The following is a 288358-nucleotide window of genomic DNA, read 5'->3' on the forward strand; positions in this document are numbered from 1 at the left end:
TGATTGTTTGCTTTTTGGGCACTAGCAGAGCCCGTCCTCTGTATTTCTTTCAGTGATAGTGTGTGGAATATGTACTGCGCATGCGCGGTATGCATTATGACATTATTTTCCAGCAATCAAAATGGCAAAATCTGCGCATTTTTCGCGCATGCGCTTGGTTACTATTTTGCTGTTTTTTTCTTTTTTCGTTTTTTCGTTTAGTTGTAATCACGTCCTGTCATTGGACGAATCTATATGAGGATGTAATTATGCTAATGATTCATGCAACGTATGTGTATGTAATGGGTTGAAACTGAGGGCGGAGGTGATGATGTTACTTCCGGTTTCGGATTTCCATAACAAACTGATGGCCATCAGCTGTATGAGAGCTATTGAAGGGATAAGTGGTGGGTCTGGATATAAACACCCTTGATAAAGGCAGCCAGGTGGTGCCGAAACGTTGGGGGGGTTATTTTGGATTCGTGTTTCTGCCCTATTAGGCTTGTGAGAAATCTGGTAAACTATTATTGTTCATTATTTACATGTTGCCTATTTTTTGTCACTTTATATGTTATTTGTATGCTTAAACCTATTGTTGGTTTATTAAACAAAGTTATATATTACTTGTGGCTTCTGGTGTGCATTCTCCTTTTTTCTAATTATTGTTTGTATTGGTATTTGAGGGAGTACCATTGAGGAATAGCACCCAGGTGATTATAGTCTTTATTAACTGATTGTTTCTCCATACTTTATTCATTATATGACTATAGTGAAAAAATACCATCCCCACTGTGAAGCATGGTGGTGACTCACTGATGTTTTGGGGGATGTGAGCTCTAAAGGTAGGGGTTATCTAGTGACAATTGATGGCAAGATGAATGCAGCATGTTATCAGAAAATACTGGCAGACAAGTTTTATTCTTCTGCACGAAGTCTGTGCATTGGACGCTCTTAGACTTTCCAGCATGACAATAACTCTAAGCACAAGGCAAGTTGACCTTCCAGTGGTTACAGCAGAAAAAGGTGAAGGTTCTGCAGTGGCCATCGCAGTCTCCTAACCTTAATATCATCAAGCCACTCTGGGGAGATCTCAAACGTGCGGTTCATGCACGACGATCAAAGACTTTGCATGACCTGGAGGCATTTTCCCAAGACGAATGGGCAGCTATACTACCTGCAAGAATTAGGGGCCTCACAGACAACTTTTACAAAAGACTGCACGCTGTCATTGATGCTAAAGGGGGCAATACACAGTAATAAGAACTAAGGGTATGCAGACTTTTGAACAGGGGGCATTTAATATTTGTTTTGTTTTATGATTGCGCCATTCTGTTATAACCTACAGTCATGATTCCTTTAAGATGTGTTGTGCCTGCTCACTCATGTTTTCTTTAAACATGGTACATATACTAATTCTTCAAGAGTTTGCAAACATTTGAGCACAATTGTAAGTGAGAAAAAGGGAAAATAAGTAAATTAATTAAATGTACCGGAAGCCCACGGAGCAACGCGGGGGGGAGTGGGCCTTGACAGGGCCAGAAAGTTGGCAGGTGAGCTGGAGGTCAGGGGGCGGGGCCTAGCTGGTGTGGGGAGGAGAGTGGTAGTTTATATAGCGGCCATTTTAAATTTAGGCCATTCTAATCTGAGCTGCCCTTACCTGTGAATTGTTGCAGGTCAGAGTAGCTCTTCTTCTCTCTTTTGCTGCAGGTCATGGCGTCTGCCGAAGAAATCCTGGCTGGTGTCCGGTCGTTGGTGCAGGAGAAAGGCAGGAGCAGCTGGGGGTTCCGAGCACGTCTGCTCCCCCCTTCGGTGCGGCGGAGAAGAGGCCTGTCAGGCGGGCGAGACTGCCCCAGCGGCTCAGTCCGGGTTCGGTGCCGGCGGCGCAGAGGAGGAAGAGCCCTGCTGACAGGGAGAGTGAGGTGGCCGGCGGGTCTGGAAGCCGGGGAGGCTCTGAATGGCGGCGATGAGCGGGGTAAAGCGGCCGTCGCACTACATTAGAGTTTCGGCAGAGATGAGGGCTGATTTAAGGGTGTGGGTGCGCTTTCTGCAGGATTTTAATGGTAGGGTATTTTTCCGGGTACCGGTGGGGTCATCGGAGGATGTGAGACTGTTCACGGACGCTTCGGGTAGCATAGGGTTCGGGGCCTTTTTTGCGGGTCGGTGGTGCGCGGAGGAGTGGCCAGAGGCTTGGAGGGCGAGCCCGCTGATTAAGAACCTGGCGGTTGGGTGCGGACCTTTCTAACAAGAAGGTAGTGTTTTACTCGGATAATATGGCGGTGGTGCAGGCCATTAATGGCTTGTCTGCGTCCTCGTTGCCAGTTGTTCGATTGCTGAGACAGTTGGTTTTGTTATGTATGTAATTTAATATTATGTTCAGGGCTAGGCATATTCCGGGTTTGGAAAACGTTGTGGCTGATGCGTTGTCTCGTTTTCAGTGGGAACGTTTTCGGGAGGCGGCACCAGAGGCGCAGGAAACGGGACCCGCTTGCCCGGAAGAGATGTGGCAGCTCGCGACGTCCTGCTTGGGGAGTACATAAAAAATTTGCTGGCCCCGGGCACATGGTCTTCTTACGCTAAGGTTTGGAGGGTTTGGGATGAGACTGTGTTTCTGTTAGGCTCGGATGTCTCGGCATCTAACCGGTTGGATGTGCTGTTATGGATTCTGTGCCGTTTGTTTGCCGAGCATTCCTCGCCCTCGATGGTAGATAGGCACCTCGTGTGCCTGGCGTTTCTCTTTAAATTCAATGGTTGGGTAGATGTGACGAAACACTTCCTGGTGAGACAGGCGGTGCGGGGCTTTCGGAAAGGAAAGAAGGCTCGTGACACGAGGAGGCCGGTTTCCTTTCAGGTTCTATAAGGTTTGGTGGATCGGTTACCAGACATATGTTTTTCCGGGCATGAGGTGTCACTGTTTTCGACGGCGTTCGTGTGGGCCTTTTTTGGGGCTTTTAGGATAGGGGAATTGGTCAGTGCAAGCAAGGCGGGAGAAGGGGGGCTGAGATTGGAGGACGTAGCGGTGTGTTCGGACAGGGTGCGGATACGGTTGGCCCGTTCCAAGACGGATGTCTTTGGGAAGGGTTGTGCGGTTACGCTGTGTGCGTTGCCGGGATCAGGTTTGTGCCCAGTGGCCTGCGGGGCCAGGTTCCGGAGTTAAGGCCAGAAGTCAAGGGTTGCTTCCTAGTACATGCGGATGGTTCAGCGCTGTCGCGCTTCCAATTTACTAAGGTTTTTCGGTTGGGGTTAAAGATGATGGGTCTGGATCCCTTGCAATTCGGAACGCACTCTTTCCGCATTGGGGCGGCCACGGAGGCCGCACGGCTGGGTTTGGGGGATGAGCGGATCAAGCGTATTGGTCGTTGGGAATCAATGCGGTTTCACTCGTATGTGCGCCCAGACAGGTTGGTGTGAACCTAAAATGTGGGGGTGCAGCTGGGCTGCAGGGTGCGCTGCTTACCTTTGTTTTGTCTCTCCTAGGTTGGACGGCATGGATTATTGGTCATTCTTACGTCTATTGGGCTCGGAATAGGGCTGCAGTTCGGAGAAATTGGATACAGCTGGGCTTTCCTTTGGAGCAAGTGGAGATATACTGGTTTAGTTATCGGGGCTTCGACTGGCGGAGCATCAGTGGGGAACTTTTTCAAAAGGTGACGGATAGGGCATTGCCAGACGTGGTGGTGATCCACGACGGGGGTAATGACCTGGGTCTGGTGCCGCTGCGCGGCTTGGTAAGGCAAATGAAGAGGGATGTGGATCGGCTGCGGGACCTGGTCCCTGGCGTGACAGTGGTATGGTCGGAGATGGTGCCTCGGTGCAGGTGGAGACACGCCAGGAACGCAGCTGCGGTTGCACGATCCAGGGGTAAGATCAATAAGATCATGGCTAGCTTAATTCGTAGAGTGGGGGGTGTAGTGGTCCGGCACAGGGAATTGGAGGAGAAGTTACCAGGTTACTTTAGGCCAGACGGTGTGCACCTTTCTGATGCAGGTTGTGATTTATTCAACTTAGGCTTACAGGAGGGTATTTCTCAGGCCCTATTTATGTGTGGTGGGGGTCGCACATGAGCTTAAGGGGTCAAGTCATGTGCTGTGGCAGGAAATAGGGCTTGGGTAAACTGGATCTTTGTGGGTTATGAAAGTGTTATGCCAAGGTCTAGGCTGGAGTAGGCCGGAGTTAAAGTGTTTGGTAGGTTCTAGTCCGTCGGTGGCGACGAACCTAGGGGTGTAGGGGTGTCTGGGTACACCCCTGCAGGTAAACAAATGTTGGGGGCCTCTTTGGTAGGCCAGGTATTATTCGTTATGTATCAATTGTTATGTTCGTATTGTTTTGGTAGGGTCATTGTCAGGGGTATTTGGGATCGAGCGGAACAAAGTTATTACTGTTGACAATGACCCTAAATTGTTAATTTAAAGATATTATAATTAATAAAGCTGTGGACGTTATACTCCAACAGAATAAGTGGTGTCAGTGTTTTATTTATAATTTAGCACATGCCGAATAACGTCTGTGCACATGTCATGAAGCCCACGGAGCAACGCAAGGGGGGAGTGGGCCTTGACAGGGCCAGAAAGTTGGCAGGTGAGCTGGAGGTCAGGGGGCGGGGCCTAGCTGGTGTGGGGAGGAGAGTGGTAGTTTATATAGCGGCCATTTTAAGTTTAGGCCATTCTAATCTGAGCTGCCCTTACCTGTGAATTGTCCCTCCCTCCCTCGCTAGGTTTTGGGGTAGTTCCCGTTTGGTCACAGCGGCGGGAAATAGGGCTTGGGTAAACTGGATCTTTGTGGGTTATGAAAGTGTTATGCCAAGGTCTAGGCTGGAGTAGGCCGGAGTTAAAGTGTTTGGTAGGTTCTAGTCCGTCGGTGGCGACGAACCTAGGGGTGTAGGGGTGTCTGGGTACTCCCCTGCAGGTAAACAAATGTTGGGGGCCTCTTTGGTAGGCCAGGTATTATTCGTTATGTATCAATTGTTATGTTTGTATTGTTTTGGTAGGGTCATTGTCAGGGGTATTTGGGATCGAGCGGAACGAAGTTATTACTGTTGACAATGACCCTAAATTGTTAATTTAAAGATTTTATAATTAATAAAGCTGTGGACGTTATACTCCAACAGAATAAGCGGTGTCAGTGTTTTATTTATAATTTAGCACATGCCGAATAACGTCTGTGCACATGTCATGTAAATTTAGAAGAAACTGGTGATAAAATGTCCAAGTAAAAAGACTTAAAGTGCTCTAAATTAAATAGCCAAAGTTGTCTTCATTTGCAAATGGCATGCCATGATGGAGTAAAATGTATTTGGGGACTTCTGTTTTGTCCCAAAATAGGCATGGTCCAACAAATCAATGGGTGCAAATTGAAATTTGAAAACTGAAATAGACATGTCTGTAATTTGACCCTATAACTTGTTAAAAGAACACTAACGTCTCAATGAAGTGGTCAGAGATAATGGATCCTGTCCTTTAAACCCTGTAATATAAAGACTTTCAGTTTTGTAAAAGCAGCAATCTTTACACTCAGGGCCGGTCGGAATGTTTTGCCCCCCCCCCCTCCCCATATGCTCTGCCCACCATGTGACATCACAATGCCCCCACAATGCCCCCCCTTCCCATATGATCTGCCATATGAGCCAACGCCAGTACTGCACACAGTGTCTTTTCTCTGAAAAGTCAGTCTGTTTACATTAAAAGGCCTGCAGTGACCGACTATAGACAACAGAACCACTACATTAAGCTGTAGTGGTTTTGGTGACTATAGTGTCCCTTTAATGTGAGGTAAATTAGACATTACTGCCACTAATAATATACTAGATTGCCTACTTACCACCAGACGAGGACAAGAGAATAATGATGGGCTCAGGCTGCAGTCTGGCTCCACTGGTCTGGTGTTAAAAAGGCTCTTTGGAGGCAGTGCTCACAAAAATCAACGAACAGGAAGCAGCTCAATTTTTGGGGGGCCCCTTACACAGATCACGTCATGTGCCCCCAAGGCCTGACTGTGTGTATGCATACAAGGGCCGCCCAAAGGTCTTATGCCCACAAGGCCCACCCATAAGTACGCCCACAGGGAGTGGAGTGTCTGTGTGTAGGGGATGTGTTATTATAGAGGATCGAATGTGTGTGTGTTCTTATGGAATGTAGTGTATAGGGATATCAGTTTGTGTAAGGGATGTAGTGTGTGTGTGTTTGTGTGTAGGGAATGCATTGTGTATTACTGTGTGTGTGTGTAAGAGATGCATTGTGTGAAGCTTTGTTTGTATGTGTAAGGGATGCAAGGTGTGTTCTGTGTCTGTGAGTGTGTGTAAGAGATGCATTAAGAGAAGCAGTGTTTGTGTGTGTAAAGAATGCATTGGGTGCTTCTGTGTATGTGTGTTTGTGGGGGTATGCATTGTGTGCTTGTGTGTAAAGGATGCATTGTGTGTTTCTGTGTGTGTAAGGGAAGCATGGTGTGTTTCTGTGTGAGTGTAGCATACATTGTATGTTTCAGTGTGTCTGTGTATGAGTAGAAGTAATTTGTATGTTTCTGTGCATGTGTGTGTGTATGCATTGTGTTTCTCTGTGTATGTGTAAGGATGCATTGTGTATGTGTGTTGTGTGAAAGAGAGGGGTTGTGGGGAAGGATAGGGGCTGAGAAGGGAGCAGCTCCTTTTTTTAAAATTATATTTATTTTGTTAATATATATTTTTTGTATATTTTTTCTATACGTTTTGTGTCTTACACCCCCTTTAGTGTATTTCTTACAAGCCCCTTGTGTGTCTCTTACCACAAGGGTTATGTCTATGTACATCCTCCAAACCCCTTGCGGATCTTACTCCCCCAAGCCCCTTTGTGTCCTCACAAGCAATTCTGTGTGTCTCTCTCCTGAGCCCCTCTGTGTGTCTCTGTCTCCCCTACCAGCCCCTCTGTGCTTCTCTTTCACCCCTTCCTTTAGCCTCTAGGGTGACATCTATCAAGGGATTTTTGGTTTGTTGATCTGCGTGTGTGGCCGTGTGTAGCCACAGTTTGGAGGGTATGTGCCCTCTCGACTGTTCTAATTCCAGTGTAACCCATTGTTTTGTGGGGTGTTGTGCATGCCAGTCCGTGAGCCTGTGTAAATGTGCGGCCCGGTAGTATGTCTCAATTGAGGGCAGACCAGCTCGCCCCAACGGTTTCGGCAGTTCCAGTGTAGTTCTCTTGTTGCGTGTTGGACGCGAATTCCAGACAAATCTGCGGATGGCGGCCGTCAGGGAGCTGAAGAACGCTCTGGGGACCGCGATTGGCACTGTCTGGAATAGGTAGAGCAGTCTGGGTAGTAGGTTCATTTTGACTGCGTTAATGTGTATCTTACACTCCCCCGTCCCTTAGTGGTCTCATCTCCACTTCTCCCCCTGTCCCTTAGAGGTCTCCCCTCCTGTCCCTTACTGTTCTCACCCCCTCCTGTTCCTTAGTGTTGTCCCCTTCCCTCCTGTCCCTTAGTGCTCTCCACTCCTGTTCTTTAGTGCTCTCTCATCCCCTTCTGTCCCTTAGTGATCTCCCCTGCTCCCCTGTCCCTTATTGCTCTCCACTGCCCTTCTGTCCCTTAGTGATCTCCCCTCGTCTCCTGTCCCTTCGTGTTTGTGATGGACCACCTGGCACCCAACTGGGTACCTCCGTCAATCAATGCTTCATGGAACTTGCTAGCACCATAAGCACTGCACTGGAACACCATAACCACCGTAAACCCCATGAACTGCTGCAGCTATGTTGGTGTCTCGCTGTCCTCCACCCACCCTGGATCCAGTGGGTAGACCTCTCCTAGTCCAGAAAGCATAGCAGGTATTATGATATAACAATCCCCAGAGTGAATATAGTTCTCCAATCCCCCAAACATGAGCCAAGACTTTATGAAGGGGTAAACTAATCTCAGTTTAATGGGAGCCACATTTGTCCTTATATTACGATCCCCATGCAAGGGGTACGCCCACATAGACCTGATGGTAGACTGATTTACAACGTCACAGACCAATAACAATAAGGTTACTAGGCACGACACTCCCACACACAGCACACAATCCTTCCCCTCTGCCTGGGAGATAATTGAGTCAGATACTGTATTAACTCAATTCTCTCCAGTTAGAAAAAACACATATTTCTAGGCTGTGCGGTCGGTCTATTTCGGGAATTCAAAATAAAGTCCAAAATACCGAACATAGCCGTTCATGAGTAAAGTCAGTTTATGTCTCTCGTTCAGGAGTTTATTCTTACCGAACGCCGTTCGACTCCTGTTCAAATAGCTAACAAGGTAAATAATTAGCGATGTTCATGCTGTTGAGTGTCCGATTTGAGTTCCATGTACTCGATGACCAAACACCACTCATTGTGTTTGCGGCTTAAGATGGCTGCTGCCACGTGTTCAAATGCCGATTCAAACCACTTCGGGAGTTTGGGAGTTTAAAGTGCCGCTTCGGGAGTTTAAAGTGTTGAGCCCCCTATCCCTTAATGCTCTCCCCTGCCCCCTCACCCCTAATGTTCCCCCTGACCCATAGTGCTCTCCCCTGCTCCCCTTCTCCATTCCCATAGTGCTCTCCCTCTGCCTATCCCTTAGAGTTCTCCCCCATCTTTCCCTTAGTGGCCTCTCCTCCCCACCACCATCTTTTCCTTAGTGGTCTCCCACCCATCTTTCCATAGTGGTCTCTCCTTCCCACCCCCATCTTTCCCTTAGTGGTCTCTCCTCCCCACCCCCATCTTTCCTTTAGTGGTCTCCACCCCTTCCTTTAGTGTTCTCTCCTCCCCACCCCCATCTTTCCCTTAGTGGTCTCTCTTCTTCACCCACATCTTTCCCTTAGAGGTCTCTCCTCCCCCTCCCCTCCTCTCACTGTGTCCCTTAGTGCTGTCTGAGTCTCCCCTCCCTTCCCTGTTGTGCCTCAATACCTCTTTGTAGCCTAACCGGGTGGAGCGGACCGCGGTACAGGGGCTTCACTGAGAGAGCACTTCCTTTCAATCTGGCCGAGTACAGGAAACAGATGCTCCTGTACCCTGACCCACGACGCCCGGCCACGCTACACTGAGTGACTGGCAGGAGGGAGCACTGTGCGCTTCCCTCCTGCCAGGGTCACTCAAATCTTGCGCCCCCTGGGCCAGTGCGCTCTATGTGACTGCCTAAGTTGCCTATAGGATGCGCTGGCCCTGTTTACACTGCAGGGTCATTGACACATCTAGTGTATTTAACCCCACTAGTGGCACTTCCTCCACAGTGATCGGGTAAAGCTCAGTCTCGTGAGGTTGCAGCTCATAGGTAACTCAATGCTTTCCTGTGAGATGCATATGAATGTGCGTATGACACTCGCTGTACATGCACATCAGTATCCAATGCTCTTTTATGAGAATCATTGGATTGGCCATCGGCTCCAGTGTTGGATGATGTCGTGGGAGGCAGAGAAACTGGCAGTCTTGGTGCTGGAGTATAGGTTAGTAAAGGGGGGGGATACCTAAAACAAAACTGTACATAGGAACTAAAGTGTTGCAAGTCTGTATTCCTAACGCAGTAGTGTTCCCTTAAAAAATCCAGCAAGGTCTACATGTGATTTATTACCCTACTCAAGGCAATAGCAGAATACAGATCTAGGGTTTTTAGGGTGGTGGAAAACAAACAATCTTTGAACAGCAGCTTTGGGTTAAAGAACTGCCATTACATTTACAGTCTCAGCAGACCACATTTTGCAAAAGTTTATTAAAATCCTAGAAATATTGGGCATTGCAACCAAGCAGGACTAATCTTCTAAGTTTTTCTTTAGTTCCACAAAAAATGTTTGTTTGTTTTTTAAATTTAGATTTTCTTATTTTTTTTTTGACAATCTTTATTTATTGGGTTATTCAAAAGAAGATGTAACAATAGTCAGTCAGGTTAAGTACAGTGGAAAAACAACTGTGTGCTTACAAGGTTTTGTGCCAGCAACAATATAATCCCATCAAAAGTTTCTTTTAATTGGACCCTCTAACTGTTTAGGCTAGTTCCTGCGGCTTTGGAGTGCTCTTACGAATCTAGACTGGAATCCCGGGCCTTTGAGGCGATCGCCGCCTTGGGCTCTTTCTAATTTTAGACTGTGCGTTTCTAGCTGTCCGCGTTTGGTACGCTGTCGCTGGTACACTCTCCTAGCTTATTCCGTAGCCTTAGAGGGTTATCACTTAGGTGAACAGTGCTGCTTGGAGTGCTATATACATGGTAGCCCCTTATTGTCTAATTCCCGGTTCGCCGGTTTGGGTCTGTCGCCCTAAGGAGTATCTTCCCTACAGCAGCATGCAGTTCTAATTGATGGGTTGGTCGTATGGGAGGTTGCCTGTGCGTCTTTGATTCGGGGGGTGCCCCTGTTTTACTTTGTGTCTGTCTACCTACTGCAGGTGCGTTAATCGGAGTGGTTCGTATTTGCTTTGGGTTCTTACTATTTGCCGGGAGACGAGTGATCTCGTTTCTCAAACTTTCTGTGTGCTACCATCTAACTCAAGTTGTCTGTCCTGGTTAGCTCCAGATCCTGGTGGTGTGGGAAATTTGTCTGAGTGGGTGTTATGTCTTTCAGTCGTCAGTTCTGGTCGAGGGGAAGACTGTCTGTAGTCTGTGTGTGAGTGGCTGGCAGGGCATGTCTGTGCTTATGGGGGGTAAAGTATGTGTCATGATGCTCTGCTTGTTTCAGCTATGTTGGCTATGTTGCAATCCTGTCAGCCACGTATGTGGTCCATGGATACCAGGTCAATGCACACCGTTCCGGTCTCCCGTGAAGGTCGGCTGTCAGGGTTTCCATTGAGTGTATGTCCTCTACTACCGCCACCCACTGCCTCAAGGTGGGCGCACTTGGCTGTTTCCACATCTTTGGGATGAGAGATTTGGCAGCATTGAGCAGCGGCAGCGGCAGGGATTTTTTGTATACTTTCAGTGGGTTACGGGTGTGGTGCAAAAGCATCGTTAAGGGTGCCTGGGGGGTATCGGAGCCTGTGATTTTGTTGATCTCTCCTCTAATCTGTTCCCAGTATGGGGCGATTACAGGGCATGTCCACCACATGTGGATATAAGTGCCGCATCGCCAGCATACGTCTGACGTAGTACCGTGCATGCGGTGCAATGTGTTGGTAGTTCTATACCAGCGTGTTAGTACTTTATAGTTTAATTCTTGAAATTTCGATCTAGTAGAGCATTTATGAGTGAGAGTGTAGATCTTATCCCATTCTTGTGCTGTGAGTGTTTCTCCCGCGTCTGTCAGGATCGGGACAGGGATCCAACACGCAGAGTACAAACAGTAGCCAGATACGTATACCGGACCTTAGAATGGCCGGACTAACGTAAGTAGTACTGAAAGAATAGTCAAAGACAAGCCGAGGTCGAGGGTAACAGAAGACAGGAGAGCGAGAGACAAGCCGAATCAAGGATACAGAGGTAAGCAGAGTAGAATAAACAAGCCGGGTCAAAACCAAAGGGGATAAGCAGAATACAAGCACTGAGTGACTAGAACAAGCTAGAACCACGACAGGGCAATGAGCTGACGAAAGAAGCTCCGTTAAATACCCTGTTCAGAAAAGTAACCACGCCTCTGAGGCGTCCTGATTGGTCCTGCAGCACTTGACTGACAGGTCGTTCCGGTAGTGTCCTGACGTACTTCCGGACGTGATGCTGTAAAAGGCAGTCACTCCCTCGCGGCCAGCTTTGCATGACCGGATAGACCGCGAGGAAGGAAGCCATCAGACCGTCCGGATGGAGGAACTGCTAAGTCTCTACCTCTTTCGGAGGTAGAGACCACAGGTACCCTGACAGTACCCCCCCTCTCAGATACGCCCACCGGGCGGAAGACACCAGGGCGAGAAGGGAAGCGAGAGTGGAACGCCCTGCGGAGACGGGGAGCATGCACCTCCTCCTGAGGTACCCAACTTCTCTCCTCAGGACCATAACCCTTCCAATCGACCAGATACTGCAGTCTCCCTCGGGAGACTCGAGAATCAACGATGGAATTGACCTCATACTCCTCCTGACCCTCCACTTGCACAGAGCGAGGAGGGGCGATCGTGGAGGAGAACCTGTTACATATTAGTGGTTTTAGCAAGGAAACATGAAATGAATTCGGAATGCGTAAGGCATTAGGCAACGCTAAACGATACGCAACTGGGTTAATTTGAGACAGTTCCCTGTAAGGTCCAATATATCGAGGAGCAAACTTCATGGACGGCACCTTTAACCGAATGTTTCTAGTACTTAACCATACTCTATCGCCTGGAACAAACATCGGTGCTGCCCTTCTACGTTTGTCAGCGTGTTTTTTAACCAGCATGGAATTGTGCAGAAGGGTTTGTCGAGTCTGATCCCACAACTTCCTTAAATTGGCAACATGAATATCCACCGACGGTACCCCTTGAGAAGAAGACTCCGAAGGAAGGATGGAAGGATGAAAGCCATAATTCAAGAAAAAAGGGCTAGACTGCGTAGAATCACAAATTAGATTGTTATGTGCAAACTCCGCCCAAGGAATCAAACCGACCCAATTGTCCTGGTGTTCAGAAACGAAACAACGTAAATATTGTTCAACTTTTTGGTTAGTGCGTTCAGCAGCTCCATTGGACTGAGGATGATAGGCAGAGGAGAAATTCAATTTGATGCCTAGTTGGGAACAGAAAGATTTCCAAAAACGGGAAACAAATTGGGAGCCTCTGTCAGAGACAATTTGGGAAGGTATCCCATGCAAACGGAAAATCTCCCTAGCGAATATCTCCGCTAATTCAGGCGAAGATGGGAGTTTAGGTAAGGGAATGAAGTGAGCCATCTTAGTAAATCTGTCCACCACAGTGAGGATAACAGTCTGCTTTTTAGAGATAGGCAAATCAACAATGAAGTCCATAGCCAAACAGGACCATGGCTTTTCAGGAACCTCTAAAGGATGCAGAAATCCGCATGGGAGCGAATGAGGTTGCTTAGTCTTGGTACAAACCTCACATGCCCCGATGAATTCTTTAATATCTTTACGTAAGTCAGGCCACCAAAAATCTTTAGAGATCAGAGCATATGTTTTGCGGATGCCCGGATGCCCCGCCACTTTGCTGTTATGGAGACAGCGTAGCACCTCCAGTTGGAGAGTGGCAGGAACGAAGTGTCGATCCCCAGGAGTCTGTTTGGGTGCCAAATGCTGAGACTTCATGATCTCGGAAAGCAATGGAGAGTGAATCCTAAGATTCGTGTTTGCGATGATATTTCCCTTAGGAACTATGGAGGACAGGACTGGTTCAGTTATAGTGGATGGTTCATATTGACGAGACAAAGCATCGGCTTTAGAGTTCTTAGAAGCAGGTCTATAAGTAAGTACATAATTAAAGTGAGTGAGGAACAAGGACCAGCGAGCCTGTCTGGCGGATAAGCGCTTAGCCTCCCCAATATAAGACAAGTTCTTATGATCCGTTAATATAGTAACAGGGTGCAATGTCCCTTCCAGTAAATGTCTCCACTCCTTTAAAGCCTTAATGACCGCTAACAGTTCCCTCTCCCCGATGTCATATCTGCTCTCAGGCCCAGATAATTTCTTAGAGAAGAAACCACAAGGGTGTAACGGTTTGTCCACCCCTAACCTTTGAGATAGAAAAGCCCCAACTCCTGTCTCAGAGGCATCTACCTCGAGCAAGAAAGGCAGAGTCGTATCAGGATGAACTAGAATGGGAGCCGAGGCAAAAAGTTCCTTGAGAGTCTTGAAAGCAACAAGAGCCTCCTTAGACCAGACCTTAGTATCAGCCCCTTGTTTGGTCATATTGGTAATAGGCGCAATGATAGAGGAGTATCCCTTAATGAAGCGCCTATAGTAGTTGGAAAAACCAATAAACCTCTGGATAGCCTTGAGTCCTTTGGGCAAAGGCCAGTCTAAAATAGATTGGAGTTTTTCAGGGTCCATTTTAAAACCTTCCCCAGAAATCACGTACCCAAGAAAGTCTGTCTGAGACTGATCAAAACTGCATTTCTCCAATTTGCAGTATAGACCATGTTGCAGAAGTTTGTGTAATACCTTTCTGACCTGTTTATGGTGAGTCTCAATCTCCTTAGAGTGTATTAGTATGTCGTCCAGGTAAACAATAACACAATCATGTTGAAACTCCCTAAGTACCTCATTAATCAAATCTTGAAATACTGCAGGAGCATTGCAAAGTCCAAATGGCATAACCGTGTATTCGTAGTGGCCATACCGGGTATTGAATGCCGTCATCCACTCATGACCATGCTGGATTCTCGCCAAATTGTATGCCCCTCTAAGATCTAACTTGGTGAAGATCTTGGAGCCCTTAAGACGATCAAATAACTCGGTAATCAGTGGGATAGGATAGGCATTTCTGACAGTTATTTTATTCAAGCCTCGGTAATCGATACAGGGTCTCAGCGTGCCATCCTTTTTCTTAATGAAAAAGAACCCAGCCCCGGCCGGAGAAGAAGACCTCCTAATGAATCCCTTTTCTAAATTCTCCCGAATATACTCCTCTAGAACCGAGTTTTCCTGAACAGACAAAGGATAAACATGGCCCCTCGGAGGCATCGTCCCTGGTAAAAGCTTAATCTTACAATCAAATGACCTGTGTGGTGGCAAAGAATCGGCATTCTTCTTGTCAAATACTGCCTTTAAGTCTAGGTAAAGGTCTGGTATTTGTCTTTCTGTGAACTGAGTAGGATTCTCCGGTATGTTAATATTAGCTAAGGGAGAAACCTTGCTTAAACACCTATCCTGGCAGCCCTGGCCCCACGAGAGTATCTCCCCTAACTCCCAATCAATAATAGGGTTATGTTTCTTCAACCATGGGTACCCTAGAACTATGGGAACGGAAGGAGACGAAATGAGCATAAGAGATAAATTCTCCACGTGTAGGATACCAACATTTAAATCAATGGGTATGGTTTCACGAAAGATAACAGGGTCTAGTAGTGGTCTACCATCTATGGCCTCAACGGCCAAGGGTGTCTCCCTTAGCTGGGATGGGATGTTGTTTTTAATCGCAAAGACCTGGTCGATAAAATTCTCCGCAGCACCGGAATCTATCAATGCCATAGCCCTTACTACTTCCCTCTCCCAAGTCAAGGAAACTGGTAGCAGAAGCCTGTGATCTTTATAATTAGGAGTAGAGGACAAAATAGAAACACCCAAGGCCTGTCCTCTAGAGAGACTTAGGTGCGAGCGTTTCCCGGACGGTTAGAACAGTTCGAGAGTAAATGACCTTTGGCTCCACAATACATACACAAACCCTCTCTTCTTCTGTACTGTCTTTCCTCCTCAGAGAGGCGGGTATACCCTATCTGCATAGGTTCAGGAAGCAAAGATACCGTGGAGTCAGGACTTGGAAAAGAGGGAGCTAACCTAAAAGAAGGTCTCCGGTTCCTCTCTCGAGTGTTCTGTCTCTCTCTTAAACGTTCATCTATACGAGAGATGAACGAAATTAAATCTTCTAAATTCTCAGGGAGTTCTCTAGTAGCAACCTCATCAAGGATTACATCAGATAGGCCATTCAAAAATACATCCATATACGCCGGCTCGTTCCACTTGACTTCTGACGCCAGAGACCTGAACTCTAGTGCATAATCCACAAGTGTTCGGTTCTCCTGTCTCAGGCGCAACAGTAATCTGGCTGCATTAACCTTTCTACCTGGAGGGTCAAATGTTCTTCTAAAAGCAGCTACAAATGCATTATAGTTATATACTAATGGGTTATCGCTCTCCCATAGTGGATTGGCCCATCTCAGAGCCTTCTCAATAAGTAGGGTGATAATAAATCCTACCTTTGCCCTATCTGTAGGATAGGAGCGAGGTTGCAATTCAAAGTGGATACTAATTTGGATTAAAAAACCACGACACTTCTCAGGCGCCCCACCATAGCGTACTGGGGGGGTAATGCGAGAAGAAGCACCCACTGTGGCTACCTCTAAACCTGGACTGACAGGAGAAATAGGGGTATTACGTATCTCCTCTGGTGGGTTATTGGCACGAGATAATAGTGCCTGTAGCGCAAGTGCCATCTGATCCATTCTGTGATCCATGGCTTCAAACCTAGGATCAGGAGAAGCAAGCTGACTGTTTGTACTTGCAGGATCCATTGGCCCTGTCGTAATTATTGGAGTTGGCGGGCTAAAAGCCTACCGCTTTTGTTGGAGTATTCGAAGAAGTGCCGAGCTGACTTTCTAAGGGTGCGTAAAAGACCTTTGGCTACTATGTCCCGCCTCTGCCGCCTAAGCTCCGTCAGTTGGAGGAACTCGTCCTCTCCCTGATTTTGTTTGTGTGCCTGCTCTAGTGTGGCGATTTGAGCGTTTAGGGAGGACAGTTGTTGTGAGCGTTCTTTTTTACGCTGTGAGCATATTTTGATATAGTGGCTTCTGATGACGCATTTATGTGCCTCCCAGATGGTTAGGGGGGGAGTATCTGGAGTTTTGTTAGTGTCAAAGTATTGTGTCAGAACTTGCCTGGCTTGTTCCTTGTCCACTAGATCGAGCAATAGGTTCTCGTTTAACTTCCATTGCCGTTCTGCGGGTTTATGTAGGGGGGACTGGATTTGTACTGTAATTGGGGCGTGGTCTAAATCTGCAATTAGCCCTATGTTAGCCTGTTGGAGTAGTGGTAGGGCCTCTTGTGCCATTAGGATGTAGTCAATTCGGGTGTAGCGCTGATGCACAGCCGAATAATAGGTGTAATCTCTGCCCTCGGGGTTTGCCATCCTCCAGCAGTCAGCCAAGCCACTAAAGCCCTCCCTGTTGAGCGTATGCAGTGACCTGGTATCGAGGTTTCTCCCCTGGATGTATCTAATCTAGAGTCAAGGGGGGTGTTTAGGTCACCAGCCACAATCAGAAGGCCGTCCCTAAATTTGTTTAGTAAGGCTAGTGTCTTAGTTAGGAAGACGTGTTGGTTTCAGGTTAGGAGAGTACACGCAGGCAAATGTGTAGGTGTTCTGTGCAATGGTACCTTTGACAAATATGTATCTACCCCCGGGGTCTGACTTCTGCTCCGTACAAACGAATGGGACTTTACTGGAGAGTAGGATTGCTACTCCGGCCTTCTTCCCATCTGGATGATTAGCATAAAATCCCGTGGGGTAACGCCCATTTCTCACGGTCGGCGCTTCTGCTCCCTGAAAGTGAGTTTCCTGTAGAAATGCCACTGAGGCGCGCTCTGCCCACAGTGTGCGGAGTAGTTGGGACCTCTTCTCGGGGATGTTTAGGCCTCTCACATTGTTAGACCATAGGGTCAGTGGTGTCGGCTTATAGTTAGAGCCCATCGCTATCAGCGTTATGTGAGGGGTGTGTGTGAATATGTGTGTGTCAGTGGTTGGGGAGTGTAGGGGTTAGGTCTGTCTGGTGTCAGGGGAGGGGGAATGTCTGTCAGAAAGTAAGGCAACTGCGACTCGCCTCGGTTTTTGTCGCCCTCTGGTGTCTGATACCCTTGGGGTGTGTCACCTCGGTGGATCCCGAGTGTATATACAACGTGATACGTACATAAACAAGATGGAGCTTCTTAAAATGGCAGTATAACAGATATTCTGTCAAATAGAATGTATACCATAGTGCAATACAGTAATGCAAATAAAATAAGGGATATACACACAATAAAATATCACTCACAAGCCTGGACTCATAATCTCCTATGACTTGGATGGTGTGCGCTCTTGGACCATTACAGGATGTCCAGATCCTTCTTTCATACAGGATTCTGATTGTTGATACCATTATCCATCTCACAGACAAGAAATGTCAGGTCAGCAGTAGGTTTCCAAAAGAATGGTGCTTTATTTCCAAATTAAAAAAACTCAGATAAAAAGTAATAAATTAAAATATGACAATTCAAAAGTTAATAGGGCTATGTAGTCCTTGAAAAAATCGCCAAAACGCGTTTCGCCTGGTACAACAGGCTTCCTCAGTTGGCTATATTGTCCTCTGTTTGGTCTTTTCTCTCTTTTTAAAAGTCAGCTCGTTTTTACTTCTGGATTCCGGTTTCTGCCTGGTTGGAACGCATTATGCGTTCCAGCGACGTCACTTCCTGTTGCGTCACTTCCGGGTTTCGTTCTCGGCTGGTTGGAACGCAGTGTGCGTTCCAATGACATCATATTCCAGCGTTTCTCATCTTCTCAATTCGTTTAACTCATATTTCAAACACAAAGGTTATTTCCACATATTTATGTGCATACACAAATAAACTATGCATACATATGGAAGGTTAGTTATATATTACCAAATTGATGTGTTACCATTATATCAATGATTCTACAATATAGAAATAGTGCAAACATTTCTTAAAGTGCTCTTATAGTCAGTGGCGTACACACAACCCATGGGGGCCCCGGTGCAAAAACTGATCCTTGGGCCCCCCCGCGCGCGCGCTTACTCTGCGCGGGCTGGGGCCGCAACACATGGTGGCGGGCACCGGGTCGCAGGGCTGCGACCTGTGTGACCGCGGTATGTACGCCAGTGCATGCATAAACACATACACTTAAAGGACCACTACAGACACCCAGATCACATCAGCTCAATGAAGTGGTCTGGGTGCCAGGTCTCTAGTTTTAACCCTGCAGCTGAAAACATAGAAGTTTCAGAGAAACTGCTATGTTTCACTGAGGGTTAATCCAGCCTCTAGTGGCTGTCTCATTGACAGCCGCTAGAGGATTTTCTGCGATTCTCACTGTGAAAATCACAGTGAGAAGACGCTGAACGTCTATAGGAAAGCATTGAGTAATGCTTTCCTATGGGCGGTTTGAATGCGCGCGTGGCTCTTGCCACGCATGCGCATTCGTAGCTGAGAGGCGGATCGGGGCGGAGAGATTCCCAGCGCCAAGGGAGTCCGGCGCTGGAGAAAGGTAAGTGCTTAAGACACACACACACTCTCATGAACAGGCGCACACATTTACTGACAGACACACACTCAGTGACAGACATACATACACACTCACTAACAGATGCACACAAACATACTCAGTAACAGACACACACACACACTCACACTCTAACACACACTCACACACACTAACATACACTCACACTCACACACTAACATACACTCTCTAACACACTCTAACACACTCTAACACACTCACTAACACACACACTCACACTCACACACTAACATACACTCACAAACACACACTCACACACACACTAACACACTCACTCACTAACACACACACTAACATACACTCACACTAACATACACTCACACACTCACACACACTAACACACTCACTCACTAACACACACTCACTAACACACTCACTAACACACTCACTAACACACTCTAACACACTCACTAACACACTCTAACACACTCTAACACACTCTAACACACTCTAACACACTCACTAACACACACTCTAGCACACTCTAGCACACTCTAGCACACTCTAACAAACACACTCTAACACACACTCTAACACACACACTAACACACACACTAACACACACACACTAACACACACACTAACACACACACTCACTAACACACACTCACACACACACACTAACATACACTCACACTCACAAACACACACTAACACACACTAACACACACTCACACACACTCACACACACTCACACACACTAACATACACTCACACACACTAACACACTCACTAACACACACTACCATACACTCACACTCACAAACACACACTAACACACACTCTAACACACACTCACAAACACTAACATACACTCACACTCACAAACACACACTAACATACACTCACACACACTAACACACTCACTAACACACACTCACACACTACCATATACTCACACACACTAACATACACTCACACACACTAACACACTCACTAACACACACTCACACTCTAACTCACACACACTACCATATACTCACACACACTAACATACACTCACACACACTCTAACACACACTCACAAACACTAACATACACTCACAAACACACTAACACACTCACTAACACTCACTAACACACACAAACACATTTTTTTGATCTCCCCAGCCTCCTTACCTGTGGGAGAGCTGAGGGGATTCCCTGGGGTCCAGTGGTGTTGCTGACCCTGCTGTCACCCGGCTGGCCGGTCCTGCGGGCGCGCGAGGGAGCACTGTCTCCTGGGTGATTCCTCTTCAGCTCCCTCGCGCGCCGCGTACTGATGCCGGAACCGGAAGATGACGTCATCTTCCGGCTCCTGTATCAGTGCGGTGCGCGAGGGAGCTGAAGAGGAAGCACCCAGGAGACAGTGCTCCCTCGCGCGCCCGCAGGACCGGCCAGCTGGGTGACAGCAGGGCCAGCCTCGGGGGGCCCTGAGGTGGCCGGCTCCTGGGCCCCCCAGGAGAAGAGGCTGGCCCAGTGACATACATACCTGTGCAATATTTCTTAAGAAAACATAATTTTAAAGAGGAACAGATCCAATATATTTTAGAAGGTATCCATTTGATTTTAACTAATAATTTTTTTGGGTTTTACGATGTCTTCTATCTGCAAATTCGGGGGACGGCAATGGGTACCAAGTTCGCTCCCAGTTATGCAAATCTGTTCATGGCGTATTGGGAAGAACAGTTTGTGTATAAGGGACACACTTGGGTAGCGGACTTGGTGTGTTATCGTCGTTTCATCGATGAGGTATTTTTTATCTGGACGGGCACTAGTGCAGAGTTGGATGCTTTTATCACATTTTTAAACGATAATGATTGGAACATCGTTTTAACGGCACAAATAAGTAAAGAAAGCATCAACTTTTTAGATCTTGACATTAATATTATTAATACATGCATTACTACAAAGAATCATTTTAAAGAAGTGGATGCAAACGGATACATCCGGAATGAGAGCTGTCATTATACGCCCTGGCTATCGAATGCGCCTAGAGGGCAATTCTTGAGAATTAGGCTGAACTGTTCTAATGACAAGGATTATATGATACAGGCAAATAGGATTAAGACCCAATTTCTGAAAAAAGGATATGAAGAAACAGATCTGCAGACTGCTCTAGAAGATGTCCGTACAATACCCAGAAAGAACCTTTTAATATATAAAGACAAAAAGGGGAAACAAAAATGGAACAATGATGTTCCGTTTATTTGCAATTTTAACGGAAACCATAAAAAAGTCAATAAAATTATAAACAAATACTGGCACATTTTACATGATGATCCGGTTCTTAAAAGTATTCTGCCAGAAAGACCTAAACTCATTTATAGGGGAGCAAAAATTTTAAAGAGCACTTTAGAACAAAGCAGTGACAAAGAAATTATAGTTAATAAGAATTTTTTAAGACAAAATAAAGGTTTTTATGGTTGCGGCCAGTGTTTGGCATGTAAAAACACTAAAAGTCAGGGGCGGGGCCGGACCGCCGAGCCGGCTGGTCGCATGCTAGACCAGCTCCTACAGCCTAGCCTTTGAAAAGGCAATTTTAAGCATCATTTCTCGCAAAAACTTGCCGGCAACGGTGGCCCTTGGCGGGCAGAGAACCCTGGGGCCCAGGGCCAGGCTGGCCCTACGGGCTACAGTCCCCTGGACGAAGAAACCTATCCGACCCTTTTTGAGGCCTACTCCAGAGGCGAGCGGGACAGACGGCCGCTGCCCTGCCGCATACTGCTCGGGGCTTCGAGTCGGACCCGCGGGGATGCCGGCCCCGTTCCCCCCCCTATGGACCGGGGGGGTGATCCCGGTCCACACCTCTGAGACCCAACCGACCAAGCCAGCACCCTGAGTCTCCCGCCCGCACGGCAGTCCACATGTCGGGCCCAAGATGGCCGCCAAGCTCCAATCTGCAAACAAGGGAAAGCACTTCCCGCTCAACCAGCCGAGACTAATGGTGGAGCATGGAACACAGCAACACCTGCCCTGTACTATCCACCTCACCTGGGAGAAACGGCTATTCAATCCACCAGGCGCATGGCAAAGCGACTCGTTCACCGGTGAGCCAGCCGTCGGACCCCATGAGAGGGGACCTGCACTGCGATAGAGACTTATCCTACTCCAGCACCCGTTAAGAACTGCTTAACCCTCGCTGGACACTCCACAGCTGAACCTAACGTCTGGAGACAAGCATCTGAGCTCCTGAAATGCTTCACCATACGCCGGATTAAACCATCCTGCAATTAAGTTGATTGCCTTAAATTGTATACTTTATTGGGCCACTGGGCGATATTGTTTTGTCAGGGCGGGGGGGGGGAGAGACTCTGGGACACTCATGTCAATACTAGCGTGTAGCTAATCGCTTTTTGTATACGTAAACCTGCATGCTCTTACTCAACACTAAGTAATATTACGATATAATGCCATTGATATCAATCTATATGTGTTTAAAACTGTTAATAGCTTGTAACAACGATGACCAAAAAAAATAAAAAATGTGCAGCCTTTTTCGTGCCAACCTGCAAATCTTGATGGATAAAATATGCATGCTGTTGTGGCACATTACAATCGCCTGTTACTTTCATGCACAGAAGAATTTAAAAAAAAAAAAACACTAAAAGTAGGAAGCGTCACATAATGGATATGGAACCCTGGATAAATAAAAAATTCCAAATTCGGGACCATTTAACCTGTTACTCTAAAGGGGTGATTTATGTCCTGAAGTGTCAGTGTAATCTTCTATATATAGGTAGAACTATCAGATGTCTTAATACGAGAATAGCAGAGCACACGAGAAACATAAAAAATGGATTGGAGTCACATAGTGTCTCTAACCATTTTAAAACGTTCCATAATCAAAATCCTGAAGGAATGTTTTTTTGTGCTATCAAATTAGTTAAAAAAGACTGGAGATGGGGAGATTATATTAGAAAAATAGGAATGGAAGAAATGAGATTCATTTCTGATTAACACTATGGCACCTCAGGGTTTAAACCAAGATTTTGAGTTATGTCATTTCATGAACTAAACTCCCTAAATAATATATTTTATGTCTACCATCTAGCATGTTTTATTGCCTTTAGTCTAGTACATTTATTTCATAGGATTTTTATTATGGATACTTGTTTTGATATATTCTAAAATCCCTCCAATTTTTAATTCCCCAATTTTTATCAAAAATGTTTTTTTGCTAATATTATAGTTTTTGAAATTACATACTTGTCTGAGAAAATAACACCCAGGGGCCTAAGGTTCTTTAAAACACCCACGTTTGAGAAAGAAAATGAAAAATACACCAAAATATGGGAAGATGCATTAGAAAGATTTTCTTTTGAATGTATGAACATTCTCATTACATGTAGATCTGAATCTCTAGAAAAAATAGATGAGGAGGTACAGAACATACATGAGCAGTTGCAGCCATGTATGGGAACAGAGGATTTTATTGAACTATCTGAGAGGACCCAAAAAAGTATTGAAAAGGTGGAGGCTGATGTGAAAGAGACAAAAATTAGGAAATATAGAAGGGATAAAAGAGATTATAAAGAGGGGAAAGTGAGGGATTATAGGAAGGAATATCAAAGTAGGAACATGGATAGGGGGGAAAGATGGAATAAAGACCCCCATCCCCACAAACCCCAGAATGCCCACCCAAGGTCATGGCCAGAGGTGCACCCCAATAGGGAAAGGGGTTTCCAAGATAAGGGGAGAGAAAGGGAGGAGTGGACAAAAGTAAGGAATAATAGGAGGAAGCAATACGAAAGACCTAGCACCCCCAAGAAGCAGGGAGACAATTTTAGAACCAACAGAAGGAGTAGTCCACAGGTATATACCACATACAATCGCTTTGAAGCACTCCGAGATAGACAAGATGATGAAGATCTCTTTAACAGAGAATCAAAAAGAGGGGATTTCTCAGTGAAAAGAATGAGACAGAATGGGGATGATTTTTTAGACAGAGAACCGAAGAGAGGGGATTTTTCAATAAAGAGGACGAGGAGAATCAGTATAGGGGATGCAGAGGAGGAAAGAAAAAGAAAAGAAAAGAGGTACAATCGATAACCCCAATTGGGATTAATAATATCTCCGCATATTCCCTTAAAGATAATGAAATTAAGGTCCTAAACAAGGGACTCAAGTTTGCACCTTCAAAGAATTTTAATACCTTTCCAGCGTATATAGACTTGATGAAATACAGCAGAAGATTATGTATTAAAAAATTCTTTTTAAATAGACAAAATAATGTAGCAAGCACTTTAGAAGATGACGGTCTTAAACATACCTCTTTCCAAAATAGGTCTAATTTTTACCCTACATATTTGAAACATGGCAATATTGAGGCATTTGAGAAAGCGGTTTTTAATGATTTTAAGAAATTAGAGAACAGAAAAACACAACATAATCTTACCTATGAAGAAAGGACGGCTCTAAAGGGACTCAGAGAAAATGATCAGATTGTCATCAAACCCGCAGATAAGGGCGGTAGTTTGGTGATAATGGACTCTGGAAAGTATGTGGCAGAATGTATGAGACAACTAGAGGACACTGAGGTCTACAAACGACTAGAGGGGAACCCATTGGGGAATATGACAAAGGTACTTACAAAACTTTTAGATAGAGGGAAAATGGAAGGTTTTTTAACATGTAAAGAATATGAATTTTTAAATATTAAAACACCTAGAATTCCGTTTTTTTATACCCTTCCTAAAGTCCACAAGGACCCAGTGAATCCCCCCGGAAGACCCATAGTTTCGGGTATAGGGTCCCTTTCTTATAATTTATCTAAGTACATAGATTCCTTTTTACAACCTTTAGTGGGTAATACCAGCTCTTACTTGAAGGACACTTCAGATGTCCTGAGGATGATCAAAGACCTAGAATGGAAAGAGGGGTATGCTTTAGTGACCTGTGATGTTACCTCCCTATACACGTGCATACCTCATGATAAGGGTTGTGCTGCTGCCAAATATTTTCTGGAGTCAGATCAAACATTGGGGCAACAACAGATCAATTTTCTTATTGAGTGCATTAGATGGACTTTAGAGAACAACTATTTCTGGTTCAATTCCCAATTTTTTTTACAACTCAGGGGGACTGCGATGGGCAGTACCTATGCGCCCAGTTATGCCAATTTATTTATGGCCCACTGGGAACAGAGTTTTATCTATGGGCAGCATGACTGGAGCGCACGGGTACGAGCCTATCGCAGGTACATCGATGATATGATTTTTATTTGGGATGGACCGGAAAAGGATTTTAATGACTTTTTATGTTTTATGAATAATAATATGTGGGGTATTCACCTCACAAGCTCTTTTAGCTATAAGTCCATTGATTTTTTAGATCTTAAAATTTTTGTTGATGGAGGAGTCCTTAAGACAGAAACCTTTTTCAAGAAGGTAGATGTCAATGGATATGTATCTTATAGCAGTGGGCATTATTCCCCATGGTTAAATAACATACCGAAGGGCCAGCTCCTAAGATTGAAACGAAATTGCACGGAAGAAACTAGATATCAGGAGCAAGCGCAAGATCTCATGAAAAAATTTAAAGAGAAAAAATATCCAGAAGAAATTTTGGAAAAAGCACTTAATGAGGTAAAAGGAAAAACACAGCGGGAACTCATAGATCCAGTACATGAACAGAGTGAAAATATAGATGGTTTTAAAGATGTTTTAGTGTTTGATTTTAATGACCAGCATAGATCGGTCAAACACATAATAAGGAAATATTGGCCAATATTAAAAACGGATAAAGAGTTGGGAGACCTGCTACCGTCTATACCTAAAGTCACCTTCCGAGGGGCGCCTAGTTTGAGAAGCACTTTAGTACGGAGTTTTCATAAAGAAAAAATAAGGAGACCACCTGGTATGTTTTTAGGGGAATCGAAAGGTTTTTATAAGTGCAAAATGTGCTACGCATGTAGAACTATTAATAAGGGAGATATTAAGACAGATTTAATGTTCAAGTCAGAAAGGAATAATAAAGAATTTGGCATTAGAGAACATATCAGCTGTCACTCTAATAATGTGATATATCTCCTCCAATGCCCGTGTCACCTACAGTATGTGGGGAGGACTACACGTCCTCTCCATGTTCGTATAAGGGAACACATATATAACATCAAAAGAGGGCTGGAGTGCCATAGTGTCTCTGAACATTTTAAAAATATGCATAATCAGGATCCCAGTGGACTGGAATTTGTGGGGATCAAACGGGTATTTAGAGATTGGAGGGGAGGGGATTTTATTCGTAAGATCGGACAGGAGGAGATGCGCTGGATCTTTTTACTTGATACTTTATCCCCGTCCGGTCTTAATAAGGATTTTGAGTTATGTAATTTTTTATAGAGGTCCCCTCTTTTTCTTAAAGAGATTTTTTATACTCAAGAAAGAAAGTTTTATTTGTATTTATATGGATATTTATATATCTGTTATTTTTTTCTGTATTATTTTTTTCTGTATGTTTTAGGTAAGATTCGTTTAGGAGATCAACCCCTTTGTTCAAATATGGTATTGCTGCTACAATTGTGTTTTTAAGAGGCAGAGAAGTTTCTATGTATAATGGTAGTATTTGTATGATGTAGGATTATGCTTTATATTGGCTAATAGTAAGTGTTTTAATATGTGTTTTAGAAATAAACTTTTAGTATTCTAAGGGTATATCGGATGTCCCATAATGGAAGGATATTGAACTTTAATTTGAACACTGAGAGACTTAGTGGCCGATTGGATCACGGCCTGAGGGCATCCGATATATATTTCGTATTTTTGTGGGAGGAGAATATTGCTCGTTTGAGAAAGCCCCAAGAGGCGGGGCGAAACGCGTCACGTGACCACGGCATTGACGCACACGGAAGTGACTGGGAAACATCTACCGGCAAGAGGCACCTCGAAACAGGAGTGAACAGGAGCAAAGACTCACGTTTTAACATCTATCCCTGTTTCTGATCGATTTGGTGTGGTGAGCTTGCGGCTGGACTGACCCATTTTTATGTTTTATTGCTTGGAATTCATTATTATACCAATAAATTTTTGCGTCTATAACAGTGGTCACTAAGAGCTTTTTCTGCGGATCCCACGTACCCAAGGGGCTGATCCTCCCTGGGCATGATAGCCGTGAGTGGGGCTTATACCACTCTACTTTTGTGAGTTTTTTACCTATAGGGATTTTATATATATGTGTTTTATGTGTATATTTTTACTTTAATGCACTAGGAGTACCTCCTATTGTCCCCCCTCCCTGTTTTTGTCTCCCTCATTACAGTACCCAGCTACCAACATTGACAGGCTATAAGGCTATAAGTATATGTGTGTCAGTGATTTGGGTGCACATATTTGTCTTTTGGGTCTCTGTTTTAATCACTATTTTACATTTGGAGAGTCACTGGATGTTTTTATAGGTGTCTCTATACAAATTTCTCAGCGCACTAGCACTTTTCTCTTTTCTGTATTACGTGGTACCTTTTTACCAGGGTACATTGCTGGTGCTGCTTATTTTATTGTATTGGTATATAATATAATATTTTTTTGTCTATTAGGTTGAATCTTGCGCCAATTTATCTTATTTGTATACCATACTTTTAATAATGCTGCTATGGAGATCTTGGAAGCACTATAAGAGCACTTTAAAAAATGTTTGCACTATTTCTATATTGTAGAATCATTGATATAATGTTAACAAATCAATTTGGTAATCTATGAATAACCTTCCATATGTATGCATAGTTTATTTGTGTATGCACATAAATATGTGGAAATAACCTTTGTGTTTGAAATATGAGTTAAACGAATTGAGAAGATGAGAAACGCTGGAATATGATGTCATTGGAACGCACACTGCGTTCCAACCAGCCGAGAACGAAACCCGGAAGTAAAAACGAGCGGACTTTTAAAAAGAGAGAAAAGACCAAACAGAGGACAATATAGCCAATTGAGGAAGCCTGTTGTACCAGGCGAAACGCGTTTTGGTGATTTTTTTTCAAGCACTATTAACTTTTGAATTGTCATATTTTAATTTATTACTTTTTATCTGAGTTTTTTAATTTGGAAATAAAGCACCATTCTTTTGGAAACCTACTGCTGACCTGACATTTCTTGTCTGTGAGCTGGTTAATGGTAACAACAATCAGAATCCTGTATGAAAGAAGGATCTGGACATCCTGTAATGGTCCAAGAGCGCACACCATCCGAGTCATATGAGATTATGACTTCAGGCTTGTGAGTGATATTTTATTGTGTGTATATCCCTTATTTTATTTGCATTACTGTATTGCACTATGGTATAGATTCTATTTTACAGAATATCTGTTATACTGCCATTTTAAGAAACTCCATCTTGTTTATGTACGTATATTGTTGATTTTAAAGTGGTATAGGGGACACCACTTTGAGGTGTATAGAGCTTCTTATTGACTCTTTTCCCACATTGTGCACATATTTGCTATATTACTATATACAACGTGAGTCCGTTACTTGGGGTATGTGGTCCTTCTGGTCTAGGTCATTCAGTAATGTCGTGACAAGCCATTTCCTTGGCTCCCAGCTCACCTATCGTATCGTTTTATAGATCTATCCAATTATGCTTCCACCCTGGAAACCCCACCCGCCATTGTCCTCCCACCTTGTCGTGGCCTACGTGTGAACTATATGGCTCGGGCCCCCAGCTTCTCGCTAGGTTGTAACTGTTTCTATACATGCATTACAGCGCCTAGGCTGACTTTTCAAACATTATAAACCATGTAACAATCATAAAAACAGTTGTGGAACATGGCCCTCCCCTTATCCCCCCCAAGGAGCCTTCCGTTACCCCTCTTAGATGGCGCCAATTTATGCCTGAAAAATCCTTGGCTGTCCAGAAGGTGCTTGAGCCCGTGCTGTCAGTTGGGCCCACCAGACTTGTGTATGGGGAGTTAATCATCTCTGTGGAGAGTACAGCCCTGGTATGGTGGCAGTCCCCTGGCCCCCACCCTCACATCCCGACCTCCCAAAGGTGGCTAATGTTCCCGGGGTCATGGCAGCTGGACGAGTCCTAGCATGGTATTTCCATGCAAAGTCTGTCCCATGGGGGCCCCCCACCCCTAGGCTGTGAGGCTCAGGCTGGGCCACCCCCTGTTAGTGTGGTTTGGATCTCCATGTTACAGGACTATTCCAGGGAGTCAAGTACATACCGAAATGTGCCGTGGATCGACCAGATGCGTGGGGGTCATGCCATTGCGTGGTGTCCGACTCCCAAGAGTGCGTCCGGCGGTTGGCGGTAAGACCTGCAGAGATGTCGCGTGGTATCATTCAGTATTGGCTGGGGGGTTCGTTAGTGTTGCGGCAGGTCTGCGGTTGGGGTAGCCGACTGGGAGATAGGGGGCCAGGACCGTGGGATTCCATTATTCTTCGTGGCTGTCTGGGCCGCCCAGCCGGAACCCTCCACCAGTGAGGCCTGTGCCCGGCCTTTCGCTGGTGGCTCGTGGATGCTGTGGTTGTCGCTCCAGGACCCAGTTGGAGACCGTTACCGTGGGTAGACTAGCGGCTCGTAAGAAGCGTGGTACATCTGCCGGCCAACGGATAATATGCCAGGTGGAGCCCACCTTCGCCTGCAGGCTGAAGGGGAAGCCCCATTTGTATGGAATCCTCCGCTCTCTGAGAATGGCGGTTACTGGACGCAACGCCCTCCTGGCCTCCAGCGTGAGCACGGAGAGATCTTGGTAAAGCGAGACCTGGCCGTCTCTAAAGGCGATGATCTGCTGATTTCTCGACGCTCTCATGATGTCATCCTTTAAAGGACCACTCTAGGCACCCAGACCACTTCAGCTTAATGAGGTGGTCTGGGTGCCAGGTCCTTCTAGGGTTAACCCATTTTTTCATAAACATAGCAGTTTTAGAGAAACTGCTATGTTTATGAATGGGTTAAGCCTTCCCCCTATGTCCTCTAGTGGCTGTCTCACTGACAGCCGCTAGAGGCGCTTGCGTGATTCTCACTGTGAAAATCACAGTGAGAGCACGCAAGCGTCCATAGGAAAGCATTATGAATGCTTTCCTATGTGACCGGCTGAATGCGCGCGCAGCTCTTGCCGCGCGTGCGCATTCAGCCGACGGGGAGGATCGGAGGAGGAGAGCAGGAGGAGATCTCTCCGCCCAGCGCTGGAAAAAGGTAAGATTTAACCCCTTTCCAGAGCCGGGCGGGAGGGGGTCCCTGAGGGTGGGGGCACCCTCAGGGCACTCTAGTGCCAGGAAAACGAGTATGCTTTCCTGGCACTAGAGTGGTCCTTTAAGGCGTAAGAGAGAGAGAGAGTCTCCCAGAATATGGGTAAACAGGTTTGTCAGGAGTTCTGGCAGCGTTTCCTCTGCATTTTCAGGGAGGCCCCTTATGCGGATATTGTTTCTCCGTCCGCGGTTGTCCAGGTCTTCCAGTTGTCTCCTAAGATCCAGTAGGACGTTGCCCTGTCTGGAGGTGGCAGTGTTAGTGGCTTGTTGGTGCTGCACATTCTGAGCTCTGTCTGCTTCTACGGCCTCCACCCTGTGTTCAAGGGCTGTCAGGTCTTTCCTCACCTCCATAACTTCCTTCCTGATTGCGGTCCTGATTTCTGCCAGCATCTCAGTTTTGTCCGCTCGAGGCAGCATATTGGCAGTGATCTTGGCCACATCCGACGCAATTTGGGAGAGTGATTCTCCTCTGGGCGAGCCCTGTGTCTGGCTGTCACTGCTGCTAGCTCCAGGGGAGGCCGGCGCCATTTTGGCTGCGGCCGGCACGGACCGCGTGTCTCGCGGCATGCAGACATAGCCGTCCATGGGGCCCGTGGTGCGACCCGGCGAACCGGCTTGCGAGGGACCCGGCGTGTGGGGTCTCCTGGATATACCCATCTCGGGTCGATCAGAGCACGTTGATGGGTGCAAGTGTGAGCTGGGGCCGCGGAGCAGGTACGAGATGCGTCCTACTCCATTCCCGTTCAGGCCACGCCCCCCTTGATTTTATTTTAATAGTTTATTCATAATTAATGTTGTATACATAAAGCTTTTTTTTTTTTGTAAGTTTTAATACCCTGCATGATTAATTGATCTGTCTGTCTATCGTATGTATGTATGTATGAATTCACTCAGTGGGAGTAAACAAATGTTATAACAAGCATGCAAAACTTTCTTCAATCACAAAAATACAGAAACTTGTACAAAACACTCTGCCACTAAAAGAGTGACATTTTTATAGCAATTTCTTTATCACCATGGATCTAATGTTTATTGCCAACAAAATTACCCAAATGAACATCTGCAAGAAGACGTATGACTGAGCGGATAAAGTAATAATGTAAATCTTAATCTGGATGGCTATGTTCCAGGAAAGTCCAGTGACTAAGCAATAATATTTAATAATTATATTTAACCTCTCCACTGACTCCATCTGATCTAAAAAACGTGACTTTAGACACAATTAGAAAACGATACACCCGTCATAAGAGTTTTATGTGTGTGTGCGCCACCGCTAACGAAAACATATTGCAATATATAATTTAAAGCAGGTCCTAGTGTTTACAGTAAATGGTTAAATCATCTCAGTAATTCATGTCTCTTTAACATATTACATTTGAACCTGTTTGTCTTGGATATTATTGTACTATGACATCTATAAGGCTCTCTAGGTGTGAGTAATGAAAACATCAATTTAACATTAACCCCTTAAGGAGGGAGGCAATTGTACAAGTTCTGATCAAAGCAAAATGTAAACCAACCCTAGAATGTGAGCTATATTTTGTTTAACCATAATTTACCTCCTTCATATTAAGTGCACCCACACTTATTATATATAATTTTGTTCAGAAGAAACAAGGCTTTCATTTAACATGAAATAATTATATATAAAACCCAATTTAATATGAATACAATCTAAAACAAAAGTGGGAATATTAGGGAATTTTGTTATTTTTCAAGTTCTGGTATTTTATCTGTGAATGTCATAATAGTTATTGTTTACTGCAATAAAACACATAGCTCTATGATATGACGTCTCGCAAGTACATGATGCCCCCTATGCAAAGGTTTCATGGTGTTTTGGAAAGTTACAGGGTCAAATAAAGAGCTTGCAGTTTTTAAAAACACTGACATTTGCCAGATTGGTTGGCTGGGCCTATGTTGCCTCTGAGACCATATGGCAGTTCAGAAGTGAAAATTACCCTGTCATGTCATACCATTTGTGAAAGTAGACAATCCAGAGTAGTCAAAATTGAGTATGTTCATTCTTTTTTAGTAGCCACTTAGTTACAAATCCTGGTTAAATGTTCATTTTTAAGTAATTGTTCATGTTTGTTTTTTGCATTTATTACACAAAAACATCAGCGTGTAAGGCATGAGGGAATTGAGTTTAGACTAAGAGTGAAAGGAGCACCAAACCAGTCACCTGCCCATTTGATCTCTAGTTAAATTTGAGTAGGATCAGCAAATAGATGGTATTGAAATTCTCCCCCCAAAATTATTATTTTACCAAGAGAGGCAAATCTTGTACTCAACCAAATATACCAAATTCTAACACCAATAAACCAGCAGAAAAATATGTGCAAAGGGAAGAAGTAATTACCCTTTGATACCCTTTTCATGTATGTCAAATAGACTCCTCCAGGTCTTCACATCTATACATATATCCAAACACACACAGAATCTACAGGGAAATATAGAAAATATATAGAGCAGCATTGTCTATACACCACTCTGTGCTTATGTGTAATGCACTTACAAAATCATCATTGATTGAAGGTGTATCACCAACTAAGGGTATTTGATCTTCTCTTTCACTCTGATGGTTTCATGCATATAGGAATAGAAGAAAAAACACATAGTGTTACACTAGATATTTTACACTAGACATTTTAATAAAGTTACACTAGACATTTTAAAAAAAGTTATGTGAACCATGAGCGTTTAGTCGGCTAAGTTCAGAGTTCCTCAGGGGTCTTAAATTGTATGTCAAAAACACAGAGAAACTCCGGCCCGAACGTTCTTTTAAACTTGTAGTCCCACCTGGGAATTCGTGATAGGCCAATCGTCTAGAAGCATATCCATATTCATATGTAACTCCTCTTTCCTCGATCGCTTACATACATATACCTCACTTTTGCTATTTGGTTGGCATTACTTTATTATTACTTGTATTTAAGGCGTTAGAAAGGATTCCCCATGCCTGCTATGTCTGGCTGACTACGGTGATTCAAATTCTGGTAAAATACGCATTCTGTCTTCTTTACCGATATTTATGATATGCCTGTTTTTATCATTTGTACTGTAAGTGCAATTTTTATTATAATATCTAGTGTTTGAAGATCTTCACTAGGTTCGTCTTTCATTATGCATACCACCATCTGAGGTAGAGAGATCTAATACCCTTAATGGGTGATACACCTTCAATCCTACATTGGCTTCCTGTAAGATATAGGGCTAAATTTAAAATTATCGTTCTTGCTTTTCAAATCTCTACATGATGCTGCTCCCACTTATCTATACTCCCCAATACGCAAGTAGGTCCCGTCTAGGCCCTTATGCTCTGCTGAAGACTTATGTCTATCTTCTGTCCATACGCCCACCTCTGATCGTTCCTATGGAACTCACTTCCCTCCTCCGTTAGATGCTCACCCAGTCTCCACTCCTTCAAAATATCATTAAAACCCACTTCTTCATAAAAGCGTATCAATTAAACTGTTAATAGCTCCCGACTGATTCTTCTCTTGCAACTGTCATTAGTCTAATATTATCCTTACCTTTTGTGTCACTTCACCCCACTCCCTCTAGCATGTAAGCTCATTGAGCAAGGCCCTCAACCCCTCTGTCCCTGTGTGTCCAACTTGTCTGGTTACAACTACATGTTTGTTCGTCCACCCACTGTAAAGCGCTGCAGAATTTGTTGGCACTATATAAATAATAACATAATAATAATAATAATAATCAATGGTTACATTGTGAGTGCATTAATCATAAGCACATTACAGTGAACAGACAATGCTACTCTATATATTTTCTGCATCTCCCTTTGTGTGTTTTTACTTACCAAGAGAGGAAGTGTACATAGACAATAGAAGAGGACCAAGAACAACTGAGGGAACAGACATATGGCAGGAATATATTAATGCATGTGAGATCAAATGGTAAAATGAGAAATAATGTGGTATATGAGATTATAGAGTGACATGAAATGAACTAATAAGACGTATGCTGATTTTTGACTTTGATCAACCTTCTATAGATACCCACAGAGAACAGCCTTGCTCATAAGGACATACCTGAAAACAAGAGGAATCTCAATGTATCCATCCTGGTAAAACATTTTTATAAATAAATAAACAAGAACAACATAACAGATGGCATTGAAGACTTTTGCGCTGAGGTACACAACCACAACGCGCCTAATGACAAACAGTACAGGAGCAAAGCACTTGAAGCCCAAGTACGCACCTCTTGTACCAATGCAAACTTGCCAAAACAATGTATCTGCATAATTTATGGATTAAAGGTCTAGAACTGCACTAACTCTAAAACGTCATCTTGTATGTGTCAGGGAACTTGAACGTGCAGAGTGTAGCTAAAAGCCTGCGCAAATAATAACAATGTTTCTTATAGAGCCAGTAGATGAGTTATGTAACTGGGTGACTGATTAGCTTCATGTTAAAAAGTGTATTGGAGTCCAACGCCGATGACTTGAGTTGCGTCAATATCAGTCCATTTTTCCTTTACTGAGTAACAAGTCAATCTTTTACGAGACAGAAAAATAAATGGATCAGTTAACACAGTTTCCTCTCCTGCTCTCATTGAGGTTAAGTGGATACATCTTTTTACTTCCACAAAGAGAGCCTTAAAATGCACGACTTACAGACATTATTAATTATTGCTATATTTTATCAATAAGGTTAATTGCTTTATTTATACAAAAGTAAATATGTCCATTTCTATATGTTTATAGATGACAGAATATACAGGGCATTTACGACTATGTGGGATGACAATTTCATGAATTCGTTCTTCAGTGTAGTTATGCGAAAATAGCAAATCCAATAAAGGTATCTATCTGTACAATGATGTGATTCTTCTTCTTCTTATAACTATAGTCTACCAGACTACATACTGCTCAAGGTTAATTGCAGCTGTGCACACAGCTGAAAATCGTCCAGAACGTTTCTATGACTATACTAGTACAGGGGGAGTTTATGGAAAAGGCGAAAGTCTGAAGGCAACATTCTAAAAGTGGAGCTTTTGCTGTGGAACAATTTTCTAGCTGATTGCAACACTTTTAAAACTTTACCCCCAAATTTGTATTTATACAAAACTCCCAAAGCATTTTACAATGTGCATGTACTTGTCATTAAATGATTACTACTTAATATCAGTCAATTTGGAAAAATCTAATTGTCTAGTTACTTGGAACTGAAATTTCCTTTTAGAAGGATAAATCACATTTCCAACCAGAGGAATGACGTCAGTCCTGGTACAATCTTGCCAACTAGATAATAAAATGCAGCAGCTGAGGAAACGAGTATGACATGGGCACAAATGGCATTGAAGTAATCACAAGCCGGGCACCTGGGAGAGAATTCTCGTAAGAAAAAACAATGTTGTATCTTCAGGAGTACAGTAAGTGCTGGTTAATGATTCAGGCAGCTGCTAAACATAAACATGTCACATCTGCACACTTTTAAATATATGGGATGTTTGTTTAGAGAGTGCATCTCAACTTAATCCAATTTTCATTGGGGTGAGTTATTAATTCAGGCATTGCCCACTTTCTCTAACCATTTATTAGTTAAAAATAAATAAATAAAAACTCACCATTTCAACACTAAGCATTTTTAAATTAAATAAGGAAGTGCTACTGACCCAACAGTCTTTACTGGATTAGACTATTTATACCTGTGTTTCATAGACTTCCCAAAAGATGAATTGCAACAAAAGTCAGTGAAAAATGCAGTTTTCAATTAAGAGATTAAAATAAAAACAACATATAATATAACTTTATAATCTAAATACTATTCTATTTTACATAAATGGTATTATATCTTACACTCCAGGCATCATTTTTAACACAACTAATCCCCCAGACCCCAAATAACTAAATTGTCATTTTTTTTGTCCCCGGAGCGAGAAGTGATGTGTGAAATGCGTAGGCCGCTTATACATTGCTGATAATTCTGTATATATTTGGTGCTTACGTGTAGATTTCAGAAAAATATCAGCCTGAGATTTTTTTAAAGAAACTCTCCCATTTTTAACAGTTTGTGCTTTTTATATGTTACCCAGTCTCAATCAAGTGGTGTCTGGGCTGAAGCAAACTGCAAAATGACAATAAACCAAACTTCATACATGTGCGTTGCATAGTTGGCTATTCAATCAGATAGTCTCATAGAGAGCATTTGATTGGTGTAGCGTGACATTTTGCACACTAGCTTCCCAATGCTTCCCTGTGGAAAAACATTGATTACCTTAAATACGCGGAGCAGCAATGAGGAGAACGGTAGACTGAAAAAAGGACACTGAAAATAGGGCATCAAAATAGGTATATTAAAACTATAGCGTTACGCAAACCTGGGCACGCAGACCCTGAGGTGGCCGGCGGGGAGACCGGGTGAAGTGATGTTCATCTTTCTGGCCCACTTCCATCCATCCCCTCCCCTTTTTTCTCCGCTCTCTCTCTCTTACTCTTCATAGAAGTATTCCTCTCCTCCCATCTCTTCCCCTCCCACACGTCTCCCCTACACAAGGGTCCACTCTTGTTATCTCTCAGACTTGAGAAGTCATTCTAAGTTTCATTTGCAGGTGAATTTGGGGAAACCACTTGAAGTATTCGTTGTGTTGAGCGATTTCAATTGCTTTTGTTTGATTTGTTCATTGCAAACAGCTGAAAGTCTGTAAATTTTGACAATAAGCCTTGTTTTCACTGTGGGTTGAATAATTGTGATTACAACTGTAGAGTTCCTCATTGCCACCAAGAAACTGAAACAGCAAAATTAAGAAAATGGCTTTATTTTCCCTGAAATTGTGATCTTTCAGCTATGTAGTAGATTGTTATCTAATTTTGTAATCGTATGTAGGATTGCCATAATTAAGGGTGCCAAATTAGGAATTTATCTGCTAAGCAACTGAAAGAGTAAATTTAAGAAAAAGGGTGTTCTAAAGTGCCCTAATTTTGCATTGTAAATAGGGCATTTCCACATAAGGGTACCCCCCCTCTCTCCCCACCCCCCTCCCCTCCCCAAATGCATATGTCTGAATGGCACTGCGGCCTTTATTTAATTTACATAAAATGCCTGGACAGCAAAACATGCCATTTACGTTAAAAAGTTAATGGGGCTATTCCCTGGCAGGTGGCAGGTGGGGGCTCTAATTATAGTATTCAAGGAGGAACCAAGTATACCCCCTGTTATTCCACAGGCCTGATCATTATGCTGGGGCAGTGGGTCACATCTTGTAAGCCATATGTAAAATTGTGGGAGGTCCACGCTTATGAGACAAGATTCAACCTTGACCCATCTCTTTGTACCTACTGGAGGTGCCAGGAAAGGATATAGGTTATCTGAGAAGCATAGTAATAAGATCTGAGGCATGTCGGTGGGCCCAATCCCCCAAGAGCTTTTGGTCTGTATAAAAATTTCCCAGATCATCTTGTGTCCTTGGACTTCCCAGTTTAAGGCGTCTATGGAGGAATGTAAGTCCTTAAGATCTCTTGGCACCAGTGGAACTGGCAGGATTTGAAAAAACTACAATAATCTAGGAGTACACTCTTTATAATACAGTGGATATGATCAATGCACGAAATTGATGAGACCATACCTCAAGATCATGCTTAATATTGCATAAAATAGATGGAAAATTGGCCTCCTAAAAAATGTTGGATCCTTAGCGAGGGAAAGCCATAAGTGTAGTATATCCAGGGGCGGACTGAGAACCCTCAGGGCCCCTGGGCAAAATAAATCAAGGGCCCCCTTACAGGCCCCACCCATACTCCGCAGCAAGCGCCACCCATGTCCCGCCTCCATGCACCGCCTCCAGCCACACCCTACACAATCTTTAGACACAAGGAACAAAAGTGCAATAATCCCTTTAAGGCCCCAGTAGAGACTACATTTGAGGGCTAATGGGCCATGGAGGGGGGTCTTTCTAGCAGAGGCTATCTCAGTGTCCTTTAGAGAGTGTGTTAGAAAGAATCCCCTCCAGGCCCTATTATAGACTACAATGGAGTCTAATAGGCTTGGAAGGGGGTCTTTCTAACAGAGGCCATCTCAGTGTCCCTGCTGGAAACAGTCGCCTCCAGGCCCCAGTAGAGACTACAATTGAGGGCTAATGGGCCATGGAGGGGGGGAGCATTCTAGCAGAGGCTACCTCAGTGTCCTTTAGAGAGTGTGTTAGAAAGAATTTCCTCCAAGTCCCATTAGAGACTACAATGGAGTCTAATGGGGCCTGGAGGGGGGTCTCTCCAACACTCTGGTTCCTATTCACAATATAGCAACACAACATAGCTCGTTGAAACCTAGGCCAAGTTGGCTCCTCTTACCTTAATTACTGTTGCTGGCTGGTCTGTGGTCTTGCTGGAAGGCTGTGGGCTTACTGGCTGCGGCTGGCAGGCTGTGGGCTTGCTGGCTACTGCTGGCAGGCTGTGGGCTTGCTGGCTGCGGCTGGCAGGCTGTTGGCTTGCTGGCTGCGGCTGGCAGGCTGTGGCTTGCTGGCTGTGGCTTGCTGGCTGGAAGGCTGTGGCTTGCTGGCTGCGGTTGGCAGGCTGTGGGCTTGCTGGCTGTAAGCCTAACTGGTGGCCTGTGGGCTGGCTGGCTTGCTGGCTACTGGGGCACTTGTAGATTATTTAAAGAAATAATCCATGCACAATAACCACTACTGCTCTGTGTAGTCGTTATGGTGCCAGGAGGGCTGGGCCCCCCTCCCAGAGTAAGTAGTCATGCCGTTTAAGAACAGTTTGACAACTTACCTGGGGTCTGATGGGATATGAGGCTGTAGTAGGATATAAGAGCAGTGGTGCAATGTGTAAGGGGTGCAGTGTGTGTGAAAGGTTCAGTGTGTGTGAGGGGGTGTAGTGTGTGAATGTGTAGGGTGTGTGGGGCAATGTGTGTATGAGGGGGCTGTGTATGTGTGTGGCAATGTTAGTTTGGGGGTCTGTGTGTGTATGGGTGGGCCAGTGGTGTATCCTGGTTTTGTGCTGCCCTAGGCAGCACAAAACTCAGGCGCCTCTCCCCCCCCCCCGCAACCTTTACCCCGCCCCACATTCTAAATACACACACACACACACACACACATTCACTGACGCATACACTAACTAACAGAAACACACACACTAACAGACACACACTAAGACACACACTAAGACACACACTAAGACACACACTCACTAACAGACACACACTCACTAACAGACACACACTCACTAACAGACACACACACACACACACACACTAACTAACAGACACACACTCACTAACAGACACACACACACTAACAGACACACACACACACACACACACACTAACAGACACACACACACACTAACAGACACACACACACTAACAGACACACTAACAGACACACTAACAGACACACTAACAGACACACTAACAGACACACTAACAGACACACTCACTCACTAGCAGACACAAACTAGCAGACACACACACACAGGCAATCACACACAGTCAGACACACACACACACACACACACACACACACACACTCACAGGCAAACACACTAACAGACACACACACACTAACAGACACACACACACTAACAGACACACACTCACTAACAGACACACACTCACACTCACTAACAGACACTCACACTCACTAACAGACACACACACACACACACACTCACTAACAGACACACACACACTCACTAACAGACACACACTCACTAACAGACACACACTCACTAACAGAAACACACACACTCACTAACAGACACACACACTCACACTCACTAACAGACACACACACACTCACACTCATTAACAGACACACACACTCACACTCACTAACAGACACACACACACTCACTAACAGACACACACACACTCACTAACAGACACTCACACTCACTCACATTAACACTTTTCTTTTTTTTTACTTTAACCCCCCAGCCTCCTTACCTTTGGGAATGCTGGGGGGGGGTCATCTTTCTCCCTGGTGGTCCAGTGGCTGCTGGGCGGTCGGGCGGCGCTGCTGGGCGGGCGGCAAGGGAGCACTCCCCCTGAGCTGTCTGCTCAGCTCCCTCGCGCGCCGCACAGTGAGGCTGGGAGGCGGAGCCGGAATATGACGTCATATTCCGGCTCCCAGCCTCACTCTGCGGCGCGCGAGGGAGCTGAGCAGACAGCTCAGGGGGAGTGCTCCCTCGCCGCCCGCCCAGCAGCGCCGCCCGACCGCCCAGAAGCAGCCCAGCATGTCTGTTAGCCGCAAGGGCATTTGGGGGGCTGCTTTTTTTGCCGCCCCCTGGAAAATGCCGCCCAAGGCAAATGCCTTGTTTGCCTCGCGGCTAATACGCCCCTGGGGTGGGCAGTGTATGTGTGTGTGTGTGAGGCAATGTGTGTAAATGTGTATGGTGTGTGGGGGCAGTGTGTTTATGGGGCTAGAGTTCACTCTCACTACTGCGACCACCAGGAATCCCTGGTGGTCACAGTGTTGAGAGTGAACTCTAGCCCGTAGCTCCAGGGCCGTAATGTGATCTGTGCTCGCGCAAGAAGGACCCAGAGGAGCTGCAGGCTGAGCTCCCGGGTCCTCTCTTCCTCCCTCCCCTGCCGGCTGCCCGCACGGTGCCTGCGGACAGGGGAGGGGGCAATTGCCCTCCTCTTACTCCCCCTCTTCTTACCCTCCCTCCCCTCTTCTTACCCCCTTCTTACTCCCACCCTCTTCTTACTCCCCCCTCACTCTCTTCTTACCCCCCTTCTTACTCTCCCCCTCTTCTTACTCCCCCTCCCCCTCTTCTTACTCCCCCTTCTTACTCTCCCCCTCTTCTTACTCCCCCCTCCCCCTCTTCTTACTCCCACCTCTTCTTACTCCTCCCTCTTTTTACTCCCCCCTCTTCTTACCCCCTCCCCCTCTTCTTACCTCCCTCCCCCCTCTTCTTACTCCCCCCTCTTCTTACTCCCCCCTACCCCCTCTTCTTACTCCCCCTCCCCCTCTTCTTACCCCCTCTTCTTACCCCCTCACCCTCTTCTTACTCCCCCTTCCTCTTTTTACTCCCCCCTCCCCCTCTTCTTACTCCCCCCTCCCACTCTTCTTACCCCCTTCTTACTCCCCCTCCCTCTCTTCTTACTCCCCCTCCCTCTCTTCTTACTCCCCCCTCTTCTTACTCCCCCCTCCCCCTCTTCTTACTCCCCCTTCCTCTTTTTACTCCCCCTCCCCCTCTTCTTACCCCCTTCTTACTCCCCCCTTCTTACTCCCCTCTTCTTACCCCCTTCTTACCCTCTTCTTACCCCCTTCTTACTCCCCCTCACCCTCTTCTTACCCCCTTCTTACTCCCCCCTCTCTTCTTACTCCCCCCTCCTCTCTTCTTACCCCCTCTCTCTCTTCTTACTCCCCTCCCTCTCTTTTTACCCACCTCCCTCTCTCTTCTTACCCCCTCCCTCTTCTTACCCCCCCTCTCTCTTCTTACCCCCTCCCTCTCTTCTTACCCTTATCCCTCTCTCTTCTTACCCCCTCCCTCTCTCTTCTTACCCCCTCCCTCTCTCTTCTTACCCCCTCCCTTTCTCTTCTTATCCACCCCCTCCCTTTCTCTTCTTACCCCCTCTCTTTCTCTTCTTACCCCCCTCCCTCTCTCTTTTTACCCCCCTCTCTCTTTTTACCCCCCTCCCTCTCTCTTTTTACCCCCCTCTCCTCCCCCTCCCTCTCTCTTTTTACCCCCTCCCTCTCTATTTTTACCCCCCTCTCTCTTTTTACCCCTCCCCTCCCTCTCTCTTTTTACCCACCCCCTCCCTCTCTCTTTTTACCCCCTCTCTTTTTACCCCCCCTCCCTCTCTCTTTTTACCCCCTCTCTCTTTTTAACCCCCCCTCCCTCTCTCTTTTTACCCCCCTCTCTTTTTACCCCCCTCCCTCTCTCTTTTTACCCCCTCCCTCTCTCTTTTTACCCCCTCTCCTCCCCCCTCCCTCTCTCTTTTTACCCCCTCCCTCTCTATTTTTACCCCCCTCCCTCTCTCTTTTTACCCCTCCCCTCCCTCTCTCTTTTTACCCACCCCCCTCCCTCTCTCTTTTTACCCCCTCTCTTTTTACCCCCCCTCCCTCTCTCCTTTTACCCCCCTCTCTCTTTTTACCCCCTCTCTCTTTTTAACCCCCCTCCCTCTCTCTTTTTACCCCCCTCTCTCTTTTTACCCCCCCTCTCTTTTTTACCCCCTCCCATGTAGCGTGGCCGAGCTGCTCTCCGGTCCGCGGTGCCCGGCCGGAGTGATAGGAAGGTGCACACAGTGTGCACCTTCCTGTCAGTCCGGCCGGGTACAGGAAACAGAAACTACTGTTCCGCGCGGAACAGGAGTTTCTGTTTCCTGTACCCGGCCGGACTGACAGGAAGGTGCACACTCAGTGTGCACCTTCTTATCACTCCGGCCGGGCACCGCGGACCGGAGAGCAGCTTGGCCACGCTACAGGGGAGGGGAGGTGAGAACCTGCAGCCGCCTGAGGCTCTTAAGAGAGCGCTCAGGTGGCTGCAGCAATTAAAGGGGCGGCCGGCCCCTCAGAGTGTGCCGCCGGGCCCCTGATGGCGGGCCCCCCTCCCGGCCGGGCCCTCGGACCATGTGTCGGTGTCAGTCCGCCCCTGAGTATATCACAATAACAATGGAGCAGAGGCGGCTCTCTAATTAGGCGGTTTAGGCGGCCGCCTAAGGCCTCGCGCTGGCTGGGGCCTCGCGTCCGCCTAAACCGCCTGTGGGCAGACTGTGTCAGGTCCTCGGTCAGTGACCGAGGATCTGACACCAGGAGGGGCCCGGCGGCTTGCCCGGTATGCCGCCGGGTGCGAGGCCCCTCCTGGCTGCCCGGCCAGCCACCGCAGACACTGGTCTGCAGCTCCGCAGTGAGCAGAGCTGTAGACCATGTGTCTCGCAAAACCGGCCAATCAGAGCGTTGCCGCGGGTTACCACGGCAACGCTCTGATGGTCTCGCGAGATTACATGGTCTGCAGCTCTGCGGAGCTGCAGACCGGGAGCACTGGCCACCGGACCACCAGGGACTAAAGGTAGGCCTTTCTCACCCCCCAGCACACTCAGCCTCCCCACCACCTCAGCCTCATCACCCTCCCCACCACCCTCAGCCTCCCTATCAGCCTCACCACCCTCAGCCTCCTTATCAGTCTCACCACCCTCCCCACCACCCTCAGCCTCCTCACCCTCCCCACCACCCTCAGCCTCACCACCCTCAGCCTCCCTATCAGCCTCATCACCCTCCCCACCACCCTCAGCCTCAGCACCCCTCCACCCTCAGCCTCAGCACCCCTCACCACCCTCAGCATCAACCCCCCACCACCTTCACCATCACCCCCCACCCCAACCACCCGCAGCTTCACCCCCTCACCATCCTCAGCATCACCCCCACCCCCCTCAGCCTCACCCCTCACCACCCTCAGCCTCACCCCCCCACCCCAACCACCCACAGCATCACCCCCTCACAATCCTCAGCATCACCCCCCACGCCCCTCAGCCTCACCCCTTACCACCCTCAGCCTCACCCCCAGCACCCTCACCATCAACCCCCCTCCTTCTCACATCACCCCCTCCTTCTCACATCACCCCCTCCTTCTCACATCACCCCCCCTCACATCACCCCCCATCACTCTCACATCACCCCCCCTCACTCTCACATCAACCCCCCCTCACTCTCACATCAACCTCCCCTCACTCTCACATCAACCTCCCCTCACTCTCACATCAACCTCCCCTTCTCACTTCACCCCCCTCCTCACATCAACCCCCTCTCCCTCTCACCATCACCCCCCATACACACAACACACTTCAAGCAGCTACCCCATACACATACGGTCTCAGACAAAAACGCAAACATGCTCACAGAGACATACATTCTCACACACAAGGATACTCTCTGTCAGACACACTCTCAGGCACATACACAGGTAAACTGTGCATCAATGTGTATATGTGACACTTTTTTGTTAGTGGGGCCTCACGTTTGAGTTTCGCCTTAGGCCTCATAAAGTCTAGAGCCGCCTCTGCAAGGGAGGCAACAATTCTTCATCAGAATTGATTGGAATCTATGAAGTATGCACAGTGTAGGACTTGGCATGCATCAATGTTGATCTTAGATATTTTGAAGAATGAGTCTAAAAGGGTGAATAAACTTTGTAGGCATTCTACTGTCTCAGTCATTGAGAACATAATCTACACAGGCAGATACTTTATTAAATTCATTCATCCCCATTTGTAAACCTGAGATAGAGTCTGTGAGGTAAGGCTTCAGAGTGCAATGAGGATCAGATTACATTTTAAACAAAATTACTTGAGAAACACAGGTAATTCTGAAGTATTTCAATGCAACTCATCGTGAGTGTGAAATTAGCCATTGTGTTATCAAAAACAGTTGCATGGATGGTAGCAGCACCTGTAATATTATGTCACCCGAATAAAATACAGAAAACTCTAAAAATAGCTGGTGAAGAATTAAAAAGAATATTCCTTCCCACGTTGATTTGAGAGATGATTACGTCAGACACAAGATGATTCCAACTTTAATTCATGCAATTTGAATAAAGTTACCTTTGTTTCATGTGGAGATGATCAATAGACACTTAGAAACTTTTAAATAGAGGAGATATGAATGAATCAAATGAAATGAAAAGCAGGGCATTACTAAAGGCAATTTATTTATTCATTAAGCATGACCAAAATAGTTTTGAAACATTGAAAGGCATTAAAAGGCAATAAGGAATTTAGAATGTTCTCTAGAATGACGTGCTGCTCGTAGGTTTCTAAAAGCAGCAGTGGTCTTAAGATCGACAAGTACGACAATCGAATGATCATTTCCTACTCTACACTTCCTCACATGGTGCAGAGCTGAGTGCATTTGCAGATGGACAATGGAACATCGACTGCCTATTTATATTTTTTGCAACTTCGTTCAGTAAAAACGGAAATTGATTCAGCTTACTGTTCATTTCATCCATTATAAAAATTATAATTTATTCTAATACAATTTTTGTATTCTTTTTTTTAAATCACGCTCATATTATTTCAAATCTCTACAAAACGATTCTGTTTCAATTTTATTTTTATTATTACGTTATTAAATGTTTCCAAATAAAACATGTATAAAATACCAACCCCCACCAAAAAACAAAACAAAAAAACAACAACCTTCCCCCAGCATATATTAAAATACAGCACTTTGTATCTACTCGTTTTGTTGCTGGGCAATGCTGCACATACCTGTATGGGAAACTTAGGACTCAAATGTACTATGGGATTTGCAAAGTTTGGTTAAAGGAACGCTTGAAGAACCATAACCACTACAGGTCGCTATAGTTCTCATGTGCCAGGAGATCCCTGATGCCCCTCCACCCATGGTATGAGATCAAATTATCTGATTTCCTATCAACGCTCCCTAATACCAACGCCAGAGAGACAGAATTGTCTCAAAGTCAGCTGATCTCTCTCAGCCAATGAGCTAAGCCAGTACATTTTTAAGGCTTAGTTCAGGAGAGTTAATGACAGTTCCTGCTTAGGAATTTATAGTGGAGGGAGCAGATTCCAGTTTACCATCATCAGGGCACATCTGGCACCATAACCACTATGGTGAGCTGTAGTGTTACTTTAATCATGAATGGGTAGCAGCTATATGGGTCATGTACATATTCACAAATATTGTACTAGAGAGGCTATTTACCATATGCCAGATTGTGTTGTGATTTCTCTAGTTTCTATAGAGCCCTTCACACAGATATATATATTAAATCAACCTAATTGCAAGTAGAAATATGAAACGCATCGTAATGCTCAATCTGCCTCCATTTTAATATTCTTAAAAATATGCCCTCAACTTCTAATTGAACAACAAAACACCAAATCCAATCCATCTTCTCGATCAGCCCTCTTCAAGGTTGCAATATAGTACGGAGACTTATTGCGAAGGGTTAATCGTAATAAATAAACAGACAATAGCTGGAAAGCCACATATAACGAAAAAAGGATCATTCATTATCTCTTACCACGGCCAATCAGTGACGCCATGCATACACAGATATAGTACTGGGGGGGTTAAACATTAACTTACCAGACAAAGTGATTCAAGAAAATTGAAAGATTGCAAGTACATGGTAATCCCCCCATTAGATACTTCTCATTCATCGCAATATGTCATTAGAAATTCTCTAATTATTATTATTATTAAAATTGATTAGGTTTTGTTTTTGCTTGTGTTAACATTAAAGCGTTACTCTAGACCGGGGCTTCCCAAGCTTTTATGGGTCAAGACCCACTTTTGAAAATGGTAATTTTTCGAGACCCACTTGCTTTTAATGCATATTTTTAAATTGAACACCATGGCAATCAGCTTTAGAGGCATAACACTGTCACACCCTGACAATCAGTTTTAGAGGCATACAATTGGAACATTATGGCAGCTTTAAATGCATAAACCTGGCACCCCATGGCAACTTTAGAGGCATAAAATCGGCACACCCTGGCAGCTTTAGTGACATAAAATTGGCACACAATGTCAATCAGTTTCAAAGGCATATAATTGGCACACCATGGCAATCAGTTTTAGATAGATAGAATTGGCATATCATGGCAATCAGCTATAGAGGCAGAAACTTGGCACATCTTGGCAGTTTTAGAGGCAGAAACTTGGCAATCAGTTTTAGAGGCATACAACAACTGTTTACTCACAGACTCAGTCAGAATCAGAAGTTCTGTGTCCCGCTCTGTCATCCCGCTCTTTATCCCAGTGGTGGAACTAATGTAGAGAAGGCCCTGGTGCAAGTATGTTTTCTGGGCCCCCTTCTAGTGCAAGTGTGGCCAAAAGGTAGATCCCCATCTACGAAGAACGTCAACAATGCTATGCCAGCTGGGGATCTACCAATTGCGCATCGTTGCAGGGTTTATTTGTGAGCAGTGTTTGAGCGTTTGTTATTATGTATTTGTATTAAGTATATGTGTGCATGTATGGGTGTATTTGTATGTACTGTTGCCATTTAAATGTAGTGGTGTACTTGTGTGTGATGTTTGTGTCTCAATGCAGGGGTGTTTGTATGTAGTGTTGGACTTTAAATGCAGGTGTGCTTTTTATGTGTAGTGTTGGTGTTTGAATGAAGGGGGGTTTGTATATCATTTTAGTGTTTTAGCAGAGGTTGGTTTGTATGTAATCTTTGCATTTGATTGCAGTGTGTGTGTAGTAGATGCAGTGTGTGTATATTGTGTATATAAAAAAAACAAATACACAATGTGTGTTTGAATGTAATCATGCTTTTGTATGTAGTATGTGTGTGAATGCTGGAGTTTGAATGCAGGTGTGCATTTGTGTGCAGTGTATATACTTCCACATACATTGAAACACATACACACACATACTGATATGCAAATACACAGACACACAAATACACACACTGACACCGTGATACACACAGACACACACAATAACACCTAGTTTCCCATACACTGTCAGGATTCCTCCATATTGTCTAGGATCTCCTCCATGTTGAATTCATCCCGATCTGCATTACTCATATGACTTCCGTGTTTCCAGGCCTCTTCCAGGCCCATGCGTATGCTGTCACGCACTTCCCTTCAAATTGTAGCAGCAACCGCATCTAAAGTGCTCAATCAATCTTTGTGGTTTGATGTGCTCTTGCTACTTGCTACATTGTTGCCGCTTCGCTACAGAACTCTGAAAACCTGATTACCTGTGTACCGAACCTCTGGCTTTGAGCATTGCTTCGCTCTACTCCACTCTCACTCTCAAGGAACAGACTTAACTTCGGATTCCTGCCTCTCTTCACTTACTTCAGGGAACCATATTTCATTCTACTCTGGAAAGGACTTCAACTCCCATCATTCATGAAAGGAAAGATAGGTTCTCCAGTGACTGCAATTATTAATTGGTTCTTACTATAAGTTACATGAGAAGTCTGCCTTCTGGGATTCTCCTTGCTATCTCTTTTGAATGTTGTTTGCCAAATTACTCAAATGTTAATTATTGTTCTTCGAGTCAATTGACTACAACAACTTCGCATACCAGGACATATTTCATTATCAAGTTTATTTCTTCAAGTTAAAAGACTGTTACTTTGTACAACAGGAATCACCTGCTCTGTCAACTTTATATTGAAGTTTAATGGACTTTATTGCTTGCTGCTAATTAAGCATTTCTTATTTTCATTTACAACCAATTACTATTTTTCTTGTGAAGTTAAACTCAACCAAGATTCCCATTCTTCATGCATTATTATTTTAAAACATTATTTCTGCAGAAGACTGCCAAGGTTAAAGTACTTTATTTAAATAAAATCTATTTTCCTAAAGTGACCGTATCCAATTAGTTTTTCCACCTGCGATTGAGTTCCAAATAATTTTCTCTTGAGAGTATTACATAAACAGACACCAGGCCCTGACTAGTCATTGCGCAAACCGGGCAAATGCCCATGCAGGGTACACACAAATACAGTGCAGTAACTGAAAAAAATACAATAAAATAGTGCTACTACAATCACCAGTGTTGGTCACCCAAACAACACCAATAAATAGTAAAAAAATAAGGTAGTTAGGTGAGAGCAAACACACAATAAAAGGAAAATACTACCACTTTAAATATTGGATGGTAAATGGTAGTTTTCAAACTTATATTGCCTTAGTCTATTCCTAGCAGGCTCAGACTTTCAGGCTCATCAGTGTATAACCTCCGGATTGCTGTATCTTGAATCTGCTTTCTCCCAAGAAGTAATTTCCAAACGTGTTTAAAAAGGAAAAATACTATTTATTGGGCACACAGTGCAATTAAAAAAACAGCAAGATAAATATGTAAAAAGATTATAAGCACAACGCGTTTCGACTCTAAATGAGTATTTTTCAAGTGCATCATCCTGATCAGCTGGCGTCCTCTTCTTATACCCGGGTGAGAAGGGGTTACATTGTGGGGACTCTGGGGAGGGTTGAAGGGTAAAAAGGGGTTTCATTGTGGGGGGACAAGGAGAGAAAGGGTTACATTGGGAGGTGCAGGAAGAGAAAGGGTTACAGTGGGAAGGGCAGGGTGTGAAGGGGTTACAGTGTAGGTGGCAGGGAGAGAAAGGGTTACAGTTGGGGGGGCAGGGAGAGAAGGGGTTACAGTGTAGGCAGCAGGGAGAGAAAGAGTTACAGTGGGGGGTAGGGGGCAGAAGGAGAAGGGGTTACAGTGTGGGGAGGGGGGCAGGGAGAGAAAGCGTTACAGTGGGGGGGCATGGAGAGAAGGGGTTACAGTGTAGGTGGCAGGGAGAGAAAGGGTTACAGTGGGGGGGGGGCAGGGAGAGAAGGGGATGCAGTGTAGGCAGCAGGGAGAGAAAGAGTTACAGTGGGGGGGAGGGGGCAGAAGGGGTTACAGTGTAGGTGGCAGGGAGAGAAAGTGTTACAGTGGGGGGGCAGGGAGAGAAGGGGATGCAGTGTAGGTGGCAGGGAGAGAAGGGGTTACAGTGTAGGTGGCAGGGAGAGAAAGGGTTACAGTGGGGGGGCAGGGAGAGAAGGGGATGCAGTGTAGGCAGCAGGGAGAGAAAGCGTTACAGTGGGGGGGCATGGAGAGAAGGGGTTACAGTGTAGGTGGCAGGGAGAGAAAGGGTTACAGTGGGGGGGCAGGGAGAGAAGGGGATGCAGTGTAGGCAGACGGGAGAGAAAGCATTACAGTGGGGGGGCAGGGGGAGAAGGGGTTACAGTGTGGGGAGGGGGGCAGGGAGAGAAAGCATTACAGTTGGGGGCGGAGGGGGCAGGCTGTGTCCTACCTTTATTTTTGATTCAATAAATTCCCTGGTGGTCCAGTGTCTCTCCCTGGAGGTCCGGTGGGTTAACTCTCCGGTCTGCAGCTCCTCTGGGTGCAGAGCTGCAGACCATGTGATAGAGGTCTCCCTTCACACACCAGTGAATTATCAAACTAACTTATAAAGGGAACATGATTCTGCCATGAATAATAGCCAGGAAAATAAAGTATGGTTGGTATGGTTTAAATGTTCCCTATTCCTGGCCAATCATGGCAGCATCACTTATGGGTAATACCTGAGCTTGAGAAAAGCAAACGGAGGGGGGTGGGAGGGTGGAGGACTGGAGGGGGAGAACAAACAACATTTACAAAAGAGAATGCAACACCACATTTGTGATTTATTTGAACTTGTGAACAGAACAAAACCGTTCTTCCAAAGGAAGTCGATGAGGAGGCCAGGTCCAATTTGTAGTGCTTAATAAGCATTGGAGAAGACTGGCTGCCTTGCAGATATCATCTGGAGGTACCACTGCCCAATTTGCCCAAGTAGTGGATAGTGATCTTGTAGAGTGAGCTCTGATCTTGTCTGGTGGAAGATATTCTACCGGTATGCGTCTGCTATGATTACTGGAATACAACGTCTGAGAATTGAAGAAGAGGCTGCTTCTCCTTTCCTGGACCCGGATGAAAAGAACTTTGCAATTCATTTTAAGAGCCAAATCAATATTGTAGTGGAGTTATATTTTCCTTACCACAAGCTCTCTTTAAAAAAATTACTGATATTTTGCTAATACAGTGAGCATTAGGGTTTGCTGTTATTTTTATTTTTAACTGTTGGTAATGTAAAATTTGTTTGTAACTTATTTTGTATTTGTATGCGCTGTGACTTTGCTCATTATAAATGCTCCTTTATTAAATTATGCCTTTGTATGGTATAAAATTCCCACTACTGAAGAGACTTACACTGTTCAGCCACAACATTAAAACCACTGACAGATGAAGTGAAAAACATTGATATCATTCCTATTTATTGAACAGTCAGTTTTTAAATTTCATATGTTGGAAGCAGAAAAATGGACAAGCAAAAAGATCTTAGTGACTTTGAGAAGGGCCAAATAGTGATGGCTAGATAACTAGGTCAGAGCATTCCCAAAACAGCAAGTCTTGTGGGGTGTTCTTGGCATGCAGTGGTTAGTACTAACTATAAGTGCAAAGAAGAACAACCGATGAACCAGCATCAGGGTCATGGGCGCCCATGGCTCATTGATGCACGTGGGGAGCAAAAGCTAGCTCCAATCACACAGAAAAGCTACTTGTAATGGTAGTCACCGTCACTGAGAATGGTTTTAATAACATAACAAAGAGTTCAAGGTTTTGCCTTGACCTCCAAATTTCCCAGATTAATTGAACAACAAATTCCATCCATGGAGGCTCCACCTCACAACCTGCAGGACTTAAAGGATCTGCTGCTAGTGTCTTGATGCTAGATAGTCTTGTGGTGTCCATGCCTCGAAACATCAGATGTTTTACTTATGTCTTACTGAGGTAACCTTATGATGGTGGTGGCTGCTTTTATACTTTATGCTTTTACACCATAGTAGTACTATGGTGGTATTGAGACGGAGTTTGTATAATTATTTTGGCTCTAGTACACACAAATAATGATTTCACCCACTGAAGCAAGTCACGTGCCTACCGTTCATATCTCATGTTATCTTTTCTATAAAATTCTTAAACCATCTTAAAATGTTAACTGATAACTGAATATATATATATATATATATATATATTTTTTTTTTTTAAATAAGTTACTAATCTGACGATGTATCCAATTTGGTCCATTATCAATAACCCCACACTTACGTTTTCCTACCCATGCAGTCTGGATAGGCCCAGTAGTAACCTCCTCTTTTAATGTTGTTCCCCAATGTGCCCTATATGCCACAGATTCCAGCTATCAGAACCCTGGCTAATGAACTTAGATTAGTTTGCTGGACACTAGGTTCTTCAGTATGTGCATGGCAGCCCCCTCCTTTGTTATGTACCCCAGCAAGCAAGCAGCAACCTTCAATGTTACTAGAAGTATATAGAAGTATATGCATAAATGCATACCTTTGAAATGTGACCTCCTGAGAATCAGGACGTTGGTAGGAGAAAGGCAAATGGGGCCAAAGGTCAAATGGGCGGGTCTACCTAATGTGAATGCACACCAGGCTGCATGTCCATCACTCAGGCTGACCCAATGAGGGCAGGACATACAGGGAGCACTGTTTTAGTGATCCCTGCAAGCAGTGGTGTATCCTGGTTTTGTGCTGCCCTAGGCCTAGGGCACCCCCACCTAACCCTTCCCCCTGCCCCGCCTCGCGGCTAAAACGTTCCTGCCTGCAAGGTCTTAATGCCTTGAACATAGCATAAGCGTGTGCTATGATGGTTAAAGATAGTTCTCTGGTGTCCCCAAAAGCAGGACTGGATGATGGGACAGGACCCGAAAATCAGGACTGTCCTGCAGAAATTTGGATGGTTGGGAGGCATGAAAATATAGCTACTTATTGTAATCTGTAGCAACCTAAATGGTTCTACTGCATGTCATATTTGTAGAGTTTGAAATTGTATCAGATAAAACAGACCTGAAAATCTTGGCAAAGACACACAGTGATCCTGCATTTACTCAGTTTGTCATTTTGAAAGTATACGAAATGGAATGTAGCACTTGGATGTCATTTGGGGATTTGCCTCCACACTGCGGTGTGGTGGTGGGGGTGGTGTGAGTGGGTTGAAGCCAGGGGCATGGAATGTTCGGAGAAATTTAAGATGACTTACTAATAACAATTTAAGCAACAAAAATGTAATTTAGAAGAAGAACAGTGTATCTTATTTACACAGGCGGATTTCTAAACACATTTATTGAAGTTTGATGACATATTATTATGTGAGAGTTAGAATACTTATTTTCCACAAAGTGTTAAAAAAATGATCAGAAACACACTACAAATCAACTAATATGTATCTTACTAGAAATTAAATAAATATAAATCGCAAATCAGTAAAACCATTCTAAATCAGGGAATCAAAGTAGGTTTACGTGGCATTGGTAATAGCAGCTAAACAAGGGGAACTCTTTTTTTTTTGATAAGGGGTCCAACTGTTCCTGTCCAGCCTGCCTCTGTCAACTGATGGCACTATCCTCACCATCCCTCCTGCTCTACCTCAGTGAGGTGGTAGTAGTAGTGGAGAAGGTAGTGCTGGTGGTAGAGTCAGATACAACCTGATTGGACCAGCTGCCGGCGCTAGTGTTTTCTTGTTTTAATTCTTCTTTCAGTAATACAGACTTTTGGGGTGTTTGCAGCTGTTGATTCATACCGCCACTAGTGAGATGACCCTTCACTCACCCCTACACGCTTCGTCACCATTCAATTTGGAAAAAATCTTCTGTGTTTCCATTTTAGCTATTTCGATCTTAAATTTTAATGTAACTTTGAATGTACTTTAAATGACAAACCATTTTCACCACTTTTTTTTATTGTAGCAAATAATCCTTTGAGACTAAAGATTCTCTGAGATTATTAATAGGTTGAACTAAAGTCATGTGAACACAACAAAACTAGCATTTTAGCCAATCCTACTATAGGAAAAGTGCCAAGGTTAGGTTCCTTGAGAAAAGAAAGGCAGGTACAGCTAAGGTCAACTGGACAAAGTACCTGTACCCTTGGTCATATTCCATAATCTAATGTATGAGTCCATCAATACATTTCAGCAATGGAAACTGAAAGCTTTAACTTAATGGATTTCCCATTAAAGTCAACAAAGCTTTTGGGAGATCTCTCAAAATCATTTTCTTGGCTTCCAGAAATGAAAAAGGCAGATGCTGCAAATCTACAAAAAAATAAAAAATTTCCAAAACGATTCTCAAAAAGGAAAAGAAAGGATCAATCTGAATTCATATACATTTTGGAGTCCAGGTAGCTGATGGTGAATATTAATGCACCAGACAATGTGATTTAATGCTTATTATCAGCCATTCTTTCTATCAAAATACTGAGCGACAAGCTAAGAGCCAGCCACATTAAAATAACGATAAGATTAAAGCAGCTTATGTCAAGACGGCTTCATGTGGAATCCACAGAAATAGGCATTTCATTACTTAATATTTCAATCTCACAACACATGCTACAGTTTTTATTGGGCAGTTTCACTATTAACCCTTTTTCACTATTACACTATTATTGTTAGTATTACATTTTTTTTGTTTAATCAGTTAAATAAAATATCCTCTCTTCCACTATTCCCATCTTATTGCAGTGGTTATAGTTCATGGAGTCTTTGGTATCCCCCATCCTTTTTCTGTTAAGCTGTGTTTAAAACAGTTTGACAAAAACCAGTGCTCCGCAAGATCCTATCTCCTTGTCTGCTGGTAATACAGACATTTTCCTAAGACATTTTCTGTCCAACACCATACAACCTTGGATAGCAACGATAATCTGTGAGACATTGGGCTAAGCAACCCCTATAGCTTTCAGTCTGTTATAGCGGTACACGTTGGAAGGCTTTAAAGCAAAAAATAAAGAATATGAGGACTCTGAGGATGGACAAAAGCTTAAAGAGACTCAACAGCTTGCCCTTCGGTAAATCCTCACTCAGGTCTCAAAACAATTGTTGCTCACTTGTGCCATTATAGAGAGAAGCATATCAGAGTGGTCCCACCCATATGGTCAGTCCAGATGCGAAATGCCAGCAAGTTCCCTCCGCACAAGAGATACATCAACCCTAGACAATTATTTCAGCCTTCTTTTGGGCCTCATCAGTGAGGTGTAGCTGATATCCCTCTAGGCACAAGTGAGCACGGGGTCCACATCTGGATTACCCTTTTAACATGGGGTGAGCCAAGTTTATGAATATAGTGAATTGGGATTTTGCTGCAAAAACAAGAACTTTAAATTTGAGTTTCTATTTTATCTTTTTTGCGTTTAATGTGCTGTTCTGCATATATTTTTTTATGTGTTATTTACAATGCAACCTGGAATGTTACATTCCTACAGCTTTCTGAATGGTGAAACCAGGGCTTAGATGGCACGGAGTTTGCGCATACATACTTTATATTTTAGGAATAAATCATTCGGAATCCTTCAATAAATTTTGTACACCATTTCTTCAGTTACCATTCAATAACATAGTAACAACTTGTATCCTTATGGGTCTTTGTCAAAATATTCACTGTAAGCTTCGTAATTATTTATTTTTATTTGCTGGACTTGGAGGTGGAGGTCCATTATCACAGACAACCATTAGTGCCTTTCTCCATACTTCACTTGCAATTTAGATTTTAGTCCGGGCCTAGTTTTAGGCCATAGGCTTACAATGATGACCTTGACAGTTATTCTTCAACCTTGAAGCAATGCTACCTCCATGTAAGTGGTGCTACTGTCAATTCTACAAAACAAGGTTTGGTGCTCCATTCCAATTTCTGCTTCACTCATCACATCCAGTTATAGCTAATCTTGTAGCATGTAGCTATGCTTAATAACATAGCTTGAATCTACCCCTACCTACCAACATATGCTGCTCGCCAAAATCATCTGCGACTGCCAGCCACTCCACACTGGTCTTACACATTCCCAGCTCTTCTACGAATTAGTCCATAATGAATGTCGCAGCTAGAATCATCTTCCTGATCTCATTCATCGCCTTCAACCCCAACCCTTACCCCATAAAAGCGTCTGTATGAACGAGAAAACGTTTTGTTGCATTGGGAGCTGCCAAGACAGGGGCATTCACAAGGGCCTGTTTTAACTGCTGGAATGTCTGCTCACACTCCGGGGCCCAGACTGCTTGGCGGGGAAGGTTTTTACGGGTAAAATCCGCTCCTATAAGTGCTCCTGCCAGGTATCGCTGCAGATGGAAATATCATCCAGATATGCACAGGCATCAATCCTTACACTGGCTTCCTAGAATATTTAAGGTTCAATTTAAAATCCCAATTCTTACTTCTACATCACTTCAGAACGCTGCCACTATCTACCTACCTATCCTTACTAATAAACTATCCTTGCCACTCCACTCTGCAACAAACCTGTGCTTGTCCGCTGCCTCCGCTCATATTCTCCTCAAGCTCTCTATTACATTTGGGTGTAGGCTATGTCACTATTTGAGTCCTGATATCATACCTGCCAAAGTTGGCATGCTTGTTGTGATCATCATATAACCAGATTAATCCTGATAAGCATGATATATCCTGCTAAGCCCCTGCTGCCATTTCCCGCAATCCACTTCCATTAACCCGTGCAATATGTCCACGTTTTAATGTTTACAAACTCCATATTATGATGTTATAGGAAAACCCTCTAATTTAATTAGCATTTTATTTTAATGCAACATAAGGTGGTTTCTTACATCACCAAATTAACATTGCTACAACTAAATAAGGGATGTAACAATTCTAATATTAGACAGTAGTGATGTTGCGAACATAAAATTTTCCGTTCGCGAACGTCGAACACGAATTTGAGCAAATGTTTTCAAACGGGCGAACCGGGCGAACCGCAATAGACTTCTATGGGCAGGCGAATTTTAAAACCCACAGGGACTCTTTCTGGCCACAATAGTGATGGAAAAGTTGTTTCAAGGGGACTAACACCTGGACTGTGGCATGCCGGAGGGGGATCCATGGCAAAACTCCCACCGAGTCTGGTTTTAATCCATAAAGGGCATAAATCACCTAACATTCCTAAATTGTTTGGAATAACGTGCTTTAAAACATCAGGTATGATGTTGTATCGATCAGGTAGTGTAAGGGTTACGCCCGCTTCACAGTGACAGACCAAACTCCCTGTTTAACGCACCGCAAACAACCGCAAACAGTCCATTTGCACAAGGTTGGATACCAAGCTAGCCATGTCCCGTTCCTTGTCCTCACTGATGTCATTGAAGGTCTCTTCCTCCACCCAGCCACGTACAACACCAAGGGTCCCCGAAAGGTGACAACAAGCCCCCTGGGATGCCTGCTGTGTTTGGTCTTCCACCTCCTCAAAGCCACCTTCCTCCTCTGACTCCTCTTCTTCAGACTCTTCTCTCTGCGTTGCCTCTCTCTGCGTTATTATAAGGTGTGTTAAGTAGTACTATTCCAATCAGTTTAATCCCTGTTAAGTCCCCTATCAGGGGACGTGTATATGGCATCGATTTTAGGAACCGGGAGATGGAAAAAGATGCTTGGTCGGTCCTCCTACTTCAAATTTAGGGCACTGTGCGTGTAATCTAATGTGCCACCAGATAGGAGTGGTGTGTTAAGTAGTCCCACTCATCAGGCCTTTTTTAGTCGAATGTATCGCCCACTGTCAGTTCCTTCGGGATCCATCCCTCATTCATCTTAATAAAGGTGAGGTAATCTAAACTTTTTTGACCTAGGCGACTTCTCTTCTCAGTGACAATACCTCCTGCTGCACTGAAGGTCCTTTCTGACAGGACACTTGAAGCGGGGCAGGCCAGAAGTTCTATCGCAAATTGGGATAGCTCAGGCCACAGGTCAAGCCTGCACACCCAGTAGTCAAGGGGTTCATCGCTCCTCAGAGTGTCAATATCTGCTGTTAAGGCGAGGTAGTCTGCTACCTGTCGGTTGAGTCATTCTCTGAGGGTGGACCCCGAAGGGCTGTGGCGATGCGTAGGACTTAAAAAGCTCTGCATGTCCTCCATCAACAACACGTCTGTAAAGCGTCCTGTCCTTGCCGGCGTGGTCGTGGGAGGAGGAGGATTACTTTCACCTCTTCCCCTGTTAGATTCCTGTTGTGCTGTGACATCACCCTTATACGCTGTGTAAAGCATATTTATTTTGGAACTGCTGCATCCTTTCCGACTTGCGGTAATTCAGTAACATTTCAGGCACTTTCTGCTTATACCGGGGGTCTAGTAGCGTGGACACCCAGTACAGGTCGTTCTCCTTCAGCCTTTTTATACGAGGGTCCCTCAACAGGCACGACAGCATGAAAGACCCCATTTGCACAAAGTTGGATGCCGAGCTACTCATGTCCCGTTCCTTATCCTCAGTGATCTCACTGAAGGTATGTTCTTCCCCCCAGCCACGTACAACACCACGGGTACCAGATAGGTGACTGTGACGAGACCAATCTTGCCACATTGCATTGGAGGAGCCTGGTTGCCCGCCTGCTGCCTTTGGACTATGGACCAGACTGTAAAATACTTATTTGCCCTGCAGAAAGGCTTGTTCGTGCCTTTTCTGCCGGGGTGTTCGGTAGATTTTATCTACCGAACAAACTACCGATTGGACGGCCACCCAGGAGCTGGAGTGTGCCGCCAATTGACCACCCTGAAGCTGTGGTTAACCGCAGCTTAATTGACGAAGGCAGGGTGGTCTTTGTTCGTCGACCGAACACGTGGCGGCGGCCATTTTACAAGTCCCGTACGGCCAGCGGTGTTCAGCACCTAAACTATGGTACTATAAACGGACACTTACCTGCACGAACACCGCTGAGCCGTCCGTCTCCTGGTTCCCATTCGTGAGGATGTAGCCGAACAGCCGTACCTTCGGTATTTCTATGTGAACTGTGGTAACCCAGATAGCTATGCCATGGAGCCTATTCGTGTGATTAAAGACTTTGGCTCCATGGCGATTAAACTGTATTCGTGTGGTCTGGGTGCCATTCACCTAATAATGTGCACCCAGACGACCTGAGCTATCTGGGGATATGTAACATGTCTGTGTGTAGTGTAATAAAAGTGACTTTATATATTTTAAAACATAATCCTGTATTTAGGTCCCCACATGTGTAATGGAGTTTTGTCTTTGACCTGGGAGATAATTGGATTACTTCTCCAATTATCTCCAGGGCAGAAGGGAGGAAGCCAGGATGCATTGTGGGGATGTTTTACTTCTGTTTGTCCTGAACTGCTAAGTGTCTGTCTTTTGTTACAGTATTCCATTTGGTCCCCTAGGGGAGTGTCCACCAGGTGGGAGACCTGCATAAATACAGGGGCAAGTAGCCCTCAATAAAGAGACCACTGCTTGACCCTCAACACGGAGCCTTGTCTCGTTCTTGGGGGGATTCACTGTATGCTGTTGGAGATTGATTGCTAGGAGTGTAAGCTGATGTATGCTTTTCCTGTTCATCTGCTAGCAGCTATTCGTGAGGTTCCAGTCTGGAGTGCTACCTTATTCCCTTGTATGGAGTTCGGGAGTTTGATGCATTCACCTATATCCAATTCGTGAGTTTTGATGTTCTGCAGTAGCTATGCCTTTCTGAGAAAAGGGGATTATCGCCTAAACGGATTTTAACCCCTTGTCTGCTGAAGCGGTCCGTTACAGTGACAATGAGCACCCTGGGATGCCTGTTGTGGTTGGTCTTCCTCCTCCTCCTCAAAGCCATATTCCTCCTCTGACTCCTCTTCTTCACAATCCTCTGGTGGTGATGGTGACCACAACTCTTCCTCTTCACGCTCATCTATGGCCTGATCCAGCACTCTTCGCAGGGCACACTCCAGGAACAAAACAAATGGTATGATGTCGCTGATGGTGCCTTCGGTGCGACTGACTAGAATTGTCACCTCCTCAAAAGGACGCATGAGCCTACAGGCATTGCGCATGAGCATCCAGTAACGTGGCAAAAAAATTCCCAGCTCCGCAGAGGCTGTCCTAGCACCCCGGTAATACAAATACTCGTTAACGGCTTTTTCTTGTTGGAGCAGGCGGTCGAACATTAGGAGTGTTGAATTCCAATGTGTCGGGCTGTCGCAAATCAAGCGCCTCACTGGCATGTTGTTTCGCCGCTGGATATCTGAAAAGTGTGCCATGGCCATGTGGAACGCCTGAAATGGCCACACACCTTCCTGGCCTGCTTCAGGACGTCCTGTAAGCCTGGGTACTTATGCACAAAGCGTTGTACGATCAGATTACACACATGTGCCATGCACAGCACATGTGTCAACTTGCCCACATTCAATGCCGCCAACAAATTTCTTCCGTTGTCACAAACCACTTTGCCGATCTCCAGTTGGTGCGGAGTCAGCCACTGATCCACCTGTGACTTCAGGGCGGACAGGAGTGCTGGTTCGGTGTGACTCTCTGCTTTCAGGCAAGTCAACCCCAAGACGGCGTGACACTGCCGTATCCGGGATGTGGAATAGTACCTGGGGAGCTGGGGGGGGGGGCGTTGATGTGGAGCAAGATGCAGCAGCAGAAGAGGAGTCAGCCGAGGAGGCTATGGAAGAGGATGGAGTAGGAGGAGTAGAGGAGGTGGCAGCAGGCCTGCCTGAAAGTCGTGGCGGTGTCACCAACTCCTCTGCAGAGCCACGCATTCCATGCTTGGCAGCCGTCAGCAGGTTTACCCAATGTGCAGTGTATGTGATATACTTGCCCTGACCATGCTTTGCAGACCAGGTATCAGTGGTCAGATGGACCCTTGCCCCAACACTGTGTGCCAGACATGCCATTACTTCCTTTTGCACAATCGAGTACAGGTTGGGGATTGCCTTTTGTGCAAAGAAATTTCGTTCGGGTACCTTCCACTGCGGTGTCCCAATAGCTAAAAATTTTTGGAACGCCTCAGACTCCACCAGCTTGTATGGTAAAAGCTGGCGGGCTAAGAGTTCAGACAAGCCAGCTGTCAGACGCTGGGCAAGGGGGTGACTTTGTGACATTGGCTTCTTATGCTCAAACATGTCCTTGACAGACACCTGACTGTGGGCAGATGAGCAGGAACTGCTCAAGGCGAGAGATGGAGTGGCGGATGGTTGAGAGGGGGCAAGGAGGACAGCAGTGGTTGACGTGGCTGAAGATGCTGGACCAGGAGGAGGATGGGGCTTTGAGTTTGTGTGCTGCTTGTACTCATGTTTTGATCCCATAGGCATTTGTGATGTGTGATCATGTGCCTTCGCAAAGCAGTTGTACCTAGGTGGGTGTTGGACTTCCCACGACTCTTTCTTTTGGCACAGGCAGGGCCGGACTGGCCCACCGGGATACCGGGAAATTTCCCGGTGGGCCGTCGGCACCTGGGGGCGGGGAGACATTTTGGTGACCTGCGGCCGCATGGAGAACTTGAATGGCGGCCGCAGGGGAAGCTCTTCTGGCGGCCGCTGGGGGAGCAGGCGATTCTGTCTCTGCTCCCCCTCCCTCGCGTGCTAGAAAGAGACCGGGGCCGGAATATGTCATATTCCGGCCCCTGTCTCTTTCTAGCACGCGAGGGAGGGGGAGCAGAGACAGAACAGCCTGCTCCCCCAGCGGCCGCCAGATGAGCTTCCCCTGCGGCCACCCTTCAAGTTCTCCATGCGGCCGCCAGCACACCTATCAGTCTGCCCGCCCACCCACACAGGTAGCAACAAGTATGTATGTCAGTGTGTGTTTGTGTGTCTGTGTCATGCTGTGTGTGTGTGTCTGTCTGTGTCATGCTGTGTGTGTCTGTCTGTCATGCTGTGTGTGTGTGTGTCTGTCTGTGTCATGCTGTGTGTGTGTCAGTGTGTCTGTGTCATGCTGTGTGTGTGTGTCTGTGCCATGCTGTGTGTGTGTGTGTGTGTGGCTGTGTCATGCTGTGTGTGTGTGTCTGTCTGTGTCATGGTGTGTGTGTGTCTGTGTCATGCTGTGTGTGTGTGTGTGTCTGTCTGTGTCATGCTGTGTGTGTGTGTCTGTGTCATGCTGTGTGTGTCTGTCTGTCATGGTGTGTGTGTGTGTCTGTCTATGTCATGCTGTGTGTGTGTGTCTGTGTCATGCTGTGTGTGTCTGTCTGTCAGGATGTGTGTGTGTCTGTAGTGTCATGGTGTGTGTGTGTCTGTGTCATGGTGTGTGTGTCTGTCTGTGTCATGGTGTGTGTCTGTGTCATGGTGTGTGTGTGTGTGTCTGTGTCACGGTGTGTCTGTATCATGGTGTGTGTGTGTGTGTGTGTGTCTGTGTCATGGTGTGTGTGTGTGTCTGTCTGTGTCATGGTCTGTGTCATGGTGTGTCTGTCATGGTGTGTGTATGTCTGTCATGGTGTGTGTGTGTGTGTGTGTGTCAGTTGTGTTGTCTGTGTGTGTTTTTAAAAATAGTGTTTTACTCACTTTTTTTTTCCAACGTCGTGCTGGTCTCTGCCTCTATGACTGAGATCATCAAGCTTGATGATCTCAGCCAATCCGCACTGACACAGGAAGCGCCTCTAGTGACCGTCTGAGTGTCTGTCACTAGAGGTGTCACTAGGAAGCAATGTAAACACTGCCTTTTCTCTGAAAAGTCAGTGTTTACATTCAAAAGCCTGCAGGACAGGCTATAGGCACCATAACCATGACATTAAGCTGTGTGTGTGTGTGTGTGTGCGCGCCTGCTAGTGAGTGAGCTTGCTTGCATGTGTGTGTGTTCCTGCTAGTGAGTGAGCTTGTGTTTTTATGTCAATGAGCTTATGTATTTTAGTGAAATTGTTTGTCTATGAGGCTGTGTATCAATGAGCTTGTGTGTGTCAGTGAGATTGTCTGTGTCAGCATGTGAGTATGCTTACTGTATAATTAAACATTTTACTCTGAAAGGACCAATATTTTATATTAGAAAAAGCTATAGCGCCCCGCACTCAATTTAACCGGTCTTGTTCGGTGCCTCGGTGCAACAACTCCAGCCACTCCATATATTCCCGAAAGAGTGCACTCAAAGGACTTGAATGAATTTCAAATAGATACTTTAATGAAGTATTACGATACAAGAAAATGCGGATCGACGTTTCAGTCCAAACTGACTTTTATCAAGACAATTTTCTAACGTGCAAACAATGTTTAAATATACAACAGTGCATCCTGATTGGAGAGTGAAAACTGAAATCGAGGTTCTGTGATGTCATCAGTGACGTGAGCAGATTCAAAAAACGTAGTGTGATTCTATTAACCCCTGCAAGGGAGGGGGAAGGAGAAATTGAGTGGTGCACAATAGATGAGCTTAAGTGACAGATAATAATAAAGATACCTATATATACAAAGAGAAATATTTACAGAGAACTATTTACAAGCCACGGAAAGTGCCCAAAAGAGCAGAGGCAGATAAAGAGGGCTGGACCCGCTAAGAAACAAACAGGAAAGAAAAAGATAAATAAATCATAAGGTAAAAAATGTTAAATGTACATGCGCGGACCCTAAGCCCCCCTACCCCTCACAGAGAAAGACACCTAGCTCACCAAAGAGAGTGTTGAGAAAATAACACATTGGTACGTACTAAAAGTACATATAACAAGGCATATGGTGTAGCATAGCATGGCATATATTAACTCTAATTAAAAAATTCATAAATTCATAAATACATAATGCGACAGCGACAGAGAGCAGACAGCACATATACTATAGGGCTAATCAATGCAGACAATGTAACCAAAACTGATAGTTAATTTACCGTCTCGGAATGAAACAGTATAGCGGATTTTTCTCATTAAGTCCATGCGGAGACAGAGTCCCCAGTGTGTGGATCCAATACGCTTCTCTCTTCAGAAGCTGATTGTCCCGATTACCTCCCCTAGGTGATAAAGGTACATGGTCTATGCCCATAAAGCGGAGTGATGGTAAGGTATGTCCTGCTTCTAGGAAATGTCTGGCCACCGGGGTAGTGGCAGAGCCACTTAGTATTGCTAATCGAATAGCTGATCGATGTCCTCTCATCCGTTCTCTGAGATCATTAGATGTTTTTCCAATGTAGATCAGACCACATGGACATATGATCCGATATACAACATGAGTTGTGGTACAAGTTATCTTATGGCTAATTTTGTATATTTTTCCAATTCTTGGATGAGGAAATGATTTCCCTGGTATCATATTATTACATGCCATGCAGTTTATACACCGGAAACATCCTAGGTTTTTATTAGGTATCTGTTCCTGTATACGTGTAAATTGATCTGTGTGTACCAGAGAGTCTCTTGAGTTTTTACCCCTTTTGTAGCTTATCACAGGGGGTTGCCTGAATTGAATAGGGAGAGAGGGATCTTTCCTCAAGGTTTCCCAGTTGGCTCGTATCACAGGCGCCACATCCTGGGACTGAGTGTGCAGTATCTGAGGGAAGATAAATCTATCCCCTATCCCCATAGTCGATGACTGAATCGTCCTTGGTTCCTTTGCTTTAGATAGTGCCGTCTGTATGGAATATTTGGAGTACCCTCTTTCAAAGACCTTCTCAGACATATTCAGTATCTGCGCCTCCGCATTCTTTGGGTCTGAATTATTCTGTATTACCCGAGCAAACTGTGCCACAGGTAATGAGTGTTTCAAACTCTGGGGGTGAAAACTAGTGGCATGTAAGATCGTATTCCGATCAGTCGGTTTTGAAAAAAGAGTGTATCCCAGTTTGTTGTTGTCGACATAGATACGTTAGTCCAAGAAATCAATTTGTTGACCATTCAATTGATGTGTGAATTTAATCGGTGATACAAGATTATTCAATTCTTCAACCATCTGATGCAGTTTTGGTTGTCCTCCTGTCCAAATAATCAGAATATCGTCAATGAAGCGAAAATATCTCTGGATGTACTGGCCGTAAACTTGCAAAATATTTTCTGTTTCATATTTGTACATATATGCGTTAGCATACATATGGGCCATAGGTGCCCCCATCGACGTGCCAGTGCGCTGAATATTACAGTGTTGCAGGGGTAGTCCAGCATTTCAGGTTAGGTGCAGAGTCCAGAGTTAGCCAATGCCCAGGCTTGGTAGTAAGCTTGGGGGTAGCAAAAGATCTGGAGACACTTTAAGCAACTCCTCCCCAAAGCCCTGGGACGTCTTGGAGACCTGGCATCTGTGGACCACGAACTCGGGTGCCCTCGGAGGAGGCCACGTTCAGCAGCTCGGGGAATAACGCTGAGATACAGCACTTGAAGCCAAACTTCAGCTTCTACAAGCACCCAACAAAGCCAGAGTCTCATGCAACCAATTTGAATAAGCTGGGCAGTGAGTAGCAGATTATACCGTGACTTACTCACTATTCTTTCCTGTAAGAGGCATTTTTTTTAGTGTATTATCTGTTTTTAACTTTGAGACCTCTCTTTATCATTGTAATAAATCTTTTTGTTGTACTTTTGATGCTAATTGAGCTTATTCACTTTGTTAGAGTACTTCCCTAACCCTAAAATTTAGGTACACTTGGGAAATACTACTACTACTGCATTTGCTTTGCAACCTACACTATTATGTGCTTTTTGTATATCTTTCTCTATATGTGCTGAGAGAAAATCATCTGAAGGATACAGAGTACTAAGTATTATCTTTACCAGCTCCGTATTCTCTCACAATTTGCACATATTATAGGCTTATCACCTAAACAGCCACTTTCCTTAATATACTGCTCCACTCTTTTTTATCATCTTTTCCTTGCAATAAAAAGGAACTTTATTAAATATGGCTCTATATACAAACACACGTCAGCCCCTGTGAGAACAATTGATTGCTGCGAGGAAAGAGAGGCTATGTAGTCAATCAGTATACATAGCACCAAATGGACCTAAGAGTCAAGGTAATGTCAGCCTGTATGAGGCATGAATGGCTATTTAAATGAGTCAAATAAAGCCTGTTGAGTGGCCAGGTGGCCAAATAGGTATATACAATATAGGCGATTAGAGAAAGATTAAAAATGCTATTACCTGTAAAAGACTTGCAAAAAGTTAAACTATCAAAGCCTCTCTCCCTGTTAAGCTTGCTAGACAGACACAGGAGGAAAGATCAGAAGTAAAAATCAAAGTAAGTGAACCAACAAAGCAACATGCTAACCATTAGTGAAAAATAAAGTGCACAGTGATAAAACAAAAAGCAAGAATCCGCGACGCGCGTTTCGGTGCAGAACTACATGCATGTTCGCCACTGACGAAGGTGCAGAATCTCAGAGGACATGTACTTCGCTACAGGTTAATTACTTTATATTTATATTTAGCAATACTACTGTCTATATCTCCAGGAAGCATTGTATGTTCCCCTGTGGCGAACCTGCATGCTCTGTTTTGTTTTGTCTAAGATTAGGGACTATTTTTTCTCAGTATTTTCCTACACTTGTGACAACTGAAAAATAACAGTTTCTATGGAGGATTCTCCATAGACCTCAATGTTGTACTGTTGTGCATGCGAGAGGGTAAAGAGGTGCAGGCGGAAGAAGATGGGTGCACCAGCAAAAATAAGTTCAGGTAAGTAAATCTCAACTTTCCCTGCCCACCTTGGCCACCAGATTCCCAGCAGCGATGTCAATGTTGGAGGTCTTTGCAAATTATGCAAAGACCCCAGAAGGTCACAGAGGCACTTTAGAATTGTATATGTATTTGTGATTCAGGTTTTGCAGAGATTCCATGCATTTGTGACCTTTGCTGTTTAGGCACTTTAGCTATGTGCTTGTTTCTCTATAAGTTTCTACTCCCTCAGTAAGTGCACCTAGGCTAAATATTGTAAGTAACAAACTACTTTTTCAAAGGGAATAATTAGCAATATGTCATATTTAAATTATGCCCCCTCCCACACACCATAACCACAGTTTTGCGGCAGGGGCTAGTTACACCCCAGACACACATTACGGAGTTCCGGGCTGCCTAATGTTAACTCTGTGCAAAACACCAAGAACTGGTGACAGACATTATCAGCTTATTCTCCTTGAATGCAGTGCTAAGAGTTCGCCTGCAAGGGGAAGCTTGATCTCCCTTGCTCTTTCATTCAAGCCCTCCCTGCCACCCCCTCCTATGCTGCTCTATTTTGTCTATTGTTTTTTTTATTATAAATTCCCAACCTTGTGGCATCCATATTCTTTTAGCTTGCCCTAGCCAGGCTCACCAGCACCTGTGGCAAGAGAGAAAATAATAACACAGCAAAACAAACATAAAGGGAATATAGGCAGGAATAACCTATCAATATATTGCGACTACCATGCATAGGCCACAGTCACAAGCCGCTTGTGTCACTGGTCCAGGGGTTTGCTTTATGCCATATCTCCTGTCTGCAGAATTCACTCTGCAATAAGTTAGAACTGTCAGTGATGCATGTTCTATTACCATAGCATTTGAAATATGGCAAGGGGCACAACAAGTGAAAATTCACATAACATAAAGAATCACAGGGTTATTTTCTAAAGTGAGAATTCAGAGTGAACTTCAAATTTAAGGTCAAAATAGCCAAATCAGAAAAATGCTCTGTCAGTTATGCTTTTATTTTGGCTACTCTGGCTATAAATGGACACTTTAGGCACCAAAAGTACTTTAGCTTAATAATGTAAAAAATGTTGGTGAAAAGATCATGTCCCTGTAATTTCACTGTTCAATTATCTGCTATTTAGGAGTAAAATCAGGTTGTTTATACAGCCCTAGCTACACCTTCCTGCATGTGACTTATACAGCCTTTCTAAACACTTCCTGTAAAGACAGATGTAATGTTTAAAGGAACACAAACACCATCTAGCCTCCCTGCCATCCTCCCTTGACCTCGCAAATATAGTAAAATCTCACCTTTATTCCAGTCTGCTGCTGCTGGCTTTGCACCTGATCTGCCTCCTTGGCTGACATCATCAGAAGTGGTGGTCTGAGCCACTCACAATTCTTCCCCATAGGATTGGTTGAGACTGTCAAGGAGGCTGATCAGGGGCCGAGCCAGCACAAGCCAAACACAGCCATTGAATTAATGCTTCTCTATGAGGAAAGCTCAATGTCTCCATACAGAGGGTGGTGACGCTGAATTGCAGTCACAATGTGCAGCACTGCCCCAGGAAGCACCTGTGGTAGCCATCTGAGGAGTGGCCTAGGCTGTAAAGTCAACACTGTCTTTTCTCTGAAAAACAGTGTTTACTGCAAAAAGCCTGAAGGTAAATGATTATACTCACCAGACCAAATACAATATGCTGTAGTTGTTCTGGTGACTATAGTGTCCCTTTAACCCCTTAAGGACACATGACGTGTCTGACACGTCATGATTCCCTTTTATTCCAGAAGTTTGGTCCTTAAGGGGTTAAACTTCCTTTATTGCACAGTTCAATTTAGAATTTATTATATCTGTTAATAGTCTTCTAGACCTTGCAGTAACCTCCTGTGGCTAATAATTTTAAATTTACAGAGTAGAAGATAAAAACGTCTAAAGCAAGGTAATATCTGATTGAAAAGGAAACTTTTTTTCATGCAGGCTGTGTCATTTACAGTCAGAGGAGGTGTGATTAGGACTGCATACATAGAAATAAAAGTGATTTAACTCTTAAACGGCAGAGAATTGAACAGTGAGACTGCAAGGGCATGATCTATACATCAAAACTGCCACATTAAGCTGAAGTTATTTTGTTGACTATAGAATCCCTTTAAATGTGAAATACACTTTTAATTCTTCGTTTGGCAAATAATACTGTTAGTGATTATCCACTAAATTAGAAATATTCAGGCATTGATCGGGAAATCGCAAATCACACTATTTATCCAATTGAACTAGTCGTCCTGAAATTAGCATGTTCCTGGTAATTTCACCATTTAGTAAACTGCCCTCCTATATGCATTTTGTTTTTAAACTCTTTATTTTTCATGTGCTCAGATTCACAACAAGCACGCAGAGCCACGGCAGCTTCTGCACGCATTTTCATAACATTTTGCAGTTTAGACAGCACATTTTTTTTATAGATAACATGAGGAATACAGGCAGTTAAACATAAAGGTAGTATAGTGTAGCATGCTAGACTGAACGTGCATTTAACATGGCTAGTAGCGCTGGGGTTTGTAAGTCTAAGGCATTGCATTATTAAGAACGACAGCTGTTGTGGTTAGGGTGTGATTTGCACGTTATCACCTGTTACGACATGTCAGCAGCCCTACCGCTAGTGTTAATTCAAACTGAAGGTGTCCCATGAGACAAGACTGGTCAATAACAAGATACATAAGCAGGTATAGTAAATATAGTAGATATATGTATGAGGGACCATGGTTATAGACTCTTCGGGAGGTGAAATAACAGCATTTTTAAACCAATTGTTACTTTATGAATAGCTGGCTTGTGGAGAGCAGTTCATATGAGTAACGGCATAATGTGGAAGTCTATTTATAGCAAGACATGCCTGGCAGACTCCGCACTCCTGCTTGTGCTTATCCGATCCCTTCTGGGCGCCTGGTACATACCCCAGGGGCCTCCATCACACGTTACATCAGAGGCAAGTGTCCTGCGAAGCGCCAGGTTACCGGCTTATGGTGGGGTAAGTTTGTTTCGTCGGGTGGTCGGCACCGTCCCGATGGGCTGGGCGCCATATATCCAGTGCGGTTTTGACGCGGCTTGAAGCGGAGGCGGGTGCTTGTCTTGAGGCAGGCTCTGCGTGTCCGTTTGTGTCTCCGATCCCTCCTTCGGCGCCTTTTGAGGGGACTTCTAGTGACTGTTGGTCTGTGTCCGCCCCTTGGACCTGTGGGTGCCGGGGGTAGTGGCGCGGGATTAGACCGCTTGACGTTAGCTGTGGTCAGCGCCCTCTCCGAGATCCCGGCCCAGAAGGCAGCAAGGATAGCGTCCAGCTTGATCAGTGTGTTATTCAGCTGCTCCCCGCAGTCCCCCCTGTTTGCCGGCTTGCTCGTTGCATCCGCCATTTTGGGGTCGGTGACTCTAGGAGCTTGTAGTCCCTGGGATGTGTGTCAGTGGAGGGCAGGGCCGCCACCAGAAATTTTGGGGCCCCTAACTCAGCTCAGGGTCTGGGCCTCCTGGGGCCCGCCTTCAATCTCGCCCACAGGGTCTGCCTCCAAATCCCACCCACAGGAATACACACACAGACACAAAAACACACACTGATACAAAAGGACACAGACACACACACACACACAAAGATACATACTAACAGACACACATACTGAAACAGAAATACACGCATATAGGCATATGTACTGACACACACATACTGAGACATACACACATATACAGACACAGGCATACATAGTGACAGATAGACACATACTAACATACATACAGACACACATGCATGAGAACTTACACATACATACACACACACACCGACATTACATACATACACACAGACATACATTCATTCATACTGGCATACATACATATATACATACAGACATACTGACATACACACAGACATTCTGACATACACACAGACATACTGACATACACACAGACATTCTGACATACACACAGACATTCTGACATACAGACAGATATACTGACATACACACAGACATACAGACATACACACAGACATTCTGACATACATACAGACATACTGACATACACACAGACATACTGACATAAACACAGACATACTGACATACACACAGACATACATACAGACATACTGACATACACACAAACATACTGACATAAACACAGACATACTGACATACACACATACATTCTGACATACACACAGACATACTGACATACACACAGACATTCTGACATACACACAGACATACTGACATACATACAGACATACACACAGACATTCTGACATACATACATACAGACATTCAGACATACATACTGACATACATACAGACATACAGACATACTGACATACGCACAGACATTCTGACATACATACAGACATACTGACATACATACAGACATACTGACATACACACAGACATTCTGACATTCATACAGACATACTGACATACATACAGACATACAGACATACTGACATATGCACAGACATTCTGACATACATACAGACATACTGACATACATACAGACATACTGACATACACACAGACATTCTGACATTCATACAGACATACTGACATACATACAGACATACTGACATAAACACAGACATACTGACATACACACAGACATACTGACATACACACAGACATTCTGACATACACACAGACATACTGACATACATACAGACATACTGACATACACACAGACATTCTGACATACATACAGACATACTGACATACACACAGACATACTGACATAAACACAGACATACTGACATACACACAGACATTCTGACATACACACAGACATTCTGACATACATACAGACATACTGACATACAGACATACAGACATTCTGACATAGATACATACTAACATACACAAACAAAGCAAATTTTTCTTACCTTTTTTTGTAGGTGGAAGGCTGTGGCTGATGGGAGTCGGCGTGGCTCCAGCGGCGGTTGTCTTTCTTCCCTCCCGCGCGGCGCTGATGGGAGGGGAGGGGAGGGAGCTGGGAGGAAGTGGTGGCCACTTCCTCCCAGCAGTACTTTGCGGCTGAGATTATTTAAAGGGGCCCGGTCGCGCTATGGCACGGCCGCAGCGCTGACCGGGCCCCTAAAGATACAGGGCCCATCGGGTGGCCCTAAGTGAGTGGTCTACCCTATGTGCCCCATTAACGTGCGCTACACGTGAGGCCCTGGCGGCCGGGCCCCCCCAAGGCCGCCGGGCCCGTGACAACCGTTATGGTTGTCACCCCCTGATGGAGGCCCTGGTGGAGGGTGTGCTGCTGTTGCCGGGATGTCCCCCACCGGCGGGGGGGGGGAGGAAGGCTTGTGGGTGGTCCTCCGCAGTGTTAATATTGGCTTTTGGGGAGTCCCAGGCTGGGTGATCGGCCGCCTCACCCGCACCCTTACCTCCACTTAGGCCTCTAGTCAGGCTTGTCAGGCTTAAACAGGGATTTCAGGCTGGAGCTCGTGTTACACACGTCTGATCAGCTCCACAGCCAGGCTCTGCCACCCTTTATGCATTTTAATGGCTTATTTATTATCATTAAAGAACCATACATACTTTTTTTTTGTTAATACATGAATTATATGGCCAACACAGTCCATTCATCATATCACAAAACAGTTATTTCTACAATATTCTCGTGATTAACAGTTACATTTTCCATCATGATCTAACATTTAATCTTTTTTTTTCAATGATAAACACAGCTCTTATTTACGATTGGGAATACTAAAATCCCGAAACACGTGGAAATATTGCTTCGGGACGTCGGTGAATTCAGTTTTTCCATTCTACTTTTCTTTTTTTATGATTTTGAAAAAAAAAAAAAAAAAAAACTTTACAGGATTAATTTACTGGAAACTGTAGAAAGATAAACGTGCAGTGATTGCGGATAAGTGTTAGTGTTAGTGCTCCTTCTCTCTATTGCTTCTTTCACTCCATTGTGGGCTGGTTAGAATTTTCAAATGACAGATGACGTCACGGAAAAGCCCTGTCTCTGAGCCATCGTGCTTAATATAAACCAGGGGAGCTGAGAAAGCACAGCACAGCCAGAGAGGACTTGGATCCAACTATTCCATTCTGCATCAAACCAATATACTTTGCAGAGACTTAGTCTGACTTTGGAGACTAGTTAAATCTTCTTTTTTTTTATTTTCTGCTAAGCAAACCTTAAGAAAGGTAAGTGCGCCAAAGTCTTTCTGATGTAAATTCATTAATAAAAAAAAAAAAATGTAATGTTTTTTATCATTAAACAGCAAATGGTGATGAATTGAAAATATTTGCATTGAAAAAAAAAAAATCTTTAAATTAACTTTTTTTCAGCATGGCTGTTTTGGTCTATATTTTGCAATTCTGTTTTTAATTTACAAAGCCACTGTTTAGTGAATAAATCACATAGTGTATTTTAAAATGAAGTATGTTAGAGTGATGCGCGTTGATCTGCAGAATATTTATCACGTAGTTGTAGTTTCCAGAGCTTATCTGATTGCGTTTATGGTGTTAATGCAAATTGGAAAATGGATTTGCTTGTCGTTGAAGAGTTCAATGAAAAAGGGAATGTGGCACTGAAAGGATTAATGCAATCGTGAATATTTAATGTAAAATTAAAGTGAATAGCAGACTAGGCATTTTGCTGTTAATGATTCTAAAGATTTATTGTGAATTCTGCACATTATGTATGAGTATACTTCTGCATGTGAGAATTACATTATCCACTTTTCAATAGTTACATGGTTAATTAACCCCTTAACGACCAAACTTCTGTAATAAAAGGGAATCGTGACATGTCACACCTGTCATGTGTCCTTAAGGGGTTAAATTACGTTTTAACATGAATGTTGGGGTACTTTTCTGCAAGTAGAGGAAACAGCATGAGTATTGGGTTGGTCTCCATGGTGATTGCTGAACTTTTAGAACTTAGTCCCAGAATTGCTTAACTTACATATGCAGTGTTTAATACAGGGACAGCCTAATGGTACCCCTCCATCCCCCTCACAGGTTCTTGTTGAACCATGATGCTTTGACAGATTCAAGGCTGGTACAGCATCATGGGAATTGTAGTCTTATAATGGCTTCATTCTGGCTACCCTTTATTAAAAGACATTCGCAGCCTTTGTTTCGATCCTTAGCCTCTCTGAACATGGCCAAGCTGACTATTCTAGTTGCCCTTGTTGGTATGAAGCCATTCGGGTAACCTTACTAAACATGGTAAAATAAGTAGGTAATGCTAAACCCTGGTGAGGAGAGAATTACACATCCCAGATGCTGGGGCAAGCCATGTTTAGACAATGAGGACTAACCTGCCTGGCTACAATGATATGTTGATGTAAACACTTGGGATTTATGAGCTTTTAATTTACCGTGTGGAGCCTCTTGTGGCAAACCAAAGATGCTTCATTAGACATCCCTAGTGTTCAGCTCATTGGAAAACACAAGACAAATATAGATTGGTGAAAAAATTGCAACTTCTCTAATGTGATTTAATAAATAGCAAGATAATCTTTCACCCTCCAGGTACGAGCTCATTGGTGTGCACTCAAATCTAAATAGCGCTGTTTAAGACACATTGAAAAAAAGGTTATTAATATTTCAAAACACACTTTATTATTGGCTGGTCAATCTTTAGTTTTTTGTTTTTATAGCAGTGAGTTACAGTGTGATGATAATCAGCTAACAGGATGTTGACCAAAGTCTCTTGGTTGGAAAAAAAGTTCATTTTCTGCATTTTCTGAATTGGATAGTTTTATTAGCTGGGTTATTTTGAAATTAAGTTTAAAGACACCCAGGGAAAGAATTTGTGAAATTAGATGAGTAATTTACATATTGAAACAATGTTTTGAATGGAACGATAAGGAAGACTGAGGAATATTACGGGTGACAGGTGATGTGGGATGGGATGTTAGGTTACTTTTAGGGATTTTCTGCCATAATATAACATCTCTGTTAACACTCTTACCAAGACATTTTCCAAACATGCGTATTTATGCATTGAGTACACACAGATAATATAACTGGTATCTTTAGCGTCAAGTAGGAATTTATGGAACTATTCACATTAATATGTCCTTTATGACTACTTTGCTATATTAAGTAATTTGGATTTGTGTTGTTATTTAGCCAATGTGAATCACCTTGTTTATTCCTGTAAGCAGATGAACTCTTAGTACACTTTAGTAGTATGGACCTAATTGCTTTTCAAAAACAAAATTGTACAACATGCTGAAATCAATTATTTATTTATTTATGTACTGCACCAATAATGTGTTTTAACGTTTCTATAGGTTGGAACACCATGACTTTAAATGTGACAATGAGACGAAGCAGCACCACAGTGCAAACACAGCAACGTTGGAGTATTCCCGCCGATGGAAGGCAGTACTGTGTACAAAAGAACTCACATGCACAGCACAACCGCAAATACACCATCAACCCAGAGGAGTATTACCGGCGCAGCTGGTCATCGGACTCTTCAGACTCTGTAATTTCCTCCGAAAATGGGAATACATATTACCGCGTTGTACTAATAGGGGAACATAGTGTCGGAAAGTCTACCCTGGCGAGTATATTTGCTGGAGTCCCAGATTCTTTGGACAGTGACTGTGAAATGTTAAGAGGTACGTATAGAATACCTATCGCTGGTGGATCCTTATATATCATTATCACTGTACATTTTTGTGCTTTTTAAAAATATATATACATAGTTAGCAATGGTGAGTAGACAACCAATTTGCAAATTAATAATGCAGAACAAATAAATAATATATTTAGTAAACAACCCCCACCCCAAACAAGCAATACATACATAAAAAGAATGATGTGCATTTTCAAACAGAATACCCAGTTTTAGTATTATTTCCAATTACAAATAGTCCCTTTCATTTAATGTTATCCCTAACTCTACCCCATTTAATGTGTAAGTGGCTTGTGGGTTCCTTATTCCAAAATGCATGACTTTGCATTTATTTGTATTGAATCTCATCTGCCACTTGCCTGCCCCATCCCCCAATTTATCCAAATCCCTCTGTAGAGAAGTTACATCACGTCTTTTCTAACCTAATTTTGTATAATCTGCAAACATCGACAAATTACTTTCAAGGTCATTCAAATTATTTAGATGGAAGAGAAGTGGACCCAGGACACAACCATGAGGCACTTCGCTTACCACTTTTGTCCAATTTGTAAAAAAAAAAAAAAAAAGTGTTAACTAATGTCAATGCTCCCATATCAGTTTATCTTCTTGTGTAAGAATCAGTTCCAGATTTGTAGATATCAGCATTGACTTTGAAAGGAGTAGAGGATGTAGTGTTGCCCCTTTGGAGGTATGTCATTGTGATAGTATGCATGACGGTGAGACAAGCATGTGGGTGGAATATCTGTGATACAAGTATCACTGATGACTGTCAGTTCTGAATGCAAGCTAGGCTGGCTGCTGTGCTGGAGAACCCCCTTGAGCTACCCCAAAGTGCAGACCACTAAGGGGAGTTGGAGAAAGGGGGACTCGTCCAGGATGTAAATATTCACATTTACATTACCCATTGCTCAATGCATGCTGTAGTGATAGGAAACAGCTGTATATTGGGAGTTTGCAAGCACGAGCGAGGGGCTGTCACTTATATTGGGTCCTGTTGAATCTTTCACAATCACATACTGAGAATATGACAGTAACACAGGCAGTGACGTAACTCCTGGCAAATAGGAGTGCCAGTAGCTTCAGTGGGAAGATGGCACTGCCAATGGAGATGATAAAAGCAATACGTTTTACTTGAAGTTATCATTTCATTGTTCAGAGCTTTCTAATTATGACCAAAGATGTCATCTGTGTGTTTTTGGCATAAAGCATGTATATATTTACATGTACTTCAGGAGAAGTCGTGATATATATATATCAGTCGTATATATTTATATATTTTGCATATTCCATTTTTTAAACCAATAAAATTATCTTTCCAGTAGCCCAATACACTGTCCAACTTCTTCAAGGGTCACTCTAAGCAGATCTACTTGTCCATACCTGTTAAGGTCCATTTATTCTACATCAGCAAACGTAGGATTTTCCTTCTTAATCACCTAGCTGGAAGACATATCAGTTTGTAAATATTTGCATTGCCATCACTTGTGTGTTTGCTGGTGAATCCCGTTCACTTTCTTCTAGTTTCTTCCTGCAATGCACCCTACTGGCTTTCTATTAAACATAATTTTAAAGGAAAGCACTATAATTTAAAAAAAAATACAACGAAATTCCATTGCTGCTTGTTTTTTTTGTTTTTGTTTTTACATAAAAATGCTGATTGCCAACAAATGAATTACAATGTGTGTTGATCATTTTACAGCCTGTATTTTTGTGTAACAAATAAAAGTCAATAAATGTCTTTCATCTCTGACCAATCAACGGGAAGGAACACTATAGGGTTAGGAATACAAAATGGCCAATGTTCAGTTCAACTCCTGGCAACATTTTCACTAATTGTCCTTAAAATCTTGCTGCATTGCTTTGTCTGAAGCAACCACACAGCTGTCTGTGATGCTGGGAATGCCGTCACTAAATAGACCACCAAACAGTCATCCAAAATAGCTAAAATGGAAAAATATCTGAGCCAAACTATTATGACCTAAATTTAGCAAGTAAAAAATCAACTATTCATACATTCACTATTTAGTGAGAAAACCCTTAGGCATAGAGTAGCTAGCTTTGTTTTAAAGTTTCTATACCTTTAACCACTTAACCAAAGGGTTCAAAAAGTATGAATGACCATATATTTGGTGCACTTCAATATCGCTACTTCTTTGTTCATAAATGTTCCCACCTGGGCCCTGCATTGTAACATATATTTGTCATCCAACATCATGTAAAATCAACACCTAAATTATACTTCCAATTGATACACAGTTCTGGAAGCTGGCTACTGGTGTCACTATGCCAGGGCTGTCTGCAAGGGACTGTAGAAAAATAACTTTTTTTTTGTCCGTATCTTAATTTTGCTTTTTCTTTATTACTTAGCTAGAGACAGGATTAGCACCCTACAAGCAGTACGTACACACTAAGCACTGCAGTCACATACTGTACCCAGCTTTCACATTCTGCCCACAACTTTTTACATATTTGTTGCCAGGGGCAAGAGATGGCTGAAAGTTCTGTGCCCACTGGCACCTGAAATGTAAATCCAGACCTGTACAATGATCAGCCATGACATTAAAACCACTGACTGGTGAAGTCAATAACATTGATTATATTGTTACAATGTCAGGGAGCAAGTGAACAGTCAGTTCTTGAATTTCATGTGTTGGAAGTAGGAAAAATGTGCAAGTGAAAAGATCTGAGTGCCTTTGGCAAGGGCAAAATAATGATAGATTGATTGCTAGGACAGAGCATCTCCAAAATGGCAAGTCTTTTGGGGTGTTCCCGGAATGCAGTGGTTAGTACCTACCAAACATGGTGCAAGGAAGGACAACCAATGAACTGGCATCAGGGTCATGGGCACCCAAGGCTCATTGAGGCACGTGGGCAGTGAAGACTAGCCTGTGAGGTCCAATCTCACAGAGGAGCTACTTTAGCTCAAATTGCTGAAAAACGGAATGTTGGCCATAATAGAAAGATGTCAGAACACACAGTGCATGTTACGGCTGTGTAGAGGCAGACCAGTCAAAGTGTCCATGATGACCCATGTCCAGGGATGGACTGAAAACTCATGAGGCCCCTGGGCAATATGACATCATGGGGTCACCTTTTGCCTGCCAACTTGCAGGCTACACCCAAAAGCCCTTCCCACATACACACACATACTTGTGTTACAGAAAGGCTTGCAATGTGGGGGATAGAGCTTTAGTGGGGGATATTTGCTGTTGTGTGTAGTGTGGGTTGATAGGTGCTGTAATGGGGAATAGAGGTTGTAGTGGGAGGGATAGAGGTTGTAATTGAAGGACAGAGACTCTAGTGTTGGGGTTGGGTGGTTAAAGTTTGTAATGTAGGTTAGGGGCTGTAATGTGGGATAGAGGCTGTAATGGGGAAATAGCTGCTGTAGTTGGGGGTTAGGGGCTGTAGTATGGAAATAGGATTTTTAATGGGGGAATAGGCACTGCGGTGGGGAGACTTGGGCTGTAATTAAGAAATAGAGGCTGTAGTGGGGTATAGGGGCTGTAGTGGGGTATAGGTGCTGTAGTGGGGTATAGGGGTTGATGAATCACATTTTCCTTTAGATCAGGTTAAAGTCTGGGTGCATATGCATAATAAGAAATGTCAGCAGGATGCAATATGGGAAGAAAGCAGGCCAGTTTATGGAGGTACTTGTCAAATAAACATCTACATGAATGCCAAGACCCAAGGGTTTCCCAGCAGTGTTTTGCTCTGGGCAATGTTATGCTGAGAAACATTGGGTCCTGGCATTCATGTGGATGTTACTTTGACAAGTACCTCCTACCTAGAGATTGTTGCAGACCACGTATAGCCCCTTCATGGGAGTGATGTTCCATGATGGCTGTGGCCTCTTTTAGCAGGATAATGCACCCTGCTACACTGCAAGAATTGTTCAGGAATGGATTGATGAACATGAGAAAGAGTTCAAGGTGTTGTCTTGGCCTCAAAATTCCCCAGATCTCCAATTGAGCATCTGTGGGATGTAGTGCAACCTGCAGGACTTAAAGGATCTTCTGCTAATGTCTTGGTTCCAGATACCATGGGATACTTTCAGACGCATTAGAGCTGTTTTGGCAGCACGAGGGGCACCTACATGATATTGGGCAGGTGGTTTTAATGTCATGGCTGATCATTGTATAACACTCCAGTAAAATGCCATTATTTTTGAAAAGACAAATATTTCATCTTTTTTTTGGGTGCGGGGGGGGTGGGGGGTGGGGGATGAACAATTAAATACAAAATATATTTGTCTAAAAGGTATCTGTCCGTCTTTCTCTCGTTCCATCTGTCACTCTCCGTCTGTCATCATATCTACCATCTATCTTAATGCATTTTAGTGCATAGAGAGAAAGCATTGCTGGAAATCTGACAACGAAGGACTAAAAAAATAAGAGCAATGGAAACTTACACCAAAACCTCCTCCTCGGGAATAAATAGGGTTAACAGTTGTTGCTGCTTTGTGAAGAAATATTTTCCATTACCAAACAAAGTTGGAGTTTATCATGATCCACATTAGGGCCGCTGCTTTATTCCATGCGAATGAATAATCTTTAGAACATGTGTAAAATATGCTCTAATATGCGGTCTTGGGGTAGATGGAAAATCATACGTCTCCCAGGAAATGTAGAATTAAATCCCCAATCGCAAGTGGAGTGGGGGAGAATGGGAATTCATTATATAATTGTATATACAATGATGGATATGGTACAGTTAGCAGGGGAATTAAACCATGTATAGGGGCTAAATGATACCACTATCGGACATAAACCACCCCCTATTTTGTTAATGCTAATGGCACAGTAGTATCTGTTCAGTAAACCAGGGACTGTGGGAAATGTACGCTAGAAATTACTTTTTCAGGCCTAAATGGACAAATTGGAAATAAAAAAAATCTCCAACTTTTATTTTTTCATTTATAAACATTTTTTTTTATCATTTAAAAATATGCTCTGTTTCATAAAATAATTTTGATTTACAGTGTGTAAATATGGCATGCCTGTAATTTAATGGAAAAACCTAAATATACCTGCTTTGCTTTACACCTGAAAATTAGATCTGTTTTTGTATGCTATTAAGAAAAACAAAAACATAATTGTAAAACATTTTTTTTTTTCCTTTTACAGAAAGTACGTATGAAAGAACTTTGATGGTAGACGGAGAAAGTGCAACTTTAATACTTATCGATATGTGGGAAAACAAGGTATGTTTCCTTACTTTTTTATTTTAAGTTTTAATTTTCCAAAACATCGAAGGATTATTTTGTTCTTTACTGGTCAAACAAGCCAGACAAAATAAAACGCTGTTCCAAACTAATCACGCTCCGAGTACAGTTTTTATTTCATGGTCCCAAATTAGCCAGAGGAAAATGCATCCAAATCTTTCTCATGCTTGATTGTTTGTTCAGAAAAGCTTTTATATTTTAAGCTGTGAATAAAACCTTCCAGGGCAAAAAATATTTCATGTGTTACTTAAAAGGGTTTCTAAACACAGGTCTATATTTAAGCAATAAAGGGTTTATTCACAAATCAAACAAATAAAAACTGAGGGTCACCAGATAACAACTCACAACAAATAGCCAACAAATGTTTTCTAGATTGGTAATTGTATCTCGAAGTGTATTGTTTACTTGGTGCTGATTAGGTCTCCTCCTCTGTGACATGACGCAGATGGGGAAACCTAGAGTACATACGCGACGAGCCCTGAGCACGCATTAAAGCTTCCCTTTTGGAAAACATTGGATCAATGCTTTCCTATAGGGAAACTGGAGATGTTAAATGTACTCATGCAAAGCGTGATTAAGTCTAGTGTCGTTTCATCAAGTTAAACTCCATTTGGGAGCAGGAAGCACCTCTAGTGGCTGTCTGGAGAATATCTGGAGACAGCCACTAGAGGTGGACTTAAAACTGCAATGTAAACATTGCAGTTTCTCTGAAACAGCAATGTTTTCAATTACAGGGTTAAGGGGACAGGGACAATGAACCCAGACAACTTCAAGTGAAGTGGCCTGGGTGCCTGCAGTGTCTCTTTAATAATATTTGTTTAGTCATAGCTTGGCTGTTTAGCCTAAAATGTGTAGTTTTTTTTTCAGTGAGTGTTACAGGATTTTTGATGCCATTTATTTAATCTATTGTACATTTTGTTCCTAACAAAATAAAAAATAAACAGCATAAATATTCCCATAAAAAGCTGCTAAAACCAAAATAAAAATGAAAAATGTCTATAAAATGTCCAAAAGTGTCTCAATAATGATGATCTGCTCGATAGAATAAAAGCCAAATGTTATAAGATCCTCAGATAAAACCAGGATGTAGTGCTTTCCATAAAACCAAAAGGTTTATTTAACACAAAAATGAACACTTACAAAATCCTAAATGGGTACAGGCATCTCAGGAGTGCAACCCTCCTTAAGTATAATCCAGATGACAGCAGATCAGCAGTCTGGTAACTAACATGTAGAGTGCTGGCTTAAAGGAATACCAGTTTTGGTGTATAGATCAGGCCCCTTTAGTCTTAGTGCTCAATTTTCAGCCATTTAGGGGTTAAACCACTTCTGCTTCTGTCTGTGCAGCCTTAGACTCACTTACACTGGCTGTGATTGACACAGTCTGCATTTAAAAAAAAAAATAGGTTTCATTTTCAATCAGATGTTAACTTGTTTTATAAATGTAAACATTTTCAAGTCCAGTATGGACATAAATGTAAACATTTTCAAGTCCAGTATGGACTGATATACCCATGCACTTCTCCACAGCAGATCTAAGCCACTCTAAGGGCTGAGAATAACTGTAGGGGTGGATCTGTACACAACAAATCTTTGCAATTACGCAAAGTTGTGATTGTGCTTGGAGTGACTTTGGAGTGCCTTTCTTATCCTAGCCATATTGGAAGAGCTAACTCTGGGCTGTACATTTACTTGGATTAATGCAACAAATATACAACGAAGAGAAAAAAGTTTTTTTTTTTTGTTTTGCTTTCTTTTTTGCGAATGCATGTCTCAAAGTTGAATGGTGCCATTCAACTTAGAGACACCACTTCCAAAATGCAATAAAAGGAAAGACTCAGTTGAGATGCAAGTAATACTTCTTATTTTACATTTAAAAAAATGACAAGATTTCAGCTACATTTATTTGGGACTGCAAAGGTGACACTTAAATTGACTTGTGAAATGTTTACAAGTCGATTTGGCATTAACACACCTCTCTTGTTTAATGAATAGATCCTTTAACAACTGTTAAAATGTTCACTTGAAATCAATATGACTTATCCAGCATTTGATAAATTGAGGTGGCTTACGCTGGTGGTATTGAATGTAAATTAGGAATCTTACACGTATTTAATGCACTTCTCTCATGTACCTTTTATTTTATTTCTTATTAACAGGATCAGGATAACTGGATTCGTGACCACTGTATGCAAATCGGGGATGCTTATCTAATAGTTTATTCCATCACCGATAGAGCAAGTTTTGAGAAAGCTTCTGAACTCCGCATTCAGCTCAGAAGGGCACGTCAGACTGAAGACATTCCAATCATACTTGTGGGAAACAAAAGTGACTTGGTCCGGTGCCGAGAAGTCTCTGTATCAGGTATGTAGACTGCAAGTATAAAATACATTGTATCTAAAAAGCACACCAATTGTTTTAGAAGACCTCAGCAAGTGAATGGTTGAATAAGAATAAAAAATAAAAAAACATGCATTGATTTGTGCTCGATAGAAATGCATTTTCTATCTATATTTTCATATATTTTCATATATTTTCATAGGGTGAATTTTTTTTTCCAACTATGCCTTACCTACTGAAGAATAGGGCAAGGAGAGGGGAGTATTTTACATGTTTTACATCACAAGGCCATTAGGTTTTGGGTTAGAATAGCATAAATGCAATATTTTCTTTGCAATATATTATAAGATTTTGCTTACAGAAGTCAGAATGTCTTAATCCAAAAACATTTTATTATTTTAAAAATGTCTTAAACAGAGTAGCTGAAATGGCCCAAAAGTTTCTGAAATAGCTAAATCAGTGGTCCCCAACCCAGTCCTCATGGACCACCAACAGTCCAGGATTGATGTATTTCCCATTTTTATTCAACTGGAGATACTAACGAGACCTTGACTCTTGGCAGTCCATGAGGAATGGGTTGGGGACCAATGGCCTATATCATCAAATATACCAGAGTTCAATTGCCCAAACTAGCATGCCCTTCACCAATATTCCTAAACGCTATATATACTATGGATCCAATACTTATTGTTTTGTTATTGTGAACACTAAGGGGGTTTTATGATCCATTAATAATGCAGATTTCACTTTTTTATTCTAGAAGGGAGAGCATGTGCTGTGGTGTTTGACTGCAAGTTCATTGAGACATCAGCAGCCGTCCAACACAATGTGAAGGAACTATTTGAGGGAATTGTACGGCAGGTACGTTTAAGGAGGGACAGCAAGGAGAAGAATGAAAAGAGGCAGGCATTCCAGAAAAGAAGAGAAAGCATCCCAAAGAAAGCCAGAAGATTCTGGGGGAAAATTGTAGCCAAGAAGAACAAAAGCATGGCTTTCAAGCTAAAGTCCAAGTCTTGCCATGACCTTTCCGTACTATAAATATCCTGGATTTGCAAAAACCCATAAAATGTGTTCTTTTGATGGACATCATTTGGCTATTATTGTGGACAATAAGCAATCTATATTAGATTGGATAATGCTACAATTTACTTGTGTCTTCCAGAACAATGATGAAGATTTACCATCACAGTTAGTTAAAATGGACATAAAACCTATTTGACATTGATATTTATACCCATGAACAAGTCTACTGGTCTTTTGCACCAGTGTGCCTAATTTTTCACTACGTTTTAATTTTTTTTTTATTACCTTGTTTTTCATTGAATTGTTTGTTTATTAAATGCAGTTTTCTTTGAAAGCTTAAATTGTGATAAAACAAATGGTGACCAGCGTATTGTGTCCATTGTGCTTGCCGATGTGTACACAAACTGTAGCTCTCTAATTCAATATGTTTTCTTCTTGCTTGGAAGACAATGTTTTATTGCCATATTGGTGCAAAAGAAAACAGGGGGAAACACTACCGCCATTTAGTCACACACCTCCCCCCCCCCCCCCAAAAAAAAAGAGAATAACTTTTATAAGGCCTATGTATTCGTGGAGGAAATTGTAGAATATGCTATCAAAGGTCTTCATTCTAAAGAATGTATTGCAAGTCAAAAAGGAACAGTGTGTTGAATTCAAAGTTACCCAAGGTTTTGAAAGAAGGTGCTATCTAAATTCTAAATCTTCCAGTTGCTAAAGCTACTGTTTTGAGTTACAAAAATAAATACACTGCTATATAATAATATTTATATAGAACTATTGGTGTGTGGGGAAAAAATATTTGGCATTATTGAATTACTACCAACAAGTATTATTTTCTTATACTACTAGAGCACTTTAATTTCCCGAATTTTCCTGAATTTGATGCAAGATCATAAAAACCAGACATGATTTACTGCTAACCATTGTAGTAGAACAATTTGTGGTGATCTTGCATCATGAGCTAGTGATATGTATCCTAAGTGTATATGGGAGTCTAGGATGGATGATATGGAGAGTTTCTGCCCAAATTGCCCTTACGTTTATTGTCATGGACAAAATAGATGTATATTGCACAGGTGCCTTATTACATTGGTTTAACTTTTTTTTAGTGAGGGATGGCCAGTGCATTGCTTTGCTACTGTCAGAAGAATATGAGAAATTGAAAAGTGTGAGAAAAGTCTAAATTTGTAGAATGAAATAGTAGAATGGACCATCTTGGTTTATTGACTACTGAACAACCACATTTTAACTTTCTGGCACTCGAGAAATTAAATGGGGACTTGAATGGTTTTAAGTTGTCTAATCGATTGCAGAGGTACGATTCTAGTTTGGATTGTTACAAAGCATTTATAGCTACAAATGTAACCATTCACCAATAAGAGTAACGTTTCCAATTTACAGGTTTTAGAGGTTTTTATCTATCAATATCAGTAACTATTATTTTTAACATCTTAAACATGGCAGCTTGGATTTTTTTTAAATTGGATTGTTTTATTAATCAAAATATACTGAAAACTAAATGAAGTAATTGCTAAAGGTTTTATCAATGGTAATCAGCCTCTGCAACTTAAAGGAATTGAGAGTCATTTGGTTTATATGTTAAGAACAATTTATGAGCTACCCTAAAGACAGTGCAACCACCGTGGACATTATTACAATATTCCTGCTGATTGCTCAACTGTTGATAATTGCTCAGGGCTACTATTTATATATAAATCCCACAGACCACGATAGATTGACTCCTATGAGTTACGTGTACCTGCTAAATACTAAGTGTATTCCTTTGTAACTCATTTAAAGGTCCTGTGATGGATGTTATCTTCCAATGAATATGTAGAATTCAGCAGTCTTTTCTCCTATATGTCTAGGCATTTATAGCGTTGCTATGATGATTAAAAAAGCATATGCATCGGGATAGATTGAACATTTACTAAAAAAGTGTATCACGAAGACATTCTGTGATGCTGACGGTCTCTTAGTAGATTAACTTTGTTGATTTGTATCATGTACCTATGTCTAGGGTTAAGATATCTTAAATTGCACAGATTAAAAAAAGAAAAATTAGATTACATCACTAAGAAATATGTTTTGGTCTCATGTCTGTATCTTGTCTGGGGAACTGTCAATGGTCTTCCATCATAGAGATTGACAACCTTTGTTTCATCTTGAAATATTACTCATTGTCTTATTTAATTTATTAATGGTAATATAATCAGAAAAAAAAACAACAAGAAATGGAAAAAATGAATGAAAGGTGGGGGAAATTCAGATTATTTTGGTGCATTACAGAAAATAAGTGAATTAATTGGTGGAGCAACAGCCCCTGCAGTCTCACTGCTTAGTTTTCCACCAATTAGAAGTTAAATCACTTTGTTTCTGCGGCTCTAGTCACACCTCCCTGCATGTGACTTAAACAGCCTTCCTAAACACTTCCTGTAAAGTGAGATATAATGTTTACACTTTATTGCGCAGTCTGTTTAATTTAAAATGTATTTTATCCTGCTTTTCTAATAGCCTTCTAGACCCTGCAGGACCTTTCTGTGTGTGACTACAGCTAAATTTACAAGGCAGGAGATAAACATTTCTAAAGCAAATTAACAGCGGATTGAAAATTAAAAAAATGTTATGCAGGTTGTGTGAGTCACATCCAGGGGAGGTGTGGCTAGTGCTGCATAAGAAACCAAAGTGATTTAATTCCTAAATGGCAGAGAATTAAGCAGTAAAACTGCAGTGGCATAATCTATACACTAAAATTGCTTCAATAAAATAAAGTTGTTTTGGTGCGTATAGTGTCCCTTTAATGACAAGGGTTATGGTTAACAGTAGGCCCTATAAAATGGCTTGTTGAGCAACATAGGAAATACAGCCCATACAAGTAGCAGTGACAAGTTAACCATGGATCTTAGAAATATAGAAGTCTACAATAAATATTTAGTGCTTGGATATGTCTGCCCATTTAAAGAAAAAAAAAGAGGAACATATGCTTTTTGCTATAATGCTTGTCATTGGAGAGTACATGATATATGTATTTATTGTTATATAGTTATCTATGAAATCTTGTTAATTTTTAACTTCTTTAAAAACTTTTTTCTTTTTTACTTTGTATATTTGGATTTCAAAAAAATAAAAACAAACAATCTAATGTATGTTTCCTGTAGTATTTTACAGATTTTTATTTTTTTTATACACATTCAGATTTTCATTTATGCACTTGCTATTTTAAAACAAGCCTCTAGTGCCCAAGAGGAGGTTGCAGTTTACTAACCATCTGGATTGGTTTGTGTTGTACAATGAATGCTTCCTAAGTTCATTTTTGGGGTGTTAAGGTTATTGTTGTCCAAAGTTTCATATGATCGACTTGATAAAGGAGCAGCATTATTTAAAGGGACACTATAGTCACCAGAACCACTACAGCTTAATGTAGTTGTTCTGGAGTTTATTGACATTACATTACAGCCTTGGAACACCTCTAGTGGCCACTCCTCAGACAGCCACTAGAGGCATTTCCTGGGTGTACAGTACCCATGTTCAGCAACTCCAAGCTCTGCATTGAGATGCTGAATGTTCCCCATAGAGATGTATTGATTCAATACATCTCTATGAGGAGATGCTAATTGGCTCAGCATGGTGATTTGCTGAGCATGCACAATAGCTTTTCAATGCTTTCCTATGGGAAAGCATTGGATTGGCCGAAATCATCAAGATTGATAATCTTAGCCATGGAAGCAGAGCCAGCCGCCGCAAGACCGGGCCACTTCAGGACTATAGTGTCAGGAATACATGTACACTATAGTGCTCCTTTAATCATTGTTAGTGTTGTCTAGGGGGGAGTTGTGGATTGCTAGGGACTCCCCAGTTTAGGTTAGGCTTCTGAAAAATAGCTTATAAAAAAAAACACAATAAAAAAAAAAAAGCAACAAACAAAAAACTAAATGGGTAACCGAGGCCAAAGACTCATAACACTGTAACTACTAAAAGCAATAAACTACAGAACATATGAACAGATCCAGAACAGGAATTGCTTTGCAAGAAGCAGATTTAACATTCTATTCTAATGTCGAAAGGCTATCCAGTTCAAAAGCTTGAAAGTTCTCATGTAGGAGAATTCGAAGTGCCACAACGTAAATCATTTTGCTGTGCTCCTTACATATCCCTCAGCCTACATACAACATATGAACATATGACAGGGTAATAAAATGGATATGTTTTCTCTTGGCTTGATGCAAACACAGGATGTTAGAATGTGGATGATGATCAAAACTTCACCATTGTCCGAAAATTTCTAGAAATATTGTAACAATATGGGCCAAATATTAGATCAGAAAGACAATAAAGTGAATGGAATACAGAGTAGGAGGAAATTGAAAAAAATGTTTAAAAACTGGTGTTCATAAGATATTCATGCAAAATGTTGTTATTATAATAATTCATAATATGCATTAAACAAGGAGTGATTTTCAGTCTTCCACATTAATCCGGAGGCCAATGATGGCTCATCCATTGGGATTCTTAGGACAGCACTCCACCAAATAATAGTTTTCAGAATAAAAAAAAAAGTCTAGTGTAAAAGAGTGAACTAATGGCACACATTATGATTAATGTCCAAATTGATATTATAAATTGTAAACATACATCATAAACATATACCACACAGTGCTGTAATTTACCCTTCCTTTTTCCAGTACAGCACAAATTGAAACACTGATAATGAATGACTGGGCATGTGCAGAATTTAGGTCGCTATTGTGAAATCTATCCAGTCTGAGAGCACCTCAGGCATGCTCAGTGTGCACCAAGATGTGAATTTTGAATTCCCTCTTTTAATCTTCTGTAGGGTGTCTGAATTCAGTGTATAATAGTTAAAAATAGTTAAAATCTATGTGAAACTTTTCACCAATGTAATGACCTCTGTATCTGTAATGCATCGTTTTTGGAGGCAATTCCTATAAAGGAAGATTTTTTTTTTTGCTCATTGCCTTCCCATTAGAATGGGGAGATTGGGTTTGGGTCAATCCCTACAGTTTAATGCTTTATTTTTTTTCTTCTGATTCCTATTGTTCCGCAAATGTAATGTATTTATCAAATGTATATTATCTTAATTTATTTAGTGTATGCCCTTGAATTAAGACAAACTACATTAATTTCACTTATTGGGTTTCTGGGGAGTGAACATGCAAGAGTGAATAGGTTTTCTTTTTTATATATTGGTCAATATAAAATTATTTTTACTGCATTTGTCACATCTTAAACAATATTAGATCTGATCTGATTTAGCAAAAATCATGATTACATTTTTCTTAATGCCCATAAAATATTTAAACCATGGCTGACAGACTAAACACACATCTCTGGATCACCTCATCTCAGCACCATGTGTGCTTGTTGAAAATTTGTTTCACAAACCTCAGCACTATGTGCTTACTGGAAATTCTTCCCCAAGTCCCTGTAGTGTGTGTTTGTCTGTAGAAGCATGCCGCCAGACTACCCCAGGTTTCCACTTACAGTCCCATTATTTTCTTGCATGTAACTCCATGTCTTAATTTTTAAATTAGAGTTTACTGTGCTAACAATTGTAATTATTTCATATATTACCATAAATTATAAATTCAGAGCAGGATAGTGTAACTCATTTACCTAAGCTGTTTCCTGCATACTGAGTGATAAAAAAGTATATGTTTAAAATCCTTTCAGAGCCAGAAGTGTGCTACTCAAATTGCTTTCCTTTGCAATGTGCTGGTAATGACTCAGGGTCTCAAAAGGTAAAAAAATAAAATAAAGATTATTTATATTCTAATATCTCATATGAGACCAATAGATCAGCAGGTGGGAAGGTGAGGTTTTCAGAGAGAATGTGTGTGTGTTCGTATGGAATGTAGTGTATAGTAATACCAGTTTGTGTTTATAGGGGATACAGTGTGTTTGTGTGTAAGGGATCGAAAGTAAGGGATGGATTGTGTGAATCTGTGTTTGTATGTGTAAGGGATGCAAGGTGTGTTTATGTGTATGTAAAGGGTGCATTGAGTGTGTGTAAGAAGCATTGTGTTTCTGTGTGTGTGTGTGTGTGTGTGTGTGCGCGCGTAAGGGATGCATTGTGTATTTTTGTATATAAAGGATGCATTGTGTGTGCAAGGGTTGCATTGTGGGTGTGTGTGTGTGTGTGTGTGTGAGGGATGCATTGTGTGTCTGTAATGGATGCATAGTGTGTAAGGCTGACTGTGTAAGGGAAGCATGGTGTGTTAAAGCGTGTGTGTAGGATTCACTGTATGTTTCGGTGTGTGAGTAGGGATGCATTGTATGTTTATGTGTGTGTGTGTGTGTGTGTGTGTAAGGATGCATTGTGAGTATCTATGTATGTGTAAGGATGCATTGTGTAAGTGTGTAGTGTGAAAGAGAGGGTTTGTGGTCCCTCTGTGTGTCTTTCCCTTCCCAACCCCAGGTCCCTCTGTGCGTCTTCCTCCTGAGCCCCTCTGTGTGTCTGTGTGTCCCTTAGTAAACTTCCCTCCCTCCTGTCCCTTAGTGCTCTCCCCTATTTCCCTGTTCCTTAGTGATCTCCCCTGTCCCTCTTTCCCTTAGAGTTCTCCCCCACCTCCCCTGGTGGTCTCTCTCACCCCTCCTTCCCCTGGTGGTAACTCCCCTCACCCCCCACCTCCCCTGGTGGTAACTCCCCTCTCCCCCCACCTCCCCTGGTTGAATCTCCTCTCTCCCCCTGGCGGTATCTCCCCTCTCTCCCCCTCTCCCCTGTTGGTATCTCCCCTCCCCACCCTCTCCCCTGGTGATATATCTCATCTCCCCCCTTCCCCTGGTATGTGTATCTCATCTCCCCCCCTCCCCCTGGTGGCATATTTCATCTCCCCCCCCCCGTGGTATATTTCATCTCCCCCCCCTCCCCTGGTGGTATCTCTCCTCTCCCCCCTTCTCCCCTGGTGGTATCTCCATTCTCCCACCCCCCTGCATTTCTGGTTTCAGTGGCATTACAAAGGGGGTACGTACCACACCAGGGTGTGCATCATGCACAGCACTCCCTCCTGCCAGTCACTCTGTATAGCGGGGCTGGGCTGCTCGGACCACGGTACAGGAGCTTCTGTTTCCTGTACCTGGCCGGACTGACTGGAAGTGCTCACTGACAGAGCTCTTCCTGTAACTCTGGCCGGGTACAGGAAGCTCCTGTACCGCGGTCCGCGTCGCCTGGCCATTCTACTCACAGTGACTGGCAGGAGGGAGCGCAGGGCGCGCCCCTCCTGCCAGGCCACTCGTATCCAGCGCCCCCAGAGCCGGTGTGCCCTAAAGGACGCGCCGGCCCTGGTGTCACCCACCCCCTGCCCCCCCCCGTGATGCACACCGTGGTGCGACCCCCCGCACTACCCTTGTGACGCCACTGAAATCAGAACTGCTAATTTCCTGTTCTTAACCTGCTTAATGGACTAGAGCAAGCATGTCAAACTCGCGGCCCACAAGGACCATCCTTGCGGCCCGGCGAGCCGCGAGTACATGCTCAGTGTTATAGCAGAGTAGGCACCTGCTTTCCCCATATTGCAGGTGCCTTCTCTGCTAACATTTAACTGGCCGGGGAGGAAGGCCGTGAGGGAGCTCAGTGTTCCTGCTCCTCACTGCTCCCTCGCTCGCGCCGACTGAAGTGAAGCACCCGGCATCACTAAACCGCGCGCGGGAGCAGTGAGGAGCAGGAAAGACCCCAGTGAGATGCCCCCCATCGGCTCCATAAGGTAAGGAGCAATAGCGAAAAGTATGTGTGTGTAAGTGTGTGTCTGTCTGTGTCAGTGTGTGTGTGTGTGTGTCTGTCTGTCAGTGAGTATGTGTGTGTATCTGTCAGTGTGTGTGTCTGTCAGTGTGTGTGTGTCAGTCAGTGAGTGTGTGTGTCTGTCAGCAGGTATGTGTGTGTCTGTCAGTGTGTGTCTGTCAGCAATTATGTGTGTGTCTGTCAGTGAGTGTATGTGTGTGTGTCTGTGTGTGTCTGTCAGAAAGTATGTGTGTGTCTGTCAGTGAGTATGTGTGTGTCTGTCAGCAAGTATGTGTGTGTCTGTCAGTGTGTGTGTGTGTCTGTCTGTCAGTGAGTATGTGTGTATGTCAGTGAGTGTGTGTGTGTCTGTCAGCAAGTATGTGTGTGTCTGTCAGTGAGCATGTGTGTGTGTCTGTATGTGTGTGTCTGTCAGTGAGTATGTGTATGAGTGTGTCTGTCTGTGAGTATGTGTGTGTGTCTGTGTGTGTGTGTCAGTGTGTCTGTATGTGTGTCTGTCTGTCAGTGTGTGTGTCTCTGTGTGTGTGTCTGTCTGTTTGTGAGTGTGTCTGTCAGCAAGTATGTGTGTGTCTGTCTGTCAGTGAGCATGTGTGTGTGTGTCTGTCAGTGTGTGTGTCTGTCAGTGTGTCTGTATGTGTGTCTGTCTGTCAGTGTGTGTGTCTCTGTGTGTGTGTCTGTCTGTTTGTGAGTGTGTCTGTCAGCAAGTATGTGTGTGTCTGTCTGTCAGTGAGCATGTGTGTATGTGTCTGTCAGTGTGTGTGTCTGTCAGTGTGTCTGTATGTGTGTCTGTCAGTGTGTCTGTCTGTGTCTGTGAGTATGTGTGTGTCGGTCTGTGAGTATGTGTGTGTGTCTGTCAGTGAGTATGTGTGTCTGTCTGTCAGTGAGTATGTGTCTGTGTCTGTGTCTGTCTGTCTGTCAGTGAGTATGTGTGTGTGTGTGTGCGGCCCACATAAACTTAAACCTTGTTTATGTGGCCCGTGCCACACTTTGAGTTTGACATGCTTGGACTAGAGGTAACCCATTGATAATGCTGCCATGGATAATAAACAGGAAAAGAAAATTATGATGAATATGTCTATGGCTAGCTATAGCTGCTCCATATTCCTTCCCAAATCCCATTCTTACATAAGATTATTCCTCCCAGTTTAAACATATGTTCTCTGCTAATCTACCCCAATCTATTACTATGGTTGATCACAGAATGCCAGTGGACTATAGTTGCTGGAATTCACATGTTTTTCTGTGGTGGCTTTGCAGTGATGTGAAAGTGCGACTCTGTAGACCAATGCCACAATTTTTAACCTCATTCCGCACTCTCAAACTTTTCACCTCTCAGTAAACCAACCTCATGAGTTACTATGTAACCATAATCAACAAGTCAGGTTTTTATTTATTTTTCAAATTCCATTTATCAATTATGTCATTGTGCAGAGTCTTACCACGTGTGCCATTTTGCTATTATGATTGTTTTTTTTAAATCATTCATCAAATAAAGATACTACCAAAAACTAAACTCACGGGTTATCATTGTTATCCTTACTTGATCCTTGTAATGTTGAGTTTTCCTTAAAAAATAACGCTACTAAAGTAATAGTTGTGATTTCGGTAAGCGTCAGTTTAGGGTGGAGGTTGAGATTGAGTTTAACTGGTCTTTCAGCCTTGGAGTAGTTCATGTTTGGGTTTGTAGGCCTAAGGTTTATGTTCCAAATGTGTTTTTTAAAAAATTGGTTTAGTGTTTAGGGTTAAGGGGGAATTTCCTGCTGTGGTCGCTAGTTTCCTAGTCATGTGAGTTAATCCAGGGGAATACTTCTAAAATAATAAGTCTCCAATTTTAACTTTTATGCAATTTAAACTTTATTGAAGGTTTTCAAAATTACAGACCAAAACAGAAAATGCTAAGCATTAGATTGGACTAGACTGAGAATATAAACAATACAATATAGCTAGATGATGATCCTACCAGGCGCAGATTGTCACAGCGACAAAGCATATCATTGGCCTTTGAGGGGTTAAAATGGAAACTCTAGAAAAGGCTACTGAAACATTTGTTCCTGCTTTTGTAAGTTCTAGCAACAGCATTTACAAGGGACACGTTTGACCACAGAAACACACAACAGGAAACCACTTTAATGAATTAGTATTTTTTTTTTTATTTTTTTTTACAATACATGATCTTTTCACTACCATCCACACTGACGTTGTACAACAGAACCTGAGAAGTGATATTGAAAGAAGGGATGGGCTGTACTTTGTATAAAAGCAAAGTATCAGACTAATCTATAGTAGAAGTTAGTAGTTGCCATTGGATTTTTGTAATATTTTATGCACCTCCCCAGTTTCTACGTCTGGTAAATGATTTGCATGAGATAATAGGTGGAGAACGATAAAGAGATTTACAGCCAGCAAAGTACATCGACTCATCAGGGAGACACCTATCAGGCAAATGTTCTTGAAGATTTGAAATACCTATTTTTTTCTAAGGCCAGGTAAGCACTCAAACTAAGAAAAAATATAGAAAGAACACGTCTACATTCACAAGATAAACGTGTTTAATGTGAATTGAAGAGCAAAATGTTATCACCTGTACCTGCCAAGCATTGTATGAAGTGGGAGCAATGTAACCTTTCATTTTACACAATAGAATCAAGTGAAGATTTTTAGAATTTTTTCATCCATTTAAAAGATTGAAAATGTCATAGAAATACATATATTAAAAAAAAAAATTTGTTCACTAGTTGTGTGGATAGTAAAAATTTATTGCTTTTATTGCATATTCAGTCTTGTCTTTTTACATTTAAGGAACATGCTTTACATTTTAAATTATTCTTGCAGGTGTTTAACCAGAATTGATAGATTTTATTTAAAAAGTATAGAATTAGGTGTATATTTATGCACCCAGTTTTTAACTTTTTTTTTTTTTTTTTTTTACTGTGTGTGAGTACTATAAGGTGTTGTTCTAAACAATCAAATCATTCATTTTGAACATATATTTTCAATTTTCACACTTTAATTATTTTCATTCTTGCTAGTCAAATTTCAATGTATTGATTTTTATATATTATTAGTCTCTTCTCCTTTGCAATTAAATAACATTTGTGATAACCAAAAATGACGGTAAAATTATCAAACTTAAAATCTCCTGCACAATGAAACGGCAGATGTTATAACAGTTTTCTCTACTTAGACAATATAATTTACTGAATTCGTATATTTTTATCTTAATATATTGGGTAAAAACAAAAGTAATACTGTAAAGGTGGCTACATAATTAATGTCAAGTAATTTCTAAAAACAGCATTCAATTTGTTCCTCTGTAGAAATCCATATATTTCCTATTTCAGACCAAATTAGTTATAAAATAATATATTTTAAATAAATTGTCCCAATCAAAGAACACCTTAGATATGTCCCATGTTAAAAAAATATATAGAATAATTATGTAATAATAATTATTGTTTTAAAAGACGTTTACAACAATTGTTTAGCATTTCATTTGTTGTTTGCCAAACTATAGAATTAAATTCTCTATTTTAAAATAGTTGAATTTATTAGTCCCAATGTAACACACAGTTGTGATTGGTAGAAAGTTGTCTGTGCCTTTTCATCTTTGTCAATTACAAGACATTGGAAGAAGTATGAGACAGTGAAGCTTACTTATATATCCAGGTCTATGTCATTCATTTAGTCTTGAGTGCCCAATTAATATTGCATTACACAGTGATAAAGCTGACAATTTATTTATCCTGTTAAGAGGATTGGGAGCAGGATACTGTACATTATATATTATTATATGCATTTCCAGGGCTCCCTTGTATTCATGATCACAGTGAGGGCTTGGATAGCTTAGGTTACTGATTAACGAGTTACTAGTTACCAGAAGGAGATGTACTTTGTTATACTAAATGGAGATGGTATTAGAATCTTGTCATTGGGTGTAATTCAAACTTGCGAACGAGTACATTAACACGTTGATTTCCTGTCCCTTCTAGGAAACCTCCCACTTACTATTGCAACAGCATTTTATCATTTTATAACTTAGGCCTAGATTTAATATTGTTGAATAAGCTTATCGAGTTATTGAATAACTTTTACAATTATTTTTACAAAATATCAAGGTATCATAAATGTATCATATTCAGTATCTAAATTTTTTTTTTAAATATTACAAAATGTATATGTATTTCACAATATAAAATCATTTAAAAAAAACGTATCCAGCAATATTTTAAATCAAGGCCATAATTAGAATATTATGTCAACATACATAATAAGAGAACATGAGAAGCAACAGGGTTAATGGAGAATGTCAAAATCCAGTTAATTTTCCACATTAACACTTATTGAAATTATTTAATCCTTTAATGACCCTAGGTGACTGGATGGTATTGTTTAAAGGTGCGTTTTTTTGCATATGTACCAGGGGCAGCTAAATCAACTAATAAATTGCTCCTGAACACACAAAGGAGTTTATTATAAATGTGTCATTCCTTCCTTTGAATATTTACCTTCAGTGACTTCTTAATATATCAGTTTTTATGAAGACATTAATGACAAGCTACTTGGCTCAACTTTTGAACTTTGCACATGTCTTAATTTGCCAATGTAGGCTCCGCCCTCTTTACAGACCAGTAAATGAGTCATTGTTCAGAGGAACTAATTTGTTAGTGGACTCTTTTTTTTACATGGGATTAATTATTTTTTTTTAGGTGGTGTGAATGAGGCAGGTGAAGATGATCCGACACCTGGTGATTTTTCAATTTCTTATTCAGATACAGGTAAGAAATAGCTTTGTCGCTTTTTGCAACGATAAACCTTGTTGTATTATTTTTTCTCTTCGAATCATTATTTTAACTGTGCCCATTTTAGTATTTTTTTTTTTTATTCTTTATTTTTAGTAGTGCAGATAAACACAATATTTCAACAAGCGCCACAACAGCGTATTTCAAGTTTCATACATGGTAGACAGTGGCATGATAATTTGCACAATTTTTCTATTTAACAGCTTAACTAAACAGTTGATTTGTCCAAAGAAGATTGAGTGAGATACAATGAAGTAATGGTGCTGGTTGCTTAGCTAGGTCGCCTATGTTACATGTGCACCATATTAGGTTTTATCATGAGTATAATAGTAGATCACAGGTTAGGTAAGTAGGTGCTTTGAGTGCAGTAGCTAGCAAGGTTAACATGTCGAGATATAAACCGGTATAACATTAGGTTCTATTCTAACCTGTGTGCTAAGTAGAAGACATATATATATATATATATAGTGACTTTCAGTCTTAAACATGGCTTGGATGTGGTGCTTATGTATGTGGAGTGAAAAATCTGCTGGGTTCAGGAATTCTGTTTTAGCGACAAACCGCATCACTTTTGACTTTTATGAGCCATAGAGTGGATAGATTGATAGGTAAGGGAAGACAGTGGGTTAAATATCATGCTGGGCATATGCAAAACATTACTATTTACACGATTTTTCTAGTGCCCCACTCTCGAGTAAGGGTCAGCGGTGTTTCTCTAGCTGGTTCTTCTGTGGCAGGAGGACTTTTGGCGTGCCTGGGCTTGGATTGTTTCCAGTTGCTCATGGTCTCGTGGAGTCTGCATGCCACCAGTCTTCGGCCTGAGGCCTTAAAGGGAACCTGCGCCGTCGTGCCATAGATCCCGTTTTGAGGGTCTTGGGCCCAGAGTGCTTCCGGTGCTCGGGTGGCTCCCCGGGTGTATGGCCGGCATTGGAGAGATGTCTCCATGTGGGTACCCAGCCCAGAAGAAGTACACGTGGCGGGAACTGCCGATTCGTCCATGTGCAAGGCTGCGTTTGTTGGTTTGGTGGGGCTAGTTGCTTGTAGGGTTACTGTCTGGGGCTGTGTCTGCATCTATCCTACTCCAGAATTCTGCGCATAGCTTGTCGAAGGTGGCGTTAAAGTTGGCTTCCCATGTAGTTTCAGGATGTTCCCTTGCTCCGTCGGCCATGTTGGTTGCGGCCCGGGAGCGGGAAGCGGCGTCATATTCTGATGCAGTATTCTCGGCTGCCTTTTCTCCAGCAGAGGGGGGGGGGGGAACGGGTTGATTGTGTTTGCCCGGTGGTCCCGGGTTGGAGGATCGGCCGTTTCCTCCCCCCCCCCACAGGTCCCTCCGGCTGAGTAGGCCTCAGGAGTGGCGTTTGGCTTCTGAGCGGCGGGTGAGTTTCCAGAGGCGTCTAGTAGAGCTCCCCATCGGTTATTTGTAGTGTACATTCTCGTTGATTGATGTTTTGGGGATAGTATCATAGTTTGTGCCCGGTTTAGCTGAGTTTGTGTGGGGAGCTCACCCTGCACACATCTGTCGGCCATGCTGGTCAGGCCCCCTTGGTAATTTTTTAGTGCTGGTTATGTCAAGTGATTTTGTTCAGTGGACTCTTGAATATAGAAGATGAACAGACCAACATTCTTAAACGCGTATAATAGTGTTTTAGATTTTCTCAGTATTCCAATATTGCTTTGACTGAAATAATGTAATTTTTTTGTATCATTGTGCTGTTGTCTTTGAGTTCTACACTATAGTGCGGACATTGTGAGATAGATTGTGAGATAGATTGTTGATGTCCATCTTGTATTTGAGGCATTTGTCATTCCCACCGCAGTAATGCATGAAGGTGATTTTCACTCTTATGTCATAGACTTTCAAAAGCAAGATCTCAGTATTTACAAGAAGGATTTAACTTGCTTGATATCTAAGTGGCTTTTGTCATGAACATAGTTAGACCTGACAAAATATCTGAGACATTTAGTGATGCTCCAATGATCATGGGGGACCCAAAGACACCTTGATCAGGATGTACTTGATGTGTTTAAAACCCATTCTCTACTTCTCAAACAAACCCCTACGTTAGCCGTGACATACGCAATGGATTCCAAAGTAGTAACAACATATAATTTAGTTAGAATGATGCATTTCAATGTGATAAAATGAGCAGGAGCATCGGTTGAAAGGTCACGAAAACATATATAGATAACAAGCCAAAAGAATTTAGAGGCAGAGAAGATAGGTGCGGTAAAAAGAGAGCAGGATACGGGTGGGGCAGAGAAAACAACCAGAAACAGGGATGTAGGTCAGAGGTAGCTAAAGGTAGAATATGGAATGGCTAACACAAGTAAGAGCATAAGTGGTAGAAAACAAAGACAGTTTAGTAACAAAATTAAACAATGATGACAGAAATGGGTTTGGAAGAACGGGATCGGTGGAGTGTTTAGTGACCTAGCAGCAGAAGACACAGGAACATGAATCAGCAACCAGAAAACAAAAGAAATGATAAAAGAATGAGTCAGCAGGAGGTCATTCACTAGACATTGAGTTGTAATGCCTCCACCATAACTAACCTGTCTTTTTAATTTGGATCTACATGTACTTGTAAACTTGTAAAGATACCAATTACTATTCCAGTGTTTACTTTCCCTCCTGACTGTTATGCATTTTGTCGTTAATCTCTACCCCATCTTCCAGACTCAGCCTTATTACTTCCTATTTACTTCCTTATTTTTCCACCAGACCCCAACCCAGTCTTGCTTTTTGAACCAAAACTAATTTAATTAGGCCTCCATACCCAACCTTGTTTTGTCCCATACATTCTCTGCCCAAGATATTTTCCACATAGAAACAAAGAAACATAGAATGTGACGGCATATAAGAACCGTTCGTCCATCTAGTCTGCCCAATTTTCTAAATACTTTCATTAGTCCCTGGCCTTATCTTATAGTTAGGATAGCCTTATGCCTATCCCACGCATGCTTAAACTCCCTCACTGTGTTAACCTCTACCAACATGTCCTCTTGTTGTGGTAGTTTTTCTTCTTTTAAATATAGTTTCCTCCTTTACTGTGTTGATTCCTTTATGTATTTAAATGTTTCTATCATATCCCCCCTGTCTCGTCTTTCCTCCAAGTTATACATGTTAAGGTCTTTTAACCTTTCCTGGTAAGTCATTGTATTTCTTCCCTGAAAGCCTACTTTAATCTCCCTGATTCTTCTACCAAGGCTTATTTTAACAATACATTTCCTTACAAAGAGATATCTCCACTTCTTCAAATTTACTCCCACCACTCTCCTCAATTGTCAATGTTCATATCTCTTTTTATATCTAATTTCTCCCTAGACTTAATCCTTTCCCATCCTGCCAATGCAAAAAAAATATTCTTCTTGTCCAATAACATGTAGGTAAACTCTTCCCTGCCTATTCATAGGATCCCCACTATGCCTCCTGTTAACTCAAATGGCCTGATCGAAAGTTAAGCATTAGATAGTTTGATGCTCACTGATCTAATTGTTCTTGGCTTGTCGTAAACGTACAGAAGGTTGACGTAAAAAGCTGCTGCGATATTCTATTTAGGCAAAACTATATCAGTGCCTTTCTTTCACCACGGTTTAAAGAACATCTGTCATTAAATGTTCACTTCTTGATTTTTTTCTATAAAGTTTGTTATGTTTAATGAAACAATGCTATTTTTTAAATGATGTACATTGATTTTTAAAAACATGTTATTGACTTTTTTATCTGGCTGAACAGCCGTGTTGGGTCCAGACTCTACTGTTATCTGATCAACTGCTGCTCCACCTAACTTGCTAGCTGCTCCGATTCCTCTGTGTGAAACTGCAGCAACAGGCAAGTTAGGATGAGCAGCAGTTGGTCAGATAAGAGTAGAGTCTGGCCAACACGGCTGTTCAGTCCCAAGACAAAGTCACATTTTCTCAAACAAATGAATATTCATAATTTAAAAAAAAAATCATTATTTTATTTTATGTAAAAATCTTTTAAAATAAGGGAAATTAAAATGTGACAACAGTTTTCTCTTAAGGACTTGTTTTTCGTAACACTGTCACATATTGCGCTGACAACTAGAACAATGAATACAATTACTATCATTTTTTTTTACCTCCACACTGTATGGGTAATTGCATCACTTCAATCAATACTAAGTTATCCATTGAACTGTGATTGATGTCTTCAAACATCACTGCCCATTCTCTTTCCTGTTAAAATGTTTAATCTCTTTTTCAAGGTTATAGATTGCAAACCAGGTATTATAGACCAAGGATTCACAAGTTCATTGTAATAATAATTTTCTTGTAATATGTGGATAGATAGTGAACTTTTGCACTATGAAAGCAAATTGTATTGGTACATTTTCTTGGAAACTTCTGCTTAACCCCTTAAGGACACATGACATGTGTGACATGTCATGATTCCCTTTTATTCCAGAAGTTTGGTCCTTAAGGGGTTAAAGGGACACCCCGGACCTCTAAAGTACTTTAGCTTGCTGAAGTGCTTTATGTCTGAAGAGAGTGTTCTCTTCTTTTAACTTTACAAAAAGTGCAGATTTAAATTAGAAATTGTCTCTTTTATAAAATAACCTTGTTACACCTCCCTGTCTTTAAAGCAGACAGCTGGACCTGTTACTTCCTGGTTTGGTTAGCTCAGTGGAGCTAAACTCAACAGGCAGCCAATTGCTCAGAGCACCTGCCTTGTTAGTTTGTATAGATTGTTAGTCAATACAAAGATCTCAAACGTGGACTTTTCTGCTGCAATGGAGTAAAGTATATGGCCATGCAGGACATAGCCCAGAACTCCGGGCACTTTAGGAACATAAACAAAGTTTTGATCATGTCCTCGCCATGCCCTCAAAATCTCTCACAATCAAATATAATAAAACAATAATATAAATCATTGTGATTTACATATAATAAAACGTTTGCTTCTATTTCTATTTAACATGAATTAGAATTATAACTAACAGTGTGAAAGGCTGCAAATTTGTACAACATGGAAGATCATCATGTGAGTTGCAGTTCTGCTATCGGGATAGTAACCATTTGGTGACCCTTTAAAGAATTTGGAAAACACTGTAAAATGCCCACATGGTTAGAGAGGCAGACGATTTCACAGCAGTTCCAGGTAGAGTGGCATAGCTTAGCACTACTAGGGGTTAATATTTGTTAATGGAGTTATTTGAAGGCATGGGGGAACCATTGTAACACTCATCCCTTTAATGTTATTAATGTGCCCCTACCCAATGCCAACGAAATGCCTATAAAAATTGGGTTACAGAAATCAGAGATTGGTGTTGTGTGTCATACAGAGACAGGAGACAGAGTGAATCAAAATGAAATAGCTAATATATTAGATATAAAAAATAATTGTTTGCCCCATCCCTTTGTGACCTACCTCCACTCTTTCATATAAAAATGAATTATCATTTGAAACATTGTTCAAAATTCTACATTTTAAAAACGCCCCCCCTCCAAATAGAGTAAACATGCTTGCAATTTTGATCAACATACTGCAAAATCTCGATTATTACTAAACATGGCACCACAGATATTTAGGAAATACATTTTCTTATGATGCTCAAACAGTGGTATGCATTCAGCAAGGGTGTCCAAATTATGCCATTCAGCACTGCCACAAGAAGAATTGACAAACACCGAGAGTCGATTTACAAGTGCTGTATTTAATTACTATTGAAGCAAACAACTTTTTGCAGAAATGCTTGATTTTCTAGATTGTATAACTCAGTTGTGATGTGATACACCGTAGAAAGTGCAATTTCAATTTATATTTAGGGTTCTAAGAAATGCCCGCCGGATCTAATGCCAATCAAGCTTGCGAGTATAGACTGGCTGAACATGTGTACCATTGCTACATTAAGCTGTTTTCACAGCACTGCTGTGGTGTTAAAAGGGATTGGGAAGTCTTCTTGGGCCAGACGGATGGGTGACCGCCTGGCCCTTTAAATATTTAGACCAGATGACTAAACATTCCAAGACTGTCATTATAGGGTGTGGAGAAAGAGGTAAGAAACAGTTGTTGGGCTCCCAGTTAAGTTTCTGTTCCATCTCACCACACACAGATATTTTTATTTTAACTGACCATTTAAGTAAGTCAATCAGCTCTGTTTGGGTTACTACATATTGGCATCTGACTTGCCTTATGTCCTACGACTGCAAAGAGTGAAGATGTTTGGCTGTTTATAGCTATAATTTTCCCAGGGTCATCTATAATATGAATAGGACCCTGGGCAACGCATTTTCCTGGGCCCCCTGGGCCCTGTCCCTGCACTGCCCCTCCCCCCCATTACGCCCAACCCCCAATCACAGACATACTGACACATACAAACACAGACATATTAAAACATTTGCAGATACATACTGACACACACATACACTGACACACAAATATATACTGGCAAACATATTGACACACATTCAGACATACTGATACACACACAGACACACATACATACATACATACATACAGACATACACTGACAGATATACTGACACACACACTGACAGAAATACTGAAACACACACAGACACATACACTGACAGACGTATTGACATACACAGACATACTGACATTCACACACACACACACACACACACACACATACTGACATACACACAGACATACTGACATACACACACAAACATACTGACACACACACACACACAGACATACTGACACACACACACACACAGACATACCGACATACATTTAGCCACCCTCCAGGTTCTTACCTTTTTATGGAGGGTGGTTTCCCTGAGGTCCAGTGTCAGGCTGAGGCAGTTGTGAGTTATCTTGAAGAACTCCCCTCCTCCCTGCCTTCCTCCTCCCGTGCGGGTATTATCTCCGGTGGGAGGAAGTGACGCGCGGCACTCACTTCCTCCCAGCCGGTACAGGAAGGGGCCAGGTTGCGCTGTTTAAGCGTCACAGCGCCCAACCGGGCCCCTGTTGACACATGGTCACCGGGTGGCCCTTAGTGCATGGGCTACCCGGGGGGCCTCCTTAGTTGGAGGGCCGGTGCGGCTGCCCAGGGTACATGGGACAGCTGCTCTGGGGTCCCCCAGGAGCAACTGGGCCCAGGGCAGCTGCCCCGTTTTCCGAGCGCTAAAGACGGCCCTGCATTTGCCATTTATCCATATATTTTCCCAGAGCTGTGCAAACTCTGCACTTATGCTGAAACAAAATACAGGTGGTCCTAATTTAGCAACCTACCTGTTTTACGACGGCTCGCACTTATGACCAGGCATAAGTGCGAGCCGTCGTGGGGATTCCCTGCTCTGGTGCGCATGTCTATGTTCGGGGAAACTTCCCAGAACATAGAAGAGCGCACAAGAGCAGGGAATTATTTTAATATACGTTTGGGGAATTTCCCCAAGCATAGATTAGAGGGATTCCCTGCTCTGGTGCGTTCATCTATGTTCGGGGAAACTTCCCCAAACATAAATGAACGCACCAGAGCAGAGAATCCCTCTAATCTTAACTCCTCAATTACCGACGAATTGGTTCTATGACCAGGTCGAAGGAATGGAACCTGGTCGGTAAGTGAGTAGTGTCTGTATACACAGTGCAAATGGTGAGTTAAAGGGAATCTAAAAATTCCTAACACTATAGTGTCCTTTGGTCCCCCCATCCCTTGTACCCCCCACCACATCGCACATAAAGGGTTAGAAACCCTTTATTAACTCACCCTATTCCAATGTCATCCGATGGGTGACATAATATGAATTCCCTCAATGCTTTCCTATGGGGATTTCACTGACGCTGGATGTTCTCATGCAGAGTGTGAGGATGTCCAGCGTCATTTAGGGGACCCAGAGTCTGGTAAACTCCCAGGAAGCGCCTCTAGTGGCTGACTGGTAGACAGCCACTAGAGGCCATCTTTGTTCTGCAATGTAAACAGTACCTGTCTCTGTAGTAATCAAAGAATGGGTGTATATTCTTGGTCTGATAAACTTTGATCTGGTAGATTGCATCGAGAATTCTTATCTTGTTAAATATAAAGATCACAAACTATTATGCAATAACCCCTTCATGACTATGCTTCTAACAAATTGACTTGTCATGTTGGCTTTCTTATCAAAGTCTCATAAATTATATTATATAAGTACTAGTTAAACACATAGTGCTTAGTTACTGAGTTTTATGACATAGTAGTACAATGCTGGGTGTATTTGGGAATAGCAATGGGTAAAAAAAGAGTTAAAGATATGAAAAAGACATTTGAGATCATGAGAGTGGGTGGCAATGAGAGAGTTAAAATACTCTTGCTTGGCAATGGACAGTGAGAGAGTTTAGGAATGTAGAATGAAATTGTCATGTAGGAAGGCAGGTGTGGAGTAGGGCTTGCTCCAACAATGTAGTAAAGTACAGGAACATTGAAGATAGCAGATGAGCTTGCTGTGCCAGGGTTCAAGGTGTGGCTGGTGCTCAGAGTGAGCTTTAATAAGTGCAGCCATATGGTATACAGTACAGTATTGTAGTAAGAGGTAGCTGGAGAGGCACAATAGAAAGTTGAGAGAGTAAAAAAGTGGAGACCAAGAGGAAGGAAGAGAATGGGTGCTCAGATTTCTAATAGCTGAGATGAGGTGGATTTAATACATTGAGTGAGAGGCACATTGTCAGTGCAGGTGAGAAGTTGGTGTCACAGAAGTTAGAAGCAGAACACAGGTTGGAAAAGACAAGGTCAAGGGTATTGCTGGATATGTTTGTTGGGGAGTTAGTCCATTGGAATAAAGCCAAAGGAGGAAGTGACAGCTAGAAAGCACTCTAGATGCTATTGAATTGTTAGGTTGGTTAATAGAGATGTTGATGTTACCAAAAATGAGAGAAGGAATTGCAGAGGAGAGAACGAAGAAAGCAAAACAGACAAATTATGAAGACAGGCTAGAGAAGAGCCTGGGTGAAGCTAGACAATGGCAACATGGGGTGAGAGAGAATTGAAGAGTAAGATGGAGTGGACTTCAAAAGATGAAAAGGAGAGAAGAGAACATGTGGGCAAAAGTTGGAAGCAATAATGAGAGGATCGCAAAAATCCAACCCCCCTCTAGCATTGCATGACCCGGGAGAGTGGGAGTGTAATAAGCCATATGCTAGGGCAGGGGTAGGCAACCTTTTAGCAGCACTGTGCCGATATCGGATTGTGATGTCCCGTAGCGTGCCGGTCCTATTTTTTTTTAAATGAGGTGTGTATGGTGCCGTATCCTGCTTGTGTTATTTTTACTGTAATTGCTATGTATCGTTGTATTTGTGCGTATATGCAGGGCCGTCTTTAATATTGACTGGACCCTGGGCAAAGCATTTGTTTGGGGCCCCCTGGACCCTGTCCCCCCTCCCCAGGCGTGCAATCACGTCCTCCACCTCAACGCAGTGGCGGACCTAAAGTAGAGAGGTGCAATAATGTTTTTGGGCCTCCCTGTTGCACGAGTGATTAAAAGGTAGATCCCCATCTGTCGTGCAACTCCAGTAATGCATTGACAGCTGGAGCTCTACCATTTACCCATGTTTCCAGGTCTTAGCACTAAGCGGTTTTTGTGTGTTTGAATGTAAACAGGTTTTTGTATGGAATATGTTTGTATGTGGTGTTGGCGTGACTGCAAGCATGTATTTGTGTAGTGTTGGTTTTTGAATTCAGGGGTGTATTTACATATAATTTTGGTGTGTAACACAGACATGTGTTTGTACATAGTGTTGAAATTTGAATGTAGGGGTGTATTTGTGTGTAGTGTTAGTGTGTGAATGCTGAGATGTATGCACATATACATGCACACAGAGATATATACACACTGAAACACACACACAGACATACTGACATACTGACACACACACACAGATATACTGACACAGATTTACTGACACACACACAGAGACATACTAACACACACACACACAGACATGCTGACACACACACAGATATACTGACACACAAACATACTGACACATACACAGATATACTGACACACAGATATACTGACACACACACAGACAGACATACTGACACAGACATGCTGACACACACACACTGACATACTGACAAACACAGATATACCGACACACACATACTGACACACACAGACATACTAACACACACACTGACAGACATACTGACACAGACATACACACATACAGATATACTGACACACACAAAAATTACACTTTTAAACCCACCCTCCAGTTTGCTACCTTTCCTGCTGGTGGCTGAAGGTGTTGGGAGTTGGGCTCTCTCGGCCAGCCCCCCTCCACTCTGCCTACTCTTCTTTCCCGCACGCTCCTCTCTTTGTGGGAGGAAGTGATGCACGGCCGTCACTTCCTCCCAGCCTGTTGCCAAAAAGCAAGGGGCCCGCTCGCGCTGTTAAAGCGCCTCAGTGCGCCACCGGGACCCTGCTGACAGAAGCCCACCGTGTGGCCCTTTGTGCTCCGGCCACCCGGTGGGCCTCCTTAGTGTGCGGATTACCGGCCGGGGGTTAGAAATAGTTGAGGCCAGCGGGGCTCACGGTGCAGCTGCCCAGTTTGCCCCACGTTAAAGAAGGCCCTGCGTATATTAGCTATTCTATTGTATATGTTCATGAGTAGTTTAAGGTATTGTGTATGATACATTGGAATTGTGTGAATGGATATGTCACATTGTGTGTTTGGTAGTATGTGTGGGGGCTGTTTGAGGTATTACATGTGAGAGACTGCATGTGGGGTTGTGTATGTGGATTGTTAGTGGTGTTGCGTTTGTGCAGATTATGAGTATGTTTGTGTGTGGGCTGTCCGTACTATTTGTATGAGGGATCACACAGGAATGCAGGATTCTGCATTCCTGTGTATATCTAGCAGTCTGGGTGGCTTCCCTGGGTTCCAGTGGGGACCAGACCGGCCAGGTACAGGTCAAGGACAGGAGCTGCAACAGCAACTGCGAGCTGCTCTACTACAGTGTGGATTCCTATTCACAAGTGCTGGGAGGAAGTGATCTGAGATCACTTCCTCTACGTGCTGCAATGCATAAATTGAGGATTGTCCTTCACCACCTTTTCGGATTAGCAGATATCTGAAGTTTTACTGGGACTCCTGATAGGCCAGAGCCTATTTGTCTCTAGCAGCCTTGAGTGCCGTGCAAAGACACCTGAGTGCCGTGCATGGCACTAGTGCCGTAGGTTGCCTACCTCTGTGCTAGGGAGACAGGGCTAGCAGTGTCAGATGGAGAGAGACAGGTTTCAGTCACTGCCAAGAAGTTAAAGCAAGAAATGAGGCGTTAGTGAATGGCAAAAGTTTTTGTATTGTTGCAGACTTAGAATGCATTCTAAAGAGCACAACCAAAAGAATAGAAAAAGAAAAGAGGTTCTAATGAACAAGCCCCCCCTCCCCCCCTCCTCAACCCCCTCACAGAAGTCTGGTATACTTAGGGTTTGTAGTGAAAGAAGTTCTTATATTTCCTTTTTCTGTTAGCTTGAGTAAGGATAAAAAATTCTCAGCAGTGGCAACCTGGAATGTATGATGCAAAAATTCATAATTTTTTCTATTTGTTGGGATTTATGGTTAGCAATAGTTAAATTGACCGTTAAAAGTTTTACAACTCTGACAACACAAGGATTGAGGAGTAGAGGAGATGTGTTGCCTTGATACCAATTCTAGACTTTGGACCCTATAAAAGTCCCGCAGTGTCAGGTGTATTTAGTCAGACTTTGTGTAAGAGAGTACAAGGCACTAGCAATAAAAAAAGGCTGTTAGTGAGAGAATAGCATGTTGAACATTTTCAAAAATAATATTTTGCTAGGTTGCTATGATAAGTCCATACTGTCACTCCCATATTTGGAATCTCTCCAGTAATTAATAATAATAATGAATTGTACTGTTTCTGTAAAAGAAGCAACAAAGTACCTGAAATGCAGCTACCGTATGTTGATTTAGTTGATTTAACTACATTAACAGATGTAGTGTTGTTACTCCTGTGTCTCCCTCCAAGTCAACGGTGCCACCATCACCTCTACCTCGCAGGCTTGTTGTCTTGGTGTTCTCTTTGACGCCGACCTCTCCTTCATCCCTCATGTCCAGTTGATCACCAAATCCTGACTCTTCCATCTCAAAAACATATTGCGCATCCACCCCTATTTAACGCTGCATGCAACTAAGGTGCTAAACCATGCCATTGTTCTCTCTCGCCTTGACTACTGCAATCCTCTTCTGAGTGGTCATATGTGTTCCCAGCTTGCACCATTGCAATCTATAATGAATGCGGCGGCAAGGCTCGTCTTCCTGTCTGCCCGCACCTCCTACCTCTCCACCAGTCCTTACATTGGCTTCTAGTAAGATATAGGGCTCAATTTAAGATTCTGATGCTTGCTTACAAGTCTCTACATAATGCTGCTCCAACATACCTATCCTCCCTAATACACAAATATGTCCCGTTTAGGGCCCTACACTCTGCCGAAGACCTACATCTATCCTCTGTCCGTACTCCCACATCTGATGCTCGCCTCCAAGACTTTTCCAGGGCTGCACCTTTTCTGTGGAACTCCCTTCCTTTCTCGGTTAGATTTTCACCCAGTTTCCACTCCTTTAAAAAATCATTGAAAAATCCCTTCTTCAGAAAAGCATATCAATTAAACTGTTAGCAGGTTTTCACCCCACCCCCATGACTCCTCTCCTGAAACTGCCAAAAATAACCAAAGTTCTCAGTGAATACTTTTCTAGCAACCTACTTCGTTACCCCTACTTATACCCTTTGTGTCACCATACCCCACTCCCCCTAGCATGTAAGCTCATTGAGCAGGGCCCTCAATCCCTCTGTTCCTGTGCTTCGAACTCGTCTGGTTACAAATACGTGTCTGTTTGTACACCCATTGTACAGCGCTATGGATTTATTTTTTCAGACTTATCTACAAAAGTGAGATTTTTGGGAAATCAAAGTAAAACTCAAATGGTAGACCAAAATAGAAAATCTGGAGGCATAGACTTTTTTTTAGAATTTCCCCAATTCATCTGTTTTGACCTTAAATTTTAAATTCACCCAGATTCTCACTTAATAAACAACCTTGTATGTGTTTTCTTGCTTCACTGTTCCAAGTGATTCTATCACCCCCCCCCCCCCCCCCCCCCGAGTTGAATGAGAATATCATCCGAAAATGTAAAAATGAAAATTGCATTAATTAAAAATGCTTCAAAATTGCATTCATTAAAAATATTTCCTTATTTGTGTGCAAATCTATCTAAACGGTCTCTGTAATAACCCTTTCACTGCAACACCTCTGAAAAGACAGTCACACACAAATTTGGAAAATATATTAATGAATAGCCAAGACAACGGTGTTCCTAATTTTTTGCTCTATTCCATAACTGGATAAGGCAATAATATTAAAAAAAAGATGTCCAAAGTGCTTCACTCTGAGAATTCATTAGGTTCATTAGGTTCCATCCTGCACTTTTCCTATAAGATATGGCATCTTAAAGCCATCCCCAGTTTGAATACTTGATTTGACTTTATTGCAAGCAGTCTCCCTACTCTTTTCCCTACAGTTAGTTATGTTAGGTAGGAGTTTTCTTTAAAGGAACACTATCGCGTTAGGAATAATATGTTTGTAATCCTACATAGTTAGCCAACCTGTTTAGATTCAGATCCCCCCACCCCCAATTAATTAAGAAGATAATTTTACCTACCCGTACTACCTCACCATGTAGGACTTGCCTTTCCAGCTGAGATAAATAGTCATGATGAACTCGGCCAAGCCAATGCTTCCCCTAAGGGTAATATTGGGGGGCTAGTGTACATGTGTGGCAGCTGCAGTGCAAATCTGCATCTCTAGTCAATGCATCTGAATGACAAGCCTTTGAAGTTTCCATGCAGTGTGACACCACCTGTGTTATGAAGCAGTATAACCGTTGCCTTTTCTCAGACTGCTCAGCCTGCAAGGACAGTCTATATGCCCGAGAACCACTACATGAAGTTGTAGTGGTTTTGGTAAATATACTGCCCTTTTTAATTAATATTAATAGCAGACATGTAGACACCATTAAGTCTGATTTTTTATTATATTTTATATGATTGGCAACATAAAACGCAACATTTATTTTTAGATATCTCTATTATTTGCTTCTTCTCAACCATTTCTTCCAAAATTTCCTGGATGCACAATCAGAAATGAATGGGTGACCCTCTATGGATATGTCTAACAAATATCTTTCTAAAAGGCCTTTATTAAACTAATAATGACTGTAACATTTAGGGCCAGCCCAAGACATTGTGCTGTCTGAGGTCCAAGTATTAAATGCTGCTCCCCACCCCGCCCCCCCTTTTCCCAGTGGCAGTGTCTCTATGTGGGTGTGCTGGGGATGAAGTGTGTGTCTGTGTGTGCTGGGAGTGAAGTGTGTGCCTATGTGTACTGGGGATGTAGTGTGTGTCTGTGTGTGTGCTGTGGATGTAGTGTGCCTGTTTGTGTGCTGTGAATGTAGTATATGTCTGTGTGTGCTGGGGATGTAGCGTGTGTCTGTGTATATGCTGGGGCTGTAGCTTGTGTCTGTGTGTGCACTGTAGCCAATACACTTACCTATACACTGTGTCTGTGCATATGCATATGTGTCAGTGTTTGTATCTGTGTGTCTGTATCTGTATGTGTGTCAGTGATTGAATCAGTTTGTCTATGTATCTGCATGTGTCGCAGTGTTTGTGTCTGTGTGTCTGTAAAACTGCATGTGTATCAGTATGTCTGTGCAATTGTATGTGTGTCTGTATATCTGCATGTGTATCAGTGTGTCTGTGCAACTGTGTGTGTGTCTGTGTATCTGCATGTGTGCCAGTATATGTATCAAATAATACATAAACACCATGTAGGTTGAAACATTGTGATTTGGCCGTGGGTTAATAAATTGCCTTTTGTTGAATTCTGGAGTGCTTGGACTGTTCTACATCTTTTACATTAATCATTTGGTTTTTGGTACTAAGACCTGGTTTGGTTGCACCAAGCTTCAGATTTAACAGGGATTGAGTGCAATTTTATCTGTTGACTTTGGCAAGTATATGTATCAAAAACTGACACACATGCAGATACTGACACACATACAGATGTACAGACACACTGATACGCCTGCAGATACACAGACATACACACAGACACTGACACATACAGATGCACACACTGCCACATATGCAGATACACAGCCATACAGATACACACACAGATACACATTACACACATACAGTATACACAAACTACACACAGATACAAACACCACACATAAAGATACACACATACAAACACACAGATACACACACACAATACACACACATACAGATACACACACAATATACACACATTACACACATACAAACAGATACACACTACACATACACAGAGACACACATACAAACACACCGATACACACACTACAAACATTACACACAAACAAACACACAAATACCCACACTACATACAGATACACACATAGATACACATGTAAAAAAGGGAGCATGTCACTGTGGTATGAATGCGTGCCCTGCTGACTAACCACCTCCCAAGTCGATCCCACTCAGGGCAGACCACGCACAGAACACTACTAACTTTATTTCCAGAGCACTACAGCATAATTTACATGTATGTGCTTTCACTGCAATAATGTCACAATTCTTTTTTGTGACTGCCAGTTAACCACTACATATATTTTTATTTTAGCCTGTTAAAAGTGTAAAATGTATTTCTGATATATTGTACATTCATGTATACTCTTCCTACAAATGTGCACATATCATTTCATTAATGTTGCCTTTTTTTTATACAAGGAGGACATTTATTCATTACTAAAACTTAAAAAATGTGCATTTGAAATAATAAAACAAACTAAATAAGAGCATTGGAAGAATTACTAGTTCAGCTAATTTGGTCTAAAATATTAGATTCCCTGGTCAATAACTCAATCAATGTTCATGTTCTTTGCCTTTTATAAAATATGCAAAATATTATATTAAATTAAAATTTGTGGGAAGAGATCGAAAAAGGACTAATGTGCCCTCTGCTAATGTGTTTCTGGCGATAACTGGAATTTTCCTGTGATTTTTTTGCATTGACTGTTCCTTTGAGGATATTTTTTAGTGGTACATAAAGTAGCATGCACCTGCTTGGAAAAGAACCCAGTATGAGTTCAGAAAGGTAGGATGAAAACCAAGAGGAGAGAGGTCAGGGGAAGAAAGGTTAATCTGAGTATCATCAGCATATAGCGGGTACTGACAGCCAAACGAGTTAATAAGGTGACCAAGAGAGGCAGTGTAGATGTAGAACAGGAGAGGACCAAGAACAGAGCCCCCCGTAAACACCAAATGAGATTAGTAGTGGAGATGTGGTGACACAAGAAAAGAAGACACTAAATAAGCGTTCAGAAAGATAGGACGAAAACCAGAAAAGTTTGTTCCTGGTGTCCAGGGTTGTGGATGGTTTGAAGAAGAGAGTGGTCACCCATATCAGCAGGGATATCGATCAGAATTAAGAGAATTAAGAGATAATAAAATGAAATACACTAGATAGTTTAATAATCTGTAAAAAATAATCTGTAAATGTTCATTGTAATGTAGTATTGGATTCCATACTAATATTTTTGTATTAAAATGCAGGCATTAGTAAATGGACAGCCCAATGGACCCCTTATGGACAGAGTGATCAGAACCCTTGAAGGTCCAGCAACAACTCTATTTCAGGTAAAGTTTGTTTTCTAAAGTATCATTCAATCAATTAATGAATCCAGTTGTTATCATCATCATCAACACTTTATCTGCAGAACACACTAAATATAATAATGTATTTTTTCTTTCAAATCTTATTATTCTTACAATGCTACTTGCACTAATTATTGTTACCGCACAAAATGAATATATACAATGTGCAATCCATCTGTGATCTATTTTGCTGGTGTCCTGTTTATGTTCTTTGCTATATTGTAGATAATATCTGAATATCCATGGGTAAATGTTAGAGAGGGATGTATGTATGAACACATTTCTCTTTTTGATTGCTGTATACTGGAGTCTTTCTTCTCAAAGTTTATTATCTTTTTAGATAAAGAGATTGAATTGGAGCATTTAGCTCCACTCTATGACTGTTCTGGTTAGAAATCAACATTTTGTCCACGTTTTGTGTGCACTACATATACTGTACATTGCTTAGAATGTGTGCTATCGTCTCCCAGAAGAGAGAGAAAAGCCAAGGACTCCACATGTGAGGACAAAAGTTCTACCTATAATTTTACCTAATCAAGTTAATTCAGCAGTGAATGAGCTGAGTGTAAACTGTTCGAAGTCACAGTATGGCTGTTCCAATTTTAGAGAGCAGTTCCACTCATCCTATGTGATGACTGGAACCATTTTTAGGAGATTGCAGATTCCTTATTTTCCAAATATATATATTCAAATGGTAAATATATTTTTATTTTTTAGGTTCTATTTTTTTTTCTTTGTATTACTTGTATAAAAACTGTTTGTACTTTATTCTAAGGGATTTCTGGAAATAATGCCATATTGCCGCAGTATATAAACCGTGTAGTTATGATATATTTCATGTGATGGCTTTTGTTACACAGTGGAAATGGAGATGACATTCTCTGTCAGCCACAAACACTGAAAGAGTAATATTGCAGATAATAGGTAATTAAAGGGTGTTCTATATACGCTACCGTGTTTCTCCGAAAATAAGACCGGGTCTTATATTAATTTTAGTCACAAAAAACACACTAGGGCTTATTTTCAGGGTAGGGCTTATTTATTTACGGTACCGGTATGTACATTGAACCCCCCCTTTAATTAATCCACCCCCCCTTTAATAAATCCACCCCCCCTTTAATAAATCCACCCCCCTCTAATTAATCCACCCCTCCTTTAATAAATCCACCCCCTCTAATTAATCCACCCCTCCTTTAATAAATCCACCCCCCTCTAATTAATCCACCCCTCTAATAAATCCACCCCCTTTAATAAATCCACCCCCTTTAATAAATCCACCCCACTCTAATTAATCCACCACCCCTTTAATTAATCCACCCCCTCTTTAATTAATCCACCCCCTCTAATTAATCCACCACCCCTTTAATTAATCCACCCCCTCTTTAATTAATCCACCCCCCTCTAATTAATCCACCCCCCTTTAATAAATCCACCCCCCTTTAATAAATCCACCCCCCCTTTAATAAATCCACCCCCCTTTAATAAATCCACCCCCTGTAATAAATCCACCCCCTCTAATAAATCCACCCCTCTTTTAATAAATCCACCCCCTCTGATTAAGCCACCCCCTTTAATAAATCCACCCCCTCTAATTAATCCACACCCTCTAATTAATCCACCCCCTCTTTAATTAATCCACCCCCTCTTTAATTAATCCACCCCCTCTAATTAATCCACCCCCTCTAATTAATCCACCCCCCTCTAATTAATCCACCCCCTCTAATTAATCCACCACCCCTTTAATTAATCCACCACCCCTTTAATTAATCCACCACCCCTTTAATTAATCCACCCCCTTTAATTAATCCACCCCCCCTTTAATTAATTCACCCCCTTTAATTAATTCACCCCTTTAATTAATTCACCCCCACTTTAATTAATTCACCCCCCCTTTAATTAATTAAGTCCCAGACATAAAATACTGGTATCTACTCACCATTCAAAGAGTCCGACCACTGGGTGCCTCACCGCCCGGAATGGATCCTTCCGCTGAAGATCCGTGAAGGCAGACTGACGGCGCTGCGCACGTCGTCATCACGCTGCGCACAGCGTCATCACGCTGCGCGATGCCGCGGCCCGCAACGCTCCACCCCCTCCTCCTCCTAGAAGAAGGAAGTCCCGCCGGGCCGCAAAGGTAAAATGCCTAGGTCTTATTTTCGGGGTAGGGCTTATATTGCAGCCCACCCCGAAAATTCAGCTAGGGCTTATTTTCGGGGTAGGTCTTATTTTCGGGGAAACACGGTGAGTGTCACGGCTCCCGGTCGGCGACACCACGTGACCGCACCCGATCGTTGCAGTCACTTAAAAAATAAAATAGACTTACCTAAGTTGTGTCGGATCACAGCCAGATCCGCCGGTGCATCCATCCCCAGCGAGCGCGGCGTTCCTATGGATGATGTAAAAGAAGCAACTTAGGCTTCTGAAGCATTTACACAAAATAGAATAAATTAAAGGATCACTATAGTGTCAGGAAAACAAACTCGTTTTCCTGACACTATATACTCCTTAGAACCCCCCACCCTTTAGGGCCGCCCTCCCTCAGCCCTGGTGACCTCTCCTCCCCCGCCAACATCAGCTCCCGAGTGAAGCGGAATGCGCATGCGCGGCAAGATCCGCGCGCACATTCAAACAGTCCATAGGAAAGCATTTCTCAATGCTTTCCTATGGACGTTCTGCACGCCCGGTGCAGAAGTACCTCTAGCATCTGTCAGGAAGACAGCCACTAGAGGCTGGATTAACCCTGCAATGTAAACATTGCAGTTTCTCGGAAACTACTATGTTTACATCTGAAGGGTTAAAACCTGGGGGACCTGACACCCAGACCACTTCATTGAGCTAAATGTGGTCTGGGTGACTATAGTGTCCCTTTAAGTGTTTCTCAATGCATAGAAGCAAAGAAGCAAACAGCCTGCCCTTTTATACATTATATAAATCCACAGACAAAAAGATATATATGTCCATTTTAATGTCGACAATAATGTTTGGAGAATGTCACGAGATAGTGTGTAAAATTTGGGTGACTACTTAGTATCAGTAATATGACTACTCTGGGTGACTACTTAGTATGTGGTCAGAGAGCAATATCCAATTTATGCAATCCTATGACCCGTAGTGATAAAAAGTATTAGTAAGCAGATACTTTAGTTTGTGTAACTCATTGATGCCAACCTTCCTTTTATTGCCCTCATAATGTGTAGGTGTGCCATAGTGCTGTTCCCTGGTAGAAATGAACGATGAAAAATGGCTTTGAACTGCGGGAAATGAGTAAACAGACAGAATACATGTTTGCTCAGCTGCCCACACCACCAGCCCATTTCCTTCCGTGGCAAAGCAATTGCTTCATCAGATATAAAAATGAATAAAACTAACAGGTAGTTTTAATAACCTGCATGCAGCAATTAAATGTTATAATATATCTGTTAAAGAGGCTTTAATCAAATAACTCAAAAAAAAAAAAAAATCTTAATGAGCGTCACTTTTAACTATATCTTGGTTTTCAAATATCCCTGTACAAATACACCACGGTAAAATAGAATAGAAGTGTGTAAAAGTGTATGATTTAACTGCACTGGTAAAATGTGTAAAACTAAACAGATAAATTTGGAGGAAAATATAGTATGCGGCAAAAACCTATCAATCACGCTTAGGTTGTGCTGGTGCCTGGAGTGACACGACTAACACGACTAACAGACTCTAGAATGAGTAGCTTCTAATTCTTTGCAAAGCTCATGCTTACTATATGTGATAGGGATTTTCACAAAAAGCAAAAACGTAAAAAAAAAAAAAAATTATTAATAAATACATGTATCTAAATAAAAGTGAATAAATAAGACAAAAAGTGTAGTATGCAAAAAAAGGTGCTTCAATAATAAGCCACTGAATAGCAGCTTAACACGCTCATGTGGGGTTAACCTTACTCCCCTCACCAAAATACTCAATATTAAAGGAACACTGTAGGGTCAGGAACACAACCATGTATTCCTGACAATATAGTGTTAAAAACACAATCTAGCCCACCTGGCCCACCCTAAATATAGCCCACCTGGCCCACCCTAAATATAGCCCACTTGGTCCCCCTAAATATAGTAATATCTTACTTTTGTTTAAGTCTGCAGCTGCTGGATCTGCCCCGATCTGCCTGCTTTGCTGACATCATCAAAAGTGATTCTCTGAGCCAGTCACAATGCTTTCCCATTGGATTGGCTGAGACTACCAATAAGGCAGATCAGGGGCAGCGCCAACACAAGTCAAACACAGCCCTGGCCAATCAGATGAATCAATGCATCTCTATGAGGAAAGTTCAGTGTCTGCATGCAGAGGGTGGAGACACTGAATGGTAGTACTGCACATTGTGCAGCACTGCCCCATGAAGCATCTCTAGTAGCCATCTGGGGAGTGGTTAGTGGAGGTATCCCTGGGATGTAAAGACAGTGTTTACTGCAAAAAGCCTGCAGGGACTGATTATACTCACCAGAACAAATACAATAAGCTGTAGTTGTTGTTGTGAATATTGTGTCCCTTTGACCAAATAAATGAAAACACTTGTGTATATAGTGGAGTGCTTAAACTTTGCTCAAAATATTGTATAGGCATTTAAGGGAACAGCACATGTAAAAAAACACATTTAATAGAACATAGAGCAGATGGTATAATAATTATAAATGCAGGAGAGTAACATGGAAAACTCACATGAAGTGGAGCCTGGTGATAGTAAGGCTAAATATTCTTGTAGGTTTGCCTTTGTAGGTAGCAACACACCTTTCTTTCAATACACCACACGCAAAAAAATATGAAAAAGACAAAATGCAATAATAGTGCAGATTGTGTGAGTCACTTGAGGAAGTTCATAAAAGCAGGATGTACTCACATGGGCTAGAGCCAAAATGTCGCTGGCTGTAGATATACACACTTGGTGTCACTTGTGGGGTGACACTACCCACAACTGTTTCCTAGTGGAGTGCAAGTGCTGGATACTGTTAAAATATGCTATAATATAATATAATAAAATATTTACCAATACTTACATATATAAAACGACAAAGGTGCAATAACAGTTACAATTAAAAAGTGTCAAAACGCGTTTCGCCATAAATCCAGGCTTCTTCGGTTAGCAATCATGACTACTCCACAGTCTTACAAACAAAATAAAGGTTGCTCAATACTGCAGCTCTCATCGGGCTCATCAACTGCATTACGTGGATCAACATAATGAAAAAAATAAAGTTTCCCAGAAGACGCAATGCAGCAGTTGCTTGTTTACTTTGGACTACAACTCCCATTCTGCTGAGCTAGTGCCAAACTGAGACATCATGGAGGTTAAAGTCCAATGTACCTGGCATGCCAATCAAGCTCAGCCAAGTTTTGAGCATAATGAGAGTAGTAGTCCACAGAAACCTGAAGTGCAAATAGTGGGAATAGAAAGCAATATAATTGAAGAAGCATTGAAGTATCTTAAAACATGCTTGGATTAATAAGTATAGAATTATGCAGATCTTTTGCAACTTTGGACATATTCTAGTAATAAGTTTTGCTTCAATAACTTTCACGCACGATATTATTAAAGAATGTAAATGCAAGTCCTCAAAGAAATGCTAATTTTCTAGGCTAGAAGTATTGAGACCACCAATAAGATGCTTCTCATAGAGAAGCACTGAATCTAATATTTCTCTGTAAAAAACATTGGAAGTGTTTGATATTGTCTTGCTGTATGTGATGACAACTAACATGAAAACATCTGATATTCGAAGGCTGTAAAGAGGAAGTGTGGCTCTAGAGGCCGTCTGCCTGACTGTTTCACATTATGCAAGACAAACTATATGAACTGCACATCACGAAGAGGAGACTGCCTATTTAGCAATAGCAATACTAGCAAATTGTCATTATTAGAGTTGTGCATTTGTTTCAAAAGAATCTAATTTCATCCAAATTTTGAGTGATCACTGATTTGCCCGAATATCATAACCACGAATTTCATATGGCTCAATCACGAAACAAATGAAAAAAGGAATGAACACGCTGATTTGTTTGTTTATTATTCTGTTTTACATCCACGGTGCCCCCCAAAAAACGTATTATAAATATTCAGACTCAACTTTATTTTCACCGTACAATGTGCATACAAGGACAATGAAACACAGGTGGCCTCTGATCAGAAATGTAGCAGCAATTAATAAAAACACTATCCTCACACCAAAGCTCCTCTAGTACTTAAGAATTACAATCATTTTTCATTGATAAGAAGTTTTCAACAACCTAGTAAGACATTAACATTACACAATAGTGCCAACACATGCAAATTCAGCAATACAACCCATAGCCCTTAATCCAAGTAAGATACCTATCCCATAAAACAAACGCCATACCTGTGCAATAAGTGTGCCAAACTACCATACAGTTAATACATCTAGTGCAAAAACAAATCCTAATCCGTAACAATATATATGAGAAAGAACATTTTTTTGTATTGCATACATCAATTCAGCAAATTATGTCTACCATACACACAAAATACATAGAAACATAGAAACATAGAATGTGACGGCAGATAAGAACCATTCGGCCCATCTAGTCTGCCCAGTTTTCTAAATATACAATCTGCAACACACCGACCAATAGCATAAAGTGTCTAACGTGAGCACATAGGGCACATACATAAATTGCAAACTGAAAGCACATAAACCATGTACATAATGTGCAAAAATGAGCACATATGATAAAGGGCAATATTTGTGCACATAAAAACGGGCACGTACAGAATGTAAACACAAACATCATATGCAAAAAATACATAATGGATTATAAAGTGCAAAATGTGAACACATAATCACATGCATAAAGGTGCAAGACACAATAAGTGCAAATGTGAACACATAATCGTGTGCGTAGGTGCAAGACGCGATTGATGCTCAATGGTCAGAGGACAGCAATAAATGAGAAGTGACCATCAGAGAGGAAAGAAAGGAGGAGCAGAAATATATATATATATATATATATATTATACTATACTTTTAATAAATATATATCGATTTACATTTCGTAAATATATAATATATATACCGGTAGATTTTTTTTAATGTTACGCTTTTTTTTCAATTAGTCACTTTTTTCACTTGACCTGTGAACAACATGGTCTAAAAATGTGCCTACCAAAAAATATATACATATTATTTGCTTTGCAGTTCTGCTTGGAGTGCCGGTGTTGGATTCATAGTACTCATATTACACCTAATTGGCCAATGTTCGCTCTATTTTGGACCATTAAAATCATTTTTCTTTAAATGATTCCATGGACAGAATTAATCTGAACCAAAACGCCACGTGTTGAAAACCTGACTTACTTGAAAGAGTTTATTTTTTTCCAGATGAATCAATTCAGACGGACCCATTTTTGTTCAATGCGCACACGTCTATGTTTTGAGGGGAACAGATAAATATTTTAATACGTTTATAATATTTTACTAATCAAATAGCTAAAAATCACTGTATAGTTCCCAAGGCACCCAGACCACTTCAGCTTATTGAAGTGGTCTGGGTGCACTGTCCTAGGTCTTTTGTCCCTGCAGCTTTTAAGAAACTGCAATAATTACCTACCAAGGTAACTCCTCCTCTAGTGTCTGTCTACCAGACAGCCACTAGAGGGACTTCCGGGCTGTTAGGTGACTTTCCTTGCATGGGGACATCCAGTGTCATCCAAAACCCCATAGGAAAGGCATTACATAATAATAAAGGGGCCTTGGCTAAGGGGGAAGCTATAGTGCCAGGAAAACACTTTAGTTTCCCTTTAAATATTCAAGTTTATTCAAAATGAACTTTTAATTCCCCCAAGTAATCAACCCCGATCATTTTGTTAGAAGGTTTAATCGCTTAACTATGAAATGCAGCAAATGAAAAATACAAAGTGTTAGAATTTTCAATATTATTTACATAATCTTATAATATAAAGTAATATTGATCAGGCAACTATTTCAAAGGGTGAAGAACTACTTTAATATTTAAAAAAAATATGCTAATTTGAAAGTGATTTTTTTTCAGTATCAATATAAACTGTATAATAACTGAAAGAGCAATTTTGTTGAATTTATGTTTTAGTTTTTTGTGTGCAAACTTTGCATATTGTCACTATATCCATCATGCCAAAAGTGACTTCTGTTAAAACTTTAGACCAGGGGTGCCCAGAAGGTAGATCCCCAAATGTTGGAGAACTACAACTCCCATGATGCATTGTGTGTCTTTGTATCCTTTTAGAATGACAAGGCATTATTAAAGTTGTAGTTTTAAAACATGTGGGGATCTACCTTTTGGGCACCCCTGCATTAGACAATGCATGTATAAGATATAAATCTGCACTTAAAAGAGAATCTTAATATATATGTATTCTTTTCACATCCAGTTTGACGCAACCAACCCCAACTCAGTTTCGTTTGCTTTAGAAGGAGAAGTAGAAGGTATTTTTGAAATTCTAAATCAAGGATTACTCCGTTCTACAAAACCCCTTGACCGTGAAACCAAAGCATTGTACAAACTAAAGGTAACATTAATATAAAACAAAACATGAAAACCTCACACTGAATTAAGCAGTAAATGTGGTTTGTAAATACATGAATGTACTTTTAGCCTTATTGTTTAAAGGGACACTATAGTCACCTGAACAACTTTAGCTTAATGAAGCAGTTTTGGTGTATAGAACATGCCCCATGCAGCCTCACTGCTCAATCCTCTGCCATGTAGGAGTTAAATCCCTTTGTTTATGAACCCTAGTCACACCTCCCTGCATGTGACTTGCACAGCCTTCCATAAACACTTCCTGTAAAGAGAGCCCTATTTAGGCTTTCTTTATTGCAAGTTCTGTTTAATTAAGATTTTCTGATCCCCTGCTATGTTAATAGCTCGCTAGACCCTGCAAGAGCCTCATGTGTGTAACTAAAGTTCAATTTAGAGATTAAGATACAATTATTTAAGGTAAATTACATCTGTTTGAAAGTGAAAACATTTTTTTTTTCATGCAGGCTCTGTCAATCATAGCCAGGGGAGGTGTGGCTAGGGCTGCATAAACAGAAACAAAGTTATATAACTCCTAAATGGCAGTGAAATTGCAGGGGAATGATCTATACACTAAAACGGCTTTATTTAGCTAAAGTAATTTAGGTGACTATAGTGTTCCTTTAACACGTTTTCCTTTGCGCAAACAAGACAACCGAAGCCATATATAAATACAGTGCAAGGAATATATACATTAATCAGTATTTTCTTAATTTGAATTTTTAATCATATTGTGAGTTTTTGCTTAAAGAGGATCTGTCACTTTTCTGGAAATCACGCCATTGAATAAAAACATTGATAATCACCTATAACGTGTGTTAACCTTTTTTCATGAGATGCACACATATTTGTTTAGATTAGAAGTAACATTTAGAAAATGTCATAATTATCCAGTTCCATCAAGGCAAAGCCTTACATTAAAATGAAAAATAGAAATATATAGCTCATATTCTTATATCTGGGAGTCTCCAAATTGGCTCATTATCAATCATTGTTATGTAATTAGCACCTGGCAGTCAGCATACACAATGTAAGCAGAAAGGAGGAGACATGCAACAACGTTTCCGAAATACTGAAATACTGGGGTACTGAAATGCAGGACACCGTGGAACTAAAGCAGAACAGCAGGTCAGCACCACATAATCGGGACTGTCCTGCAAAAAGCAGGACAGTTGGGAGGCATGTACTGCTCTTAATATGAAGAGGTTAAGAAGGCCCACTTGATGAACTCCAGGTCCCCATAACTTTAGCTAATAAATGTAACAATACTTACTCCTTCTTTCATTCCAATAACATGATTGGAATTTCAACATATAGAAAACTACAAAAAAAAAACACCCATATAAAATAAGAGTATAGCTTACAAATAATTAAACAGAACCAAATAGATGCATCTTTTCCTTCACACAATTAGAGTCATTTTTGGCCTAGGATGAGACTAGGTACTAAGGCAAAATGCAGCCAAATTCTCAGTACTAGAATTGTTTACGAGAGCTATAGTTTATGTTTTATAGATCTGTGCTGACTTCCTGTTGCACTATTACACTGTAAGGCTGTTTAGATAAACTTGTCTCAAGTAAACCTAAATAATAAGGTAAGATTACAATTAACCTCACCTTCAGTGTGGTTGCATTTTTTTTTATTAAACCACAACTGATACCAAATTTTAATTTCATGATTTGTAAAAGTTTATGACATTTTTTTATGAAACGTTATGTTTTTTAAAATCGTGTATATTGTTTTTTTTTGTTAGGTAAGACTTTACTGTTAGCTGACCAATGTCTGCTCAACCTAACTTGCCTGTTGCTGCAGGTTCACACAGAGCAATCACAGCAGCAGGCAAGTTAGGCTGAGCAGCAGTCAGTCAGATAACACTAGAACATGACCCAACATGGCTGCTTAGTCAGATATTATAAATTACATTTTTATAAGAAACAAAAATTCAATATACATTTTAACTTTTTTTATGTTTTATCACATGTATTAAACTTTCAGACTACAAGAAGTGGGAACTGGAAATGCAGTTGTCCTTTAAGTCAGAATTATGTTGCAGAATGTGAGGATGTAACAGAAGTTGTATTATTATATTGCATTTTAGGTTAAAACACTAAATGCCGCAGGACATCTCGTTGAAGGGCCATTCTCTGTTGATATTATTGTTGAGGATATCAATGACAATCTGCCAGCATTCAACCAGACTGAATATTCTGGTGAAATCCGGGAACAATCAAGGCCAGGTAATGTAGATAAGCAAGAATAAACGAACAAGCAGGTGTGAATAAGATGATTAAAACATCATAGAGAATGTGTGAACATCAACAGAGCAATACTTGCAACAGTGTTCAGACATTCCAGTCATTTCCTCCCATGCTGCCGAAAAGCAAGGGGTCCGGTTGCGCTGTTAAAGGGCCACAGCGCCTGACAGGGCCCCTCCGGAAACATGCCCACCAGGTAGCTCTAAGTGCATGGGCCACCCTATGGGCCCCCTTAGTGTGCAGCCCGGTGCCCCCAACAATTTATTTTAGAATCGGCAATTCCAAAATAAATTGTTGTGTGTAGAGGGCAAACAGGGCAGCTGCTTTGCCCCCCCCCCCCCCACCCCCAGAGTACTTAAGCCCGGGGCAGCTGCTCCGTTTGCCCTGCGTTAAAGACACCCCTGGTCTCAACTCCAATTGGCTCACCTGTATTTTTGCCTACATTTTGCAGTACTATTGTCAACTCATTGCTATTTAAGGTCTGTTAACTGCACTAGTTAGTAAGTCATGAAGGGATTGCAAATTTTAGACCAAAGTAGCTACCTAAGTGAGATAAAGAGAGATAGTCGAACAATGTATATATGTAACCATTAGTTTTTTTTTGTTTTTTTTAATTCTTTATTTTTGCGTGCAGTTCTTAACAGAGCATCTTGCGTGGCCACAACAGCCAGTGCAAGTACATTGGATACAAAGGCATAAAACATGATAACATAAGCACAATTTTTTAAGGTGTAACAAGCTGTGTCAAGTGTACTATTGTACAATGTTGTGTGGAGGCAGTCTGTCTAGGTGCTAAGTGCGGGTTGTAATGGTGCGTTGATCTCTAGACAAGAGACTGATAATGAGTGTGTTAATGCTGAGGTGCTTCACGAGGGTGGGATGGGCAGTTGGGGGTTGCGTGCCTGAGAGTTGTATGTTATGATTTATTCCCTTGATCTGCCGGTACTCGTGTGCGCGGGTTTGATAAAATATAAATGGTTTCGAGATATCTCAAGTTATGTGAGCGTTTGCATAGTGTGCAAGATCTGGGCCCATAAGCCTGGTTTGTGTTTTGTGTGGTCTAGGGTATGCAAGCGGGTTTGAAGCCCCTGACCAGGGAGGCTACGGGGGGGGAGGGGGGAGAGTATTATTTTCCATCGCTTAGTGCGGTTCTGGTGTCTGTCGTCTTGCCGGCATGATCGTGTTCTAAGCCTGTGCCCAGTGGAGCTTAGGTAGGTGAGTATATGATGGACATGTAGTGAAACAAACAAAAGTGGAAACTTTCAGTGGTAGTGTGGTTTCAAATGTCCTATCTGGGCTCTTCATTCGGGGGTATCAGTCTCTCGTTGGTTCACTGCTCTGGGGACGAACGGTTGTATGGAGGCCGGGTCCCATCTTGCCGCAGTTGTTCCTTCAGTAGCAGGTGTATCCGCGGGTGTCAGCCCCAGGGTTTCCAGGAGGGTTGCCGCCTCTAACATAGACGGTATCGTGTGTGTCTTTCCGTCTTGTGACACTGATAGAGAGCCGTTCCATCCCCAGCGGTAGGTCAGCCCTGCGGTTTGTAGCAGTGTCGTGACCAGTTTGAATGATTTGCGGAGCATGAGCGTGGATCTTGTCAGGTCTTGGAAGAAGGTCAGGTTTGAGTTTTCGAAGGTAAGTGGCGTTTTGTTCTTTAGCGCTGCAAGTATTTGGAGTTTGTCAGGTAGGGAGGTGCAGCGGAGGATAACATCTCGCCCCGTGGTAGACCGTAGGTGAGGGGGATTCGGGAGGCGATATACACTGTCAATGGCTATTTTCTTGGCCGTTGCATGTGGCAGAATCGTGGCCAGTAACCTCCTAACGTAATGAGGCAGTTCCTCTGCTGTTATTGTTGCAGGAATGCCCCTTATCTTAATATGAGTGCGTCTTTGGCGGTCCTCCAGGGTGGCAAGCTTAAGAGAGGTGGACTGTTGCTGATTTTGCAGTGCTTTTATGGAGTCTGCCATCTCCGTGAGCTGGGTCTGTACCTCTGTTAAGGTGGCTTCATTTGTTCGGACTCTTTCCGACACTGCTCTCACTTCTTTTTTGAGGATGGCCGAATCAGCCGCCAGCATTTTGTGGCCAGCATTAGTTTTAGGTCCTTCTTGGTGGTCGTTGCGGAGTCGTCGGATGATTCCGGAGATTCAGCCGGAGGTGTTGGTGAGTGTCGCGGCCTGTGTTGTGGCGCCGCGCTCCGGTCCTTGTCGGGGTTTCCATTTGCGACAGAGGGCCTAGGCTGTGACTTTTTCTGGAGCATGGCTCCAATGTCTCTGCCCTCCGCCGGAGTGTGTGACTTTTGGGAGCGCCGGCCCATGCCCGACATGGTGGTCGGTGAGGCAGACCAGGTTGAGGTATGGGGTGTTCCTGCGCTGATCGTTCCGATGCCGCCCAGGAAGCTCTCGAGGCCTAACAGCGTGGGGTAGGCCGCGGTTCTGTGCTTCCGTCGTGCCGACTTTTGTGGCTGAAAAAAAGGCATCTATCGATGCTCCTCGGCTTCCCGATTTCAATGGTGGTATTGTGGGGTGCAGATTGGGCTTGTTTCCGCCTCAATCCTTAGGATTGGGTTTTGGTGTTGGGAGCTTTGGGAAATGGCGTCTGGTCAGGATGCTTGGCAAGCTCTGCCCCCCATATGTAACCATTAGTGATGTCGCGAACATCAAATTTTCCGTTCGCAAACGGCGAACTTCAGCAAATGTTCGCGAACGGGTGAACCGCCATAGACTTCAATAGGCAGGCGAATTTTAAAACCCACAGGGACTCTTTCTGGCCACAATAGTGATGGAAAAGTTGTTTCAAGGGGACTAACACCTGGACTGTGGCATGCCGGAGGGGGATCCATGGCAAAACTCCCATGGAAAATTACATAGTTGATGCAGAGTCTGGTTTTAATCCATAAAGGGCATAAATCATCTAACATTCCTAAATTGTTTGGAATAACGTGCTTTAAAACATCAGGTATGATGTTGTATCGATAAGGTAGTGTAAGGGCTACGCCCGCTTCACAGTGACAGACCAAACTCCCTGTTTAACGCACCGCAAACAACCGCAAACAGTCCATTTGCACAACCGCAAACTCCCCATTTGCACAAGGTTGGATACCAAGCTAGCCATGTCCCGTTCCTTGTCCTCACTGATGTCATTGAAGGTCTCTTCCTCCACCCGGCCACGTACAACACCAAGGGTCCCCGAAAGGTGACAACAAGCCCCCTGTATTTTTTTTTAAATGTACACTTCTGTTACACCAGATATGAATTTTGCACTGGTGTGACACTGTGCCCTGGCAGGCCCTGAAACGCACACGTGTGAAGGAAAATGACTGCTATTATTTCACAGTCAAATTTCTAGTTTTTTTTTTATGTACACTACTGTTACACCAGTGATTGGCCAACGTCATGCCTACACCCCCAAAACGTTTGTGTGTGGGGGTGCTGGAATTACGTGGGCCAATGGGAGCCTGAATCAACTTTTGGCTCCCACTGCCCCTTTAAGAGCGAGCTCGTGACTCGAGCCATGCTCCTAGTGCTAGGCGGGCCACGTGACCGATCACTGCGGTCAGTGAACACGGCTAAGTCAGAAGAGGAGATTAAGCTGCATGCGGCTCGTGTGGAGGCAGGAGTGATCCAGCCACGCGCGGCTCAAGCTTAGGAGCCAGGTCGGTCCCAGGATAAGGTAAATACAGCCACAACCACTTATCCCAATCACACACCTTTCCTAATGTCCTATCCCATTAAAAGCATATTACCGCGTATTTAATAAAACAGATAGACCCCCTACTTCATCCAGGTTACCTTTCGATGGTTCGATATTCTGAGCCCTCTCTGATTTACTGTACACGACTATTCGATATTCCCACAAATTTTATATAGCATTTTATGTTTGTTTGAGACCACCTTAAAAATATTGGATATCGCTAAAAATCATGATCACTATATACTTTCTCTACAAACCTCTAAAACGAACCAAACTACTCATCCATCCGCTATACCACTTTATCCCACCTAGAACTAGTGCCCAGTTAAAATACTTGACTCTTACTTACCCACACTAAGTCATGCCACACACATTTCACCACTACTCTCACTGAATCCCTCTGACTACGGCTAAATCCATCTTCTACATCAGAACACTACTCCTAAGATTGGGTTGTATCCATGTCTCGGGTCTTTCATTTAGAATAGGGGCAGCTTCGGTCTCCTTCAACACTGACACTCCAGTGCATATTATTAAAAGATTGGGAGGATGGAAATCCTCAGTCTACAACCGATATATTCCTCATCCCGAGAAAGAAATGAGGAAAGCTTTTAAAAGTTTGGCTTTGTAAATTTGATGCAATAAGTGTGTTTTTCTTTAATACCTTTTCACCCTCTTTGCATGAACCCGATTTACATATATTACTAATATGTTTCACTCACTCACTCTCTGGGTCGGCCTAAGACATCATGCTGCCTAGGTCCAACGATAAATGACTATGGGGGATAATGTATAATAAACACAGGTTACTGGCTATGGGGGTATAATGTATAATAAACACAGGTTACTGGCTATGGGAGGGATAATGTATAATAAACACAGGTTACTGGCTATGGGGGAGATAATGTATAAAAAGCACAGGTTACTGGCTATGGGGAGGATAATGTATAATAAACACAGGTTACTGGCTATGGGGGGATAATGTATAATAAACACAGGTTACTGGCCATGGGGAGGATAATGTATAATAAACACAGGTTACTGGCTATGGAGGATAATGTATAATAAACACAGGTTACTGGCTATGGGGGATAATGTATAATAAACACAGGTTACTGGATATGGAGGATAATGTATAATAAACACAAACACACAAAAAAAAGAATACAAAAAAAAAAGAATGCAGCTTCAGAATTAATCTAAATTGTATGCTGTCTAGGAGGTGGGAGGGTCTGGGAGGGAAGGTCTGCTGCTGATTGGCTGGAATGTGTCTGCTGACTGTGAGGTACAGGGTCAAAGTTTACTCAATGATGACGAATAGGAGGCGGACCGAACATCGCATATGTTCGCCATCTGTGGCGAACGCGAACAAGCTATGTTCGCCAGGAACTATTCGCCAGCGAACCGTTCGGGACATCACTAGTAACCATATAGTAAAAAGAAAGTAAATACACATAAATGTTTTATTACTACGCAGTCTTTTAATTATTTTGGTTCTGTCTCTCCAAAATAGGAAAACAAATTGTCACGGTTTATGCCACGGATGCTGATGACCCTGAGACGCCGAATGGGCAGCTAGTTTATAAAATCACGCACCAGATACCAGACCCATATAAAGTCATGCTTTTCCAGATTAACAACAAGACTGGGACAATCTCCACCACACTAAACGGTATGTATCAAGTAATCAATTAAACTAAAATAAGCTCTTTACAGATTAACATGAGCTTAGCCAACAGCTGGCCCTCTTGCTTAGGCTGCAAAAGGAAGCATTTCATTGATAAAAAAAACAAAACCAAATAACACAAGACTGAACGTCGTACAACCAGCACACATGCTACTCTTCCTCTTACTGTGTATAAACACTATTTTTTTTTGGGGGGGGGGGGGGGGGGCTTCAGCTTGGAAAAATGTTGCAATCAAAATAATATCATATTCTTCGAGGTATTATTTAAAAAAATGTTATTAAAGGGGTACTCCCCTTTTCACTTGTTTGCTTTCTGTACTTATAATGCCCCATTGCACACTTGCCAGATGATTGAAAGCCCTATTAAATAAAGTTAAAATTTACCTTGAATCCAGGGCTCGGCCAAGTTATCCCTGATTGTTTCCACTCCTCATCTGTCATCACAATGCGTCACTGCTTCCCTCTCTGAGGTCCAATCAAATGCTTCTCATAGAGGAGTACCCCCTGCCATGGTGTACTCTAAAAGACCTCATGGGGGAATATGGGAGATGTGGTGAGAACGTCTACATATTATACCTTACTGTGAGGATTTAGCACAAAAAAAAGCCCAATGCAGGATTTGTATAAGTCAACAACGTTTTTTGGAAATCATATCATGAATAAAATACCATTAAATTGGGTAATAGTAACATCCCCTGGATGTTGGGCAAAAGTAATATTCTCAGGACATACTTGGAAACCAGAGCAATCTGAATGTACATTTCCTGGTTAAATACTTTGTTATTATTATTATTTGTTATTATTAAATCACTGATAACTTGGGCTAACCTTTTTTTTCTGCGATGCTCCTTTTTCTTTTGAATTTTTATTAAACATTTAGCAAATAGCAGGACAATCCTGTTCAGTCCAGGCACAGACAGGGCATAAATTGCAAATGAGGGATGATAAATTGAAACATTGTATCATTTCTCTTCTTTTTTTTTATGTTTTATTTGCATAAAGTCATGGTACAGATATCACTGTTTTGTATACATAGAATATTGAGAAGTAACAATTATCTATATGCGTCAAATACATAGAAAACAAGAATTTGTTGATAATTGTCTGTATGGTTTGTGAAACAAGATGTGTTTAAGTAAATACAAAAACAAAGAACAAAGATAACCCTGGTAGAATGGTATGAAGTGTATGTTGGAAGTTTTCCCCTTCGGTTAGCTTGCCCATGCTATTGCGACTTGCCCAAGCATGCGTGTGGGATCCCCCCTCATGGGAAATGCTGAAGGTACGTGCAGAACCAGGATCAGATAGTTGTGTAAGAGTGGTATCTGTCTGAGAGGGAGTAGCAAATTTCTTCCATATTCCTAGTGGTTTCCACTCTATGGATCCAATCTCTTATGGGCAGCGGGTTTGATTTTTTTCCAGTATATAGGGATCAATTGGTTTGTCGCTGTTATCAAATGTAGAAGTAGTTGAGTTTTTTCTTTGGGAAAGTTTGGTGGTGGGAGAAGGAAGATGAAAGAAATTCACCAAAATTTTATCCAATCGCTTATGCCCAATCCTCCAGGATTTGATTCACCCAGACCAGTCGGGATTTGTTTCGGGGAGGGAGGCTAAGCATAACACAACCAAGATCCTAAACCTCATACACCACGCAAAGCGCTCGGGAGACACCAGCCTACTCCTGTCGATTGACGCCGAGAAAGCGTTCGACAGGGTAGACTGGACCCTGATGAGGCTCACACTTCAACATATGGGATTTGGTCCCAATTGGATGAAGTGGCTGGAAGCTGTTTATTCCAAACCCACAGCACACATCCGCATCAATGGCCAATTATCAGACCCGGTACGAATCTCCAATGGCACAAGACAAGGGTGCCCTCTGTCGCCTTTGCTATTTGTACTGGTCCTGGAACCATTCTTACAGGGCATCAGAGAGAATCCGCACATACATGGGATCCAAGTAGGAAACACAATCCACAATTTAGCCGCATTTGCAGATGATATGCTCTTCACAATCACACATCCCTCCATTTCTTTACCACATATCATGAGGGAAATTACATTATACAGTAAACTTTCTAACTTTCAGGCAAACTTAACAAATGTGAAATCCTCCCGATCACACTTCCTTCACAAACTGCAGAACAACTACGACAGGATTATCCATTTACTTGGGCAAAGGGGTCACTTAAATACCTAGGGGTACACATACCAAATGACATCTCTCAGATATACGATCTCAACTTCCCCAAACTGATCCAAACAAAAACTACGGACCTTAAGTCTTGGAACATGCCCCATTTCGGATGGTTTTGCCGAATAAGCATTCTAAAAATGAATGTGCTACCCCGCATCCTTTATTTACTGCAAGTCCTACCCATCTACCTGCCCAAACACTTTTTCAATACCCTCCACAAGTTATTCACCACCTACATATGGGCCAATAAGAAACCCTGATTATCCTTTTCCCTTCTTAAAAGACCAAAAGATGAGGGGGGGCTCGGCCTCCCGGATGTGGAATTATACCACAAAGCAACTCTGCTCACTAGAGTATACGAATGGTGCAAACCACACTCAGATAAGCAATGGGTGAAACCGGAAGCCACCTATTTCAGAACCCCGATCTACACAATCCTACTACACCATGGCACACATCCTACCATCACCCCCACGCTCAGACTATGGGCGCACTTACGTTCACATCAGGACATCTCCCCCTACCCCTCACCTCTGTATCCAATCACTTACAACCCCTTGTTCCCTCCTGGAGCAGATGGGAAAATATATAAGCAATATCATAACTCACAATACTTGTCAGTGGAGGCAGTAATTGAAGGGAATTAAATCAAACCTTTACACAAATTGTTACCGGAGACTGATATCACAGCAATGCAAATGTTTTTAAACATTCAAATGGCACACTTTTTAAAGAAAGGACACTTGGCTCAGAGGGCACTCCGAGAACTAACACCCTTTGAAAAATATTGCAAGGGGCACATATTAAAAAAGAAGCTTATCTCTGTCATGTACACTCTCCTTCTCTCCATACAGCCCAAACACCCTCAGGCCTTCACTTCTGCATGGGAATCGGAGCTCAATATCACCATACCACCTGATAGGTGGCACAAAATCTTTAGAAATATTCACAAAACCTCTAGAAACACAGAGACCCAAGAGAGTAACTATAAAAGAATAGTTAGATGGTGTTATACACCAGCGAGACTAAGAGCCATATTCCCCCAATCCTCTGATCAATGTTGGAGATGCCATCACCCCTCAGGCACAGCATCACACATCTGGTGGTCCTGCCCAGAAATACAAACCTACTGGAGGCGCATTTCTAGCCTCATACAGACGATACTGGGGAAAAAACTGACCCCAACCCCAGATTCATTTCTCTTCTTTGTAATATGGTTTCTCTATGCTGAATGAGATGGATTGTATGGACTAGGAGGATAAAGAGATGAGAATTTCTGCATTTAATTTACTTTTCACACAACATAAAACTATATTTGTGAACTGTAGGGGATAAGTAAGCAGAATATTAAAAACCTATGGAAAAGAATAGTTTCCCTTTTAGAAAGTGTGTAATAGTACAAAAGTTTTTATCACATTAGCCATTATGCAATTGGACATATTCAATATAATGAGACAGCGACATATGAATTGTGTCTATTTACTAATTTTCCATAAACTACATATCTTTAGGAGATGTAATGCTATTTGCTTTATGTTTTGCATCTATCATAGTTATTGCAAGAAGTAATTCTAATAGATGAGACACTATTTTTCCAGCTAGTATATTTTGTAAATTTAAATGGCCATAAAGAATGACCTGAACTTTAAACACTGTGATGTGAATGTTTTGAAATTACTGTAAAATCAAACGGTTAATCTGATGTCACAGTCATTCAGTTTATTCAAGATAGCAGAATAATACACACGTGCGTCAGATTTCTACGGGCTTAGCCTTTTTTTTTTCTGGGTTACATTAAATAAATTGGATGTTTGTGTAAACGGAAAGGATTAAGGTCAGGACAGGATAATGTCTGCATTTTGTTCACCAATTCTTTAATAGAAATGTTTTATGTGTGTCAGTGTGATCATTTTAAATCCATCACAAGCCATTGATGGACTAGTCTTCCTAAGTGGTTTTTAAACTTTGTATAAGTAACAATATTCAATTTGTATTTTTATTAGAAATAAAAATTATTAAAAGGACATTCCTGGCTGAAAGGGTCCCCATTGTTTATGTATTCTACAAGTAATGTAATAAATGTATTAAAAAAAGCACAAATGTAAAACAAAAAAAAGACATCCACATTTAAGTTTCCAGCTGCTGCTAATCAACAGATAAGCAGCAGTAATGAGCACCTCCCAGTTCAGAAATAGGCTCCACCAATCATGAGCCTTTCTGTCAAGTGTATGGGGTCTTGTTCTGTAAACCTCTCTCCACCAGCGTTAAAAGGAACATTTTGTTCAGAATGCAATCAGAATTTAGTTACTAAGCCTCTGATTCTCCCTGAATTCTCTTCCGACATTCACTTCATGGGGGTCCCGAGTTTTCTCCGAAAACACTTCCCTTGCATGTTCTCGGCAATGACATGTCTTCCAGCCGCCTTAAAAGCAGGAAGTGGTAACTTTGTATCGTTTAGTGAATTTGTTGTTTTGTAATACAAAGTTACCCTCTGAGCTTCTTGGTTAATGTTTCCATGTGTACCAGACCCCAGCTTGCCTCGTCGATTCTCCAGATTTCTCCTGCCCATATAACTTGCAACAAAATAAAACAACTACGATGTTTAAGTGTTAAATATCATATAAATTACTTAACTCCAATCAGTCTGTAGCCTCCCAAGATCGTTATCCACCCAAAACGATCGTATATATGTATAGAACCACAAGCAGAAATGGGATACGGCTGTACAGTCTATGGAGGGAACATACAAAGAAAAAACAATAGTGTGATACAGTATATACAGTGAATAGTGCGCTTAAATGGATGCACTCACGAGATAGTGGAGATAAAAGAGCATTCAAGGTGCCTCCCCAGAAGATATGGGGGGATACTGGTATCCTTTGATAATGTCGAGCAGCCAATGGGACACAGGACTCCAGGTGAGTAGTAGTAGAAAATATTCGTAATTTTATTCTCTTTAAAAGGTGATACAACACCATAAAGATAAAATATAAAAGTGCAGCAATAGGTACTGGACTTGGACTGTGCCCTGCCTCTGCCTCTGTCCAGCAATTTAATCCATTAGTTTCAGCAGCCCGGGTGCCAAATGCTCTAGGTACGCCCCTGCTAACCTGTCTTGGTCGATCACACATAAGTGCTACTGTAGCTCAAATTGCTGAAAAACTTAATACTGACCTTGATAGAAAGCTGTCAGAAGTGCCTTCAATGTGGACTTGAGATTCAAAACTGGACCATGGAGCAACGGAAGAAGGTTTCCTGGTCTGATGAATCACATTTTCTTTTAGATGCGATAGATGGCCAGGTGCGCGTGTGTAATTTCCCCGGGGAAGGGACGGCAGCAGGATGCACTATGGGAAGAAGACAGGCTGGTGGAGGCAGTGCTATGCTCTGGGCAATGTTCTGCTGGGAAACCTTGGGTCCTGGCATTCATGTGGATGTGTATATGTACCATCTAACTAGAGATTGTTGCAGACCACATACACCCCTTCATGGCAATGATGTTACCTGAAGGCAGTGGTGTCTTTCAGCAGGATAATGCTCCATACCACATTGCATGGAATGTTGTGGAACAATAAACCTGATCCATGGAGTCTACACCTCGCAACTGTCAGGACTGAAAGGAACTCCTGCTAATATCTTGGTACCAGATAGAGCCCTCGTGTCGAGTCCATTCCTCAACACATCAGAGCACAATCGAGACCTTCACAATATTAAGCAGGTGGTTTTAATGTAGTGGCTGATCAGGGTACCTAGTAGACACATCTACCTTAGTAGATATGTGTACAAATCTCTTCCAGCTTTATTGAACTAATCAGATGCCGGTTAATCAAACTAATCAATATGTTCCAGGGATGTTTCAGGGATGGCCTAACAAATGGATTCATTAGGCAGTTGAGTGTTTTGTGACTATTCCTCTGAATAATTATTATTATTTTTTACTAAAATTTCAGAATCCCGGATATTCTGACAGCTTTGTGAATACCCTTGTATGTGCTTCTGGCTGTATGTCTATGTATTCCATTTTCTCCTTTGCAGACTGTTTTGGACTGGTTGTATTAAATAATAATTAAGACTAATTTGTTGAAAAATGTAAACATGATCTTGATTTTCTCTTCATTTATAGGAAGCGTGCTCTTGAAAAAAGAAACCCATGATCAGTATGAGCTGCTTGTTATTGCGAGTGATGTATCGTTTAGTGACAATGTTAAGGTGATAATTAAAGTGACTGAGAATATCTGGAAGACCCCAAAACCTGTTACTATTGTGGAAAATTCCACAGAGCCTCATCCTATGAAAATTACCCAGGTAAAGCATTCCTGTTTGCTTACATTATAGAATGACTAGGCTTGCCATATCAACAGGCTTTCCTGATCACACCTCAGGTGTTCATTTTTAATTAACAAGACATGAAAAGTTCTGACCTCTTTTATAAACAATCCAAATATTGCAAGATGGAAATTAATTTATGAATCAAGCTATTTGTTTTGGCATCCCTCTATTATTTATTACATGATTTCCTCTTGCATTATATTAATTGTACATACTACAGGGCAGCAGTATAATGTAATACGTTTAATTAAAAAATAAAATCTCTGTATGAGAAAGTGTGGGAAACATATATTGAAGCGAGAATATACAAGCTGATTTAATATAGCTAAATTTGAATTAGCTGTCTGTGCTAACATTTAATCATTATTATTATTATTATTATTATTTATAAAGCGCCAACAAGTTCTGTAGCGCTGTACCATGGGTGGACTAACAGACACGTAATTGTTTGATTGAGGGCCTTGCTCAATGAGCTTACATGCTAGATGGAGTGCGGTATAGGGACACAAAAGGTAAGGCTAGGGTAGAAAAGTAGGTTTCTAGGATAGTATTCATTGAGGGCTTAGTGTTTTGTTTTGATGACAGTTTCAGGAGAGGAATCAGGGTGTGGGGAGGAAAAGCTGTTCACAGTTTAATTGATATACTTCCCAGAAGAAGTACGTTTTCAAAGATTTTTTGAAGGAGTGGAGATTGGGTGAAAGTCTCTAACAGAGAGGGGAAGGGTTTTCCATAGGAACAGAGCAGAGCGGATCTTAAATTGAGCCCTATATTTTATAAGTGACAGTCCTGTTTAAAGGGACACTTCAGACCAGGGGTAGTCAACCCGGTCCCTACCGCCCAGTAATGGGCGGTTTGGGATTTCAGGTGGACAGTGGTGGGTTCTGCAGAAAACACATGGTGCGCCTAAATGGCCATGGACCAAGGTCAGCAGGGGAGATCATTTCATCTCCCCTGCCGACCCATGCAGAGCCAGCCTTGCTGTAAGCCCTCTCAGGCTATTGAAGAGATCACAGATACCATGGCAAAGCTCCGATACAGTGCTGTGCTCACCGGAGAGTCAGCCTGCAGCCGGAGGAGCTGCTGGCTAAAGTGAACATGCCACCACTGGAACACCATGGCTTGCAGCATTATGTCCCTCCTCCCTGGTAAAAGGTAAGAAGAAGGCAGGGGGAGACATTAAGATAGATTTTCACATCTCACCCACCTACACACAGCATAGACCATATGCACCCCTCACACACACACACACTGCCCCTACACATACACACACTACACCCCTCACACACACACACACTGCCCCCTCACACACACGCACACACAAACACACACAGACTGCCCCCTCATACACACTGCTCCCCTCATACACACTGCTCCCCTCACACACTGCCCTTCCTCACACACACTACCCCACACTCAGGGCCGGCCCATGGAAAATACAAAAACAGGAAAAAAGAAATAGAGAAATTTAAGTACATATTTAAAAAGCAAAACAAATCGCACTTGCGCTATAAAATTAATTACTGTGGCACTGATGGGCGGTAAGGAAATTTTACCATCAACAGATACAAAAGTGGGCTGTAGGTATTAATAGGTTGACTACCCCTGCTCTAGACCCTTAAAGCACTTGAGCTTGCTGAAAAGCTTCACGTGTGAAGAGCGTGTCCTCTTTTGTTCATCTTGCAAAAAGTACAGATTTCAATAGAAATTGACACTTTTATAAATTAACCTGGTTTCACCCCCGTGGCTGTCAATCAGACAACCGGTCCTGTTACTTCCTGGTTTGGTTAACCCTTTTGCACTGAAGAGGCAGCAATTACCCAGAGCACATGCCTTGCAAAGACTGTTCATTGAGCTGCATTGGGAAGTCTGTGATTGGACAGCCCCAGAAAGCCTGGGTGGGGTTAGAAGGGGAGGGCTTGCAATTGGCAGCAGACAAGAGATCTGCAGTTTTTACGAGCTATTTTTAGGTATACTCCAATAAAAAAATTAAATACATACATAATTCAATGCATACAAGTTTTCATTTGGGGTATATCTATTAAACAATGATATGTATTTATATTTTATTTGGGCAGTTGAGTGTCCCTTTAAGCATGGAAAAGCATTATAGGAGTTGAAGCTCTACAATAGTTGGGGATCTATCTTGTGAATTGCCATTAAAGATGTGTTTAAAAATTTAACCTTTATGAAAAACATAAAAATTCTAACAATCTTATATTGTAAACTTTGGTAAAAACAAATACTGTACATATACTGTACTGAACAACAAGCAAATACTGACATTGCATAACCTATAAAATGGTGGGTGATGTACACAATGTATACAGTGTGCAATTCAATACATCACTTGTAGCTTACAATATAGCAGAGGACGCAAGAGTAATGTTTTGGTATTTGAGAGCACAGTTTGTAAAATGATCCACGCAATGGAAATTTTAAGCAGATGTTGCCTTCTAAGAGCCAAGACAGGATGGAAAGCTGATTCTATTAATGCTTTCTGAGAAAAATAGTTGTTTAACCGTTTTTGTGTGTGTGGCGTGTCTAACATTTTGCAGCTTGGATATCCATGGTTCTCTGGGCAATTAAAATATTTAAAGCAAAATTAAGTAAAAATGTTTTGTTTTGTTTTTTACCTAGAAAGCAATATATATTTTCCAGGAAACAGTTTTAGGTTTCCCAGAATGCAATGCAGCAGGAGAAGCCATCTTGCTTTTGTTTTAAAGCAGGCCTTGCAAGAAGCTGATGTGTGATAAAATGGCTGCTAATTATTGGTTTTTACATTTGATAGTTGCAGAATGATGATCAGAATTCAAACAGGCAGAAGTAATAAATATTACCTTTTCCAGTTCTGTTACGTCTCCCTGTTCCATGTGAATGGCAAGCACACAGGCATATGTTACATTCATATTATGCTATTAAAATATTATTTTTCGCATATATTAGGTCCAATGGAATGATGACAGCGCCATTTATGAACTACAACAAAGAGAAAGGTATCCGAAATTCCCATTTTCCATTGATAAAGATGGAAATATTAATGTGACTGAGCCACTGGACAGAGAGGAAAGAGCTCAGGTAGGAGCTTATAATATGGTGTTTGTATGGTTGGACTGCAGATATATATATATGAGTGTGTGAAGCAGTCAAGGGATTCAATCTGTTTTTTTTTACCAAGCAATGATAAGTCAATCAATGAATGGTCTTTAACAAAATAAAGGCATAAGGATTTTTGATGAATTGATAAGAACACGCTCAATTTACACTTAAAGGGACACTATAGTCACCAGAACAACTACAGCTTAATGTAGTTGTTCTGGTGAGTATAATATCTCCCTTCTGGCATTTTCATGTAGCAGTAGGTAGCAGTAGGCTAGCAGTAGGAAGGATAGTTCAAGTTTGGACACCGACCAGTTTAGTTTCTCTGTAAGATCAGCTAGCCAGTTCAGTATCATTGGAACTTCGTACGATTTAGATAAGGGGACGGGGGAACTGTGGGTGACGGGGATTTTATTAACCTTTCGTCAGATCCTGCAATTTACATTGCTGGTCAGTCTCTTCACAGAGCGGTCTACTAGATCTCAGGTTTTTTCCTCCCATTTTTTGTTTTCCGTCCCCTAGTGACAGTATTGTGCGCACTGCCACTATGTATCCTTTTATTTACTTTACTCAGACTAGCTTTTGATCACGTGAACCCCTTCTATCACTACTTTCTGTTACAGTTTTTTCCTAAGTGTGTACATATTTTTTGCCACAAGCAAGCACTGTATATAGGGATTGTACATAGTGACTACAGAAGCGGCTCGTTTATATTTTGGTAATTCCAGGAGGGATTGCTGTTGAGAGACGGACTATACAGGTTGGGGGGATTTCTAGCTTTATCTAGCTCTATATCCTCTAGGACACTTATCCTCCTATTTTAAGTTTACTATTATTTTCTTTTTTAAACTATCTACTAGAGTTTTTTATTACAGCCACCATTAAAGGTTACGTTTTACAATTTCGTTACATACATATGTATAGTTATGCATTAGGGGGTGCCCTTTTTCACTTGACCAGGTTAGGTCCACTTCTCAACTAACACATGTATGTGAGGGTTACCCCCTGTCTTGGTCGCCCCTAGACACACATCCAGTTGCTTCCCCTTTGGGGTACCCAACTACTTTATTAATTTTCATGTAAACACTGCCTTTTTAGAGAAAAGGCAGTGTTTACATTGCCCCTAGGGACACCTCCAAGTGGCCACTCCTCAGATGGCCACTGGAGGGGCTTCCTGGCTCAGGGTTGCACAGTAAGCAGCCCTGCTGTTCAGCGTCCCCACACTCTGCATGGAGACGCTGAATTTTCCTCATAGAGATGAATTGATTCAACGCATCTCCATGAGGAGGTCCTGATTGGCCAAAACGTCATTTGGCCCCGCGCGGCCCTGGACTTTTATAGGGGGCATTTTTAATATCCATAGCATTAGCAGCAGAAAAAGGTTGTTAATTTTCTTGGATTGTGATTGAAAACATTCATGACACAGGACATTCATAAAGCAATTCAGTAGTTAACGCAATTTAAAGGGCTACTGTAACCCTTTTCACAATAATCTTTTTTTAACTTTATATACTGTTAATCTTGTCAACGCAGGAAACCCACCAAATAAAAAAGTTTAAACTTACCTTAAATTTAAATCCAGTACCAGGTGAGGTATACCTCGGGAGGGAATATATATATATAAATTAGTGAGATTTTACTAAATAAAGGGAGGGAAGATTCCCCTTGCAACCATGCTCCCAGAGCTGCCTGCAATAGTAGAACCCGACTACATGGATTTGCCCTTGTTGAAAACATCAAGTACGGTCTCTGTCCAAACCAATGCTGCCCATAGAGAAGCCTTACAGACATAAGGCGCATGCATTCTAATCGCTCCATATATCTACAACATCTCTATGAGAAGCATTAGCCTCATTTAGCTTCATTATGCTTCATGTACCAAATGGGAATTCCTTTGAAAATCAAAGGGTCTGAAGGAGAAAGGAGCTTAAGTTGCTGTTTGGTCGACATTCACTAGAGTTTTGTGTTTTAAGTAAAATGTTAATATTGCCTTTTCTTAGAAACGCCAATGTTTTACACTGTCAGGGAACGGAAGCAGCATCTATGCAGGTGTAGTGGTTTTGGTGATTAAAGTCTTGTTTGAGTATATACTTGCACTGCCCATACCTCCAATATTTTAAATGAACAAAGAGGGACATTGTAATTTCAGGGAAGTAAGTAGTGGTTGTTGCAGGGATGTTCTGAGAAATTTCAAGTTGATCTAGTAATAACAATTTATGTAATTTAGAACAAGAAGAACACTTCTTATCTACGTTTATCTACGTTATGTGTGTATTTTTGCACTGGAACTCATATACTCAGAAACACCAACAATATTGAGCTCCTAAAAAAAAGGAACATGACATAGTTATATAGTTACATAGTTACATAGCTGAAAAGAGACTTGCGTCCATCAAGCTCAGCCTTCCTCACATCTGTTTTTGCTGTTGATCCAAAAGAAGGCAAAAAACCCAGTCTGAAGCGCTTCCAATTTTGCAACAAACTAGGAAAAAATTCCTTCTTGACCCCAAAATAGCAGTCAGATATCTCCTTGGATCAAGCAGCTATTACCCCACTAATTAGAAATTATATCCCTGTATGTTATGTTTTTGCAAGTATTTATCCAATTGCAGTTTAAACATCTGTATAGACTCTGACAAAACTACCTCTTCAGGCAGAGAATTCCACATCCTTATTGCTCTTACTGTAAAACAAACTTTTCTTTGCCTTAGATGAAATCTCCTTTCTTCCAGGTTAAATGTGTAACCTTTTAATGATAAAAAAAAATGTGGACAGAGGGATCTAGTAACAAAATAGGGACTCCTCCTCCTAACTAGGGTCACTTGGGAGGTACGACTGCACTTCACCATAATTTTCTCGCAACAATATGACAGTTCCTCACTCTGTTTCGACACTGATAGGACTGCATGAAAATACTAGATTCACTTTAAAAAGTAGAGCAAAAAAATAAAAGTTACACTAAGGCACTTACATCTCATCGAGGGGACACCTCGTCCATAGACTAGAAGGCTTGTGCGGATTGAACTTTGTTTAATACGTTCTGTATTTGACAACTCTAAAAATCTTCCACATCCAGTGTTACAAACTTCAGCCTGCTACAAATCAACATGTATCCCAAAAGATTTATTATAGCCTTTCAAGGTAAACATGATTATATATGCAGCCAATTTTTGTTAAGGCAACATGTACAAAGGTGTGACTTAAATGAGTCACTGATCCAAAGCTAGCCAATAGAAACCTGTAGGTGCATGTTGTAGAGGTAAAGAGAGAAGGACTATTAAAAAAAAAACTGACTGTATCCCATTTCACACCTTGTGAATGAAGTCCAGGACCTCTGCTCCCGAGTTTATATTGTGAGAATTTAAAAGCTTACAAATAGATGGAAGACTTGGAATGAAATACCGTATAACATCTATAAACATGTTGGCGTAAAGAAAACTATATTTGTTGATTTCAAGGTAAAAACGTTATTATGGTATGCTCATTTATATACAAAATAAATATAATATACATCAAACAAAAACATAATAAAAATGAACATTATAAATATCTGGCAAAAAGATCTAGTAAAAAAAACAAAAAGTCCATAAAAAATGAAAAAGAGGAAACGTAGAGTGTGCAGAACCTAGAAAGAACTACGCAGACTAAAGCAAGTACTCGCTAAGCTGCTATAGCTATCAATGTTATACTAATATATTTGCAATTTATACTAAGAGTGAAATGCAGGATTTCATTTTTGTACTATTTTCTAGAGCATTATTTTAGATCCTACTGCACTGTTCATTGCAATTATGTGAAATCCTGAGTGATATCATTTACCCTTTGGATCCATAAATATCAGAACACTGTATGTATCTTCCCATTCCATCAGAGAAAGATGATCAGTTGCTTCTGTTACAGAATGACTTCCCAACCTTTGACCGAGAAGTACCCTGCAGTCTAAAAAAAATTCCCAAGTATCCCTGCTTTGAGAAAGTAATTTCTATTCATTTCAATTTTAACTCATTTAATTATTAAAGTCAATCCCATAGTGGAAAACAAGCCCGATTAAAGGTAGTAAAGAAAATTTAAAAAATATTACAAAATGGGAATATTGTGTATGTAATGAGGAGTGTATGAAATATTAATCTGATGTATGAAAGTCACAAAATGAAAATATAATACACGCATAATAATGACACACAAACAACACTAGCAAATACACACAAACACAGCTTCACTCAGAGGACACTGACACACACACACTTACACACAGAGGACACTGACACGCACACTCGCTGACAGACACACTGGGGGATCTAGTGTGGCTGCTGTAATCTTCATAGTTTTCTTGCTCTACTCCCTTGACAACTGTTTAGTGATGCCGGGGTCGGAGTAATATCATAATCTGGCTCCCGGCATCACTGCCGGAGGGAGCACAAGAGAGAAGTGCTGTAAGAGCATGGCGATTACTGCTCCCTCGCCACCCAGCTGCAGTCTGCCCCAGATACTGTATATGAGCAGGTGCCTTCTCCGCCTAACCACACAGCTGGCCGCCTCATGGGGGCCCTAAAGTTTCCAGCTCTTGGAGTACCCCTGCTGTTGGTGTACGTACCCCTTGGGGTACCACAGGTTGAGAAACCAGGTGTTACAGCACAGTATAAGCAAATCAGCACAGTAGAGGGCAATAGTGGAACAATGGGATAAGGTATCTAATGCGTTAAAAGTGTCACTTTTAAGACTGAGTTGATGTCACTTTTAATACGGATTTCCATTAGACTCCTGAACAATAGTGTGGTATAGAGTGCATCCATCATAGGTAATACTAAAACAGATTAGTTCTTCTAACTTGTGTCTTATTCTCTACTCCGGTGCATAGCTTCATTGTCCTGGATATGGAATTCCATCTTTATGTCATCATATATCATACACACCCATTCCTTCAAAACAATTATAAAAAGAGAAACAACAACATACCACCCAACTGTCCCTATTTAGGAGGAGCAGTCCCTATTTGAGCCCAAGTCCCTCTGTCCCTCTTTTATATTCTTATGTCCCTCTTTTCTAGAAGATCCATATTGTTGGTGTGTCTGAGTGTATACCAGAGCTCCACAGCAATAATACTCACAATAATGTGTCTCTAAACTACAATAAATGTGTTTAGAAATCAGTCTGTGTAAATAAGATACATTGTTCTTGTAAATAACATTTTAGTTACATTATTAGTAAGTCACCTAAAATGTCACCTAAAAGTATGCCTCTTTGTCCATTTTAAATGTTGGGAGGTATGCAACAGAGTTATCCTCTCTGAAGTTTTGAGTTCAAAGTGAATTTCAAGTTTAAGGCCAGAGTAGCTGAGCTAGAGCAATTATCCAAGTCAGCTCTGCTTCCATTTCAGCTACTTTGGCCTTAATTTAAAAAAAAAATAAAATACTTTGAATTCACAATTCTCACAGTTTACTGCAAGTCTTAATTGTTGCTGAAGATGACGATTCTTTAGATTTAATGATAGCTTTGCAAATGTGTGTTTGGGAGAAGTTCTGCTGATTCTATCGAGAGGAAGATGTCTTACTGTGCAAATGCAATAAAGTGTAAGGATAATGGTTTTTTTTTTTTTAAATGTATTGATATATAATAATTTCTATGAATTCATTGTAATATTTGTTTGATTACTTTTAGTATATATTTTATGCTGCTGCATTGAATGAAAATCGCGTTCGTTTGGCTCTACCTGTTGAAATCGAGGTCAATGTTGAGGATATTAATGACAATCCTCCAGTATGCCCAAGTCATGTGACTAATTTTGAAGTTCAGGAAAATGAAGGACTTGGTAAGATACATCAATTCATGCTTCATCACCTTTCTAAATATTTTTTGTCCACAGCAAACCAAAACTGGGAGATATTTCGTGAAGACATATTGAAAGTATCTTGATTAAGCAGTTTTCATATCAATCTATAATCAACCCACTGTATGTATAAAATGATACCTTTAATCCTCAAAGTGTTACTTATGTTCTCCTTTGCCCTGTATTGGCCTTAATCTGCAGAAAAACTAATTTCGCAACCAGGGCTTCACTCGGCCCTTCTAGATCACAGCAAGGAACTGATAATGTTTGTCACTGCCTCCACCCACACTCTACAGCAATGCTTGTAGGCAGCAATGTATTTAGTGCAAGGCAAACAAGGCATTTGCCTTGGGCGGCACTTTCCAGGGGGCAGCAAGAAACGTCGCCCCCCCATGTGCCCTGGCAAATACCTTGTTTGCCTTGACTTATGGGGGGCCCAAGAGTTGGCCGGTTGGCCACCCTTGAGCCCCCCCAGAGCGCCTGGACAGTTTCTTAAGCTGGAGTGACGTCACATTCCGGAACAGGAGGATCAGAGCTCCCTCGCAGCCCATTTTGTGCACCCACTCCTCCCCTCCCTCCCTCCCCCTCCCCCTTGCCTGCCCACCCTCCATCCTGCACACCTGCACGCCCAGCGGCCAGCCCGGCAGCCCCATTGGACCCCAGGTAAAAATCCACCCAGCTCTCCCAAAGGTAGGAAGGCTGGGTGGATATAAATTAAAATAAAAGTAATTCATTATTTGTAAATGTTGGGGGGAAATGTGTGTGTCAGTCTGTCAGTGCGTGTGTGTGTGTCAGTCTGTCAGTGTGTCTGTGTGTATGTGTGTGTTTGTCTGTCAGTAAATGTGTTGTTATATCTGTCAGTGTGTCTGAGTGAGTGTATCTGTCAGTGAGTTTGTTTGTCTGTCAATTAATGTTTGTGTATGTCTGTCAGGGTGTGTGTTTGTTTGTCTGTCAGTGTGTATATGTCTGTCAGTGTGTGTATGTGTCTGTCTGTCAGTGAATGTGTGTTTATATCTGTGAGTGTGTCTGTCAGTGAGTTTGTTTGTCAGTGAGTTTGTTTGTCAGTGTGTGTGTTTCTGTGAGGGAGTATGTGTGTTTGTGTGAGTGAGTTTGTGTGTCTGTCTGCCAGTGAATGTGTGTGTTCATCTGTCAATGTGTGTGTGTAAGTGAATGTGTGTGTATGTCTGTCAATGTATGTTTGTCAGTGAATGTGTGTCTGTCAGTGAGTGTCTGAGTAATTGTGTGTGTCTGTAAGATTGTGTTAAATCAGTTATTGTGTGTCTGTCAGATTGTGTCACATTTATTTATTTATTTATTTATTAAAATTCTTAAGAAACGCAGTCTTATTACCCATAGGGTCTCGATGCGCATACCAGCAATCAAAAACAAGCAAAACAATATCCAGCACACAACAGCATTATAATCACATGCATTTGAACCAGGTTAAAAATTTCATGTAATCCCGTATGCCTGAGCAAATAAAACTGTTTTTAAGCTCCGGCGGAACTTCAGTAGATCATTCTCAAGTCTTAATGTCAGAGGCAGGGAGTTCCAAAATTGCGCTCCCTGAACATCACTCGTCCTCCCTCCGCACTTTTTCTTTTTAAAATTTGGAATCTTCAATAAGGCTAAATCAGCCGATCTCAAGGATCGACTGGGAGCATAGCGTGTGAATTTATCCTTCAGATAGTCTGGTCCCATACCGTGGATTGCCTTATATACCAAACAACCATTTTTAAACAGAACCCGTTCACGAACGGGCAGCCAGTGCAGGGCTTTTAAAGATGGAGTGATATGGTCATTGCGGGCCACACCCGTAAGTAGCCTTGCAGCTGCGTTCTGTATCAACTGTAGCTTGTGTATGATGTTCTGAGGCAGTCCAAGGTACAGGACATTGCAGTAGTCCAATCGGCTACCGATGATGGCGTTGACCACCGAGATTTGATCGGAGGGGGCAATAAATCTAAAAATAGACCTCAGAAGCTTCAGGTGGTAGTGGCAAGAGCTTACCACCTGATTGATCTGGGGCTTCAGTGTCAACCTAGAGTCGAAAATGACTCCCAGATCTCTGACCTTGGTGGCAGGACTCGGAGATGGAGAAAACGAGTCCGGCCATGAGGGAAAGATACTATTCACCTCCTGGTTACTGAAGATGATGCATTCAGTTTTGGAGCCATTAAGTTTTAAATAATTGGCTCCCATCCACGACTGGATATCCTGTAGGCAGGAAGAAAGATTGATTTGATCCTCCTTTTTCTTGGCCAGGCGAAAGTACAACTGGGTATCGTCGGCATAGATATGATAGGGAAGCATGTGGCGGCGGATGATATGGGTCAGTGGCCTCATATAGATGTTAAACAGGATTGGAGATAAAGCCGAACCCTGGGGGACTCCACACGTCAGGGCGATGTTAGAGGAGTAAAATGTTCCCAATTTTACCCTTTGAACCCTGTCGTGGAGAAACGAGGTCACCCAAGCCAGCGCCCTGTCATCCACACCAGCCACAGTAAGTAGCCTCTCTGTCAATCTATCATGATCGATGGTATCGAAGGCCGCCGATAAATCCAGTAGTACCAGGGCAAATTCCTCCCCTCTGTCCAAGGCCCACAGGAGATCGTCGTGGACTTTAACCAGGGCAGTCTCTGTCCCTCTACCAGGTCGAAATCCCGATTGGAAGTCATTCAGAATGTAATTAGATTCCAGGTGAGGCTGAATCTGCCATACCGCCGCTCTCTCGATGATCTTGGCCAAAAAAGGCAAGGTGGAAATAGGTCGATTGTTGCTCAACTCGGAGCGTGGCACAGTTGGAGTCTTCAGCAGGGGGATAACCACAGCCTGCTTCAGAATGCCAGGAACAACTCCGGTGGCAAATGACATACTAACAATGTCTGCAATATAGGGGGCCAAAACATCAGCGGCATCCTTCACCAGCTGAGCAGTGCAGGGATCCAGCGATGAGGACGATGCCCTGAGAGACTTGAGGATGATCAAAATCTCGGGTGTACTAACGGGTGAGTGTGTGAGTGTGTGTGTCTGCCAGTGAGTGTATGTCAGTGTATCTGAGAGTGTGTGTCGGTCAATGAGTGGGTGTGTCTGTGTGTATGTCAGTCAAAGCGCATGTTAGTCTTTAACAGATAGAGGTGTGGCCTTGACCAGAAGGGGTGGTGCAAATTTAAATTAGGGGGTGCCCGAGATCCGTCATGCCTAGGGCAGCACAAATTCAATATACACCACTGCTTGTAGGTCAAACTATATGACTGCACTTTAGCAAAGAGAGAGAGGGGGCTATGAATACTACAAATACACTATAGGGAATTATTGCAGGCTGACATTAATTAATTAATTAATGCCACATATACTACAGAGGTATATGGAAGCTGTACTTGCTATATATTGCAGAATGTGATGGCATACTGTTAATTATGTGGTCTTTGAATCTTATAGCAGCAACAGACTCTAGAAATATATGGGAGTGATACTCCTAGGCATTCGTTAAATCTGTCCTTTTTCTATTATTCACACTGTGTTTCTCTCACCCCAGCACCTTTCCTGGTGCTAATATCCTGTAATGAAACTCCCATTAAGCTCAGGGAGTCTGGTACATGTATATCCTAGTGCTGTGCAAAAAACAAGGCAATTATATGTGTGCATTATTATCTTACAGTATGTGTCCTACACCCGGTTAAATCATAAATTGTCTGGAATTCGTCAGAGAATTGCATTTTTAAGTCAAAAATAGCAGCAGGAAACAGCTGAATGACTTCGATTTTTATTTTCCAATTTGACTACTTAGCTGAAAATTCACAATTCTCTGATTAATTCAGGATAATTCCAATTTTAGTTTATGACACTAAAGTGGGAAGTGTTTTGGAATTTCAACTAAGTTTTAGATTTTAGCCAAAAATAGCAAAGATAAAAATATCCCCTAAGCCAGTTACGTTTTCAGTTAGGCAATATTGGCTTAAAATGTAAAACTTACCTTTATTCCAGAAAATTTTAACTTTAAAAGAACACTCCATGCACCTCAACCACTAGAGAAACATAGAAACATAGAATGTGACGGCAGATAAGAACCATTCAGCCCATCTAGTCTGCCCAATTTTCTAAATACTTTCATTAGTCCTTATCTTATAGTTAGGATAGCCTTATGCATATCCCATGAATGCGTAAACTCCCTCACTGTGATAACCTCTACCACTTCAGCTATAAGGCTATTCCATGCACCCACTGCCCACTCTGTAAAGTACAGCATGTTAGTCAGTTTAACTTCTTACCTGGATTCCACTGGGATGAACAGGGGGGTGGTAATGAACACTATGGGACAGGGGGGTGCGGTAAGGAACACAATAAGATGGGGGGGTTGAAGAACGCTATGGGACAGGGGAGGGGGAAAGAACACAATGGGGAGGGAGAAAGAACACTATGGCACGAGGGGGAAGAACACTATGGGAAAGGAAGGGGGGGACACTATCGGACAGGGAGGTGGGAAAGAATACTATGGGACAGGGTAGAGGGGAAAGAACACTATGGGACAGGGGAGGGGGGAGAACACTATGGGACAGGGGAGGGGGGAGAACACTATGGGACAGGGTAGGGGGAAAGAACACTATGAGGCGGGGGGAGGGGGTTAAAGAACACTATGGAACAGGGGAGGAGGGGAAGAACACTATGGGACAGGGGGGGAAGAACACTATGGAACAGGGGAGGAGGGGAAGAACTCTATAGGACAAGGGAGGGGGTAAAGAACACTATAGGACATGGGAGGGGGGGGAAGAACACTATGGGACAGGGGAGGGGGGAAAGAAAATGCAGGTTCAGAGGTACACAGGTGAAGATTCTTTTGGGTGAGGGTGGATCTTGGGTGAGTTCTATACTTTTTTTCCCAAGACTTGACCCCTGGGGCTGAGCATCACTCCAAACCTCCTCTCTGCTGAAAGCTCTTCTCACTGAGCTACATCTGGCATTGCAAAGTCCAGTTCAGTGTCTGATGGCAGCCAATGAGGTATTCTTGCACTGAAGGGCTTAGCTCAGATGAGCTAACAGGTGTATTAAATCTTCTTCCACCCGAGAGGAGGTGTGAAGCAGTGCCTGGCAGATTTCAGGTGGGAAGTAAAACCATGTCTAAGCAATCTGACTACTTACCTTTGGTACATAACATATACTGTAGTTCTTGTGATACTTAAAGTAGCTCCTTAAATGAAATGTGTGTTTAAATGTGTCTGTGTCTATCTCTTGCATTCTCAGCAGCTGGAATAGCTGTCAACAATCATTTATCTGTTCTATATATGTATCTAAAATTGTGGTCCAGGAACCCAAGGATCAGTTGAACAGCAGGTTTATTTGGAAAAGTGTAAAAGAGCACTTTTCCAAATAAATCTGCTGTTCAACTGGTCCTTGAGTGCCTGGACCACAATTTTGTTCAGCTATCACGGTAGGGGCAGCCAACCCCAGATCTGGTTGCACCAGGATTTTGATAAGAGTGCGCAATTCCATCTTTGTTTCTATATATGTATCCAAACATCTATTTTGTTTTTGTATCTGTTTAGGGGAATCAATTGGAACTTTGACCGCCACAGATATAGATGAAGAATCTTCTCGGAATTCTCTGTTACGTTACCGTCTCGTGTCCCAATATCCTAAAATACCTGAAGATGGAATGTTTCGCTTGGATCAATACACTGGAGTTTTTCAAATAATTAAAAATGGACTGAATATTAATGACGTTGATCTATATGTACTGCGTGTGAATGTGTCTGATGAAGGTGTAAATCCTAGTGGTCAGTATTAATTATTACATTTTAGAAAACAAAAATTGTATATTTATAATAATGTACCTTTAGGTGGAATCTTTTAAAAATGATATAATGGACCTTGATTACTCTCATTTATAAATATGTTTAAATGGACAGAAAGCATTGAGCTGAATCTCTAATTATTGGTGTATTTTTGGAAATGCATTAAAGAAAAAAAATATATATTTTCAAAACTTTACTCTCTTTTTATTTATATATATATATAAAGAGAGAGAGTAACGTTTCGAATGGACATCATTTGCTGTAAATTCCAAGCAACTGACAGCTTCTGCAGTGATGTTGTTTGAGATTTGGAAGTGGATGATAACGCTCAGCCAATCATGATAATCCTTTAGAAAGGAGTCACCAAATTATTTTTGGATAAAGCCCAGAGTGTTTTTTTGAACCTAGCAATGCCCCTAATGAAAATATTTTTTGATTGAACACAAATGTAATTTGAACACAAATTCAAAAAATGTTCTAAAATAAGAACAAGTGCTGGATCGTGATTGAAGCCAGAGTCTGGAAAATAGATAGACAGGCACAAATGGATACAGAACCACACATATCTTTATCAAACACAGTACTTTGAAAAATACTCTGACAGCCACTAAAGGCGCTACATAGAGATTAGAGGTGCTTCATAGAGACCTTCTGATTGGCATGGCGTTTTGCTATGGGAATACTTCGGATTGGCTGAGATCATTGATCTCGATGATGTCAACCAAGAAGGTGGAGCAACCCTGCTGAGAACAGTGCGATAAGGGCTAAAATGTAGCTAAAACTCACCCCTCAAGCCCTTACATGGCAGGGGGAAGTTAATACAGTTAACATGTTTGTATTCCTAATACTATAAGGTTCCTTTAAAGCATTTTTAAATGTTTATGTACTGTAAATTAGTTAATGGAAGCAGTATTCAGTAAACCATTTAAACATTCCTTTTCTGAAGTATTAAAGTTACGTATGTTTTCCTTGTTGCAGCTCTCAGTACACTTTGTGAAGTCCATATAAAAGTAATTGATATCAATGACCAAATTCCCATATTTGAAAAATCAGATGTAAGTACATATATGATTATAGTATATTTTACTTCTTTGTCATGAAAAATGTAATCTAATTCATAAATGTTGCTATTCTACGGTTAACTGCAATATTTAAAAAGAATTGCATAATTTATTAAGAAACAAATGCATGCTTAAAGGAACACTCCAAGCAGGGCCGGCCTTAGGCATTTGGGCGCCCTGTGCGAAAAATCTTCACAGCGCCCCCCAACCCCCTTCCCACCCCCCTCTCCCCCACTTCTTCCCCCTTCCCACACACCCTGTCACACACACTCAGGCAGTCATACACAGATAGCCACACACAAACACACACACACAAACACAGACATAGACATAGAATGTGACTGCAGATAAGAACCATTCGGCCCATCTAGTCTGCCCAGACAGTAACACATAGGCAGTCACACACACAAACACACACACACGCACAGGCAGACAGCCACACACAAACACACAGAGGCAAACAGCCAAACACACAGAGGCAAACAGCCAAACACACAGAGGCAAACAGCCACACACACAGTCACACAAACACACACACACACACACACACACACACACAAACAGTCAAACACACACAGGCAGACAGCCACACACACACACACACACGCACGCACATGCAGACAGTCACACACACACACGCACACGCAGACAGTCACACACACAGGCAGACAGCCAGACACACACAGTCAGACACACACACACACTCACTAACAGACACACACACTCACAGGCAAACACACTAACAGAAACACACTAACAGACACACACTAACAGACACACACTAACAGACACACACACTAACAGACACACACACTAACAGTCACAGACACACACACACTCACCCACATTAACCCCCCCCCCCCCAGCCTCCTTACCTTTGGGAATGCTGGGGGGTCTCTTCCTCCCTGGTGGTCCAGTGGCTGCTGGGCGAGCGGCGCTGGCTGGCTGGCTGGCGGGCAGCTGGCGAGGGAGCACTTCCTCTGAGCTGTCTGCTCAGCTCCCTCGCGCGCCTCAGAGTGAGGCTGGGAGCCGGAATATGACGTCATATTCCGGCTCCCAGCCTCACTCTGCGGCGCGCGAGGGAGCTGAGCAGACAGCTCAGAGGAAGTGCTCCCTCGCCAGCCGCCCACCAGCGCCACCCGACCGCCCAGCATGTCTGTTAGCCGCAAGGCTAACAAGACATTTGCCTTGGGCATTTGGGGGCGGCTTTTTTTGCCGCCCCCTGGAAAATGCCGCCCAAGGCAAATGCCTTGTTAGCCTCGCGGCTAATACGCCCCTGCCGTGTGAGCTATGCGGCCGCAGGGCGCCCCCTGCAACATGGCGCCATGTGCGGCCGCACAGCTCGCACACCCCTAAGGCCGGCCCTGACTCCAAGCTCTAACCACTTCAGCTCGCTGTGGTGGTTATGGTGTTATAATTGTCCTAGTGCCTCCCTCGCAGTGAAAGTAGTCAAACTGTTTGCTAATCGTTTGGAAACTTACCTGGAATCTCTGAGACCGCTGGTTACCGGTCACTTCCTCCACTGAGAGCTGGGAGCTCCTGCACACAGCCTCCATCTGATCCAGTGGTGTATCCTCGTTTTGTGCTGCCCTAGGCAGGACAAAACTCAGGCGCCCCCCTCCCGCCCGCCCGCGCCGCCCCCACCCAACCCTTCCCCCGCCCCGCCTTCTAAATACACACACACACACATTCACTGACAGATACGCATACACTAGCTAACAGAAACACACACACACTAACAGACACACTCACTAACAGACACTCACTAGAAGATACACACACACTCACACTAACAGACACACACACAGTCAGACACACACACACACACACACTAACAGACACACACTAACAGACATACACAGACACACTAACAGACATACACACTAACAGACATACATACACACTAACAGACATACACACACACACACACTAACAGACATACACACACACACACACACACACACTAACAGACACACACACATACACACTAACAGACATACACTAACAGACATACACACACACACACACACTAACAGACATACACACACACACTAACAGACACACACACACTCACTTTTTAATTTTTTTTTCTTTACCCCCCCCCCCCAGCCTCCTTACCTTTGGGAATGCTGGGGGGGGGGGTTCCCTCTCTTCCTGGTGGTCCAGTGGCTGCTGGGCGGGCGGCGCTGGCGGGCGACTGGCGAGGGAGCACTTCCTCTGAGCTGTCTGCTCAGCTCCCTCGTGCGCCGCAGAGTGAGGCTGGGAGCCGAAATATGATGTCATATTCCGGCTCCCAGCCTCACTCTGCGGCGCGCGAGGGAGCTGAGCAGACAGCTCAGAGGAAGTGCTCCCTCGCCAGCCGCCCGCCAGCGCCGCCCAGCAGATCGCCCGCCCAGAGGGCTTGTCAGTTAGCCGCAAGGCTAACAAGGCATTTGGGGGCAGCGTTTTTTGCCGCCCCCTGGAAAATGCCGCCCAAGGCAAATGCCTTGTTAGCCTCGCGGCTAAAACGTCCCTGATCAGATCCCGTGTTGTGTAGGGCCATATAATTGTCTGAGAGAGTCAGCTGATCACCCTCAGTGGGCCTAGCTCAATGGAAGAGCTTCCAGCTCATATGGGAGAATTAAGTTTTCAAACCATTAGAAAACAATTCCAGGCATCTGGAATCTCACCATAACCAATACAGCATGCTTTGGATACTTGGGATGACATAATGAGGACAATTTGCTTCCAAAATGCCTTTACCAGGTACAGCACGATCTTCCTGCACCGTGCTGCAAGATCTCTGCTAACTATTTTTCCAATGCTGAGTTAAACGAACACTATAGTGTTAGCAATATCAAACTGCATTGCTAACACTGCAGTGTCCCTCTGCCTCCGCCCAACCTCTCCGCAGCAATGAAAGGGTTAAAAACCTTTTTAACACTTACCTGTCCCTTGGAGCTGGATCGATCTGCACCTCCTCCAATCTCAGCGTTTTTGGAAGGACCTAATGCATGTTAGGCATGCTTTCCTATGGGGAATTACAAGACGCTGGATGTCCTCATGCTAAGTGTGAGGATGTCCAGCGTCATTTCACAGAGAAACAGCAGAAACTGCAGAAAGAGCCTCTAGTGGCCGTCTGGGAGACAGCCATAGAGACAGTCTTTACCCTGTAATATAAACATTGCAGTCAGGGCCAGATTTGCCCTCTCTGCTGCTCCAAGGCCAATTTCCTCAATGCACCCTATCCCCCAACCCATGTGTGTATATAACAGAGGCTCTGGGCATCACACACACATGTACAAGCACTCACTGACATACACACTGAGACAAGCACTCACTGACACAAGTACACACTGACATACACACACACAGGCACAAGCAATCACTGACACACACACGGCCACAACCACACAGACACAAGCACTCATTGACAGAAGCACTCACTAACAAAAGCACTAACGCACTAACTAACTCAAGCACACAGTGACACATGCGCACATTGCATGCTCTCATGTAAACTTGTCCTTACCACCAGAAGTAGACTGGATATGTGGAGGTAGGCTTTTTAAGCGTTCTCCTCAGCTGTGTGGCAGCCATGTGTTCATGAAGTGGTCAAAGAGAGCCAGGAGTAATGAAGAACATGACCGCTGATTAGAGGGCCGGGGCTCCTGAAGACCAATCAATTGCGTCATCACAGGGCCCATTATTTGCTATAGGCTAACTCAAATCAACCCCCAATTGCACAGTAGGCAATCTATACCTGCATTCCTGTAGCCCACAACGCATAGCTTGACTGGTGAGCTCCCCCACACACAATTCAGGCAGTAAAACCCATAATAATGTACTTCATCTGTGGCACATATATGGGAAGAATCTCAGCGCCGCCCCTGTCCTAAATGCGGCCTCGAGGTCATGGCCTCATTGGACTTATGGCAAACCCAGGCCTGATTGCAGTTTCTCTAACACTGCAATATTTTCACTTGCACGGTTAAGGGGATTGGGACACTGCACCCAGACCACTTCAATGAGACAATGAGAAAAAGTGGTCTGGGTGCATATAATTTATGTTTAACATCAGTTCCCTTATAGTAATACTGTGTTAAAACAAGTGCGTGTTTTTGTGTGTGTACAAAAAATACATGTAATCCTTTCTTGTTGTCATAACCTTCCACCTGTCCTGCATTTATCATCTTCTTGTGTCTCTGTCCCATATTTCAGTCCTTATTTCTGTTCTACCTGTGTCACCCTCTGACACCTCTCACCCATTTTAGTCTTTCTCCTTTATCTCTCCCTACTAATGTTTATCCCCTACTCCCTTAATTCAACTGAAATTTGCATTGTACTAAAGCACCTTCTGTGTTTTTTGAACAATACTAAAAAGCTCAATGAAAGAAAATGAGTCATTCTCCATACAAGACACTCAGGAATTGCTCATGTCAATTGATTAGCCTATTGTTTATTCAATAAATAGTAAACTGTAGCGATATAATTTTTCTTTTATATTTGTTCTTTACCGGTAAACACGTTGTACAAAGAATTAGCTTGAGAAAGGTCTCCTGTGCGGGTTAATAAATATAGAATGCTGGCCACTCGAAGATAGAGATGCTGGACTTGTCTGTTTCATGAGGTCCTATTGCTTAGGCAGGGACCAGGTCAATTGCATCCCCAGAAAGCAGGGCCACCTAACTGAGCTCAGGGTCTGGGCCCCTGGGGGCCCGCCTCCAAAACCGCACACAGAGACGGCCTCCAAATCCCGCCCGCAGGAATACACACACAGACACAAACACATTCATTGATACAAAAGGACACAGATACACACACACACTGATACATACTAACAGACACACATACTGATACGCATAAAGGCATACATACTGACACACACATACACACATATACAGACACACAGGCGTACATAGTGACAGACACATACTAACATACATACAGACACACATGCATAAGGACATACAGACACATTCATAATGACATACAGACAGAAATTCATACTGACATACACACATTCATAATGACATGCAGACATACATACACTGACATTCATGCACACATAATGACATGCATACAGACATATATACATTCATACAGACACTGACATCCATACATACACACATTCATAATGACATAAATACATACATTCATACTGGCATACATACATTCATACAGACAGATAGACAGACAAACATACACACATTCATAATGACATGCAGACATACATACACTGACATTCATACACACATAATGACATGCATACAGATAGACATACATGCATACAGACATACAGACATACATACAGATATACATACATACATTCATACTGGCATACATACATTCATACAGACACTGACATTCATACATACACACATTCATAATGACATACAGACATACATACACTGACATTCATACACACATAATGACATGCATACAAACACACAGACAGACAGACATACACACACAGACAGACATACACACAGACATACACACAGACAGACAGACACACAGACAGACATACATTCACACACACACACAGCTCATTTTCCAGCCACCCTCCTGTTTCTTACCTTGTCTTTGCAGGAGGGTGGCTGGCTGGGGCTGATGGGACTGGCAGTTGGCTGGCTCTCCCTCTTCATTGTCGGGCGCGAGCGCTCCTCCCGCGCAGAGTGAGCTGGGAGGAGGTGACCACTGCGGCGGCATTTTTTTTTTTAAAGGGGCCCAGTCGCGCTATACCACGCCCACAGCGCTGACCGGGCCCCTGAAGGAGGGGGCCCATCGGGTGGCCCTAAGTGCATGGCAGTTCCGCCGCTACACGTGGGGCCCGGGCGGCCGGGCCCCCCAGGGCTGCCGGGCCCATGACAACCGTTATGGTTGTCACCCCCTGATGGCGGCCCTGCCAGAAACAGACAGACATCAGTTTACTACATGTGATCATGTGCTGGTTACCAAATTTGTTTGGGGCGCCAATTAGGTCCAAAATGCAATTGGCATGTCTAACTATTTAAACTATTATTATAATATAATAATTACTGAAAGATCAGCAATTTTAAAGATAAAATTAAAGATGTCAATAACATAAAATAAGCGCATTCTTTATTATATTTTGCATTCAGGGCAAGCCAATAACACCGATAAAGGATAAAAAGGTAGACTATGCAGGATACGGAATGTTGGTACTGAAATTAAGACTCTTTTATCAGGAGTACAAGTGTTTGAAAGCACCCAGTGTTTTGTTTTGTTGTGTGGCTAAGAGCGGGGGCTCTTTTTAAGAAAAAAAAAAAACTAAAAAAAACACTTTGCATTTCTTTTTATGTTCACTTCTGATTGTCTTCATTGTGGTTTTATTTTTACCCTTTTCCTCAGTACGGCAACCTGACTCTTTCTGAAGATACACCGATGCAAGCTAGAGTATTTGAAATACAGGCCTTTGATGGTGACCAGCCATTCACTGGGAGTTCTGAAATCATTTACGTTATAGCCGAAGGGGACCCACTGAAAACATTTGCAATTGACACTGATAAAAAAACAAATATAGGATCGCTTAAAATAGTACATGTAAGGAGCATTGTTTTTTTTATGTTGCAGTTGATTGCAAACGTGTGTATTACTTAGGTCCCAGACAGACACATATTGGAGGGTCGTATCTTTACATGCTGGATTTTGAGATAACCATGGTTATATATACCTTATTAGAATATTAATGTAGAATATTTTATATCTGTGTCTCTGCACATATACGTAATTCCCTGCAAATGGCTGTAGAAATTTCTGTATGTACAATAATAATAATTATTACTTAGTAGATATACATGCATGTTTTTTCTTTGGGTATCTTGCAATAGCTGCAGATCTAACAACAGACTCACTAACAGACAAACACACACTCACTGACACACACACACTAACAGGCAAACACACTCACACACTAACATTCACACACTAACAGACACACACACACTCACTAACAGACTCACTAACAGACAAACACACACACACACACACAACAGACACACACACACTAACAGACACACACTCACTAACAGACAACCACACACTCACTGACAGACACACTCACACACACTAACAGGCAAACACACTCACATACTAACACACACACACACACACTAACAGACACACACACATACACACACACACACACTAACACACACAAACACACACTAACAGACACACACTCACTCACATTAACACCTTTAGGAATGCTGGGGGGGGGGTTCTCCCTCTCCCTGGGGCTGCCGGTTGGCAGACAGCTCAGGGGGAGTGCTCCCTCGCCAGCACCGCCGCCCGGCAGCCAGCCCAGCAGCCCGACCAGCATGTCAGTTAGCCGCAAGGCTAACAAGGCATTTGCCCTGGGTATTTTGGGGCAGCTTTTTTTGCCACCCCCTGGAAAATGCCGCCCAAGGCAAATGCTTTGTTGGCCTCGCGGCTGAAACGTCCCTGTCTGCAGCTACTGCAAGCCCTCCCCTTCTTCTCTGCACAAAAGAGAACGTCTGTTCTGGGGAAGGAGGCGAGGATTTGCAGTTGCAGTTCCAGTGTCTCATTAAGAAGACTTGTGTACCAGCCTCAAATCTAACCAGATATGACTTTTTTTTACGATTTGTTTAACATATTGCAGAGTTGGTAATATGTTACATAAAAAATCAATTCAATCAAAATACAGTTTTAGAAAGGGGGCACATTGAGGGGGGCAGGCAGTGTACAGTGACACGGTCGCTCTCACCCACCACATAGTGACACGATAGGACACAGGATGATGGAAGAGGGAAAGGCCCCTGAACAATGTACTAATATACTGTGTGAAGAAGCTCCCGTACTCTGACTGATTACCTACCAGGGGACTCTGAAGCACTTCAGACCCAGTTGCCAAAGATTGATTGGGGTCTCTGAGGACCTCTTCCACCGGACCAGCCTGCCGTGAATATAGCTTTGGAGACCTTCTCTCCTGTAGAGCAGAGATGATAGCTTTACTATAGCTTTTCCCCATGGATTAGATGTAGGGGATAGAATGACATTTATTGTGCAGAATACAGCTGTTTATAAAGTGTTGACTGCACTGGGTCCTCCATACAAAGTAATGCAGAATAACAATTGTCCCTCCCCGGCGCCACTCTGTCTGGGCACTTAATTATGTTAGCCTCAGTTAACACAATTGGCTCCCTACTTTGCCCTCACAGTCCTAGAGGCATAGCTTAAAAAATGTCCACCCACACACCTTTTCCTGGACTGTACCCCCACACATAACCGAGTGGGGGTTAAAAGCTCATCACCAAACGCCCAAGCTTTCCAAATAGCACCCTGATTTGCGAATCTGTGCCCGAGTTACAGAATGTTAAAGTTTTACCGGGTCACAGCTATTCTTCAATCCGATGAGGAGCCCCATGTGTGTGGCAGCTTAGTCTCGGTCTCCAAAAGGGGTTCCCTAGACCGCTGGGGAGGGTAAGCGCTCTCAAGCCCCAGGTATCCTCTGAATGTCTCCTTGCCTCCCCGACCTCCAATAGATACCCATTTAAATATTGATCAGACCTCGGCATAGTTCCGTTCCGAGGAACAGTTCTAGAGTGTTTCAAGGTATCTCCCAGCCAGGCACTTGATATGTAAAATAAGTCAGCCGATCGCCAGAGGTCCTCAAGTCTGGCTGTGAAGAAAACTAAGTATCTGGGGCCCTTATATTCGTCCCCACAGTGACAATAGCCCCTTTCAGGGGACCATAATATGTGGGCAGGAGGCTTGCCATCAAGCTTCTCCAAAATTCCATGGCACGGGAGCTTCCATTGCACACTGATGCAAATATACGTGTTTGTATTCGTATATTTAATATGCTTCATATGTGCACAGCATTCTCTATCTTTGCTTGCTATAATTAGAATATTACCAATCAAGGCTTCTGTTTTACAGCCCCTCGATTATGAGTCCAAAGCAGAGTATAATCTTGTGATCCACGCCATCAACCCAGAGCCATTGTTTTCAGGAGTCTCATACAATGACAGCTCCATTACTCGCCTAAAAATCATTGTTACAAATATCGATGAAAGTCCTTATTTTGAAGAAACCATATACCAAACACAGATAAAAGAGGATGTCCCTTTTGGAACACTGTTGACTAAGATAGTGGCCATTGATCCTGAAGGTGATGACGTAATGTAAGTCAAGCAAAAGTAATAGTTTGCATAGTTTAAAATAGCTGTTTTTTTTATAGAGCTTTAAATTCTTGGGGAAAAAGTATTTGATCCCCTGCTGATTTTGAATGTTTGTCCACTGACAAAGACATGATCAGTCTATAATTTTAATGGTAGGTGTCATGTATTTTTTTCTCGAACAAATGCCAAACAAAAAAATAAGAACCACTCACTTTTTATTTTGAGGCAGTTTCAGGATGGCAAACTGACGTGGCAGCAAAGCAGAGAGATAAACTGACAGTCATTGAAAATAGAAGTTTAAGTGATGTGTCCAGAGTTAGTAAATAAGTAAAGTCCTTTATCCAGTCAAAGGTCATTGAATAGGAAATCAAGTTGTATTGTACGAAATTCAAAAAGCAGAGTCAAGACCAGTCCGAATTAGTTAGCCAGGTAATCGAAGATTTAGGGGTATGAAGAGGAGATTCAGAAGGGTTCCGGTGATGGAACACACGGTCTCTCTAGGAGTGATCCAAATGATCAGGAAGGAAGTTGATCCAATCATTCAGATTAACACATTAATTGTGCCCTGAGGAATTGGAGATTGGAGTTTAAATAAGGGGTGTGTACTTTCATGCCTTCTTAAAGGGCCATTAATAAACAAATAAAATTCCTGACAGTAGGTGTATTTTAACAGTGAGAGACAGAATAACAAAAAAAAATCCAGAACAGCGCATGTCAAAAAAGTTCTAAATTAATTTGCTTGTCAATGAGTGAAATAAGTATTTGATCCCCTATCAATTAGCACAATTTCTGGCTCCCAGGTGTCTTTTATACAGGTAATGAGCTGAGGTTAGGCGCACTCTCCTAAAGTGAGGGCTCCTAATCTCAGCTTGTTACCTGTATAAAAGACACCTGTCCACAGAAGCAATCAATCAGATTCCAAACTCTCCACCATGGCCAAGACCAAAGAGCTGTCCAAGGATGTCAGGGACAAGATTGTAGCCCCACACAAGGCTGGAATGGGCTACAAGACCATTGCCAAGCAGCTTGATGAGAAGATGACAACAGTTGGTGCGATTATTCGCAAATGGAAGAAACACAAAATAACTGTCAGTCTCATTTGGTCTGGTGCTCCATGCAAGATCTCACATGGTGGAGTTTCAATGATCATGAGAATGATGAGGCATCAGCCCAGAACTACACAGGAGGATCTTGCTAATGATCTCAAGGCAGCTGGGACCATAGTCACCAAGAAAACAATTGGTAACACACCATGCCGTGAAGGACTGAAATCCTGCAGCGCCACAAGGTCCCCCTGCTCAAAAAAGCACATGTACAGTCCCATCTGAACATTGTCAATGAACATCTGAATGATTCAGATGAGAAAAAAAATCGAGCTCTTTGGCATCAACTCAACTCGCCGTGTTTGGAGGAGAAGGAATGCTGCCTATGACTCCAAGAACACCATCCCCATCATCAAACATGGAGGTGGAAATATTATACTTTAGGGGTGTTTTCTGCTAAGGGGACAGGACAATTGCACCGCATCAAAGTGACGATGGACGAGGCCATGTACCGTCAAATCTTGGGTGAGAACCTCCTTCCCTTAGCCAGGGCATTGGAAATGGGTCGTAGATGGGCATGACAATGACCCAAAACACACAGCCAAGGCAACAAAGGAGTGGCTGAAAAGAAGCACATTAAGGTCCTGGAGTGGCCTAGCCAGTCTGCAGACCATAATCCCATAGAAAATCTGTGGAGTGAACTAAAGGTTCGAGTTGCCAAATGTCAAATTTCAAACCTTAATGACTTGGAGATGATCTGCAAAGAAGAGTGGGACAAAATCCCTCCTGAGATGTGTGCAAGCCTGGTGGCTGACTACAAGAAACGTCTGGCCTCTGTGATTGCCACCAAGGGTTTTGCCACCAAGTACTCAGTCGAAGGCGTCAAATACTTATTTCACTCATTTTAGACATGTGTTGTTCTGACTTTTTTTTTTTTTTTTTAAATATTCTGTCTCTCACTGTTAAAATACACCTACCATTAAAATTATAGACTGATCATTTCTTTGTTAGTGGGCTAACGTTCAAAATCAGCAGGGGATCTACCCAAAGCCTCTAGTCACTGATATAAATGAATGAATGTAAAGTTGTAGAAAAAAAAAAAAGCAGTTTTGCTTTTTTACTAACAATTAAAGGGTTGCTCCAACCACAATTTAAAATGTATTGATATATATTCTAAATACCCTACGGAGCATACCTATTAGGTCTCCCCACCTCACAATAACATGAAAAAGGTTTTTTACGTGCCTTAACCCAGCACCAGACGAAGTACCTGGAGCTGATCTTCCACATCCTGTCGTGGCTTCAGCCAGCACTCCTGTGGACCAATCATAGGTTTCTGGGCCAACAAGGGAAAGTGGGGACGAGTTCTTAAACTTTTTGAACCACAGGAGGGAGCGCCTGGAGGGAAAGAAGAGCCACCTTCCCTTTGCAGGAGATCTGCCTGCAAGGGAAGCATTTTTACATTTGTCGGCAGTGTGCAGTGCGCACTGATGGCAGATGTACAATATGTGCAGAATTGACATTAGGCAGCCCGAAACAGAGTTCCCCTCTTTCTCGTCCCCTGCCCCTTTGTGTATTCATTTGTCCCCTCCAGCCCTCTGTGTCTCTTTGTACCTCCATGCAGCACGGCTGGGCGGACCGCACGTAGAAGATCTTCTGTTTCCTCTACCCAGTCTGGCAGGAAGATGTTCGATGCTCTCAGCGAGCAGCTTCCTATCAGGCAGTGTAGAGAATACAGAAGATGCTTTATCACGTATCCATACTACATTCAGTGACCGTCAGGAGGGGAAGTGCTGCGCGGTGTGCTCACCTCCTGTCAATCACCTGGAGTCTGCACCCCCACCCAGCTGGTGCTGGTTGGGACCCAAAGCAATAATTGTAAGAAATGTATTCTTTAAAAAAAAACATTGTTTTCATTTACAAAAGCCTCCACCAAGCAAAGTCAGATAGTCAGCCATATTAGTGATCAGTCCCTATTCTAAACTATGAACATGTATATCAGATAAATTAATACTGAAATATAATATAGTGCCTGCAAGTGGCAGAAATATTTGCTAGTTATTATTTTATAATCATTAGACCCAGTTTTCCTTAATAAAATGTCAATCTATAATGTTTTTCGCTTGAAAAGATATCCTTGAAAAAGCCATAGAATTTCACAAATGTTTTTTAGTTACGGAATGACTAAAAATATATAGTTGTAAAAGAGTGGTTTAGATTTTTGAATAGCTATAAGTCACATCCATTAAATTTCACAAATGTTTTTCAGTTACGTATTGAACGGAGACAGAAGGAAGTGGTTATGGATAAACGAAACGACGGGAGAAATCTATACTAATGCTATACTGGACCGGGAAACAGAACCTCATTACTATGTGGAAGTAACAGCTAAGGAGAGAAGTAAGGGATACATTTTACAAATGATTAAAGGAAACGTAAAGGTCATACACCTATGTATAAATGGATAGCCTTAGTGGGGAGAGAGAAAAAAAAAGTGATTTGTATTTAAATTATTTTAACGGAAGGGTAGAGCAGTGACGTCGATTTGTTACCAATTACCTCTGCCCTAGATATATTAAAGATATATCATAAATTAAATGGAAAATCAACGTTATGCTTTTTTTTTTTCCATTACACTTTGCCGGGACAGTATTACACAACAACAAAACTTTCCATGCCAGCTATCTGATTTCAGTTGCCATTATTAGAGTTTAATTAACTCATTCCACTTAATGTTGGAAACTACAGTGGAAAAAGGACTGCTACAATTTTTTAAAACGCTGTTACAGTTGATGATTCCTTTTGCAAACAAAATAAAGCATCCACTTTGGAAAACTAAACAGTCTACTCGGATTTTCAAAATGCTTGTTGCTTATTGGGTCAATCCCAAACCCAGTTTTATTTTAGAGAACGTTGTCTGAAATTTCTCTTGGGGCATGGAATATATTATATATGTTGACGGAGTCACAGTAAATGTGAAAAAAAGTTGTGATGGTACACTTTGGTTGGAAATAAAATATTTCTTTCGTATGTTTTGATATCGATGTCAACTTCAAGATTTGTTAAGCACCAGACCAAGAAATCCGACTTACCACACTTCCTATTAAAAGCATGATTTCTTTCTAAATCTAGTATGTAATGTGTAGCTACAAGTGAGAAAAAAGACAAAACTATTTTATGTGCAGTTTAAAACCAGGTACATTTATAAAAATAATATTTATCCCTTTAGAATTATTTCTCTCTATTTCTACCTAACCCTTTACAAAGCAAAGCAGCTACCTCAAGTCATTCCACACCATTAGGTGTCCTATAGTTGTATATCTGAACCTGTATACGTCGACTTAAACTCCAGGATTTCTACCTATTTTAACACACCGTAAGACCACCTTCTACCTGGTTGCAATATTGTAATTACAAATACACAAAAATAAGTCCTGCTCTCAAAATCCCACTCTAAACACCAAAACAACTTTAGCTTAATGAAGCAGGTTTAGCGTGTAGATCATGCCCCTGCAGTCTCACTGCTCAATTATTTGCCGTTTATGAGTTATATTGCATTGTTTATGCAGCCCTACACAGCTTTACGCCACACTTCCTGAAAGAGACATTCATTCTTTATACTTCCCTTAGTGTACAATGTGTTTAAATTTTGAAGTTATTGTCTAGTACTTTGTAAATTGCCTGATAGAGACTGCAGCAGCCTCCGATATGTGATTAACATCCTTTTAACATATAACTTTCAAAGTAAAGACACTGCACTTGTAAGATCTGCTTGAAAAATTAAATGTTTTTTCATTGAGACTGTGTGTGTCTTAGCCAGGGGAGGCATGGCTATTAGCCATGGGAGGCATGGCTATGTCTGCATAAACAAAGTGATTTTACTTCTAAATGGCAGAGAATTGAGCAGTAAGACTTTTGGGCATGATCTACAACTACTTAAGCTAATGTTGTTTTTGTGAATAGAATATCCTTTTTAAATTGTCCTGCTCACATATTAGTCTCTCATTCCAAAATATGGCTTTTGCCACTATGTAACTGGGACATATCTTCCTGGCAGAATTTTCCGGGCAAGGGACATTCATTTGTTAGGTTACATTCTTACATTTAATGCTTCTTTCTAAATGGCATACAAAGGACCAGTTTACAGCTTAGCCCTATAATGTCGTGAGTTACATATAAACAATAATGTTGTTTTTTCATGAGATCAAGTATGCTTCAACGATGTATAATCCACATGTTAATAGGCAGTTATTTTGGGATACTTTTACAGGAAACCCATCAATGAAGTCGTCTGTATCTTTTCAATTGTTCCTGGATGACGTGAACGACAATGCACCAAAACTTGCGAACGGTTACGCTGGAGCTGTGTTCTGCCATCCACTGAGCAATAAAGAGTCTGTGTTTGTAGAGGCTGTTGATGCAGATACGAGTCCAAATAGCCGTAGATTTCGATTTACTCTTGGTGTGGGTGAAAACATAACCAGAGACTGGACATTATCATTTATTAATGGTGAGTACAGACCAACTCGTCATTCTCTTTTTAGCAATTGCCTGCATGCTTTCTAATTAGATTTCAAAAGAGATAAATAACCTCAGTAAAAAAATAAAACCAATAACATTGAAATGATGAACAGATTCTGAGGATAAATATTGATTGAGACTACGTGTATTTTTTTTTTCTTCTTTCACTCTTAAAATATAGCAATGTTTCCAGCTTATAGCACTTTGGGATTTTTATAAGTGTACCTATTTTATTGGCAGGTTCCCATACTAAGCTTAACATGAAACACCATGATTTTCCAACTGGCATTATACGAGTTCCAATAATTGTTAATGACAATGGAAAACCTCCCTTAGAATCAACAGTCTATGCCTCAGGTAGGTCATATTAATACATTCCAAATGTTTGTTGTATGTGACGGTAGAAACAGAACAAATTGTCTTCCTTCAATTATTTTTCACCGAAGATTCTTACACTCAATAAACCATGTATAACACCATGTCTTGCTCTCAATCTACAAAAGCCAAGGTGAAAGAACACGCAAACTGATCTCCTCCTGCATTGTCAAATAATCCCATGTCAATATTTATTAGAACAATTCTGTGAATCTTACAGTAACATTAACAATAAGTCAGACAAATGGCACCTACGAGCATATTTAGCGAAGGAACATCCACTCCTTCATGTTGTCTCTCATCGATGGTTGTGTAAATTAATTTGTATCCATGATCAATTGATAACACTGATCATTGCAACAAATAATTGATTCCAGACCATAGCATTTGGAGACTCGGCAAATACAAGCATGTAGCACAGCTGGTGCCAACCCCAGCACACTGTCACATCCAGCACATTGTCAACCCACTTCCTTTACAATTTTATATTAACACGGCAATAAGTGGGCTACTACACTAACTATAAATATAGGTACGTAATATATTAGTATTATGGTACAGCAGCACACAAACCTCCCTATACTACAGGCCAGGAGTGCGAGGGGGGCAGGTGTCCCTTGACCCTTTGCTGATGAAGGTCTCAGTTAGGGACATTTCTGTTAAAAAAATATAGAAATCTTTTGTGACATTTGCAAGTACCTTACCAACACTGTGTTACTCCTGGTTTAGTAAATAAACCAATTTGGGATGCCCCGTGAAACTCCTTAATACAATATGGAGTAATATATCGGTATGCATAATACTGGTACTGTATGCAGTTCCTTATTAGTCATATCCTGTGTCAACAAAGATCTAACTATTCTCTAACAAAATACTATTCTCCTCTTACCTGGGCCATGATAAACTAACACTCTTCCAGTAGAATTCTTTACTCACCAGGGAAATGAGCCATAACGATATCTGACACTCCAGTATTGTCCTGTTTATGTTTACATATTTTTTTTGAGCAATCTTGCATATCTTCAATATTTGCTAAATCTTGAAAATCTGCCTCTCCTTGATACATTGTATCTTTCATTCTATAATCTAATATAAATTATTTAATACTTACCTAGTGACAATTTGCACCTGCTCATCTGATAACAAGTGCTCATCACCTCCACTGGATGACTTCGGTAGGCCATCTGTCGGAATGGCTCTCGGAATTTTATTTGGAGTTCTGGCAGTTATAGGTAAGTTCTATTAAAATGTAAATACCGTTAATAACAATACACATGTATACATACATACATACATAATTAACCTTGCTCAAAGAGCTTACAATCTGCACAAGCAGATAAATAGCCAGACAGACGATCTATAGAAAAGCTCTGGTTATAGAACAATAGGAAAAAACACTCCCCATTAATTCAAGTATATTTTAAAATATTCTACCTTGGCATCTGTCTGCCTGTCTGTCTGGTTCACGGTACAAATATCAACTCTGGAGTTGCTAATCTATAACTAATTGTTTTTCTGTATTTATTTGCACAGGTATTATTGTTGCAGCTGTGTTTATCTCAATAAACAAGAAAAAGAAGAACACGCCCAAGAAAGTTGATAAAGTTGATGCAACCAGTCCTACGGAAACCATCACTCTGGCGTCTTAACGCCAGGGGTTGTGATATCAATGTAAAAGGAAACTAGGATAAGAAACTAAAACGAGAATGGTTTTGGTAATAATCAAAGGTTTATACAAGATTTTTTGTGTATATTTTTATGTCATTTAGAGACAACTAATGTAATTAATGAGGCCCATCTAAAAACAAACATATAGTGCAAGTCTGAGTTTTTGGAGACTTCTCACTAGAAAAAAAAAGCCCACGTAGACTTTATATTGCTCATTTCATTGCTAGTGTCTGTATAGTGCCTGTTAAAGGGCATTGTTTGTGCCAGAAGACATTGAGTACATTTATTTTGATAATTTCATACTTGAAGGCACCATTTGCCACCTGGAGGTCCATGAGATGAAAGTGTTTCCTGTAGTCTTCTGTATAGTCTCTAAGGACCTTGGAAGCAATAATTAGATGTTCTATCAGTTCATTGTGAGAAATCTTGGCAGCTTATACTATACATCATACAATAAAATCAACTCTCAAAATTCTCACACCTCTATGCATCTCATACAAAAATTCTGGTTATTTCTCTTTAGACGATCACATAATGGTGCACTTCTATTTTGCATTCTGTCCAAGATAAAGTGCTTCAAGAGAGTTAGTACAAATACTTCATTTTTACGTAGTCAAATCAACTATAATTTAATGTTCCAAGAATGAGCCTAGGATAGATACTAAGTTATTCACTTGGTCAGGGTATGGCAATCTAAGGCTCACAAGCATTCCATTCAGATGAGTGGACCAAAGGCAGTCTAGTTTATCCTATTGTAAAGCGCTGCAGAATTTGTTGGCGCTACAGAAAAATAAAAATAATTATAAACCCTGGGGAAATTCAGCTTTTTATGTGAACCTGTCATGATGTGTGTCTATTAGGTCTGATCTTAGAAACCATTGGGGTGTCCAGCTGTTAGCCGTGCTGTAGAATGTATTAGATGTAAATGATAACTTGAACTAATGGTGTACCCAAATCTACCTCAGCTGTTTATTTTAAATGTAGGACAGTAGGCAAGGAAAATATAGATTTTGGAGAAATAAAAGTTTGTTTTCATTTTTATCATTATTATACTTTGACTAACTGGTGTTTCAAAACATGACATGATATTTCATTAAACGTGGCAGACCACATGTTTGCAAAATGTTTATTATTATATTATGTATATACTAACTCATTGAAACTTTTTTAAAAGAGTGCAAAAGGAACAATTTTTATTTTTTTAAGGGGACACTATCATGAAATGCTGTTTTGTTGCACCAGTTAAAGGTACACTCCATTCCTTAATACAAAATAAATAAAAGTCACTGTTTAGTAGAATACCTCAAATGGAAACTTGCATGCATTTAATTATGTATTTTTTCATTGGGGGTTTATTTAAAAACAGCTTGCAGTTCTTTTATCTGCTGCCTTTGCAAGCCTCCTCTTCTAACCCAGCCCAGACTTTATGTTGCTGTCCAATCACAGACTCCCCAATACAACTCAATGAGAAGCAAGTCAGGCTCTCTGAGCAATTGCTGCTTCTTGAGTTTAGCTCTACTGAGCTAACCAAACCAGGAAGTATCACTACCAGTTGTATTCTTGAAAGCCAAGGAGGTGTAACAAGGTTAATTTATAAAAGTGTATATTTCTATTGAAATCTGCACTTTTTGCAAAATAGAAAAAATAGGACACACTCTTCAAGCAAAAAAAAACATTTCAGCAAGCTAAAGTGCTTTAGGGCTCTGGAGTGTCTCATTACATTTATGATAACACAGTTCAGCCTAGAATAGGAGAAAACAAACATATTATACAATTAATATTGTCACTACAGTCGTTAAAACTTTGCTAAAATTAAAACTGAGGGCATGCCTGTTTCTCCAAAAGCTAAGGACAGAATAGACTGCCTGGTCAAGTGCATTACTTACTAGTGATATTTGTGAAAAGGGAGATCTATCGTCTATTAAATTTGCCAAATAAACTGGAGTAAATCCTATTGATAAGTCATCAAGAGATGTATGCACATGGTAAGCATATTTATTCAGCATCCAAAACAAACAAATAAAACATATTTTTACAGATACACAACACATATTTATTGAGTGTGCAATTAAAAAAATACATGGCTCCTTTTTATATGATACGTCATTTTTAAATGGTCTGTCTTCACGGGGTGTACATCTACACCGGTAAATAAAGGTATTAGAACTTGCATATCTAGCCTGTTTGCGAATTTCGCTGCCTTTGAAATGGAAACCAAAGCTTATGATACAACATTAAATACAATTTTATACATATTTGTGTGTACTCTTTTTTTTTATGAAACTGAATAAAATTGCCTATATTCATACAAATGTCAATAGAATTCCAATGAGGTAACATAATTCCAATCATGTGTGACATACAAGCCTAGACTAGCCATTGGACAAACTGACGAATGTCTAGTGGGCCACGATGGCCATGGGATAAGGCCAAATGGGGTGATCAAAAGATCTCCTTGGCTGGCCTATGTAAGGTACATGCTACTGGAGTGCTGGCCAACAGAGGTAGCGCTAATGTTCCACAAACTGAAGATGCAGACCGCATGCTCCTTCCATCAGAGAACCAAAGGTTAGTATGAGAAAGGAGTAAGTCAATGTTTTTTTTTTGTAATTTTTTTTTTTATGTCACCTGTATATTCATATTGATTTTGTATGTTTTTATATATATATATATATATCAAATCAAGAAAGGTCTGCACTCACATTCTTCCTTATGAGGAACCATTTATTGCTTCATTCTTTGAAGATTTGAGTCAACATTTCATACTCCATCAGGACTTTCCTCTGGTCTTTACATGCACCCAGCATTTAAAAAAGTTATATATTGTGTGGGCAAGAGTGTTATATATATATATATATATATATATTATACATTTTTAATATAAAATACAAAATCCAGTAAACTCATTTATTCAATAAACAGCAATTTTAAAGCTCATAGAATGTAATATCATTTTTTAAGAACACCTAGCCTAGGCAAAAAAATAATTTGGGTTTATTTACAGTATATGATCATACATTGCATATGCCTGCCACAACGTCAATGCACCCCATTCTTGACAGGTCCTACTCAAGCAACCTAATGCTTGCTCCTATGAGACGAATCCACTTACTTGATAAAATGCTTCCTCCTCAGACTATCTGCAGTGCAAGGTTAAATAGGATGCTTGAGTGAGGAACCTGTGTGAGGGTGGGACACACACACACCATGACAAGAAGCCCCGATTCACACACAAATACATGCATACACTACAAGTTGCTTCTGTCTGTACATACTGCATCATATTAAGATCCTACACACACACACACACACACTACAAACAGCCTCTATTAACAAACACTCACTCCACTACAAACAGCCCCTATACACACACTACACATTAAAAAGACCCTATACACACAACACGCTACAAAGAGCCCATCCACATACACACACAACCCCCTCCACATATGAAAACACACACATAGCCTCCACCACAAAGAAAACACAGCAAGCAATCTCCCCACACATCCAATATATAATGCATTCTGCACGTACAGAATCCAAGCACTATGACCATTTCAAAGCACTGAACGGGTCATGGTACTTTGAGTAACCCTTTAATAAAAATAATTATCTGCTGCTGTCTGAATGACTGTATTAGGAACAGATTAACTCCTTAAACTTCCTTATCAACAAAAACACAATTACAAAATATAAGTGAGTAAACCAGATCTAAACTTAACCTCCATTCTCTCATCTGTAACCTATCATTTTCTTATTCCTTGAGCTATCTATTTGTTTGCTTGCAGACACGGCCCAGTAATTTAATGCTGGTGTACTTTGTAGTCCATATATTTGAAGTGTGCGATGACTACATGTTGTGGAAAATGTTCTCATCACTGATACAGTCTATTTGTTACGTTAAAACTGGATCTTTTCAAACTTCTCTGATAGATTTCCTTTGCTGGAGAAATTATTGCTACGGAATACATTGCCAACAGTCGTTCAGCCAAACTGGTACACTGATGAATCTAGAATAGAACACTTGGCATACGTTGTTGCAGAATTAAAATTTTTCAATCGTAGTATACGTATGATTGTTTGTATATAGAAACAAATATTAAATAACGACTCACTTTAAATCTCTGTGGACATTACAAAATAAGAAATATGTCTAGAATTATATTTTAAGAATTCTGAGTTCCTGTCTTGCTGAGTTGTGACACATTTAAAATAAAACACATCATAAATAGTACAGTATGTTTGTTGTGTAAGTGCGATACTATTGAGCATATAAATGAACACTCACAATGTTTGGAACCTTTATGCTTGGCTATGGATGAAAGCCTTGGTGCCTTAACCCCTTAAGGACACATGACATGTGTGACATGTCATGATTCCCTTTTATTCCAGAACTTTGGTCCTTAAGGGGTTAAACTACATTTTCTTTCTTGGAAATGAACTAAGAAAGCTAAAATAATTTAAATAATTCTGCGCATTTACAGCAGGCTCTAGATAGAATTGCATTAGATATTCTAGAGTGTATGTATGTGTGTATGTTTATAACACAATTTATCAAAAGTCCGAATTAGAGACCTGTTTAAGCAGATAATTCTCCAAATTGCTTAGTTATTCACTAACTGTAAGTCAGTTTCATATTCATGTTTGCAAACTACCCACTTTCCAGTCAGTTTAAATCAGTTTATAAGTTTAAAAAAAAAATAACTGATGCAAGTTATAGAAGTTATAGCATACCAGTAACCACAAAGCATCTATTAGAACCAACTTAAAACATGTAGCTGTTTTTTAAATTTGAAATTTCAAGGTGGCCAGGGTCTCTGCTCATAACTTTAAGATGATAGTGGGAACGTAGTTGAATATTATAAATTAATAAATTGAGCATAGGTTCAGAAGATAAACTTGGAGGCAGCAATTGGCTATTGTGTTAGTGGCCAAAAGGTGACGGGGTATCTCTGGTCCATACTGACCAGGTGGAATCCTGTTCAAGGCCTTGACATTACCATATTCTATATATAATGCCAATGTTACATAGAGGACTAGGACTCTCTTAGTTATTAGTATGTTAGTTTTTGTGCCCCAGACCCAGGGCAGGCACGTCCTATAGGTGACTTAGGCTTCCTACTTGTCACTCAGCTAAAGTGAGAAAAAGTGAGTGGGGAAGGCAGGGCAGGGGCAGAGAGTGGGGGCACAGAGAAGAGAAGTGAGTGGGGAAGGCAGGGCAGGGGCAGAGAGGAGAGAAAAAGTGAGTGGGGAAGGCAGGGCAGGGCCAGAGAGCGGGGGCACAGAGAAGAGAAGAAGTGAGTGGGGGAAGGCAGGGCAGGGGCAGAGAGTGGGGGCATAGAGAAGAGAAGAAGTGAGTGGGGGAAGGCAGGGCAGGGGCAGAGAGTGGGGGCATAGAGAAGAGAAGAAGTGAGTGGGGGAAGGCAGGGCAGGGGCAGAGAGGAGAGAAAAAGTGAGTGGGGAAGGCAGGGCAGGGGCAGAGAGTGGGGGCACAGAGAAGAGAAGTGAGTGGGGAAGGCAGGGCAGGGGCAGAGAGGAGAGAAAAAGTGAGTGGGGAAGGCATGGCAGGGGCAGAGAGAAGAGAAAAAGTGAGTGGGGAAGGCTGGGCAGGGGCAGAGAGTGGGGGCACAGAGAAGAGAAGAAGTGAGTGGGGAAGGTAGGGCAGGGCCAGAGAGTGGGGGCATAGAGAAGAGAATAAGTGAGTGGGGGAAGGCAGGACAGGGGCAGAGAGGAGAGAAAAAGTGAGTGGGGAAGGCAGGGCAGGGGCAGAGAGTGGGGGCACAGAGAAGAGAAGAAGTGAGTGGGGAAGGTAGGGCAGGGCCAGAGACTGGGGGCATAGAGAAGAGAAGAAGTGAGTGGGGGAAGGCAGGGCAGGGGCAGAGAGGAGAGAAAAAGTGAGTGGGGAAGGCAGGGCAGGGCCAGAGAGTGGGGGCACAGAGAAGATAAGCAGTAAGTGGGGGCACAGAAAAGATAAGCAGTAAGTGGGGGAAATCAGGGCAGGGGCATTGAGTGGGGTGATTTTTCTAAAAACTATCCTAGCTGCAGCCATTCACCCAGAAGGAGAGGATCAGGGACTGGATACACTTACCTTCAACTCAGCTTAGTGCTAGCTGAGGCTGATGGGAGTGGGAAGAGCAGCATGCTGCTACCTGCTGCTGCCTCCTTCCTCCCGCGGTGCTCTCTTCTGAAGCTGGGAGGAAGTGATCGGCTGTCACTTCCTCCCAGCCAGCTAATACTACAGGGGCCCGGTTGGCTCTTAAAGGGCCATGGCACCCCACCGGGTCCCTGTTCAGAGATACCCATCGGGTGGCCCTAAATGCATGAGCCACCTGATAGGCCCCTCCAAATTGTTGTGGGCAGTGTGGGCCCACAGGGCAGCTGCTTTGGGCCCCCCAGGGGTAACTGGGCCTGGGGCAGCTGCCCCTTTTGCCCTGTGTTAAAGACGGCCCTGCTCCCATAGCCAGTAACATGTGATTATTATACATTATCCTCCCATAGCCAGTAACCTGTGTTTATTATACATTATCCCCCCATAGCCAGTAACCTGTGTTTATTATACATTATCCCCCCACAACCAGTAACCTGTGTTTATTATACATTATCCCCCATAGCCAGTAATCTGTGTTTATTATACATTATCCTCTCCATAGCCAGTAACCTGTGTTTATTATACATTATCCCCCCCATAGCCAGTAACCTGTGTTTATTATACATTATCCTCCCATAGCCAGTAACCTGTGATTATTATACATTATCCTCCCATAGCCAGTAACCTGTGTTTATTATACATTATCCCCCCATAGCCAGTAACCTGTGTTTATTATACATTATCCCCCCACAACCAGTAACCTGTGTTTATTATACATTATCCCCCATAGCCAGTAATCTGTGTTTATTATACATTATCCTCTCCATAGCCAGTAACCTGTGTTTATTATACATTATCCCCCCATAGCCAGTAACCTGTGTTTATTATACATTATCCTCCCATAGCCAGTAACCTGTGTTTATTATACATTATCCCTCCATAGCCAGTAACCTGTGTTTATTATACATTATCCCCCCCATAGCCAGTAACCTGTGTTTATTATACATTATCCCTCCTATAGCCAGTAACCTGTGTTTATTATACATTATCCCTCCTATAGCCAGTAACCTGTGTTTATTATACATTATCCACCCATAGCCAGTAACCTATGTTTATTATACATTATCCCCCCATAGCCAGTAACCTGTGTTTATTATACATTATCCCCCCATAGCCAGTAACCTGTGTTTATTGTACATTATCCTCCCCATAGCCAGTAACCTGTGTTTATTATACATTATCCCCCCATAGCCAGTAACCTGTGTTTATTATACATTATCCCCCCATAGCCAGTAACCTGTGTTTATTATACATTATCCCCCCATAGCCAGTAAACTGTTTATTATACATTATCCTCCCCATAGCCAGTAACCTGTGTTTATTATACATTATCCTCCCATAGCCAGTAACCTGTGTTTATTATACATTATCCTCCCATAGTCATTTATCGTTGGACCTAGGCAGCATGATGTCTTAGGCCGGCCCAGAGAGTGAGTGAGTGAGTGAATAATATAATATATATAAAAACCAAAGAAAAGAAAATGTTACCTGCGCTTTCTCCTTAATCCCTATGTATATTTAGACAAATGGAGGTCATTTAGTTGCTCCAATGGCCATTGGAGGGAATGCCCGCCTGCCAACGTCAAGGCAGACCCCCCTAAGCGAGTCCTAACACTGAACCTTCAGCCTGCTTCCTTGAGCTTCTGGCAAAGATATCTCTAATGAGACAGAAAGGGGTATTTTTTATATACACCCCTATACTTATTAACCCTTAATAGGGAACACATGAGATGGGCAGCAGCATTGTAACCAGGCTGTGTGATACAAAGTAAATACAAATACAAAAAGAGAAGTCCTGCGCTTAGTCCCATTACTACTGGGCCAGAAGCAAGGACTACAATACACATCAGCCCCAATATATAGTAAAAACCAAAGAAAAGAAAATGTTACCTGCGCTTTCTCCTTAATCCCTATGTATATTTAGACAAATGGAGGTCATGTTAGGACCCGCTTAGGGGGGTCTGCCTTGACGTTGGCAGGCGGGCATTCCCTCCAATGGCCATTGGAGCATTTAAATGACCTCCATTTGTCTAAATATGCATAGGGATTAAGGAGAAAGCGCAAGTAACATTTTCTTTTCTTTGGTTTTTACTATATATTGGGGCTGATGTGTATTGTAGTCGTTGCTGCTGGCCCAGTAGTAATGGGACTAAGCGCAGGACTTCTCTTTTTGTATTAATATAATATATATGTTCAGAAACATATTAGTAATATATGTAAATCGGGTTCATGCAAAGAGGGTGAAAAGGTATTAAAGAAAAACACACTTATTGCATCAAATTTACAAAGCCAAACTTTTAAAAGCTTTCCTCGTTTCTTTCTCGGGATGAGGAATATATCGGTTGTAGACTGAGGATTTCCATCTGCCCAATCTTTTAATAATATGCACTGGAGTGTCAGTGTTGAAGGAGACCGAAGCTGCCCCTATTCTAAATGAAAGACCCGAGACATGGATCAGTGGTGTATCCTGGTTTTGTGCTGCCCTAGGCAGGACAAAACTCAGGCGCCCCCCCTCCCCCCGCGCCACCCCCACCCAACCTTTCCCCCCACCCCGCATTCTAAATACACACACACACATTCACTGACAGATACGCATACACTAGCTAACAGAAACACACACTCGTTAACAGAAACACACACACACTAACAGACACAGACACACACTAACAGACACAGACACACACACTAACATACACACATACACTAACAGGCACAGACAGAAACACTAACAGACACAAACACTGGCACACACACTAACAGACACACACACACTAACAGACACAGACAGAAACACTAACAGACACACACACTAACAGACACACACACACTGACACACACACACACACACACACTAACAGACACAGACACACACTAAGACACAGACACACACTAACAGACACACACACTAACAGACACAGACACACACTCACCCACCCACATTAACACATTTTTTTAAAATTTATTTTTAACACATTTTTTTTATTTATTTTTAACACATTTTTTTTAAATTTATTTTTAACACATTTTTTTTAACACATTTTTTTTTAATTTAACACCCCTCCACCCCCCCCCCCCCCCCGCCTCCTTACCTTTGGGAATGCTGGGGAGGGGGGGTGTCTCTTCTTCCCTAGTGGTCCAGTGGCTGCTGGGCAATCGGGCGGCAATGCCTGGCGGGTGGGCGGGCGGGCGGGCGGCCGGCGAGGGAGCACTTCCCCTGAGCTGTATGCTCAGCTCCCTCGCGCGCCTTGTCATATTCCGGCTCCGCCTCCCAGCCTCACTCTGCGGCTGGCGAGGGAGCTGAGCAGACAGCTCAGGGGAAGTGCTCCCTCGCCGGCCGGCCAGCCGGCCGGCCGCCCGCCAGGCAGTGCCGCCCAGCAGCCCGCCGGCATGTCTGTTAGCCGCAAGGCTAACAAGACATTTGCCTTGGGCATTTGGGGGGCGGCTTTTTTTGCCGCCCCCTGGAAAATGCCGCCCAAGGCAAATGCCTTGTTTGCCTCGCGGCTAATACGCCCCTGACATGGATACAACCCAATCTTAGGAGTAGTGTTCTGATGTAGAAGATTAATTTAGCCGTAGTCAGAGAGATTCAGTGAGAGTAGTGGTGAAATGTGTGTGGCATGACTGAGTGTGGTTAAGTAAGAGTCAAGTATTTTAACTGGGCACTAGTTCTAGGTGGGATAAAGTGGTATAGCGGATGGATGAGTAGTTTGGTTCGTTTTAGAGGTTTGTAGAGAAAGTATATAGTGATCATGATTTTTAGCGATATCCAATATTTTTAAGGTCTCAAACAAACCTAAAATGCTATATAAAATTTGTGGGAATATCGAATAGTCGTGTACAGTAAATCAGAGAGGGCTCAGAATAGCGAACCATCGATCGGTAACCTGGATGAAGTAGGGGGTCTATCTGTTTTAGTAAATATGCGGTAATATGCTTTTAATGGGATAGGACGTTAGGAAAGGTGTGTGATTGGGATAAGTGGTTGTGGCTGTATTTGCCTTATCCTGGGAACGACCTGGCTCCTAAGCTTGAGCCGCGCATGGCTGGATCACTCCTGCCTCCACACGAGCCGCATGCGGCTTGATCTCCTCTTCTTACTTAGCAGTGATCGGTCACGTGGCCCGCCTGGCACTAGGAGCACGGCTCGAGTCACGAGCTCACTCTTAAAGGGGCAGTGGGAGCCAAAAGTTGATTCAGGCTCCCATTGGCCCACGTCATTCCAGCACCCCCACACACGAACGTTTTGGGGGCGTAGGCATGATGTGGGCCAATCACTGGTGTAACAGTAGTGTACATTAAATAGGGAGTTTGCGGTTGTGCAAATGGACTGTTTGCAGTTGTTTGCAGTGAGTTAAACGGGGAGTTTGGTCTGTCACTGTGAAGCGGGCGTAACCCTTACACTACCTGATCGATACAACATCATACCTGATGTTTTAAAGCACGTTATTCCAAACAATTTAGGAATGTTAGATGATTTATGCCCTTTATGGATTAAAACCAGACTCTGCATCAACTATGTAATTTTCCATGGGAGTTTTGCCATGGATCCCCCTCCGGCATGCCACAGTTAGTTAGTTAGTTAGTTAGTCCCCTTGAAACAACTTTTCCATCACTATTGTGGCCAGAAAGAGTCCCTGTGGGTTTTAAAATTCGCCTGCCTATTGAAGTCTATGGCGGTTCGCCAGGTTCGCCCGTTCGCGAACATTTGCGGAAGTTCGTGTTCGCCGTTCGCGATCGGAAAATTTTATGTTCGCGACATCATTATTAAACACACCTTTAATGGCTGTCTTTCTCACAGCTACTAGAGGTGCTTCCCATGTAAGAGCTGAGTCAGACTTAGTTCTCAATCAAATATTGCTCAAAGAGAGTATTTCTAAACTAAATGCTTACTGGGACACTATAGCATCAGGAATAAATGTTTGTACTGCTAACACTACAGTGATCCTTTGAACTGTTTTTTTTTTTAGTAGTTTGAAAGCTTCTACGTCATTAATTGTCCACGAAGACTAAGGCGTGGTACGATCTGGATAGAACTTTAAATCCATGGCAGTAGAAGAAGTCTGGGGATCACCAAGGAGATGTTTGAAAAGACTTGGGGTTTGACAGGGCTTTCCTGACACCTGTAGCCTGGCTAATTACCTGCTTCTCCGATAATACAGGAACATTCTAGCATCTTAAAGAAACGAACATTTATAAAACGTAGAAGCAGGTTTATTTACTAAAAGTGAAATAAACACTAATTTAACATAACCAGTATGCAATAGTGAAAGTGTGTAGCGCTAAATAATATTAACTTACTCCACAAAAATCTTTAGGGGTATAGAATATAACTATATCCTCCAAAATCTTTAAGAGTATAGGAGATATATATAATGTGGAGAAAAATAGAGAAATATATAGTGCACTCTGTGCAGAAGGACATGGTTGTAACCCATATAATAGGAAACACTCACGCGGTTCAGAGCCTATTGAGGATTGGCTCTAATCACTCTTGCCTTGTGTCCTTTTGGTGACACACACTTCAACTCCAGATAGAGGGTATTCCTCAGAGAAAAAGAAAAAGAGAAGGGAAAATTCGCCCTGGTGTTGAAATCCTTAAACCAGTAGTATACAAACATATATATAAAGGTGAAGGTTGCTTCTCACCTGGATAAGAGCCTGTAACCTGGCTCTAAGTAGATAAGCATATGAGTCCTTTTTGAGATCACTCCTTCCCTCTTTTGTAGGATGGAAGATGCACCAAATATACTTATGGCAAATAAAAATTAATACACTTAAAATCAATATGATACATATAGTATATAGGTGAGCCCAAAACGCGTTTCGCCGATTCCGTTCGGCTTTCTCAATTGAGGGAAGGAGTCATCCCAAAAAGGACTCATATGCTTATCTACTTAGATGTCCCCCCCACCCTTAGGACCCCCTTCAGCCAGTTACCTTTCTCCAGCGCCGGCTCCCTCCCCTGTGCTGGGGAACTCTCCACCTCCAGCCGACATCAGATCCGAATGCGCATGCACAGCAAGAGCGTGCATTCAAGCAGCCCATATGAAAGCATTACTCAGTGCTTTCCTATGGACGTCCAGCGTCTTCTTACTGTGATTTTCACAGTGAGAATCGCGGAAGCGTCTCTAGCGGCTGTCAGTGAGACAGCCACTAGAGGCTGTATTAACCCTCAGTGTAAACATAAGAGTTTCTCTGAAACTGCTATGTTTTCAGCTGCAGGGTTAAACCTAGAGGGACCTGGCACCCAGACCACTTAATTGAGCTGAAGTTGTCTGGGTGCCTATAGTGATCCTTTAACTTTATTTTTCTAATTTAGTTACAACATGCTGCACTCAGCTAAGAAGGTAGGGCATTCGGCAAGTGTAATGTTCTGTTATTGTGGAAAAAAGTTGATTTATAAATGTTTCCTATTCTAAATGTAAATGACACTTAAAATTAAATAACAATGTAAATGTTCTTGTATACACTTCCCCCCATCATTTGTTATCCCAGAACAATAATTCTATAATGTAAACTTGCTTCCTTTTCAAAGATGAGAAAAAAAAAGATTTTTCTTGATTTGGATGTTTTCCAGCCCTTTGGTTAACCCTGGGATGTTTAAACTGGACTCTACAGAAATATTTTCCATTTCCTTCACAAAATATTTAAATCTTCATCTCTTCATCTTATGTCCCTGGTATTTTTTGTTCAAGAATTAGATGTTATCCTTTATGTCTTTTACACCCTGACATGTATTGCTTGTTGGTCGTAAAAAGAAAAATGAGTCGAAAATAGATTGATCTTCCTTATAATGTGTTCAAGGACAATTTCCTATAGATCCCTTTGTCGGTTCTCATTTAGGTTTCTACTGGACTGCATCAATGGCAATTTTTCTTTTTTTGTCTCAGAATATATAGTCTACGGATATGTTTTAGGGCTCTATAACAGGGTAGGCAACCTTCAGCAATCCAGATGTTGTGGACTACATCTCCCATAGTAATCTTTCAGCCATTATGCTGGCAAAGCATCAGGGGACATGTAGTCCACAACATCTGGAGTGCTAACGTTTGCCTACCCGTGCTCTATTAGCCTCCTTCCAACTGCCGATGCTCGATGTGAGTTGTGTACACATTTTGGAGCAGTTGTAAGGACCTTAGTCCTTAATCGATGAGACGAATGGTTGAGAAGGTGGATTGTCAAGATAAAGCAAGTTCCCCTAAAAATATGCTGGACTTCATTATGCCAGCTTTTCGGTGTGATTTGTTCCACCCCCAAAATAGAAATGTACAAGAGCCCTTGGAACCCTATTAATCAGAAGACTTGCACCCTTTCAATCACCTTGCATGCAATAGTGATGGATTTATATACAAGGCATGGACTCCAGGAGCTTCTTCCCATTTTCATTTCTCCAAAACACTGGTATGGTTTGGGAGAACGCGGTCAACACTGAGCTGCTATAAATAAACCAGAAAAACAATGTAAACCTACGCAGAAAAAAAAAAAAGAATCCAGACTTTCTATCTTCTAACCATCGATTGCGATTGGGTGGATTTCATAATCGTGTGCCTGAAACCATGTAACCTATGTTTAATACCAAAACTTTAAAGTGAATATAAACTTTTATTGTTGTGTAAGACTTTTTATTTCATCATTTGTTTATAGACTTTTCATATGATAAGGTGCCCAAATTTTTTCAGGGTTTATAAATAACCCGACTTGAAGTGTTTTGTCGAAAAACTTTCCTTTTTTTCCCCCCAACTAGTTTCAGTTGTGTTACCTTTGTTTAAGAAGTGAAAAGAAGATTTCTAATTCTTCATGTGACACAGGCCAGCTGTTTGCCAGATGTGGGCTCCCTGCCAGCCCTGTCATTTCATATATCCACCAATGTATTTACACGTCGTACATGGAAGCAGCTGGACACGGTGCACTACAAGCTGCCAGGCAATATTTGTAAGTCATGTAATGGTAAGAAGACGTGCCGGAGTGCGTTACAAAGTTTTGAACACGTGTAACTCATTGACGTTACCCTTGCCACCCAGGGAGTTCAGGTCTTGTCTTTGGGAACTATTGGGAAACATGCACCGAAACTATATTACTATATGATCTCACAGGCTTTAAACCAACTCAAACATATTCTGCAAACTCAGCCATAACATATAATTATTTGATGAAACCAGACACTAGATATGTGTGGCACTATGTTCAGGACACATTGTATTATTTCCTAATTATTGACAGATTTTAATTATTTGAGTCATGTTGCTGAGGAGGTTTCAGATGGGCTGTTCTCAGGATTTAGTGATATACTTCAGTTATGAATGTATTTTACCCTTAGAAACTATGGGTTACACGTAATCCTGCGTTTAAAGTAGTAGGTGTTTTGTATGAGTTTACAATTTTTATTACATAAAGTCAGGTGTCAACAAAATCTCACAATTAATGCACTTCATCAAAAAGGAACAATACCATACCATATTTAAAAGAAGAAAAACTACCACAACAAGAGGACATAGTCTTAAATTAGAGGGGCAAAGATTAATAAAAATAATATCAGGAAGTATTACCGTACTTTACTGACAGGGTAGTGGATGCATGGAATAGCCTTCCAGCTGAAGTGGTAGAGGTTAACACAGTGAAGGAGTTTAAGCGTGCGTGGTATAGGCATAAGGCTATCCTAACTATAAGATAAGGAATTAATGAAAGTATTTTGAAATATTGGGCAGACTAGATGAGCCGAATGGTTCTTATCTGCCGTCACATTCTATGTTTCTATCCTATAAGGGTGGCAGATAAATAGAACCAAAAATATTTGTGAAATTAAACAATCAATTCCTGGAGGGGGGACACATACCACACACCAAGCCAACCAGGGCACATTGCACTACAGAATAAGAAATAGAAACATTGCTTTGGTTTTACCATCTCTGTCTTCTCTCTGCTGACTGCCACATACAAAGGTTGGTGTTTTTCTGGTTTTCTTTTTTTTTTTTAAGGACAAAAAAGGACCTTCTAATCACGACTAGCAGGGAGCCAAGATGGATGCTCTCTGTTCCAGGGCAGAGAATCAGTGGAGGATCTGATCTCATGACAGAACAACAGCAGCATCAAGGATTCATGTACATGAAAATGCTAAATAGAGGGGGCGTGGTCTGACCGTCGATGAGACTAGACGTGTCTCACTAGAGCTCCCGGCGAAACGTGCCCAAAATAGCCAAAATCAGCGACCTTACCAGACTTTTGGTTACCCCAAGTTACTTGCGGACATGGAGAAGAGGCCCCCCCCAAAAAGACAGCAAAGACGGGGCACGGAATCGGGCGGATCAGTCCTAGACCTCATGTCGGCACAAAAACAGAGCCGGTCGGGGCCCCAAGATGGCGCCGGAGCGACCCCTCAGGCATCACCTCGTGCGGACAGGGAGGCCTCCCCCGACGACCGGGACACTATACTGGCTACACTGGCCGAAGTAAAAACGTTCCTGGCAGGCGAAATAGCCAAATCCACAGCGGTCCTCCAGGCCGAGATTGGGGCCTTGGGAGAGCGTACCGCGAAACTGGAAGACCGCATGGAGGCCTCGACTCAGGCCCACAACGCAGTTGTCGACAGGCTCAATGGCATGGCGACCCAGCTGGTGGCGATGGACCTTGCCTTTGAAGATCTAGCCAACCGGTCCCGGAGAAATAATGTCCGCCTGCGGGGCCTACCTGAGAGCGCTGGTGAGGATTTACAGGGGCTCCTGTTCACCGTCTTGAAACCGCTCCTTCCACAATTGCCAGACGATCAGTGGCACATGGAGAGGGCTCACAGGGCCTTTAGGGGCCAGAGGAATGACGCCAACTCCCCGAGGGATGTAGTCGTCCGCTTCCTATATTACCGCACCAAGGAGGCGTTGATGAAAAAGAGCCGAGAGGGGCCCATTAGATATGCCGGTAACGAGATTACCCTCTTTCAAGATCTAGCTCCCTCCGCGCTGCAACGGAGAAGGGATTGGCGGCCCATCACCGAGGCCTTACGGGCAGCCGGCATCAGGTATGCATGGGGGTTCCCCTTCAAGCTGATGGTGTTCCGGGGAGATCGAGTGCACGTACTCGCACCGGAAGGGGACCCCCGCCGCATGCTCAACGGCCTGGGCATACATCCGCCTGCTGACCTACCCGATTTGGCGATATACCCGGAGGATCTCCCTCGTTTGGTGCCGGAGTGGAAGGAGGCAGGATCGCGGGGACGCAGTTAAAGGTAGCCTGCATCGTTTTTTCCCTTCTAGCTGGTTTCCCTGATCTCCCAGGCCTATGCTAGCCAGTGCCTTGCGGAAGGCTGGAGGTTTTTCCAGTAAAGTTTAATTGGGGTGGGGTACGGGATGGAGCCCAAAGTTTGTGGGTTTGTTTTTCTATCTTTATGGCCTGGACCAACCCCCCCCCCCTCCCTGTGGACGCTGCCCAGCTATGTCCTTTGGGCCTGTGGACTTGCCTACCTCGAGTTGCAGGAGTGCTGCGGACTGCCCTTCTCCTCCTCTGCCACCGGGCTGTATTTTTTCTTTTTTGCCCGTTAGGGTCCGGGAGGGCTTGCCGTTGGTTTGGGAGGGGTTTCGGGCTATGCTGCTTCTACCTATAGTCCTTTCCTGCAACACGGGGTGTTACTTACCTAGGGAAGAATCTTCCAACGAGAAAGGATCGGACTGGACTTCTCCGGGTTGGTGTTTGCTTGTTGGTCCTTTTCCCCTGCTCCTGTTCCCTAATACTGCTCACTCGACCTCTCTGCTTCCTCCCCCCGGGGGGCGCCATTTTCCTGGTTGGGGCTGTAGGGGCTTTGGTCCTCTCCCCGTCTATCAGGGCCTGGTCTCCGGCCTGGTCCTTTATTCCTCTGCTGAGGCCCTGCGCCCCCGGGGGGGAGTGGAGGGGGTCGGGGTTCAGTGGGAGATGGTGGCTACACCCTTGCTGGGTCTGAGGTGTGACGGCTATGCACTTAACGAAATTGTTCAAAATTTAAAATGTTAATTTGTATTTGTTAAAATGGTATGGTAAACACCAGAGCGGAGAGAATACAGAGCGGAACACTTCGATAGCCTAAGGTGCCCGGTTTACCAGGCTCTGTATTGCTCACCGTTACCTAAAACTTTAAAAAAAAAAAAAAAAAAAAAAAAAAAATAAGTTAAAATTTAAAAAACAGGAAAAAAGGGAAAAAAAAAAAAATGATGAAAAATTGACAACAAAATATATAAAATGTATATCTGTTTAGGGCGGAATTGTTTGACGAAACTGGAGCAAAGATGGCGAGGGGCACAGCAGTTTGATAGCCTGGTCTGTACGACTAATCTAGTTACACTTTGCTTCTCCATTTAAACACCGGAGCACGGGGGACAGGGAACGGGTCAGTATTTAGAACCTGGAGTAAGCTGTTAGCTTAGTGCTATTTTGATTATCCCCATAATATTAAAAACAAAACGACAAACAAAAATAAAAAAAAAAACAAATAAAAAAAAAAAAAAAACAGCGAAAAAAAAAATTTATAATTGTATATATGTTATATGTTCAATTCATACGGTAAAATTAGAGCAGAGGGGGCGGAATGCTAAGTAGTCCCAATAGCTTGATGTATACCACTCGCCAAGTTACATTGCACTTTCTGTCACTACCTGTATATATGCTTATGGTAAAATTGTGGGATGCAGCTGGGGCATAGAAGACATGGAGCGATGTAGGTTGATAGCCTGCTACGTGCTCTTGGCCTAGCTGCATTTTACTGCACTACAGAAAATAAAAAAAAAACAACGAAAAATAGCAAAATATTTAAAAAACAAAAATAAATGTATATATGTTCAGGGTAAAATTGTAAGATGACATGGGGGCAATGGGGACAAAGAGCACCCTTTGCCCTTCCTCCGATATGGAGCATTTCGAAGTTTGTGTATCTCTACTAATCTACGTTTTATTGCGTGTTATACATGTTTAAATATTGGTTATCGCTACATTTAATTGTTTGAGGGCCTGATGCATGCTGGTAGCCGAGTCGCATTTATCCTATCGAAATCCAAAACAAACAGGGGGAGAGAATATGATCAGCCAATGTGTAAAAACCTAATGTAGATACTGTAAACGCGACATGTGTTGGAATGGTAGTGGTGGCTTACCCGGAGGCAGGGTGCAGCGGCCCCTCATTAGCTGAGGGGTATTTTCAGGGGTGAGAGATTAACTGGCGGTTGGGGACAGTTCAGTAAAGGGGTTACCGTAATCTATGTCCATCGGGTGGGATCCGGGAGGGTAGGGGGCGGGATACCACTATGCTGGTAAGGTCTCTATAGCATGTTTAGGGCGCGGGTAGGCGGGGCTTTAGGGATCCTCAGTGTCCTCCACGCGTTGATCGTGCAGGGAACGAGGGCCCTCGCTACCCAAAATGTTCTGGCGAGTTGTAAGACCAGAATCTTCACCGCATCGGACTTTGTCCGGATGCCTTTCTTCTCTCTTTCTCTTTTCTTTTCCCATCCTGACCCTTCCCACCCTTCTTCGCTCCTGGGGGGGGGCGGACGAGTGGACCATCCCGACGCGGATCCCGGCTGCTCAGGAGATCCTCCCTAATACAAACAGTGGCAGCAGAGCGTTAGCGGTGAGTAATCTATCACACGATGGCGATTAAGATTACCACTCTAAATGTTAAGGGTCTGAACGCTCCCAAAAAAAGACGTCTAATGTTTAGGGCCCTGAAAAGGATGAACTCAGACGTTGTATACCTGCAGGAAACTCACCTACCTAAACAGGCTACTTTTCAATTACGAGACCATGTCTACACGGGCTCCTTTGAAGCCAGGTCGCATCGCAAACGGAACGGAGTCGCTATAGTTATCAAACGCTCTTGCCCCTTCCAGCTGTCTGCCCAAGATGCGGATCCGGAGGGGCGATACATTATAGTTACCGGGACTCTCCACTCCCACGTTGTACACCTGATCAACATTTACGCCCCGAATCAGCCAGATGCTGGGTTTTGGTCCACACTGCGTGATAAGGTTGCCGCATTGCCACACGGAATGGTCCTTATGGGGGGAGATTTTAATGCTACACCCTGTCCGGCGATGGATAGGAGCTCCAAGGCTGGAGGTCCGAGATCGCAGGGACGCGGGGGACAGGACCGCCAGCTTAAGACCTTTATTGCGGAAACAGGACTGGTGGATGCTTGGAGGGCGCAACACCCTATGGACAGAGATTATACTTTTTACTCTGCTCCCCATGGCACCTATTCTAGAATAGACCTATTTTTAATAAATGCAGCTAGCCTTTCCAGGCTCTCGAGCTCAGAGGTGGGAAGTATATCCTGGTCTGACCACGCTGACGCATCTATAGTCTTAGGTAATCTTTGCATGGCGAGCCCATGGTCCTGGAAACTAAATTCATCGCTGCTGAGAGATGAGTCGATTCTAGACAGCATTCGGAAGGCTATTACGGATTACTTTCAGGTCAACACCACACCTGACGTAAGCAACAGCACGATTTGGGCTGCACACAAGGCAGTCATAAGAGGGGAATTGATTAAACTGGCCACAAGAAAGAAACGACTAAAACACCTTCACCTGGAAACTCTGCTTAAACGGCTGAGGAACCTTGAGCAGCAACACCAGGCTACCCCGGACGCTGAAATACACGGTAGACTGGAGACAGTCAGACGGGACATACGCACACTTCTGCTAGATGACACGGCTAAGGCCATGACATGGTCCAGACGAACCTATTTCGATAAAGCCAATAAAATGGATACGCTATTGGCCAGGACGCTTAGGCCCAGGCAACAACGGCCCCACATCACGGCCATCAGACACCCAGATGGCACGACGAAAACAAAACCGACAGACATCGCAAAGGTATTTGAAGAATATTATAAACAATTGTATAATCACTCCCCGAACGGTCACTTGATGGGAGGCCAGGAGGACCGAAGCATAAAACGATTTCTCGAGGGACTAGACTTGCCCAAATTGTCAGGGGACGCTGCCGGGAACCTAGCAGCGGAGATCAGTACTGAGGAGGTGGACAAGGCCATATCGAGCCTTAAAGGGAACAAGGCACCTGGCCCTGACGGATATGATGGATCATACTACAAGGCCTTCAGGGAGGAGCTAGCACCTCACCTGGCCACGCTGTTTAATTCCTTAAGACAGGGAGGAAGACTGGGCCCTGACATGTCATTGGCTACGATCATATTACTACCCAAACCGGATAAGGATGCACACCTACCTGAAAACTACAGGCCTATATCTTTGATTAACCATGATGTGAAGATCTTGGCCAAAATACAGGCAGACAGGCTGAACCCACTTCTGACTACTCTTATACATGCCGATCAGGTGGGGTTCATACAAGGCCGACAATTGTTCGAAAATACAAGGCGAACGGTTGATCTGATCTGGAAACAGGTGGCGACGAATACGCCCTCCCTGGTAATATCTATCGATGCTGAAAAGGCCTTCGACAGGGTCAAATGGAATTTCCTATTCGCTGTATTGTCCCACCTGGGATTTCCGGAAGAGTTCGTGCACATCACGAGGGCAATGTACCATGATGTAAGGGCTCAGATACAGATCTCAGGGGCCCCGCTTACTCCTTTCCACCTACATAATGGAACCAGGCAGGGGTGCCCTCTCTCTCCCCTCCTCTTTGTGCTGGCCCTCGAGCCTCTTCTACAGGCGATTCGCAGGCATCCGAACATTCATGGAGTAGAAGTCGGAGGGGTAGAATTCACCGTATCTGCCTACGCAGATGATGTTCTCCTCACCGTTACGAACCCGCTCGAGTCGATGACAGCATTACAGAGAGTTATAGGAGAATACGGGGACCTATCTGGATACAAAGCAAACATTCCAAAATCCAGCGCGATGCCAATCGGCATGACAGCTGAAGATGTGGCTCAGATACAGACCGCTTACCACATGCGAATGGAACCACACTCCCTCAAATACCTGGGAGTTCATTTGACGGCAGACCCGGACCGACTGTACTCTAGTAATTATGAACCCATGCTACGGGCTTTAATGAATGACATGGACAAATGGACCGATAAATCTATCTCTTGGCTGGGTCGTATTCACTCCGCCAAGATGAACATCCTCCCTCGTATTCTATTCCTGTTTCAAGCCCTCCCCATCCGCGTCACGAAATCTCAATTACAGCCGCTACAAAGGGTGATATGTAACTTCGTATGGCGGAATAAGCGGCATAGAATAGCCAGACAAGTTTTGTATAGGCGTAAAGATAGAGGGGGATTGGGGCTTCCAAACCTGTACTATTATTATTTGGCGGCCCAGCTGTCCCAGGTGATTATGTGGCATTCCCCTGTGGGTGACAGGAGATGGGTGGAACTAGAATCTTTGATGGTCGGTCTTGATGTTCCCCAATTCACTATGTGGGTCCCGAGAGAACATAGGCCCATGGTCAGAGTAACCTGCCCGGCCATCCTTAATTCTCTACGATTATGGGATGTGAACAGCACCAAATTCGGGCTCACCTCATCCCCCTCCCCCATGACTCCGATACTTAGGAATCGAGCATTTCCACCTGGTATGGCCCCGAGGAATTTTCGCAATATAGAAAAAAACGGGGTTCAACGGTATTACCAACTCTATCGAGGGGGGACCGTGATCCCTTTCCAAGACCTCCAACAAATCACCCACCTGACTCCCACAGATTATTTTCGATACCTCCAGGTGAGGGACTTCGCTAGGAAACCAGATATTATAGCCGCGGCCAAGGGGCAGTTTACCTTCTACGAGAAACTTTGTAGAGACGCATCTGCCCCTAAGGGGATGATCACCCTCATATACGCTCACCTTAGTACAGAAACTAGAGAATGGGGTAGACTGGCGTACATTGACAAATGGGAACAGGACTTAGGGGAAGTACTCGAAGGTATCGAATGGCAGGAAATCTGGGAAGCCACCAAGAGCGCCTCCATATGCGTCACACAACAAGAACAGGCATGGAAAACCATGCTCAGATGGTATACTACCCCGGTCATTTTACACAAAATGCACAAACTAGACTCCGACGATTGTTGGAGGAGTTGCGGTTTCCGGGGTACATATCTCCATATGTGGTGGGAATGCCCGGCGCTCCAGGGTTTCTGGAAGGCTGTTGAAAACCTAATGAGACAGACGTTTGGCAGGCCCCTCCCCCTAGACCCATGGATCTATCTTTTAAATAGAACTATAGAGGGATGGTCCAGGAAAGAACAGAGATTGGCGAGGACAATCACCTTAAGTGCGCGTAGAACTATAGCAGCGGCTTGGCTAACACCTGGAGGACCGGAGTTCGGGGGGGTGATCTCTAGAATAAGGGACAGCAGAATTATGGAGGATCTTACTGCCAGGATGCGAGGGACCGAGGCGGCCTTCCAAAAAGTATGGGAACCGTGGGACAATAGCGCCCCGGGCACTGGGGATACTTAATGGGATGGGACCACGCACACTACTTCGGGGGGTCCCAAGCTTGTCAGCCCTCCCTCCCCCCCCCCCCTCTTTATTCCTTAATCCTTGTTTCTATCTCTTTCTTCTCTCTTCTTCTCTTCTTTTTATACTTCTACAAAACCCTTGATATATATAGGGGTTTTCTCTTTTATTCTGTTATTCTTTCATTTGTGTTGTCTCAGTTCAATTGGAAGTGGTTCCTTCCTAGCACAGACATGGGACATGTTGGAGAGACGGGGATCCCTGGGGCTCTTCCTACTTTGGGTGGCCTCTGGGCTATTGATTAAGGTACAAGACCTGTCTAGTAGTACAATATACTTGCAGAGAGGCGGATAGCCTGGAATTCCAGAGGAGGATTGTCTATAGGACTGGTATTTGTTACGATAAGAGCTCTGGCAGGGGTTATCTAACATTGTATATTATTGCACAGGATTTGCCTTACCGCTTTTTCTCGCTATGCCTCTCCTGTGTAACAGTAAGGAACTTAATTGACGTTACACACAAAAAAAAAAAATCCCTCGATAGGGGGCAGGTATTACAGACTGCATACAGTGAATTGTTGTGGGTGCCAAAGGTGTTATGTATTTGTCTTTGATTATATGTTCCTGTATAATTTGGCTTCTGCGCAAGCTTACATGTCGTATTGCTTCTGCCTTTCCTGTCGAGTGCAAAAATAAAGAATTCAAAAAAAAAGAAAATGCTAAATAGAAGGAAGGCCTTCTAATGATACTGGATATGCATGATGATTCACAGATTGGTGAACATACTGGAAAATGTAGTCAGATGTCCACTCAGAGCAGGATTAACCTTAAAGTGACCCTAAGCAGCCGCCTATGGCCTAGCGACCAAACAAGGGTCCCAGAGCAATAAATTTGCATGGTCCCATCAACCCTATGTGAAGAATGAAGGGGGGCCTAAATTGGTAACCTTACCATGGTCCCGTGGAATCATAATCATTCTCTGGGCCCATCGCCACTCACTGGTCTTTGCTGAGAAGACGTGTTTGACAGACCAATTTCGGGATGGTAGCAGAGATCAGGAGTCTTACATGGAGACATAATAGCACCATACGTTAGAGGTCTATCAATCGGCTCAACCACTGTCATCAGAGGTTTGTAAAAGGTTTCTATGAAAGTTTCTATGAAAGTCGTGAATCTGTACTGTAGTCGTTGTTGCTACAATGTTGACGTCTCTGGGTAACAACTTCAAAGAACAGTTCTACATTGTGTTCCTGGGAGTACTTTCCTCCAGTGTCTCGCCTGTGGTTATCTTTGGTGCAATATATTTCTTATTGTACGTATTCTTTTTACTATTTTTGCTATTTACTTTTTCATTTTTAGAAAATAATTCAGTTTTCACAGAAATTACCATTTTGCATAATTTTGTGAAATACTAACGAAGCAGGCATTAAAGTGAATGCATATAATGACTGTATCTTTCTCTGTATCTGTCGCTGTTCTCTTTATCCTTGGGAAAAGCACAGATTGTTTTCACAGTTATGTTCTCACGTGAATGTTTGTGACTTCTAACATCCCATTAAGGCAATACTGTGTTCTAACTAACAACTTGGATCAAGTAACAGTTCAACTCGCATTCCATTTTTGGGTTTTATTGTATTCTTGATGTGCATGTATAACTGCCAAATAATTACAATGCAAGTTTTCAGAGAACACATACTGCTTTTATTTGTTTTATTGTTGTTGATTTTCTGGAAGCTGGAACAAATCGCCACAGTATTTATGATCACAAATGTTCTTCTAGAACATATGAAACCTTCAGCAGATGTTTTATACTACACCGTCCATGATGCCTTGCCAGTATTATGGGTGTAAGAGCATTATGGGGGATGTAGTCCACAACATCTGAAGTGCCAAAGGTTGCCTACCCCTGTTCTAGAACAGCTTAATGGGACAGCTTGGTGTATTGGGTGCCATTCCTTTGGTTTTTAATCCAGTCATTTTGGCGCAGTTATGCTCATAGTACGCTATGATGAGAATGTGAAAGTATAATTGAATAGATTTTTTTTTTAAATTATTAATTAAAAAATTAATTTTAAGAGTATCAGCGTCAGTTGCTTACCTAACACATAGCTCATTTGGCCTGTACGTAACCACAAATGACATGGCTTCCACGTTTAACGCAAAGCAAAAGAAAGAAAATAATTAGCTGGAAAATATGATGGAATTAAGTATAATGTTGATAAATCTCTGCAAAGCCAAGAGTAAATGCGTTCTTTTTGTTTCATTTTCCAGGCTTGTATTGTTGTTGAGAATTTTCTCTACATCCTCTGATCCGGCTGGAATGAAGCAAGATCGTTCTCAGCTGTTGCAGTCTCAGATTTTCCATTCAAGGGGTCAGTGACAATTAAGTCATATTACTAAAAGACACAGTTATGCCTGTCTCTTGGCAGGAAACACGAATGGAAATGATAACTTGTAATATCAACTGACAAAAATGTTCTTTTTAACTGTACTCTGTGGATTACAATCATGCAGGGACATGTTTCAGACCATTTTGATTTTATATGGCTATATTTACATCTGCAGCCAGATAAGCTGGTTTATGTATATAAAGTCAATCTGTAGCAATGCCTTTTAGTTGAATATCTCCGACCTGGTAATAAAATCTTCAGTATTATGTTTATTAAGGACCTTGTGTCACTATAAGGCATACATAGGCTCTGGAAGACAGTTCTGCCTTTCACTCCTCATTCCTGTGTAATACACTGCCCAGAGATATTGCATGGGGTCAAGAAGGATTTTTTTCATAGTTTGTAGCAAAATTGGAAGCCTTTTTTTTGGCCTTCTTTTGGATCAACAGCAAAAACAATTGTGAGAAAGGTTGAATTTGATGGATGCATGTCTCTTTCCAGCTACGTAACTAAGTATATCCTATCAATATTAGGGTTGTTATTCTATACAGGTGAAGAAGGTTCTGTTCAAATGAACTTACAATCTATGAGGGTTTTGAGATAGGCAGATAAACTTCATTAGATGTCTTGTCCAAGGACACTTACTGGTAAGATGGTCTCACTGGGATTCAAATCTAGTTTTTCTGGTTCTAAGACAGTGATTTAGGCATTACTTGGGTGAGATATTGAGGGGGTAAATAATGTACATAAGAATATGGATATTACCCTTAAAGTTTACTTTTAAAGAGCAACCCAGCTATCATAGCCACTACAGTACAGATGTAAGTAGCCAGTCCATTTGACTGCTTACCTTTGGTCTGCTGGGTGCTGCTCCCCACCTCCTCTCAGCTGACTGCAAAGCTCTTGATCAGCTGACTGCAAAGCTCTTGCTTAAGAGAATATGTTAGCTCTCCTGACCTAAGACCTGTAGTGCAGGGCCAGCTCATAGGCTGAGAGTATCAGTGGATCCCTGTCAGCCAATGAACTAAACCCTACACCATTGCAAAAAAAAAAAAAAAAAAAAAGAATATGAGATCTCTGAGAACAGACAAAAACTTAGAGGAACTTAGAGGAACTCAGTAGCTTGTGCTTCGGTAAAACCCCTCTCAGGTCTCAAAATAGTTTTTGCGGGGGGCGTGGCCTGCTGCTGGAGCTGAGCGGACGCATGTAAGATCAGCTCCAACTTATAGAGACCAAAAGAGCAAAAATAAACGCCACGCTGAGCGCAAAACCTGCTACAAACACATATACTGACCGGGGGAAGCAGCCACCATGTCGCACAGACAGAAAAACAAAGCGGGAAAATCCGACAGAGCTTCATTCTTCTTGACAAAAACTGCGGCCTCCAGATTGAGGGAGAATCAGGAGCCTGCACAAGATGGCGACACCCAAGAAAGGCGGGAAACTTCCCCCTCACCGCACACATCACCTTCTCGCGCACCAGACGAACAGCCCCTGACGATGATGGAAGAGTTCACAGCCAATATACAAAAGAATATGAAGAAGCAACTACAGGAGCTGAAAGTTGAACTACACAAAGAGGTGCAGGAGATAGGTAACCGCACCGCATTAATCGAAACAAAACTGGACGAACATGCTGTGGCCCATAACAGCCTGGCGGACAAAATCCAAGAACTGGACAACATTGTGGAAGCACACAGACTCAAACTAGCAGATATGGAAGACAGAGCGAGGAGAAACAACCTCCGGTTCCGGGGCATCCCAGAATCTGTCCAGACGGCTGACCTCCATAACTATCTGTCCGACATGTTCCAAGCTCTTACCCCAGAAATCCACCCTGATCAACTTATAATTGATAGAGCGCACAGACTGCACAGGCCTAAACATCTACCGCCTACAGCAGCAAGGGATGTGATCGCTAGAATTCACTTCTTTCACGCTAAAGACAAAATCATGAAAGCCAGCAGAACTGCAGGTATGCCTGAAGAATATAAATTTATTAAAATCTTTGCGGACTTATCAGCGGAAACCCTGCACTTCAGGAAATCGATGTCGCCCATCACCACGGCCCTGAGAGAACAGAATGTGAGCTATCGCTGGGGATATCCTGCTAAACTCCTCATTTCGCATCAAGGTGCGGTCCACATGGTTGCAGACTTACCACAAGGCATTCGTAAGCTGAAGGACTGGGGATTGCCGCTGCCACCCAGTGGACCTGAAAAATCGGCGAAAGTTCCAAGAATGTCGCCAGAATGGTCCTCTCAGTGAAGAGCTCGAGTTATACGTAAATATATTACACAAGCACACACACACCTAATCAACATGACAACCCTTAGATTCTGCTAAACTTCAACAGAACTTACTATCCTTAATGCACGGCACAAGTTCGAACTGTTTATGGTCGTATAGACGTAAAGCCCGGAACATTGGCAGCTATCACAGCTGGTTAGACTTTGACTCTGCCCTACACAAAACTGATTTCGCATAAGGGCATGAACTGTGCATAGTATCCTGTCACCTATCTCAATAACGGTGTCAAAATGTGTTGGCTCTTTTGCCTTTAAGCTCAGTATTTGTTTTGAGTAATAACTGTTTTGTTAAAATGTACAATCTACTGTTAAAACTGCTCTGAGGCCCCTAGGTGAATGACTAACATGTTAATAGGCATCACCTACACCCCCCCCACTACCCGCACCTACTGGTTAGGTGGCGGACCGCGGCCCCGAATATGGGAGCCCATCTGGGTACATCACCCATCGATTGTTCTGACCCCCCCCTACACCCCTCACTCTCGACATACTAGTAACTTGTTACACCCCAAGAAAATGCATTCCTCTATCCAAAATCAAAGTTGGGCACACAAAAATGTCGCAAAACACATAGTACACTTAAAGAAGTCATGGAGGCACAAAAATAGCACAGAAACACCTTTACCCCAACATGAAACTGGTTACCTATAACGTAAAAGGGTTAAACACACCAGGCAAGAGACGCCTTTTATTGCAAGAACTTAAATCTAAAGAGATAGACATCGCCTGTATCCAGGAGACGCATCTCCAAAACGCTAAGACACCCGAATTATACACCAAATACTTCCCTAATCAATACCATGCGCTGTCCGCGAACAAAACGAAGGGGACATCCATTTTAATACACAAGGATGTAGCATTTATTGAGCAAAGAACACTAATTGACCCACAGGGCAGGTTCATCGTGTTGGTGGGACTCTTCAATAACACTCAGTACACCCTGGTCTCGGCGTACTTCCCCAATAAAGGGGCAGAGACCTTCCTTCACCGTCTCATGCAAAAAATTGAACTGATCAAATTAGGGGGGCTGATCCTCTGCGGCGACTTCAATTTTATTACATCGCCAGAGGAAGACACGACAGCGCTCCCACAAGGAGTAAGGCGAGGGCAGATGGTTTCCATATGTAAAACACTCTCTAAAAAAATCATACTACACAACCTGTATGACAGTTGGAGGGTTCTCCATGCAGGGGAGCGTGATTACACGTTTCACTCGAAAGTTCACAACACTTACACAAGGATCGACACCTTTTATGTGGACCAACAAACATTAGCACAAGTCTCTAGCTGTAACATTGGGGAAATAACTTGGTCGGACCATAGCCCAGTTTATCTAACCCTGTTCGACTCTTTCCAATTTAAGGGGAGAGGAACTTGGCGGATGAACGAGTCGCTGTTACACGACCGTACATTCACATCGCAAGTACACAAAGACTTGGCGGATTACTTTAAAGAGAACTCTAATGGGGAGGTATCTGACCAACATGTATGGCTAGCACACAAAGCTGTTGTAAGGGGACTTTTCATAAGGCGCTCCTCTTACCTCAAAAGGAACAGACAGAAAACCCTACTAGAATGCCAAAAGCTACTGGCGATAGCGACGACCCAAAATAAACTTAACCCGTCCCCAGCCCTACTGGAACAAATACAAACACTAAACAACCAACTCGTAGAACGGAATGCAGCGAAAACTGCATACTGTTTGCAAAAACTGAGGGCAACATCTTACCACCATAGTGGGAAAGCAACCAAATACCTAGCTAATCGGCTAAAAGCGAAGCTAGCACACTCCAAGATACCCTACTTGCACACCACAGACCATAAAAAGATTCAAAATCCCCTAGAAATATCTCAAGAATTTGCAAAATACTATGCAAATCTCTATAACCTAGGAAACCATCCCGGAACAGGCCCTCTAGATGATAACTTGATTAAAGCATACCTGGCAAAACTTCCTTTACCACAGCTAGACCATTCACAGCTTTCAACATTACTTGAACCAATCACCGTAAATGAAATGCTAAACACAATCCGACAGCTGCCAGTGGGGAAATCCCCCGGGGCGGATGGCCTACCTAATTCATATTACAAAACATTCGCAGACATACTCGCTCCGTGGCTGGCGCGGACGTTTAAGACGGCAACGGACACGGGTCAACTCCCCCCCGAGATGCTTCTAGCCACAATAGTGACCCTACCTAAGCCAGGAAAACCCCCAGACCAATGCAAAAACTTCAGGCCCATATCATTGTTAAATTCTGATGCTAAGATCTATGCTAAGATACTGGCCACCAGGATGAACAAACTCCTTCCAACACTACTCAATGACGACCAAACTGGGTTCGTACTGGGGAGACAAGGGACAGACAATAACAGAAAACTGTCCCTAATTCTGGAAAGGATGAGGGGGGCTGGTCCCGGTGGTCTACTCCTAGCTCTAGATGCTGAAAAAGCCTTTGACCGCCTGGGCTGGCTCTTCCTCCGACGGGTATTGGAAAGGTTTGGGTTCCCGCATCAATTCATCAAGCAAATATTTGCCCTATACTCCCGCCCCACAGCCCAAGTCCTACAGGCTGGTTTCATGTCCGCACCATTTTATATCACCAACGGCACGAGACAGGGGTGCCCTCTGTCACCCCTGCTTTACGTGCTCGCCTTAGAGCCACTATTCACTGCAATTAGAACCCACCAAGAGATAGAGGGAGTGGACTGGCACGGACGGACGATTAAAATCAGTGCATTCGCAGATGATATCTTGCTGTACATTACAAATCCAGTAAAATCACTACCCCACGTTATGCAACTCATTACAGAATACGGGGCGCTGTCCTACTACTCCCTCAACACTGCTAAAACACAAGCACTAGGCTTGAGACTAGACCCAAAAGTACAAGCAAGACTTAAGAGGGACTACATATTTGAATGGAGGACAGACAACATAAAATATTCGGGCCTGACATTTACCAAAAACCCACAAGATATGCTCCCCTCAAATTACATTAGGGTCTGGAGGGACTGCACCGATACACTGAAGGGCTGGGGACATCTTTTTCTGTCCTGGACAGAGCGTATTGTAGCAATTAAGATGACGATATTGCCCAAGCTCCAGTACCTGTTCAGGAACCTCCCATGGCAGGTACCAAACTCATATTTTAAAAATGTGCAAACCAAGCTGATACAATTTGTGTGGGGAACGGGACGGGCGAGAATATCCCAAAAAATACTAATGGCACCCACAAAAAAAGGGGGGATGGCGTTCCCCCACATCAAATCGTATTACCAAGCAGCAATTTTGGCATCACTATTAACGCACCTTAAGGGGACAGACCAGCCCCAATGGGTACATATGGAGAACCAAACCATGACCCCCTTCCGGGTATCTAGAGTATTGTGGCTACCAAAGCCTCTCAGACCAGTAATCCCGTCCATGCCGACACAACTCAGTTTAGCTCTTAAAACCTGGGATAAACATAGAATACACTTTGAATCGCACCACCCACTATCGTTAGCTACCCCTATTGATGCAATCCCGTACTGTATCCCTACATTCCACGCAACACCATGGAGAGACAAGGGAGCCACTCACCTGACGCACTTATGCAAAGGTGGTAAACTATTGCCATTCACGAAACTATGCAGCAAATACGGGATACCACCCACATCCCACTACTCATATATCCAACTACAATCCTTTCTCCATAAACAAACTAAGGAACAACCACATAAGCAAAATCCAAAAGGGAAAATGACGACTTGGGAACACACGGGAATCACTGGGGTACCCCCTCAAACCCTCAAACCACTGTCTGAATGTTATAAAAGTATTCAGCCCTACCAGCCGTTCCATAGCTCCACTCAGGCACAACAATGGGCTGCAGACACGAATAATAACATTACAGAAGATACGTGGTCACACTTAGTGACATCGGTAAGGAAGCTGGTGAAGTCAGCCCCACTGATTGAACAATATTTAAAAACAGTGTATAGGTGGTATATGGTGCCAACCCGCTTGCATAGACTGTTCCCCAATACATCCCCGACTTGCTGGAGATGCACCAGAGACGTAGGTTCAGTCCTTCATATCTGGTGGCGATGCCCTAAACTGGAAAGGTACTGGGCGGAAATACAACAAATCATAAAACAATCCACCAAGATCGAATTAGCTTTAGACCCATTGACCTTTTTGCTCCTAGACATACCAACCGACTTACCTACCGCAGTTAAAAAACTGATATACCACATCCTACTGACAGCACAGAGGGTTATAGCGAGATCCTGGAAATCTCCTGCAGCACCGAAAACCCATCAGCTAATACAAGACATAGACAAGCAACTCATATACGAAACCCACTACTCTGTGGCACAAATGTACCAACACAAACACACAGACGCATGGGAAATGTGGAGGTCATGGAGGACGGACACAAGATCCACCTCGGGTTAATATTCCTTTTGCAATGACACATAATAGACAAGGACGTTCAGCAGACATAGGTTGGACACTAGAAAGCTTACCAATAAATACAAAACAAAAATACGCCAGGTAGCAATGAGACTGACAATGTGGAGCCCGCAGATAGCAATCAACTCACCGTAATCCAAATGGGTACATATTCGACCGTAAGGTGCCCCGACATACCAGTGCAAACGGTTTGAAATGATATGCTGGGAATGTAACCTCAAACTGTAAAATGTACAATGTAAAGTGAACGTATGCCTTCCCCTCCCCCCTCCCCTCTTCTCTTCTGTATCCCTTCCCCATTACCATGACTTGTGGAAAACTCAATAAACTTCAAGTTTAAAAAAAAAAAAAAATAGTTTTTGCTCACTACATTTTGTTGCAGTCCAATAACTTGATTTTCCCCAAGTTCAAAAGGCTAATCCAGACATGGACCCCGTGCTCACTGTGTCTAGATGGGTATCAGCTACACCTCGTCGACGAGTCCCAAAGAAGGTCGAGGTTTGCTGTATCTCTCGTGCAAAGAGAACTTGCCAGCATTTTGTTTCTGGGCTGCCCTTATGGGTGGGATCAGTCTGATTAGTCTGATGTACCTTGGAACGGGTTCTCTCTGTAATGGCACAAGTGAGCAAAAACTATTTTGAGACCTGAGCGGGATATACCGAAGGGCAAGCTATGGAGTTCCTCAGAGTTCTTATATTTTCTGTTTTTGTTACCCTGCACCATTGGCCTTAGCTCAGACACCTTCCTGTTAGGCAGGTGACTATAGCGGATGCAGTGAGCAGAGCCCACCAGTTGCCAGGTAAGAAGTCAAACTGTTCTGAAAGGGATTGACTACTTACCATTATAACACACTGTAGTAGTTATGGTGCTTCAAGTGTTCCTTTAATTTTATATGATATGTTTGTATTTTGTAGAATATAACATTTTAACTCAATTTTTCTAGCCAGTTTGCATGTATAGGCAACACTTAATGCTTATTTTTAGTATTTAGCTTAAATTGCTAAATTGCTAAGCACATCATAAGTACCATATAAATAAGTAAGTGTACGGACAGAGGATAGATGTAGGTTGTCATTTAATCATCATTTAAAACAAAGTTAATAAAAAAAATGTTGTAAATCTGTATTTGGTATTAAAAAAAAAACTACATTTAAATGTCAATAATGATAGGCATACCGTTCACAGTTACTCTCTGTATACAGAGCTTGGGAAAATTGCCAGTCATTCCCCCTCTCACTGGGACACAGTAAGTGCGTAACACAGATTGGAGAGAGACCGCTGAGTTATCGCCATTCTATGTTTTCCAAAATGGAATGTTACGTTTCTTTCAAATTTTCCCTCAGCACATATCCCAGTGGGGATTTGCCATATTTCTAACCTCTATACAATGCTGTTGATTGCCACCATGAGCTGTTGATTTACCTATGCAATACTTCTAGTAGGCACTGCACAGTGAGTGTCTGGGTGTAGAACCAAAAGAATAAGAGGAGTGTCTGAGCCCACATCCCTCCTCTGACCTTCCTCTAATTTTCTGTTTATCTAACACTTATGCACTTCAGGGTTAAGAATACACAAGCAATTTACACCCTAAATGGTAGTGAACTAGGGATAACCACACATGAGAAGGATTTGGGAATAGTTATAGACAACAAATTAGGCAGCAATATGCAATGTCAATCTGCCGTTGCTAAGGCCAGTAAGGTTTTGTCATGTAGAAATAGGGGCATAAATTCTCGAGATGAAAATATAATTTTGCCTCTTTATAAATCGCTGGTAAGACCACACCTTGAATATGCTGTGCAATTTTGGGCACCTGTTCTAAAGAAAGATATCATGGCACTAGAAAAAGTGCAGAGACGAGCTACAAACTTGATAAAAGGAATGGGGCATTTTAGTAATGAAGAAAGGTTAAAAAATTAACTTTAGTTTGGAAAAACAGCACCTGAGAGGGGATATGATAACATTGTACAAATATATTTGAGGCCAGTACAAACCATTATCTGGAAATCTGTTCATAAACAGGTCTATACATAGGACACAAGGTCACACATTTAGGCTGGAAGAAAGGAGATTTCATCTAAGGCAAAGAAAATGTTTTTTTTTTACAGTAAGCGCAATAAGGATATGGAATTCTTTGCCTGAAGAGGTGGTTTTGTCAGAGTCTATACAGATGTTTAAACTGCAATTGGAAAAATACTTGCAAAAAACATAACATACAGGGATATAATTTCTCATTAGTGGGGTAATAGCTGCTTGATCCAAGGAGACATCTGACTGCTATTTTTGGGTCAACAAGGAATTTTTTCCTAGTTTGTTGCAAAATTGGAAGCTCTTCAGACTGGGTTTTTTGCCATCTTTTGGATCAACAGCAAAAACATATGTGAGGAAGGCTGAACTTGATGGACGCAAGTCTCTTTTCAGCTATGTTACTATGTAACTATGTAACATAGATTAAAGCTGCTTTTACAATGACAATGAACCCTCTGAGTAGCACTCTGAGTCCTCACTGGCAGATTGAGGGGGCATTTTGTAATAGCAAAGCTGAATTTCTGCTTGCCAACTGCGAGAGGGCAAGTTGAAATATTGAGTCCTTTATTAAACTAGAATGCAAACATGAAGTGGACCTTGGCATCCATACATCTGTGGATAACTTGTTGACTTTAATTATGGGAAGTTTCTCCTGTTGCCTTTCTGAATAAGGAGTTGTTCTGCAGCCATACATTGACTCTACCTTTCAAATGTATAGAAGACTAAGGAAAACCCTACAAATAAGATTTAGTAATGTTATATTCTCATGATAGTGTTGTGCAACAATAAAGCCAGAATTGTAAAGTTCCTTTCACTAACCAACCATGATACCTCTTATAAAGTCACGGACTGTGAGAAAGATACAGCACACTGCATCAAGAGATAAGATGTTTTGCAATTTGGAATATTTCTGTGGCTAACGAAATCAAACGATGAAATGTCACAAGGAAAGTGGTGAGTCATATGACAGTTATATTTCTATTAACTTTTCATATGATAAAATCAGATGTGCATTGACCATGTCCCTTTTTAGCCTATGAGGGCTATAACAGTTAGAACTGACCCTTATGGTAAACAATTTTAGCAGTGATAGATATTTCAACCTCAAGACGAGGTTAATGTTAAGTGTTTTGTTAAGCATATATATTTATCTCCTGTCAATTGCACTAAAAGAAATCAAATTCCAAATGTACTCACTGCAGTTTAAATACAATTGGTATTCCAGAAAGTACATTAATATGTGGTATTCCTAATTTTTTCAAACTCATGTATAGACAATGTCCACCTTAGAGTTTACTTACCAGATGGACAAAAATTACTGAATTATGACCAGATGGCAATTCTCATATTTAGTAAAGCCAAATCCAAGCAGAGTTAGCTGTAACTGTCACTGCTGCCACAGGGAAATAGTTAAAAACTCTCAGTGCTGCAAGGGTTGCCCATATGACATCTGGAAAGAACTTGCTAGCAAGCCATTTCAATAAAGTAAGAATATATAAATAAATAAACAAGTCTATGGGGGTCAATAAGTCCTTCATAATAGCAAAAGGAAGTTGATATATTAGCAATGGGAGGATATCTACTAAACAGGAAGGCTCCATTCCATTTGAATTCTCATTAGAGAAAGACAACCAATCGGAGCACTCTGACAAGCAAGTATCACTTATATCAAGACTGATTGGTTGGTTTACATCGGAACACTGTAATGAAAATTTAAAGCATGAGAAAGCCTTTATGAAAGATTTTTTTCCACCTTGAAACTCATTCTGCTTGGAGCCCTCCTGGGCCATTTGTTTTGTCTGTTTTTTTTTGTGAATTAGCTGAGTTTTTTTATATTTTAATAATTGCTTTGAGTATTATAAAAAACAGATTATGGATTTTAATTTGGTCTTTTTGGCTACTGAAGAAAATAAGATTTAGAAGAAAGAATATGTCTGATGGTAAATATAAGTATTTATTATTACAACTATACACTGAGCAGCCACAACATTAAAACCACTCACTTGGTCTGGTATCTGACACTGGGCATCTTCACACTCTGCATGAGGACATCCAGCGTCAGGTTTTTCCCCACTGGAAAGCATTGATTCAATGCTTTCCTCTAGGGAGGTCTACTGCACGCGCAACATTTGCCAAGCATCTGCATTTGAGCCCACACGTTGGGATGGCAGGGGCGTCGACCCAGAGTCGAGAGACATCGGCGCTGGGATAAGGTAAGTAAATAAAGGATTTTTAGCCCTTTATTTACTGGGGAGGTGGGGCGCGAGGGAGGAGGCAGGGGGAGCAATAGTGCCAGGAGCACAGCTTTGAATTCCTGGCACTATAGTATCCATTTATCCCTTTCTGTAGTGGTTATGGCACTAGGATAAATCTGTTTTCCCCCCCTCCCGTCCCCCCGTCCCCGCCATAATTTGTAAACAGCCAAACTGATTTTAAATTGTTTAATTTGTAACACTACTAACACCGCCTTGCAGGGCTTATCTCTCTGTTGGCTGGGAGCGATCATTAACTCGTCGTTCATCTTTACGCCTAGACGAAGCAGGTCTAATTTTTAGTCAGATGATGACAGCTGGTTAGTTTTTATAGTCTCTCTAGGAATTTAGTGGTTACTCTCTGCACTGTATGGAAGCCATTCAAATTCTCAACAGCAGATAATAGCATGTTGCTGTATGTTACATTTTGAGACATGGAAACTATCAGCGATTACTGACTTGTGTTTAAAAACTATGGGATTTATTCACTAAACAGCGAACACTCTGCAAAATTCTGGTTAAAAAACACTGTTATTTGAGCCGAGTTAAAGATTTCTTCAAATCAGTTAGTTTGGCCTAAATGCTTCAATTCTGTTTTCAATTCTCTATAAAGTGTTGCTTGGTGAACAAAAATCTCTGCGATATATTTAGTCTAGTCTCCCATGCACAGTTTATGATATTTATCTTCATAACTCAAGCCAGTTTTTTTTGCTGGCCCTCGGTGCTCAGAATGGGCTCCATATTTTCTAAACACACAGTAGCGATGTTGGGTATAATGAAGATATGACATTTCACTGTGCAGATTGCTATATAGGTATCTGGATGGTTTATATGTGTTTATATTAACAGTCTTTGAACCCTACCATAAAAAAATTATAGCTGAAAATACAGTGTAGTATACAATGATTTATGGGGGACCCTGTATTAGCAGAGTGCTATGTTTCTTATTTTATAGAGTTCTTTGTGTTTGAATTCCACATTCTTTGAACGTTAAATGGAAAATACTAAACATTCCACAAAATAAAATGTGTTATATTGTCTCTACACAAGTAGAGGGAAAGAAGTGTAAGTTTAAATGGGGATAATAGTTGCAAATGAGATGTGCACCTTAAAGTACAAAATGTAACCCTTCACTAACAAGTTATTTTACTTAATGGGACTCTCTAAATAACAAACTACCCAGTGCAGAGGTCATGTTATCTAAGCGCTACCTCCCCAGTTATATGATAAACCATTTATACTTTTTTTATAATAAAAGCCAAGGCACTCCTTGGCTCCTGGAGGATAATGCAGAACTAGCACGTTATGAATATTAGTGTGGGCCAAACTGGATGGCAGTGATTGGTTGAGAGTGATAAGCTATTAGGACCATCCAAGTTGTATGTAATTGACACTGATAATTTAGAATTGTAATCTGCGCATATTCAAGGCAGTTGAAGAGTGGTGGACTACAGGAGCAATACAGAGCCATGTTCTTTGAAATACTGCCCTCAAACAGATTGAAAGAAACCAATAGATGGCATCCAGAGTCTATAGGCCGCATACCCACCACTACACCGAGCTGTAGATTATAAGGAATCAGTGAGTATTTTTGAGGAATGCAAGTATTATAGCTGTGTTTGAGCATAATGCCTCCTTGCCACTAGAAACAAGCTCCCCTCCAACTTGGAAAAGCAGCCAAACCAAAGGTTAGCATAATTTGCACACATACAAAGGGACCATCTACAGATTATAATTTAAAATCTCTTCATTTCCTTCATTCTTCAACATTTATTTATAAGGAATTCTTTCCATTCATCTCTTTACAAAAAGAAAAGATGTCTACAATCAGGGAAGATATCTCTAACCTCTCTCTCTCCATTTCCAATACATCTTCCAATACATCACCCAACCCCACTTACTCCACTGTTCTATGCTCATTCGCACCTACTACAATGGAAGAGGCTTCTGCTGTAGTCCGGTCCTCCTGCCCCACCACCTGTTCCCTCGATCCTATTCCCTCATATCTCATCCGAACCCTGTCTCCCTCTCTTGCTCTTCCACTCACTAAAATTTTCAATCTCTCCCTTTCCTCTGGCACATTTCCTTCACCCTTCAAGCATGCAACCACAAAGCCAATTCAGAAAAAGTCCAACCTTGACCCTAACTCCCCATCCAACTACTGCCCTATATCGCTACTGCCATTTGCCTCCAAGATCATTGAGAGAGTTGTGTATGCGAGAATGACAGACTTCCTCTGCTTGACCTGCTTCAGTCTGGATTCCGCTCTCTTCACTCTGTTGAAACTGCTGTGACCAAAGTATCCAACAATTTAATCACTGCTAAATCTCGTGGCCATTACTCTATCCTAATTCTCCTTGATCTTTCTGCTGCCTTTGACACTGTTAATCATCAACAGCTTCTTCTCATTCTCCATAATCTCGGTCTACGAGATACTGCTCTCTCCTGGTGCTCCTCCTATCTCTCCCAGCGCTTTTTTAGTGTTTCTTTTTCTGGCTCTGCCTCTTCTCCCCAACCCCTCTCTTTTGGCGTTCCCCAAGGTTCTGTCCTTGGTCCCCTACTGTTCTCCATCTATACTGCCTCCCTTGGTAAACTCATCAGCTCCTTTGGCTTCCATTATCATTTATATGCAGATGACACACAAATCTACCTGTCCTCTCCTGATCTCTCTCCGCCCATCTTGACTCGTGTCTCTGACTGCCTCTTCACGATTTCCCACTGGATGGCTGCTCACTTCCTTTAACTCAACCTGTCCAAAACAGAACTTCTGGTCTTTCCTTCCTCAAGTGTTGCTACTCCTATGTCTGTCTCCCTCCAAGTGAATGGCGCCCAGGGCCGGACTGGGAATTAAAAGCAGCCCTGGAAAAAAATATTTACCAGCCCCATAATGCGTCGCGCCAGCATAGTGTGCAAATACAGCGTTAGAAAAGATAATTTAAGATTAAAAATTATTACTCCAACGTGAAAAAAGCACATATAGGCTTAAAAAAAAACAAGAGTGCAGATTTATTTTAAGCAGACGTGCCTTTGCATATAACCAATGTTTCAGTCCAACTACCTTGACATATTAAGAAAAGCTTGGTAATGGGACTGAAATGGTGAATGTATGTAGGGCACAACTGTAAAAAATGACGGTATCTTGTTTATTTTGAAGTCCTGTGGGTGCGCTCTTCACTTTAAATATGTTATTGTGCTGGAGTATGCACCTAGCAACAAGACTGGGCCAATATCTGCTCATTACATATGGTACATATCAATTACATTTCTCTGTGTATTACGTATATATATATATATGTACATTAATATATGTGTAAATATAATAGGCATAATTATATATATATAACTAATACACACATAAATATACATGATATATATACACACACACACACCAGTGGCGGATCCAGAGCCTGATCTCGGGAGGGGCACTTATAGATTTAAAGAAATAATCCATGCACAATAACCACTACTGCTCTGTGTAGTGGTTATGGTGCCAGGAGTGCCGGGACCCGCTCCCAGAGTAAGTAGTCAAACCGTTTAAGAACAGTTTGACAACTTACCTGGGGTCTGCTGGGATATGGGGCTGTAGTAGGGTATAGGAGCAGTGGTGCAATGTGTGAGGGGTGCAGTTTGTGTGAAAGGTTTGGTGTGTGGGGCTGTGTGTGTGTGGGGGGCAATGTGTGTGGAGGGGTCTGGGTGTGTGTATGGGGCTAGAGGTCGCAGTGGTGAGAGTGAACTCTAGCCCGTAGCTCCAGCGTTAGAGTTCACTCTCGCGAGAGCTGGAGCGTTACCACTGTAACCGCGGCAACGTTCTGTACTCGCGCAAGAAGGACCCGGAGGAGCTGCAGGCTGAGCTCCCGGGTCCTCTCTTCCTCCCTCCCCTGCTGGCTGCCTGCATGGTGCCTCCAGAACAGGGAGGGATATCTCTGATCTCCCCTCCGGTTCGTGAAATCACATGGTGCTTGGACAGTGCCAGCCTTGCATTGGCCAGCAGGGGAGAGCATCTGGGGGGGAAAGGGCAATTGCCCGTTGCCCCCCCTGGATCCACCAGTCATATATTATATATATATATATATATATATAAATATATATATATATATTTCTTTCTCCCCCTCACTGCTCCTCTGTGTCCATGTCACCCCTCTCCTTCCCAGTCACTCTCTTCCCCCTCTGCCTCTTTCTCCCCCTCCCCTTGTGTATCTCTCTTCCCCTCTGTCTCTTTTTCCCCCTTATCCCTGTCTCTCTCTCCCTCTCTACTATCTCTCTATCCCCCTCTTTCTCCCCTTGTGTCTCACTCCCCTCCCCCTCTGTCTCTCTCTATTCTCCCACTGTCTCTTTCTTCCCTATCTCTGTTTTATTTTCCCCCCTCCCCTTGTGTCTCTATATTCCCCCCTTTTGCGTCTCTATATTCCCCCCCTTTTGTGTCTCTATATCCCCCCCTTTTGTGTCTCTATATTATCCCCCCTTTTTTGTCTCTATATTTCCCCCCCTTTTTTGTCTCTATATTCCCCCCTTTTGTGTCTCTATATCCCCCCCTTTTGTGTCTCTATATTATCCCCCTTTTTTGTCTCTATATTTCCCCCCCTTTTTTGTCTCTATATTTCCCCCCCTTTTGTGTCTCTATATTTCCCCCCCTTTTGTGTCTTTATATAATCCCCCCCTTTTGTGTCTCTATAGTCCCCCCCTTTTGTGTCTCTATATTATCCCCCCTTTTGTGTCTCTATATTATCCCCCCTTTTTTGTCTCTATATTATCCCCCCTTTTGTGTCTCTATATTATCCCCCCCTTTTTTGTCTCTATATTATCCCCCCCTTTTGTGTCTCTATATTATCCCCCCTTTTTTGTCTCTATATTTCCCCCCCTTTTGTGTCTCTATATTTCCCCCCCTTTTGTGTCTTTATATTATCCCCCCCTTTTGTGTCTCTATAGTCCCCCCTTTTGTGTCTCTATATTATCCCCCCTTTTGTGTCTCTATATTATCCCCCCCTTTTGTGTCTCTATATTATCCCCCCTTTTGTGTCTCTATATTATCCCCCCTTTTTTGTCTCTATATTATCCCCCCTTTTTTGTCTCTATATTATCCCCCCCTTTTGTGTCTCTATATCCCCCCCCTTTTGTCTCTATATTATCCCTCCCCCCCATCCCCTCCTCTCCTCCATTTACCTGAGAGGAGTCAGAGGGGGCCGTCCGCTTTCCACGCTGGTGCCGCCGGGCCAGGTGGCAGCCTCACCGGTCCGGCGGCACTTCTAATGCTGAGGACGGAAGGAGGAGGAGGAGGGAGGAGCATGTCTCTGTACCATGCTCCCTCGCGGTTCCTGTGCTGTGTGGGAACCGCGAGGGAGCATGGTACAGAGACATGCTCCTCCCTCCTCCTCCTCCTCCTTCCGTCCTCAGCATTAGAAGTGCCACCGGACCGGTGAGGCTGCCACCCGGCCGGCGGCACCAGCGTGGAAAGCGGCCGGCCCCCTCTGAGTGTGCCACCGGACCGGCCACCCGGTGGCACATACCTCTGCAGCCCCCAGGTGCCGCGGCCCACGGGGAAATTTCCCGGTATCCCGGTGGGCCAGTCCGGCCCTGATGGCGCCACCATCACCTCCATCTCGCAGGCTCGTTGCCTAGGTGTTCTCTTTGACTCCGACCTCTCCTTCACCCCTCATGTCCAGTCGATTGCCAAATCCTGCCGCTTCCATCTCAAAAACATAGCTCGCACCTGCCCCTATTTAACACTAGATGCAGCTAAGGTACTGGTCCATGCCATTGTTTCTCGTCTTTCTCGTCTTAACTACTGCAATCTCCTTCTCAGTGGTCTAATGTGTTCCCAGATAGCACCGCTGCAATCTATAATGAATACGGCGGCAAGGCTCATTTTCCTGTCTCCCTGTACCTCCCACTCCTCCCCCCTCTGTCAGTCCCTACATTGGCTTTCCATTAGATATAGGGATCAATTTAAGATTCTGGTGCTTGCTGCATAATGCTGCTCCAACCTACCTATCCTCCCTAATACACAAGTATGCCCTGTCGAGGCCCCTGCGCTCTGCCGAAGACCTACATCTATTCTCTGTTCGCATGGGCGCCTGCGGTAGGGGGCACTTGTCCCCCCCTGGTTTTTTTGGGGGGGGGGTTTAAATTCTTTATTTTTTCAGTGCAAGTCATAAACGTTGCAGCATTTCACATATGAGTGGTATGTAGTTATTGAACAAGCAGGATCACATTAGATTCTTGCACCTTTTTTTTTCTTTTTTTTTGTAAAAACGTGATTGTGTAGGTCCTGACAGCTGATGAGTCGCCCTTAGGATGTTGGGTGTTCAGGTGTGGTGTACCCTTGCTGTCAAGTGCGTGGGTTTTCAATACGCTGAGGGTTGTAGTCAGAGGGTCCCGTGGTTGGAGTGGTCAGCTTGTGTATATGTGTTGGCGTGTGAGGTGGTTATGGTGAATACATGTTGTGCTGGCCTAGATGTTGTGTATCCGGTTTAGGGATAATCTAAGGTCTGGTGGTCGTGAGGTGTCCAGTCACACTCTGTATTGGGTTTGGTTACTCCTTACCGAGGGAGTAGCGGGGGGGTAGGTGTGTGTGGAGGTTCAGGGTTGCCCTAGGGTCTGTGCATGGTGGTAGATTAACGCTCCCCATTTTGAGGAGGTTCGTCATTACTGGGTCCCCAACCTTAGCTGTTGTGCCTGGTGGCTGGCGTCGCCCCAGTGTTTATGTGCTTGGAATGCAAAATCGCAAAAGTAAATTATAAATTATAAACAGGGGGAAGGGAAAGATAGGGATAACATTAGGGTAAACATTATCAGTTGAGAGCCATATTTAAAGTCCCGGATAGTCAGTCCCATGAGGTTAGGGCCGGCAAGCCGGACAAGTGGGTCTCCGGTCTGGTAACTAGTGCTTCATGTCGGGTTGTCCTTTGAGCTCGTTCCTGGTACTGCCGCACCCGCATTTGCAGACCTCGGGACGAAGGGTGGTGTGTGTGCCGGGTCCCAGGTGGTGGTGGGGGTGGGCGCTCTCGCTGGTGTGTTGTCAGGCAAGTGCTCTAGGCCCAGGGCCATCAGGAACGGTGTTGCGTCTTCCACCGAGGTGAGTGTGTGTAGGCTGCCATTTCGGGTCACTGTCAGGGATCCATTCATTCCCCACCTGTAGCTCATGTTGGCTGAGCGAAGTATGCTGGTTACAGGAGTGAGCGTTTTACGCCACAGGAGGGTTGCCTTTGTAAAGTCCTGATAGAATGTTAGGGAGGCTTCTTCGAATTGTAGGGGTGTTTTTCCCTTACTTGCCGACATTATTAGTATTTTGTCGTGGGTTGTGGCACATCGGAGAATGACGTCTCTCGTGGCCGTGGTTGATGCCCTTGTGGGCCCTGGTAAGCGGTAAATACCTTCTATGTTTAGTTTTTTGGCCACCGCATGGGACAGGATGGAGGTAGGCAATCGTCTGACATAGTGGGGTAGTTCGTCAACTGTGACTGTCGTCGGGATGACCCGTACTTTAATATTGGTGCGGCGTTGGCGGTCTTCCATGGCCGTGATTTGTGCAGTGATGGCTCTCTGATCGGACCATACCTGTTGCACCGTGTTCTGGAGCTCTGTCATCTGTGTTTGGACATCTGCAATGTCTCTCTCCTAGACCTGTACCCGGTCTGTGATGGTCTTCATGTCAGTTTTAATAGGAGCGAGTTGGTTCGCTAGTATTTTGTGGAAGTCTGACAATAGGACCTTCAGATCATGTCTGGTCATCGGTGTGCAGTCGTTGGGATCTGCGGGCGCCATCGGGTGAGTGGTTACCGATTGTTCAGCCCCTGTTTGCTCGTTTGGGTGAGTGAGGGCATTAGGCCGCGGGGTAGTGACCGACCGCGGAGCTTCCGTAAGAGCGGGTTGGGGTTGTTCTGGCCGCTGGAACATAGTCCCGATATCCCTGTTTTCCATCGCCGTCGTCTTCTGCGAGCGGCGGCCCATGGCTGGCATGTGGACCAGGTTGTCGGGCAAGGTTTGAGGGTAGTTGTCGTTTACTTGCCTCGTGAGTAGCGTCTCAAGGCCCGAGAGCGACAATGCGGGGTAGGCCCCGGTTTTCCGCTTCCGTCTTGGCTGGGTCTTTTGAAAAAAGGGCATCTATCGCCTCGGGAGTCGTTGCTCGTTGTAGCTGGTAGCTTTTGGGGTCAGGATGGGCTCTCAACTTTGGATCAAGCTCCGCCCCCCCGTCCCCCCCTGGTTTTATTAAACTTGTGCTGGTATTTTTCTTTTGAGACTAATATTACACTGCAATGCCGGCGCCGGCCAGTAGGTGCCACTGTGTGATAATGGCTATGCCCCTCCTCTTCATGACACTGTCAAAAAGGGGCCAAGCATGGATGTCATTACAATTATGCCCCCCACCATGAAAAATTCCTGCAGACTCCCATGTCTGTCTGTACTCCCACATCTGATGCCCGCCTCCAAGACTTCTCCAGGACTGCACCTTTTGTGTAACTCCCTTCCCTTCTCCATTAGACTTTCACCCAGTCTCCACTTCTTCAAAATATCTTTGAAAACACACTTCTTCAGGAAAGCACAACTTTTAAACTGTTAGCAGGTATTCATCCCCCACCCTGACTCCTCTCCTGAAACTGCCAAAAAATGACCTACTAAGTCCTCAGTGAATATTTTTCTAACAACCTACTTTGTATCCCTACTTTTACCCTTTGTATCACTAAACCCCACTCCCTCTAGAATGTAAGCTCATCGAGCAGGGCCCTCAGCCCCTCTGTTCCTGTGCGTCTATTTGTCTGGTTACAATTACGTGTCTGTTAGTCCATCCATTGTACAGCTCTGCGGAATTTGATGGCGCTATATAAATAACATAATAATAATGTGGCAGGTGGGCTCAATCCTCTCATGGCCATTGGAGGTAACTAAAAGACCTCCATTTGTTTTAAAAATACATAGGGATAAAGGATAGAGCGCAAGTAACATGTTTTTCTTTGTTTTTTACTATGTATTGGGGCTGATGTGTACTGTAGTCATTGCAGCCGCCCAGTAGTGATGGGAGTTGAGCGCAGGACTTTTCTTTCAACATAATAATAATCTCTACCTCATGCATTAGATTACCAGCACAAGGAAAGTGCCAAGATGGGCATCCCACTGAGCTATATATTTATAGGCTGGTGCTTACCCTCTCTTCTGCCTAATCCAGCACTGGCTAAACAGGGTTGGATTATATTTTTATGTTGATGCTTTACATAACTAATCCAGAAGAAAGAACAGCATAGACACAGAGAGGAGCGAGATAAAGGGAATGGACAATGGATAAAGTTTCAGACTGTATTCTTTTATTTGTGATATTTGTTGATAACTCAGGCAGCCTGTACTTCTGTTACCCAGATAGGTTTTTAACTACATTTGTAAGACCAACACTTGCCAAGGTAGAATTTTGTATTATATCCTTGTCAAAGTTAATAAATCTAAAAACGCAGAACCTGGGACAGCAGACAGAGAAAACAGAAAGGATGTATTACTGGACCTTAGAGTAGCCGCCGGGCTTAACGTATAAATAAGAAAAATCACGTTGGAGTACTAGAAACAGAACCCACGGCAAAGCAATGAACAAGGTGTAATGTGCCTTTAAAGTTGGAAAAGGAATTGTTACCATGCCTTCTTGGACTTGTACCTGTCCAGGGGTGCCCAGGTTGGGCATGTCGGGCAGGTCACTTCTTGCGAAACTGCAATTTCATAAATGACCCTATTAGAAAATATATTTAATTAGGAATTGATCACATCCTACTAGGCAGTGTGCAGTTCTGCATGTCAGCTGCTGATTTGTGGACCTGTGGCTCAGTACCATGGCAACACTCTAAAACATTCACTGAGCTCTCACCGGAATAGCACTTACTGGGGACTGCACCAGCTGGAAATGCAGACCGCACTCTCCCTCACTGGACACCAGAAATTCTATGAAACCCAAAGCTGGACTACCAAAAGTTATTATTATTATACCCCCATCCCTACAGAAAGGTAAGTTGGAGTACTAGAAACAGAATCCACAACAAAGCAATGAACAAGGTGTAATGTGCCTTTAAATATGCTTCTGCACACACTGATTGGACTACGTCACTCTTGCGACTTCAAAAAGTATGACAATGCGGTCATCCGATTGACATGTTCTGCAACCGGGCAGCATCCTTTACAGTCAGGAGGCGGGCGACGTGAGTGATCCACCCGGTCGATGTGTGGAGAAAGAGGAGAGCGCAGAGCTGATTGAGTAGGACCTCTTACAAACCAGAATTATGAAAACATTAAAAGGTTTCGTGTTTGGTAATTGTTACCTGAAAACTAGGGAAATGTAGACATTTACACCAGAACAGCCAAATATTCCAATTTTTTTTAGTTCTACTGGTTGGAAAATGCCAATCAAATTACACAATTTAGGCCTGAAGAAAAATTCTCCACGACAGTAAGTTTTATAGCTTATAATTTACAGTTTGCAATGCTGACAATTCTGAATGAATAAATCCTTGTAATATATATTATACACATGCCATTAGTTAACTGCAGTTAGCATAACACTACAATAAATTACAATACAGGGTTCTATAAAGAAATGTGACAATAGCGGTAACCAAGATTCATTAGAATTCACCCCCTCTTGTTACGGGAAATTAGAGTTTATAAATGAGTGTCTAGTGCGGAGAAGCTGGATTGTATAATCTCTGAACAGGTCCATGTAGTTTTTTCTGCCAGCGTTAAATTGATGAGTTAGCAACCATTGTTTTTCTTAACAATATTGATGTTATTAACAATACACTTTTATTGTATTTTTTTTACAATGTTAGGGTTTTCTGACAATTATTTTTTTTTATTGTAAATATATCTGTATTTTGTTTGTTCATATTGCAGGTCAATCTTGAGGTTTGGATCTCTGCCTTGCATAACTTTCCATTTTTAAGTTAGTGTTTAATATGAATAGGCAGAATATTTTAAAGGTACAGTGTTCCTTGTATGGCGTTGTGCAAAGGTGTTTTGTCCAATATGAGTAGCAGTTACTTTGTTTACCTTTTTAAGAACTGGGCAGCTGCACTGATGTCTGCGTGTTTGTGTATTTTGTATTTTGACTTATTAACGGTCCTTAATAATTATTGCAAAGTCAAATCATGGGTGGCCGTAGGCGTGCAAGACCTTAAGTAGTATTCAGTGGGACCCTTTTTAAGACAATTTTATTTTGTATGTCATATACAAGGTATTTGCTTGTGATAATGTTAGCACAATATATAGACACATTTATATAACTGCCTGATAGCAACATGTTTTCAGCGGTGAAACTACCAGGGTCGCAGTGGTGGCAATTGTTACCATGCCTTGGACTTGCACCTGTCCAGGGTAGCCCATGGCTCCCTTCTTACGAAACTGCTTTTTCCTAAATTTATTTTTAGAAAATATATTTAATTACAAACCGATCGCATCCTTCTAGGCAAAGTGCAGTCTGCACATCAGGTGCTCCCTTGTGAACCTGGGGCTCAGTGCAATCGCAACACTCTAAAACTTTTACTAAGCACTGATAGGAACAGCACTTGATGTGGACTGCACCAGCTGGAGATGCAGACCACACTCTACCCCACTGGACCCCAGGAATTCAATGGAAGCCCAAGATGGACTACCAAGAATGTGTGAATTATACTCCCATCCCTGCTGAAAGGTAAGTTTTTATTTTTTTTATTTTAGAAAGTAATTAGATAATTGGACAATCCCACATATCACAATCAGCCAATCACACAAACACATCCCACTCATTCAGCTCCACACAAACATATCATTTTTAGTCATACTCCCCACACACAACACTTAGGGTGAGGAGAGGGACTCTTCATCGTTTCTTGCATCAGGGTCCTGTATTATTATTATTATTATTGCCATTTATATAGCGCCAACAGATTACGTAGCGCTTTACAATATTTTGAGAGGGGGGATGTAACAATAAATAGGACAATTACAAGAAAACTTACAGGAATAATAGGTTGAAGAGGACCCTACTCAAATGAGCTTACAGTCTATAGGAGGTGGGGTATTAGAAACATTAGGATAGGAAATATCAAGTAGGAGTGAAGCAGAGCTGGAGGAGAGAGCAAAGCACTATCCCATAGGAGAGCAAGAGACAGGTATGTAAGGGAGAGATTACTCTGAGAGGCCATACGCTTTCCTGAAGAGATGGGTTTTAAGGCCCTTCTTAAATGATTGAAGACTAGGGGAGAGTCTGATGGCAGTAGGCAAGTTATTCCATAGGAGAGGAGGCGCCCGTGAGAGGTCCTGCAAGCGTGAGTTGGCCGTACAGGTGCGAGTATCTAGTTACACTGGCGCATGTTTTTGAATGACAGGATGGTCTTAATGAACTAAAACAAGTACAACAAAAGGAACACGTTATAACATAACTCTGGTAGATTATAGAACAGTAAATAATAGAAATGACTGTGGGATGGCTGGTAACCTGGTCCCAGTGACTCCAGTGAGTTATGTACATGATTGCTTTATGTTAGATAGAAAACAGTTCTGTATATGCATGCATACACGTTAACTTGTATATAGATCTAACAAGGAAACAATATTTTTTATCTATTTCTAGCTATATAAACACATTTGGCAGCGGATATACATCTATTGGAATATCGCAAAAGCAAAGCTAAATTAAACATCTTGTGAGAACAAGATACTGGGAGGAATACTATTTATCAGGAATTATTTACAAATTCAATGAAGGAGAACATTCAGTAAAATCCTTTGGTCATAGATAAACTGGTTAGATAATGAAATAAAAAGCATGGTGGCCATACTTGTGATATAGATATAATGGCTTTTATGTAATATTGTATTGTGATAGTAACATTTCCCCTTTTCTCCTTGCTTTTTTTTTTTTTCTTTTATTGTTTTCTTTATTTAAGTGTATTTTAGAATGAAATATTGATGCAAAGAGATTGGCACATTATTTTCAGTTTTCAATGTTAGTGTCTTGAGAAAATACAGATATCACGTGAGCATGTTTGAATGCTCGTTATTCATCTAGGTGGGAACCTAAGAACATTACAACATTCAAGGGAGATGTTCCAATTGACTAGATCCTACATCAAGGTACATGTGGGTATACTTCCGTTATAGCCTTGAAATTGACAGTAACAATGTATTATCATAGGAAATCCCCATATACCTGTCAGGATCGGGACAGGGATCCAACACGCAGAGTACAAACAGTAGCCAGATACGTATACCGGACCTTAGAATGGCCGGACTAACGTAAGTAGTACAGTATAGAATGGTCAAAGACAAGCCGAGGTCGAGGGTAACAGAAGACAGGTAAGCGAGAGACAAGCCGAATCAAGGGTAACAGAGATAAGCAGAGTAAGGTAAACAAGCCGGGTCAAAACCAAAAGGGATAATAGAAAACACAAGCACTGAGTGACTAGAACAAGCTAGAACCACGACAGGGCAATGAGCTAATGAAGGAAGCTCTGTTAAATACCCTGTTCAGAGCAGTAACCACACCTCCGAGACGTCCTGATTGGTCCTGCAGCAATTGACTGACAGGTCGATCCGGGGGAGTGTCCTGATGATGACTTCCTGCCTAGATGGTGTAAAAGGCAGTCACTCCCTCGCGGCCGGCCTTGCATGACCGGATATACCGCAGGGAAGGGAGTCATCAGACCGTCTGAATGGTGGAACAGCTAAGTCTCTACCTCTTTTGGAGGTAGAGACCACAGGTACCCTGACAGTACGCCCCCTCTCAGATACGCCCACCGGGCGGAATGAACCGGGACGAGATGGGAAGCGAGAGTGATACGCCCTGCGGAGACGGGGAGCATGAACATCCTCCTGAGGTACCCAACTCCTCTCCTCAGGACCATATCCCTTCCAATCAACCAGATATTGTACTCTCCCCCGGGAGATTCGAGAATCAATAATAGAGTTGACCTCATACTCCTCCTGACCCTCCACCTGAACGGAGCGAGGAGGGGCTATTGTGGAGGAAAATCTGTTACATATGAGTGGTTTCAGCAATGAAACGTGAAACGAGTTCGGAATGCGTAAGGTATTAGGAAGAGCTAAACGATACGCAACCGGATTGATACGGGTCAGCACCCTGTAGGGTCCAATATACCGAGGAGCGAACTTCATGGAGGGCACTTTTAAACGGATGTTCCTCGTGCTCAGCCATACCCTATCACCTGGAACAAAGACCGGAGCCGCCCTTCTACGTTTATCAGCGTGTTTCTTGACCAACATAGAGTTGTGCACAAGGATTTGTCGAGTTTGATCCCACAACTTCCTCAAATTGGCAACATGAACATCAACCGACGGCACCCCCTGGGAAGGAGAATCCGAAGGAAGAATAGACGGATGAAAACCATAATTCATGAAGAAGGGGCTTGAATGAGTAGAATCGCAAACGAGATTGTTGTGTGCAAACTCCGCCCAAGGAATCAAACCGACCCAATCATCCTGGTGTTCAGAAACAAAGCATCGTAAATGTTGTTCAATTTTCTGGTTGGTACGTTCAGCAGCTCCGTTAGACTGAGGATGATAGGCAGAAGAAAAGTTTAATTTAATACCAAGTTGAGAGCAGAAGGACCTCCAAAAGCGGGAAACAAATTGGGAGCCTCTGTCCGATACAATTTGAGAGGGTATCCCATGTAGGCGAAAAATCTCCTTGGCGAATATCTCTGCCAATTCGGGAGAAGACGGAAGTTTAGGCAGGGGAATGAAGTGTGCCATCCTAGTAAACCTGTCAACCACGGTGAGGATAACAGTCTGTCTTTTAGAGATAGGTGGATCGACAATAAAGTCCATGGCCAAACAGGACCATGGTTTCTCTGGAACCTCCAAGGGTTGCAGGAGTCCACATGGAAGCGTATGGGGTTGTTTGGTTTTAGTACAAACTTCACATGCAGCGATGAACTCCTCAACATCCCTCCGTAAAGCAGGCCACCAGAAGTCCTTAGAGATCAACGCGTAAGTCTTGCGAATACCAGGATGTCCCGCCATCTTGCTATTATGTAAACACTGTAAAAGTTCCAGTTGAAGAGCAGGAGGAACGAAATGACGGCCCGCAGGAGTCTGTTTAGGTGCTAGATGTTGCAACTTAATGATCTCGGCCAATAATGGAGAATGAATCCTGAGATTCGTATTAGCAATGATATTGCATTTCGGAACTATAGAAGAAAGAACTGGTTCAGGTACAGTAGAAGGTTCATATTGGCGAGATAATGCATCGGCTTTAGAGTTTTTAGAACCAGGTCTGTAAGTCAGTACATAATTGAAGTGAGTCAGGAATAAGGACCAACGAGCTTGTCTAGAGGATAAGCGCTTAGCCTCCCCAATATAGGACAAGTTTTTGTGGTCCGTCAAAATCGTAATAGGGTGTAGGGTCCCCTCCAACAAATGTCTCCACTCCTTTAAGGCTTTAATGACTGCTAACAGTTCCCTTTCCCCGATGTCATATCTGCTCTCAGGCCCAGAAAATTTCTTAGAGAAGAAACCACAAGGGTGTAACGGTTTATCCACCCCTAACCTTTGAGACAGAACAGCCCCAACTGCTGTCTCAGAGGCATCGACCTCGAGCAAGAAAGGCAGAGTCGTATCAGGATGGACTAGAATGGGAGCCGAGGCAAAAAGTTCCTTGAGAGTCTTGAAAGCACCCAGAGCCTCCTTAGACCAGAACTTAGTATCAGCCCCTTGTTTGGTCATATTGGTAATAGGCGCAATGATAGAGGAGTATCCTTTAATGAAGCGCCTATAGTAGTTGGAAAAACCAATAAACCTTTGGATAGCCTTGAGTCCTTTGGGCAAGGGCCAGTCTAAAATAGATTGAAGTTTTACAGGATCCATTTTAAAACCTTCCCCAGAAATCACGTATCCAAGAAAGTCTACCTGAGACTGATCAAAACTGCACTTCTCCAATTTGCAATATAGACCATGTTGCAGCAGCTTGTGTAATACCTTTCTGACCTGTCTATGGTGAGTCTCAATCTCCTTAGAGTGTATTAGTATGTCGTCCAGGTAAACGATAACACAATCATGCTGAAACTCCCTAAGTACCTCATTAATCAAATCTTGAAATACTGCAGGAGCATTGCATAGTCCAAATGGCATCACAGTGTATTCGTAATGGCCATACCGGGTATTGAATGCCGTCATCCACTCGTGACCTTGCTGGATTCTCACCAAATTGTAAGCCCCTCTGAGATCTAACTTGGTGAAGATTTTGGAGCCCTTAAGACGATCAAATAACTCGGTAATCAGTGGGATAGGATAGGCATTTCTGACAGTTATTTTATTCAAGCCTCGGTAATCGATACAAGGTCTCAGCGTGCCATCCTTCTTCTTAATGAAAAAGAACCCAGCCCCGGCCGGAGAAGAAGACCTCCTGATGAATCCCTTTTCTAAATTCTCCCGAATATACTCCTCTAGAACCGAGTTTTCCTGAACAGACAAAGGATATACATGGCCCCTCGGAGGCATAGTGCCGGGTAGAAGCTTAATCTTACAGTCAAATGACCTGTGTGGAGGCAAAGAATCGGCATTCTTCTTGTCAAACACTGCCCTTAAGTCTAGGTAAAGGTCTGGTATTTGTCTTTCTGTGGACTGAGTAGGATTCTCCGGTATGTTAATATTAGCTAATGGAGAAACCTTGCACAAACACCGATCCTGGCAGCCCTGGCCCCACGAGAGTATCTCTCCTAACTCCCAATCGATAATAGGGTTATGTTTTTTCAACCATGGGTACCCCAGAACTATGGGAACGGAAGGAGACGAAATGAGCAGAAGAGATAAATTCTCCACGTGTAGGATACCAACATTTAAATTAATGGGTATGGTCTCACGAAAGATAACAGGGTCTAGTAGTGGTCTACCATCTATGGCCTCAACGGCCAAAGGTGTCTCCCTTAGCTGGGATGGGAAATTGTTCTTACTAGCAAAGGCTTGGTCGATAAAATTCTCAGCAGCACCGGAATCTATCAATGCCATAGCCTTTACTACTTCCTTCCCCCAAGTTAAGGAAACTGGTAGCAGAAGCCTGTGATCTTTATAATCAGGAGTAGAGGACAAAATAGAAACACCCAAGGCCTGTCCTCTAGAGAGACTTAGGTGCGAGCGTTTCCCGGGCGGTTAGAACAGTTCGAGAGTAAATGACCCTTGGCTCCACAATACATACACAAACCCTCTCTTCTCCTGTGCTGTCTTTCCTCCTCAGAGAGGCGGGTATACCCTATCTGCATAGGTTCAGTAAGCAAAGATATCGTGGAGTCAGGACTTGGAACAGCGGGAGCTAACCTAAAAGAAGGTCTCTGGTTCCTCTCTCGAGTGTTCTGTCTCTCTCTTAGACGTTCATCTATACGAGAGATGAATGAAATTAAATCCTCTAAATTCTCAGGGAGTTCTCTGGTAGCAACCTCATCAAGGATTACATCAGATAGGCCATTCAAAAATACATCCATATACGCCTGCTCATTCCACTTGATTTCTGCCGCCAGAGACCTGAACTCTAGTGCATAATCCACCAGTGTTTGGTTCTCCTGTCTCAGGCGCAACAGTAATCTGGCTGCATTAACCTTTCTACCTGGAGGGTCAAATGTTCTTCTAAAAGCAGCTACAAATGCGTTATAGTTATAAACTAATGGATTATCGTTCTCCCATAGTGGGTTGGCCCATCTCAGAGCTTTCTCAATGAGTAGGGTGATAATAAATCCTACTTTTGCCCTATCTGTAGGATAAGAGCGAGGTTGCAATTCAAAGTGGATACTAATTTGGTTTAAAAAACCACGACACTTCTCAGGAGCCCCACCATAGCGTACTGGGGGGGTAATGTGAGAAGAAGCACCCACTGTGGCTACCTCTAGACCTGAACCGACAGGAGAAACAGGGGTATTACGTATCTCCTCTGGTGGGTTATTGGCACCAGCTAATAGAGCCTGTAGCGCAAGCGCCATCTGATCCATTCTGTGATCCATGGCTTCAAACCTAGGATCAGGAGCAGCCAGCTGACTGTTTGTACTTGCAGGATCCATTGGCCCTGTCGTAATGTCAGGATCGGGACAGGGATCCAACACGCAGAGTACAAACAGTAGCCAGATACGTATACCGGACCTTAGAATGGCCGGACTAACGTAAGTAGTACAGTATAGAATGGTCAAAGACAAGCCGAGGTCGAGGGTAACAGAAGACAGGTAAGCGAGAGACAAGCCGAATCAAGGGTAACAGAGATAAGCAGAGTAAGGTAAACAAGCCGGGTCAAAACCAAAAGGGATAATAGAAAACACAAGCACTGAGTGACTAGAACAAGCTAGAACCACGACAGGGCAATGAGCTAATGAAGGAAGCTCTGTTAAATACCCTGTTCAGAGCAGTAACCACACCTCCGAGACGTCCTGATTGGTCCTGCAGCAATTGACTGACAGGTCGATCCGGGGGAGTGTCCTGATGATGACTTCCTGCCTAGATGGTGTAAAAGGCAGTCACTCCCTCGCGGCCGGCCTTGCATGACCGGATATACCGCAGGGAAGGGAGTCATCAGACCGTCTGAATGGTGGAACAGCTAAGTCTCTACCTCTTTTGGAGGTAGAGACCACAGGTACCCTGACAATACCAAACCTCAATGGGAACCTGGCAGAGTACGTAACTTAGGTGTAGTGCTCGGGGTCTAGAGTATCCCCAGAACAATTACTTATGGCAGAGCTCGCGCAGCGCTCAGGTATCCCCCACTTCTCCATGGCATCAAGAACCTCATCTACAGTCATTGTATGAAGAGTATCGAGATACCCAGTAAACTAGATATTACTCTTGTATGTTAATGAAAGACGTTGCGTTTTTATTTAAGTGTCAAGCCCTCGTCATGCTCGGCATATCCCGTATAAGCATCGGGTGTCCAGGACACAGGATGCCCCGAGGTCCATGTTTTCGAAAGATGTCAGAGCGTTATCGTCAGTTTCCATCGGTGGGCTACCTTGCCCGTCACATCTGTTACATGTCTGAGGTATTGTGTAACCCATCTCCAAGTCACCTCATCCGGCACCGGTCCCGATCCCCGAGAACCCGGAGTGCAGGTAGTAGAGAGAAGAAAAGGGATAAAAGCAGGGGAGAAGGGCAAGTAGGGTAGTTACAGGGGTAGAACCCCCCCATCCGGGTCCGATCCAGCCTGCGCCCCCGCCGCTGGGCTCGGTGCTGCTCCACCTCCACGGTAACGGGAAATATACAAGAACCACGGCATCCACATTTCTGCGTGCCTGGTTCCCCATCCAGTCAAAGCAGCATGTGCTTCTTCAGCTCCCTGGATCTCTTCCACCCTGCGAATCCACTCTGTTTTGGTAGGAACTACATTCTGTTTCCAGTGGGATGGAATGTTGGCCTTTGCGGCATTAAGCAGGTGACGTAGTATTGATTTCTTGTAGGACGATATGGATTGCGTCGTGACATGTAACAATGCTAATTCCGCGTTCCACTCCGGTAGGTCGCCCAAGATATGCACTATTGCGTCCTTAATCATTACCCAGTATGGGACAATAGCTCTGCATTCCCACCAGATATGTATGGCCGTGCCTCGCGTTTCCTGGCACCTCCAACACGACGGCGGAATCGAGGGGAATATACGGTGTAGTAAAGCTGGCATCCTATACCATAGAGAGATCAGCATATAATTCATCTCCTGATAGTAAGAGCTCATAGAGCTCTTATGTTGCCAAAGCAGCACTGTATCCCATTGTTGAGTTGTGAGCGATTTCCCAAGTTGCTCCTCCTATTGTCTTTTGAACGTCGCAGCTGTGGACGTGCCTCCGGTCAATAGGTGTTGATACAATGCAGAGAGTGTGTGTCCCATCGTGACTCCACGGTCGCAGAGGTCCTCAAACCAGGTGAGGTCTCTACGCAGTCGGTTCTTGTGAAGTATAGATTCATAGAAGTGTTTCAGTTGCAGATATCTATAGTGGAGGAGAGGGGTCCGAGGTCTGTCACCTAGCAACGACGGAAGGTCTCGTACTTTCCCGTCCACAAGGATCTTATGTATGGGTATGTATGTACCAGTATCCTGGATGGGCAGTGCTCCGGCAGGGAGCCCTCCCCCCAAAGCCGCATTATACGTGATCGGCAACATTGGGCTGCGTATGGGGGATATGTGGTCTTGTAGTCGCAGTGTTTTCCAGCCATGTATGGTCTGTAGGATCAATCCGTCTTCAGCAAGATGAGTTGGTAATCTTCCAGGGCTCCCCCAGATCTGCGCCTCCATTGTGGGTCCGATGAGGCCCCTGTCCAGTTCCACCCATTGTTTAGGCAACTGGACTAAATGCCAATCCAGTATACGTTGCATGAGCGCGGCCTGATGATATTTCTGGAAATCCGGTAACGCTAGTCCACCACAGATCCTAGGTCGGCAGATGATGTCATGCCGGATCCTGGATCGTCCCCCCCGCCAAACAAAATTAATCACCGCTGATTTTAGAGCGGAGAAGAAAGCGGATGGTAGTGCAAGAGGGACAGTCTGCATGAGGTATAGGATCCTCGGGAGAATATTCATCTTAACCACCGCTATGTGTCCGTGCCATGTTATGTGCGGGTAGGACCATCTAGACAGGTCTGCGAGTATATTCTTCAGTAGGGGTGTGAAGTTATGTCGATACACATCTCCCGGATCAACGGTCACCCATACACCCAGGTATTTCATCTTATCGCGACACCAGTGGAATGCGAACTCCAATTCCAAGGACCGGAATTCCTCTGTGGGGAGTGTTAAGTTCAGGAGCTCACATTTCGAGATGTTAAGTTTGAATCCGGATATTTGTCCAAATCTGTCGAATTCTGAGAGGAGACAAGGTAGCGTGACCCTAGGGTTGCGCACAAAGAAGAGGAGATCGTCCGCATATGCAGCAACTTTATGTTGTGTTCCTTGCCATTCGTATCCCTGTATATCTGGCGGATAGCTTGCAGCAACGGCTCCAGGGTCAGTGCGAACAGAAATGGAGAGAGCGGACATCCCTGTCGGGCTCCATTAACCCGCACCGTACATCGTTACTTTAGTGTTACTTTCTAAAGTACATCATTCTCATAGAGATAATGCGTGTGGCATTGTCTTGTCATTTCTGTACTATGAGTTTGCTAGTTTAGTTAGTTAGTGAAGCAATACTTCTAGAATCATTACAAGTGCAGTAGCGGTTATGGAGTGGTTTAGAGCGATTTGACTTCGATGATCCCTGCCTCCATTACAACGTCACAACAAGCCAGAAGCTAATCCTGGAGGTGGAGGGATTAGCTTGCTGTTTGTAAAGTGCCACGGAATTTGTTGGCACTATTTAAATTGTACAGCGCTACGGGATTTGCTGGCACTATATAAATAATAAAATAATAATAAATATAATAATAATAATAAATATAATAATAATAATCAGCTGATGCTCTCAGCCAATGAACCGGCCATGCAAGGCAGGGCTTAGCTCAGGGAGCTTTGCTCTGCAAACCACATGTAAAATGATTTTTCAAAGGGAGATGTTTCAGCCATTATATGCTTAGATGTAATACGCCATCACAACACGACAAAATAAGACTTTTTAAGCCTACTCTTTATTTAAAACAAATAGATTTAGGGCCATCTATTTATAAAATAAATACATTTTAAAAAAAGCCACTGAACTAAATCAATTTGTCTGATACAGAACCTTTTATCAATTAGTTATAAAACAAATAGATTTGTTTAAGGAATATTGTAACAGATGCAGATGTCTTGTCCTTGCTGCACCTGGTCATTTAGGACATGTAGGTCTGCTGCCTGCAATTTACCTGAAAGGGGCACTTTAGTCACCAAAATAACTTTAGCTTAATAAAGTAGTTTTAGTGTGTAAATCATGCCTCTGAAGTTTCACTGCTCAATTCACTCCCATTTAGAAGTTAAATCACTTTTGTTTCTGTTTATGCAGCTTTAGCCACACCTCCCCTGACTGTGACTAAAACACCCTGCATGAAAACCACATGGTTTCATTTTCAATCAGATGTAACTTACTATACAAGCTTTTATCTTCTGCTCTTTAAATTGAACTTTAATTACACACAGGAGGCTCTGGCAGGATCTAGAAAGCTATTAACAGATCAGGAGATGAGTGATACTAAATTAACAGCATTTGCAATAAAGGAAGGATAAACATTAGATAACTCTTTACAGGAAGTGTTTAGGAAGGCTGTTTAAGTCACATGCAGGGAGGCATGCCTAGGGCTGCATAAACAAAGTGATTTAACTCCTAAATGGTAGAGAATTAAGCAGTGAGACTGCAGGGGCATGATCTATACACAAAAACTGCTGCATTAAACTAAAGTTGTTTTGGTGACTATAGTGTCCCTTTAACTAGCATTCGCTGTCATCAAACAGGATGTGATACACTTTAGAAATCAAAGGATCTAAAGAAGGACTCAGCCCAAGTGTCTGTCTGACTCTCTTATGAAATATCAGTTGCATGTTGACGCTATGGTAACCGTTAAACAATAATACTGCTGCTAAGACCGAATTACAAATGAAATAAGAACCATAGATAAAATATGCTTTTACAATAAATAATTTAGAATGCAATAGCAAATCATTTCAGTGAGTCAAGTCTATAAATTATACCTGCTAATACTTTCCAAAAAAAATTCTAAATCCCTGGATTAAAAGAATAGCCAATCTTTACACTTGTGATTCATTGTTTGTGTCAGTTGTCAATAAGAGCAATGATGGGAAGCAGTTTTGTTTTTTCCAATGAAAATAAAAGCTGTTTGTTTTGTAGATGTGGGCGTTTCTGCGTAGAAGATTAATGAAAGTGTACCGTGAATTTACATGTTCTTGCGTGAATCACGCCGATTGATATGTAGAGATCGGAATTGTATTATACAGTTCACTCATCCCATATTTATTTGGGAGAAATGGACCATAATTATAAAATGATTATGCCAAGAAAAGTTTTCTCTATTTTGCGCCTTCGTGAAATAATACCTTGACTTAATAAGCTTTCCAAATGATCCAATACTGTTAGAAACATTTCCAAATGATTTATCCACAAAAAATTTCCATAGACTTTAATGGTGACTTTTGTGGGTAAACACTTGGAAATCTTGCTAGAAGTATTGAATCATTTGGAAGTCTTATTAAATGGAGGACTAGGTTATATGGCAAAATATTGGCACTAGTTATGACGATAAAGACTTGCCTTTTCTAAACATGACCCCACCTTCTACATTCTGCAAAATATTGGTTCTTCTCATATGGAGTTGCATGTTGAGTACAGTCACAGACACTTGTGATTTTCATAATGTGCTCAATGTTAACTCTTTTATTAAGTTTTTTTTTTATATATATATATATATATGTCTATTTCTGGAATGATGCAAAGCTGTCATAGATACAGTAACCAATCTAATTCGGACTTATGCGTTTTGTCTCCAGAACAGCCTGCATTCAGTTTCACTATAGACTTGTTGCTTATACCTATCTGCGACACGGTGTGTTGCGTTGTCATGGCCGGTGCTAGACTCGTTTGTGCCTTGGGCAAGACCAGCTACTTGCATCATCTTCTTCACAAAACAAATTGCCAAATTTGATTTTTAAAAACAGATTTGTAGAAAAAATTAAAAGCATAAAATATGAAACTACTATGTCCCCCCAGTCCCTCTGTGTCTATTATTCCACAGGTTCCTCTTTGTGTCTTTGTCATCACCCCAGCCCTTCTGTGAGTCTCTTTGTCTCTGTCCCAGGTGTATACCCTAACTTACAGGATATGGGAAACCCAAAAGTGAGGGTCAATAATGTATGAAAAAATAAATATGGGGGGAAAAAACTAAGGGCAATACCAGAAATACAAGAGAGACTTACAGAAAGCACTATACAGGTACCAAGGTAGAAACCGCAATAGGGCATTAAGATATCAAAAATAGATTCAACTTCATATTCCTAAACCTCCTCAGAGACAGAAGATAGAGGAGCACGAGGCCCAGTGAGCCTATCACACAAGAGGTTTCAACACAGAGGTATATGCATGGAATTAGGCAAGTCCAAAGCATAAGTCACAGGGTTAACTTTATGCAAGATATGGAAAGAACTAATAAAGCGAAGAGAGAACTTCATGAAAGGCAATCACAGATAGATATTTAGGGTAGAAAGCAAAACCCTGTGGGAGGCGGAGCCTGTACGTTGAAGAGCAAGTGGTCACAGGAGTCCATAGCTCCGAGCTTCACACGGTGAAACCAACTACTGAATTGAACCCCCTCATCCCCCCAAAAGACAGGAGGGACCCCCGAAGCCACAAAAGGGGCGCAAAACTAAAAAAAAATCCAGGCCACCCTGGGGCTGACGATCGGAGATATGTGGAGGCAAGCACGCGGCACCAGCGGGCCCAGCATGGCGGCTCTTCGTGGCGGCTGCTCAGATTTCTCCAATGAGTTCTCTGGAGATGCAGACCAAGAGTACTTACCTACTCCTGCCCAAACACAGATGGCAAAACACAGCAAGACTGGTGCAGACTCCGAGCCGATAACCACAGCGGTCCGTTATTGGCGGACCTGCAAAAGAACATCCTTGCGGATGTCACAGCGTGACTTACAAGGCCTGACAGGCCGCATTGGCCCGCTGGAGGGATCCTCTCAAGCTAACACCCAGAGCATTGCCACACTCCAGCAGGCCATGCATGACCTGCAGCTGCAGTCCCAGCAGTATGAACGCCGCTTTGTGGCTCAGGAGGACTTTAGACGGAGACACAATCTAAAGGTTAGAGGAGTCCCAGAGGCAGTGCTAGAAGCTGAGCTGCTACCATGGGGCGCCTGTTATCGGCCATATTGCCGCCCAGGCAAGTCAAAGCAATTACTCCTCCAGACTATTTTGGTCCCCAAACCTGTAAAAGCACCAGGGACGTCAGAGTCACCTTCCGCAATGGAAAAGACAAAGCAGCATTCCTCACTGCCCTACGGGGAAAAACACCTCTCCACTTCGAGACCATGGAGCTGACCTTCTTTGCTGACCTGTCCAGTGGAACACTAGCTTGGCGCAGGTCACTCCGACCACTCACCTGCCTGCTTCAACGACACAAGATTAGCTACCGCTGGCGGCTCTCCGGAACGCTAATCGTACAAGAGGTCAAACTCCCACCAAATCCAAGACATCCAAGACGCTGCAGCCCTGTTGCGGACTCTGGGCCTACCACAGGACTCACTCTCTCAGGGAGGGCCACACAACCCAACCTCTCCAACCTGCACCTGGGATCCGGCAAGGATCACTTTGTTCTTCCCCCAATGCTCAACACCGGACTCCTACGCAGCGGTTACCACTTAAACAGAGACTATGGATGACTCACACTGTTCTCCAATGCATCCTAGGACACCCCTATTAGTTAGGGTGTTTAACCCCAGTTAGTAGGTCTAACCAAAGCAGGACAGCTCAGTTCACAGACCGGCTCTTAATACATAAAACCCAGGTCCTGTCCAATGTGCCAATATAAATACATTTGATATACAGTGGAACGCACGGTATGTGCACTGCGCGGCAGACGTTGGCGCGATGACGTTAGGCTGCCGCGCATGTGCACATACCAGGAAAGGAAGCAACCCGGCATATTTAAATCGCCGGTCGAAGAAGAACAAATATGCTCCTGAGGAAGTCTGTGACAAAAGACGAAATGCGTTGAGCACTTTCTACAGCCCAGGAAGGATTTCAGCAGCTAGAGGTACCAGAATTATTTTCATCGATTGGCAGTCAGTGAAGAAATATCGCTGAAGCCCTGAACTACCTCCTTAAAGACTACTTAAAGACTGCTGCATCCAGGGTAACAGCCTATTGTAGGCTACTACGCTTTTGCACATATTGTTTTGTTTCAATTGTGCCACTTTATTTGTGAGTGTTCCATTTTTATTCAGTTTTTTATTTCTTGTTATTAAAGCTGTTTTGCACTATGAATTGTCTTTTTTATTTTTCTGTGAGTTCTACAAGCTCATCATCCAGCTGGTAATTATACTCATCACTGTGTTTGTGAAAGTGGCACCCTACACTGTTTTTGCACTTTGTTTTTGTACAGTTTTCTGTCGCACTTGTTCTTGAAGGGATATAGGGAGTGTGTCCCATATGTAGCGGCTTGCCTGCACTCAGTGTTTCTGTGTGTCTCTCTGTACCAACCAGCCCTCTATGTGCCTCTTTTGTATACATCAGACCCTCTGTGTGAGAGGAGGATGGGGCACACGTTTTTGCAGCTTCTTCAAAATATTGTATATTCTTTTCTGATACATTACTGTATTTAAAGAGTTTTTGAAGTATTTTTCTGTAGCTACTAGATGGCGATTGTGCGCACTATGGTGTTCCTAAATATTCATTAAAAAAATTATAGTGCGCTTACTCTTATTGAGTTTTTGTAAACTTGTTTAAACATTGTCAGCAGTGTGGAATTTGTCAGTGCTTTATAAATAATAATAATAATAATAATAATAATAATAATAATCTAATTCAAGACAAAACAGCTCTATATCAACTGTGATGATAAGGCAACAGGTACCCTTGTGGTTTCTGTATTATTGGCTACATTCCCAAATTCCTGCAACAAATTAAGGTGTTCACATTCTTCAATTGTAGATTAATTGATATCTAGCGGTTCTAGCCTGTTACCAATCATTCTGCCTTTGTTTGAAGCCCAATATTCCAATTTTCATTCAATTGAGTGAGCAGAACTATACATCCTCTGTATCTCTCCTAGAAATGGAAAATATGAAGTGAGCTTTAACATGTTTAAGTGAGCATCTTATGCAATACTGTAATAACAGTACGCAGCACTGCCTGCTCATTGTTTTAGCTGCGAAGGTCCCTGGTCCCCTGCCTCTTTTACTGACAATAGGCAGTGATATCCAGCTATGTCTACAAGCATTCAGCTTGAAAGAAGAAAGTCCCTTTAGCCAGCATTGCTGGGAATGAATTCTCAGGTTTAATGAATGTTTAATAAAGACTTAGATTCCAATAACACTACTCAACGTCTATTCCTGAAGTATGTGGTTTGCATTGTGAATACCATTTTATAACTCCAGAATGATAGTTTACAATAAATTGCAAGTTACGTTTATGTAAATGGCATTGGTACTGTCATTATAATGCTTCTTTTCATTTATTCCTTCCCTCCGATCTTTCTTTTTTTTTTTAGACCCAGTCCTTCCTCACTCATTTAAAAGGACACTCCAGGGGGGCAGGGCCGGACCGCTAAGTTGAGCGGTCCCAGGAAAGAGCTTCTCCTGCTTTACACAGACAAAACTGCGATAAAACCGCCACGAACGGCACTGAAACGACCCCGAAGTGTCACCAAAGGAGAGGGGAAACTGAGGGGTACACGATGACACTAAATGAGTTGGCCAACGTGCAAAAATCGAGGACAATACGCCTGCGGCCTACAAGCTTAGGCGGCGTGGGGGAGACGGCCGCTCCCCCGCAATCCGCCGCGGCTGTAAACAGGTCTCTGAGCCTCCGTTCCCCCCCCTATGGACCGATGGGGGATATCCTGGTCCCAGGAGGGCCCACCCGGGCAGCGGGACAGCAGCTTCAGATGGAGCCAGCTACCCAGAAAATGGCGGCAATAGCCACTGCAACACCGGGCGCAGCAGAGGGGCGTGACACCCTGAAACTGCTACATGCTATATTTGCAGCCTTCTGGAGGAGACTTGAAGACCGGCAAGCCATGTCACAAGCCCCAGAAGAACACACACTGCTAAAGCGGCCCACATGATACCGACATCACGGAACCTCCTGCAGAGCAAAGAGAGCACGAACATGGCGCAATCACAAGCGAATCACCGTAAGCAGACATAGAATATGGCGCCCTGTAGGGATGAGCACCTCACACGAGCACAAGCAGACCCTGACCAGGCGCACCCCACAACACCTGTGCGAGGCTAGCTCCGAGGGGAGCCCACACACCATCAAACGCAGCCCTGGACCAACACAGAGGAACCCACGAAGGGCTTCAAAAAGCAGACTCTACAGAATGCATCCTGCCAGGTGCCCCCACAGGCACCACAAAGCAATTCCTTTATCATACTAAGCACAAAATCAGCTCAGTCAATGAGAGATCTGTGTAAGCTGTGCTGCTGACTTGACTCTGCCCCACACACAGGCACAATCCTCCTACAATCTACCCCTTATCCCCTCAGCACGACTTTAAAATACTATACACATAATAAGAGTACAGTGATTTTCTGTGAGGTGGAATCATGTCAGCAGCTTAGCTCACACTGATCTCTCATTGGCTGGGCTGTTTAACGTTCGTGCAAGAAGATGTTTTGTGAAAAGAGGACGCATGTCAAAGGGGGTGGAGTCATTCTACAGAAAGCTGTAAAAAAATGTCTTGTTTTTTCAGCAAAAATAAAGAGATTTGAATGTGGAAATAAACACTGCATGGAAATGAGGCCAACATCTATTAAATGCAGTTTTGTTAATGCCTGGATCGTTCCTCTCCTAAATCTTATATTGGAGTCTGTACTTGTCTTCTATCCTGTTATTTGTACTGTACCTCCTAACCTTTCTTCCCTCTTTCTCCTTTTTAATACAAGCCAAAAGCAGTAGTTCATGAAACTGCACGTGGGTAATTCAGTTTAAAATCTGAACCTTTATAAATTATTGGAAGTACTGCAGCATGTGCTAATATTTAATATTTTATTTTTAGTTGAGCCAACATTCCATTTTCCCGAGGGATTTTTGAGGGATACTGTATCTGATTATTTATCTAATTCTACATAATAGAAGGAATTAGCAAACCTCCCAACACTGTGAGCGATGGAATCGTAATGGGGAGCATTACCAGTGACACAGCTTGCGCCACAGTGACGCTTATAATAGGTGGGCATGCCTGGGAAGTTTGTGCTCACCCACTGAAGGGGCATGTCAGTATAATATCAAATAAGCTAGGCTGACTGCCTATGAACATCCTTGCTATCGCCCCCTGCGGGTGACCCAGCATAATCTCTCATAGCAGCCAGTATTTGGTTTAACATAATAGCCAGGATTATTTTTACAGATAACGGGTCAATAAGGCAATTTTATCACATTTTATTCTTACCACATTCATGCATTTTGAGTCAGCTGAAACACATCTGGATTTACTAACGGCATATACACTATACCTTGTTTGCAGAGCTACCAGGTGATTCTGCCTGTTGCTACACTACCTTCTCCTCATCTTTGTGTCAGATTGTTTTGTATAGTATGTAGCCTTTTTAATTTTAGAGTAAAATGTACTCTCTAGTCACCTTACATTGTTTTTTCCCCAACACTTTCATCATCCAGTTAAATATGTTTTATTTCTAGTTTCTTTGCATGCAAACTACCAGCACTGTAAGATGAATTATATTTCTGGCTATAATCTTGGCAATAAACTGCCTTCAGCCAAAATCCCCCTTTGCAGCATAAAACTGATTAATGAAACTTAATCGTAGGGGCTTCTCAAGTGTGATAGCAAAAGAAAGGTCTAATTAATCAGGGTTTGAGTCGGTCAAACAATGTTGTATTTTTCATCTGGAAGGTTTGTCAAAACATTTTAGCAGATCTGGTATTTTTAAGATTTAATGTCAAATTAATATACTTGAAGTTGTGGCCAAAGTTTTCTGGTTGCTATGCAACCGTTCCAAAACATATGTTAACAAAAGCAGTTAGGATGTGTGACTCTTCATGTGAAAGGATGGGTTTAGAAACCGCTTGTTTATGAGTAGATCTGAGGCCACGTGGCCCTGGGCTGACCTCCTTTGAATCAATCATTGATCCTGATTGCTGTACAGTGAAATTTGGAAAAAAACTAAAATAGGAGAGGCACTGGCTTATACACAAGCCATGCAAAGAGGGAGTAGGGGTACTACAAGAATAGTCAGATGTTAAAGTAAAGGGGTACAATTCCCAAAGGAGCACTCCAAGTACCATAATCACTACAGCCCAATTCCCATGGGCACATTCATGCCATGTGCCTGGATATTGGACATGTGCACAGTGGAAAAATTCAGTTTGGCCGAAGCAATTTGTACCAAAAAAAAACAAACTGTTTAGGTAGTCCGAAATTCACCGATAGGACGGTTTGGCATGGATGATTTTCCACCATGCAAATAATAAGGAAAAATAATTTGTACAAACCAAGAGCACATGAAAATTGGCCAAATCAGTTATTTTTCAGCTATTTTCTAGTACATTGATAGGCGCTTTTGCACGCCATTTAGATAACAAATCAAGTGAGAAAAAGTAACGAATAGAGGGAAAAAGAGGGGGAGCATTAAAAAAAAACCACTATATTTCTATATTATATAAATATGAAATATATAAATATAGATTTTGTTTTTGTACTGGTTCTCCTTTTTTTTTTCTCTTTTTGGTCACCTATTACTTAATCTGCGATTAAAATTAACATTTCGCGACAATCCCCTAAGTATCAATAATCTTCTTTCCCGTCAATCATCTCTCTTTTTGAGCCACGGACGTAACTCTGAATCATATAACAAGCATGCTTGTCCATTGTCTGGTTTGTTTGTTTGTTTGTAATATGTCCATATGGCACTTTGAAATGACAGAATTCAGTTGAGCCACCAGTCGCCAAAACGTTGGACGAATCCCAGTTCACTTGAAACTGAACAGACAAGTCTACTGGATATGTCTTAATAGGTTGCGACACAAAGGGGTTAAATATACATTTATTTAATTTTTATTTAATTTATTTAATTTTGTTTAAGAATAACTAATAAGTATGAAAATAAGATACATTTCAATGTAGTCTAAGACAAAAAAGATTTAGTCCCTTTTTTTTTCTTGGCAATTTACCAGATGAATTTTAAATAGGTCTAGGTGAAAATGTATACAAGTATATAAAAATATGTTAAGGGTTTGATATAAATTAACATCAGGGAGCAAAGGTTATACCCCAATGTGCCTATTACAGACATAAGGAAATGCCCTGTACAACGATAATAGTTATTTTTGTATATCCTTCTCAAGGCATTACTAAGCGCTAGATTAGAATGGGGTTGTTTTATAAAAATAGATGTACGTTCTTTTCAAATACACAAGAAAACACTGACATGTTCTAGCTTCATAAATAACTTCACAAAAACAATCTTTCAGCATTTCGAAGGCTAATCTGAATAACTTGTCATTATTTTATATCAGTAAAATCATGTAAAATGCAAGGTTTTATTAAATAATAAGTTACAATAACAAATCATTTTATGAGAGACTGGTAGGTGGGGGGATTAGGCTGCTTTTACACTGTTATTGCTGTTTGCATTTGATTTTAACTCGTATGGTCCCTGAGGAAGTTCCAGTACTGGGAACGAAACGCGCAGGACCTTAGAACATTAGACACTACAGGGTGATCCCTAAATTCTGGACTGGTAATCTTATGGTAAAGCCCAAAGTTTACAAAACTTGACAAAAGGCTTCAGATGGCAAGTGTTGTCAATTTGTCATAGCCTTTGCAAGTGCCGGCTATATAACATTGGCATCATTCTTGCACATTGCGTGAGTTGGTCTATAGAGGTTCCAGAGGTCTTACAGGATCTTCCATCGACCTCTTTGCTGTCCTCTAGCACGTGAGGGAGAAACTAAAACAGTCATGTGAGATCCTGCCGAATTAAGTTCCGAAAGGTGAAGAAGTTAAGATGACAGCAGTAGCGAGGAAGAGTTTCACCCCTTGGTGCAGCATGTTGAGGGAAGTTGTCAGCTTTAGTGGTTGATTGTAAAATATGCCAAGACCCCCTCCCCCCCCCCCCCCAATATACTGAGTCACTTTAGTGTACAATATCAACCAACTACTTCGGTTCTAGCCCAAACATTATAGAGAGGTTTGTTTTTTTTTGTTTTACATATGAGGGTGTATAACGCACATTATTTTCAGAGGTTTTGATGACCATCACAAGGTAGAGCAGGAAGATCTCCCCTCAGGCATGCAACCACCCAAAATGTATTCAGTATTAATACTTACTCACATTTACTACACTCTTGCGAGGTTTTCTGTACATTTTCTTAGTGTGAGCAGTCCTCTTTATTTATTTAGTGATGTATTTCTCTGAACACATTCAGAATCTGCTTTAACTCTTTTTGGCATAATTTATTGTAAGGCCCACCTACCCTTTGAGGCAAACCATTAAAACTATTATGATTAATCTGATTCCATGCTCTAGTCTGTATAATCTAGGAGGGAGCTAACCTATGTGTATGGCAGGCGAACTCTTTTACTTGTGATATCTGTCATTGTAATTACCCACTGAGTTCTATGTTGTGCTTTTTGTTTAAAGTTCTGGATCACGTCATTCTTCACATCGGGAAGAATACATATAGAATCTCATGTTAATACCACAAGTGTCCAAAGAGGAATCGTTCATTAGGAAATCACTGTAATTGAGGGGCCATTGTTTTCAACAGTATATTTAACCCCTTAAGGACACATGACATGTGTGACATGTCATGATTCCCTTTTATTTCAGAAGTTTGGTCCTTAAGGGGTTAAACTAAACACTAAATTTCTCTGCTTGACCTCTTCACTTTTTTTCTTCTGACAGTCCATGCATAATTCTTGGTGACTTTAACATTCCTATCAACCAACCTAACAGCTCTACGTCTCAAGATTTCTCTCAATAACTACCTCCTTTGGCCTAAATCAATGGATTAACTCTCCTACACATATTGCATAATTCCTACATATATTCCAACTCTCAATCCACCACCTGTCCCCTTGATCCCATTCCTTCTCACCCCATCCAATCTCTCTCCTCTTCTGTTGCTCCTTCCTTAAGTCATATCTTCAACCTCTCTCTGTATTCAGGAGTCTTCCACACTTTGGTAAAACATGCAATTTCCTGTCATATTCTGAAGAAGCCTTATTTTGATCCAGTTTCTACTTCATTTTTAATGTTAATTTTCCATGAGCTCTCTGCTGCCTTTGGCACGGTCAATCACTCGCTCCCTGTTCAACCTTAGCCATCATGATTCTGTCCTCCCCGAATTCTTTTCCTATTGCTATTATTGCTCATTTAACATCTAATTTTCTGGCTCTGCCTCCTCTCACTACCCGTCTCAGTTGGTGTCCCCAAAGGCTCACATCTTGATCCCCTTTTGTTTTCTCTTTACACTGTTTCTCTTCGTAACTTCCATTGGAATCCAGTATCACTTTACTTGTAGGGTGACAACACTCGCTATCGTTGCTCTCTGGATCTTTCTCCTAATCTCCATGAGCATGTCACCAACTGCCTTTGCTCTAACTGGATTTCTATCATTTTCTAACACTTTATCTTTCCAAAAGTCAACTTCTCATTTCTCCACCTTCAAATACCCCTTCCCCCCAACTTTTGTCTATTTCCATTCAGGTCAATGGAACACCTACTATCTTAATCCCCCAAGCTCACTGTCTTGGTGTCAGTTTTGACTCTTGCCTTTTCCCCTCACATCCAATCTGTATTCAAATCATGTAACTTTCATCTTTAAAAAAAAAATTGTACGTATTTGCCCCTTTCTAACAAAATATGCTACTAAGGCACTTGTTCATGCGTTCATCATTTCACGTTTCACATGTAGCTCGCTCTTCATTCCCTTTACCATACCCATATAGCCCCATTCCAATCCTTGTAATTTGACTGGCAAGATTATCTGTCTCACCATACACTCCTCTCACACCTCACCACTTTGCCAGTCTTTACATCAGCTTCCCAGGACTATCAGGATCCAATTCATACTAGCGACATTAACATAAAAATCCCTTTACAACTATACCTCTCCCCATATACTTCCTCTCTAATCCAAAAATATACCCTTTCTCATTCCCTTCACATCACCAATAAACTTCTCGTGTCCTCTTTTTTTTACCCACCTATGATAATTCTCATCTACAGGGCTGCACCTTTTCTATGGAACGCTCTATGCTTCCATAGCACTGGGTCTATTTGCAGGATAAAAATACCGGACTTAACCTTTTCAGTTAAGAGACGTCATCTGAAATAAGCACAACCAAATAAGCTAAATGTATTTATTTTGCTTCTTCATTTGTTAGAAAGTAGTGCTTGTATTATATATATATATATGTGTGTTAATTATGTGTTAATTATGGTTGCTTGTTCTCCAGTGCTATGTATGTTTATATTGTGCTTTTCACTTGTTTAAGGAAAAAAATCGCCAAAATCTAGTGCTTATTTAAAAAAAAAGTATTGTTTGTGTGTCATGTCTGGTTCTATTGGGGATTCCAATAGCTGAGCTGTAGAACCTGCTTTCTAGCTGCACTGTTGCCTGGTATGGGGGACCATTAAGAAAAGAGCTGACCAAAACCAAAGATTTAAGGGAGAACACGCGATGCATGTGACGTAAGATGCAAGGGGGCGGAGCGCCAAGATGTTCCCGGGTGATTGTTCATAGTGAGATGGACTTCTGTTGGACTAATGCTTGAAACGCAGAAAAAAAACCACAAATATGGGAAACCCTATATTGATTTTAAAAAAAGTGCTGACACTAGAGCAAAGCAGAACGGATTGAGATTGTGATATCGGGTGGAGTAGGAGAGGAGTCACTGGAGCGCCGGACGAGGAGGAGAGTGAAAGTCGTGGCAACATCCGGAAATCAACAATCAACAATTTCAGACAAAGCTGTCCTGCACAGGCCAGGTTGTCCAGTTTCATATTAACATATAAGTCCCTACTATTCTTATTCTGAGTTGTCCGGCCAAAGGCCAAGTTGTCAAAAGAGGAAAAAAAACAACCCACCCTCCAAGCCCCCCTTCCTCCATTTTTCTTGTCTTTGGTTGTAAAGAGGTTAACTCCACCCATTAACAAAGTCTTGCCTTGCTACAGATAAAGAAAAAATGCTCTTCCTCATTGTCTGCTACTGTGACTTTATGACATACTCAGTGTTAGCTTCAGACTGTCCTTGTGATGTCACTGAGCAAGGATGTTTCACAGCCAGCACAGCTGAGGTCCTTGCCAGTCCAGCCTAGACTTTTACAGAGCATATAAGCAAGAGGGCAGAGCTCAATGCCAGAGATGTGAACAGCATTTCCATGTATGATTCACCAAAATCAAAAGTGTGAGATGGCAGGTTGGGGTGTTTAAAGCTACGGCCAGCAAAGTGTGGGAAGGAAAAATAAATGAAATGTCTTTTTATGTCATGAAATGCTTTTCTCATGTCAGATGACTGTTTTGGCTTAAGATTCAAAATATATACAGGACCACCATAAGGACCAAATTCACCCCAGCCTTGCAGGGATGGGTGTTAGGAGCTCAGGGCTTGCTCCTTAGGTCTTCATCCTGCAGGTGTCAACCCCAAAGTGGCAAAACATTAGAAACAGCGCAAAGAGGACCCTCTTCATCACAGTCTTGTATGAAAGGGTGGCATGGGTTTAGGGAGACTCAGCTATGGTCTCCGCTTGCAGGTTGGTCCCCAGGGCAACCAAACTCAGAAACAGCTTGCATGGAACTAGCTTTAACCCAGCCTTCTAGTGTTGTGGGCAGGAACAAAGGGCATGCTCCATAAGCCTCTCCCTTGCAGATGGCACCCCTGGCCAAAAACTATAAAAACAGCTTTTAGGAGACCAGCTTCGCCACAGTCATGTACAAAAGGTTTAAGACACTATTTTGGGTTGGAGAAACTGTTATGGTTTCTATGTTTTGACCACTCCTGGTTTAAGATGTTAAAGATATACAAGCCTGTGAGTGTGGTTTTGTTGTTGTAATTGAATATTACAATAACTTGGATTATATAAGGCAGGCTCTTCCCAGCCAACCACTGATTGGATAATGACAACTCTGACTGGCAGGCAGCTGCTGGAGTACTTCTAGAACTCCCGACTCTACCATGGACAACTCTATGACTGTAAGCAGGCAACTTGTCCCATGAAAGTTCTCCGAGGGATACTTCTATACATACGCCCACCACCAGAGGAAGAAAAGTAACAGCTCAAGCAAAGGGACATCCCACGTGTGTAAAGAGAGGAGCATGCATTCAGGGAAGTGGCTGCATACCTGAAAATTAAGAGGGGACCTGAAATGCACATTGATGTGTTGGCAGAGGTGAGGGGGTTGTGACTCACAGGGTGGCTGACAGATAGAAGCAAAATCTGAAAAACAAGTGGGGTAGATGCAAGCAAAGGAGTTACACTGAGCTTATTTTGGAAGATCGGACACAATGTTAATGTCAATATTTTAGTTTATTATTATGAAATAAAGCAGTAACTATTGGACACTTTATTACTTTGACTTTCCCTCTTTTATGAGTTCATTTTTTTCCACTAAATGAAAATACAATATTACATTTTTGTTTTTGTTGGTAGTAGCTCAAAAACATAAAAGCCAGATTTTGGTAGCTAATTTGGCCGTCGATCATGCAGAAGGCTTTGATCATAATAATGTTTGTATTGGCACAAATGTATTATTTTTTTTCTTCCAAAGTGCAATCAAAAAAATAATACATAATATGTAAATTTATGCTAGTTAACATATCCATCGAGATTCCACAGGAGAGATATACTACAACTTCATGTAGTGCCTACTTTGGGCTCAAATGTTGTGTTGTTAAAGGTACATTCTAAGGACCATGACCACTATAGCGAGCCCCCAAGCTGGAGTTTCCATTATTGGTCCTAAGCTAAGCCTCGCAGCTCAGAGCTTATTCATTGGCTGAGAGCGTTACCTGATCATTCTCAGCCAATAAGCTAAGTCCTGCATTGTATTAAGCAACCACAATCATTGATATATGTGCCAGACGTATAGTGTGTGTATGTCCTGTTCTTGTCACATGTACTTTCTAGTATTTATTTCACTTGTTAACCATATAGTGTGCTGTAATGGTTATTATGCTTGAGTGTTTTTTTAAAGGAAAACTATAGCGTTAGGAATACAAAACTGTATTACTAAAGGTCCCCCCCCCCCACCTGGGTACAAAGGGTTAAAACCCTTTTTACACTTCCCTCTTTCCAGGGTTCAGTCTCCTCCTCCAGAAACATCACGCCAATGGGGGAACTAATGTGCATGTGGGGTGTGCAGATTAAAACTTCCCCATTGAAAAACAATGAATTACGTAATACTTTCCCAAGGGGATTTTGATGACGATAGGTGTCCTTAGGCAAAGCAGAGGACATCCAACGTTATTTCATGGAGTTAAACTCTGTGAGAATCCAGGGAGCATGTTGTCTTACTTCAGAAATGTAAACATTGCAATTACTCTGAAGGGTTAAGGGATACAGGAGCTCTACTCAAAGACCAGTTTAATGACCTTAGGTCGTCTGGATGCCTATATTGTCCCTTTAAGACAGTACTTTAGGCATGAAACAGGTGGGTGCTCATTGCCCTTCTTTTTGTCAGACCTTGTTAGTCAAAGGTGACTCTGAAGAAGATTGAGAGATCTGCTGCTGAAATGGGGCATATTGTCCATGAGACAATTATAACTCAGACCTTCCATAAATCTGGAGTAAAAGGACTTGTGGAGAGAAAAATGCCACTGCCAAAAACTCCATCATGCCCTGAATGAAATTTGCCAAAATAACAAAGGGTAGAAATACCAAACATGGAAAAATGTTCTCTATTTGATGAGGCTAAGGCTGAAATATTTTGCCTTAGAGTAAAATGCTGTATGAAGTATGAAACCCACACTGCTCAACACCCAAAGAATCCTGACCTCAAGACGAGGCGCGGTAGTGGTAGCATCATGTTGTGGGGGAACTATTCATCGTTTTTTTTGTTTTTTTTAATTCTTTATTTTTGTAGTGCAGGTGATTACACAACGGTTTCAGAACGCCACAACAGCGTACATATTTGTAAACAATTATAACATTGGCATGAAAAAGTATGCACATTTTAAAGTTATGAACAAGCCTAGGATTCCTAGCGTGTGTCTTAGTTAAAGTGGTTGGGTGTCGTGTTACAGCATTATTCTCATCATTAAACCGTAAGTAAGTAGTTACGTGTGCCGTCTATGGTATCTGCGTAATGTGTGGTATGATTTTGCATAACTTGTATATTTTGGGTATCCATGGTGTGTTGCCTAGCTACGGGTGTTTAAGTCTCAACTTCACGTAAAGACAGCTCTGTAATCGTGGGTTACCCGTTTCGGTTAACTTCGGTGCCTCTTGGTTTTAGTGTGTTATGGAGCTCTTAGTGTAAAATGGTAAGGCTTGGTTGACATCGGAGGGTATGCAGGTAGAGAACTAACCGATGAGCAATGAACTATGTACACTAGATAACTTGCTGGACATTTGTTGGCCCTGGGATGGGGTTGCTGGGCAGAGGTGTATTGTATAAAGGCTAGAACATTGCCTTTGCGTGACGTTATGTTAGACTGGTTAAGTCAGGTAGGTCAGTTTATATGTATATATGTCAGCCTACAGGCTTGTGCTAATGCATAGGTCCCTATGAGGCAGTGCAGAGTGGCATCCCTGGGTTGGGGTTCTATAGTAATGGTGCCCCGCATCTATAAGGGCTTGATGTGACCCCCTATGATTTAAGAGGTGTGCCGTGGGCGTTATGACTGTTCCTGGTGAGGGTGACCTAGTGGTGGGGAGACCTACAATAGAAAGTGGCACATGAAGTAACTTAAAATAAAAGGAAAATTAAAGTTCAACTGCGGGTGTCCATAGTATTGCAGCATGGGATAGGCATGGGGTTCCCCCCGAAGTTCGGCAGCTGTAGATCAGGTAGTGGCTGCTCTGTAGGGATCATCTGAAGGACCTCGTGGTACAAATGGTACCGTGCCAGTCGGGTCCCATACATGTGTCGCAGTCGCCGTCCTTTGCACCCTGCTGGTTAAGGCGTCTCGTGGGAGACCCAAAGTCTCTATTATGGCCGCTGCCTCTTCCAAGGACTGGACAAGGTGGGAGGTGGTACCGTGGAGGATAGCTAAGGTACGTGATCCTTTCCACCTATAGGTTATGCCTCTGTCCCTAAGGAGCAGTGTAAATGGCTGCAGTGTCTTGCGCCATGCCAAGGTGCTGCCTGATAAATCCATGAAAAAGGATAGCGATAGGCTTTCAAAGTTGTAAGGGGTTTTTCCTTTGAGGGTTCCCAGAACCGCAGCTTTGTCCTGGCCTGATTGAAATCGGACTATCAGATCCCTCGGGGCTGTGGCGGGTGCCTTTGTTGGCTTTGCGATCCGGTACATATCCAGTGGTATCACCATTTTCGCCTGTTTGGAGGGTAGAATTGCAGCAAACAGCCGTCGTATGAAGTGCGGTAGCTCCGCGTCAGGAACCAATTCCGCCACTCCCCTGATTTTCAGATTATTGATGCGTCTGGAGTCCTCCATTGCTGCAAACCGGTGCTCTGTTGCGGCTTGTTGTCTCTGCAGCTCGTGAATCTCGTGTTGCAGTTGGGTAATGTGTGCCTTTGCATTGTGTGTGTCGCTTTCCACTGTGCTTATTCGGCCAGTTAGCCCCTGTAATTCTTTACGGAACGTCGCCATATCCATACCCCCCTCATACCCCCCTCACCACCCTCAGCATTACCCCCTTCACTCTATAACCCCCCTCACTATTACCCCCCTCACACCCTCAGCATTACCCCCTCACTCAGCATCACCCTCATCATCACCCCCCTCACCACCCTCAGCATCACCCCCTCACTATCACCCCCTCACACCCTCAGCATCACCCCTCCCCACTATCACCCCCTCACCACCCTCAGCATTACCCCTCACTATCACCACCCTCAGCATCACCCCCCCACTATCACCCCCTCACCACCCTCAGCATTAACCCCTCACTATCACCCCCCTCACCACCCTCAGCATCACCCCCCACTATCACCCCCTCACTATTACCCCCAGCATCACCCCCTCACTATTACCCCCTCACCACCCTCAGCATCACCTACCTCACTATCACCCCCACCACCACCCTCAGCATTACCCCCCCTCACTATCACCCCCCTCACACCCTCAGCATCACCCCCCCACTATCACCCCCTCACCACCCTCAGCATTACCCCCCTCACTATTGCCCCCCCTCACCACCCTCAGCATCACCCCCCACTATCACCCCCTCACTATTACCCCCCTCACCACCCTCAGCATTACCCCCCTCACTATCACCCCCCTCACCACCCTCAGCATCACCCCCCCCCCACTATCACCCCCTCACCACCCTCAGCATTACCCCCTCACTATTACCCCCATCACTACCCTCAGCATCACCCCCTCACTATCACCCCCTCTCACGCTGTCAGCATCACCCCCTCACTATCACCACCCTCAGCATCACCCCCTCTCACACCCTCAGCATTACCCCCTCCCTCAGCATCACCCCCCCTCAGCATCACACCCTCACTATCACCCCCCTTCACCACGCTCAGCATCACCCCCCTCACTATCAACCCCTCAGCATTACCCCCCTCCCTCAGCATCACCCCCTCACTATCACCTCCCCTCACCACCCTCAACATCACCCCCTCACTATTACCCCTCACCACCCTCAGCATCCCCCTCCCTCAGCATCACCACCCTCAGCATTACCCCCCCACCACCCTCAGCATTACCCCCTCACCATCACCCCCTTGCTCAGCATCACCCCCTCACTATCACCCCCCTGACCACCCTCAACATCACCCCCTCACTATTACCCCCTCACCACCCTCAACATCACCCCCTCACTATTACCCCCTCACCACCCTCAGCATCCCCCTCCCTCAGCATCACCACCCTCAGCATTACCCCCCCACCACACTCAGCATTACCCCCTCACCATGACTCCCTCCCTCAGCATCACCCCCCTCACCACCCACAGCATTACTCCATCACCCCCACCCTCAGCAGCATTACCCCCTCCGCCACCATCACTCCCCCCCCTCAGCATCACCTCCCCCACCATCACCACCTCTCACCATCACCCGCCTCTCCCTCTCACCATCACCTCCCCCACCATCACCCCCTCTCACCATCAACTGCCTCTCCCTCTCCCTCTCACCATCACCCGCCTCTCCCTCTACCATCACCCTCCTCCCTCTCACCATCACACAACACACTTCAAGCAGCACATAGGGTACCAGACAAAAACGCAGACATGCTCACAGAGACATGCATTCACACACACACACACACACGGATACTCTCTGTCATACACACTCTCATACACAGGTAAACTGTGCATCAATGTGTATATGTTACAGTGTGCATGTATTGCAACTCTATTTTTTTTCACTTTTTTGTTAGTGGGGCCTCATGTTTGAGTTTCGCCTAAGGCCTCATAAAGTCTAGAGCCGCCTCTGCAGAAGGAGCCTCAGAAGAAAAAGAAGACTGTGTCAAATGAAGGAGAAGAAAATGAGATTGGAGCACTTCATTCTGGACAGCACATCATAAGGCTTTTGTACCTGGGCCTGGCAGGGAAACTTTGGACCTTCTCATCTCCCCAGGTAAAAAAAAAAATATCAGTGTTAATGTGTTCACTTTAATTTACTGAGGGTCAGGAAACACAGAGGGCCGCTGGGTAGGGGTGCCGCTGATTGGCTAGAGGATCAGCTGGCACTCTAAGCCAATCAGTAGCTCCCCATTGATGAAAACGTAAAAATGCTTATGAATCGGGAACTAGCGATTGGCTTAGAGCGTCAGCTGACCATTCTAGCCAATCAGCTGCACCCATGCCTGACGTCAATCTGCACTTCCTGACACTCCGTTTAAGAAGCTGAATACCACTGAGCGACCTGGAGATCTGGAGCTGGAGGAAGCCTTTGGGGTAAACCATTTGAGAGTGGTTTCACCCCTTAAAGGAAAGAGAGCGTCCAGGGTCCTCCTTGCATCATAGCATTTTCATTTAGTTGTTATGGTGACCAGAATGTTCCTTTAATTTGATTAAAGGTACACTATAGTGTCAGGAACACAAACATATATTCCTGACATCACAGTTGTAAAAAAGCTATTCACCCTGGCTTTATGTGAAAATGACTATGCTCCTTCCCTTTCATGACAGTGTCAAAAAGGGGCCAAGCATGGATGTCATTACAATTATGCCCCCCCCCCCCCTGGAAAAATTCCTGCGGATGCCCATGCCTTCAGCAACTTACCTTAATCCAGCGCCAGGCTCCATCTGTGCTGGGGAACTCTCCACCCCCTGCCGACGTCAAATCCAAATGCACGTTGCGCATGCGCGAACTGGAAGCATAGCTGGCTTGGAGAAATTTTCCTATGTGGCTATTTTGGCCTAAAATTTTAAATTCAATTTGGATTCACTTTGAATTTTAAAAAATTCTAATTTTAGTAAATAGCCCTGAAATGTTTGATGTTAACAATTAAACCTCAATTTAAAAAGAGCAACACTCAAAAGGCACTTAAAATGAAATTAGCACATTCGACATTTGTCAAAAAATGTATATTATGTTTTCTGTCATTGCATATTCCTATAAGATTGTACAGAAATGTTGACTGTCTGTAATAAATCTGTAAGAACAAATATGGCCAGCAATCATATGCTTTGGTGAATCAGTGGCAAATTAAAAAAAAAAATTGTGAAAACTGTTGTAGAAATGGATTTAGTGATGTTTTCTTACATCTTTATTAATCTTTGCAATGATTTTCTAATTTCAGTTTCAAGCTTAAAAAAATCTTTACAGACATAATTAAAAAAAAATATCAAATATAAAACAATCAAAGCAAACAAACTTTGGCCTCGATATATTATTGTTGGCAAAGCTTTGTAAAGAATTTAATATTTCTATATACACATCTGTAATTATTTAATATTGCAGAAAAAAATTATTTTGCAATAATTTTGTATTTGTTCATATAATGATAAGTTATTTTTATTTATCAATATATATTTTTTACATTTTAATATGTTGAAAAAATAATTTAAAATGTTTATCCAGAAATATTAAATAATTTGGAAAGCTTATCCAACAAGGTCAAGTTGAGGCTTTTATCTCATAAAGTAAAAGTTATTTTTTTCTTTTTTTTAAATGAACAGACTTATTACGAAATGAGAAATCAAAGAGGACAAAGGCAAAGACTCTATTATTCTAAGTTTTGTTATGTTTAAGGAGATAAATACTCATTAGAGAATAAGAAAGATATGATTAAAATTATTATAATTCCCCTGTTATTACAGAACATCAGAGATTACATATAATGACATCTCTTTGTGTATTATTTTGAAATGCATACATAGGTAAATATTTTTTCAGTGCATATCTTGTCTTCTTGGTGAGCTGTGGGACTTGCAGACGTTAAGTTTCATTTGGTGGAAACATAACATATTCTGCCGAAGACTACATGCAATTTTATTGGCTAAAACTTGCAGAGAAAATGTTTTTGAGACATCAATTCTGATCATACTCGTCAACTCAAAATTAAATGTAACTTTACCAAATTTAAAGTTTTCCCATAAGCAGCTGTTGCTGAGGTTCCATTGAACATTACATAGATGAAAGAAACCTGGAAAAAATGTATTCAGCAGCAAGTCTAATAAATGTTTGTAGTTTAATCTATATGTGACAAACTCCCCTTTTCAAGTGAGTTTGCCACGAGCTCCTGGAGGAACTAGACCGACCGCTAGCCCTGATCTTATGGAACTGTTTTGGGCATGGGACCATGCGTGCGGTCAGTCAAATTATGACTTCCAGGAAAATCCGGAACCCCTGAACCGATCTGGGTGATTTTTGGATATGCTGGTCACCCAGATCTGGGTTATCAGGGGATATAACTTTTGTGGGGGTTTTATGTATTTTTAAGGTACTTTTGGGGTGTTTGCGAAATGTGTGTTTTTTGTGCCTGGAGATAATTGTAGATTATGCTAGCTTTAGTGTACCTATAATCTTAATTTTATTAATGACAGGAGGCGATTATTTGCTTAAGTCTCTCTTTACTAGAACTCCACAGCAGCACAGAAAAAACAACCAATCAGAAAAAAGTTAGGTACTATAAAACTCCCCTCCCCGTGCATCATTTCCTCTTTCAAGCTGCGACAAAAACAGAATAAAAGGCAGAGAACATCATGGGGAAGAAACGAAGTCCTAGACACGATGAATATAACGACGTCCACCATCCGAGAGTAACCGTCAAACTAGATAGTGTTGATGGACTGTAAACTGAAACGAGAGAAAAACAGAATCGAACAGGTTGATTATCCAATGAAATGTACTCTGAATAAACATGTAGGTACCCAATGTATCAACCAAATATGTAGATATCCCAACCCTACTTATGAAAATAAACATAGATATAAGAACAGGCGACAGGTAGCGCACAGGTAGAGACAACAAACAAAGTTGCATACGTACCTGATTAATCCAATTTTTTAACATAAAACAAGGGTGGGAAAAGAATGGGTGGGAAATACTCGCCTCCTGTCATTAATAAAATTAAGATTATAGGTACACTAAAGCTAGCATAATCTACAATTTTATAACATGACAGGAGGCTTCGTATTTGATGTTTTAACGCTCAGTCAACAAATCCAACGCTGTTTGTTTCGCTGGTACCTATACTCGGGGTTACCCGAGCAATCCCAAATGGACTTTCCAACTGCGATAGATGACAATGCAGCGACCGATGGGAATGCCAGTTGATGAAGTATCCCAAAAAACTGAAAAACATCCTCTGCTGATAGATCCAATGTACATGGGGTTGCGACCTGTTACCTACCAGCTGGTCCATTGAGCTGGCAAACTGAACCTATTAGCCATTTCCTTGCAGTCATAAAATTTCGAAGGTCATTTGCGGACTTAGAGCCGCGATAAGACACTGCCGCCATGTCTCAACTCTTGATGTATAAGGTTGCTCCACCGATCGTGCCAGGGTCACCTGGCAATGTGGCCTTGCAGGCAGATCTTCAATCTCAAGTAATGCGTCTAAGACCACCACCCAATCGCAATAGAACCGAGTAGGACCTGTCAATTCCTCCTGGCCTACTCGGTAAGATGTCTCCTCCGAGAATAAATTATAATGCAGGCAAGAGAATGATCAAACTAGCCGTATCCCAAGTGATTGCACAGGTCACTTGGAATATTGGAATCTTCGGACGCAGTAGCTGCAAGACTCCAAACGGGACGTTCATTCAGTGATCCGAACTGAACTTGTGTGGAGGAACGGTGGTCGACTATTCTGGGAGTAGCGAATCCAAGGAATAATCAAAGTGATGGGCAGAGCCAAACCGGAGTGCAGATTTCTAACCAGATATGTCCTCGTCTAAGAGTGAAAGGTGTCTGAGTAGGAGTCGGGGAACACCAGGTACCCCCATAAAGTCTTGTAGGTCTCCATGACGGTAGTTAAAAAGTAGGTTAGTGCAAATCCAGAACCGATCGGCTCCCGTGAGGGATAAATAGAGTATAGACGGAGGACCCCCATCTCCGAACCCTGATCACCAGGTATGCCTTCCGAGGAGATGGGGTAATCCTGTCATCTCATCCCAAGATCGTAATGGCCGGAGTACTCAATACAACCGGGGCTACCGGTCTTGCCATGTGATCCATGCGAACGATTTACCTTCAGACCAGGTAAAAGGCCTTCATTAATCTTGTTACTCGAGCAGGGCAGTGCCCATTCGCTCTATGAAGGTCTCCGTGTCTCCTGTGACCTAAATATGGGAGAAACTGTCTGCGCAGTTTTCCGCAATGGTCTGGATATCCAAAAACAGAAAGCAATCCTCTGTTTATATGGTGCAGAATATACCAAAATCTGCACTCACGTAATACCTGAGGACCATCCGTTAGCTATATCATCACCAGGAGTGTGTGCCAATAAGTGGGAGACTCCCCCCGTCATACCTCAGTGAGAATGTCTCGCGTGGGTTAGAGCGGTCTGGATCCAGTAGACAGGAGATAGAATAGAGGGATCCAGTCTAAAATGTATATCTTGTATGACTAGGCAGTCCTCTATAACGAAATCAGTAGTACGGACGTCAGATCCCATTGAATGCAGGAGGGACGCCCCTCTATGTAGTCATCGATGTCTCGCACAGGTACAAGCCTGTTTGATGAGCAAATGGCCGGCCCCGTAGAGTGTCGAGTGTATGAGAGAGCCGAGATGATGGAGGGTCGCACCCTCCTGTGTTCCCAAACTAGACTCAGGGTGGCCAATTGCAGGGTACACCAGATACCAATATCAGTATAAGGCTGGTGGCAATCTACGACAAGAAACAACAATGAAAAAGAAAACTACCAACTGACCACCCGGATCCCGTGCGCGCGCGCGGGGTCCAGGACGACCATTGGTAGCCCGAGGAAAGCTGGAGACGTTCTCCGCAATCCACAAGCGCCCGGGAGGTCGGGGGGAGGTCAAGTCAGGCCTCTCGACGACCCGAGCGAAAGGAAAAAAAAGTCACGAAAACAGAAAAAATAACGGAGCCAAGAGAAAGATACATAAATTCTAGATCAGATAGAAGGCAAATAGCAGGCCTGAAGGCAAGACAGGTAAGCCCCACTGAACAGAGCCAGGAGCTAACCTAACGTGGGAAATAACTACCGATACCTCTAAGGATACCGGGAAGCAGATACGGAGGTAGATGTAAAAGACAAGGAAAAACACTGCGTTCTTCTTAGGTGTCTGAGCACCGATCCTTCCCTGTGCGAAGTTTTCCCTGGAGATGTATGACCGGGGTCCTTATAAAAAACCCTGCCCTTCAGGCATGAGGTTTAGGGCCTACACCCTACCCACCATATTCAGATGGCCGTATACTGGTGTCCTCTTGGATAGTATGGCAATGGTGCCTGTCTGGGCACCTGCCTATTTCCATGTCACTGGTGGGCATCGGCATTTCCTCAGTGATATTCCCCCCAGGCCTGTGGCCTGGAAGGGGTTCGGCACCAATAGAGCAGGCCCGTCAGAAGGGCACAGGCCCAGCAGGCCAAACGAATGGGCACAGGATAGTCGGCCAAGCAACTAGGCACGGACATAGCAGGCCATACAGATGGGCACAGACATAGCAGGCCGTCTTAATATGGAACAGACATAGCAGGCCGTCTTAATAGGCACAGACATAGCAGGCCGTTCTTATGGGCACAGACATAGCAGGCCGTTCTTATGGGCCCAGACACAGCAGGCCGTTCTTATGGGCACAGACACAGCAGGCCGTGCTTATGGGCACAGACATCGCAGGCCGTACTTATGGGCACAGACATAGCAGGCCGTTCTTATGGGCACAGACATAGCAGGCAGATCTTATGGGCACAGACATAGCAGGCCGATCTTATGGGCACAGACATAGCAGGCCGTTCTTATGGGCACAGACATAGCAGGCCGTTCTTATGGGCACAGACATAGCAGGCCGTTCTTATGGGCACAGACATAGCAGGCCGTTCTTATGGGCACAGACATAGCAGGCCGTTCTTATGGGCACAGACATAGCAGGCCAATCCTGGGTTGTGTATTATTGTTATATTATGATAACATGTTATTCAAAATAGCGCCCTCCGATTCCGTAGCGCGTTACAATGGGTATGGAGTGAGTAATGGGGACCTCCGAGTTTCAGTAGAGGTCCCTAAAAATAGCAGATCCTCAGAGCATCCTGTGACATAGGACCTCTAGACGCCAACCCATAGGCAGCGTAATGCCGTATGAATAACCTGAACCGGGACTGGCAGTCCCTAAATGCCCAGCAGGCAAATAGTGGTATTCCATGCGTATTGGGTATAAGTGGAAGTTGTTCCAGAGGCTATCATGTCCATGAATGTAAGATACACTGAGCAATACTCTCCTTAAACTGTGAATTGGTATGCTCATGTACACACAGATCTGTTGGAAATTTCTTATCATATTATAGATTACCATCATCATACCACCTGATGGGTATTGTGACCATGGGCACTTCCAGGAGTAGGGCTAACGATAGCCAACTCAATGAATTCCCCCGGGAATCTGGTAAAAAATTATGGTATCAGCGTAGACTGGTCTCCCTTACCAGTTTGAGTCAGAGCCAGGTCTGTAAGCGAGAAATATATGCCATGGACAGAGAAATCATACCAGAGTAGTCTCATAGAGACCTCCAGCTGGACAGAAAGAATATATACTGAGAAGGAGATGAATCCTAGAGCTAACTGGCACTGAAAACACCCTGTACAGAGTCTGTGTAACTGATTTCATATATACCTGTAACTCACAATAACCTGTGACATATCCCATCAGGCACTCACAGAAACCTGTTGATATACACTGACAGTAAAACTCACAGCGATCCGTGACATACACTGTCAGCAAAACTCACATCAATCTGCGATATAAACAGTCAACAGAAACACGCAGCAATCCGTGATATACATCGACAACAAACCCACAGTAAACCGTGATACACACTGTCGGTAAACTCACAGAATCTGTGATATACACTGTCAGCAAAGCAAAACTAATATGTGATATCCACTGTCAGTAAAACTAATATGTGATATACACTGTCAGCAAAGCACAACTAATATGTGACATCCACTGTCAGTAAAACTAATATGTGATATACACTGTCAGCAAAGCAAGGCATGGCGAAACAGAGAAACCCCCAAGAACTCCCCTAAAACTACCACATGAAAGGGAAGGAATCCCTAAGAAGACAGGGGAAGCAAATGCAAGGCAAGAAGAAATATATATAAGCAGACAATAACACAAAAATATAACATAATATATAGAAGTATAGAACACATGGTACTAAATAAAAGGTACAGATAACAAATAAGTAAATATACTAAGATATCAAATATAAATCCTAATAAATCATAATACAACCCAAAGCCACCCACTATAAGCAGGAGGCAGTGGTACTCTGACCTGTACTGATGCGGAGCAGCAAAGAAAGAGGAAATGATGCATGGGGAGGGGAGTTTTATAGTACCTAACTTTTTTCTGATTGGTTGTTTTTTCTGTGCTGCTGTGGAGTTCTAGTAAAGAGAGACTTAAGCAAATACTCGCCTCCTGTCATGTTATAAAATTGAGCTTGGGAGTGCTGAACTGTATTTGAAAATGTATAAAAGCAGGCCATCTGGCCAGATTAAAGGTATTCCAGCTTGTACTCCCTAAACTATGTGTTGTCTGGTTACTGGGAGGGGAGAGGAGAGGGCTAATCACTGAGCACTGTTCCAGTGTGGAGGATTCAATGGGGAAAGTCCTTGTAAGGACTAGAGCTCCCAGGACTGAGTGTCGTCCAGTGCCTGGGGGTGGATAGAGTGAGTTCCCCATCCAGCTCCAGGAGAGAGCGGTTCCAGGACCCCAGTCAAGCCACAGCGACTGTGGGCAGAAGTGCTGTGGTTTGTCCCCTGTTCCAGCTAGGAAGCAGTCCTTGGCGGAGGTACCCGGCCGGGGTACAGGGAGCTCTGTTACACTATAGTTATAACTATCCACAGCACATACGATGAAGGAGCTGAGGTCTCCTACTCTGGTTAACTTCAGGCTGGAAATTTTACACCAATTTTATTGAACTAATGTACCAATTCCTAAAATGGAAAGAGTGCAGTGTACAGGAAACATTTCTAGACAAACAGTAAATGGTTATGTATACGCAAGGCTTCAAATATCACATTACCATGAAAGCAAAGGACATGATGGAAAAGTAGGAAAGATAAAGAAAGTCTTAGAATTAGAAGTCATGTTTTGAAGTTGAAGCATTCAAGGATCAAGGAACACAGCAGGACACAATCATGTGTAAGAAGAATGATGGCTTCATGCAATATTGTTCTGGGTTCTGGAAAACCAGAAAATGGCATTTATAAAGTGAAAAACTATATTTAAAAAATCCTTGTTATATATCTCACCCATTCATTCTTCAATGGGTAATAGATAAGTATGATACAAGTGATATATGCACAAGAATATTATTCCAGAATAGTGTAGCAGCTAAACAGATTTCTGCTGCTTAGAGACAGATGGAGAGATAGGATAAACAGATAATATAGATAAATAAAGGGGAACACACTGTCTAATAAACAAGAATTCACACAAAAAGTACATCACATTGAAATATACAAATAACTGTACTCCCTAATAACAGGATTTGGCATTTTTAGAGTCTTTGTGCAATATGAAGCTCTGTCAGGTAATGGACCGCAAACTTTGTTTTGATACTTTACCTTTGATAAATTTGATGCAGGAAGTAAGGTCCAATCTATAAATGCTGTGAAGTGATTACACTTCAATGCATTGCACAGACAGTTTCTTATCACTTATAAATAGTAAAAATAGAAAGGTGCGCTGTACCTTTAAAAAATTTTAAAGTGCTAATAAGCACTTTAAAATTTTTTAAAGGTACAGTGCACCTTTCTATTTTTACTATTTATACTCTTTGTACGGTGTCTTTTGAGCTTGCACACTTTTAGGTGCTGCTCTACCTTTATTTTTTATATTTTGCACTAATATTTTACACTTTAGCGCCTATATTGCTTGTTCGCTCTCTTATCACTTATAGTTGATAATATGTTTTAAATACCCACATTTATAAATCATTTTACAATTACTCTTGAAAATGAATAATACATTACTGTTCCCTGGAGTCTTTCAGAAAATTCTAAGAGTCGCTAATATTCCATTTCTAATTTTAAAGAATCCCAAACAGCTAACAGTCGAAAGCATCAATTTGAACTTTGAAAAAAAAAATCATAAAACAAACCTTATTTTCCCCTTTTTATTTTGAAATAACATTTGCTTATTTCAACTATGGGTTGTATGATTATCTTGATCAGAGACAGAGTTTTACCAGTAGGCCTTTAGTATCAATGTGGGAACAGAAATAAATTTGGACTTGATTGTACTTTGTTTAAAATTCATGGTTCATTGACTTCTGCATTTTTCCATGAATTTTAAATACACTTCCTCTTATTTTATTTTTTAAAAACAAGGACATTTAGGATACAGCTGTTTGCAATGTCACGTACTGTCTGGTTCATCCCTACCATTAAACATTAAGTATCCAAATCCATATATCAAGTATTAGTATATGTATGAAAAAAAAACCTTTATATCCCCTCTATTTTTGAAGAATACATACCAATTTAGTAAGGAGTAAGAGATAGATGCTGTGACGCGTATAATCAGTTGTCCTACCATTTCTGATAACAATAAAGCAACCAAATTCAGGAGTGGGTATAGTTGGTGTACGTTATTACCCTTGTGAGTGGAACCATAAAACGTATCTTTTTTTTTTCAATTCTTTATTTTTGAAAGTGCATTTTTAATTACATATGTCAGTAATACTGTGATGTAATTCCAGTAAAATACAAGTTTAGCAGGCTAAGATTGCCACAAGGCATATGTATGTATATGTGTTTGTAGTATCAGTTAGTTAATTACACGTAGCTAAGATACTGTTATCACTGTACTGACCAGGTGCAGGAATGTAAGAACTGGAATTACGCGTCCCTCTCCTTTGTATCAGATGAGCCACGTGGTTAGACCGGATGGATGAGTTTAGACTCTATTTATTAAATAGGTTAAGGGTATGTGTGGGTGTAGTTAATTGTGGGAGGAGCTACAGTGCTATATAAGGAATGTACTCTATGTATTCAGTACTCAGACTTTGCTGTATTTTGGTGACGCTAGTCCCTCTGAGTCCCGATCGGTGATCCAATAAAGAATCTCTTCCTTCCTGAAGAAACCTGTGTCCATCTCTCTGTGCTTGGCTTCCGTCAGTTTCTCCGGTATCATTTGGTGCATTGGCCGGGAAGCTCATCGTTCAACGGTAGCTGAGAGGCAGAGGCGTGAGACGGTCTATCTTTGCCCACGTTCTCTACGGCTGCACCCCTGAACTTCTGCGTGGACCTCCCTTCGTCTCGGCGCCACTGGTCTGTTGTCCAGGAGATCATCGGCCTCTACGTGAGAAGTGCTGGGGTGTCCCCGTCGATGAGTGTGAACTCAGGTTCAGGAACGAGGAGGTAAGACAACTGCTGTTTTAGACGGCAGGACCCACTAGGGGTATACCGATTGTGCGGTAGGCCCAAAGGGGTTTTGAATCTGTGTATCTGCCCCCTCTGTCGGAGGGAAGGAGCGAAGGCGCACCGCTCGATCGAACGCTCTTTAGTCAGACCGTTTGATTTGGTTAGTCAGGCGGGGTCCTGGTGTAAATAGCCCTAGCCGGACACCGGTGTCTTGTCTAGACTAGCGTTCTAGGGTGTATATTACGTTCGCTAGGTCGGAGGGACCGGGAGACTAAGCGGCGCCTGTGTAAATTCGGTTCGCTAGTTCTCATCCTATCTGGGCTAAGTGGGAAGGCGTGTAAATTTGGAACCCACTAGACTTTTGATAGTGCGACTAAGAGGCGCCTGTGTAAATTCGGTTCTCTAGCTCGCTATATATGTGGTGATTGGGCAGTGTGGCTAACCAAAACGGGTGTATATAGTTTTAGGTAGTCCATTCAAGGTACTGGCCAATAGTTTAGTTGGGAATTGTAAATGTGTTAACGATTGTTTTAGTAAAGTGTATATCTTGTTAGATAGCGCGAGCTCAGCCGTCTAGCAAGAGTGTTAATAGTGTGTTGCTGTATTATAGTGCACGGTACCATAACCCTGTATATTTACTGACATTATATAATAAGTACTAATCATTGTCGTCCATTGCATGTTTAACACCATAACCACTAATAATTGTATTGTGACCTTAACTTGTGCTTTGACCTATGCTAACCGTACTGTAACCGCTATTTGTAAAAGACGATGTTACTGGGGTGTGTTATAGACGGGTAATTCGTATATAGAGAATTATAGCGTGGGTGACTGTATAGTTACGCCAAAGGGCATAATATTGATTATATAGTGACTGGTGTAACAGCTGTGTGTGTACGGGAATTCCCTGAGTGTTTATTGTTATTGTGTACGTTTCACTTGGTAACCGTACCACGTGGTGCTGTTGCCAGAGGAAACGGGTGTGACTGTTGAATAGTACGCGTGTATAGTATTCGTTGTCGACGACGTTCCATTGTTAAGTATGGGTGCGTCGCAGTCAACGATTCCGGATCCCTTAGGATGTATGGTTAAGAATTTTAAAAAGGGATTCAAAGTTTGTGATTTTGGGGTAAAGATGTCTCCTGTACGTTTGGTCACTTTGTGTACTAGGGAGTGGCCTACTTTGGTTGCGGCATGGCCGCCACGTGGCAGTTTGGATCCAACTCTGGTACAGCGCTTACACGTGGCTGTATCGGGTAGGCCTGAACTTTACGGCCAGTTTCCTTATATTGACTGTTGGAGACAGGCCGTAAATGACTCGCCAAAATGGCTCCAGACATGCCACGAGGAGCAGTGTCGCCTCATGGTAGCTAGGACTTGCTCGTCCACTAGGACTGGTGTTAGGCCCATTTTGGACACGCCCCCTGAGTCCGAGATCCCTTTGCCGCCCCCTTACTTTCCGTTAAGAAGAAGTGACGCAAACGCAGGAAGTCCTGCACCCCTCCCCTCATTACCCTCATCCACTTCCGCTTCCTCCTCCAGTACAGGATCCACCCCCCCTCGTACTAAATCTCCCCTTCCGGAACCAGAATCCACCCCCATTAGAAACGAATATCCTGATTTGGCGCCACTTCAGACTTCCGGTCAAGCTTCATCTAGCTCGGCTCGAAGTGTTTTATTTACGACCTTTTCCCAAAACCGACCTCCCACATCCCCATACCCTATCTCTCCCCGACCGGAACCCATGACTGACGCCTCTCTACGTAGCCCCATCCAAACCCGACAGTTGACTGGTGCCCAACAATTAAAGCACTATCAGATGCCTCTTCGTCTGAATCCCGGGTCAGCTTATATCGATGCCGCAGGTCAAATGGCACACGCTGACCCAGTCTTCGTATATGTCCCATTTACCACAACCGATCTTTTAAACTGGAAGACCCATAATTCCTCGTATACTGAGAAACCACAAGCTATGACTGATCTGTTCACCTCAATAGTACAGACGCATAATCCGACATGGGCTGATTGCCAGCAGTTACTAATGACTTTATTTAACAATGAGGAAAGGACAAGAATAAATCAAGCAGCCATTAAAGCATTAGAGGATAGAGCCCGTGCTTTGAACCAAGCCAATCCAGCAGCATGGGCCGCGACACACTATCCCAACACCGATCCCGATTGGAACGTAAATGGTGCTGATATGGTTCAACTCAGAGCCTATAGAGACGCTATAATTGCTGGCATGAAAGCCGGAGGAAAGAAAGCCATTAACATGTCGAAGACAGTTGAGGTGATCCAGAAAAGCGATGAAGCGCCCAGTGTCTTTTATGACCGATTATTGGAGGCATACCGCTTGTATACCCCCTTTAATCCGGAAGACGCAGACAATTCCCGAATGGTTAACTCCGCCTTTGTCAGCCAAGCATACGGAGATATTAAGCGCAAGCTACAAAAGTTAGAAGGGTTTGCAGGTATGTCCATCACCCAACTAATGGAGGTAGCAAATAAGGTCTATATGAACAGGGATACAGAAAGTAAGAAAGAGGAAGAGCGCAAGATGCGTAAAAAGGCTGATATGCTAGCGGTAGCGATCGCAGGCGTAGATAAACGGGGCCCAGATAGAGGCAATAATAGATGGAGTAGGGAGCCTTTGAGTAGGGATCAATGCGCGTATTGCAAGGAAGAAGGGCATTGGAGGAACGAATGTCCGCAAAGAGAGCAGTACGAGAGAGACCAACCCAGGGCAGGCTACGGAAACTTTAGAGGTAGAGCGAGAGGTAGAGGAGGCCCCGGAGGGAGTAATGGTTATAGAGGGAGTAATGGGAACAGAGGAAGTGTTAGGGAAGACAGGTATATTCCAGCAGCGCAAAGGTCCCGCGATAGAGAAGGTAGGGACTTTGTAGGATTGGCTGACACTGTCATGGAGGACTATTGATACCGACCGGGCTCCATCCCCCTTGGTCGAGCGGAGCCTATGGTCGATGTATCAATAGGGGGGAAAAGGAGTGCGTTCATGATCGACACTGGTGCTGAACATTCAGTGGTGACTAATCTAGTTGCTCCTCCATCTGGAAGGACTATTACTGTGATAGGAGCAACTGGAAGAAGTGCTGAAAAACCGGTTCTTAAAAGTCGACTCTGTACATTGGGAGGCCACGTAGTAAAACACCAATTCCTTTATATGCCTGAATGTCCAGTCCAATTGCTGGGACGTGATATGCTATCAAAATTACAAGCGCAGATTACGTTCCTACCAAATGGAACAACATCCTTAAAGTTTAATGGACCTTCAGGTATTATGACTTTATCCGTACCAAAGGAAGAAGAGCGGCGACTTTATACAGTGTTGACTAGCCAAAACCCTAGGAGTGATGAGACATTGTTTAACATACCAGGAGTTTGGGCAGAGAACAACCCACCAGGACTGGCCCGCAATATTCCACCAATAAAAATTGAACTGAAACATGGGGTTTATCCAGTGAGCCTAAGACAATATCACATTCCGCAGAAGGCTAAGAAGAACATCCAATCCTATCTGGATAAGTTCATACGGTATGGTATCCTAAAATTCTGTACTTCCCCCTGGAACACCCCATTGCTGCCTGTTCAAAAGCCCGGTACAGATGAGTATCGACCTGTACAGGACTTAAGAGCAGTCAATGATGCGGTTGTTAGCATACATCCAGTTGTACCCAATCCATATAACCTGCTTGCTTTAATTCCGGGCGGGGCTACTTACTTCACAGTCTTAGATCTCAAAGATGCCTTCTTTTGCCTCCGAATTGCCGCAGAAAGCCAATGTATTTTCGCTTTCCAATGGGAGAACGCTGTAACGGGCTCAAAACGCCAAATGACTTGGACAAGACTGCCCCAAGGGTTTAAAAATTCACCTACCCTATTTGGTTCAGCTCTAAGTCAAGATCTACTGGATTTCGAGTCTATCCCAGGAGAATGTGTATTGTTACAATATGTAGATGACTTGTTGATAGCAGCAGTTACAAAAGAAAAATGTCAGCAAGCAACGCACGATCTACTACATATTCTCTGGAAGGCAGGATACAAGGTGTCCAGGAAGAAGGCTCAGTTGTGTTTGCCAACTGTCAAGTATCTGGGATTCCATATCTCTGAAGGTCAAAGGATTATGGGGCCAGAGAGAAAAGAAGCTGTCTGCCAAATACCAATACCCAAGAATAGAAGACAAGTGCGAGAATTCTTGGGGGCAGCAGGCTTCTGTAGGATATGGATTCCCAGCTATGCGATACTGGCAAAACCTCTGTACGCAGCCATCAAAGGTACAGAGCACGACCCCTTCTTATGGACCCAAGAACAGCAAACGGCATTTGAAGATGTGAAGAAGGCTTTGATGAGTGCCCCAGCATTAGGTCTACCTGATCACACACGACCATTCTACTTATATGTACACGAGCAAAGAAGAATGGCTGTGGGAGTATTGACACAGTACTTGGGATCATGGCAAAGACCTGTTGCCTACATGTCTAAGCAACTGGATGCAGTGGCCAGCGGACTTCCACCTTGTCTAAGAGCCGTAGCTGCAGCCGCCCTGCTAGTAGCTGAAGCCGATAAACTCACTCTGGGTCAAGAACTTTATGTACGAGTCCCACATGCAGTACAGACGTTGTTGGATTACAAAGGAAATCATTGGTTTAGTAACAGCCGTATGACCAAGTATCAAGCAATGTTGTGTGAAAACCCAAGAGTGCATTTAGAGACTGTAAACACCTTAAATCCAGCTACCCTTTTGCCGCAACCTACTGAAAGTCAACATGATTGTTTGGAAGTAATGGATGAAGTATTTTCAAGTAGACCAGATCTTCGTGATTTTCCCATCCAGAACCCCGATGTTCAATATTACACCGACGGCAGTAGTTATGTGAAAGAAGGGATCCGCTATGCAGGATATGCAGTGACAACAATAGACAAGGTGATAGAAGCTCGGCCACTGGCGAAAGGAACATCAGCACAAAAGGCAGAATTAATAGCACTAACACGAGCGTTACAATTGGCTGAAGGTTTAAGAGTAAATATCTATACGGACTCTAAGTATGCGTTTTTAACCACTCATGCCCACGGAGCTTTGTATAAAGAAAGAGGACTACTGAATTCAGAAGGCAAAGAAATCAAGTACGCAGCTGAAATCCTACAACTATTGGAAGCAGTGTGGGAGCCGAAAGAAGTCGGTATCATACATTGTCGAGCGCATCTGAGAGGAGATGGTGATGTAACCAAGGGAAATCGGATGGCAGATAGTGCAGCTAAGCGTGCTGCTGAATCAGGAAGACAGGAGTATGTGGGGCATATAGCTGCTCTTATACCAACTCCACTGTCCCAATGGACTCCAGTTTATACAGCTCAAGAAGAGGAGTGGTTAAAGACTGAACCGGGAAAGTATTTGGAGAACAAGTGGTATCAGCTAGAAGATGGAAGAATAGTCATACCAGCATCACTAGCGGTAGAAATTGTCCAAAATTATCACAACGGGACACATTCTGGGAGAGACAGTACTGAAGAATCTCTCAGGAAACATTTCTACATACCAAGATTGTCCAACTTGACTCAGGCCATTGTACGCAGATGTGTAACGTGTGCTAAGAATAATGCAAGACAAGGACCAGTAAAGCCACCAGGAGTCCAGTTTATGGGGGGACTCCCCATGTCCGATCTACAAATAGACTTTACAGTAATGCCTAAATCGGGTGGACATCGTTACCTGTTGGTAATTGTGTGCACCTATTCAGGCTGGGTAGAAGCATGTCCTACTCGTACAGAGAAAGCAGGAGAAGTTGTAAGATTCCTGCTACGAGAAATAATACCCCGATATGGACTACCCTGTTCTATAGGATCGGACAATGGTCCAGCTTTTGTTCATCAGTGCCTACAACAACTGACTCATATGCTTGGTATAAAGTGGAGGCTTCATACTGCATATAGACCCCAGAGTTCTGGTAAGGTAGAGAGAATGAATAGAACTATAAAGAACCAGTTGGCTAAAATGTGTCAGGAAACCCAACTTAAGTGGAACGTTCTCTTACCCATAGCTTTATTGCGAATCCGCAGTACCCCTACCAGAAGGATGGGCCTCTCTCCTTTTGAAATCATGTATGGGCGACCACCTCCCGTACTTGGTAACTTAAGGGGGGACTTGAGTCAGTTGGGAGAAGGAATTACCCGGCAGCAGGTTGTAGAGTTGGGTAAGACTATGGAGGAGGTACAGAAATGGGTACAAGATAGATTACCTGTGAATATTTATCCCCCTGTTCATAGTTATCATCCAGGAGACCAAGTGTGGATTAAAGAGTGGAATAATGTACCGTTAGGGCCCAAGTGGAGAGGTCCTTATGTTGTTCTTTTGTCTACCCCTACAGCGATAAAAGTAGCCGAAGTAACTCCGTGGATACATCACTCCAGGGTTAAACCAGCAGCAGTCGATTCTTGGCAAATTACAGCAGATCCAGAGAATCCCTGCAAGATCCGGTTGAAACGCACTACTCAGTCGGAGTAACGAGGAATTATTGTGGATTACAAATTTTATTGTTACAGGTGTGAGTGAGAAGGCCATAATAAAGCCTGTCCGCTTACCAACACATAGTGTATAAGCCAGGAAAGTCTCGAAGGGACACCTGTGAAGACGAGCAGAACTCCATTCCCTGCAGCCCTCACATCCTGGAAGCTGAGGTTCCATCGCACGGACGAAGACTGAGGATGATGGCGAAAGATGTGCTTTTGATTGTGTTTATTTATATGTGTTTTTATATTCAGGAAGGTAGAGGTACCGACACTCCTAGCTGTGAGGTATGCATTAAGACTACGAGAACAGGTAACCATATTTCCCAAACCCTAATTTGGCATTCACAATACGAATGTAAAGGAGAGGTATCAAGATGTAGATACCTAAATATAGACTATAGTGTGTGCCATTTAGGAGTAGGAGAACCTAAGTGCTTCAGTCCAGAGTATCAACCTCGTACAATTTGGTTGACTCTCAGGAATGGAGATCCTCAGGGGACCCTAATTAATAAGACGGTGTTAGAATCCGTACATTCTTCGGGTGTTCTGCTATTTGATGCATGTAAGGCGATATCAAGTGGTAGAAAACCGTGGAATGTATGTGGGGATCTTAGATGGGAGAGGACGTATGGGTCTAATGATAAATATATTTGTCCCAGTAGTAAAAATAAATATGTGAGTCCTAGATGCCCAAATAAAGACTATAACTTTTGTCCATATTGGTCTTGTGTGGGGTGGGCGACTTGGGGACAGACAGTAGATAAAGACATGATAGTGACTAAGTTGCCGACTAGCCCTTATTGTAAGTCTATGGAATGCAACCCAGTCCATATACTTATTAATAACCCCGACAAGTTCCTAGATAAGTATGGAAATTTATTTGGGTTTCAGATATACGGGACGGGTTTAGATCCTGGGACATTATTGTTTATAGGAATAGAGACTGATACGGTATCCTCCCAGACTCATCAAGTATACCATTCCTTTTATGAAGAGATGAGTATAGATAATAAGATCCCCCATAACGCTAAAAACCTGTTCATTGACCTAGCTGAAAGTATTGCCGGTAGTCTTAATGTTACCAACTGCTATGTGTGTGGAGGTACTAACATGGGAGACCAATGGCCTTGGGAAGCAAAGGAGGTAATGTCCGGTTCTGAGGCAGTTGACCAACTAATATCTACACAAGCCGATTATCATTTGAGTGTTAGAGGTAAATCTGAGTGGAGATTAAAGACCTCCATCATAGGTTATGTTTGCATAGCAAGGAAAGGAATAATGTATAATACTTCTGTAGGAGAATTAACTTGTCTAGGGCAAAAAGCTTATGATGATGATACTAAAAATACAACTTGGTGGTCGGCTTCAAATGTCTCAGAACCATCTAACCCGTTTGCTAGATATGCCAGTTTAAAGGATGTGTGGTTTGATTTATCCATCACATCTACCTGGAGAGCCCCAGCAAATTTGTACTGGATCTGTGGTAAGAAAGCCTATTCGGAGTTGCCACAGGACTGGGAAGGGGCATGTGTGTTGGGTATGCTCAAACCATCCTTCTTCTTGTTACCGATTGAAACAGGTGAGACTTTAGGTGTTAAAGTGTATGATGTGAATCATAGGAAGAAAAGGGGACCCTTAGAGATAGGCACCTGGGAAGATAATGAATGGCCTCCCCAGCGTATCATAGATTATTATGGGCCAGCCACGTGGGCAGAAGATGGTACCTTTGGTTATAGAACCCCAATTTATATGCTCAACCGTATTATAAGATTACAGGCGGTGGTTGAGATTATTACTAATGAGACCTCACAAGCACTCAATCTTCTAGCGAAGCATAATACCAGGATGAGGACAGCAGTGTACCAAAATAGATTAGCCTTGGATTACCTTTTGGCAGTAGAGGGAGGTGTATGTGGGAAGTTTAACCTGAGCAATTGCTGTCTTCAAATAGATGACGAAGGGCAAGCAATAGCTGAGCTTACTAGCCATATGGTTAAACTAGTGCATGTGCCTACTCAGGTATGGAAAGGGTACAATCCAAGAAGTTGGTTTGGTAGCTGGTATGAGTGGTTTGGAGGGCTTAAGGCAGTGGTAGGTGGAGTCCTACTGATTTTACTGTTGTGTCTACTCCTACCGTGTCTTATACCCTTAGTAGTTAGGTCTGTGCAAAGCCTGATAGGAAGTATAGCAGAGAGGAAGGCTGCTGCACAGATAATGGCGATATATAAGTATAAGGCTCTAGATCAAGGAGAACCAATGCAGGAAGATGAGTGTTAAAAGATTCACATCATAAGATAAGTCTGGTCTGGTTCATGGTAACCTGAGGTATATGCAAACCAAGGTTAAGTGATGCCTCAAGTAATTGTGAAATATCAGAGGCATCAAAGGGGGGAATGTGATGTAATTCCAGTAAAATACAAGTTTAGCAGGCTAAGATTGCCACAAGGCATATGTATGTATATGTGTTTGTAGTATCAGTTAGTTAATTACACGTAGCTAAGATACTGTTATCACTGTACTGACCAGGTGCAGGAATGTAAGAACTGGAATTACGCGTCCCTCTCCTTTGTATCAGATGAGCCACGTGGTTAGACCGGATGGATGAGTTTAGACTCTATTTATTAAATAGGTTAAGGGTATGTGTGGGTGTAGTTAATTGTGGGAGGAGCTACAGTGCTATATAAGGAATGTACTCTATGTATTCAGTACTCAGACTTTGCTGTATTTTGGTGACGCTAGTCCCTCTGAGTCCCGATCGGTGATCCAATAAAGAATCTCTTCCTTCCTGAAGAAACCTGTGTCCATCTCTCTGTGCTTGGCTTCCGTCAGTTTCTCCGGTATCAATACCAAAGGTTATTACAGTAGAAGATTATTGGTGACATTTTGGTAAAAAATTCAAGATGCATGGCACTTTTTTTTTTAGATTAGAAATTCAATAGTTAACAGAGACAGGCGTAGTAAATAAAAGCAAACAATAGATTATACATGCTGCGTGGAACACTTTAGCTTGAGATAATATTACTAGTAATATAAAATGCAAGTAAGTACCATTGTTACAGACAGGCTTGTTATGCCCCAGAAGCAAGTAGAGCCTATAATGCATATAAACATGGTGAGGGCACTTGATGGGACTTGCATATTTTGTTTAAATGGTTAGTTACTCATGGGTTAACGTTTGCTGGAGCTGGCTATTTGCTTTTGCCAAGAGCTTAACAGGTTGGACTGTGCCATCACATGCTGCAGAAACTACAAGAAGGTAAGCTTAGGTTGAACTATGGGTTAAGTTAAGCTTAGTGCTTATGGTTAATAGGTTAACCCTTTCAGGAGACCTATGTTATGGCGTTGGATTGGATATCTTAGGGACCGTGTCTACATTTTAAACTTAACTTTGCAGTCCAGTATTGAAGAGCTATCATATACTTAGAGTCCTGAGATCACTTGCTTGTGATGTAGGAACACCAGGGCCGGATTAACATAGGGGCTGATGGAGCTGCAGCTCCAGGCCCAGGCCCATGGAATAGGCCCATTTAAAAAAAAAAAAAAAAAAAAAATTTTTTTTTTTTTATACACACTACTCTTAGGTTTGCCACCTGACTGGTATTTTACTGGCACAGCCGGTATTTGAGGCTGTCTGGCCGTGCCGGTATTGCAGTAATACCAGCAATACAAATGCAGGTATTTTTCTCAGAATAAATGGAGATTACTCTGCAATACCAGCACCGGCCACAAGGGGTCACTGTGTGTGGAGAGAGGCAGGTATAGGAAGTTACAGCATATCCCTGCCTCTCTCTACTACTCACTGATCCATGAGGGAGCAGCAACACAGCACAGAGTCAAGACAACAGCTCTACAGTAAGTGAGGGATGGGGGGAAAGATAGTAGGGACACATGGGGACACAGACACATGGGGACACTGAGACACTAGGGGACACTAAGGGACATATGGGGACACTCAGACACTAGGGGACACAGACACTAGGGGACACTGAGACACTAGGACATATGGGGACACAGACACTGGGAGACCTGGGAACACAGACACTTGGGGACACTGGAAAACATGGGTACACTGAGACACTAGGGGACACTGGGGACACATGGGGATGCTGAGACACATGGGGACGCTGTGAGACATAGGGACATTGGGAGACACTGAGACATTGGGACACGGAGACACTATGTCCCCATTTCTCCCAGTGTCCCCATGTCCCCCAGCCAGTGTCCCTAGTGTCTCAGTGTCCCCAAGTCTCCCAGTGTCTGTGTCCCATGTCTCTCAGCGTGCCTAGTGTCCCCATGTGTCCCTATATGTCCCAGTGTCCCCATGTCTATGTCCACAACTGTCCCCATGTCTCCCAGTGTCCCCAAGTGTCTGTCTCCCAGCCAGTGTCCCCTAGTCTCCCAGTGTCCCCGTGTCTGTGTTCCCATGTCTCTGTGTCCCTAGTGTCTTAGTGTCCCCAAATGTTTCAGTGTCCCCATGTCTCTCAGTGTCCCCAAGTGTCTGTCTCCCAGCCAGTGTCCCCTAGTCTCCCAGTGTCTGTGTTCCCATGTCTCTGTGTCCCTAGTGTCTTAGTGTCCCCAAATATTGCAGTGTCCCCATGTCTCCCAGTGTCTGTGTTCCTAGTGTCTCAGTGTGCCTAGTGTTCCCATGTCTCCCAGTGTCCCTATATGTCCCAGTGTCCCCATGTCTATGTCCACAACTGTCCACATGTCTCCCAGTGTCTCCCAGCCAGTGCCCCCTAGTCTCCCAGTGTCTGTGTTTCCATGTCTCTGTGTCCCTAGAGTCTTAGTGTCCCAAAATGTTTCAGTGTCCCCATGTCTCAGTGTCTGTGTCTCTAGTGTCTCAGTGTCCCCATTTCTCCCAGTTTCCCTAAATGTCTCAGTGTCCCCATGTCTCCCAGTGTCCACATGTCTGTGTGTCCCCATGTCTCTCAGTGTCCCCGGGTCTCACTGTGTCCCCAGTATCCTAGTGACATGGGGACACACTGAGACATTGGGACACTGGGAGAAATGGGGACACTGAGACACTGGGAGACTAGGGGACTGGGCGACATGGGGACACTGACACTGTGATACATAGGGACACTGAGACACTGGGTGACTTGCGAGACTGAGACACTGGGAGACAGGGAGACATTGGGAGCAATCCATCTATACAGCAGAATCAAACTGTGAGTAGTTTGTTGGTGATTTTACAGAATTTTCTCTGATGTCACTCCTTTTGATTATACAAATGATTATGGCTGGTATTTTTTCCCAAGAAAGGTGGCAACCCTAACTACTCTTCACATACTCTTGCTTAAAGGAGCACTACAGGGTCAGGAACACAATCATGTATTTCTGACCCTATTATGTTAAAACCACCAGCCTGGCCCCTTCTTGCCTCCCTAAGTATAGTAAAATATAACTTGTATTCAAGTCTGCAGCTGCTGGCTCTGCCTCTGAACTGACTGTCTGCTGACATCATCAGAAGTGGTGGTCTGAGCAAATTACAATACTTGCCCATAGGATTGGCTGAGACTGTTAACTAGGCAGATCAGGGGCAGAGCCAGCATAGTCCAACATAGCCCTGGCCAATCAGCATCTCCTCATAAAGATAAATTGAATCAATGCATCTCTATGAGGAAAGTTCAGTGTCTGCATGCAGAGGGTGGAGACACTGAATGGCAGTGCTGCACACTAGGCAGTACTGCCACAGGAAGGACCTCTAGCAGCCATCTAAGGAGTGGCCAGTGGAGTTATTTTCTCTGAAAAGACAGTGTTTACTGCAAAAGGCCTGAATGGAATGATTCTACTTACCAGAACAAATACAATAAGCTGTAGTTGTTCTGGTGACTATAGTGTCCCTTTAAGTTTGGAAGCTTAAGAGGGATGTATGGGAACAAAACCTGTGTGGACTGGCTGACAATAAAATTAGTTTAGGTAATGCTGTTGGTCTCTCTAACACTGTGGTATGTCCCCTCCTTTCTTCTACACTCACTACATACACCTTTTCTCTGTCTCAGACTTTATACCAGGAACTTCTGCCTGCTAGTAAGAAGATACGGAGACAAGTGGACCAGCGAGTGCTAGGGGACAGTCCTTAGAAAGCATGGAGTGAGCGCATCATTAGACGCATTTATGTCAAGCTCAGAATGCTGACTGCATAGTATGCCCTTAGTTGGCAAGCCTGCAGGATTGGCGGGCAGCCTGACATGCATTCATGCCAGGCTGTCCTTCAAATTCTTTGGACAGACATGCCCCCTTTTTGGGCATGTTCTCCCCTTTTGGCAGGTCTGGTGACGTGATTCGCACCAGTGGCCCACCCTTTTACCCCGCCCATTGACTTCCTGCTTCACTGGACACTGCTGTTAGGGGGTATGGATTTACTTGAAAGATGAAAGCATAAATTAGAGAGAGATTAGCATAGAGTATGTGTTTTCTTATAGCTGCATCCTATGAGTTTCCCTCCAACACCATCTCCATCAGATACATGACGCTTGGGAGGTATGACCGTTTTAGTGTTTTTGGTCGATAAGGTTCTGTAAATAGGCCCATCATAATTGTCAGCACCAGGCCCACTGGGCTCTTAATCCGGCCCTGAGGAACACCCCAGCAGCAGGCAGTTGAATACCCAGACTCCATGGAAGGATGTTAGGCAGGCTCTGCACCCTCAGTGAGGGCAGAGCTGTTTCCTCAAGTCCTCTCTGCCTGGGGTCTGTAGTGTGGATGTGTAAGGCTGGTATGTACCCCTGTGATAAGGAGTTTGCCTTTGCCGCTATCCTCCAGCCGTTGGTGTCCTCCCCCTGCGGTCTGGCTGTGGAGGGTCGCTGTGCTGTTGTGGAGGCGTTGCGGGCCAGATCCGTGGGACGGAGCGATGAAGTGCACTCTGTGTAAGTCTTCTGGAGGGGTTGTCTGATGGGTCTGAGTAGCTGGGTCTGTGCTTTGTGTGCTTTTTGTGTCAGCTTGTAGCCGCTCCCGCCTTTTCGCCGTGTGTGGACTCAGGGCTTTGGTAGCTGTTTAGCCAGACAGAGACTGAAGCTGTGTGTCAATGTGTATTGGGCTGCTCCATGCAGGTATGCAGGGCCTGCATGGATTTGGAGGGGATTGCATCCTCTTGGGAGCCAGAGGTAACAGTGTGGGTCAGCAGGGTCACTGTGCCGCCATTTCAGATGTGGCTCCCGGTCTGGTCTTCATTTTGGCGGCCGGTTGGGGCCCCGAGAGCTCCGGTAAAGCAGGGGCTGCAGGGCGTACAGGGTGTGGGCCGGGATCACCCCCACCGGCCCAGGGGGGGAGGGCAGGGCCCGGTCCTCCCAGCTGAGGGAGTCTGGCTGGATATCATCGGGCAGGATAGCGGGCGGCGGCCGTCCGCCTCACTCACCGCCTGAGTAGGCCTCATCCGAAAGGAACGATGCATATCTTTCCGAGGGACTAGAACATTAACTGCAAGCCTCTCCCCGGGTCCAGTGTCTCCTCATGTGCCGGCCCACCGCGGTAGGTCGTCAGGTAGGTCCAAAAGTGCCTTATTGTGGGCTAATAAGTCGAAAGTTGCTGGAGCTGTTGTGCCATGCAGCCGGCCAGCATGGCGGTCAGGCCCCGCCCCCCTAAAACGTATATTTTAATAGAATATTGTATAGAAAATTTAGAGTGAGTTGTGCCACCGTCTAAAATTAGATGTAATTCCGATATATTCAAACAAAGGACCTAATCTCCTGTAATAGTACAGTACATGTGGGTATATGTTGTTCCGCTCATGGAATGACAAATAAAAGTTAAAAACATTAAGTATCATTAGGGACCATACCGCTAAACAGTGCTTTCAACCGTTTGTGTGTGGTTTAGATAGTCACTATGATAGGACAAACACAGGTATAATAACCTCTTACGATTGCCTCTGGTAAATACCGGAGAGTATATTGTCCTAAATAGACTTATTCACTTGTCTGTGGTCCTATATAACTAAACAGTGCTTAACCAGCCGTTAGTATAAAGATTGGGCGGTGGTAACTATCCTAACCTGCTAATTGGAAAGTGCGCACGTCGGTTCCCTTGACACGCGTTTCGCCACTAAGGCTCATCAGAGGGAAACCGGACCTAACAAGTCCAGTTTAAATAGGGGAAGCTGGAACTCCATTGGTTCTTTGTGTGTGTCTGGGTTGACTTGAACTATTGCTATATTTTCCTAATGTTTACTGGCCTGATTTGAATTGTATACTCTTAAATTACCCAACATTGTTAGATGTTGCTTTCCAAAGAATTTGAGTACATTATAACAATTTTTTTTCATTAGATGTGAGGCTTATAGTCAGTGCATTATCGTTTAGAAAAGGCTGTGGTTAAGAATTGTGTAACGAGATAATACCCCTACACGCAGGATCCAGCTAAACAGAAGACAACACAGAGGGAAGATACGTCTACCGGTCCTTAGAGTGGCCGGACTCGACGTATATAGGAGAAGTACAGAGTCAGGAACGATCCGAGGTCAAGGGCACAAAGAGACAGCATAAACTAGGACTAGCCGGGGTCTGGTACACAGGAAACAGCAAGCCGGCAAACAGAACAGATAAGGATAAAGCGAAAACGAAGTCAGAATATGAAGCCAAGGTCAAATACGGAGGAACACAACTGAACACCACAAGCGCTAAAGGGAACTGTAGCAGAAACCACGGTAGGGCAAGGAACTAAGGGAAAAGGGTAAGTATATGTAGCATCTAAACTAATGTGATTGGCTCCTGTCATATCCACACCCCCAAAAGATAAGTGTATGGGGTGTGTGGCATGACAGGGGCCAATGGGAGCCTTTTGGCAATTTAGGCTCCCACTGTCTCTTTAAGAGCGTGCCCGAGACTCGCGGCGCGCTCTTAGATTCAGGCGGGACACGTATTCTAGTATTCTTCTTTTTAGTTGTTTGTAGCTTTTACCTACATACTTAAAAACAGAAATATGCAGAAAATGCAATAATTACCCTTGTGGCTAAAAGGGGAAAATAAAATGGAGATTACCCCTTTAAAGGTAGTGTGAAGACTCCTCTAGATCTTCTTAAATGTAGACATAAATATATAAAATGCGCAACCTAAAATATATAAAACAAAGAGAGTGCAGATAAAATAAATAACCATAGAAAAATAAAAACTAAGATACACTCACAAACATATGAGTAAAATAGGCGGAGTATGTTCTTTTTTCCCACTTTGAAGCTTTAGGGTAAAGTAGAAAAGCAAGACATAGTGTATAACTGTGTGTATAAAAAGGATAACTTTATTGGTTGCACTTACAAGATTAAGGTAGTAAAAAAGCCCATCAAATCGTAAGATGTCTTCAGAATCCAGAAAAAAATAAATATACAATCAGGATAAGGAGTGTGAACCATCAGCCCGGTCTGAGGTCTTGAGCACTGTAGTCTAAGTTTTCATTATGGCTATTTCTGTATTTTGCTGCCTTCAGCTTTCCCTCAATCCTGACCAATCTCCCAATTCCTGCTGCTAAAATACACCCCCAAAGCATGATGCTATCACCACCATGCTTCTCTGTTGAGGCGCTGTTGCATATGTGCGGTACCAGGTTTCTTTTAAAACACACTTTAAATGGAGGTCAACAGTTTAATGTTCATTTCATCAGAAGCGAATCTTGCTTCTCACAGTTGGAGTCCTTTAGGAGTCTTTTGCAAATTCCAAGCAGGTATTCATGTGTTTTGCTGTGAGCAGAGGCTTCTGTCTGGCAAGTATGCCTTAAAAGCCAGATTGGTGGAGTGTTGCAGTGATGGTTGTCCTTTTGCAAGTTTCTCCCTTCTCCACACACGATCTCTGGAGCTCCACCAGAGTGATCATTGGATACTTGGTCACTAGTGATGTCCTGAACGGTTCGCTGGCGAATAGTTCCTGGTGAACATAGCTTGTTCGCGTTCGCCACGGATGGCGAACATATGCGATGTTCGGTCCGCCCCCTATTCGTCTTCATTGAGTAAACTTTGACCCTGTACCTCACAGTCAGCAGACACATTCCAGCCAATCAGCAGCAGACCCTCCCTCCTCCTAGACAGCATACAATTTAGATTAATTCTGAAGCTGCATTCTTTTTTTTTTGTATTTTTTTTATTTAGACAGAAGTGTGTTATATTTGAGCATGCTAGGCTGAACGTGCGTATATCATGGCTAGTTGCACTGAGGGTATGAGTATATAGCAGTACATTGTTGTGAAAGATGGCTGTCATGTTTAGGGTGTAGCTTGCACGTCAGAGGCGGCTCTCTAATTAGACAGTTTAGGCGGCCGTCTAAGGCCTCGCGCTGGCTGGGGCCTCGCGGCCGCCTAAACCGCCTGTGGGCAGACTGTGTCAGGTCCTCGGTCACTGACCGAAGACCTGACACCAGGAGGGGGCCCGGCAGCTTGCCCGGTATGCCGCCGGGTGCAAGGCCCCTCCTGGCTGCCCGGCCAGCCACTACAGACACCGGTCTGCAGCTCCGCAGTGAGCAGAGCTGCAGACCATGTGTCTCACAAAAACTGGCCAATCAGAGCGTTGCCGCGGGTTACCACGGCAACGCTCTGATGGTCTTGCGAGATTACATGGTCTGCAGCACTGCGGAGCTGCAGACCGGGAGCAGTGCCCACCGGACCACCAGGGAGTCCACTGGACCACCAGGGACTAAAGGTAGGCTCTCTCACCCCCACCACATTCAGCCTCTCTACCACCCTCAGCCTCATCACCCTCAGCCAGCCTCACCACCCTCCCCACCACCCTCAGCCTCCTCACCCTCCCTACCACCCTCAGCCTCCTCATCCTCCTTACCACCCTCAGCCTCACCACCCTCCCCACCACCCTCAGCCTCCCTACCACCCTCAGCCTCACCACCCTCCCCACCACCCTCAGCCTCACCACCCTCAGCCTCCCTACCACCTTCAGCCTCACCACCCTCCCCACCACCTTGAGCCTCACCACCCTCCCCACCACCCTCAGCACCCCAAAACCCTCAGCCTTGTTTTGTCGGGTGGTCGGATCTGTCCCGGTGGTGCTTCACGTCCAGGCGGGATTGTGGTGGCTTAAGGTGGAGGCGAGTGCTTGACGTGGGGCAGGCTCTGCATTTCTGTTTGTGCCTCCGGTCCCGTCTTCGACGCCTTTTGCGTTGGTGGATTTTAATGGGGACTGCTTCGCTTAGCTGTGGTGGAGCTTGTTGGGGCTGTGGTGGAGCTTGTTGGGGCTTCCTGCTTGTGTTTTGCTTCCAAAATTGATTAAAGAGTCTGTCCAGCTTAGACTAAATATCCTGCCATGCTTTGCTGGTACCAGGAGGACATGCGGTTGCCGCCATATTGGGAGAGTCGCAGATGAGTATGTCAGCCTGGGCGGCTGTGCTCTGTGCGTCCATTAGCTCCAGACAGCCTCTCAGGGGTGGACCGGGATAACCCCCACCGGTCCGAGGGGGGGGGGTAACAGAGCTCCTGCCGGGAAGTAGCTGCTCCTGGGCATCCCAGGATCGGGAGATCGTCCGCCTCTCCCGCCCGGTAAGCACCAGGCCACACGGAGGTAAGTAAGACTCTGTCGAGTTTCCGACCGCTATTAAGCATGTCAGGTCGGTCAGGTAGGAGCAACATTGCTGGGTCATCCCCTTCTGGGGTGAAATTCGCTTGTTGATAGATGCTTAAAGTGAGATATTGAGGGAGCTCACACAAAGTGCGTCTTTCCTCCATGACAGCTAGGCCCCGCCCCCCGGAAGCTGCATTCCTAGTGAGAGGAGGGACAGTGTAGCTGCTGCTGATTTAATAGGGAAATCGATAGATAGGCTAGTGTATTCAGTGTCCACTACAGTCCTGAAGGACTCATCTGATCTCTGCTGTAAGGACAGCACCCCAAAAAGCCCTTTTTAGGGCTAGAACATCAGTCTGCTTTTTTTTTTTTTGTGTAATCTAATTGCAGTTGCCTGCCTGCCTGCCAGCGTGTGTGTCAGGCTCACAGCGTATACTGTGCCCACTTGCCCAGTGCCACCACTCATATCTGGTGTCACAATAGCTTGCATTTAAAAAAAACTAAAAACTTTTTTGACTGTAATATAATAGCAGTCAGTTTCCTTCACACGTGTGCGTTTCAGGGCCTGCCAGGGCACAGTGTCACACCAGTGCAACTAATATCTAGTGTAACAGTAGTGTACATTTAAAAAAAAATACAGGGGGCTTGTTGTCACCTTTCGGGGACCCCTGGTGTTGTAAGTGGCTGGGTGGAGGAAGAGACCTTCAATGACATCAGTGAGGACAAGGAACGGGACATGGCTAGCTTGGTATCCAACCTTGTGCAAATGGGGAGTTTGCAGTTGTGCAAATGGACTGTTTGCGGTTGTTTGTGGTGCGTTAAACGGGGAGTTTGGTCTGTCACTGTGAAGCGGGCGTAACCCTTACACTACCTGATCGATACAACATCATACCTGATGTTTTAAAGCACGTTATTCCAAACAATTTAGGAATGTTAGGTGATTTATGCCCTTTATGGATTAAAACCAGACTCTGCATCAACTATGTAATTTTCCATGGTAGTTTTGCCATGGACCCCCCTCCGGCATGCCACAGTCCAGGTGTTAGTCCCCTTGAAACAACTTTTCCATCACTATTGTGGCCAGAAAGAGTCCCTGTGGGTTTTAAAATTCGCCTGCCTATTGAAGCCTATGGCGGTTCGCCCGGTTCGCCCGTTTGCGAATATTTGCGGAAGTTCGCTGTTTGCGAACGGAAAATTTTATGTTTGCGACATCACTATTGGTCACCTCTCTTACAAAGGTCCTTCTTCCCTGATTGATCAGTTGGAATGTGCAGCAAGCTCTAGTAAGAACTTGTTCCATTTAAGAATTATGGAAGCCAATTATTTTTAGAGTAACCACCCACTTATGGGACATCATAAATCTTTCCCCTGTTTAGTAAAGTAGCCTTACCCTTGGTCAGCATAAGGATATCACCCCAGTTTATCTTAATAGCCTCCATCCACTTATTTTATTCAAGTTACGGTATAGGTGGGGGCATCAGGGGGAACTATGTACCCCTTTAATTGTATTTATTTTTAAAATAAATTAGCCCCTCCATTAACTTGGGGGCATGGGGGTGCATGACAATTTACTAGTAAATTGGGCAGAAATAACCTTTTAGTTTACCGTTTTATTACAGCAATAAGCCCCTGGCTGCTCACTGCTTATAAGACATGCACTCACTCACAGTATGGCGATTGGTGTCGTGAGAGAGGTATAAAAGTTTTTTTTGTTTTTTTTTATGGCTGTTCACTGCAATGTCCAGATGACCAAATGGTGCAGAATGAAATTGAGTTCGTGAAAACCTCAATTTGTGGTCATTTTGTTGTACTTCCCAATACGAATGTTCAAGTCTAAATAGAAGTTGGATATAGTGGACATAGCATAGATTGCAGATAAGTAAAAAAACAACATTTTCAAACCTCTCCCATCACTCACAGGGTGATGTGCAGGATGTGTAGCTAATATAAATGAAATTGTAAAAGAGTTCACATATAAAATGAATGATGACAACTTCAGACATCTGACTGTACAAACCAAAAACAAGAAGTACTAGTCTGTAAGTGACAGCTAGTCTGGACATGGTTCTTCAGAAAGACGTTTTGGGGGGCAAATTAAGAGGAAGTCACAGATCCATTAATAAAATTATTCAGAAATTATTTCAAATCTGATACAGGGAAGGAGAAGAAAGGAATTAACCCCTTTAGGACCAATGAGATCTAATGTCATAATCACAATCTGGATCCTATTCTGCATATTAAAAATTAGCAACTGTATACAGACTTCCGACCTTTACGTAACTGGGCATTATATTTTCATGTAGGAGCTTTAAAATCCAGTTTGTTATGACATCATTTTTCCATCACTGGTTCTTAAGGGTTTACCATAATATAGGGTACCAATAATGGTTGGTTGGAAAAAAATTTAAAAAAATAACCAACTAACCACCTAGATTGGTGATAAAAGGGCATCAACTATAAGAGAGTAAAATATATAATAATTCTTTTGATGACTGTACAGGTTTAGTGGTTCAGTTTTGAATATAAAAACAAACTTAAAAGCAATTTAAAGTGAATCTGCCATAGTTTTTAATTCTTACTCATATCCTTATTCTTGGTCGGTGTTAACCTCTCTGGCACGGTTTCTCTTTGGGTAGCATCACAATACTTGGGCACAGTCCCCCGTGATTATTCTGATATTTTGGCTTCATGACAGCACACCTGCTCAATGAACCGAGTGACACTAGATATAGTTCCCAGCTCTTTTGAGGGCTGCTGGGAGGGAAAACAATGTACTCGTAACTCATGCACACCCGTTAAGAATGTTAAAAAGCAACAAAGAGAGCAGCCTATCTTGCCAACAGATATCTGCATCATGTCTACAAGAGAGTGATTGACAGTGGGGAGAATTGTATTTTCTGTTTTGTTTATTTTTGTGCAAAATCTACACATCGGCTAGGAATGTCATTAGCACAATATATAGATAGTATGAGGAGAGCTATCTAAAGTAGTAAGTGCCATGACACTTTTCCTTTAAATGACTATTACAAGTAGTAACCTAATGTCTCTTGCATTCATACAGCACCACCTAGTGAGCAATGATCTCATTAAAAAAAAAATGATTTTTTACAACTATTGCCCTTTATTGGAATTAATTTAATGACCTGATTTCACTCAGGCTGCAGATTCAGAGGACGGTTTGTTGATACCACCCTTATGCTCCAAAGTCTGTATAGAAATGTACTACCTGTTGTTCCCAATTACATACATTACATGTCAACCTCTGAATAATAATAATAAAGTATTTAACCAGAAAAGGTACATTCAGATTACTCTGGTTTTCAAGTACGTCCTGGGGCTGTTACCTTAGCCCAACATCCAGGGGTTGTTACTATAACCCAATTTAATGGTACTCATGTTATCTACCTCGGAAGGATGAAGGGCTGAGTCAACCCTGCCAGGATTTAAACCTGCGACCCAAGGGTTGAACAGATTCTACTGATGATGCATTAGCCCAGTGAGCGAATTCTACTGATGATGCATTAGCCCACTGAGCGAATTCTACTGATGATGCATTAGCCCACTGAGCGAATTCTACTGATGATGCATTAGCCTACTGAGCGAATTCTACTGATGATGCATTAGCCCACTGAACGAATTCTACTGATGATGCATGAGCCTACCATTTACTCTCTTGCCATAGTGCACCCGATGTAATGACCCTACACAATAGTTTTCCCTCACAAAATGGAGTATGTGTAGGAAATATGCCGATTTGTCCTATGTGCATGCAACGGAATATTGTCTAAGATGGTTTATTATTATTATTTTATTATTTATTTAGCGCCAGCAAACTCCGTAGCGCTGTACAATGGTTTATGAATATGTAACAGTGTAATTCACTAAAGTCAAAATTATAAGTGGAGGTCAAATTTACGAAATGCAATCAAATGAAAAAATGTCTAAGTGGGCTATGCTGTTAGTTCAGCTACTCACGTCTTAAATTTTAAATTCACTTTGAATTCTCACTCACTATAGTAGAGAACAGTGTAACATTCAACATTGTTCAATATGTCCTCAAACTTCACCAATGGGGCTAGGATGAAAGGATATCCTACTGCTGAAACGGGAAATGACAAAGCCACTGCATAGATCATCTGTGGTGGAAAAAAGTTATCACAAAATGATGCGTAATCTAAGGCACACCAATGTCACATTGAGCAGACCACGTGGGGTGTATGATTTGTCCAATTAATGCTCTTATTAATTTAAATTCCTGGTGCCTTCTTTCTCTATCCATCAACATTACAGGGTCTGTCGATTATTTGCGATTATATATTCCCACTGTCTAGTTTTGTGGTTAACCATCATACCTCACGGCTTTTTATGTAGGTATGTAGCCGGGGCGGTGCAGGCTTAAGGTGGCATGCCAGTCACACTGCTGCATAGTCATAGTGATAGTCAGGATCGACATCAGGGTGTAATTTCAAGGGTCTGGGATGTCCATACTGTTTGGGGCAGGGCCACCATCAGGGGGGTACACCTGTCAAGGGCCCAGCCCCCATATTATAAATGTGCATAAGTATTTCTATAGAGCTGCGGGAAAGGAAGAAGAACTCCCTCCCTACGCCATTGCGTTCTTCCCTGCCAGGAGAGAGGGTGCCTGGGAAGATTTCCGTAACCTCACCCACCAGGCCCTTCCTCTCTAGTGAGCCTAGCTGTTTGTTGGCACGAGTTACCACGGCAACGCTCTGACACTACACTCTGCTCACGAGAAGAGCCTGAGCAGCCAGCAGCATCACAAGATTTCAGCTTCAGTCTGCGAGTAGTTTCAGGAGAGCCTATCCTAGACTGTTTAGCTCATCTGGTAGTCCAAATAGCTCAAGCATGGCTGAGGGCAGAAACACCACCACTGAGCGCAGTTATAAATAACATAAACGGGGTGGTGGTGGTGGTGGTGGTGGTGGTGTGTGGTGTGTGGATATATATTATATATATATATATATATATATAGACGGATCATGTGCAACTTTGTGTCCCTGACAGACACAAAGTGTTTTAAAGTATCAAAACCCTCTTTACCCGCTCCGGATTGAAAATTTACCAGTGATTAACCATTTGATCACTGACAGCTGTTATCACAATACTGATCACAGTACTTTACTGTGATCAGAGTTTATTTTCTTTTTTTGAATCATCAGGGGTTAAATATATGTAATTTATCCTTTAATTTTCAGTTATTTAGTTAGCTGTGGTGGGTGGAAACTAGGGGAAATGGGGGAATCTCGCAGTAGGGTAGCTAGGAAGTTGAAAGTTTTTGGAAAGTTTTTAAAAAGTATAAAATAAAAAGAAAAAAAAAAGTGGTTTATTTTAAGTCAAAGCATTTCTGCTTTGCTAGGTTTAAGCACTGTGTTTAGCGGTGATCTGATTTTTGTTTTTACCCGCAGGGGCCAATTTTTTTTATTTTTTTTTATAAGTTTTAGAAAGTTAAGAGTTTTAAAAAAAGTGAAAAAGGGGGGGCGGAGCCGGACCGCCATGCTGACCGGTCGCATGCAGGAGAGGCTCCGGAGAAATCTGGCCTCTCAGGTAAAAATCGTAGCTCTGACACTCGCAAAGAGCCATAGAGACCTAACATCGGCTGTGGACAGGGTGGCAGACCCCGAGATCGGGAGCTTCGGGTCCCCAGAGGGAAGCACGAGGCTTCGGGGACTGCGGCCTACTCGGGGGGGTGCGGGGTAGACGGCCGTAGACGGTCTCCCTTCCTGGACTCCGCAAGCCGACATCGCGAAATGCCTGCCGGCTCCATTCCCCCCCCCCCCGGGTGGACCGGGGGGGTCATCCCGGTCCCTACTGCGGAGGATCTGAGATGTGTAGTGGATGGGCGGCGGGGTGCCCCAAAGGCCTATCTCCTAAGATGGCGGCGGCACTGTGCCCGGCTACAACAGCTCCTGCACGAAGAGGCTCCAGGGAAGAAAAGTCGGGCCACTCACCGAAATGTGCAACCACAAACCAAGTCCAGCAGTGAGTCGACCACCTACCCCTGCGGGGACAACCTCGGCAAGACGAGAGCCACCTGCTTAAACAGACACCAAGCCAGCCAAACAGCGCAACACCTTACAACCATGAAAGGGGAAGCTCTGCAGCCATTCAGAGGAACTCCCGGATTAGCAGCAGAGACCAGTGGGCACATAACACACCAACACCTCATTACCTGCTGTATCACCTCATCATGAACTTTAAGTCTCCAGAGACTCCCTTCAGGCACGTTATGTCACCACTGGGCAGCCAGCGAGATGCTAACGGTCTACACAACCATGCGGTCATGGCCTGTGAAGCAGGCAAACAGCGACCACTGCAGGGGCACCGGAGCAACATATGAGGATATACTTAGAGGGGCTTGCCTGGTTTCCCGCAGCCCAAGAGCGCCTATGGAACTATCATGCTAAAACACCACTGCAGTTAAGGATGTACTGGACGACATACCACATGTCCTGCCTACTGACTTTGCAACGATATATATATTGCCTGTTTTGTCAACACAATAGGCTGGTCGCCTGTACCTTACTTACGGTCTACAGTAAGAGACTTCCCACTGCTATCTACATAGAAGAATCTTGCCTACTGTAGGCTTATCTTAGTTATCACTCTCTACCAAACATTTGATTGCATAGCCTGCACACCCACTAGTCACAATACGAATATACAAGCATGCACACGTAGACTAACAACACTACTATGGTCCTACTCAAGTATTCGTAGCCTGTCTTCTCTCATAAATATAAAAATGTGCTGTATTTTCTCTGCCATGTCAAAGCTTGCTATTGAATTTGCCTGTAACCGCTGATGTGGCGCTACTGGCTTATCTGTTAAGTTTTCTTATGCACAAGAAAATAAAGAATTAAAAAAAAAAAAAAAAGTGAAAAAAGTATTAAATAAAAGTTAAACAAAAAAAAATGTAAATAAAATTAATGTTATTTAGTTAAAGTTAATTTTAAGATTTCACCATGCCTAGAAGGTTTAGTGCCGAGGAGGCATATAATATATTAGCGGCCAACTCTGAGGCAACCAACACTGCCTCAGAGAGTGCAGCGGGTGACTACTTGCCAGACACAGATTAAGAAAAATACCCTTGGCACTGCTCCTGGCGCTGATAACTGGGTGCCCCCTAACAATTTTGTACCCGACATCCCAGTGTTCACTGCCACTCCTGGTATTCAGGTAGACGTGACCAGCAATAACTCCCAGGATTTTATGGAGCTGTTCCTTGGGGATTAATTTTAAGGGCAGATTGTTACACAGACAAATATTTATGCAGCGCAATATCTTGCCACAAAAGGGAGCTGGTACCCCACCAGTGTGCCAGAATTAAAACAAGTTCTGGGCACTAACCATGCTAACGGGCATTATAAAAAAAGCCCAGCATTTGCATGTACTGGTCCAAAAGCTCAGTATGCAATACCCCCATTTTCTCCCAGACCATGAGTAGGCCCAGATATGAATCAATACTGCTTTTTTTGCACTTCAGTGCATGATAAAACTATATAAAATCCGCCCCCTAATTAACCATTTGAATAAAGAATTTGGCACAATTTTTACTCCCCAAAAGAATATATGTATAGACGGGTCCTCATGAAGTACAAGGGTAGACTGGGGTTCAAGCAATACACCCTGTTCCAACTTATTTTGCAAATTATATTTTTCTCATTTACCTAAATAATTGATGTAAAATCACAGTCAGCATAATTCTCATGTTATCAACTATTAAGAGTACAATTCAAATTTTATTGAACAAACCTCCTAATAACAGTATTTTTTTTAAACATAAAAAAAACTTACAAAGCACTGTTCCAAATTATTACGCACAGTAAGTTTCAAAACACTTTATAGGTTGTAAAGAACTGAAAATTTTTGTTGTGTTTGCAGCATATTTACTGAAATAAAAAGCTATTTCAATCAAACTTATAACAACATTTTAACAGGTCACGTTACATTTTAACATAGGACCCCTTATTTGAGAGCAGCTTCACAAGTCTTGCATCCATTAAACTTGTACGTTTCTGGACAGTTTCTGCTTGAATTTGTTTGCAAGATGCCAGCATAGCCTACCAGAGATGCTGTTTGGATGTAAACTGCCTTCAACCCTCATAAATCTTTTGCTTGAGGGTGCTCCAAAAGGTTCTCAATAGGATTGAGGTCAGGGGAGGATGGAGGCCACACCATGACTTTCTCTCCTTTTATTCCCATAGCAGCCATTGAAGCAGAGGTATTCTTTGCAGCATGAGATGGTGCATGGTCATGCATGAAGATGATTTTATTACGGAAAGCATAGTTCTTCCTTCTGTACCAGGGAAGAAAGTGGTCAGTCAGAAACTCCACATACTTTGCAGAGGTCATCTTTACACCTTCGGGGGCCCTAAAAGGGCCGAGCAGCTCTCTTCCCATGATTTCGGCCCAAAACATGACTCCACCACCGCCTTGCTGACATCGCAGCCTTGTTGGAACAGGGTGGCCGTCCACCAACCATCCACTACTCCATCCATCTGGACCATCCAGGGTTGCACGGCACTCATCAGTGAACAGGACTGTTTGAAAATTAGTCTTCTTGTATTTTTCTGCCCAATGCAGCAGTTTCTGCTTGTGAGCATTGGTTAGTGGTGGCTGAATAGAAGGTTTATGCACAGTTGCAAGACTCTGGAGGACTCTATACCTTGATGTCCGTGGGACTCCAGAGGCACCAGCAGCTTCAAATATCTGTTTGCTGCGATGTAATGGTATTTTAGCAGCTGCTCTCTTGATCCGATGCATGGATTTGGCAGAAATCTTCCTCAATGTGCCTTTATCTGCACAAACCTGTTTGTGCTCTGAATCAGCCACAAATCTCTTAATAGTGCGATGATCACGCTTAAGTTTTCGTGAAATATCTAATGTTTTCATACCTCGACTAAGGCATTTAACTATTTCACTCTTTTCGGCAACAGAGGGATCCTTTTTCTTCCCCATATTTCATGTAAATGGTGCTCTGCTTAATAATGTGGAACACCCTCCTTTAGTAGTTTTTCCTTAAATTGGACTCACCTGGCAATCTAATTATCACAGGTATCTGAGATTGTTTTCAGTGATCAAGAGCCCTGAGACACAATGCCATCCATGAGTTAAACTGAAAAACAAAATATTTAATCTTTGTGACACTTAAATAGAATTTGCATAATAACTTGGAACAGGGTGTAGATCCCAGCCAAAAGATCCCGGTATGGCATCATGCTATACAAGTTATGTGAAAGTAGCAGTGGGTATTGTTATAAAAGCCTCTCTGAATGCTACAAGACTATCACTTTAGTTCACCACAATGGATACTGTTTCTTTGTTATTTCCATCTGGATGCTTTTAATCCCGTTATACGAATGAGCATGGTTACTCATTCGTACATACGAACAACCGACCACCCAGCCCTTGGCGTGTGCCGCCACTTAACCCCAGTCACCCTTGGAACAACCGAAAGACTTGACGAACGGTCGACCACCCTATGAGAGGAGTGTGCCCATAATTAACCTCCAGGAAGCTGCAGTTTGTGGTTAACCGTGGCCTAATTGACTGGCCCCAGAGTGGTCCCGTTCATTTACAATTAACCAAACGGAGTACGTATTAAACTGACGAAAGACTACCGAACGACGACCACCTGCACACTGGCGTGTAGCCTCAATTAACATGTGGTTCTTGCGGGTAACCGCAGATTAAGTACCTCTTTCACGGTGGGCACTGTTCGTTTACCGAACAGGAGGCGGCGGCCATGTTTTGAGATTTTTCAATACCCAGCAGGACCCAAGCCTAAAAACTATGGAACTAGAATCGGCCAAAGGTTTGCGCGAACTCCGCTCAGATGCTGGTTGTCATCTCCGTTCGTGGAAAGCCAACGAGCAGACTTTGTAATATAGAACCAGCATACACTGTTTGTGAGATCTGAGCGCAATTCGCATATCTTGTGCGCTCAGATCCGAGCTATCTAAAGACTGGTAGAATGGGCTATGTTCGTATTAAAACATTAAAGTTATGTATTTTTATGTGGTTTTTCACGTGGGTATAAAACGTGGTGTTTCTATGCGCTTGGAGATAATTGGGTTAGTATAACCGGAAACAGAAAAGAAGGCGTATACCGCCCCTAGTGATTTATAGATGCAGAAAATACATACATATATTCTTGGATATTCCAATTGGTCACAACCTCGGAAAAAAAATTAAGATAAAAGATAATAGTGCAATACAGTAAATATTAAAGCAGTAAGTATGGCTATGTACAGTTCACTCACATTTGGATGAGCTATAACAGAGCTCGGCTGTGATGCGCTTGGACGGTACAATCCCAGTCTCTGGATTTGTTGTAGTTGCCACGAATATTTTCAAAGTGCAGTATGCGTAGTTGATATAAAAAAGGAAAATAGCAGCTAATAGTAACGTAAGTACTAATAGTATGATTGATAATAAATAGTATTGTACTTACAATTTCTAGAGCATATAACTTGCTCCAGTATAAACAGCTTAGGTGGTATAATCCCCACCAAGGATATACAGGATCCAGGAAGTAAAAAAGGATGAGTATAAAAAGTAACTAAAAAAAGTATACTTTAATGTAATCAAACACCTTTTTTTATCCTTTGTTATTTTCTAATTTGTTTGATTATATTGAAGTATACTTTTTTAATTACTTTTTATACTCATCCTTTTTTACTTCCTGGATCCAATATATCCTTGGTGGGGATTATACCACCTAAGCTGTTTATTGGAGCAAGTTATATGCTCTAGAAATTGTAAGTACAATACTATTTATTATCAATCATACTATTAGTACTTCACTATTAGCTGCTATTTTCCTTTTTATATCAACTACGCATACTGCACTTTGAAAATATTCGTGGCAACTACAACAAATCCAGAGGCGGGGATTGTACCGTCCAAGCGCATCACAGCCGAGCTCTGTTATAGCTCATCCAAATGTGAGTGGACTGTACATAGCCATACTTACTGCTTTAATATTTACTGTATTGCACTATTATCTTTTATCTTAATGTTTTTTCCGAGGTTGTGACCAATTGGAATATCCAAGAATATATGTATGTATTTTCTGCATCTATAAATCACTAGGCGCGGTATACGCCTTCTTTTCTGTTTCCTGTTATCTACTCACAAGGTTTGGGGAATCCTTGTTCTGTATACTGCTGCCTGTTCACCAATTACTATAGCGAGCGCCTATTATCATTTTTTTTTTCCGGGTTAGTATAACCGTTCGAACCCATTATTTCCAAGGTGGGCAGGTACCTTTTCAAAGGATACAGTGTAATGTTATTGGTTAAAATATTGTATTGTCCTGTATCCCATCAGGTCCAGAGGGGGTTGTCCCTGGACCTATGGACTTGCATAAATTGCCATGCCTGTGTGTCATTAAAGCCAGTTCGTTTTGACCCTCAAATCGCAGCCTCGACTCGTTTTGTAGGGAAGAGTGTATCCTAGCTGTACCATAGCTAATGGGATTGTTTCACATTTGCAGGATTATCGTGGGATGCTGACAAGAGCAGCTCTTTTCTCTCTCCACACTTGGGAACCAGGATATCCAAGTGGTCCAGCTTCCAGCTAGCCTGGAGGTAACCATAACAGGTATGTTTATACCTTCAGAGTATATGAAGGTAAAGATAGTCCAAACTACATCAGGGCAACCTGGGGGATCCCGGTGGCTAGCGGAAAAATTGTTTGGGTTCTAATGAACAAGGGATACATACCCCTCAAAAAAAAAAAGTTATTTGGATTTGAGACTGGTCTGCAGCACTATCTGTAAGATACGCAGTGGCTTTCCGAAGGCTCTGGCAGAGAAAAAAAACTAAATAAATACATTTTTTAAAAGGGGGAAAACAGCTGCTCTCTGCCAGGACAAACTGCTGGCGCTGCTTGATTCTGTGTATATTATTTTTTTTTTTCTTCTAAGTGTATTTTGATATAAAAATATTATCAAACTACAGTTCAAATAAAATTACATATAATTTATAGTTTACTTTTAATTAATTTTTAATATACACAATATATAGTTCTATATACACATGCGTGTAATTTTACTCTAAGTTTATTTTTTATATTATTAAATGTATATATTAAAAAAAAATACACTTTGTATGACAAGATAGAGAATGAGAGATATATAAATAAAAATATAAAAACATTTACTGTATTACCATTTTTTTTTTTTTTTTTTTTAAACTATTTTCAGTTCAGGCAGTCCCCCTGATGGCAGCACTATAGATACCTATTGCAGCCATGTGACCGCTCTTTTAGAGCGGTCACATGGCCCCTGGGGTCCTTTTTTGCAGAGGGGGAGACTGTCAGACAGTCCTGCCATAGAAGAGGAAGACCGATCGGTAAGTAGATGGGAAAAGGAGGGAGAGTAGGGGGTAAATTATTTAATTTTTCTTTTAACCGAGTGCATCAACCCCTCGAGGCACTCTGTACAGGAAGAGCTGTGGAAGCCTGCCTGATGGCTTCCGATGCTCTGCCTCACTCCATGTGGAGCAACCCGGAAGTGATCGCTCTGGGGAGTGGGTGGGGGTGTTCTCCAGCGGCCTGGCAGTGAGGGGGTATTGCAGCGATGCCTCGACAGAGAGGCATCGCTGCAATACTATTAGAGCTACTGGAAGCAGTCATGATCGCTTCTACGCTCTAATTAGCTGCAGACGTATCAGGTATGTCCACGTTCCTTGGCCAGTTTGTCGGACGTACCAGGTAGGTCCTTGGTCAAAAAGGGGTTAAAATAACCCTAATAAAAATGGGAAGGGTAAAAATCAAGCCAGCTACTTTGTATACAAACTCTTAAAGAATGACATCATTTCCTGGAGAGGACATTGGTTGGGTTATTTACTAAAGCCTGAACCTACAAAACTTATTTTAAATTTAAAGCCAAAATAGTCAGATATGCTTTCTTTTTATCCTTAAAATTTTATGCTCACTTTAGTGAATAATGTTGCTTAGAATGATATAAAAAAAAAAAAAAGTAAAAGAAAGGGACACTATAGGCACCCAGACCACTTTAGATAATTGAAGTGATCTGGGAGCAATGTCCCTTTTGCGCTTAGTGCTGCAATGTTGAACATTGCAGTTCCAGAGAAACTGCAATGTTTACATTGTAGCACTAAGTTTGCCTCCAGTGGCCATCTACCAGATAGCCACTAGAGATCTTTCAGAATCAAAAACAGACCTTTGGGTTGTATCGGACACTGGACGTTCTGATGCTCTGCGTGAGGACATCCAACGTCAGAATTTCCTATAATGGAGGTATAAAGTGTGCAGCCATTGGGCATTAGTGCCTGCTCATCGGAGGAGGATCATCAACCTAGTGCCAAGGGACAATGGCGCTAGGATCAGGCATGTAAATAAAAGGATTTTTAACCCTTTAATTACTGGTGAGAGGGGGTACGAGGGAGCAATAGTGCCAGAAATACAGCTTTGTCTTCCTGGCACTATAGTATCCCTTTAATTAATCTCAGAATGACATCATATTAGTATACACAAATGTACAATGGACTGGAGCTCGTCTGAATAACAGCTTTTTTTTTTTAATTTTGAAAATGTTGCTATGCAGCATTCTCAAAGCACCATCTAACTTATGTACTGGTCGATGGTACAGAACAAGTTAAGGATGGTTTATTTTTCAAGTTTTGGCTGTAGTGGTTATGATGATTGGAGTGTTCCTTTAACTCAAAAATGTATTTTTTTTATTACAGTTTTAGACATGCAGTTGTGTAACAGCACAATTTTCCGTTTTATATGCTTATGCTAAACAAGACTTTTCCCTAGAAACAAAGACAGTAGTCAACTACATCAGACAGTTTTAACAAAGATTTAATTTCAGACATCTTTTCAATACAATATTAACAGCATGTGAAGCTAGTAAAACGGAAAGTAACAATGGATATTTGACCTAAATAAAATACAGTACATTTATCAACAAAAAGCAAGAAAGGATGGATGCTCAACTACTTGAAGGACAGAGGCAATGTTACTGCTCTACAATACCTCCACAGCAAAGTTATTCTGTTAATACAAATCAAGACAAAACCAGTGGTTCTTTAATGGAAACATGCTGATCACCCCCTAATTCGGAGGTTAGTTTTAAATAAAAAGTTTACCGTTTACATTATGTACATGCTGGTACCTTCATCCAGGCTATGGTGGTCAGCCAATTATAGTTTAAGTAGAACACTTGGTAAACTGGTCAACAATGTAGTTTGATTGTCCAGGAAGACTAGAGGCATCATAAATCAATGGTCACGACAGAACCATTTTTTATTTTGGAACATTAATACAGTACAGAAGATAGATATTTTTCCAAACTTGTGTTCAAAGGGGCATTCTAAGCTACACAACTACAGCTTGCTGTAGTAGTTATGATGCTGAGTAAATGGTTAGAGTTGGAGCTCGGTTGGACAAATTGACATGGGAAAAACAAAAATGAGTTCCTTATCAAAGCAGCCAAGAAAGGAGAGGTCAGTTAGTTTAATATTAAACCAGGAGACCAGTGCACCGAAGGTAACATAAGCACTACACTAAGTTGTAATGCACACTTTATTGCCATGTATAAAAGTCATTCAGGACAACTAGTTATGGTCCAACTCATCATGAAAGGCCAGACAAATAATTCATTTATAAAGCAGTTCATGAAAAAGTAAATCAATTGCCATGGAAACCCCTCTGATTGATCCATTTGGAAGGGATTTTAAAAAGTTATTTACCAGATATGAAGAAAAGCTAACAAGTCATTGTAAAGAGATGTACGGTAATTTTAGAATGTTTACAAATGCGATACAAATTAACTTTCCTCAATTAAATTTAACCCCTTAAGGACACATGATGTGTGTGACACGTCATTATTCCATTTTATTCCAGAAGTTTGGTCCTTAAGGGGTTAATTAGCCTATAGAAACCACCACAAGCACCACTGTTTTGCTTCAAATGCAGTGGTGCCTCTTACATGGGTCAGGATGTTCGGATCACATCGACTGTTTGGGATTGATCCCACATTACATTTTAGCCTAAAGGCAACTGTCAAAAATAAAATTAACTTACTACACTAGCATAAACCTGCCACATGCAACAGACTCCTCTGACCACAGATAGTTCAGTGTATGCCAGAAA

The 288358-nt window shown here is 42.8% G+C and overlaps 2 protein-coding genes across 2 annotated transcripts; both read left to right on the top strand.

The window, feature by feature from the left end:
• Positions 1–71839: 71839 nt before the first annotated feature.
• Positions 71840–83293, top strand: GEM (GTP binding protein overexpressed in skeletal muscle). Its single transcript, XM_063450320.1, has 5 exons — positions 71840–71949; positions 74052–74384; positions 79525–79601; positions 81782–81986; positions 82723–83293. The coding sequence occupies exons 2-5, from the start codon at positions 74063–74065 to the stop codon at positions 82998–83000; spliced, it is 882 nt and encodes a 293-aa protein (XP_063306390.1). The 5' UTR covers positions 71840–71949; positions 74052–74062; the 3' UTR covers positions 83001–83293.
• A 9848-nt stretch (positions 83294–93141) lies between these two features.
• CDH17 (cadherin 17) lies at positions 93142–167931 on the top strand. The gene is made up of 18 exons (XM_063451245.1): positions 93142–93224; positions 95445–95513; positions 112127–112210; positions 120618–120755; positions 122865–123003; positions 128222–128380; positions 134716–134897; positions 137865–137996; positions 143676–143826; positions 149391–149621; positions 150618–150694; positions 157055–157246; positions 159605–159849; positions 163159–163289; positions 165160–165399; positions 165651–165767; positions 166901–167017; positions 167319–167931. The coding sequence occupies exons 2-18, from the start codon at positions 95454–95456 to the stop codon at positions 167432–167434; spliced, it is 2511 nt and encodes an 836-aa protein (XP_063307315.1). The 5' UTR covers positions 93142–93224; positions 95445–95453; the 3' UTR covers positions 167435–167931.
• Positions 167932–288358: the final 120427 nt, after the last annotated feature.

The sequence above is a fragment of the Pelobates fuscus genome, chromosome 4 (assembly GCF_036172605.1).
Source record: "Pelobates fuscus isolate aPelFus1 chromosome 4, aPelFus1.pri, whole genome shotgun sequence".
In the NCBI taxonomy this organism is placed as follows: Eukaryota; Metazoa; Chordata; class Amphibia; order Anura; family Pelobatidae; genus Pelobates; species Pelobates fuscus.

Coding starts and splice junctions, on each gene's coding strand:
- GEM (XM_063450320.1), top strand. CDS start 74,063: ATGACTTTAAATGTGACAATGAGACGAAGCAGCACCACAGTGCAAACA. Junction 79,602..81,781: donor TCGATATGTGGGAAAACAAG/GTATGTTTCCTT, acceptor TCTTATTAACAG/GATCAGGATAACTGGATTCG. Junction 81,987..82,722: donor CCGAGAAGTCTCTGTATCAG/GTATGTAGACTG, acceptor TTTTTATTCTAG/AAGGGAGAGCATGTGCTGTG.
- CDH17 (XM_063451245.1), top strand. CDS start 95,454: ATGAGGCAGGTGAAGATGATCCGACACCTGGTGATTTTTCAATTTCTT. Junction 165,400..165,650: donor GACATTATCATTTATTAATG/GTGAGTACAGAC, acceptor TTTTATTGGCAG/GTTCCCATACTAAGCTTAAC. Junction 165,768..166,900: donor ATCAACAGTCTATGCCTCAG/GTAGGTCATATT, acceptor ATACTTACCTAG/TGACAATTTGCACCTGCTCA.